Raw genomic sequence first — 266,980 nt, forward strand, 5'->3', positions numbered from 1 at the left:
ATCTGCTGACATGTGCTGCGAGGAATACATACCCATACTTGCCTTGTGTCCGTATACAGGTGTTGTGAGGAATACATCCTGCGTATACACCGTATATGCGATATGCGGAATAAAACCCGCTCTTATACATGTTGCACGGAGTATGTGGAGTACAATCCGGCGCTGTGCAGAGTGCAACATGTTCGTACAGGACAAGTGCAAGATCAAAGTACAAAGTTCAAGATCACACACAAATGGAAAGCTGTGTGTTTTAAAACCTACTTAACTTCTTTGAAATGTCAATATACACACTATGCCCATCTGTATTTATTAAAAAAGTTCACATGTACTGCACTTCACAGGTCGATCCGTTAGATTTGGTCTTCAGCAACGCATGCTTGTCCTAAGAGACGACTAACGGGATCGGCAGTCAAGCTCACATATATCCTCGCATCACCGGATTGTGTGGTCCAGGCATGATTATTTACAGACCGCCACTAAATTGCTTGTCCGGCGTAATAAGAGGTTTCTGCAGTCTGTTCTAAAGTATGATGAACTGGTTTATCAAGCTCGGTGATGTGCCGGATCGGTGTAACAGTATCAGTCACGGGTTTGTCTGGTTCAACTGATTGCACGAACAGTGATGAACGTTTCGTTAATGACTATAGTATATATGCTCAAATAAGGGAAAACAGATAAGGGAAACATGAAAGTTCATGTGTTTCTTATTTATTGCCAGAATTTCAACCACAGTACAATACACACCTAGTAAAGAAACGTGGAAAAGGATAAAGAACACATGTACTTTCATGTGTTCCCTTATTTGTTTCCATGAGTATATATGCCACGCTACACAAGGGCTGCTCTTGGGCTATGTGTACCTATAGAGTCTTACTATGTGTATACGAGGGTTGGCTGAAAAGTTCTAAGCCTCACTGTGAAAAAGTTACAAAGTCCACGTTTGTAATTTATTTTTATACATAGTCCACCTCCAAGTTGACACACTTTTGCCAGCGATGCTGCAAGGCCAGAATCCCGGTAAGCAAGAAATCTTCTTCAGCTACCCTAAAAAAATCGGTCACAGCGGAAATGACGTCATCATTACTTGCAAAATGGCGACCGGCGAGTTCCTTTTTCATTTTGGGGAACAGGTGGAAGTCAGAAGGAGCCAAATCAGGTGAATAAGGAGGATGGTCAATGAGTTCAAAGCCACAATCGCGGATTGTTGACATGGCCACCACCGATTTGTGAACAGGCGCATTGTCTTGGTGGAAGAGGACACCTTTAGCGATCATCCCTCGTCGTTTGGCTTTGATTGCTTCTGGTTCAGTAGATCAGCATAGTATCTGCCGTTGATAGTGTGACCTTTTTCAAGATAATCAATGAGCAGAATACCCCTGGAATCCCAAAAGACTGATGCCATCACCTTTCCAGCTGAAGGAACAGACTTGGCTTTCTTCGGAGCTGGTGAATCAGGATGCTTCCACTGTTTTGACTGTAGTTTTGTTTCTGGTTGAAAGTGATGTATCCAGGTCTCATCCATGGTTACAAATCGTGCCACAAAATCATCGGGATCTGCTTCAAAACGACGCAAATTGTCAAGGGACGTCTGGAACCTGACACGTTTCTGTTCTGCTATCAAGAGCTTTGGCACCCATCTTGCAGAAACTTTCGTCATTCCTAATTCGTTGGTGATAATATGCTCAACCCTCTCATGAGAGATGCCCACTACACTAGCAATATGTCGAGTAGTCAATCGTCGATCATCCATCAACATATCGAGCACTCGCGTGATGTTTTCTGGAGTGGTTGCTGTTGAAGGCCTTCCTGAGCGTGGGTCATCATCAAGGCTTTGTCTGCCACGCTTAAATTCTGCAGCCCACTTCTTTACTGTGGAAAATGAAGGAGCATCATCCCCTAGAGTGGAGACCATGTCAGCATGTATCTGTGTTGGGGACATCCCTTTCTTTTGCAAGTACTTGATGACTGCCCTGTATTCAGTTTTGTCCATTTCTGATGATATCAGAGGGTAGGTTTACCAAAAGAGCTGTAGTTGAGATAAAACTGTTAGTACGTTTGTAGTTCTTGTGTCTATGATTCACTAAATGATTGTCCTCATTGGTGGCAAACACCTGTCTCTACCTGGTGGGGAAAAACCACTCAGGCTGAGAACTTTTCAGCCATCCCCCGTATATGCCGGTCTCAAATAACCCCAATATTCACACCAGTTTACGTGAGTACATGATTTGGATGATTTATCATGCACTGTTAACTTTCCGATCGTTAAATATTTACATAACTCTCTCCACCTCACGTCTGAACCTCTGAATAGACTGTCCTAATCCGTTGTTAGTGAACTTTGGATCCGAACCAGGAAGTGACCTCAGGCAACAACTCCTATAGGGTTTTCCTACCTACACCTCTATGTAATCGGCTAAGCAGTCAGACAGTAATGCCCAGTTGTACAAGGATTATTTCCAGCACAGGAGAGTGGACAGTAGGTTGTCAGATCGGTGCTCCGTCGTTGTCTCATGTGAACTGTTCTGACCATCTTATTGATTTGGAGTTATATTTTATGCACGCTTCATGTGATTTTCATTAACGTCTTTAGCCAAGAATAATTCAGTCTGAAACGGGTTTTGAAAAGAAGAAACGTATCAAATACTTTATACCCGATGCGTCTATCTGCATCAAATATCTTTTCCCCCATTGTTCACTAGGAAGATGCATTGTATGAAATGTCTGTACAAAAAAGAGCAAAATTCACGCAATGAATGTGTTGAATAGCAGTATAAAAACACTGGATGCTGACTACAAAATGTCCAAGACTATTTGTTTGTGCTATTGTTAATTAACATGACCCTCACAATGCAATGTCTGTAGGTGGTGGAGAATATCAACAGATTCTACACAGCGATAAAGCCGTGGCGTCACCGGCGTGGCTCATTCAACATGGGATTAAAATCTGCATTTCATTATTGTTTTCGATGACAAAGCTTTAACAAAACGTGCGAAACTCACTACAGACATAAACTTCTACGTGCACTGTGTATGTCACGTGTCAACATGGAGGGGACACGTGGATGGGTGATGGGTTCGCTTACTACAGAATCGAACCGGAGACCAGAGCATACACTCGGGATGTATTAATCATACAGAGGGATATGCTCGACTGTTGATGATAGATGTCTCAGATCACTGCCAGTCAACTTGAGATTCAAACGTATCAGTATTTATGGAACTTATCAGGGAAGAGGTAACGCCTATCCGGGCTGTACATTGCTATCCATGTGCATCACCTGGGAGCGATGGTATGTAAAATAGCATTCGGAATAGTTCGAGTATAAACCATTTCGGGGTAAAAGTTCAAACGGTATGTGCGAATGTTGACAATCACGATTTGGTAAGCTGTGTTCTGCTTGGCCAATCGCAAAGGTTACCTGACGTGACCTCCTACTAAGGTTTGTTAGACGCAGTGTAAGAGTGTATTGAATGATACTGTGACTAAGTTTACTTAAATTGGGTATTGCACAGCTGGTTAGGAATGCTGTGGCGGAAGTACAGCAATGGCCACATTCGTAACTACTCGCCTCTTTCCGTAATCTGCAAGAAGGCTTGCCGGAATGACACGAGTAGTTAAGGATGCAATGGCCCTAAAGACTAACTCGGCTCCATGTGTCGCAGATGATGGCTCCGCTTGTGACCAAGGTGGACCACCATTCATCACATGTCGATGTCGCCAGTCTGATGCCCTTAAGTGACGCTGTGTACAGCATACCTGGGACTAGCATGCCCCGCACAGGCAGAAACACGACATTTAGGCACATCGGCTTATCTCGGGTCTTGTTTACCCTTCCACTTAACAGAAATGTACGGCGGTTGAACCTTCAATATGTAAAATGGTGTCATTCTCTTTATGTGTTTTAGTCCACATTTTAAACACTGTGTGTGCGCCTGTGCATGTGTACGTGCATGCGTGCGTGCGTGGAAGAATGTTTGTGTGTGGGGAGGGAGGGAGAGACAGGAGACCAATCATGATTAATCCACTTTTATCCCAACGTACAGACATGTTTAAAAATGGACTCTTGTACTTGTGAGATACCTTGCTGAAGTGAATCATGGCTCCCCCCACCCCCCACCACCGACCCACCCCTACACACTGACTATAATCACACCTAGTTCGTGACTTATCCCATAATGCCTTGCGCCAGAATAACCATCGATTACACAGATATCTTTATATGTGAACGAGGAACCTTATCTATAAGTATATGCAACAGTTACTTGTAATGTCATGTGAGTCAGCTCACTTGCAACTAGCTGCATAGTGCAGGCCTGCCTTGTTGCTCTAAGGCCGTCCTTAAAGGTATACGACAAGAATATACTGAAACTATTTTAATCAATATATTTTGATGAAGAAAATTGAATCTTTATAACTAAAAATAAGATAAATCTTTAAGCTCTCTACAACGATATTTCGTTCTGCATTGTGTAAACCGTTATCGTACTCATAGTGCCATGTAAGAATGAGCTTGGAGCTTGCTATCCGAGCAATTAGTCAGCTGATTGTGCACTTTCGACATTTGAAACTGGAAACTGAAGATTAGAAAATGTGATTGATTTTTCTCAGGTAGTTCTAGACATTTTTAAGGCATCTCATTCGAAGAACAGGTTAATCAAACCAACGTTACGGTACTTTAATTTGACGAAAAATTTTACGAACAAATTATAAATCAGTTGCACATTAATGATTTGGAACAGCTGGTATGTCACATGACTGCTGGCGTAAGTATCCGGATGACCGAGTAGCACATAATCTTGGCACAGTGCCAACTGATAGGAGAAATCTACGCACCTTAAATACCGACATAAATCTCACTTACTGATGGTAAATCTCAGAGGCAATAACGTTGTATTGATGTCATTATATTTACGAGAGGTTTACTGTCGACACACAGGGTGGCTGCACTAAACACAGACAGCGTGGAATGCTGGGCCTTGAGTGTGTTTACTTTCGGTAACAACATTTTGTGTCTTGGGTGTATCCAAATTAAATTTCAACAACTTCATCATAACTTGTTTCTGAAATCACTATACTGTATCCACTTAGGTGTCTGAAATATCTACATTGTTTTGTACAAAATAAGTCAAAAGATTTCATAAATATACTAACTAAAATGGCTGGGGATATTCAATGAAAAGTGTAACAAATGTTGATATCTTATGTCTTCAAAGGGATAAACAGTTTAACAGTGTAACAGGACTTCTGACTGGGCTTTGCATTAGTCACGTGACCACGGCTTTTGTTAGATGATTTTACAAAGCGCCATTATGTCTTTCACGTCTACCATGCAAATTCAAGTTCGTTTATATCGTGCCAATCCACCGTTTGGGAAGACAATCCCAGAATCGACGAGGCTCACTCCTAATCAAGCATCCAATGTCAACTTGGGTCATTCAATCCCACTCTTCATGCAGGGCAGCGCCCAGTTCGTAGAGAGTGGTCGTGGATGTGGTCGATGAGCCTAGTAAGCAGGAAGTACCCAGTAACAACACGAGCACATGTGATCTTTGCGTAGTCATACTGAAATATAAAACAAGTACGTCCATATCGGCGAGTGTCTAGCACCGCGTATGGTGGAAAGGGTGTCGTCACGGCACTACTGCTCCGTGACGTGTCCGTGAATAGCATGTAAACATCACCTGATCATAGTGATCTCACCACGCACCCAAACGATAGTTCTGTCTAACGTTAATGGCAAGGAATACTCTTATTCTGCCTACGCCATGCTCTGCTGTCCCTACTGAAGGCAGTCCAAAGTACACCGTGCTTCATTCGAAACATGACGTTAGTCTAACGGCGCTTGGGACAGCGCTGCGCCAACGACGGTCATAACGCGAAGGTCGGTCACACGTGGAATAACGCATGGACGTCGGGCACGTTTCATTGTACCCTTCGAATGTTACCCCGACCATTTCACGCACACATCATTAAAACATTTGTAAAAAATCTCCATATTTGCACGAAATTCGTGACACGTTGTGAATGTACAAGGATACGACTATGTTTCTAACTATCATCGCCCCAAATTGAAACCCCCTATTTGTCAATAGTATTGCATATCTATTCACAAGCATATTCTACTTCTGGAATAAAATGCTGGTGTGAGAACAGTGGTTGCAGCAGTGGCACGTCATCTGATGACCGGGTTCGAGTCCGTACATGAATATAGTGTGTGGGACGTGGTCGCGATATTGATGAAATGTGCATCACGTCCAACCAGGTTAGATTCACTCCATACTTTGTTTTGAAATAATGGAGACGTTTTCTCATGTCCATTGTCGACATAATGCTGGAACGTTGTAATACTATCCTCTCACTCACTCACTCACTCTATTGGATATCTAAATTTACTTTTGTTACTTCTACCAAACTGTACATCGATATATGTGTTCGTAACTCCAGGGTCTTCCCTCTCCACACTTTACAAACTATTCTGTTTAATCCTGCTTCGCCAACTGTATATTTCTATATCACGATCGCGTATATTTAACCTTCACACAGTGCGACTAGCGATTGTTTTCGGGATTATCATGACGGGACAGTGTGTCACCAGATTAATATAGAACCCAATGGCAGCTTGAGTGTGTGGAGAAGGAGGGGAGGCGGCGTTATCGGGGACACAACAAACAGTGAAGGCTGTCAATATAGGGCGAGGCTGAGGAGATTAATCCGCAGCAAACCTCCTTTACCTAATCGCGAAGGAGTCCAGATCGCTTCATTCCCTTTGACGTTTCCACAGAAAACCTGGATTTGACTTCGGAAGAGAATTGTATTTGGATTCTGTTGGTCAGGAATGTGTACTATTTGCACAGAGTGATACAATTCTTCAATACCTGAACGTTTCTTGTGCTATAAGGCAGAGTTTGCTTTAACGTGAAGAGCAACTTGTTCTGATTTTATACTAATCGACCGGGAGCTAGTATAGGACAAGAGTAGTAGTGAGGAAGCCGTATCACCTAGGGTGGTGACAGGTGCTGCTGCTGCTGCTGCGCATCAGTAAGGTGAGAGTCCAGGTACAGCTATGACATATGTGGTGGAACCCTTGCGCTGTGAGTACGGTTCCGTATATTCCTGTGAGCACGGGAAATGTACAAATAATGTTTCGGATCTGTACCTTACCAATATATGGTCTCAGCTGTTTGTATTATCAACAAAGACATTTAAGTCAGAAGGTTAAAATGTGGACTAATAATTTGAATCTGCTTTTGTCTTTGTTAATAGTTGAACCAAGAAAGGGATAGGAACTGCCGTGTTAAATATGTCCTTGTTTCCCAGATTTCCTTTCCAGCAGGAAATAGCGATATAGGCGACATAGAAAGTGAGAAACTAAGAATAAATACCGGGTGTATGATGTAGAGATGACATAACTACATATGAGACACCGAGATTGTGATGTAGAGAGTGACATAACTAAATATGAGACACTCAAATGAGATTGTAATGTAGAGAGTGACATAACTAAAAGTGAGACACCGAGATTGTGATGTAGAGAGTAACATAACTAAATATGAGACACTCAAATGATATTGTAATGTAGAGAGTGACATACCTAAATGTGAGACACCAAGATTGTGATGTAGAGAGTAACATAACTAAATATGAGACACTCAAATGAGATTGTAATGTAGAGAGTGACATAACTAAATATGAGACACCGAGATTGTGAAGTAGAGAGGGACATAACTAAGGATGAGACACCGAGATTGTGATGTAGAGAGTGACATAACTAAATATAAGACACTCAGATGAGATTATATTGTAGAGAGTGGCATAACTAAATGTGAGACACCGAGATTGTAATGTAGAGAGTGACATAACTAAATATGAGACACCGAGATTGTAATGTAGAGAGTGACATAACTATGAGACACCGAGATTGTAATGTAGAGAGTGACATAACTAAATATGAGACACCGAGATTGTGATGTAGAGACTGACATAACTATGAGACACCGAGAGTGTGATGTAGAGAGTGGCATAACTAAGTACGAGACACCGAGATTGTGATGTAGAGAGTGACATAACTAAATATGAGACACCGAGATTGTAATGTAGAGACTGACATAACTAAGTACGAGACACCGAGATTGTGATGTAGAGAGTGACATAACTAAATATGAGACACCGAGATTGTAATGTAGAGACTGACATAACTATGAGACACCGAGAGTGTGATGTAGAGAGTGACATAACTAAATATAAGACACTCAGATGAGATTATATTGTAGAGAGTGACATAACTGAATGTGAGACACCGAGATTGTGATGTAGAGAGTGACATAACTATGAGACACCGAGAGTGTGATGTAGAGAGTGACATAACTAAATATGAGACACCGAGATTGTGATGTAGAGAGTGACATAACTATGAGACACCGAGATTGTGATGTAGAGTGTGACATAACTAAATGTGAGACACCGAGATTGTAATGTAGAGAGTGACATAACTATGAGACACCGAGATTGTAATGTAGAGAGTGACATAACTAAATATGAGACACCGAGATTGTAATGTAGAGAGTGACATAACTATGAGACACCGAGATTGTAATGTAGAGTGTGACATAACTAAATGTGAGACACCGAGATTGTGATGTAGAGAGTAACATAACTAAATATGAGACACCGAGATTGTGATGTAGAGAGTGACATAACTATGAGACACCGAGATTGTGATGTAGAGAGTGACATAACTAAATATAAGACACTTAGATGAGATTATATTGTAGAGAGTGACATAACTGAATGTGAGACACCGAGATTGTGATGTAGAGAGTGACATAACTAAATGTGAGACACCGAGATTGTAATGTAGAGAGTGACATAGCTATGAGACGCCGACATAGAGAGTGACATAACTAAATATGAGACACCGAGATTGTGATGTAGAGAGTGACGTAACTAAATATTAGACACCGAGATTGTAATGTAGAGAGTGACATAACTAAATATGAGACACCGAGATATAGAGACTGAGGTTTCTAAATAAGAGATCCCGAGTTGGGGGCGCCCAAGCGAATTTTTGACATCCGGATGTGAGTTAACGAGAATGACACCTTCAGACACACCCGGTATAAGATTCCAGAAGTGAGACACCGAGAGATTATGTCTGAAAATGAGAAGCTCGGTGTTGGAAGATCCCAGCTCATATATTTTGCACATCCTCGTGTTTCAAATCCTGTCAACAGAGCATGCTTTATCGGCCTCCGTAGACTATTAACTGAATCATATTACAAGTCACATGCATGTACGGGTCGCAACTTCTTCCTCGGGCGGCCTGTGGTATTATCTCAGAGTCTTTGATAATTTCGCTAAATGCACAATACTCTATCAGACGACTGCAACATCCCGCCAAATATACGATATTCTGTCCTTTTGTTGCTACTTCAAGTCATACCATATTTGGCTTTACTTCGGCCTACATATATAGGTCACAAGTACGTACATAGAAAGTCTATGGTGCATTGAAAGAGGTGGGGGTTTCATGCTTCAAAAAATGATTTAAGGAACAATTATTACTTTCAGACAAACTTTAGTAATATGAAAGAATGTGGTTTTCATCAGCTTCTTACGGGTTGCAAGAGGCAGGATTGCGAGAAGAAACCGGCATGCAAGATGAATGTACAGTGTTACTGTGCAGCACCTGTCATTTGTATTTACCATTTGATGTGGACGTTTCACCGGACTATGCTGTAAATATCTAATTGGCAAGTAGTATAGTAACATAATTTAGCATTACATGAAGCCTGGACAAAGACATAAAACTCTTGAATATTTTCGGCACTGTTTGATAGACACTCCATATCTTCACTGCATCCTGTGATATGAAATGGGTGGCGATGTTTTGAACTAATATTTCCTTTACATTACGATGCAATTTAATGGCAATCCCCATTTCGCCTTATGTCGACCTTCGTCTTTTTCACTCTGCATAACGTCAGACACCATTATGTTAACATTGCTTTGTCAAACGTACGGTCATCTCGAAGTGAAAGCTGTTTCTCGGCGAATGGGCGGTGAGGTAGTTTAGTGGTTAAAGCGTTCGCTCGTCACGCCGAAGGTTCGATTCCCCGCGTGGATGCTATGTGAGAATCCCATTTACGGGCCCCGTCGTAATATTGATGGAATATTGCTAGAAACGACGTAAAATCTAACTCACTCACTCTCTCAGCATGCTATTGATATCATGCAACAATGCAGTTGTGTCTAATCTCGGTTAACTCGAGGTATTTACGCAGATCCCTTGGACATCGACTCAAGGGTGTAAGAATATTACAACACCACTATTCTGAGTTCGCCGCACATTGCAAACCGTTGTAAAGATATTAGTACTCATTTCCTCGCTAGATATCATTTCTTAGTTACATTTTGACTTTTTCATGATATCTGAGCGATCGGAAGATAGACGTCCATAACATTTAACACGTGACCTTTATCTTTAGAAATATGAGTGTGTAAATGTCAAAATAGAATCTGTATATACTTTTAATCTACGTGCTGAATACGTGCGAAGTTGCTGGGACACATTTTATGACCTTTCTGCGAGGATGTTTTCATTGCAGGTACTTATGTTAGGAGTGTTCCTCTAAGATAGAGCATAATGTTCTTTTCGTAGGTTTTCCAGTCAGAGATGTCTGTGCAAGGGATGTTCCCGTAAGGAGTGTTCTTGTAAGGGATGTTCCAGTCAGGAATGTTCCTGCAGGGGGTGTTTCAGTCAATGGTGATTCTGTAAGCGGTGTTCAATTCAGAGATGCTCTTGCAAGGGTGTGTTCCTGTCAGGGATGTTCCTATAAGAGATGTTCCTGTCAGGGATGTTCCTGTAACAGGTGTTCCAGTCAGGAATGTTCTGTAAGAGGTGTTTCAGTCAGGGATGTTCCTGTAAGAGGTGTTGATGTCAGGGATGTTCTGTAAGAGGTGTTTCAGTCAGGGATGTTCCTGTAAGAGGTGTTGATGTCAGGGATGTTCTGTAAGAGGTGTTTCAGTCAGGGATGTTCCTGTAAGAGGTGTTCCAGTCAGGGATGTTCTGTAAGAGGTGTTGATGTCAGGGATGTTCCTGTAAGAGGTGTTGATGTCAGGGATGTTCATGTAAGAGGTGTTTCAGTCAGGGATGTTCCTGTAAGAGGTGTTCCAGTCAGGGATGTTCTGTAAGAGGTGTTTCAGCCAGGAATGTTCCTGTAAGGGGTCTGCCAGTCGGTGGGGGAGGGGTGGCGGGGGTTTCCTTTGAGGGTTTGTGAACATAAGTAAAGGCTTAACAGTTGCTTCCCCGATACCGACCACGGTATACGTAAGACGATTGTAGCTCTGCAACACTAATCCCATATGATATATCCCTAGTCCAAACACTAAAGTTTTCATTAGATGATCTAGCTAAGACACACCTTTGACCCCTTATTACAGGTCCATGGGTTGGTATATGCATAAATGTATATTAATGAGATACATGTTTGCTTGATATCTGTGACTTGTGACCACAAACCCGACAAGGAAGAAGAATTGAGAACACGAGGAAGACGTTCGTGTACTCTCTAGGAGGTGTTCAAATTAGGAAAGGAACAAACATTTAGTGATACTCAATGCGATCACGATAAGGGCTATAATCAAACCAGTATTTGACTAAAAGTCTAATTGCTGATCGAGGTGTAGTGATGTCGTGGCAAACACAGTAAACTGATCACTCGAGGAAAACTACATGAAAAGACAAATAAATATATCCTTGGCGAGCGAAAGAAATTATACATCCATGTATGTAGGTGAGTGAGTGAGTGAGTGAGTGAGTGAGTGGGTTGGTGAGTGAGTGAGTGTGTGTGGAGAGGTAGGGGTGTTGTGGGGGTGAATGAGTGGGTTTTAGCGCTAAACAATATCACGGCGGGGGTGGGGGGGGGGGGGGGGGGGCGGGTATGCACCAGAAATGGACATATTGTACCCATGAGGGGAATCGAGCCCTGATCTTCGGCGTGACGACCGAACGCTTTATCCTCTAGGCTACCCCACCGACCCAGTTCATTAGGAAATAGCATATGTTAATAATAAAAACAAATACAGGTAAGAAAATAACAACCCATCAACAGTTAGGAAATACTGTAACCAAGTCCTAAGGTATGTTCGGGCGCTACAAACCAACCTGCCAACCAACCTACTAAACAAACAACCAAATAATCATCCAAATGAGCTATCAACCACCAAACAAATAATCAGTCATACAACCTACGAAATATCGATCCAAACAAACCAAAACAAACAACAGCGAGTCTAACAACTATCGAAACAGACAGCCACTTAAATAACATACCACACAAACAAGCCACTAACTAAACAACAACCCAAACTAACCAACAACCAAACAACCAGTCACAAAGTTAACCAACCCCGCGGCTGTTCAACCAGGCAGACAATGAATGGAATGGCCAGTGAAATAATTAATCAACGAACACGGAAAATGCATTCACATTCATGTACAGTGGGAGCTTTCTAAACCGGCACTCTTTGGAACTGAAGAAATAACCCGGTTCCGACAATGTGTCGGATTGTACAGCTGATAATAAAGGAGCAAGCCAAGGACAGGACTGAAATTTTATGCCACAGTTAATAACTTGCCGGTTGGGGTAGGTCCCACTGTACACACCGTTTCAATTTCATTAAGATTGTACAGTAAGTCAAGACTAAACGTATGATGTACAAATATATTGTGTCATGTGGCATAACATGTTGACATCATTATCAACGTAAATCCAACCCTGTATGTGGACCTTAGACTGAATGTGAAAAGCTTTAAAAAGAGTGAAAATATAATGCGTTGTTTAAAACATGACACACAACAGATTTATGTTGCATGCCTACGACACATTACTTATATCAAGGGAGATAACCCAAAACTCTTTGTTTATGCAGCGAAACCGATGTTAAGGCGTTGTTTCACTTCTCACTGAAGGGAAACTGAAGCATTATTGCTCGGCCATTAACGCCAATTCTGTCAATTCTCGAGGTTATATTTCATACCAATGAAAGATTGTGCGCCGTTACCCCGACAGCCTAACTGCCTCAATTTACGTCCATATATTTATGCTCTACTTCATGAGAGAGATCATATCTTGACGCATGCGCAGTCACATGACGAGAGTTGTTTCGCGGAAAGATTACGTTGTTTATGCTTTGTGTGAAATGCCGTAATCTCATTTCTACGTGCAAGGACGCTGTTGGGTAGAGCTGGAAGGTAGCAGAGATACCACGTTGACGGTATTAGCGTACACAGTAATTTATTGCATCTTGTCGTGACAGATACAAATCAGGAGCTGATAGTGCGAGCGGTGTCAACGTCAGAGTGTGGGTGGTGTTCTCTTACGTAGTAGTAATATTGAACAGCTAGGTCTGGTATTGCACAGATGTATGCAGTATAGTGCTTTATATTTTATAGTGCCCGCGGTGTGTATTATCTTCCCAGAGTGAGTGAGTGGGTATGGTTTTATGCCGCTTATAGAGCAATATCCCTTTACACATTATACCCATGTAGAGCCAAAGTCCTTGGCGCCACTAGAACGCTTTGAGAACAGTGGTAAATGGTACACAGTGGTAAATGTGATGTTCTTATCGGCTGCAGTATTGTGCAGAGTAGCAATGTGATAATACTGTCTACGTTTTATTTACCCGTAAAGATCCTGGTTAAAATTGATTTTCAGCAACCCATACTTATCGAGGTGGCTAACGAGATCGTGTGGTCATGTCCACTAATGTGGTTAACACATGTCTCAACTACATATAACGATGCTCATGTTGTTGACCATTTGATTGTCTGATCTCCGCCTTCTCACACTAGCCAATCAGCTAGGCCGCCGTTATAACCGAGCTTGCCAGTGTCAACAAAGGTAGCGGTCGCAACTGCGAAGGTTTGCCCACAGTGCGTCCCAGATTTTAGGGAAGTCATACAAACAAATTGACAGGGCCGAAACTTTAAAACAACATGTGCAAGAACGCCTTCTACATCTTCCAGACAACCTCTGCATTGTTTCTGTTACCAAGTATGATCGGTTAGATAATTCAAAAAACGAAAGTGAGTTGTGATTGGTTCGCTCAACTCCCCAGCGTAGACACCTGACTGGATGAAAAGACAGTCAAGGGAGGTAATAAATTTATCTGGCAGAGCCGTAGATGCGCCCAGGGTATAGTGGAGACTTATCGGAACGTATACCCTGGAGATATCGAGGATGAGTGACCCATACCCATGGGTGACCTATCCATGACCCATACAAGAACTGTCACGCTCGTACAAACGTATGGTATGTGTTATTATGGTTTTACTTATTTTCGCTTATAACAATATTTTTAGGTAGGACTTTCTCTTTACCTAAGTATATTAATGGTAAGGGGTGGTTGGGTAGCCGAGTGGTTAAAGCGTTCGTTTGTCACGCTGTAGACCCGGGGTCGGTTCCCCGCATGGAAACAATCCGTGAAGCCCATTACTGGTGTTCCCTGTCGTGATATTGCTTGAATATTGCTAAAAGCGGCATAAAACTAACCTCACCCACTCACACCAATGAATAAGGTTGTAATGACCTGCGTGTTATTGGGCAGGATGTCAGAAAACCGGCCAATAAAGATTGAAGTAGTTAATAAAATAACCCCTCTGTAAGGGTTAGGTGACATTGACAGCTTTCTGGTTGTACCTTGTTGCACCCCTTAGGTGAATCAGGATGCGACAATCACAACTTTATATCCCAAACTCTCCCTTATCATGGATGCTTGATACTAATGTTTTATGTTCTCGTTCACCAGTGGTAACGTACCTTATACATGATATTCAAGTGCAGCTCACAGTGACGTGGCACCTCCCCCTTCAATCATTATCGTAGATTTCAGAATAACACTGTTAAGCTTTACCTGTATATATAGGTTATGTGTATATGTGCAGATAACAGGGTCCATGTACGACTCTTAGCAATGACCCTTGCAAGTTTATCAGCCACTTCTTCCAGCAACGCCCCTGCTCGTGATAGACATCTTATCTATCTTCGTGAGGTCGAAATTTGTTTTTTTACTGCATGTTTAATGTCCAACCAGACAGTAGACAAATATAAAACAAATGTAAGTTGTTTTGTTGACAGGTGCATGGTAACGCACGCTATTGTATTCTATATACATAGATTTCACATCATGCAAGTCTTGTGTTCGAGCCTCTGATAAAAGCATTGTTTTTTTTCAAACCAACTGAACGGGTACGATTCTCGAAATGGGTGCAATGAGCGAAGCCTGTTCCTTTTATTGTGTTCTGTTGTGAATGATAACGTTCAGGATTTTCCCTATGGATTGAGTCATGCATACGAATACCTGGTGTCATCAATGATTTTCAACAAAAACAAATTATTATACATCTAGATCCCCTTAACGTGTTACGTACAATGCAGCAAAAGTACTGTAAGTCCCTATGCCCCTTGGCATTCTGATCTACCTTCAGTTGTTGGCGATCTGTAGTCTGCTTTTCTATAGTATGTACTGTCCAAATAGTTCTGTTGGTTTTAACTTCAGGTGCTAGTTTTAAATACCACTGTGAAAGTGTAGTTGTTTGTGTTTGTCTTTTTACGACAATTTTTTTTTGAAATTTGTTCTCGTCGTGATGTGATGTGGAATCTGCGACGTCAGATAATCTACATACGTTATATATCTATTAATTTGGAGTACATCAGTGCAAAAGGCAGTTCTAACCTACACTGTTATCGATATCAGATGGCACTAGGTCCCCGCTATTATAACCCGAACGTAATATCCCATTGTATAGATCAGCGTCGGCGTCGGCTGAATGTATTAATCACAGGATTGCGTGGCAACGCCATTCAACAAGGAATACAAATAGGTGCACAGGTCTCATTAGTATGTGTTCCCACGGTGCCAGTTTAACTCAAGTTCACAGGCAATAGTGAGTGAGATGGGTTATTGGTAAGTGACGCAATTAAGTGACATATTAAATTCATTAATATGACAATTTTCAAACAAAGCAGCATGTACAGAGAAAGTAACATCGTTTTCATAGCTGTCCCAAGTGGAATCGAACAGGATGAGTTTAACTCAAGTTCACAGGCAATAGTGAGTGAGATGGGTTATTGGTAAGTGACGCAATTAAGTGACATATTAAGTTCATTAATATGACAATTTTCAAACAAGGCAGCATGTAGAGAAAAATTTACATTGTTATCATAGCTGTCCCAAGTGGAATCGAACAGGATATTTTAGATTGTGATTGAGCACACCCTATGAAGTCCCCACGATGAAATCTACTTGAAGTAGGTCAAAGTATAAGTCCTAGTCGAAGAGACAACTTATGTCGACGTAGAGTAAATCTTATAACTTTTCATTGTTGTCTACCCGAGGTAACTGTAAGTTTAAAAATGTTATGACTACTTGATGTAGGGCGGCAGGGTAGCCTGGTGGCCAATCTAAAGGTCTCTCTCTGTTTCTCTTCCTCCCTCTCTCTCTCTCTCTCTGTGACCTCTCTGTGTCTCTCTCTGTGTCTCTCTGTCCCTTTCTCTCTCTCTCTGTCCCTCTCTCTCTGTCTCTCTTCCTCCCTGTCTGTGTCTCTGTTCCATCAATATCATTACACAGATTATATTATTATACATATATGCTGATAAGCTGCTGCGTTTACAGTTTTAGGAAGTGCAGTTAGTGCTAAACTTTGATATCTGGGTTCTGGCTGTAGACATATACATGCAGTAAGTTATGACTGTCTGTCAGCTGGTGGTATCGGTAACATTCTTCAGTCACTACGGTGTTGAAGTATCGAGCTGTCGGGGTGGGGCCAACTGGCAGACTGATATCGCCATGCTGTTATGGATTATGTACAAACGAATTTTTGCTCTAGCCAGTTTGCATAGTTTCTTTGCAGTGGTGTGTTCTGGAAAAGAAAAAAAGGGAGTAGATGTCAATTTCCATTATGTGTAGTTGTGTAGATACAGTTTATGTACAGTAGGTTTGTTAATGTTTTTATGCTGTGTGACGTGGTGCTTCACTGCGTGTAACACAATCTTTGTGTTCTAAATGCAGAATTAATTGTGTTTTAAATCACAATCACCCCTTCCAAAAATGCATTATCTCTATTTTGTCACGTGCCAAATATATCTGTGTCTTCATCACAGCGGAATTCAAAAGATTTTTCACCTAACCATTCAAGGCATTGTTCATTAAACCATAGGCTCCCTGATTAAAACCATAAGATAAGAGTAGACGGGTGTGAAGATGAGAGTACACGGGTGTGAAGATGAGAGTAGACGGATGTGATCCACTTCGTGTGTCAGATGTTTGGGATAATCTAATTTGGTGGTCTAACAGCGAATGGAGCTGATCTTTACGTTCCTGTATTTCTACCCTGCAGTTGATCGCATGTAGTTAGTCGGCTGTTGATCGGTTAGGTGATCATATATGCCCTGTTATACACCCAAGATATTGTGTATTCAGGAATGGTTACCATGGCTATACGCTGACTGTCTGATCACGTTTGCCATAGCTGCTTCTAAAGACACCGTCAGTGTTATCTGCCTCGTGTTGGACGGAGATGCGCATATTGACCACAGCGACATAATTTACAGGAAACATTGTCCCTGACCTTTATCGTGATGCCGTGTTTTTTCCCTTTTATCTGGTAAATCACATATCCATCATGCTCTCACATTACAGGGTCTCTGTTTGATATCATTTGAACCATGACAAGTTATCACTTCATATTTAAAGGCTGTATGGTTTGCTGTTTGGTTCGAATGGTCATTTGGTAAAGACCCAAGAGAAACAACAGTTAATAAAGTACCTGAATATCTGGATTTTAACCAAAAAAAAAAATTAAAAAAAAAATTAAAAAATAAAAATAAAAAATAAAAAGCTCTAAGTTGGTGGAATCAAAGTCAAGTTTAACCTGTGATAGGTGGAGATATGTGTTACGAGTAAAAGTAAACTTGATTTAAAACGAATTTACTTTCAGCGAATTGGCTAATATAACAAAGAAAGCGGGAACATGATTTTTGCAGCAGTTTATTTGAGACACTTCTTGCTCTACCACTTTTAGCAGTGTTTCATTGTGAGAGGCAGTGTCCTCTTGTCACGAAGCTAAAGTGATACTGGGTGCGAGGTTACTTCCTCAACTCGAGGTACAGGTCACACGGTAGATATGCAGATTATGGTGCAATGTCAGGCAGGTGTGTCGGTATCGACCCGCCAGTGTCTTGGTAATGACATTAGCATATCACAGTGACCTGGCGAGCCCGAGCGTGATCGCACACCTGTAGGCTGTAACTCCGTCACTAAACAGGCGACTATATTCGCCAACAGTCAAGTTCCGGGATACCTCAACACCATGATCACATCTTTACCGGAGTACACGTGAGGAATATCAGTTTCCATCGGTACCTCTGGAGTTCATGACGGATTATCTATTTCACATGAGTAAGTGATTATACAACCGAAACTTGAACGTGAATGTCTAGAACGTGAAATGGTTAAATATTTCTTAATGGCAAGTCAACTCTGATTGTAATGCATGTTAGCAGCGTTTGATCTTGCAGCGTTTGTATAAGCAATATATAGTGATAATTTGGGATAAAACATAACTGGCTTTACATATCTCGTTGAGGCACACTGAAATTCCTGCCTTGGCTTATCAGAAACTGTTTCGATGAAACGTGTGTGGCGTGGTAGAATCATGTTTATCTAGGCTATTGTGAGAGTTTCAGACAATGCGTTCGTTGTATCATTTTCCTATTTAAAGTTTTATGTTGTACACGGATATGACACAGAAGTCAGTTCCTTGAACTGAGCTGTTCAAAGTCTGAGCAGGTAGGAAATGAGGTTAAGTGGCTGAGGTTGGTGTCATCTCGTGTATCAAATAGTACGTTCAAACTTGCTTTATCTTGTACTTGAAAAAGGAAATATTTTTAGGTCAACACTGTAACTCTTTTGCTCAAGAGAGAAGCAGCCGTAAATGATCTTGCCCCTGGGACACCTGGTGTCATGACGTTTCTTAAGTTTACGCTGCAGTCACAATATACCCTAATAAACTTGTACTACATGTTACTGCATGTTCTCAAGTAAATAACTGACTTGCCTTTGAATATGTTTGTGACCTGTGGGGAAGTATACACTCATCTTGTACGTGTTCATGATGCAGTTCGAATGGTATTGTCACTTTTATCTATTAACATATTTTATATTTTTTTTCAAGTACCACATAATCATCAGTATAAAAATGAAAGAGGAAAATTTGTTAAACATTCGGTAATTAGTGACAAACAACAATAGCTTATCGCAGAGATTCTTGAGATTCTGTGAATTGACACCATTTCATTCCACCCGTGAAGATCCGGGTTAAGATTGTTGTTCCGTGTTTGAAGAAAGAGGTGACTTACGGCATTGGATAGTTACGGATAGTTATAGCTTGAATTTTGATGAGTGCGGGGTTAAATATCAACGGGACAAACGTCAAATCCAATTGAAACCAGTTTTAAATTACAATAAGAGGTATCAGATCAATAGTTAGACCCCCTCCAATTTAAAACAAAGACACACCTCTTTAATCCGGCATCGCTGGCAATCAGAGAGCAGATTTCCACAATGTCAGGCTAGCGTTTAATAGAAATCTTGCTAGATGGTTGTACTTTGTTGCATATTTTATAGTGCAGACACGGTTTTTATCAGTTCCTGTTTAATATAACACATGTGAATCTCTTTCAGTAATACAGACAATATTCTCGCCGAAGTCAACTGAAATGAGCACATCCTACGGAAGCGAGTAACGGTACATTCTGAAATGGAGTTGCCATGGTTTCTCCTCTTCATGTCCATGACATTTACAAGTAAGAAAATTTGATAATCATGACTATGTTATGACTTCATAATGATTGGTGTGGCTCTCGGACACTGTCACTAGCTGTATATAAGCGATGTGTAATGCATGACTCGTAACACGTCATCCTGTACCCTGACGAAACTGGCAACATTTCTATTCGCCGTTTGAGCCGAACTTTGTAAAGCTTGGTTCTAGGTGAGTCGAGCCTTAGACTAACAGCTAGTCTCTGAAATGAACATATGTTACTGAAAAAACGTTCATACTGAAAAAATAATATAATGAATTGGAGCCCTGAGACTTTTTCAATTTCAGAAGGAAGCTATTCTAGACTTGCGTGGGCTTGCTTGGATATATATACTTCAGGGTCTGTACGACAGACTAAGTCGGGCATGTACTCTGTCGTTGAGCGAGCTGAAATTTTTTGGTTTGAGAACTGTTTGTTCCATTTGCTTATCACAGACTGTGTGAAACAATGAACGTAATGGCCACAGTACGAAGACTGCTGCAAGTTTCAAATATGCATCTTTACCGGTCCTCGGAGAATAATCGCAATCAGGAATGACACCTTCCATGCTTGTGTGATACTACAGCATGCGACATGTTTTGGTGTTCAGTTTCATAGACATGAACATTGTTCTTTGAGTGTCTTTTAACTGTTAGTTTTAACAGCAAGTCATTTGATGTGTTTTGGTGTTAAGTTTCACAGACATGAACACTGTTCTCTGAGTGACTTTTAGCTGGTAGCTTTAACTGTTAGTTAAAATAAGTGATGTTGAAATTGTGATCCAGATTAAGATATTACAAAAACATTTTAAGAAATGACTGAAATATATTGATACTAAATGACGCGAAATGGCTGACCATCTTCGACATTTCACGAGATGACTGATTTCACAATCTGCCCTTCATGCTTCATACTCACCTACATCTTCAGGGTAATACCTCCTGATACAGAGCAAAACTAATGCATAAAAGTTTTAATTCTCTTAAAAGTACCGTATGTTCCGTCCAGCGCAAGTGTCCGTCATGGACCATTCTTAACTATAGAACGTACCTGCAAACGAATACCCAGTCGCACTGCTGAATGCGGCTTAAACTCACTCAGTACTTAAGAACTGTACGGTTTTATAGCCTGAACTGCTAGTCTGCTGTTGAAGCTTAACCCAAATCATTGAAACAATGACATCTATAACAATTAATACATTAATCCATTGTCCTTATTTTCTCAAGCTGCTGGCGCTGAGTGTGGTTTACCGACAGTACTTGAATTTGATGAAGGAGCCAAGAAAGGTGAGAACTTTATGATTAATTTGGTGACCATATGAATCTGTTGCGTATTGCACATTCACTTTCCTAAATCAGACTCTTTGTAGCAACAATCAAAGAATCGGATTATGGCCTTGAAGGAGTCAGTGAGATTACCCTTTTACCGTACTCTGCAATACTCCAATTAAATAGCGGCGGTCTATAACAATCGAGACTGCACCAGATAACCCAGTGATCAATAGCATGAGTATCGATATGAGCAACAGGGATACGATGACATGTGTCGACCATGTCAAACAGCCTGACCACCATACAATGACCTTCTGAAATCATATCAAATGATATCAAGTAACGGCGGTTTCCTGGTACATATTGTTATTAGTATTATTTCCCCAAATATAGATGGTAATTTCTGCTGCAGACGATGCTGTTTATAACTTCTCTGTCAATGTCTGGCTGGTAGACGGAGACGATGGCTACTTCAGCATTGCAAATAAAACTCTGTATGCAGAGAAGGATTTGGACATGGGCAAGGATGAGGTAAATGTCAAATTCGGACAATAATAATCACAAGAATGTACTTTTTTTTGGAATAGGCCCATATACAGCCTGAGATGAATTACAGCCAGCAAACGTGATCTTGTCGTTTTTGATAAAGCCAGTGGTTTTATATATATATCAATGAATTTTCTGTCTCCTTTAACAAGATTCAGTAATTGGCAAGATTCAGGAAAAGCATGCTAAATATCCGGATTTCACCTTTGAAACGTCTCGCTTGCATCCTCCGAACACTGTCGTCTTCCACTCTATTATTGTCGGTGTCCTTCGTTTAGTACCAGGAGCACAGCCCTTCTGACAAGTTGGGTAATGCAGGAGGCTGCAGTGTTGGGGAGTCTACATATTCTCCGGAAAGTTCTTGGTGGCTTCCACTAGGCAGCGCTCCCTATATGTAAAACATAATAATCATTTCTGCTCGAAGCATGCATTGTGCATTTAAGACTATATCATGAGCATGTCACCAAGCACCTGCTCGTTTCACCTACAAAGCAACATCATTTGTACCTATGCTCAAAACAGGAAATTGGGATCACCGATGCTTCAAAGTTGAAAATGTCCACAGGTCCCGCATTAAGCGTTCTGAAAGCTTCACTTAGAACTCGATTTTTGCCTTCTTTGAGCAATAGACTTATGACACAGTTTCAAATGTTCGAAGTTGGAGATGCTACAATATTGTTTAACATAAAGGAAAAGGTGCCTACGGGGAAAAAATGAAGTCGTATCAATTCGTACGTGAAACTCGGAATTACGCAAAAATCGATATATTTGCCGATTCCATGGTTTCAAATGGATAGGAAATCTGTTCAGTGCATCAAGATAAAGAAACAGATCAGCAAAGTGGAAATAACCATTCGTTGTCCGTCATGAGTGAAATCCAGAATCTGATGGTGTCAGCTGAATTATATTCATGACAAAAATAGATCCAAGACAATGCCACATTCACTGTTTCGGTCCATTGTTGTCCAGTGTTTGTTTATCTGCCCAGTATTGTCTCTCTATCTGTCAAGTGATGTCTCTTTACCTGTCCAATGTTGTCTCTTCATCTGTGCAATGTCGCTTTATCTGTCCATTGTTGACCCTTTTCCTGACCATTTCCCTGCCAAATGTTGCTTCTTAATCTGTCGTTTCGTGTCATTAACTACATACATATAACCTAAAGAACTGTTGATTCAACACATTCTTCGTCTTAATTCGGAGCTAGTCAACATGTACGACAGTGGAATCTCCAGGAACCTGTACACTACCCAAATGATGAGCTATGGTATGATAATTGTTCACTGATCACGAGGCGAGCATAAACAAACATCGATGGTACATCAACCGAGACGCCAGGGAATAACGCAATTATCTTACCGAACATCTCAATGTTAAGTCTGAACTGATTGAAGCATGGGTATCGGATCGTATACTTCAGGCAACCTGTGTGAATCAAACGGTCCGAATCCTGCATCTTGCTGTTTTTCACGCAGGTATTGTCTTAGTAAAGTCGCCAAAGTGTAGTTCCCCTTCTTAATATTCATAGGGTTTACATTTGAACGTTTTGCCAAAATTTATTTATTGGAAATGCAATGCAAATCTTTTCGTAGCCATCGCTATATTTTGCAGACGACACAACCCCCTCCCCTCCAGATTTAGAGTTATCTCCCTTCCATCGATTTGCATTCGCAAACATCAGAAATTACCGTACACCATGTTTGTTGTTCGAGATAAAGAAGTACTAACACAAAGTACCGAATGAGTTGCCATTGGCAGCGAAGTGCACAGAAATGTACCTTGCTTGTAAGTTATACTGAAAATAATATAAGAGTACTCAGCCAGTCAGAAAACGACATTTACGTGTGAGGTAAGATATTTTTATTGCCGATATTGTGAACGACTGTAAATTGTCTAATTGATACATTTTATCACACAATTATACGGTAGTACCACTAGAGCATCCATGTACTTCTGCAAGGCGAGGTAAACAATTAAAACTATTATTGATGAACTGGAATGTGTTGTTTCCTGGTCGCTCCCTGATCACTGTTGGTATGGGTCAAGTTTGCAACCAGTCTGTAGAGACACCTATATTCACCACTCAACGAGCAGTTCTGATGAGATTGAGGAATGAGCATAATAGTACTCTCGAATTTTTCCTTTTCGTTTTGTGTTCGCATTTATTATTTTGATCACTAGCAGAATACGTTCCAGAAAGATATTTTTACAATAATGGATACTTGAAGCTCTTGGACTCTATATCTTTGCATATTATCCAAAATCAATATGTACACCCCTGTATGGATAATATCATATTTTTCAGTATCTCTGCACCAACCAGCCGATGATTATGCAAGTAGCTTGTCAAGGCATCCCGGTAAATACTATGATTAATTCATGATCGCAGTCACGAAGCCTTATTGTCCTCCAGTGTCTATAACCCTATTAGTATTCACGGATATATTCCTGATTGACTTGAGCAAATGTTCACACGTACGATCAGAGAATGTTTGAAAAAGTATTCTAAGAGAAAGTCAGTTTTAGATGCAAGGTCATTCCAAATATCTTTTACTGAAACTATCCAATCAAAATTACAATGCCACCGAGAGTTAACAAAATATATTAGTTTTTACCTTAATATTAAGTGAGTGAGTTTAGCTTTACGCCGCTTTTAGCAATATTCCAGCCATCTGTGTCACTGCATGACACCATATATAGCTGGAGTAATGCTGAGTCTGGTGTAAAACTACGCTCACTGTGTGTCACTCCTGGAGAAACCAACCATCGAGTGTCATGAAGCTGCACATCCGAGTGTGCGATCTGAATTTCTGCATAGTCTGGCATATAGTCCGCAAAGTGCATCTATATCACTGCGTGTCCTTAGGGCAAATTCGTTTTTAGATAATGGCTCGCTTTGTTAAAGAGCTGGTACTGATGGGCTGATAATGAAAAAGTGAATTGCTGTAGTTCTGTATCAGCTGTAGTGCTTGGTTCAGTTACGTTGGTTAGCATCAGATTTCTTCTTGCCTTCACGACAGGCTTTTTGAATTTCGGCCCTTACTCTAGAATCCGTTGATGGTTGTCTAAAACTACAATTTCATCCCGTAAAGTTAGTTACTCTGTTACCGTGTGTAGTAGAAAATGTGCATCAGATACGTTCCCATGAAAAAACCACAGTAATTCATCAATGCATTTTATGCATTACGCTACTTTTAATCGCAATTTAGAAATACACTTTGCATTAAATAGTTAACATGATAAAAACCTCAATACTGCATTTTTCCCCCACTGGGGATGATACATGAGTGCATGGAAAATATACCGAGTAAAAAAAGGAACTTCACATGTAATCTTTAAAAAAAATGAATACTTTTTCTCTGATGATACATCTATGTGTCCGAAATGGGATCCTTTTCTTTCGACTCTAGAAAAAAACGTTAACAAAACCCACTCATCCATTCGTCGTGCAAATGACGTTAGTGCCTAATAAGGTTTTGCACGTGCAGTCGATCACGTGATCTTCGCATCGAAGTTTTCTTCATTTGCACGTGTTTGCACTGGCCTCAAGAATTGAAAAAAACCCAACACACTTTTAAACCACAGTTCTAACGGTACTTTAAAGTCCACGATTGTCAAATGTGCAACGTGAACGTGCCCTTGGCATGTTGCAAGAAGATCAGTTATTGACGTCGCAAGAGCAATGGGGTGCAGCTGTCGTAATGTGTATGACTTGCGAGGTCGTCTACAACAACCTGGCACCACTTCTGATCGCCCAAGGTCGGGTCGTCCACGTGTGACGTCACGAGCAGAAGACGGTCAAATCGTCCTGCGTCACGTACACGAACCAGGGATGAAATGTTTAGAGGTCGACTGTCCTCAAAGACCATTCTAAATCAGTTGCGGGCTGCCAATCTCCAATCTCGACGTCCATATCGTTGGCCAATATTGACGCCGTTTCATCAACGTCAACGTCTGCCGTGAGCCCAACGTCACCTCCGATGGACCCAGACTGGAATCGAGTCGTCTCTAGCGATGAATTCAGGTTTACCCTCAGATTCGCGGGTCGCAGGCACAGAGTCTGGAGACGACGTCATGAACGGTATCCCTAATGTAGTCTTCAGGAAGTCGACAGATTCGGGGGCGGAAGGTGCATGGTGTGGGGTGCTTTCAGCGGGAACAACCGTTCCCGACTTCTGGTAATCCGTGGAAACCTCACAGCTGCTGCTTACCACAACCAGGTGCTCACCTCTGAACTAGTTCCTCTCATGGCAGCTCATGGCCCAGGTCTACAGTTCCAGCATGATAATGCTCGGCCGCATATCGCGATGTTGACTCGAAATTTCCTTCAAGACGCTTGGAATCAACGTCATGGACTGGCCATCGAGGTCCCCTGTCCTTAATCCAACCTGACATGACCTTAATCCGGGAGATTTATTCGAGGGCATTCTACAGTGTTGACGATGTTCGTAAGTGCCCGAACTTTCATATTAACTGGAGGATATATTACTGCCAACGCTTGATCATCAAAACCCGCCAACGCCTGACCTACATTATCCGCTGTCAGACCGATCGCTGTGTTGACATTGTGCATAGTTGATTACCTCTCGCACTAAGACTTTGGTGAGTTTACTATACTGTATTTTGTGACCCATTGACTTAGATTTTGTCTCTCTTGAATTGTATTTGTAATCAGCATTATTGAATTGACTTGTGACTTTGTATACCTTGCTCTCGTTGCATAATAATACATAATTTGAATGTTTATTACTTGTTTTTGTTCTGTTTTGCTGGTTAACAGGGGGATTTCTTACATCGTTTGTCACGGTAAATTCTTAACCGTATCACCTTGATCGGGGCGGCCATGTTTGTTTACGAACAATACAAACGATTGTTTTAGGTTTTCGAAGGTTATTTATTTTCAATAGGCTACTATTTTTAGCCATATATTTGCAAAATAAGTGATAGTAATACTTTTCACATAATTAAACCTTCAGATTTTACTTGTTAAGTCTGGGATTGTGTGAGTACAACACGTTCCGTTTTTAACTGAAACGTCAAAATTTGTCAATGAAATTGAATCATGAAACCTAGTTCCGTCAACCAGTCACATTTCTTCTCTACTTAACTGACTAATCAACGTTCAGAATCACCGAAAATCAAACGTGCGAATATCACAAAAATAATCACCTGTGTTTCCTAGCCCATATGGGTAATAAATCAATATCTTACCCGCTGATCGAGTGAAGGGAAGATATTGTTCTTACACACCCGTGGGTGAGAAACCCACGTGTGAAATATAATGTGTGTTATCGAACATATGTGTGAGATCAGTTTCTAATCCCGTAATTGGCTACTCCATAGTGATGACTTGTGGTCAGGTTATAACGAACTACACTTTTCAAAAAAAGAAACACAAAATAAAATTCAAAAATTATACTTACAATTTTGTACACATATGCACACAAACATTTTTGTAGGGTTGCACATTGTTTCAGGAATGTTTTAGAAGATCATGCTTGACCAGCCAAAAATGATTTTGAACGGTTTTATCAATCAGGATTGTCAGGATGTGCGTGGATGTCGGACACAATGATTGTTTCTCACGTGCAAAGCATGAGTACAGAATGTGACTATAAAAGACCCAAATGAATCTTACAATTTCATCCACGATCTTTGCAAGTACTGTACACGTAAATGGGACGTCTCAACGCTGCCGGTCGAAATCAGGCGATTGGACGATTGCAAGCTGACGAATCAAAGAGTCAAGATCAGGAGGACCTAGAGTCACCACACCTGCACAAGATCGGTACATCCGGGGTGACTCAACTACGTGACCGCCACCGTATCGCCCGGGACACATCACAAGAACAGTTTGGAGCCCGAAGAGTTTCTGATCAGATAATCAGGAACCGTGTCCGAGAAGTAGGAATACGTGCCAAACGTCCAAATGTAGTCCGTGACACGACTACATCGACGTCGACGAGTGAGATTGTGTAACTCGGTGCTGCCATGGAACCTGGCAAACTGGTTTAGCAATGGGTCCCGTTATCTTCTCTGGCGACGTGATGGTAGAGACCGCGTCTACACACGGTGTCATGAACGTTCTGCTTCTAACTGCATCAGACAGTTAAGGGTCGGTTAAGGGTGTGTTATGGTTTGGGGAGAGATTTCATACACCAGCAGATCGGAATTTGTGCTTGTCCAATGCATTGTGACGGCCAATCGCTACATCGACCAGATTCTCCGTCCGACCGTCAACGGCAGCTCTTCCAACAGGACAACGCCAGGTCCCACACAGCACGTGCCACCGTGGACTACCTGGCCAATAACAACATCAATACCCTCCGTTGGCACTCCGGATCCCCGGACCTAAACCCCATTGAACACCTTTGGGATCAGATCAATAGACGGGTACGTCGACGTCGTAATCCACCACAGAATCTTCAACAGTTGTTCCACATGCTGAAGGAGGAATGGATGATTCCATAACAAAACATCCAACGACTGATTCGATCTGTACACAGGAGGTATCGGGCACTGGTAGCAGCTAGAGGTGGCCATATGAGGTACTGATTTCAACACCATCTGGTGGACAGCAGTAATGACTGTGGTGAATTGTTACAAACATTTTCATAAAATATGGACACTATGGCAATGCATTGGTCCACAAAATTTCATTCATGTATCTTTGTTTTCCACCGATCTACACGTCCTTGAATAACACCAAATTTCCATTGATATTTGGGTTTCGCGTTTCGTTTTTTTGGAGAGTGTACTTTCCTGATTAAAATTCATTGATTGCGTTACTCGTGCTTCATGGAACAAGCCTGTTACTCGGACCACATTAACGTTAACACCCACCTGCTATTTTCTCCCTTGCAGCATAAACTGGAATTTATACAATAAAACACATGTACAATAGATATAACAGTCTAGCTAATTTCTAATTAAACCTTTGGACACGATAACTTCAGTGCCTGCCTAATTGTGAGATCGATTTGCCTCGTGGTTTTGATGAACTGACGAAGAACATTTTTCACTGATCAACATGGTGATTCCTTCGAGGCGGATCAACTGCCAGCTCCGAACTACTATGTGATTTTAATGTTATCAAATTCACTCATAACAACCAGAAGCAGACACACTGAAACAACGTACAACACGTTTGGCGACACGCGTCCTTTCGATTCAATCAAACAAGTGCAGGAACGGTTGATGTACACTGCAACACAAAAGTTGCTTGAGATATGTCTCCGACGCATAATATGCAAATTCCACGTCCTCTTAACATGCATGATGTAATCAACTCACATTTCAACCGGCAACACTGTAACATGAGAAACATTTCATGTGGAAGTTTTCTGGCTTGGGCAGTTTTGGCTTGGCTCATGTCTGACGAATGACGCCACATCAAGAAAGACGTCATGTTTCACCATCATGCCATCCAAGTCGGACAAAGGATGTTAGCGTCTTTATCACGACGATTCCTTCAACTGGACTATAAAGTGGTGAGGGAGGAGGAAGGGAATATGGATGGCTTCGACAGGGAGTACAAACTCATCGGGCGTAGATGAACTGATATGAAGTGACAAAAGCATACTTGCTTCTGATTTTTGTACATAGCTGAAAATGTTAACCCTGTGTATTTCTGTTTTCTGAGTTCATTAAATTCATTCATCGGAATATGTATTCTCTGTGATGTTTGTATCAGTTATTTTTTATTTTTTATAAACGCCGTGTATTTGGACAAAAAGATGAAAACAAACCTAAACCACTTAGCTGAAAAACCCAACAACCTTAATTAGGGCATATATGAATTGATAAAAAGATTATAGCACTTCATTTTTCATATCTTGTACGATATTATCCCTCAGTCTCGGTCAGATGTGGATGTAATAATCTCTACATATCTCGAAGGAGATATCTTTTAGCTCGCAGATTTTGTACAGTGCCCTGACGTCAAAATCCGGATGGCGTCACAATGTTGTGAAATCGCTGCACTGCAGGTCTAATGGCAGTACCGTCCCTATATGTACATATTTCAGTGAAAACTAATCAAGAGCATGTTTTTAATGATAGATAGAATCTCACCCTTGTGACCTCTGATATGATATCAAATATATCAACACTCGTTTAAATGTGAAAATATTTTCTGCAAGGACAGGGTATACATAACTCTACCAACTTGAGGTAATATATTTGATTTGAAAAAAAACACTCGGTGGGGGGTTCCCTTTATAATATTCTGGAGAAAATCTTTTGTTGCGTGTACCGTACCGTAACTTGTCACACTTTTGGGAACTGACAAGCTATGCAGTTTCAGTGGTATTTTGCCTCTTTCAGCCAGTAGATTTCAGAGTCCAATTGAAAGCAGTTGACAGATATCCTCCACAGTTTCCTCAAGCAGAATTCATTCGTAATATATCTGAGGTAAGAGTTCTCTACACTAACAATGTTGTCAGCAGGTGGGCATGTTTCACGTTGTAGGTGTATAACTTAGTTATAGCACTCTTGTAATGGTTTATATTTGTTGATAAAAAAGGTCTCTGTTGACTTTATCATATGCTGGATCATAATTTCGACTGAACTTTAAGGGCTTGCCACGATGCATGTGTCAAATTATACAGATGTTATATTGTCCTGTGGTAAAGCAAAACACCACAACCCATGTCCGTATCCTTTTTGCATTAAAATTTCATAACATCAAATAATGCACAGTTACTATATTTAAGTAACATGTTTTCATTACATTTTAGTCGTTTCTATATGTAGAAATGTTGGAAGCACAGTAAATAAAACAGATGAGGTCTAACATATGCTATATTATGGAATGCACTTTCTTTGTAAAGTACAGTAAGTGTACTCTAATTGCTAGGAAAATATAACATATGTTATATTTGATCACTTTCTAAATGGTATTTCGCAATAACAGATGAGGTCTAATCTATTGGAGTTTTATTACTTACATCTCAGGTAATTCATATCATTACTGTGTTCTATTTCAACAGTCAGCTGCAAATGGGACGGAAGTTATTGATTTCAGTAGCAGTGGAGAAGCTGTAGACATGGACTGCGCACAGAATTCTCTGTACTATTTAATGGATGTAAGTTGGTAACTCGATACGCAATGAAAGCATTCACATGAAATATATTTTCAAGCATCTATTCGAAGTGACACTGTGCAAAACCCCACTCTATCATAAAATCTCACTCAGTTTTCCAACATTTTAACATTTACAAACATTTAAAACACATATCTGATATGCATGACAATATTCATGAAAGGTTCTTATGTATATTTGCCTTTATTTAACTTCCAGTCACACCCGTATGTGACGATAGGCAATGCACTAGCAGGAACGGTGTTCACAATTACCACTTTTGATTACGAGAGCGGACAACACAACTTCTCCGTGCCCATTAATGCGAGCTCCGACGGGGTAAGTGAAATCGTTATAAGAGACATATATATTCAAACTGTTCGTCAGATGATTATAAAATACATGTACCCCTTCATAGATGAGTTAAGATACTACCCTTTTAAAAATTCCAATTTTCTTCTTTTTTTGTTGTCAGAAAATTGGAACTACAACATTAACGGTCAATATTATGGACGTTGACGACGAGGATCCCACCTTCACACACGATACTTTCATCCTTGAAGTAGAGGAAGAGGTGTTTGTTAACTCTTGTAACTCCTATCCAAACTGAAAGTTCATGTTTCCCTACATTTTTAAGAGTATGCAACTGTGTGGGTTGCATCAGATATTTGATGTTGCATGACGTGTGCGTAAGTCTTTGGAAGCTACCCGGATGTTTTGCAGGTGTTCGTGTTATTATTGAATAAACAACGAATGTTTGTTAAATTTCTGAAATCTCATTTTTCGAGGATATGGTTCAGATTTACCATTCCAGTTAATATTAAGAACAATTTTTACCTTGATGTCACTGTTAAATTTCCCCATGACAGAAAACCTATGATCAGTCGATGGCCTCAACCCCACCTGTCCATGCCTTCGACCAGGACCTTGGTATCAATACACCTCTTGCATACAAAATCCGCAGTAAGTACACAATATAGCAGTGTACAGGACACAACCCTGTGCACTTAAATGAACCCACGAATCGGTTTGTAAATGACCAGATGGTGGCCACACCTTGTTGTTGCTATATATTAAAAGAAGTAGGAATATTGGATTTACGAGATGCAACGGGCAGTAAACTTGGACAAAGTACTGTGACTGTGTGTCCCAGTCCAACGGTGAACATGTACTTGAAAATGGACACTTCTCGTGGCTTCAAGAGTTGTATGATCCCCTGGAAATTGACATTGATAATATATCATGTGCCGCTGAACTTGACATGCTATGGTCGAAGGAAAAACGAAGAAGCGCTTTTTGAGCATTCACGTGGGATGGAGCATAGCGCTATATCAATACCCATATAATAATAGCAAAGTGTAGTGTTATGGTTCGTACCTTGTGATTTCGGTGCTGTGACGTTTAACCTACATGGTGAGTAATTACATTTATCGTGAAACAGGACAAAGATTTTGTGAGTGTCGTATCTCCGAAATAAAGTAAGCTATCAACTAACAGTTTCGGGTTAAATATGCCCGTAAAGAGGGTGTGGGTTGGTGTGGATGGCATCTCCTGCGATATGAGGAACGCGACACTTCTTCAAAACGAAAGTGGAGCGGTTGGGTAACCCACTGGTTAAAGCGTTCGCCTGTCACGCCGAAAGCCTGGGTTCGATACCCCACAAGGGTATAATGCGTGAAAACCATTCCTGGTGTTCCTCCATCGGGGAAGTGCTGGAGTATTCTAAACGCACTGACTCATTAGGAATGTTTTATCTATGTTGGTGTAAGAATACACCCCAAAACGTCGTGTTAATGAGAGAACGTGACATCCACACCCACTTCTCCACCTCCTTTGTTGGAGCATTTAGCCCGAGAAATTGTACTAATAACCTGTTTCACAGGTCGGTGTTGCGACACTCACATAAGTCCCCTTTATACTGATCACGTTTAAACGCCATTTCTAGAGTAAATACACTCTTGATTGACCGTAGGTGAACATGTACTACCCATCAAGAGTTTAGCCTCACTAGGATAAATGTAGCTGTACTTGAGCTGATCTAAACTAGATTTTGCTAAATATACTGTATATTTTATACTGTTTCAAGGTACTGTTTACACATGAACTGGTGTATTAGTTTTACACCCCACTCAGCAATATTCAGGCTGAATGGCAGGGGTCCGTAAATAATCGAGTCTGGACCAGACACTTCTGTGATCAACCGCAGGAGCATCGACATGTTCAATCCGATGACGTGTCAACCAAATCAGCGAGCCAGATCACTCGATCTCGTTAGTCGCTTCTTATGACAAGCCTGGGATACTGAAAATCATTATTCTAACCTAGACCTTCACGGGTAATCAGAATTATTGCTTGGTGTGACATACACAGAATACATACCACAGGGACAAGAGTTTCATACGGATGACGGTAGACCTTAAATATAACACTAGGTCCCTCTGACAATTTGGGCTTACACACTGAACAACACACATGGTCGATGATAACACGTTGTTTCAGTTTTAATAGCTGCAACCAAAACAACGAGTAAGTGTGGTTCTTTTACGTACATCATCCCTGTATGTTTAAGGACCTTCTGTACCGCCACTGGATAATCTGACCATCGCCAATGATACCGGACTACTGTCGCTCAACCAGACGCTGGACAGAGAAAAGCATCCAACATACAAAGTCATACTTGAAGTAAGTCTGTTGAAAGCAGTTGGGACATTAGACAGTCAGACATAGATACGCTGTCAAAGGCAACAGTTGTAATCTTAGTGCAGCGGAGATACAACATGATATCACGGCACTCTTGACAGAGTTATACTTGTCTACTTGGTCAGGTTCAGTGTGTATACTCTGGTATAGCTACCACCAGTTGATGTAGACAAAGTAACAGTGTCGATGGCTGACGTGACATTAGGTTGAAATTAAATTATATAATAATATTATACGAGCTCGCCAATAAACAATACATGCCCTGTGTTACACCGTTATATACTTTCGATTTACTGCATCGAAGTGCGGTTAGTTTTAAAACTGAGTAAGAAAATCGTTGGTTAAATATGATTACTATGTTTCAGACATATCAACTTGATAACGTACGACGTACTGCCACAGCAACTCTGTCCATTCTGGTTCAAGACATAAATGACAACCGCCCTTTATTTAACCCGAAAACCTACACGGCATCTATCCAGGAACATTCAGTCGAGGGTAGCAACATCGTCAAAGTCACAGCTGTGGATATTGATGAGGTAGGCCTGGGGACATGATGTAGTCGTGGTTTAAAAAAAGGTCACAGAGGGTGGTTTGTTTGACCGTTAACGCGTTATGCACCTGGGCCCACTTGCACAAAGCAATCTTAGCGCTACGACTGTCTTAAGCCTATGTTGAAGAATGGGACTTACAATCATTGTAGCGCTAAGATCGCTTTGTGCAAGTCAGCCCTGGGGTCAGTGATGTAAGCGTGGTGTAACAAATGGTCCCAGAGGATGGTTCGTTTGACCGTTATGCATCTAGGGACAGTAAGAAATGATGTTTGATTGTAGAAAGAGGAAAACAAACCTCAGGAGCATGATCACATGAGTCACAGTCCTGTTACAATTGTGTCTAAAATCAGCATATGCAGTCTAAATATATATTAAAATATAAGTATACAATTACTGACGATAAACTGAATTGGAATAGAAATACTGAAATTCAAGAAGTGCCACCAGATACTATATTTTGTCAGGAAATTACGATCTTTTGATGTTCACGTGAAATTGATGAAATTTTTCTACGTGTCCCTTTTACAAGGTTTTGGTTGCCTTTGCATGCAATGTTGGTACAGTTCTTTTGATCTTCAAAACAACAATAACAACAACAACAAAACTTGTAACAATTGTGACAAATAGTTTAAAAATTGAAAAACTTTTGGACCTGCGTCCATAAATGATGACAAAATGTTATCTCATTTCAGATTCGTCACTTGTGCTAATATTGTGTGAATATTCACTTTGATAGGTCAAACTTAACAAGCAAATCTTTTGTCCCTTGTAGAATTACAATTCTAAACAAAACCTCTAAGAAGTAATGTTTGATGTTTATAAATATATACATGTAATTTGATAAACGTTGATACGTATGTAAATTTGTTAGTTAGTGTATGTGTTTTATAGGAATACAGAAAGGTGTGTATTGTGCGTGTGATCATGAATGGGTGTATTACATATTTTACGGTATCGTGTCATGCTCTTTTTTGATGTAAAAGGAATTCCCTTCGGGATAAAAAGTGTTATCTTTCCTACTCTTATCTAATGTAGGTTTGATTTGATATATTTGATATTTGATAGCTATGGACACTAATCTAGGTGTGGTTTGATGGACAATAATGTGAGTGTTTTGATGGACCGTTATACACCTGTGGATAGTGATGTAGGCGTGGTTTGATGGACCATTATGCATCTATGGGCAGTGATGTAGGCGTGGTTTGAAATACCGTTATGACTGTGGACAATGATGTAAGCGCTCTTTGATGGAACATTATGCATCTATGGACACTAATGTAAACGTGGTTTGATGGACCATTATGGATCTATGGACAGTGATCGATGTAGGCGTGATTTGATGGACCGTTATGTATCTATGGACAGTGATGTCGGCGTTCGTTGGATGGACCGTTGTGAATGTGAGGAGAGTACTGTAGGTGTGGTTTGATGGACCATTATGAATGTGTGACAGTGATGTATTCGTGGGTGAATGGACATTTAGGGACTTGTGGAGACTGTAGACGTGGTTGGGGGAGCGATTAGGAAGTTTCGGCGGTATAGTAAAGGGTGGATGAGGACTGTGGGTGGTGTAGGTATATTGTCTATGAGAATGTATGGTTGCTATACAATCAAGGCACTTCATATACGGTAGTTTCTTTTTTCTTTTGTGATGAGGCGTTTTTGGTTTAGACTGGTATAGATGCCGTTGTAAAGCAGGTTTGGTGCTGTCGGCCTTTTCATTGCTATGTGAGACTTGATTTGACGGAAGTCTTTAGGATATTATGGGTGAGTGAGTTTAGTTTCACGCCGCAATACCAGCAATACCACAGCGGCGGACACCAGAAATGGGCTTCACACCTTGTACCTATGTGGGGGATCGAATCCAGGTCTTAGAACGGTTTCACCACAAGACTACCCCATCGCTCTTTGTTAATATGAATAATGTATGGATACAATCATCTGATGCTTGCTTTGTTGCATGCTGCAGGGCCAAAATAGCACGTTCAACTACACGCTTGTTCCTGAGAGCGACATATTTAAGATTGACCCCCAGACCGGGTACATTCAGGTCCGGAACTCCACCATCCTCGACCGGGAGACTCAGGAGACCTTCACTGTCACTGTCAGTATTCATAAGTACCTACATTCTTGATTGTCAATACTCAGCATAACCTGTTAGTAGGATTTCCGGTACGGTCATGGATTGAATGACATATGCATCGGGCAAGAGATACGCAAGACGCAGAATTAACTGCGACTTCTGTCTGAAGAATGTTCTTCCTGTCAATATTTATCCGGAAGTAATTTAACAATCATTGTAAGCTTCGTGAATCCTATTTGAAACAGTTTACATATGTTTTAATGGTATATTCATTTCAGCACGAGCTAACACATGCTATTTCTGTGGTGTAATGAGACCTTAAGGATTAGTATGTGTTGATGGATGTGTTGACATCAGTAAAACGTTCAGGGCTGAAGTACCTGCCACGAAAATGTTGCGACAGGTAGGAAACTAGTTTCATCTGCATGCACACGACAGGTTAACACCACTGAGCTGATGCCTCCAGCGCCTGAGAGTCTCACGTGCATGGGGAACTGCACTGCCGATGTTACGATCACCCTGCTGGACATCAATGACCACAGTCCCGTGTTTGTCAACACACCTTACAGTTTCTCGTCGAGTAATGCAGCTGGCGAACTCATTGGAACTGTAAGCATTGTAGGGCTCTGTTAACCTTTGACATTCACACACGCACACGCACACGCACACGCACACACACGGACACACATTTTGTCATATTTTATATATCATCATATGAACTAAAAGCACCAGAAAGAGTCCCTTAAGGAAAATTAATATTTATCAATTTTTTATACTTTATAGTAAAAACAACCAAGTGCATTAAATCAAACAAGTATCTAACACAAACACATTAAATTTACAGAGGGACGATTCACAGGGGAGTCAAATGTTTCACAATATACACCACAGAGTTTGAAATTTGTTGTTGAGTTCAGTGTACACACCAGGATGCCCTTGTGTGTCCTCGAGAGTTAATGAACCCATAAACACGACATCTCACTGACGTTATGGTCCGTCGTATGACGTCACTGCGAATGTTCTGCCATTCCTGTGATAATGCCTTTCCTGAGGGGTCTTGACCATTGGTCTGCCAGTTCTCGTTTATCCAAGGTCGTACTTGTCTGTTGAAAATGTTCCATTAATCTCTTAATAGTTTTGCGGTACCATGTAAACGTCCAGATAACATTGGTGTGGAACATGCTCATATCAGTCATGCCCCTCACTCTTTCTCTCTGTTCACGGCTTAGGCTGGGCATTTTTAATGTGTTTTCCAGTCTCCTAAAGTCATTGGGGTTGCATTCTCAACTGTTTGGTTTCTGAGTGTGAATTTTGTGTGTTTGGATAATTATGAAAAAGCACGCATTTCTGTCTATTCACAAAGTGCACGAAATTTCAAATTATAGGTAACTTTTGATTTGACCCACATTTGAGATACGTTTTGTTGCATAGAATATGTTCAGTTTTGTTCGGTCACTTCCATTGAAATGTTAATTTCAAAATTTTAATATTACACTATTCTTTGGCATTTAGTTTACTCTTGAACAGTTCTGTTCTTCCGCCATGAATTAATAACTGTTGGTTTTCCTTTCGAGGTTACCGCCACTGACGAGGACATCGCTGACAACGGGCGTGTCACGTACTCCATCTCTCATAACTACTTTTCCGTTAACGAAACAACGGGCAGCATCACTCAAGACAACCCAGTAGCCAGTCAGCGGGAGGATGTGTTTCTGGTGCAGGCATGTGATAATGGGCAATCCAGGTAACCTTCAGCGACCACATGGTGTCATCACTAAAGTACTGTCGGAAATAGAAAAAAAAGCTTTCAGGCTGTGACGCTGTATCCCTAACACTGACACAACTGCAAATAGGATATGTCGTAATAACTCACTTGGGCCTAACTGGACATTCAGTTGGATGCATAAGAGGTTATCCAGAAAAGCACATGTTCTCGTAAAATCGGGAAAAACTAGGACCAGCTGCTGACAACTATATATCAGACTATAGATGGCAATTAGGTCGCTCAGCCATAGAATACATTTCTTGCTGGGAGGCGAGTTGTCACCGTCTAAGATGGTGTGGAGTTTTGGTATGCCATCGACACAGTCGTGCACTGGTTGTGTCTGTCCTGGTGTACCTGGCAGTCTGCGAGTATGATTCGCAATTTGCCGGCTGCAGCTCGTAGAAGGTGTAGCCCGATCGCTCCAGGATTTGTTTCTCTCGGTCGGAAAGGAAAACAGGACTTACCTAGCAGGGAAGTTGTCTTTGTTTGTAGCCCACCTCGGATTCCCTTATATCTGGCTTGCGATATGTGATATTTCCCCTTCACGTCCCGAAGGGACAAACGACGCGATCGGAACTCGGCATAGGCTCCCCGCGGTAGTTTGGGTCCTGTCATTTTGGTTATTCCATTTACCTACAATATCTCTAACTGGGTTGCATTTTTGTCTACATTTCTGCTAGACGATAAAAGTGTGACTCAAATGAGAGCCAGAGTTACTGCACCTCTGGTTTTCCCTGCAAATTTGCAGGCGATTTGGCTTTGCGGTTCAGACCCCCCATTCTAGATCTGTATATTACTCTCTATCCCCGAGCCCGACCCCAACCGTCTTCTGCTACACCCGTCCTAGTAGAACTTTTGAGACGACCCCTCCTACCTGTTTCTTTTTATCGTGATAGTGAGACTCCATGGTAGCTACATCTTAAATACTTACCTAATGAAAGTTATTATTTGTTATGTCAGCTATCGTTTATAATGAAGTTACTGTCAGTACTACTTTCAAAATTGGCATATAGAAACTGTCCTTTGTAACTGAATATCATCGCACACTAATTTGCATAAAACCATGGTCTGTTCCAAAGAAATCACCTGAACTTTGAAAAAGTCTGCACTGCATATCTCTGCACTAATCTCTCCTCGGTAAAGTCATTTTTATAACGGTTCCTATCTCCCGACCACTGGAACGATAATGAGGTCAAACCCAGTTTAACAGATATTGCACACTTTCACATACCAACTACATACACTGTAGCGATAAATGTGAAAAAACGTCAGTAGATTCCTATTTCCAACATTACTTCAGCATAGCTAGCTAGACTGCCCTCCACACATATTGTTTCTGTGTTTTTATCTAAAGTCCGATCAGAATTTTCATTTCGTCTTTAAACAATTAAGGTTTCTTACCTCAAGTTTTTTTCTCACTTTGAAAAGTTTATCCTCAGGTAACAAAACCCAAAAATTTCACCCTTGCACATTCAGCTTGATCTTTCTTCACCCACATTTGTTGAAACAATATTCCCGAGGTACTAGTAGTTTACAAATCATAAAATAAAATTCACAATTTACGTAAACATGTAGACTAGATGCTTATATGAGTAGTATTATTGTTACGACTGGCGGTATCGTAAATTGCAAAGATCGTGCGAGTATATTTCCTTAACAACAGTGTTGATGTTTTTGTTTCAGTAACACCTATCTATATCTCGTATTGTCCCTTCTATCGCAGACGCTGCAGCAACGAGCTTGTAACAATAACGTTCCCCGACCAAAACGTCACATCCACCAGGAGGACTGTCAACGTTACAGAAAACGTCCCCATTGGCACTGTAGTCTATACAGTACCGGTACGTCAGCCAATCATGATACTCCTGGGTGTTTGTGAAAGGAAATGTTGAAATTGTTGTCCATGACGTCGATGACGACGACGACAACGATGATGATGATGATGATGATGATGATGATGATGATGATGACCATGTGGAATGGGGTCTATCACTGCTATATAGGCGTTTGTCCGGACTGGGGAGGACACGCAGTCACAAAGACGAATGCTCGCACGTAGACAAACGTTCACACTTACTCGTTGTCATATAACTGTAGTGACCCTGGAGATTCTATCTTACTTCGATCACCTTTCCTCTCTTGAACCTTTATTGTATTGTTGCAGTTCCCTGATCCTCAGGCGAATTAGACCTTGATTTTAAAACTCACTTCCCTTTACAGATCGCCTACAACGGGTATCGCCTGCAACTCACCTCTCACATGGATACCTTCAAGGTCGTGGGACAGTGAGTGTTGTATACATATTTACTTGAAGTCTTGTTGATATGGCACGGTAGGTATGGCAACAACAGTCTGCGGACTTTTACCGTCATTCCATCTTGACATCTTTTATGGAAGGTTACTGACGACTCAACCTGGTATTAACAGACATCACTGCATCACAGGAATGCATATCGTAATGTTGGTAAATCCTACCATTCATCAAACTCACCTGTGAAGATACCAGTAAAAATGCAACAACAGATGACTGATGTAACGCCAGCTGCTCTTGCATGGCCAACCCGTGAAGATCCGGGCTAGTACTGGTCTTCAGCAACCCATGCTTGTCGTAAGAGGTGACTAGCAGGATCTGGTGGTCATACTTGCTGGGCTTGCGGACTTTGAACAGGGAATTGTCTGGTTCAGACTCGATTATTTACAAACCGCCGCTATATGGCTGGAAAATTGCTGAGTGCGGCGTAAAACAACAAACAGATGTGTCAGACTTTCGATTTTAAACAAGACACATGTCTTAATGTAGGTCGGTAAGAATGTGTATTCATGGACATTGTTTTGATTCTGAGAAGCCCAAAGAACACCATTGGTGAACGGTACTAACAAAAAGTATATATTTACACATTTGAGTTCTACTGAAAAACAAACTGAGTGAGAATGTATCGTGTATAAACTATGAGCCACACAACCCACATTTAGGTGTATAGCAGCTATTAAGTCTCTAAACGTATCACAAAGAAACAATGTTTGGTCGGTTTACGGATCGTTTGAACCTACACAAACAATTACATCTATCTGGATGAGTCTAATTATAAATATAAACAATATAAACACATAATATAAACATAACTGGCAATTACTGGTGAATATTTAACTTGGCTGGACAATACGACACATGTGTCAGTTATAAATTGTCCTATTAATGTACCTTTGGGAACTGTTTCCTCTACATGAACCATACGTGTTCTGGCATGGTTTTACAAATCTACATGAAACTATAGGTATGAGTAGAAATGTTCGCGATACAATACAGCATGGGATTTGGTAATCATACACCTTGCAGAAGAATGAAAGATGGTTTTTTATGTATGTTCTCATGAATATTTGATAGAATTAAATAACCAGCTAACAGATTCAGTTGTATAGTGTGGTTGCTTCCATCAGGGACAGTGTCTCTCAAGTAGTGACAGCCGCTGACATCGACCGCGAGAACACCACCAGCTACACCCTCGTCATCGACGTCAAGAAAGGAAGTACGGTATGTTGCTGGGACTTGCATGGGACTTTCAAATGTAGTGAATGTTTAATTATATTCTATAAACATAGTTGATTCGACATTTTGGTGTGTCGGGGTGTGGGGTAGCGGATTTTGTGTGTCGACTGCGGTTTTTCTCCCCTATCAGATTCAAAACCAGTTGTTTTTTTCCAAATTGAAATATATGGCAATTATTATTTCAAACAATAAACTAGGAACTAGGAAATATTTTTCCTCTGACTGCTTCATGCAGTTTCAACAATCTAACAGCACTGTTATTGTTTTCAAGCAATATATTTTGGTCACTGTTTATACCATTAAATTCCAAGCGCAATCATCACCACCCCCACCCCACCCCCAGTCCCCACCTTCAAAGTTTTATTATACCTAATTGGCGGTCCTAATGTGGTGTTGCCGTTCTTCACATCACATAAGTATATATTGTCAGTAACACCCTTAATATAGTTTTATTTATGAAATATGCGTAATTAACATGTCATCCACATGATTTAGATTGCCTTGCCTGACAATGTACAGTGCATGTACCGATGTTCCTAGACCGAAGTAAAGGCTTGGAACCTCTCCTTTCAGACTGAAGCCAATATCACGCTCCACGTCGTTGTCCTTGACGTGAACGACAACGCCCCAATATTCAACATGTCAGACTACACTTTCAGCGTCTCCGTCGACGCTAAAATTGGAGATGTCTTAGGCAGTGTTACCGTAAGTGATCTGAGGTTCTGATGCGGCATGGGTACTATTATAAAAGACGTAAAGCTGACATATTTTCCTGCCAGCTCTAGTTTAACATTCTGGTGTTTAACTGTAACAGTTTGTAAAACTCCTGTAAAACACATTTTCCTCACATTTTTGGTCTTGCTGTTCCAGCGGCTTAATAGCGGTGACAGTGTTTGTTCTGGTAGTAGGGTTAGTCTTAGTAGTAGAGTAAGTTTGTGTTGAGTATTAGTATTAGGCAAAAAAAAGTGAAATGTTTCTCGGGCACCGGCGCTTCACTTCTTATTGCCATTTAAATAAGACAATTTTGTCTTGGCCGCGTCCCAGTCATCCATTTTGTCCTCTATAAGAATTAGTGTCTGTAAGAACGAGTGTGACTGAATCTACAACACATTAACACTTGCTAAGCTTCCCAAGCTGTATTTCTGAGAGAGAGAAAATGTGTTCCTTCCTGGTCACTTTTTTGCTATAATTATTCGTATGTAAGTCCTATCGCCCTCGTCACCTTTGAAAATGAATGTGCCCGAGAAACATTTATTATTTTTTTATTCTGCCTTAGTATTAGTACTAGTATTAGTAGTAGTTTAGTACTGTTAGTAGTAGAGGTAGTAGTAGTCGTAGTAGAGGTAGTAGCAGTAGAAGAAGAAGATTCAGTGGTCATAGCAACTGGCCTAAACAACTGCCCTTTGGAGAATGAACAAAATTTGTGATGAATATAACTTCATAGAAAATGTAACATAACTGCATGTGGTTATCTCCCCTACTTCCAGGCGTACGACCTTGATGAGGGCAGTAATGGAGTAGTGACCTACAGCATCCAGGGTACAGAGTAGGTGTCACTTACTAATACTAACTATATGCTAATAATATTAATATATTTTTCATAAAATACATTATCACGACGCAGGTAGCGTGTATCTGGATATCTGCAGTATCTCCTTGTGGGATGTAATGTTATGTTTTTGTTTGACTGGCAGATCTTCCAGGCGGTTTGACATCGAGGGCAACACAGGGAAAATAACGTTCAAAATTGTGCCAGAATCGCCAACCGAGGTGCTGGTTGTCGCCACGGACGGTGGAAATTTCCCGCTGAAGACGACAACAGCTGTCAAGGTGATTACACAGCCTAAAAACTATGTTTAATAGATGACGACGGTGTTCTTAGCCAGTGACAATGCTATGTCTATAGTTGCCATTGTTTGCCTTGTAGGTTGTTATTCAGGGGGCTCAGAATGCATACACCTTGTTCCACGCACCTGCTGGGAAGGAGGACATTGAGAAAGAAAAAGACTGGCTGGCGGGGTGAGTATGAAGTAGCAAGGGAGAAGAATGAGGATATGTAGATGGAAAGATAAATGAGTAAACGTCGAGGACATCACAGGGCTGGTTGTACCTTGTATCATGACAAACAAATATAATCGTTTCATATCTTACTGCAAAGCACGTTATTTGTTGCTCATATTGTGAAACGTAACCTTTGTCATATATATCGCATGTACACATATCACTTTTGTTTAGCAACCATTATTTCAGTATTTCGTCGTCTGAGACGTCCTTATGCAACTGAACCTTACGTCAGTGAACAAGGCCGTCACACATTTTACCGTGTTTTACTGCACACATGTACATGAAGAAAAAGGATGATCAAGACATTTTTACCCTCGAGCAAGTTTTACGATATGACTCCCTCTCGCTTGGGCAATGCACAATTTCGCCCTCGCATCGTGCAAGTCGTGTGATACACTTGTTCGTGTAAAATAATATACATATATATTCCAACTGGTTGCTGTAAAATATTCAGTATCATATTCCGATGTGAAATACAGCAGACACTGTCGAACTTCGATGTGTCGAATTTACTGTTGTCTCGAAGCGAAAAATTAGTCCCCGTAAAATATCTATCACACAATTCATTGTCACTCCATACTTACCCATCCGGTTGTTTGGAACATCGGATAACTCGAAGACGTTACGTACACCCCTGAACAACGATACAGCAGTGTTTGTTTCTACAATCGAAATAGGAGCAATGGGTGATCTAACCTCAAAGATTGATACAACATCTGGAAATAACATGAATCTCAACATGTTTCGCATTCAAAGCTAATGATTTAGCAAAGGAGGGCAGTGTAATCTAAAGCTATATTCAAGTAATGGTAGATATGTTATTTATTTTCAAGGCAAATATCTGCAATCCTGAACATAAGCGTCGGCATTGGTGACGTCCAGAGCGTGGATGTAGATAACGGGGCAAGGTAAGTTAGCTACCTTCTGATCGTCGCCATAGGGGTACTTTCGCTCATTGGAATCTTTACCATACTATGGACACTGGTCATAGTTAAAACGTAACCATACTCAGTAACAAAAGAAAGCAAATAACGTAAAATGTGATACAGATGTGAACAGAGACTCGGTGATTTGATGTGAACAGAGACTGCGTTTAAAAACATGCAAAACAGTGAATATGAATATAACCGGATGTAAATATTTCGTGACAATGCCAATTAGGCGATGTTAGAATGGTAACGTCACTTGAGAGACCTGGGAAGTGAATTTCAGCATTGAGTGTGTCTTGCATCAGCAGCCACTTCGGTATCATCAGAACACATAACTGACTTGGGTGCCGTTGTACAAAACAACCTTAGTGCTAAGACTACCTTAAGTCTATGCTAAGGTATGGGGGTTACGCTCACCTTAGCGCTAAGACTACCTAAAGTCTATGTTAAGGTGTGGGAGTTACGGTCACCTTAGCGCTAAGACTACCTTAAGTCTATGTTAAGGTGTGGGAGTTACGCTCACCTGAGCGCTAAGACTACCTAAAGTCCATGTTAAGGTATGGGAGTCACGGTCACCTTAGCGCTAAGACTACCTTAAGTCTGTGTTAAGGTGTGGGAGTTACGGTCACATTAGCGCTAAGACTACCTTAAGTCTATGTTAAGGTATGGGAGTTACGGTCACCTTAGTGCTAAGACTACCTTAAGTCTATGTTAAGATGTGGGAGTTACGGTCACCTTAGCGCTAAGATTACCTTAAGTATATGCTAAGGTGTGGGAGTTACGGTCACCTTAGCGCTAGGACTACCTTAAGTCTATGCTAAGGTGTGGGAGTTACGGTCACCTTAGCGCTAAGACTACCTTAAGTCTATGTTAAGGTATGGGAGTTACGGTCACCTTAGCGCTAAGACTACCTTAAGTCTATGCTAAGGTGTGGGAGTTACGCTCATCTTAGCGCTAAGAGTACCTTAAGTCTGTGCTAAGGTGTGGGAGTTACGCTCACCTTAGCGCTAAGACTACCTTAAGTCTATGCTAAGGTGTGGGAGTTACGGTCACCTTAGCGCTAAGACTACCTTAAATATATGCTAAGGTATGGGAGTTACGCTCTAAATATCTTTGTACTACAGCCTGACCATCGAACATACACCGCTTGGCCTTGATTTATGTCCTACTTAATGCTATTTCAAACATTTATCATAGTTGCGTTTTTTTCGGAATTCAGTATATTATTGACTGTGACATAGCACAACATGGTTATCACGTGTAGTGCCTGGTAATACAAGAGTTGGTTGTTTGACATCCCAATATTCTAACTACATGGCTGCGGTCAGTAAACAATCGAACCTGGACCAAACAATCCCGTAATCAGCAGCATGAGCATCGATCTACGCAAATGGGATGATAACGATATGTGTCAGACAAGCCAGCCAGTCAGACCATCCGATCCCGTTAGTCGCCTCTTACTAGCGTGTGTGGCTGGAGACCAGTTCTACTCCGGATATTCACGGGTTGGCAATGCAGGAGTAGCAATGTTCTGCAAGAGAACCTGACGCAACCAGTAACGAGTAACCAGTAACCTGCTACTAGTATCAATATCAGTCGCAACTATATAATGTGTTTTACTTCCCGCGTTGTTGCAGCTCCTACTTCCGACTGACTGCTAACGAGGCGACAGTCCACCGAGATGACCTCAGAGCGTGAGTATATCTGCCATACAGACCATATAACTGGGCTAGATAAACCGGATTAAATCTTCACACCTTGTTTACATAAATGTGTTTACCCGAACCCTGACATGTACATAGACGAAATTCCAGACCCTTTTAGAGGAGGTACATGTGTCTGAATCTAGATCAGTAGAAATAATAGTCAATCTTTTCAATGAAAACTATGTAATATTAAATACGGTAAATGAATGCAGCATCTTCAACATAGCCCTATACTGTTTAAGGTGGTACTATTCAGTTTGAAAATATCCAGCACATATTTCAACTTTATATTGAGACGTAATGTGCATGTTATTACTGTGATCATCAATAAAACTGATGTTAAAACGTAATGTGTTATTAATTCAATATTTCAGCAATATTAATATCAGTTCGTGGATACCAGAATGTACTTCTCACACTGTATCCAGGTTGGGAATCGAACCCGCATCTTAGGTGTGACGAGCGAACGCTTTAACTAGGCTACGCCACCGCCCCTTGTTTCTGTGAAGAACATCCATTGGTCAGTTAAGGCAGGGTCACTGGATCATGTTCCGTTTTTGCATATTGCCTTAATCGGTACATCCTGGGGAAGGTGGTCCAGCTGGAGAGGTGTCCCTGGACACTAACGTTATTCAATTCATACGTTCCTCATTGAGTTGAGCTTTGTTAAGACCATGCGTTTTCGAATTTTAATTGGTGTTATGACAACCGTGCGCTTGTTTTCCAGGAAAGTGAACAGCAACTACGACAGCCTATTGGCTCTGTTCTCCCGCTACCAGAACAACTCTGAAGAGGTCTTCACGACACCCTTCATCGGTCTCCTCGCCGCCGCTATTGCCGTCGCCGTTATCTCCGTCATCGTTATCGTCGCCATTGTTCATATCAACCGAAAACGTCAAAGGTAAGTATGCGACTAGGGAATGAACCACTGACAAGAAGGCTGTTAAAAATTACAGCGAAAAATACAAAACGAAAACAAACAATCATTTCCATCTACGACGTTTATCTGTTACAGATGTTTCCGTAGTCCACGTGTATATTTTAACGGTATCTCATAAACGTAATAACATTAGTATTAAATATATAGAGAGAGCGTCAGCGCAAATACTTGATTAACCTCAGTGATAAATTCACTGTAATAGACCTATACAGACCGTTCTTAATGAGGACTCACGAATATTCATGTCTGGACCCAAACGAGGCTAAACTTGGCAAGGACACATTCGCATAATGGCGACAAATCTCAATCAGTACTTCCTGGTTTCGAAGTGCCTTTGAACGCCACATTACGAAACTGTCCAGCAGTCTATGAAAATCGCGGAGAAATGGGAAAGGGCTACCAGTACTTTTCTGAAACATATCCGAGGATTGAAGAGCGAGTAATTACTGTTCTTCACGACACATCTCAATGAGTCATATGACATAGATATCTACTGTAGGTTCATGTTTACGATGTTGCGCAGCTGTTATGAAGGGTAGCTGCTCTTAAGTCACGATAGTGGAAATACTACTAGAGGAACACATTCTCGTTTACTTTATGAATATAGGAACAAAGCAAACGTATTTCGGGACCTGGATTCAAATAATCCATTTCCGCCTGGGAGTGGTGTTGTTATTTCTTGAAGGTGAGATGGTGAGGTGGTGAGGTGGTGGTGGTGGTGGTGTGTGTATGTACAGTTTGTATATTTCAAATAAGATCTAGACAATGTCATATGCCATAATAGTTACGCACTTACTATGAAGGCATTTCGACGATCTCTCCGTATTTTCGCTAACCACTGCTTTCATATGATCGTATCCTTGGGAGTATGGTGAAAAGATAACTTAGAATCTTAAATTCATGATTCCCCACACAAAGGCCCACAGCAGTAATCTTTCCTTTTCGAGATCGCCATTTTCAAGGTTGTCTAAGACTGGCTTTCGATTTAAACCACGAGGCCATGCATACTGGCTAAGAATGGTCTACAGGGCCTGTAAGTTGTGCGAGGCATTCCTTCCGGTATTAAACTGGTTGCCGGCACTCTTTCTGCGTGGCAACTTGCGATATGTGAGACGAGATCCAGCTTACTTCCGGTCAAAGATTTCCGGTGACAAGCTTTCGATACCACTTGCCTCTTTCCATAAGACCTGTTGGTTACGAATGGGTGACAAGCACGTATTCAAGAACCATTTCTAGTTCGAAATTGCGCGACCGTCATATATAACTTTACTGGACCGGATCAAGTGCACAACTGCCTGGCTGACACAGCGGTTGACTGTCGTAATAGCTGGCTATTTTGAGGATGATTAAATGGGAAGTATATTTGTTATTCCTGCAAGGATTATCGGTGCCTTACTGCTAAATGACAACCATTCGAGAAAGGTGTGAAACATTGTTTGTCACGGGAAGTGCTTTGGTCTGGCAAAGTGCCATGACATATTTACAGGTCCTATTCAAATTGCCTTTGCCAATAATGTCTAACAGGGCCTGGTTTGCCGACAATCACTGCTTTGAGTGGACAAAACAGGCGTATTTCATGCAGTGTTAGTACAGATTCAGAGCGACGGGGACCACACACAACACCGTTTGTAAAATTGTGAGGCATTGCACTCTATAATCATGAAGAATGGAATGACTGGATCTTCTGCTTAACAAAATGGATTAAAACATCAGGCAACCACAACTTTGTTGGAAAAAGAACGATTTCATGCTAATTCAATAAAGAGCTGACAGTCTAACAGAGAAGGGAATATTGAAACGATTTAAAAGCGACACATATATTTGGTATAATATAATAGACCTTGTCTACCAGGCAGTCGGTGATCACTCATGTACTGTGATATTGCCGTTTGAAGTGAACGATGTGTCATATTGGAGCCACATATTGCGGCAAGGCAAAATGTATTACTGTTCTCGAGCACCGCAGTCCTATGAGCTCAGTAATGTTTACATAACTTTAGAAGAGATAAATGAAATAATCGTGGTTTGGAATCCAATTCGCATTCATTGTGATTTTAGGTGTGCGTAGGTAAAAGGATGTGTAATGGAAGCAGCATGTGTACATCAGTGGAATGGTACAGTTGTACAACATACAATGTGGAATTGTTTTCAGTTGCATATAACGCCCATGCCGTTTATTACCTACGTGTATGTTCCAGAACCCATGAGCGTCTAGTGAGGAACCTGTCCAAACATGGCACCATCTATGAAACCCAAAACGTGGAAGAAGAAACCGTCGGGGATGGGCAGTCTGTCCACAGTCAGACTGGGTCCACTCAGGAGCTGCTGGAAGCGCCACAAAAATCCAACGGCGATGCTGTCGCAGTCGTCAACGAAGCCTTTGTCGAAGATGATAACAACAATGATAACAGGGCCGGAGACGAGAATCAGGATACGGTGACCCAGTACACTCACGTTGATGAGGAAGCAGAGAGGCCTGAGGTAACGGAGGGAGTGATAGTTGACTTCAGCACAGAGGAAGTCCCAGAAGCGGAACATGTGGAGACACAGAGTCATCCAAACCCTGACTATGGGGATGGCGAAGAGGAGATACTAAATCCAGACTATGCAGTAGTGGTGAAAGAGGTAGAACCAGAAACTCAAACTGCCGTTATGGCGATTGAAGATGAAGAACCGGATGATGATGTTGACCGACTCATGGATGATGAGAAGGACGAGGTTGTACCATCCCATGAGGCTGATCAGATTCTTGAACCTCATATGGAACCTTCTATTCCACCACCACCATTGGGCATACATGATGAAGATCCTCCGGACGAAGAGGATGAAGCTCCTGCGGACGTGTACAAGAATGAGGCTGTGGAAGATGATGCAGATAGCAGTGACGGATTTCCCCCTCCTCCACCGACTCCTCCTCGGGTTAGAAAATCTGATCCTGAAGATGAGGAACCTTACGAGGCACAAGATGAACCAGAGCCAGACTACGCGAAGAAAGTGAGATTCAGTGAAGTCCGAGTTCAGGTCATCCCCGACCCTAAGGACGAGGATGGCGTGGACTCTGACGTGGTTGGTGCAGGGACAGAGGGGGCAGAGACGGACGAGGAAGACCATACAACGAAAAGTGACCGCCCATTTGAGGAGATACAGAACCCAGCTGAAGACATCGATGAAGATGATGGCACATTTATAATGATTTCCTTGTGAAGACAACTGTGCTTAACAAGAGACGTTAACAGGAGTACTGTCGGAGGGATGACTTTTCTTCTGTCAACAATGAACTTCACAATTTTACATCAAATAATCATTTCACTATGACAGTACTTTGTGAATATCTCCATTTATACTAAAGTTGTTGAGTTTCCACGTATACCATGCAGAGCATTGGAGAATCAGTATTGCATTGAAGTATAGTCATTATCACACGCAAATACACTTCTTTGAACTGATGTGTAATATCTGGTAGACTGCCTGATTAGCACAATCATCAAGGACATCCAGAAGGATATTCATCAATAAATAAACCATCTCATCCCTAACTATACATCATGCCAAATTGATACGTTGCCAAAGAAGATGATACTCCGATTTTACAGTTGCGCCAGCACTGCAGATTCCATGCATCTAGGCATCTAAACTGTCCCATCGTCATCCAGATCAAGTTCCTGACTCCTTATTCAGACATTGTCATTGGTAGGTAAGGAAACGCACACGCACACGCACACGTACACGCACACATAAACATAAGGCGGTAGACAATTTGGGCAGTTTTATCGTACAATGTCTACTATGTGCTGTAGTTTGGACTGACAACCTGGTGCGTCATTGCTGTCATGGTTCAACCTGGCCACTGTCCATACAGACACCGTATAGAGTACGTCAGACACGATTGCCTCAAACCTCTTATAGCTCGAGTTGTATGCCCCCTTACCCTTCTATAGAACGGTGATCGACTTAATGTATTACAATTACGCTCAAAGCCCCAAACGAGATGTTCATACTTATCCTACATTTTCCCAGCCGCTTTCCACAATGCAATATATTTTACACGTTATGACTTTGATTATTCGGAACTCTAAATTTAGTGCGCTAACGAGTGAAGGATACGCTTATTGACACTCCATAGTCGCATCATATCAAACATTGTGACGATCAGGTGTTGACAAATCAATGTCACGTGAAGATAAATTGATTTCACATGCAATATATCGGTGTTTCTCCATAATGGATACCATCCTTAGCGTTATTTTTTCATTGCATTGAAACTGTATTAATTTTACGAATGATGTACATTTTCTGACATGATGTACACTATTCAAATGAAGTTAAAGAATATCCGGTCTTTTCATATGACTACAGTTAGTGTCATATTGCATACTTTGTCCATGACATTTAACTGTCATGTCATCTTTGAGTTCTTTTGAGTAGCATAGAACCTGCAGCCTGATTAACACCAGCATTGTGAGTTTTTTTGTGAAGTGCTCATTTCATCGGAGTTATATTGAGTTATTGTATCCATATAACATACAATATGTATCTAAATATTTACATGCTGTCACAGGACAAAAATACTTCCATTGTCCCCATGCTTTGTGGCTATCTATAGATGCCTCTGCACAAATGTATTCAGCATTTCATGAACTTGAATCTTGATTTTTCAAATGTCTACGTTTTCATGATTTCTGTTTACTGAATATATGCATTTCATAGGCGGTGCTCTGTGCATTAGATTAAGGACTGTCAGTCTGCTCAAGAGAGATAGTAAGGCAGGCATGGTGAAAACGTTCCCATCCACAACTGTTTCTGTTGGACTAATTAGCAACATCTAGGTTCCAAAAATAACATATTTCTCTGAAAAAAACCCCAACACACTTGAGAAATATACGTAAAAGGAGCTGCGACAGTTTCTTCTTTCTTGTAACTGCAATAATCATCATCAGTCCTGTCCTTGCAGTAATCTAGACTCGGGTTGTATTGACTTTTAGGGGCTTTCATGAATACATTTGTTTCAAGCGGAATCGGTTTATTATTGTGATGGGTGTGCTAGACCTTGAATATGCCAGTATTCAACGTTTTGTCTTTCATCAGGATTTTCATTTTTTTTATCATAACAGAAAGCAATCTGCCAAAGTGAGTTTTCCGTACTTTGCATGCTACATTTCCACTACACATTTACACAGAGGGACGTGCTTTTTTTGTTAAATGTATATATTTTAATTAGAGTATATGTTAGTACAAAAGCAAACAACGGCTAACCCAGGATCATTGCTAGAACATTGGAAGTGATTTGTATCCAAAGCATTTCCGAGAAGCACCAAAAGAATGGAGTCACTGGAAGTATATATTGAGTTGCCAGACTACATGTACATTCTTTATATTTTGTTAAATATTTGAAATAGAAATCAGACATCAGCGTATGCAAGTCGTGTGCCACAAATCCAAGAAACATGTCACTCGTTCCTTCCATCCTACAGTTAGACAATGTTTATTCGCCCAAATACTACGAGGCGGTAAGTCAGCTTATATTTAGTAATGTCATCTTAGTCTGTGAGAAAGATATTCAATGAGCATATTTTATTTATCCCTGGTATTATCTATACAGTGTATCAATATCGTTGATGTGATATGTATATATGCATTATATATTCAGACTCAAAATCGTTTAATTATATTTGTACATTCTTGTTGAATAAAACATTATTTTAAATTACATAAGCGTTATTACTTATGTGGAAATGTTTCCCCTAACCCATACTGATTGATAATCCTGATTTAGATAGAATGATATTTTATATTGATATAGCTGAACCACAGAATGAACTGTGTAATATTGTAATCTTTTGTTGTGGACATTATATGATGTCATAGAGATAAATCCACCAACACAATCACAGTCAATCCACCAAACAACCAGTCAGTCCATCAAAACAATCATAGTCAATCCACCAAAACAACCATAGTCAATCCGCAAAAAAACAGTAAATCCACCAAACAACCAGTCAATTCAACAAACACAACCATAGTCAATCCACCTAAACAATCACTGTCAATCCACCAAACAACCAGTTAATCCCTAAAAGCAATCAGTCAGTCCACCAAAACAATCACAGTCAATCCACGAAACAACCAGTCAGTCCACCAAACAACCATAGTCAATCCACCAACACAACCATACTTAATCCACCAACACAACCGTAGTTAATCCACCAAAGCAACAATAGCCAATCCACCAAAACAACCATACTCAATAAACTAAAACAATCACAATCAGTCCACCAAAACAACCATAGTTAATGCACCAAAACAATCAGAGTCAATTCACCAAAACAATCACTGTCAATCCACCAAAACAACCACAGTTAGTTGCACAAATTGTTCCGATGTGAGTGAGTGTGTTTAGTTTTACGCCGCAATATCATGGCAATATCACGTCCAGTGTTACCTGACATGAGCTTCGGGAATCGAACCCGGTTCCTCGGCGTAATGAGTGAACGCTTTAACCACTAGGCTACCCCACCACACTAGTGGAAATAACATAATATCACCTGGGGTCTGTGACCTTGGGCAATGAACAGACTTTTAGAGAATGTAATGATAAAATATTTGCAAAAAACGTCTGAAACTTTCTTGAAAAGATCACTAAAAGAATGCCCTATCCGGTGCAAAACTTGGCAGGAGAGTTGTCAGGGAGATCCCTTTCTCTGGAAGATAAACCATGATTTAAAGACCAACCAGTGTCTTTCTGAGCGACAAACTGCTTGTCGTGTAAACTTCATTTTCCCAGTAAAGATCATTATCACAGAAAAGTCGTCACTAAAAAAAGTATGACCTTGGCCGGCTGCAAATGTTGTTACTCTTAATTATGAACGTACCCTTCATAACATGTCTCCCAAAATACAGGTTCTGTTTGAAGCTGGTCCATAAAGGATCTTACTGCCATTGTTGACCACTCTCAGTCAAAACAATGTCTGGATATAGATGTATTTAAAATCCTGTGTTTGGGGATGTCGTGGACTCCGTTTTCTGACCTGAGCTTGTGACAAATGCCAATGGCAAGTGAATTATGGTCAGATGTTTATGACACAGTTGGAATCGGATCGTGGAGACTTTTTATAATTACAAAAATGGGTTGAACTCCCTAATGACTTGAGTCCGTCAGGCTTCATTTGAAATTCGCCCAAATATAGAAGCCCATGCCGGAACCAACTTTGACAGGAACGGCATTATAACATTTGTTGATTTTACAGAGTAATGAAAAGGACGTCGACGAATCGTGGATAAAATGCACCCATGGTTGGGAAGGATGCTATATAATTATTTTAATTTCTAAAGCTTCAGTCTTTCTCTGTAATGCTCAAAACGTATCAGCCACGTCTGGAACATTTCAGGTGAGATATTCCAACTTGTGAAGATCGATGTTTATGATGTCAATCACTAGATTGTTAGGTCCAGACTCGATTATTTACAGACCACTGTCGCAAAGTAACGATATTGCTGAGTGATGCGTTAAAGAATAAACCATCACTTACACGCATGCCCTTGATTCAAATCAACGTAACATTATGCAAATCTAATGACGGTTAGTAGAGTAAAGATTTCTAAAATCAATAAAAACCAATATATGAATATTCTGTTTGTTCAAAACCTTTATTACAGTACTCGGTAATTACCCTCACAGACAACGTTGGTTGGTACCACTTCAGATTACGTGTTTCCGCACTGGTGAGAAGGATAATGTTACTCTAATCAACTATCCAACAATCTCGATATAACAGTGATGAGGTAAATACGACATAACAGTGATGAGGTAAATATTGTGTTATGGCTCATCATTTTACATTTACCCAAACAATGCGTGCATCTTCGCTATCTCGCGAATCCGAAGGTGATATACTTATCATCATTAAACGTTAAGTACGTTACGTTACGTTAGCGTAATTACGCTAAGCGGTTAAGACTGGTCAGCAAACAATGTACCTCGCACAGATGTGTACTTGAGAAAATGCCCATACCCATGCAATGTGTCGTCGTTGTCGAGGTGATTTTATTTACCTCAAGATAATTATAATACTCGTCTATCTACATACGGTAATGATATGCAAATTATGTTCAATTTAGGTTGATTGTATATCAGTTTGTTCACTAAATTTGATTAGTGACATGAATCATATATGAAGAGACGTCTTTACATCTCTTGTACCTCTCTGAAGGCAAAGTCACCGTCTTTGAGATTCGTATTGTAACACTGAGATTGACAAATGCTGGAATTCAACAAGACACAAGGACTTGAAACGCCAATACCACCTCATCAAGGTGTACATTGTCGCTGACCGTATTTTACTTTGTGCCGAGACACGGTTGGTGACAATATATACCTTGATGCTATGGGTTTCGTGTTACACGTCCACGTGAGTAAATATACATCACAAGATTTAGTGTTCGAATCGGTCGCAAACATACATTTGCTTGATGTCTTTGTGGATGAAGACTTTGTTGTCGTGTTGCTGATAGGACGGAGGATGTGGGATTATTTTTAAGTACAGGCCGGCGACTGCCGTCAGTCAGACAGGGACATGGGATACAGCATCAATACCACCACCAGCAACACCACCAGCAGCAGTATCATCAACAACAGCTTTCAAGCATATACATATACCAACACTTTCCTGTATTCACCTGATACCATCAGTCAAACATATTCAGTACGTCAGTGACATATATACGTTGCCATGGAAACAGGATGGGAATATATTTCAGTTTCCATGGAAATGCTGACTTTTGACACAGATCATGAAAAGATGAATTGATAGCACATGATAGAATGAATTTCGGTGTCACAGTTTCTAAGTGAGATATTATACGCTGTCAGTTGTACATGCCGTTAACTAGGTAGTCGACCCGGGAGTAATGGCGTCGCTGCCAGCTCTCGAACACACGCTTCCCGACAATAATAATCACTACAAGGAAGATGAACAGACCAATGGACAACGCCGATGCAAGAACAACAACCATCAAGTGTCCCGAGTCTGTTTGAGAGGTCGACGCTGATTGGCTTAGAGTTCCGTTACCGCCATTGGAGTCAGGAGTTTCTTTCGATACTGAAACAGAAACACATAAACGCTGATTATTTTACCACCCTAATGCATAGTCTTACATCAATGAGATGGTACAAGGTGATACAAAAATGGTAAAAACATCATACAAACATGATGAATAGTTTGTCTCAGAACATCGGAATATATATACATATATATTATATGGTCTCTGTTCGGAGGACGGCAATTTAGGATAAGGTGTATATATCACACTTACCAGGGATACTAAACAACATATGTATATAGACTCCCTGCACTTAGAAATGTATAATGTCAACACAGGATAAACATGAAAGGTACGTATTTTGATACAGGGTATATCTTGAGTGAATATTCAAACGATTTACATTAGATGCACTTTACTTGTTTGTATGGTAAGTCAGTAGAAGCAATAATTGCATTGAAAAATATTAACACAAGAAACGCTTTATAAGTGAAGTATTTCGACTAACCCATTGCTTGTTTCAATAACTGAATATATCATTAGCTCATCAAGTGTTTTCCCCCCTTTTTTGTGGTGATTGTTTATGATCAAAAGGAGGTCTGTAACATGAAGAATTGTCAAGAATTCTTTTACTTCCTCTTCCACTGTATTAACTATGTTAATGGCAGCCAAGGATTGACGTTCGAGCCTTGAACCAATGTTAGTCTGCTAATACAGAAATTATGAGGACACATTCTGAACTGGAAACCCAGAAATATGCGTTAATAAGGAAGACTGTCTTTATCTATGGACTCCTATTTCTATCTATGTTCTATGACTCTCTCGAACTGTTCTGTAACTTACAGATATTTGTTTCTTGCTGTAGTATTGCCCCTGCAAGCATTTCTTCTGCCTCTACAATTGCCGCATCACTAGCATTACCTTGAGGGTTCGTTGTCGGTGAAAATGTAGTTGAGCCTACGTCGTTTGCCGTAGTTTGTGTCGTGGAGGACGCTGTTCGTGCTGGTGTAGTTTGTGTCGTGGAGGACGCTGTTTGTGCTGCTGTAGTTTGTGTCGTGGAAGAGGCTGTTTGTGCTGGTGTCTCCATCGGTGTTGTTGATTGTATTGTTGTTTGTTCTGTGGCTACACTTAAGGTTGTAGCTGCTGGAGAGCTGCTCTGTGTGGTAGTCGTGGTTGTGGATGATGTTGTTGACGGGCCCATTGTTGTCGTCTCCGATGACGGGTTCTTTGTTGTGGACACCGTTGTCAAACGTTTTGGTGGCGTTATTGTAGTCTGTGTTGTTGTTGTTGTAGATGTTGATTGTGACGTTGCTCTTGCCGACGTAGAAGGCCCCTGAGTTGTCGTAGGCGACTGTGTCTGTGATGATGTAGTAGCACCACTTGTTGTTGTAGTTGATGTTGTCGATGTTGAAAGTGGTGGCGGTGTTGGAAACGTCGTCTGATTTTTGTTTCCAAGGGGTGGAGGTGTCGGGAAAGGAGTAGTTTCACTACTGATAGTGGCAGCGGGCGTCTTAGGAGAAGTGGGGAAAGGTGGGGTGGCTGGGAAAGGGGGTGGTGGCGTCCTAATAGTAGTGCTACCCGATTGACCAAGAGGGGGAGGGGTGGGGAAGGATCCCCCAGAAAGTTTTGAATCGTCTGCAATCGGCACCCCCTGGTCTTTGTCCTGCATTGCAGCAAGCGGAGGTGATAACGTGGCGTTACTTGTGACATTGTCACCAGGAACACCGCCTACCTGGCCGCCGGGAGGCGGAGGAGTCGCCAGGTCCTGTTTCCCCGACAGTGATGGAGATAACGTACTGTTCAAAGCCGTGGCGTTTTCCACGGGAGGGGGAGATGGAACACTGCTCCCCATTACCCCATCCCCACCAATCTCAACGCCTTTCGACTTGTCCTGCAACGTATTAGTCGCGTCACTACTTACTTTCTGTGTGATATTGGCTTGTGGTACAGAATTCGACTGATTTATTGTACCGTTACCGCCTATCAGAACCCCCTGGCCTTCACCTTGAGAAACATTTCCATTTGGCGCATTCTTGTCTGTTTTACTAGATGTTGCACCAGCGGTTGTGGTAGCAGTGTTATTACTCGACACAGGAATAGTGGAACTGTTATTTGATTGTGATGATACAGTCGTCGTAATACTCCCAGCTGGTGAGGTACCTGCTCCAGGTGCGGGTGTGGTAGGTGTAATTCCAGAAGGATCTTTTCCACTTAGTTGAGGGAAACCTTGAGGATCTCCAGCATCAGGTGCTGCTCGTTTTTCACGAGGAAGATTTCTTGTGACAAGAAGCACAAAAGTGTTGTATGTCTCTTCAATGAAGCCAATGCAGGCTTCTAGAGGGTTGCATGTGAGCAGACGACAGTTTGGAGTTCCTTCTGTGGTGGCGTTGTCGTACACTGCGATGTTACAGCTCTCTGGAAGCAGAAGACATGATAAATACAGAGGACATCTTTGTACAATCATGCATCTCATCAACCAACTTCCACATAACTGTGAGTAAATCATAAAAATGTTATAAAGTAGCATCAACTAGATTGAAGCAATCTGACGCCTCTCTGCAAAAGTTTCAATCTGGGATATGCAAATCCGTGGTGTAGAATATAATAAATATAATAAGATCAACACCATAGGGTTACAGGCGAAGTAATTAGTTCAAACCCATATAGCCTGCATGATCACCTGGTCCAATGAAGTCGTCCTCCGCGCCATGCATCCGCGCCCTAGATTGTAACAGTGACGAGAGTAAATGTGTGGGTATGGTTTTGCGCCGCTTTTAACAATATTCGAGCAATGTCGGGGACAGCAGCAATAGGATTCACACGCTGTACCCAAATCTGGGATTGAACCCGGGTTTGGGGCGTGACGAGCGAACGCTTTAACCACTAGACTACTCCGCAGCTTATGAGTAAGTGATGAGGATGCTGAGTCTCACGGAGTTTTCACCCAATGTTTGTTTAATGCTGTGTTCAGCAATACTTTGCCTATATGACTATGCATGGGGATTGTGAGTGATCGAGTCTGGACCAGACACTCCACTGACTGACATTGTGAGCAGGGATACGGTGACAAGTAATTGCCAAGACTGACCGTCTAATCCATTTCTCCATCTCTTAAGACCAGCAAAGGTTCTGGATAGGTTCTAGCCCCAGAACAGTATACGTGTAGACAGTTTGTACCAGCACTCCACAGGGTCATTGCTGCCACCTGACTGGCTTATTCGGTCCGAATACACTGTCTTTAAATCGTGTAAGTAGCAAGCATACGAGAGTCCCAGTTGGGATGTAAAGGTTAGATGTGGGTACCTGTGTTGCAGCATGACGAGCCGCATGTTATCGGACATTCCGCCCGCACAGTTTGCAGCTCCGTGTGGATACCCTCAGTAGCTCCTTGCCGAGCACTGAATCCAGTCACAAGATCTCCTGAGCATTCTCCTGAATCGTCGGACACCACAGCACCAAGTATACACAATAGACCAAAGACAGCGATACTCGGCATGACTGAAAACATAGATACGTACTAAAAGAACAGCTATTGCAAAAATACATACCTGGGATAAGGTTAGCACCACTCCCTGTCAAACTCATTTACCCTAGGGCCCGATTCACAAAGTGTTCGTAGCAAGTAAGATATATGTCTTCGTAAAAATATAGATTTATGATATTTCGTGACACTGCGAACTCTTTTTGGATCGGCCCACGGAATTGTTTCATGTATCTCAAGGAAATATCTATCGACATTATCTCACTTTGAAACATTGGTACTACAGTTGCCTGACAGCTAGTCTCTGAAATGAACATATTTTACTGTAAAAGGTTCAAAGTGATAAAAAAATATAATGAAATGGAGACTTTCTTCAATTTCAGAAGCTAAAGAAATCTAGACTTGCCACATTTTCTAGACTTGCGTGGGCTTTCTTGGGTATATTTGCTTCAGTGTCTGTACGACAGACTAGTACTACAGTATCAGGAGTTGATGTAGATTATTGCTAGTACAGTGTCATGGGTGCAAAGAAACAGAGATAGCATTTTATATAAGAGGTAGTGAAATAAGCACTGGCTCAATTACAAAATGATAGGTAGCGATTTCAGTTTCTGTACCAAATAATTTACGTCGGAAGGTACAACTAAAACAAGTCGATATTTTTATGAACTATTTAAGACTCGATTGGTACAGTGATATGTATTCATATAAACTCAGCACAGATTATTTTTGACGTTGACTTACTATATTGACTTAGCTTGCAGGTGTCTGGAGTATATATTTTTATATACAATATTATATGTCGGTATCAATTGTTCAACGGAACACCAGGTTTCCACTCCACCGTAAAAGTGAATGAATGTTATGTTATTTTTCACGTCCATGTATCGGACATATAACGCTCTGAGTTTGAGCCTGACGTGACTCTCAAGTCAAACTGTTATCTTTGATATCAAGGCCAGCGAGGATTTGTCGGACTGAAACTGATGGTGCCCATACTTTGAGATTACATCATAGCATAGTTAAGCCGTTGGTGATTTCCTTTGAGGTATAACGTGCGTGGTTATCTGTCATGGAAAGCAAATAAAGGTGTCACTGTGCCCCCTGTGCTCTCAGATACTTAAGAGTCATGTGGTATATTAACACACTAATCGTAATGACATGATAAATAGGCAAAAATAACCCTGAAATGCCATCAATAGGTAAGTCAAGATATGGCACAAATACTGTAACTTTGAATCTTCACTCTCTGAAATAAAAAACTTTACATAGAAAAACGATCTGTTGTTATGCAGGTTAAAAGGTTTTGACTCCAATTGTAGGGGTAGGGCAGGGCAGGGCATGATAACAGCCATACCTTAGTCTATGCATGTGTAACAAGGACACTTATCTTACCTCACACATAAATGTCGTTTTCTGATTGGCTATGTGCTCCTCTATTACTTTCGGTGTACCCCACTTACAAGCGAGGTACATTGCAATGAATCCCACTGCCAGTGGCAACTCATTCGGTACTTCGTGGCAGTGCTCCTGTATCTCGAATAACATTGAATCACACATGTGACATGGAAATTACCGATATTTTGCGAATGCACATCAATGGAAGGGAGATAACTATAAATGTGTTGTGTCGTCTGGAAAATCTAGCGATGGCTACGAAGAGTTACCTCGCATTCCAGTAAATAAATTTTGACAAAACGTTCATATGTAGTCCCTGTGAATATTAAGAAGGGGAATTAAACAGCCGCGATTTTACTAAACCAATACCTGGGATGTTCGGTAAGACAAATACGTTGTTCACTAGTCCCTCGGGGCCCATTGGTTGATGTGCCCTCGACGTTTGCCTATGTTCATGAACATAGACATACAATGGGGGTACATCAGCCCATGCCCCTATTGTGACCAGTGAACAGCTTATAATGTCCCCTGCTGTACATCGTGTTGTGGTTCACCGTTCTCCCCGATATGTCACACGACTCATTGATCTACCTCCCATGTTCTCGTCACTAGCGGTATGCAGCTAGCATGTGTTACCACCAGATGGCGCCATGTCTAATGATTTCCTTCTACCAGAACACGTAAATGTACATCGGAAATCACTAACCTTGAAAGCAGTAACGTCTGTACCCCGAAACCGTTCCCCTCGTTTCGTTCCTAATATTTTTTCAATATTTCGTAAATCAACCAAACCTGAATGTTTTTGACCAATGTCACCCAACTGCGTAAATTGAAGTTTTTCGTGAAACAGAAAAATTAAAACATTGAGACGATGAGCATTTTGGACATCAATCTTGTTTGATTGTACCGTGACACTATATTGATATTACCAATTAGCACCAATCTATACTTAATCGCCCAGCCGTATAATGTATGAGCACGGCCAATAAGTGGCCTTACCGAACAGATACATTCTTCCATGCGTCACAGCATAGTGACATGGCTTGTGTTTATGAGACATAACACTTTGTACATACCAATACACACACAATTTCTCTGTTGGCTTTGCTGTTTAAAGTTATATGTCGGCTTTGTTGTTTAACGTTACATGTCTGCGATCTGGACCAGACGACCAAGTGGTTGACATCAAAAGCACTTATATGCGCTACTGAGAAGACAGCAGTAATGACCACTGGATCCCCTTGTCGCCTCTTACGACAAACGTGGATTGCTGAAGACCAATTCTAACCCAGATCTTCACAGTAGACTGGTAATTAGATAGATAAATGTATCTGTAATGGCCTCAGGATGAGTATCCCCGTCATAAGGTTGCCCCAGCGTATTATTTCATTGGGTGCCATCTTACCAATACGGTGTGGATCCTGTCGGTATTTCCGCCCAACACGATAGGTTGCAGTGCCCTTTATTGTGAAACTAGCATCATATCGTTTCCTCACACACCTACACGTATCAGTCTACATATTTAGACAAATGCTTAATGATACGGTGACACAATGGCCATGTGTTACCACATTTACATCTCGTATGTCTTGTTGACACAGTTACACCAAGAATTTTGTCACTCAGGCCCACTGATATACTAGTACCTAATGGCACAGTTACGCTAGTTGTTTTTTTTTCAGGATGCATTAATTATGTGAATGTGCTTAACCAAACTTACTGAAGGTATGCTGAGTCACAATTAAAGTAATAATTGCTGTTAAACTAAGCATATTCCACAGACCAAGTATATGCTTCATGACACACACTATGTATGTGCTTCATGACACAGTTCCACTGCGTATATGCTTCATGATACATTACACATATGCTTCATGACACAGTTCCACTGCGTACATGCTTCATGACACATTACATATATGCTTCATGGCAGACACTGCCTATATGCTTCATGACACACACTACATATATGGTTTATGACACACACTGCCTATATGCTTCATGACATTACATATATGGTTCATGACACACTACGTATATGCATCATGACACACACTACGTATATCCTTCATGACACCCACTGCGTACATGCTTCATGACACCGACTGCGTGTATGGTGCATGACACACACTACGTATATGCTTCATGACACAGTTAGACTACATGTATGCTCAGTTACACTACGTGTACAAAACGGTTACACTTCGTCTATGCTTAACAAAATAGTTACGCTACGTGTATGCATAACTCAACAGTTACGTTACGCGTATACTTAACACAACAGTTACGCTACATGTATGCATAACACAACAGTTACGCTACGTGTATGCATAACACAACAGTTACGCTACATGTATGCATAACACAACAGTTACGCTACGTGTATGCATAACACAACAGTTACGCTACGTGTATGCATAACACAACAGTTACGCTACATGTATGCATAACATAACAGTTACGCTACGTGTATGCATAACACAACAGTTACGCTACGTGTATGCATAACACAACAGTTACGCTACGTGTATGCATAACACAACAGTTACGCTACGTGTATGCATAACATAATAGTTACGCTACGTGTATGCATAACTCAACAGTTACGTTACGCGTATACTTAACACAGCAGTTACGCTACGTGTATGCATAACACAACAGTTACGCTACATGTATGCATAACACAACAGTTACGCTACGTGTATGCATAACACAGCAGTTACGCTACGTGTATGCATAACACAACAGTTACGCTACGTGTATGCATAACACAACAGTTACGCTACATGTATGCATAACACAACAGTTACGCTACGTGTATGCATAACACAACAGCTACGCTACGTGTATGCATAACACAACAGTTACGCTACATGTATGCATAACACAACAGTTACGCTACGTGTATGCATAACACAACAGTTACGCTACGTGTATGCATAACACAACAGTTACGCTACGTGTATGCATAACACAACAGCTACGCTACGTGTATGCATAACACAACAGTTACGCTACGTGTATGCATAACACAACAGTTACGCTACGTGTATGCATAACACAACAGTTACGCTACGTGTATGCATAACACAACAGCTACGCTACGTGCATGCATAACACAACAGCTACGCTACGTGCATGCATAACACAACAGCTACGCTACGTGTATGCATAACACAACAGTTACGCTACGTGCATGCATAACACAACAGTTACGCTACGTGTATGCATAACACAACAGTTACGCTACGTGTATGCATAACACAACAGCTACGCTACGTGCATGCATAACACAACAGCTACGCTACGTGTATGCATAACACAACAGCTACGCTACGTGCATGCATAACACAACAGCTACGCTACGTGTATGCATAACACAACAGTTACGCTACGTGCATGCATAACACAACAGTTACGCTACGTGCATGCATAACACAACAGTTACGCTACGTGTATGCATAACACAACAGTTACGCTACGTGTATGCATAACACAACAGCTACGCTACGTGCATGCATAACACAACAGCTACGCTACGTGTATGCATAACACAACAGCTACGCTACGTGCATGCATAACACAACAGCTACGCTACGTGTATGCATAACACAACAGTTACGCTACGTGTATGCATAACACAACAGTTACGCTACGTGTATGCTTAACGAGTTACCTTATGTGTATGCTTTACAAAACAGTTACATTACGTGTATACTCAACACCGCAGTTAGATTGCGTGTAAGCCTATATGACACTTTTACGAAACATATGCTTCACCACAGACGCCATGTACATGCTTCTTCACATAGTTCGTGGATTTCACCAAACAGAATTCATTACTCATTTCCCCTAGCAGTAGGCTCCTACGTTGTGATATAACTACTGACCAGAGCGGAATTACACCCAGTGACACGCCTACTTTAATAAGCCACTCGGAGTTAATCCTTGATCAAGCAGTTCATTGATTATACGTTATATCACACAGAAAACGTAACATTTGCATGGCAGGTAAAGTGCTAAACTTCTTTAATTTGTGACACAGATATATTAATAACATCTTATATCACACTGCACCACTTTAACAGGATCACACTGGTACAACGACACACCAAAGGTCGTTTCCAACCATCAGTATTAGTAACATACACCGTCAGTGCAAAGGAATACTCAGCCTTGACTATATTTATGAACACACCGGTTGGTTTAAGTGTGGAAATTATATGGATGAATCGCTGAAAATCCAATATTCTAGGAGAGTGTTTTCAGTAAATATCACAGGTACGGCAAATAATAAACAAGTGTCATTGTCAATGAAAAGTTCAGATGTAGTTCAGACCATGCTCAGTGTGTGTGATCACGACTAATGCATGTAATATACATATCTTCAAATGGTCCACGCCGTGACACGATACACTACAAAGGACCTCCCATATCACAGTATAACAGGCGCCTATCTTATTGTCAACCAGCGAAAGTGTTTTGTCAAAACGAATTATTTTATTCAATGTGCTTTTCGTACTATGAATTATATTTATAAATGCGCAAAGTATGTATTTCGAATGAATCCTATAAACAGGAAATGCTTAAATAATTTGGTTTTCAACAGTAGCACTATAAAGAAATGATGAAACAGCTGGTTATATCGAAAGAATTAATAGTGCAATATTTAATATATTTTGTGGTTTGAACTTTGAACAGTAGTTCTGTTCAGGAACTCCTGAAATACATGTGTTCACTTCTACGTACATGAATAGATCGTCCTTATTTCCTCCCAAATTGAAGGTACATATGCATGATTTATCTTATGATTTAATCTCTAAAAGCACTTCATGATCAGTTAAAGATGGGTCTAGGGGTCACCGTTTGGAGGAACAGGGATGGCTCTGTAGACAAAATTGAGGAAATTTCTAAGGCGTGGCCGGATCGAGGGCTTTAGTCTCCTATATTTAAATTGGAACCTTTGCTTGTGAACTCACGTCCCTACTCTAGTTTTTCGGTGACACACTATACGCCTACGACGGCATGCCTTCTGCCTTACCTCCAGTATTAAACTATACGCCAAGATATACCTGAAATACTGAATACTAGTACCCGACCTATTCCTCAAGTATGAGCTTGACTGAAATGACTCGAGCCTGACGGGATAGCCATTTCACCGTGGGTAACAACTTACGTCCACTCTTACATCAGGATTACATTCTTGTCCCTTCATCATGGTTTAATCCCTGCGTCCCTGTACTATTAGGGAATTCCTTCCCCTTCAGGTCTAGAGAAGAACATACCCTTATATCCATTATCGGAAACAAGCTTTATTTTTTAAAATATACGGGTAAACTATATAGATATATTTACCTAATTCGGCTGATTATAAAATAAATTTGTAAAGGAGCATGCAATGAAGGACTGACAGTATTCCTCAAATGCGCGCGTCCAAACAGAATATATACGATAATTTGTAAGTTGTATTATAGTATGACCAGAAATTACTGAGAATTTTAGGAATATGTTTAACTGGATTTAATAATAATAATAAGGGTATTTGTAGAGCGCTATTTCCACATCGCTGAGGGACATGCTCAAAGCGCTTATAACATATATGCATATGTACAGGCATCCAGGGTATACGTTTCGAAAAGTCTCCACTAAACCCTAGACGCATCTACAGGTCGGCCCGATAATTTTATTACCTCCCTTTGCTGGCTCCGCTTTCTCACAGTAGCCAATCAGAATGGTTGCCGTTATAACCGAACTTGCCAGTGTCAACAAAGGTAGCAGTTGCAACTGCGAAGGTTTACTCGCCGTGCGACTCACAATTTGGGGAAATCATACAGGCAACTTTATAAAACCGAAACCTTTTTAAAAACATATGCAAGAAATCCATCTACCTCTTTCAGAGAACCTATACGCATGGTTGTTTGCCAAGTTTAATCGTTAAGAGAATTTAGAAAGCGAAAGTGAGTTGTGATTGGTTCGCTCAACTTCCCAGCGTAGACACCTGATTGGATAAAAAGCCAGCCAAGGGAGGTAATAAATTTATCGGGATGAGCCGTAGATGCATCCAGGGTATAGTGGAGACTTTTCGGAACGTATACCCTGGAGATATCGAGGATGATGTACAGGACGGACAACAGTAAGTAACAGTTAGTGGTAGCGTTGGAAGAGATACTTTTTTAGTCTAGATTTAAACACAGATAGGGTAGGTGCACTCTTGAGGTTAAATGGGAGAGAGTTCCATAATAAGGCAGCTGCATGTGAGAAGGATCGAGCCCCAAAAGATTTCAGTTTATATTTTGGTACAGTCAAGAGCAGATGATCAGCTGATCGGAGATTTCTAGAGGGCTTGTAGTGGACAAACATCTCCTGAAGATAGACAGGGGCAACTTTATGAAAAGACTTATAGACTATAGAAAGGATCTTAAAGTCAATCCTTTCACGGATCCTGACCCAGTGCAGTGACTTTAGAGCTGGGGAGATGTGAGAATGGAGCTTAGTCCTAGTTATGATACGGGCAGCCCTGTTCTGTATCCTCAGCAGTCTGTTTAGCTGATCTCCTGATATTCCCACGAGTAAGCTGTTACAGTAATCCAGACGAGAAAGGATGAGCGATCTAGTCAGCGTGGCTGTAGTTTCAGCTGTAAGAAGATGACGAATAGATCCTATGTTTCTCAAATGAAAACGACATACTTTGCAGAGATGGCCCACTTGCTTATCCATAGTAAGAGAAGAGTCAATAGAAACACCAAGATATTTTACATGAGGCGAGAAAGGTATGAGGGACTGTCCAATTTGCAGGTGGGTTAGCCGGGACTTTTACTGTCTAGAAGGTGGAGCGATGATGATGGCCTCTGTCTTTTCATCATTTAATTTAAGCAGGTTGGTTGACATCCAGGATTTGACCTTGTTAAGACAACTTTCCATGTTATCCAAAGATTCCATCTGGTTTGCTACAGTGTGTCTGAAACTGTCTACCAGCTGTGAGTCATCGGCATAGAAATGATGAGCCACATGCTGCTCTGATGTCAAGTGTCCTAGTGGTCTTGTGTACATGGTGAAAAAGATCGGACCTAGCACGGACGCTTGAGGGACACCACATGCCAGAACTTTACTATGGGACATAACTTAACTTAATAACTTAATTTGGACAGTCTGTTTCCTATCTGTAAGGTATGATGAACACCATTTCAGGACTGTGCCGTTCAAGCCATAGTCATTTTCCAAACGACTCAGCAACATTGCGTGATCGATGATGTCGAACGCGGCATATAGGTCTAAGAGGACTAACATCGCGATGTCTTCAGTATCAACAGACATATAATGTTGTTTCTAGCATAAACAACATTGACCAACTATCAAATGCGTGGTTTCATCCAGGAGAGACAAATCCGTTAGTCCTTTTTCATTTGTTTGTGAGTTTCATTTTCAGTGACCGTGTGTACGGATGATCTAGAGAAGAGGAAATTGATTTTAGAGTATTAAAACAAGGACATCAGGTCAGCTAAAGTGATCTCAAGGAGAATGGGTATCCCTACTGTTTATCGTGTTTTGAAACATATTTCAAATGGATATGGCATTGAGCTCCAGGGAGGCGCAGATTGGCCCAGAACATTGACTGTAGGTGACAGGAGGTGGCTTGGTATTCTTGTTTCTAAGAACGAACGAAGGTGTTTAGAAAACTTAAGGCTGGATATGACTGATAGAGGAACTGTATGTAAGGAGACAATCAGAACTGAGCTGCATGCAGTGGATTGGCAGAAAAGTCGAGGAATTCCATCACCCATCATGACACATGAACAAAAGGTAGGTAGAGCTGGTGCTTAAAGCACAAAAAATTTAATTGGGACAATGTGGTTTTCTCAGATGAAAGCTCTATGGGTCTGTTTCCTAATACACTGAAATTCTGGACCAAACAAACTGAAAAAAACCTTTGTATCAGCGCCCAAAGTACAGACGGATATTTAACGTGTTGGGTGGCGTGTCCGTGTTTGGAGCAAGGCCCCTCTGTGTATTTAAAAGGGGAATATGGACTGAGCGGATATTCTCGACGGACATTTACTTCCATCTGCTCACGTGCTCTATGGGCATTTGAATTTTCCAGCAAGACAACGGCGCAAAACATCGTTCAAAGCATTCACAGGCCTAGTTTCGGATCCAAAATATGGCATTATTAGACTGGCCAAGCTATAGCCCTGACCTAAATGGAATAGAAAATGTTTGGGATCTTATAAAGGAAAATGTCAATAAGAAAAATCTGACCAATATTGCTGAAGGAAAGAAGAGGTGGACCGAAATTTGGGACAGCATGGACCACGACTTTCTATCTTCTTTGATCAGCAGTATGCCCCGCCGTATTAAAGAGGTGACAAAATAGTGACTGTTCACCTGTCTTTGAACCTGGAGTTATGTTCTGCTAATGTTCACATTTAATACGGGAGTAACGAGTGAAAAATTATTTACAATCTCTAAACTCTCAATATTTCTCGTATTTTTCCCTATTTTTGATAGGGAAACAAACAGGTGTGAGTCTGTTTAGTTTTACGCCGCACTCAACAATATTCCAGCCATATGGCGGGAGCCTGTAAATAATCGAGTCAGGACCAGACAATCCAGTCACCAAAAGCACAAGCATCAGTTGTGATACCAAATCAGCGAGACTGACCAGCCGATCCCATTAGCCCATTAGACAAGCATGGGCTTCAGAATATCACAAAGAGGATGGAATGTTAGGGGTTTTTAGTGCCTCGGGGGATATGGTGAAAACAGTTGCATATCAGTATGTACCTTGGCAGATTTACTTGTATGAAAGTAATATATTTGGACGGAAACTTATTCCATTGAGGACACCAGAAAATGAGCACATCTTCTTCCTACGTGAGGAATCGAACCTGGACTGTCAGCTTGACAAATGAGGGCTTCAACATTTCGGCTAACCCACAATTCGTCTGATAATTTAACATGAGCAAAATTTTCATTAAAAATGTTTATTCGTATCATGAGACAATGACTTCCGTTTTAGGCTACACGAATCAAAACCTAGTGATCCTGAGATTCTTTGAAATTCTACTGAAGTCCCTATCACCCATTTGTCCATGTTTATTTTGCCGTGTACAATAAAGTCATAGTTACCATCTACCGAAAGGCAATGAGTCATCGTTATTTTGTAACTATAAGAACAGACATTTCCAGTTTATCTTTATTCAGTCATACCCTCTCAAATTTATATTTGTGTTTCGTTTTAATCCATACTGTTCCCAAATATGCACGTAAGGGATTATTAACAGGCAAAAAACCATTACCCCCTACAAGTCTATGGATTATATTTCTAAGGGAAAGATACATGTGCGACATATAGATATTAACGTCTCAGATATGCCCTGTAACTCCACGTGTTACACACCGTTACAGCACAGACGGACATGTGACCTACAGGTGTGGAATGAGTCATGATGTCATGTTACATTCTTATTAGAGGAAGAATGCCATTCATCAATGTTATCATGTCCATACATCGACGGGGCACATCGTTTGACACGGGAGGCTATAACACAGAAAAATTACACGTACTAATTCTTAATGACGTATTTGAACAGTTTCACATGTTGACGATTTCTACTAGAAATAAAATACCCATTGAGCAGTTATACTGAACTGGATATTGGTTACATTGAGTTTTCTATACATATCAAACGGCATCTCGCTATACATGTTTAATGTTGGCCTTTCTTCCCAAAACATATTCTGTTTGTATGGTTATCACCACACGAATGTATTCATATCATTTATACCTGTGCATGTACTTTAGCGTTCTACAGTCTAGCGTTTACAGATTCTTACATTTTTGTGTTCTGTAGTCCAGTGTTAACCTATTCATACATCTCACCTGAGAAATGGTTACAAGAGGGTGATACATTTGACACGGGTATCAGTGTCATTGTTTCACTTTTCGTTTGCAGTTTAATATTCTAACATTTTCATTACCTTGGTAATGTTTGATCAAATCCAGTTTCCACGCGCATACTTTCCCGACAGTCTTACAAATTAGATCTACCATTCATGAAAAGATATATGAAAAGTATATTCGCATCACATTCTATCTCAAACTATTGAGACAGTTACCTCAAAATTATTCCTTCATAACATTTTACCGACTTTGTCGTCTTTAATAACAGTATAAAAAAATCATACGTCTATGACATACACACACTGTTATAAATGCCTTTAAGTTGAGACACCGTGTATATTCGACTTGTCAGTATATAGATTTATAATATAAACATGTGACCCGTCAATAGTATTGTTGTTACCTCAAAGCGTCTCTGATCCTCGAGTGATGGAGAAGAGTCCAAGAGTAGCTGTAGACAGGTGATAGCCTTCGGTGTACTTTCCAGAAATAAGAAATAGTGTTTGTTAGGTTATGTTCACTCCTCTTTCTCAATCGGAGTGAAAATGGCGGTGAATATCCCTCCACAGGATGGTGACGACAGTGGAAAACACACTCATGATATGAAACTACTGAAAAGTTTGGATCGAACTTTTCCCAGCTGTCACCAACTTCACCGCAATGACCGATGGGAAGTTATCGATTTGTCGTCTGCTGCAAGCTCGTGACGTGGCGCCCCCTTCACCTGAGTTACTCACACTCATACCTGTCGTCTGCTATCGGGGGGTCAGAAGTCAAAACGACTTATCGCAGTGAAAGGAATAGTGTTAGAACAACCCGCCCAGTAACAAGAATCTACATCAACAGATCGATAGGAGCTCGTCAAACTGTACTAAATAACCAGAGATACCTTCACATGAGCTAATAATTCACATAGATAGGGCGGTATTCCCAACATTTAGGCTTACAAACTTACTACAGTCATTCACATAGACAAATGTTCTACTTAATTCACGTCTGTCATATCAGCATAGTGAGCATGGTTTTACACAGTAATATTCCAGCAGTATCAATGCGAAAGATGACAAGGGGTTTCACAGGTGGTAAACAAGACGGGAATCGAACCCGGGCCTGCAGCTTGACAAGGGAACGCTTTAACCACCACATTACCCTTGTGTTTAATGACAATTAAACACAATGTGTATAGAGCAGAGCTTTTTATTTGTTTTTGTTTTAATTTCGGCCACTGTTTAAATAGCGTCAGGATCCCTCGATCGTTGGGTGTCTATCTCATACAGCACATCGCATTATCAATCTCAACTCCCTGGGGATCATACAACTCTTGCACCCACTAGACGCATCGAGTTAATGTGGCTTTCCCATTTTGTTACGATTAAAATATTAATGATTATGTTAATTTACAAACAATGAGTTATCTACATTTGTCGTGTACCCTCACATCACTGTAATTATTCGACAGGAAACAAAAGAAGACAGACACGATTTTCCCTTTCCGTTTTCCTAGAAAAAATATGATCCTTTAAGCATTTTGAACAATACAGATTTCAGTGTGCTACATCTCGACCAGCGCAACTGTCAAACGCTTGCCATTAACACTACAGGTAAATTACATGACTATCTACGAACTTGTGAAGCTTATGTTGTGCCTCCAGCCTAATGTAATATGTCATGTTTTATGCCAGTTAAAACTTTTGGCATTCATCCAACAAAATAGCTCCACCAACATTCAGATAAAGAAATACAATCCTCTTATTGGCATAATATCAATATTTGCGACTTCCATCCGATGTCTGAGGCAGCGGTGAGTCTCTGCGATTCGGCATGGACTAGTGGTGTTTGTTCATACTGACTTAAGTTTGACACTGACTGTTCCTGAAACAGCGTTTGAAAAAGAATTAACACCTTGACGTCAATCTGCGACAAAATACTAGAACCTGGATGTGAAATAATATCCTGTAGGTTTGGATGCACGGATCTGTCAGTTCCCGCAGTGTGTTGGCATAATATATGTATGTGATACAGAACTTAATACACTGGAAATCGTATTCCTACGGAACTTCATCGGGGTAATAATTGCTCTGCAGAAAGCACTCTCACCACAGAACTCATGTGCTAGTTAGACGCAGTCCTACGGGACAACATAATCAGACAGGATCTACTTTACACGTTTCCGTACATATATAACCATTACATACGTTAAAGACATTCGACTATGTCATATTGCTGTAACTAATCAATCTCAGCCACGACAGACAAGCTACTGCAACATTGAAGAAGCGGAATACTTTCATCTCCTCATGACAGTGCGGGTATTCTTTCGAGTGACATGTGTTACCAAGGTAACATGAACGTCATCAATCTTGCAACTGATACATGATGAAGTATAAACTTTGTGTTTTAAATGTAGAAATGGTTTACCTAAAGATTTACGTGGATCAAAATGAATTGAAGAGGAACACGTTTATGGAGAGACAACTTCTTTATTGAAATTATTTGCTTGATAACAGCGTTAGGATCCACACTGCAACATCGCATCCGCTGCAATCAAGACGTTGTCTGTCCATAAAAACTGTTCCTCTTCATCTCAACAGCCTCTAAATGCCACCTGAGTAAGTAACAAATTTGGCACCGAATACACGTACATAGTGATCGTAATGATTTGATATCGCTGATTGATGAATCAAAGTCGAGTAATTTCCGCTTCGTGTTTGACTTCATGTTGACCACACACAGAGTGTCCCGAGTTTGGACATTGTCTTAAGGTACATCTCTCCTGCATCAGGAGGAGATACTGACGGAACATATTTAACTCCCACCTTTAGGTTAGTTCTCTTGACCCTTAGGGCGATATATATTTCCGTAATGTTCTACAAAAACCTTCAGAATTTGAACAGGAAATGCCAACGATTTATTGGTAGTTGAAAGAAGGATTCTATGGAGGTAAATGATTTAGCATGTGGCGTCCCAGGACAGCCATGGCAGGTCGCATTGACTTCTAAATGTGTCACGATGGTTTAGGTTTTCAATTGTACGATATATGTCACTGCTAATCATTGACTGACACGTACAAATAAATACTGGTGGTAGAATATCAGGTTGATATGACGTGAAGGACTGCCAGTATCTGCATGGAACATCCGGTACCTTGAACGGAAGTACTAAGAAGACTGAGAGGTTGTTATACAGTCCCTTTACCTGTACTACTGTAATATGACAACATATGAAGAACTGAAAGTGTTGAGGTAATACATAATAAAATTGGATGCATTTTACCATCACACGTCATTCTCTGTGCATATTATAGACATAATGTGTAGCTAATATTATAGTTCGCCAGTACAAGATCATTAGTGTATGCTGTCATCAGTCTAGACTTTTGAAGACAACTAGTCCCTTTAGATTTCCACGGGTCTTGGTCTTGTACAATATAAGGCAACCTTTTATGGTGAATCCAGCAGGCGCATAATACAAACAAATCTTCAGGTGACATATACAGTTTTGATATTCTAGTATTACAGACCCATGAAGATCTGGGTTAGAACTGATGCTTGTCGTATTGCAACACTGACATGGGATCCCTGACCTGACTGATACGTCAGTGTATCCCAGTTGTACAAATGCATGCTAATGCTATTGATCACCGGATCGTCTGGTCCAGACTCGGTTATTTACAGATCCCCATCCTATAGCTGGAATATTGCTGAGTGCAGTTAACCAACAAAACAAAAATCCTTTCAAGTAAACCTTGTAAATATGGCTTGAAGATTGTGAACAGTTGGTTTTATTCTGGCATCCTTCGTGGAGAGGTAGATATGGGCTTTCCTTGAGAGTGTGAGGTGAGCGGTTTGATCTCCAGCACGTTATATGATAAGACTTTAAATGTGTGTACTTGTTTTTACCCTGCCTGACATGTTTGGTATACTGTGACCATTCATGTTGTGTTCGTAAATCAGCATAGTCCAAACCCATTGTGAAACCATCTCCAAAGCTAGAGCTTTATGGTTGTCAACTTCGTCACTGCAATGAACATGACATTTCTGTCTAGGTACTAGACCAAGGCTTAGTCTCTCCATGTATATAGTAACAAACATACAACATGTACATTATAATTGAAAAAGAGATCCTGGGAGACAAGATATTTGAACCGGTGGAAATGCAGACTTACTTCATTTAAGGGTTTAGTAATGCAGAGAAGGCTTGGCATTGGGCAAAATAATGTGGTTCAGGGACTGTGAGACAGACTGTGTATGTACTAACAATCACTTGCTTGACAACAGCGTTTGTACCTACAGCGTTTAAGGAAACGTCGCACACACTGCAATAAAGAAGCTGACTATCAGTAGAACTTGGTGTTCCTTCTCCTAATATGTGATTGTTTGTTGTTTTACGCCAGCTATACAGCAGCAGTCTGTAAATAATTGAGTCTGGACCAGATAATTCAGTGATCATCACTATCAGTATCTATCTACGCTATCGGGAGATCTACATGAATAACTACAGGTAAGTTATCTTCATCGCTATATGATCAGTGCAGCCAACCTGACATACATATTTTTTCACAGGATATATTATTTCTAAATACCCATGATATCTGGCAGCTGAGATTCATCGAAGTCCTCCTTCAACAATGATTCTCCGAAAACATAACAACAGAATCAGTGAAAACTTGTAGACCATTTACTGACTTCCATAAAAATTGTATAATATAACAATGTTTTCTAAAAAATATAACATTATTGTGTACAAAAAGACTGGTCCCGAAAGTCAGGTTGAGTAGAGGCCTGGGGGTAACAAATAGTATGCTTCTTGTACCACCATGAGGTCAATAATTAACCAAAAACACAAATAATTTCCTATTCACTGCTGATTAAAATGAGTAATAAATAATCAATTTGTCATCAATATGAAGTTAAACTTATCTAAAATGACTTTTATAATATTATTAAAAACATCATTTATAAGTCTTTTCTGTCTTGGACAAGGAAAGTATACATGTCAATTTTTTTTTTTTCTGGCGAAAAAGGGAGAGGAGGCACTTACTGGGAATTGAAAGGTTCAACCAATGCAAACAAAAATACTTTTGGACAGCAAATAATTATGATAAGTGCTGGGACATAAAATAAAAAAAAAATGAACATGTAAACAAAGAAAGGCTGTTTTAACATTACTTCAAATTGTAAAATTTACATTGTATTTCAAAATTAGATTTTCATTTCCTTGAACTGAATTCTCAGCATAAATACAAAATTTGAATTCGAAAATACTTCAATTTCAATTGGGGCCATTTCAAACAATATCTGTTGCTTTTTCATCAAGGATTGTTACTGCATGCCTTAATGCTATCAAGTGTGGCAGGTATTTAACAGGTATTTAGAATGCAGTGCAGTGATGAATATTGTAACAAAATAGTATATATGACAAAATAATATTAAGATATCAATGACTAAACACATGACTAACACAGAAAAGAGCACTATCAGTGTAAAGAGTAAAGATGAAAACAGCAAAAAAACCAAAAAAACCCCAAAATTTACTGTGTTGGGATAACTGAAACATATGAGGCTCTGTATCTGTTGATATCATGACAATCTTTATCACAACCAATAATCCACAGCCATGGCTGAAGAGGATAATAGACATCATCGCTGTAAACAAGATTCTTTGCACCAATATCAACAGGGTAGGAGTTTACGAGTAATGATTAAAGAAAAAAAAGGACATGACAAACAGAAATATAATTTGTAAATATAATAATTTTACAGTATTGTGATGTATATAAACATTATTAATATTCATCTGATAATAAAACAACATGTCCTGAAGATACATATAACGAGGGTAATGTACACGATATGACACTGAGATATTTTTTTAACAAGCACCTGCGTTGAGGCTTTGTGACTAAGCAATGAAAAAGGAAGCTTGTGAAAAAGCATCTTAGATGAAGGCAGGTTTAACAAATGTATATCTCAATCCTCAGGTTAAACAGCAATAAACTGTCCTACTAAGTCCATACTTGGTCAAAAAGAAACATATTGGTTCATATATTGTACCTGTGTGGTGAATTGAACCTGGGCATAGGCAGATCCAGAGGGAGGGTGCTGGGGTGCGCACTCCCACACCACCCCCTTTTGTCCTGAAAGTTTATCAAATGACATTGCAACTCTCATGAAAACAGTGAACAGGAAGTGTGCACCCCTCTTTCTCAAGAGTACCTGAATCCACCCCTGACGGGTCTTCAGCATGAAGAACAAATGCTTTAACCCACTGCTTGCCTTTTCATAGACACCCCAGTTTTTATCATTCATACAAAGTTATCCATGTGCTGTACTGTTTCAGAAGGATGTTTCTGTCTGTAAAAGTCACCTGGTCAACGACCAGACAGACCACGAGAAGATGGAAAAAGGACTTGACACAGAATTATGCATCACTTGAGTCTGTCCCTCCATCTGACCAAGTACTCAAGAAGAGATATTGTCAGTTTGTTTATTCTGTGGAAGTCTCCAACAGAAATGTCTGGAACTTGTGCAGATGGTCACCATGACAACATCACCCTACTCCCATCTGCAGCAATGTAGTTGGTAAATCATCCAATCCATTAACAGCTGAATGCAAGGCTGATACAGACTTTATCACATAGATATTGATGTTGAGCAGGGAGTGTTGAGGAAACAGCAAATGCTTATTGACATCCTCATCTGCAGAAGTCCAGGAGTGCATAGCTAAACTGTAGTAATTGTTTCTGAAACCAATGACTGGTGTACTGCCTTTTTCTTTAAATTTGTGACGTACCGACAATTTCCTATTTTCATGTATTTTTGTATTCTACATTCAAGTTTCTGGCTAGTGAATTATTTTGTGGGTTAGTAACTTTCAGGGAAAGCAAGCCTGACTAGCTAGCAAGTTATGGAAACTATTTTGTACACAGTGCATAACCTCGGAAAATAATATGAAGGAAAAAGTGCTTCTTTCTCAGTTACTTTTGGTAGGCATGTTTTGATAATTGTATTTGACAATGACGATTTTGTTTTATATGTGGGAACATGTTTTGTGCCGAGAACACAACAGAAACAGACATGAGAGGGATTGTGTTTCAAGTTTTGGGAACATCAGAAAACTTGGAGCACCTTTAGAATACAGAACCACAACTTCACATGAATATGTTCTCTGTCGTAGATCACTTGTCACTGAGACAGGCAACCACTTTGTGAGAACCTGCCAGATGTGAACCCGTGACATTCGGATTACTAGCCCAACAGCTAACCAACTGAGCTACATCCCATTGTTGCACTATGTGTAAATTTAGTGAGTCATTCCTGTGACATCACGGAAATGAATTGAAAAAGTCGAATAGGTTATGGGCAATTTCGAAGGTTACAGCTAGACATGGTGTCTTGCGATTCTAATCTACTGACGGTTGCCAAATGGCACACTCATCCATAATCTACAAGATACCATGTGGTGTGGAATGAGCCGATATGGCTGGAACTGAAAATGGTTGTTGACATCAAGGGTCAGACGTCAATTTCACAGTGCATGTATGTATGATGTGCTTGTAAATATCTTTGGGTGCTTCCGTGACAGAAAAATGTTGCAGGGAACACAGTAAGAATAATGTGGATTGCACTAAGGAAGGAAAGAGACATGAGTGTGTATGGTGATGGTACGAACGTGAGTTACACTTCAAATCAATCATTCCTGAACATATGTCGCACTTGAAAGTGCAAGTTCAAGGCCGATCTCCATTAGGCCAAAATTCCTATTTTAAACTTTTCATTGTGTATTTAACTTTTGACATTTTTGGTCACACAATTTTGTGTGAAAAAAAACACCATTAAAATGCAAAAGGAAAATCAACAAATGGTACTCATGTACTACACAACATATTTACCTACTATATTGAATATGGTTCCTTACCCTAACCCTAAACCTTAACCCCTTGAAATATTTCTAGCAAACAGAATACATTGACCAAATTGGCACGAAAATGGCTGAAGTCTCCAGTGTAATGCATTCTTACCACTTTGAAAAATAAATAGTAATAAACTCCATTTAAGTGTTATGATGCAAATTACTGGATGAAAACATATATGTATATTGGTTCACATTTATAATTAATTTGGTCCTAATAGTTATGTTGAGGCCAAAGTATAAAATATGATTAGATGAATTAAGTGGACCAAAACTGACAATACTAGAATATGGCAGAATGTGACAGCTGTAATGCATTCTTACTAAATTGGAAAAAATACAAAATACAAAAATACTCAAAATATTACATCTCAGCACCTCATAATGCAAAGAAATATGAGCATATTAGTCAAAAAAGCAAAATAGTCTAAACTGGTGCTTGCGACAAGTTGTGCATCCGCTGGTAAACAACTGGAAACTCACAACGTCGTTGGGCTTATGCAGTGACATAGATTGTAGAGATGAAACATCAGTGAGTGGAGCTTATATGCAGTTGCTGAGCATGACATCCTTGTTGCTATGCCAGCATCATATGGCATTGTTTCAAGAATGTGCTTTGAAACAAAATCATGAAAAAGAGTATTATGATGTGTTTTTAAAGTATTTTTAAGGTAGGCCGAAAGCTTTTTCTATATATATGTGACTGGTACATCACATCTTCAATGTGAAAGTGATGATGCAATAATAATGGCTTGCCATGGATAGTTAAACCTTGAACGTCTTGATTAATCATCATCAGGACTATGCACTTTGTTTTCTTACAGTACCAAACTCTATTCAGCCTGGCTAAAACTGAGTCAACTAGCTCTAAATACATGTATTCTGATGATTATACATGCAGCATATTCAAAATCTGTTGAATGTATTGACAGGGTAACATGGGTAGATTCCTCTCTCAGATCAACGTCATTAACTGCCAGTCCACTTGTTGGTTCCTACTGACCAACATGGCAACACATCCTCCCATAGTTACCAAATCCACACTGACCGCACAGACGTCCCTGGATGTCCCCAGACATTTTGACATTGAGACTCAAGTGCCGGTTGCAGATGACACACTTGGTAGTGGTAGGGGGACCAACACCGTGGAATGTACACAGACTTGCGGTGGCCGTCATGTGACTGTAGACATGGGCTCCACAGATCACACAGCAGATTTGAGCCTGCCAAATGTTGGCGGGATTGAAGCACCTCTGCTTGTGTTTACAGAAGGTGCAGATCATAACAGGCTTGCTGGACCAGGATCCACCAGTTGGGCGGTTGCACCGACACCACTGTAACACCAGTATAACAACGTTCACAGAGACCATTGTAACAGAATAATATCATTCACAGACACCACTGTAACATCAGAACAATATCATTCACCACCAATCCTCAAATAAATGAATTAGTACGCCTAATCATACTATCATGTCGTGGTCTGTTATGACCATCATGGAATCCATCACCTCTTTCTTTGTTGCTCTTTAATGACATACTCTGCAATATTCCAGCCATATGACACCAGTATGTAAACTAAAAAGTCTGAACCAGGCATTCTAATGGTTGACACCATGAACATCACCCTATGCAACTGGTAAGCCAGATCACATCTGTTGATACAGCTGAAGTGTCGGACCTGTCATGGTGGTGTATGTTATTAGTCTTAGACTAAATGCTAGAAAAGTCCCCATCTTTTAGAATCTCTCAGCAGCAGTAAACGTGTTATCCATTAATTAGTATGACACCTCCCACCCTCCAGAGATTCTTGTCAATGTGGAACTAGACACAGAATGTATAAGGTTATTTAAACAAACAGCGTCCACATGTTCATAGACCAACTGCATAAGTATTAGCTGCATGATGTAATGGAGTGTGACACGTACAGTATGTTCAGTATGGTCAGAATGGCTTATAAGGCTGGGTGTACCATATTACCTGAATTTGATGATATCTCTACATTTCGTCTAAGAGTATTAAAGAGTTACTTGTGGCATTTAAATGTGTCTCCCTTGCATGGAACGCTTCTGTTTTTATTTGATCTGCACATCACTTGGGATTACAAGCATTGATTGCTGAAGATTGATACAAACTCAGATCTTCATGGGATGAAATCCCACAGTGGGACAAATGTTGCAGCACTTTACAATCTTACACCCTTACATGCAAAACACTTTACTGAGGCATGCTCCCCTCTTGTTTGGGTTTAACCATGTGTGTTACACATGGGGTAGTTATGAAGAATAACAACCGGATCAAACTAAGATAATAACGCACCTCCATGGTGTACAACTCAACTGAATCCTACCTGGAGATAACTGCTTCTCTGGTGGGTGTTCATAGCCCAAGAATCTTTATCAGTTGTCATAAACTCGACCATCCTGAAAACAATATGAAGTTGGGGTTGCTTAGTGAGACTTACACTCTTTATCAATACACAAACTAGTGATATTAAACTGGATACTGAAAATGACAGCTGAAAATATTACTAGCTCTTTGATAGCAATACTGTACTGCTGATCTGTGGGTGACAACTGAAAATATGAACAACTTTTGAACGTTACTGCAAGTACAGCAACATGCGTTAAACTTGGACAACGAACTGCGACTAGGTGTCTGGTCAACCCAGCTGTGAATGGGTACCTTATAAGGATGAGAAAGCCACAATAACTGTGTGTCTGGTGGCTGCAAGAGTGTATACTCCCCAGGGAGTTGAGATCAATAAGACTACGTGCCATTGAGATTGACACCGAATGATCGAGGGAAAAAGCAATACCAGCGCCTTGTCCATCTACTAGTTGCGTGGATATGTGTGCTATATAAATATCCTATAATAAATGAATATTAACAAATAATTTTGGAGGCATTTAGACTTGCTGTGACCTGAGTGAATGTTGTTTTACTCCACAGTCAGGAATATAATAAAGCATCACGAAATCTGCAACATTATCAAGAGATGTAGAATAGTTAAGAAGATGAGATATGAGAAGCTCTGTCTAGGTACAATTTCACACAACTATTCAATACACTGTAAACACATGGAGTGAGTGAGTGAGTGAGTGAGTGAGTGAGTGAGTGAGTGAGTGAGTGAGTGAGTGAGTGAGTGAGTGAGTGAGTGAGTATGCATGGTCTTACACTGCTTTTAACAATATTCCAGCAATATCATGACAGGGGACACTAGAAATGGGCTTCACATATTGTACACATGAGGGAAATCAAACGTGGGTCTTTGGAGTGATGAGCCAACACTTTAATCACTAGGCTACACTACTGCCTATCATACTACAAGAACATCTCAGAAAAAAGTGATTATAACATCAACATTAATACTTTAATACTAAAAAAAGGCAGAAATGGTAAGGATCACTCCGTCAATATAGGCCCTATTCTTCAGTTTGGTAGGGTCTTACGCACTGAATAAATGCCTTGTCTCCATCCTCTGAGGAATACACTAATTCTGAAATTGACACAGCTGTGGTAGAGAAGTGCATAAAGGGTGGAATCTAGCATGGTATTCAGCAGTATTCAGTGCCTACCTGTCCTTCAGACCAATGTTCCGGAGTAGTTCTGGCAGGACAGTGGACCGATGTTGCGAATTGTCACTCCAGTATTGGTAGAAGTCAGCCAGATGTCGCTGCCACTTCTTCCTTTCAACATAGGATGTGACCACATGATCTTCAACTGCCTACAGAAAAAAAACAATAAAGAAAAATAAAATCTGTAATTAGGCCAGAATATTTCCACTTCCTTTCCTCATTTCAGTGAAGAAGACATTTCATATGTTCCCTGGGTGTAAACAAGTGTTTTTGCGTGATCACGTTTTTTTCATTCAACAGATTTTAAAATCATCATATTTTATTTCTGTCATGTCTAATGTCAGTGCTATCAAAATCTGTAAACCAAAGAAGTGTGTCTAGTCTATGAAAGCATTAGACCCTGAAAGGTCAACAGGGATCAGGGTTTCTTTAACTTCTTTTGAGTAGCATAAAAGAAAGATTTCATGATATGGTCAGGAAAAAAATCAGAATGATCATACTTACACCTAAGTAATTATACTGACCTTCCAAATCTTCTCATGTGAGAAAGTGATGTACTCCCGTGGGAAACCAGCCACTCGGAGGTAGGGTTTGAGAACTCTCCGAGCCTGCACCCAGTGTAAGGGGGGCACCTCTTCCTTTTTCTCCACATCCCCTAACAGCTTGAGGATGTCATCGCTCGTGATCCCTGTCAGAGAGGTGCCAATCAGACACACAGCCTGGCCCACAGATGACAACAAGTAGGGTGAATCCACAAAGAAATAAACCCAAGTATACATGGGACAACACTAAAACATCAAACCATAAGACATTAGGAATGGCAGCACATGCAGACAACTTGTGGAACAAAACAAAAAAAAATAACTGTCTGTTGCCCTTCCTTAAACATATTTTTCAGGCGCTTTTACCTTACAAACATGAAAAGGGATTAGTGGCCTTGAGCCTACTTTGTGTGTACATGGATCAATGGCCAGATGCCCCTCTTATCCTTTGCTAGATGATCATGCTACCTTCTTAATGCAGCCTGTGTTGTCCTCGGCCAGGAGCCGGGTGAAGATGATGCCGAACAATCCGTTGAGTGTGTCAGGCAAACTGTGGATCTTCTGTGTGACCATCTTGAAGTCCCCAAACACACGCAGTTCCTCACAGACGAGGGTCATCCACAGGGGGCTGTCCACCTTGGTGTCACGGGTCAGGGCAGTCAGCTGGTCCTGGTCCAGGTGCTACAAGTGAGTGAGTGAGTGAGTGAGTGAGTGAGTGAGTGGATGGGTGGGTGGGTGGGTGAGTGAGTGAGTGAGTGAGTGAGTGAGTGAGTGAGTGGATGGGTGGGTGGTTGAGTAGTTTTATGCCACTTTTAGCAATATTCCAGCAATATTACAGCATGGGACAGCTGACATGGGCTTCACACAAAGTACCAATGTGGGAAATCAAACCTGAATCTTCAGCGTGAAAAACAAACAATTTAACCACTGGGCTACCCCACTGCCTGGTTTAGGACTTGAATAGGGATGGTTGAACAGGGGTGGGATGGCGTTGAACAGCAATGGGTGAGGATGGGACAGGTTTGGTGGGATGGTAGAAAGAAAAGTAATGATATTTATTGCCATAAGACAATTCATGTTACATGGGAGCATCACAGATTAGAAATTCCTTAAGGGCAAGTACAGCACCTTGTTGTATGTCCACAAGCATGACATAGTCAGACTGCCACCAGTATTGTGCTTTGTATTTTGACAAGTATGATACAGTCATTAGTAATGTACCTTGTTGTATTTCCCCAAGTATGATACAGTCATTAGTACTGTACCTTGTTGTATTTCCCCAAGTATGACACAGTCATTAGTACTGTACCTTGTTGTATTTCCCCAAGTATGACACAGTCATTAGTACTGTACCTTGTTGTATTTCCCCAAGTATGATACAGTCATTAGTACTGTACCTTGTTGTATTTCCCCAAGTATGATACAGTCATTAGTACTGTACCTTGTTGTATTCCCCAAGTATGATACAGTCATTAGTACTGTACCTTGTTGTATTTCCCCAAGTATGATACAGTCATTAGTAATGTACCTTGTTGTATTTCCCCAAGTATGATACAGTCATTAGTACTGTACCTTGTTGTATTCCCCAAGTATGATACAGTCATTAGTACTGTACCTTGTTGTATTTCCCCAAGTATGATACAGTCATTAGTACTGTACCTTGTTGTATTTCCCCAAGTATGATACAGTCATTAGTACTGTACCTTGTTGTATTTCCCCAAGTATGATACAGTCATTAGTACTGTACCTTGTTGTATTTCCCCAAGTATGACACAGTCATTAGTACTGTACCTTGTTGTATTTCCCCAAGTATGACACAGTCATTAGTACTGTACCTTGTTGTATTTCCCCAAGTATGACACAGTCATTAGTACTGTACCTTGTTGTATTTCCCCAAGTATGACACAGTCATTAGTACTGTACCTTGTTGTATTTCCCCAAGTATGACACAGTCATTAGTACTGTACCTTGTTGTATTTCCCCAAGTATGATACAGCAATACTGCGCATGTGGCTCTCATTCAGTTCTCCCACCGTCATCCAGTAGCAGGGATGCTCCTTCAGTCTGGCCAGAGTTGGCGGGTGTTCATTACAGCTCACAATCACCCCAATGTTTGATGGCACTGATGGGGGTAACCAACTTAAATGGTCGACCATGTCACTCTGATTCAGCTGACAAGAAAAGGTTATGAAAAATATACTGGCAAACAAGGATATGCTGAGCACCAACCTGACAACTGACCCATGTATGAGTGCTGCCCATAAATCTTGCCTGCCCACCTTTAAATAACCCTCTCTTTGATTGGTTCTTATTGAACCATGTGACTACAGATATCCAATCATAGCGTAGCTTACTAAGCCAGCCAGTTTTAGTGTCCTATTGCTATCTTCACTGGCTGAAGAGTTGTCCATGTATGATTAAGGAATATACTCGTAGCTTTCAATCATCTTTCTTAAATCAAAATATGACATGACAATTAAAATGGAATGATCGTCCTCAGAGCGAACTGAAAGTAGGTCAACCTAAAAATTTCAGCCAGACAACCGGGCTGGTGGAGAGAATTTCCAGGCAGCCCGACTCAAAATTTACCGGCCAAGGGCAGTCGGGCAGGCCATTATTTTGATCACTGCTTGCCATTGTGAGCGAAGGGTTCCCAGGCTGTCCACGATCAAGTATAGTGCAATGGGTGTGCAATGGGTGACGTGCATGGCCTCTCTCAGCAAAACCATGTGCAGCTACATCCAGAATCAATGTCATTGTCATGCACTGCACATGCACTAGCCTACATTTACTCTCCCTTTGACAACATTAATGTGGTTGGTCATTGCCTTCCACCATCTACTTATTGTAAATGTGTTCTTTGTGTCGGTCCAACTTATCCTTGTTTGCCAGTATGTCATGACCATTTTTGGGAACATCTCCAACTAAAAGTTGGACAATTCAACTGGTTAAACAACTTTCAGTCCATGTTTTCACAACACTTTCAGATAAATTTAAATGACAAGACAAGACAAGATGAATCAGCATAGATACAGTGATCAGGCTCGGTTCCCCTTTGTGCAGATGAATGGTCATGCTGTTGAACAGTGGACTGTCTGGTCCAGACTCACTATAAGTTCACTACGCTGGCTCTTCTAATACTTGTCAAGAAGTAATATGAGTGCTTTCTATTTCCCAAGGCACATAAAACTTTTCAAATGTACAAATTTTATTCACATATTGGATAGGGTTTCAAACCAGTGCATTGAGTGTCATGAGCAAATACACTACATACTGTGCTAACAGTAATTAATTCCACGGATACCTCATTCACAGCATCAATGATGATGGTGAGTTTCTTCCCACTCTCACAGAATTTTACTAGCGCTTTGTTCAGAAGCTGTTGCTGCTTTTTGACAGAACCATTAGAATCCTCCTTTTCCTCTTCTGACACTGAAATGAAACATATTCACTTAACTGCTTGGAAAGATCACCTCTTGGCAACTCCTCCAGTGAAACCTTCATAGTCTCTTGCACATAAACAATGTTGAAAATGTAAGGGCAGTGGGCTAGCCCAGTGGATAAACTACTCGCCTGCCATGCTGATGTGAAGCCTATTTCTACTGTCCCCTCCATGATATTCTCAAATACGCAGGGCAAAACTAATCTTGCTCACTCCAAGTTAATGGCCATTTCACTGATTGCAGGCGGGATATATGTGGTGAGTTTGGTGGTGAATTCTTTGTATTTGAATGCCCTGCTGCAACAACTTTTTCTGAATGTCCATCACATCAACAGTGGTGTCTGTATGGCATGAAGAATTCCATGTGTCATGTCATGTAAAGCACATGTCACTTAAGTTGATCGTGACAAAGTTTTGAATAAGTGAATTTAGTTTTAAGTCATTTTTAGCAATATTCCAGCGATATCACCACAGGGGGACACCAGAAATGGGCTTCAAATGTTGTATCCATGCTGGAAATCAAACCCGAGTTTTTTTTGTGACAAGCAAATGCTTTACCTTAAGGTTACCCCACTGCCCGTTTATGAACAGAAATATGGTAACTATGAAATTAAATAACATGCCATTTTGATTGTAGTTCAACTAGGCTAACAACTCTATTTCAGATACTAAGACACATTCCATCAGGCAACCTTTATGCTAAGATCACTATACACTATACATTTGTTTATTGTTAAAGTGATTGTCCTGCTAAAATTGCATGGTGGAACCGAGGATACTGGAGCTCACCCTCCTCTTCTGTGAGCGCTTCCATCAATCTGAACAACATTTCTGATGTGTTTCGGCTACGACTAGTACTGCCACTGAAGTGATAGAATATCTTGTGACCTTTCTGAAAGGAAATCAAAACATCTATAGTCTGACTGAAAAAATTCCAAGAATCTTACCTCCATATTTTGAATTCCAAATGCTCTTCCTTTGTATCAGACTGCACTGGGATCACACACCAACCGCAATATGACCATTTAATATCAAGTAGCTTCTTTAGAGTTTCAAAGGAAATAATGATTGATTATGTTGCTAATAATGCTGTATAGTCCCCCAAATCAGTAATATCTCAAGAAATGCGCCATATCTAACAGGGCTGGATTTAGTACTTTCTTACTTGCACCAGTGCAACCCAATACTACAAAGTGCAACCTAGTTATTAGTTTAACATGCACCATGTGTAAGTCAATTTAGAGAAATAAACCAACAATAAATCTAAAATTGTAAGCATAAATATGTCAGTTAATTTTTCTTCTAAGCTTTGAATACTTATAGCACCGAAACATTGTTATTTGTAGACATATCTCAGCTGTGGCAGATCTTGTAAACAGGGATCAGCTGCACTTTGGTGTTGCTATGGTTTCATGGGTACTACATCATGGAAATGTGTTTATGCGCACAGAAACCTCTAATGTTTTCACACACTATGCTACAACTGGGATCTGGCTTCTGCAACCAGGTTTCACCTGGTGTTAGTAGGTTAACATCTCTTATTAAATTGAGCCCTGTTTAAAACCCATAATATTAAGGATAGTGAGGAATTCAGCATCAAAACGAGAGATGGCTTAAGAAGTAAAGATTTGATTGTGAAATCTGACCTCCATTGCTGTGAGAACCAGTTGCGCTAACAGTGAGGTTTTCCCCCATCCACTTTTAGCCTGTACCACGCACAGCAGGTTGTCATTGGGGTTCAAGGTCCATAAGTCTGGCTTCCCTGTACAAATGACACAACACTTAAAACAACTGATGATGTTTTGCTTGGTCTTTGTTTAAATCTGCACTTTTTAATTAATTCTGAGAAAGTATCATGACAAAGTAAACAGTCCAGTTTTGAGCCCTTAATGCAAAGCTTGAAGCAGGGTAACAACAAGTATCATGTTTTAAAATCTTTTCATATTCATAACACAGATTGGAATCAACCCTGCAATTTTCCATTCTTCAGGCAGACATTCAAACAACTAAAGCATGAAGGTGGTCCAAAACGATGGGAAAGATCAGAACTGACAGAAATAAAAGAACTTACTCAGTCCTACTTCCCCACCATCTGAAATACAGAAAAAGTGACAAGTTTAAGGGCATACTTAAAATAATGTTAAACCAAAGAAAACTGACGCTCAACATTTTGATGCATAAATTATTTCTCTAACTATTTATACATTTCACCACTCTATCCTTCTACATGTTGATCCAGTCTTCTCACTTGTATACATCAGTATGAAAAAAGAATATACAACATCCTGCCAATAAGTCTGTTTAGAATTGGTACGTACTAGCACATGATGATTCAGCAATACACACTGATGCATCAATACATGGAGTGCTGATACAGTGAATCAATACAAAGTTTTACATTGTCAAAAATGCTGACATGATACTTCAAATGGATCATGATACACTGATGTTGAACTTTGAATAGTGCCAAAACGCGATATCTGTCAAAATAAGAAAAAAATTCTTTTATTTGATGATTAAAATATATGCTTACTTATTTTCAGTTCATAAGTAAAAGTTTTCTTGGATATTCTTGCATTAAGAACTGTGTCTGACATAGCACTCGCTGTTTACATTCACCAAGTCTGTGTAAAAACGTAATTGTCTCGTATCCAAATGGACATTGAAAAACGCTGTCAGAATTTGATGAAATACTTTAAAATGATTTTGCTTTGGATTTAAGGTGTTTTATAGTTGGTGTTAGAATTAAGGATTTTAGAATCGTGAATCCATGAATCAGGATTTGTATCATATTGCAGCTTCAGTGCACAATACTTTTGCAATATATCACTGCAACTAAAATTTTAGCATGATGATGTATCGTATCACAGGTTGTATGCCAATACCTGCACTAGTATTTACATCAAACACCTGAGTGCATACATGTATATACCTTGTTTGTTCAAACATGTTACAACACAAAATGTTCAACTTGCCTGAGATGTTGTAAGCAAAGAATACAGGATGATTCCCCTTCTGTAAAGATAGATAATTTCTGATCAATCTGTAAATTCTCAGATCATACCAATTTTATCCAGGTCACATGACCCTGGATTGGTCATGTATCCCATGAGTCTCTGCACTTCCTGTTCACGTCCAATCACAAGCTCTGCCTTTTCAATGATGAAGATGCGTTGAAGTTCTTGTTCTGTAGGACAAATGATGCTGGTGATAGTCATTAGGACCTTCATAAATCGGTGGGGTTGTAATAGGTGCTATTATCAAGATCATGCTGTTGATCACTGGATTGTCTGGTCCAGACTTGATTTTTTTACCGATCACCACTACAGACCATTGCTGGAACATTGCTGAGTGTGACGTTAAACAACAAACTAACCACTGTACCATCATCAAGATGTGTCCAATTTGTACCTTTGTACAATAATGTAACTTTTTCAGGTATCTAGAATTAAAAGATTCAAATTGGAGTGTCAAAGGCAAGATTTCCATCAGAAAAACAATTTTTTTTCATATCCACAGATAAATATGCACTTTCATACACTTTGGAAGTGTAGTCTGTGCAGTGTTTTAATGAAACAAATTTCATACAGGAACTTTATAGCACTAAACTTGTGTACCCTGACCTTGTTCGTCCAGGGAAAGTGTTGCTACTGTCAGCTGCTCAGGGTATTTCCTGGTGATGGCTGATTTGAAAAACTCAAGACACTGGTCAGCAAACTCTTCCAGGCCAGTCAACTGCACCTGGATTGGTATTTTGAGGGATATACCCATGGCCAATATGACAACAGGCAGTCAGGAAGGCAGCAGACACAAGCAAGATGTCATTGTCTATGGGAGGGCCTAACTACCTCAAGTACACAGATGTTGAGGAAGGGAGCAGACACAAGCAAGATGTCAGTATCTATGGGAGGACCTAACTAACTCAAGTACACAGATGTTAAGGAAGGGAGCAGACACAAGCAAGATGTTAGTATCTATGGGAGGACCTAACTACCTCAAGTACACAGATGTTGAGGAAGGCAGCAGACAGGCAAGATGTGAGTATCTAGGAGAGGACTACACTATCTATGGCAGAGGACCTGACTATCTTAGGTGCACATGTAGCTGCACAAAATTTCCTGTCCTGTGCTGGGATTCGAACCATGGACCTTCTGTTCCGAAGTTGGACGTCTTGTCCACATGACCAAAGAGGTTAACCCCTATCAGCAAGGTGACAAGGTAAGGATGTCATCTGTTGGATGACTCCACACCCTGCTACACAAAGATTTTGAGGAAGGCAGCAGACACAGGCAAGATGTGAGTATCTAGGAGCGGACTACACTACCTCACGTACACAGATGTATAATGAGTGTAATGATCATCAAGCTCTAGTCAAAGACTGTTTTCCAGACAACACATTACAGTCATCCCTTGCCATAATGTGGGTCTTGGGGTCCATGGATGACCCCCAGCGTTATTAGACATCCGCGTTATTATTTTTACATAATGTGGAACAAAGGCCAAGTAAAATCGTATTTTCCCAGGACATAACAAAACTGCCATTTCATGTATTGTACCCAATCAAAACTATATCATATCGTTGAAGGTGGAAATAAACAAACTTTGGAAATGAAAGTTTGTAATCTGTTCGTAGTTGCTAAGAATAATATGAAACTGGTGCTATCAATCGTAGGCATGAAAAACGGACCCTCATGAATATGGTAAGCAGAAGTTGTACGCGTATGGAATGGGGTAATGCCATTCTCTCACGGTGTCTCCGTTGTTTCTGTCAACAGTTTCAATGAATCAAAATAGGATTGAATTTAATCAAATAAAATGTGTTTTCTGACACCATACGTTCTCCGGTGACTGTGTTTAATCACGCAATGTGTTGCATCACAGCCGACATTGTATCTTGACTACTACAATGTCGGTATGATTATCATTGAGAAAACCCTGCATGTTTCAAGCATCTGAAACACAATGGATATGTATGATACACACTGTCAGTTGCCATCCACACTGAATTTCACTAGTTTATGTTATTTACCAGAGTGCAACAGCGAATTTATTGATGAGCTATTTTCGATTTGGTGAAGGGGTGGGATCACAGTTCCATGGACTACCCCATGGTCTAACCAAATCCCCAGTATCGTGAAGCGTGTTATTGCGAGGGATGACTGTATTTCTAATTAAATGCAATGTGAGTATTTTGTGGTGTTTCTTTCAGTTTCACTGAATACTACAATGGAAACACATTTGCTTATAAAGGAGAAAAAGCTGGTTAAATAATTTGTAAGAATGAACATTGGTTTGTTTCGTTTGCTGTGGATAGTATTAACAGGAAAACATGCACATTCAATTTATTGGAACTGTACTTTAAAAAGTTACCAAGGAATACATTTTGACTGGCCCTTACCAAGGCTGACAAGACAAAGGTACTATGTTAATTTTCTGATGTCACTGCCTGTGACCAAATTTTATACCTTTTCAAACCTTATCCCTGTAGCATTTAAGAACATGATTATAGCACATAGCAGGATGATGTTATGGGATGGATACACAGAGATGTGTGATACTGTTGCTGACCAATGGTGGCTCTGCATCAGCCTTACCATCTCTCTGCCTGTGGATGAACTTGTGCCATCTGCCTTTACGTTGTAGTTGAAAATCTGGTCTGCAAACCGCTGCTTCAACCGTGTCTTAAACACCTGTTGATATATATAGTTGTTCTTTCAATGAAACATTAATGTAGATATATTTGTTACTGGCTTCACTGGGTTCATCTTTCAACAAAAGGGTTAGAGAAAACTCATCTCTCTTCACAACCTCATTGCCCTAGCAGAGTTAGATTCATATCTGGTGACTGGGTTCAAAAACACTAAACTTTGTATGGTTGTGTAAAAGACAAAATAGGGGACCTCAATAAGCTGACCTTCAGGTGCTCTTTCCCAGTGTCGTCTGCTTCTATGAATCTGCTAATGTGAGTTTCAGGCACTTCAGACAGGAATGCAGGGTCACGAAGAAAGAAAGCTACATTTGGGTTCTTTTTCCTAAAGGCAAAACCAACCATCATATTAAGAATCACAAAAATAACAACATTTTTCAGGGTTTTTACTGTAACATGCCTGTCACCACCTACCATAAAACCATCAGACTCATTAGACTAGGGCTGAAACAGGTACCTGGGTAAGAGGCAGGTAGGAGCACTACATGAATAGTAACAGTAGTCGTCCAAGGAGAGTTATCTCCTCTCTCACTTCATGTATAGTTGTGTCATGCAATCACGCTCCAACGTTTGGTCTTATTTCTAACTGAAGACAAGCTGAAAACTTGCCGGACCCCTCTGGCAGACTTGATCGCTATGCAGTCTCAGCTCACCTGCTTTGCAGTCTCAAAGACATGCACTTCAACATGCCTACTCAAGTACTTTCAGTTATTACCCATTTCAACTCTAAATTAGACTGAACCCCATTTCACACAGCGATGGTAGCACTAAGGTGAATGGAGCTCCCATATTTTAACACAATCTTACAGCAGTCATAGCACTATGGCTGCATCGTGAAACAGACCCCTGGAGCAGTTCTTTAAACACTACTGACACAGCCAGGTAATTCTATGCCAACAATAACTTGTATGAATTAGTTGCATGCTCCAGAAAGATAATTAACCCACCTAACTCACCTGTATGCTCCATGTAGGACCTCCATGAATGTGATGGAGGTTCCTTCCACCCAGTCATATTTCTGCATCACCTCCTCAGTGACGTCATCACTCCCAGGGATCCAGCCATATCTGGAAGGGAAGGGGAGATAATATCAGTGCACAGTAAAGGATGGCTACCTGTAATATGTCGACTGCTAAATATTTTTCTTTACAAAATCCAGGTAAACAAAAGCTTTTTCAAAGAAGCACAGAAAACAACATACACATGAGACCGCCTAGACTGAAGACTTAGAATTCCATGAAGTAGTGAAGTCATAAAAGATCCTGTAAATAACAGCATTAGTTATCTGGAATTCACTTCAACTCAATGTGACTTAATTTCTATGAATCAGATGCAGGAAATTCTGACTAATGCACATTTACAGAATTAACTCACCTGATGGTTCCATATGTTTAAATTATACACATTAGCATCCTTTAAAGGTAGATGAGCAGTGTCTGTTGTTAATTTACTGGAACATTATTTGGGTGTGCGGTGTTCTACGTGTATTCCCTCATTCCTTACAAGGTTACCATGACAAAAGGACTATAACTCTTAGCCACCTGCCACTACAGTGCTATCAAATATACTGAACAGCAAAAGAAACACAAGTTTAAGAAAAAATGAAATCTCATGAAAGTAAGTGTTCGTGTTTATGTCTTCTTTTCAAAAATTGACAAAAATCAGAGAGTTGTGTTTCTTTTGTTGTTCAATATAGTTTCAACAAACTGATCACACTTTAAGTGGAACTTGGTCAGAAGCAACATTTACATCTAGAATTCTATCAAAGTAATCGGTGATCTAGTGAAGTGTATGTTACCTTTCTCCCACCAAATTCAAAAAGAAGGGCTCTCCCTCATTGACTTCATGACAAGTGTCAATCTCCTCCATACAGATAGCGATGGTCTCCGCGGTAGTAGAATCATTGGGCACACCCCAACGCAGGTCACAGTCGATGATCCGAATCTTCCTTTCACTGCCCCATTCCCGTAACTCAGGGAAAACCTATAGGGCAATATGGCAGCCTTGATTCAGAGAAACTACTGTGATACCACGAGAATGCATGGAATAGCATTATTATATATCATAAAGCCACAGCTCTTTGAATAGTTGGATAATAACATCATACAACCATGATCCATGAAGTACCAACATGATACAGTTTTCAGTTGTTGAATAATAACATGTTATAGACTTTTACTTGTAGAATCATACAGAAATAAGATGAAACATGTAGATATTCAACTATGCATGGTTCGATGGCCTAAACGTTAAAAATGAACTTGATTCACTGAACCAGTGTATTCGCAATTTTCTCTGACTTGTTTCCTGCGCTGATTCCCAGGCTAGATTCTGATGATATATCCTGCATAAGTTGTACTTTTCCAGAAAATATAACCCGAGTTTTGAGTAAGATGTTCCTGTTTTCATAACTTTGACCTTCTCGCTGTAGAACTGGTCTTGTACATTTAATTCCCTGAGACTTGTCCATCAGTTCACTGACCTTCTTGACGAGGATTTCTCTTTCGTTGAAGAAATCAGTGAATGTTGAGGAGACAAATATGCGAACAGTCCTCCATCCCATAAACCCTGGGAGACTAGGAGGAGGTGGCTTCCAGTCACGGTATTTCTCATCTTCAGCATCTATCAGCTTCCAACATCTCTCCACCTTCCTTCCAGTGTCGGACATCACTGGTTCCTAGAATTCACATGACGGAAGCCGATCAAAGCAATGTAATAGGGAGAGATACACGTATCCCTCTAAAAATGTCAGTCAAGGAGAGCAATGTTGTTGAAGAAGTACACTCACAAACTGGCGTTGAAAGAATGAGTCTCATTTTACAATGATTTTTGCACTATTCCAGCAATATCTGACCTGAGGATACCAGAAAAAGCCTTCACCCATTGTACCCATATCAGAAATCAAACGTGCGTCTTTAACTGAACAAGTAAACATTTGAACCACTGGGCTACCACTCCACCCCAACTTTCATGGAAATTAACAGCCATACAAAATCAGCCGGTCTACTCATAAAGGCAAATTTGTCCTTCATTGGTCAAAATATGCTTTTTATTAATTTGTTTGTGTGTCTCTCACACTGCGCAGCTATAATGTCCAAAAGCCCAAAGAGGTCAAGTGGACTTGATGGTTGATTTCACTCAACAGTTACGGTTGAGAGTGTGTGTCACTCATTGCCCCAATGGCATTGGTTGTTAGTTACAATATCACTACTGTAATGATCTCTGACATAAAGACTATGTAATACTCTACAGAGCATCCTTATCAGACAAAGTTCAGCATTAACTGTCTATTCCTGTGGAAAAAAATATATTGATGTCTTCTTTGAATGTACACATGTAATGAATACTGATCACACATATTTCAGTGTTTGTCCTAGCCATAAAAAATTGGGAGTCATTATGACTCCCTGATGTTAGGAGTCAACATCAGTTTGGAACTTTCAAGACCACACCTGTGATTGTTTAAAAACAACCAAAAACAAGTTAAGGGGTTCAGGTCTTTATACTGCATGAAACAGTTAACAAGCCAACATTTAGCTACTGCAATTTAGATTATCTGAACTAAGGGCCCACAGCATAAAAAATAACGCTTTAAAAGTCAGAGTGAATTTGAGACATTTCATGCATCAAATAAGCAGGTTTTCTGCATCATGGTAAACACCGATATTTGGGACCCAACTGGTCTTGTTTTGGTTCAGAGAAATGCATGCTCCTTGGGCAGCTGATAATAAATAATCATAGCTTTCGGCCGTGGGAGCCGTGCCAATTTACACTCATCAGAGGGGTACACAAAGTACGCAGTCTAGACTACCAGTTGTCCGACTTTCATTTTGTGGAAGTCGCGGTGGCTGAGCGGGCTAGGCGGCTGACTTTGTGTGCTGGCGATTAGGTGCCTGACTCTGAGGGTGCGGGTTCGAATCCCGGATGGGACTCAACCGAAAAGAAGTACTAGAATTTGTACTTTACCAAGAAAGTGAAATCCCAAATATGACATATGTTGAATAAATAATAAGTTGATTCCTTGTGAGAAAACTGGGACTATATAAGTTATTAATATCTGTGCGAATCTTGCGTTCAGAAAATTGAAGAATTTCTAGATAAGTCCTGTTTTAGGATAGTGAGAGAAAAGGCTAAGATGTTGACATCACCTGAGATAAGAAGCTATGATTGACAATTTGCCCATGGTATGATGGCATTTTACCATAGGCAGGAAAATCAAGAATGATTCAGGGTGTTCTTGGCATAGTTACCTTCTGGTCATGTGACCATTCTTTCTGTGATTCTAGCTGATGCTTGTACTTCTGATACATTTGTTAGGGAAGCAGTCTTTCCAGAGTGACAACACAATCTTGGTAGAAACAGCTCATAAGGCTACTGGATGACAGCAATTCTAAAACAGACCACAGAATGTTTGGAGAAATGGGGGTTTAATGTTTAAGATTATTGTTTACAGTAATGTCCATATGAGCAAGTGACAAGTGGTAACATGATTTATCCTCAAAATCTTCCACACTGTGTCATAACATTGAGTTGAAGGCATACTTAGGGATCCATCCTTCTCATCAGTGACACAAGCCCGTAATGGTGATGTCACGCAAGTGTATGCACACTGAATTAAAAAAGTTGGTGAGGTATTATTCTTTACACATTCTTTACCTAACCAAACAGGATCATTGTACAAACTTAGATTTTATCATTGTATAACGCTCTTATATGGTGTACCAAGAACTTCACATAATACACAAATTGATTACCTTCACAGAGACAATGCTCTAGATGTTACCAGGGAATGAGATCCAGACAATAATTAATGTTATGCTCCCTTCAATGTTTGTATCAATAAATCTAACCTGAATTCATATGAGTAAAACAGTGATTCTAAGATCACATTTTAAAGAATCAGTTTACGTACTATGTAACAATATTACAACTTATGTGATGGGTGTTTTCCAAATATAATTACATCCTCATTATCGATAAGTGAATGTGTGAGTGAGTGAGTGAGTGAGTGAGTGAGTGAGTGAGTGAGTGAGTGAGTGAGTGAGTGAGAAGTTTTACACTGCACAAAACATTATTTGAGCTATATGGCGGCGGTCTGTAAATATCATCATCCACGATCTATCAATGAACATATTGACGATCACAATCAAGTAAACAAGCTAACGGGCTTAACAGTTTCCTTGGAGTGAATCTAATGCAACAATTGTGCAATATAGAGCATCAAGTACTATGATCTGTCCACAACATATTTCATTATTTTACTGCTAATTCACTTCCCCATTACTTTCTCTGCAAATAACTAACTTATTTAGTGAACGTACGACAGAATCGCCATCTGCTGTCATCTAGCAATCCCAGTGCATGCTGCAACAGTGCGTGCTGATGGAAATGAAGTGTCCGACATACACAGAGTCAATGGGAAGCGATATGTTGGTTTATGTCCTGGTTGCAGCAATTTCTCCCAATTTCTACTTTTGTAGCAGACAGCTTGCTTCCTGATTCTATTTGTTTTGGTAACGGGTCACCAAAAATCACAACGCAAATTTTCAAACGAAATATGATTGTTTAATTGATAATGATGTCATGTCTATACTAAAATGTCGAATCTTGATAACTGATGTTCGAACTATGTGGCTACCCAATAGACATTTCATTATAATCTCCACTAGAGGCGTGACACGACTCAGGAACCGTGTGCACAAAGTTCATCTTTTTCTACACTCCGAGAAGTAACGAGATCCATCATGGCAGCCTCCATGAATAAACACGTTGTTCCGTGGATTTGCCGGTAATTACAGTTATTTGAAATGTGGTTATTATACCTATTACGTCCTAATCTGTACCTGTAACTCTGTATCTGGTGTACGAAAAGCGGGTGGTCAGCCTGCATGATGAAACTAATTATAAGTAGTTATTTGTGTGAGTATGGCTGTACGCCACTGCAAAAAAAAAAATCTTAAAAGCAATATATATCACAGGGACACCAGAAACTGGCGGACAGTTTCCGGCCGTAACACCAGCATTGTGTTTAATCAGTCTCTGCCTAAGAATATAGGCCCATGTTTTTTCATAAAAGCCGTAAACCTATACCAAAACCTTAAAACCAACCCTGAACCTAACAACCCTAAACCTTGGAAATAATCCTGATAAACAGAATACATCACAAGCAGTGGTGGAGAATCGAACCCGTGTCTTCCGCTATACACGCTAGGCCACCCCACCATCACGAGGTACACATGTAAGATATGCATCCAGTGCTGATACTACACTGATAGAGATCATGGTAATGGTGCCAATGAACACTCACTGCTTATGGATAATTTAATTAATTATTTCATTTCTGTCGCAGGGATGAATTTGTCAGTGTCTACAGGAAACTGTACAGTGAGAACACGGCCATACAGCATCAAGCGCTTGAACACATTGTGGTATGGAAAACCAGGTGACAGTTTCCTTTCACTTTTACATGTTAGTTGTAGCGATATTTATGTATGTCATGATCAGTCATTGAGTGAATATATAATCTTCCATGTATTCTATTTTTAAAGGTGTGACTCACAGCTGCCTGTGTCTGTCAACTGCACAGCTGATCTGATCTCAGCACAGATCGACCATCGTCTCTACCTTGGGGGGTTGGAACATCTTACAGAGTACAAGGTCCGACAGGGCTATGCTCTAGCACTTATCAGGTGTGTATGTTATGCTGTAACGAATGAGAGCCTTTTCATTAAGAGTATCAATCTTTCAGGCAACCCAGTTGTATGAAGTTGCCAAAGTAACACCCTTTTTGTTCACTGGATTTGACTGATAATGAGAAACTCTGCACCAAGATTGCTGATTTTAAGCAATATTCACTTGCACTAGATGAATTTATTGAACTTATCCCTTCGTTCACAGATGTGTCAACTTCATCACTGACCACTATCAGCTGGACAAAAACAATGTAGCTGTCCCAATCCATCGCATTGGGGAAGAGGTCAGTATGAATATTGGAATTTGCTTCCAATAACTGACAGTTCTGCAGGTCAGGAAATTTCTCGTACGACCAATCACAGATTTTGTATCGCTAACATGTTATAGATGCTGTGAACAATGAAGCTGCTACTGTCATTCTAAGAGCATTGTGTGTGTTGATAGATTGGCATCCCAGAGTGGATAGTGTCCCTGCGCCATGAAGGAACTCACCGTGCAATGCCCTCCCTTGATGTCTTGTCCCGAGGAACAATGTGGGCTGTTGACTGGCTGAAGGTTAGTAGCTGCCCTAGTTTACTAATGGAGAATGATTGAATGGGCTATCTCAGTAAGTATTGAATCAATGTTCCCTGTCAAAATTCAAAGGCAGTCCGTAGTATATGTGGTCCTTACTAAATGGAAACTTTTATGAGACAGACAATAGTTTTCTTGCTATTTCATTGAAGTGTGGGCATTGAAAGGTTATAATTTCTCATATTATATACTGCATTATAACTTTTATCAAACAGAGTTTACATTTCTTAATGTTTGAAGTAAGTTTGGTCACTAATATCTTGACATCTGTCAAAATTGAACTTGGTTTGTGTTACATGTATTTTAATAAGCACCCTTCTTGGTCCATTTTATTATAATATTAATATGTTAAATATGGTAGGTTATACAAGCCTTTTTATCAGTATAACAGTCATACATCATAGAGTATTTTAACCACAATGCCTTACCACGCAATCTGTTAATAATCATATGTCTGCATGAAAGTCAGAGGGCAGCTCTATAGAAGGTCACACCAATGACTGTCGACCCATGAAGGCCTGGGGTAGAATGGACATTCAGCAACCCATTCTTGCCATAAACGGCGACTATGCTTGACGTATGAGGCAAGTAATGGGACTGGGTGGTCAAACTCGCCGACTTGGTTGGAACATGCCATCAGTTCCCAGTTGCACAGGTTGGTGGTTCTGCTGTTGATCTGTGGATTGTCTGGTCCAGACTTGATTATATATAGATTGCCACTGTACATAGCTGGAATATTGCTGAGTGCAGCATTAAACTTTAAACTAAACTCACTCACTCACTCACTGTCAACTTCTAACTTACTGGTATGAGTGAGCAAAGTTTTCCAACACTATTATTGCTGTGTCCCCAAAAGTGCATTACCAGAGAGTTCCTAATGCAGTCTCCTTAAGGCATCCTGTAATGTTCACAAAGAGCAATATGTATCAGAGTGGAAGATCTATAATTGCATACATTTTACTACCCTTATCAATGAGAGAATTGTTTTCTGTATTCCTATGTATATCCTGCTGATGTCGTATTCATCTTCAGTCATTCCAGTGGAAGGTCGAGTTCTGCACACGAATCTCTTGTATTAACGTCTCTGACCAGTATTCATTTACACCAAGAGCTCAAAACAGTTTCTGTACCTACTTTCTATGCCTGATTTGTTCCCCCTTGTCAATATCTTCAGTGTATAAAGTGAGATTATGACAAAACTTTGTTTCAGCATAACTTCTGGGAGCGACAATTTGTTCCCTGTTGTACTTCAGGCAGAAGCCAGGAGTACAGAAATAGGCTGATGAAATCATCCATAAAATCTGTGTCAAACAGAATGAAGTCCTACAAGAAGATTCGCTTTCAGACCAAAGAGATGGTAAGGATGCAGTGAGTGGGTTTGATGATGGATATATTATGTTCCATGGCTTACACAACCGTCATAAGTTACTCAGGACAGTGTTGCACAAGACAACAGACAAGAATTGTACGAGTTCAGTCAAGGATAATCAACCAGTGAAAACCGTTTTCCCTAATGGAAACACAGTTGAAAAAACACTGTGACTACTTAATGGTGATGTTTTGTATCTTTCTCAACCGTATTGAAAAACTTCCTGGAAGTTTGATGACATTATGTAATCCGTTTGTGATGACATATCAGTGATGTTGTGCAAATGTAGGGATGTGACTGCACTCAGCCTGTTCTACTCAATTGAGAAAAACGTACACCACTGATGCTGCAATGGGTGTAGAATACATGATAAATAGTGAAAACTAGGGTTTCTAGTGAATGAAGGAAGTTAGAGAAAATACATGAAAACGTTTGGGCTGTGGTAACATAAACCATGCAGTCACATGACATTATCAGTGTTTTCCCAGTGTGAGTTATTTCCATATTGTTTCATCATTGCTATTGTGTTCTAGTCCGAGTACCCTGTAATGATGGATGTGATGAGACAGAAGGGCTGTGAGGAACAGGCTGCACGGCTCATCATTGCATATCAACAAATACGCTTCCAGGTAATATCCTGTCTTACTCCAGTTACTATGACCTAATACCATTTGTCATTATGATTGTACTATGACCTAATACCATATGTCATTATGATTGTACTATGACCTAATACCATTTGTCATTATGATTGTACTATGACCTAATACCATTTGTCATTATGATTGTACTATGACCTAATACCATTTGTCATTATGATTGTACTATGACCTAATACCATATGTCATTATGATTGTACTATGACCTAATACCATTTGTCATTATGATTGTACTATGACCTAATACCATTTGTCATTATGATTGTACTATGACCTAATACCATTTGTCATTATGATTGTACTATGACCTAATACCATTTGTCATTATGATTGTACTATGACCTAATACCATTTGTCATTATGATTGTACTATGACCTAATACCATTTGTCATTATGATTGTACTATGACCTAATACCATATGAAATACATCTTCAGGAGCTGGCTGGGAAGACGTTTGATGTGAGTGACCTTCAGACAGGTGATGAAGGTAAAAAGGTATTGCAAGAGATGAAGAAACTATTGTCAGTAGCAGCGTAAGTATTTTACTGGGTAGTGGGTACCCTGGGTAGTCTTGTTCTATATCTTGAATGATTGTTTTGATAATTCTTTATTAGGCCAGTTACAAGAATTCATTTGCAATTAGAAAGTAGTTTGAGATTGATTGAGGATGCAGTTTTAAAAGATTTCCTCCTATGCCAATATTGGTAATTTTATGACATATTTAATCAAAAGGGAGAGATAGATGGTGGTGTCAAGTGTTTCTGTAGTCAATGTAGCGCTGTGCTTCCTACCCCCAGGGAGAGCACCCTGGTCTTGCTGTTGGAGCCTGGATGTCTGCTGCCTACACAGGAGCAACTTGCACACATGGGCATCGCTTCAGACTGTAGGTTGTCTTCCAGGAGAAATGCTGCAGAACTTTTATGAAAAATTATGTTCTTGAGGGGCATGTAGATGTTAGTGTTCAGAAACAAGACAAAATGTTATGGATGTCAACTTCTTCTTTATTGTTTACACAATGTTTCTGGGCTATTCTCTGCCTGCTCATCAGGTGGGTGAAGGGGCAAGGAATAGCCCAGAAATGTTGTGTAAACAATAAAGAAGAAGCTGACATCCATAACATTTTGTCTTATTCCTTTTATGAAAAAACCCCAAATCGATTCTTTTGTTTGTCACCATAAGAATGGATATAGTTGTATACATTGTTATCATGATCAACATTTTGCAAATGGTAAAAACATTGAACGATACACCAGCATCAAAGTGTACTGTACAACTCTTCGCATTGTTTGGGTCCCAGAGCTGTGGTCCCATGGCATCGAACATCACATGTGTTGTGAAGAAGTTGTATTTCCATAGAACTCTCCTCTTTGAACATAACAACCACTTCTAAATGCCACTCACTGACTCAGCCCAAGAAGTTGATTTGTGGTCTACTGCCAACATTGATTTGCAATGTGTAGACAAAGTCTTAATGATCAGATGTTACCATCATACTACCTCCCTTCAAACAACAGATATGGCTTTCGCATGGAGTGTGTTCATCAAAAAGAGACCTGTGAAGGTCTAGCATAGAATATCCTGTAACTTACTCATGCATGTCGTAAGAGGCGACTAAAGGGATTGGATGGTCAGACTTTGTTGACTTGTTTTACACAAGTCATGCAGTCCTAATTGCACAGATTGGTGCTCATGCTATTGATCACTGGATTGTCTGGTCCAGACTCGATTATTTACAGACCACCGCCACATATGCTGGGATATTGCTGAGTGTGGTGTAAAACTAAACTCACTCACTCACTCACTCACTCACTCACTCACTCACTCACTCACTCACTCACTCACTCACTCACTCACTTATTTACAGACTGCTGCCATGTTGCTGAAATATTGCTGAGTGCAGACTAAAATTAAACTCAATCATTCATCAAAAAGAACCTTACTATATAATTAAATGATGTCTTGCTTCTGTTCAGGCCCCACCAATAACAAACTGGCATGGGTCCTGACTGTATTCTGGCGACCTCTTCTGATGGAAATCAACAATCTCCGCCTCACGTCATGTTTAATTGAACATCTCGCATCTACTGTCTCAAGTGAGACATCACACTGGAACAGACTTGTACATGTATGGCTGCAGACCCTCGTCTGTCCCTACACCATATCTTGTAAGTGGTGGTGTGTGGCCATGCATAGAGTTCAGGCCACAAATGAGTTGAAGTTAAGCAATCTTTGAATCTTTGAGTCATTGGATGGGTGACCGTGTTTGGCAGCTTTAGCATGTTGAGTATGCCTTAGGGTGTGGAAGAGGAGCATTATTTATATGCATTTAAAAGATTCAGTCTTATCTCAACCAACCATGGTCCCTCACAACTGTCAGTGGTGCTACAATTAAACAGTTACAACCTGGTCAGGATGTATTATTTCATGTATACATTGTATGAAATAACGTATGCGCAATAGCCAATGGCTTTTCCTCCTCCAGATGTAATTATCAAATTATCACATTAGCTCTGTATGGCCCTGTTCCAAATGCACGCCGTCGGTTCCAAATGCATTCCCGTGCTTCAAATACTCAATAACACCCGGAAATTGGCCAACACATGATGTTTATCTCCTAATTAGGCATAACTGGCTGTACTTAACATTATTTCTCACATAGCCTGTTTGTATGACTTACCATGATTACAGTAGTTGTATGTTGTTTCTATACAGTCCCGTCAGGCAGATCGGAGTCACTGTTCAGCCACCAGGTGGCACTGTCAGAACTCTCGTTACTACAGAAGTGTCTGCAACATCCGAACATCTACACACATGACCTGATGACAGAGTAAGTTTTAAAATTAAAGACTAAGGGCACATAAATCTTCACAGATGTCTGCAGATAGTTTGTCTCCTGTTTTTGGCATATGAATCTTAACACACAGTGTGTTTTGTTTTTCAAAGAGCTTATTCACTCCAATTATTAACAAGCAAAGTGTTCTGATGATGTAGTGTTATCAAATGATAAATGTCACTATTCTGTTGACTATTGTTGAACCTTGTTAACCCTCTCAACAACGAAGTTGTCCAAAGCATATCTCCTGAACTATTAGTGATTGCTTAACCAAACTTGTTAATTTCAAAACAGGACTTCAAACTTTCCTTTATTGTGCATTGTCAAATGGAAAGGAGTATAATGTAGGTCAGATAATGACAAAATTTTATGGATGAACAATTTCTTTGTTCAGAACAGGTTCACAAACAACGAACCTGACTTTACCAAACAAAAATTAACTGAAGCCTTATCAAAGGACACTGATGTCTGACCAGTAGAGATCAAGGTTATTTCATCCTTACTGCATCTGATGAAATCAACAATTAACCCCAAGTGCATATGTAAACATGTTCAACATCTCTGCCTTGTACATCCCATTGGCCTGTATGTGTAATCCCTTGTTACTGCTCAGTTATTGTCTTGCTGTTTTTGTTAATATTTATTAGTCATGCACTGCCTTATTCATACCTGCTTGATAACAATACAAGAATCTCATCACCTGAATAAAGAAGTTCTCCATCCATAAATATTTGCCCCTATCTGAGTCTTCAACTTTTAAAAATGCCACTCAAAGAAGGTGTAAAATGGGTGTTCTTGTTCTGCAGGTTTGCAAGTCGTGAGAACGCTCTGTTGACGGAAGATGCCGCAGAGAAGTTGAATGAACTGATCCAGATACTTGTCAGGAAGAGGAAGTTGACAAACAGGGGTAACAAAAGGTCAAGATCAACAGATGAGATTCCTGAAGTGCAGGTGCTGTCAGTAGAAGGTGAGACTCAAACTCGATTCTGGAGCATTTGGTAGCTGCAAGGTAGTATTTGTTTGTGAGCTTTATGTTGGTTAATAACTTTGTTTCCTGTCAAGATCTGGGTTAGGTTTGGCTTTCACTAACCCATGCTTGTTGTAAGAGGTGACTAACAGGGTTTGGTGGTTAGACTCACTGACTTGGTTGGCCCAAAGTCATTGTATCCTAATTGTGTCAATCTATATGCTCTTACTATTGGTCAACAGTTTGTCTGGTTCAGACTTGATAATTTACAGACTGACACCATACATCTGGAATATTGCTGAGTGAGGAATTAAATAACAAATGAATATTGATAACTTTCAATGAATACTTTCAGACTTATTGCAAGATAATTCAGTGGCACACATTAGAGCTGTCAAAAGGCCACACAAGTCCCAGTGGAAAAAATGTTCTGGTAAGATGCATTAATATCTCACTGTTTTCATTATTTATCATTACCCTTACTCATGCTTGAAATGCTTGTCTCCTTCTTCTATCCAAACATAGTGGAACACCTGAATCCATTAAAGTTCCCTTCTTTAAAGCGGACGTAAAATCAACGCTTGCCCAACGAGTAACCTACCGAGTAACCTACCTTGGCACATAAACCAATCACATGACATTCCATGATCTTCAGCGTCCATCCTCTAGGGCAAAAAAGGAGAAAGTGAAGAGCATGGCATGTCATGTGACTGGATTGCGCGCCAAATGCATGGGCTCAAGGGAGGTTACTCGTTGGGTGAGTAATGATTTTATGCCCACTTAAAGGAGAGAACTTGGAGGGATTCAAGTGTTCCGCTATGTTCAGATAGGAGGAGACAAGCATAACAAGCATGAATCAGGATAAGTATAAAATATCAGTTTGAATCAGAGAATTGCATTTTGTTCAAGAGAGTGCAAATTAGGATGATTTGTGTTCAGTAATGAAAAGCATTAACATGAAATGTCTTGTGTGTTATAATTTTTCTAAAACTTTTGCTCCAGAATTTGTAAATAATCGACTCTACTGATGGTTTCAGCCTCTTTTGCTTGGCAGCATGTACCAGTGGGGATTCTTCCAGGTCAGGATGTAAACACTTTGTATCTTGACCTTGACCTTGACGCAGATGATAATGTACCAGATACACCTGTTGTGGAAGATGAACAGATGACATCAGCAAATCAAGAAGCCGAGTAAGTTGTACATGTGGACATGCCAGTCTGCTCATGGGGTTTGTCCCCAGACAGCTTTGGTCTGTAATGATGAAATCTTGAAGATCTGTTGTCTGAGTAACTTCCCGACCTAAACCATTATGCTTGATACATAATAAAAATGTCTCTATAATTTTTCTTAGTGACATGTACCCCTATCGGTCTTGTTGAAATGCATGAATTCAGAACATTAATTCCTGGCTGAGACTTGTCTACAAAAATATTCATGTCTTAGTAAATGATCTTGGGTTTGGGTTAAGCATAGCAGATAAAGTCCTGAGTTCAGATTCCTGATCAAGTATAACTACTAGTGGCATAAATCCAACCAAATGCACTCCTCTACTACTGTTTGTTGCAGTAATGTGAATGGACAAATGGACATTGCCATGGATACTGTTGTCGATGGCAACATCACTATGGACACTGCTGATGACATCAGGATAGCTACTCCCTTCTCCTGGTCCCACAGTCAGCTGGAGTTGATAAGAAATAAACTGACTGTTCTGTAGATGTGTGATGTTTGTGGTCTTCTACTTTCACATGAATCTTTACTTATGTGTTGGTGATATCAGACTGGAGGTTATTGTGATTTAGAAATTCGATTCCAGTCATAATAGAGTATTTTATGAATGATATTTGAATTGAATATGTAACATGATCACCATCCATCATTGAGTTGGGGGTGGAGAGGGGTCATCCAAAATATTGAGTAACCCATGCTTGTCACAAGAGTTGACTAAAGGTAACAAGGTGGTCTGGCTCTCTGACTTGGTTAACACCCTGTCATATCCCAGGTGTGCAGATCAATGCTCATGCTGTTGATCACTTGATTGTCGGTTGACTCGATTATTTACAGAACACTGTCATGTAACTGGAATATTGCTGAGTGTGTCATATACTAAATTTACTCCCTCATTCATTCTTCATGAGATATAACAGTAAGTCAAGGATTTATGGGTGGTTAATATTTCCAGTACATTAGAGGATGAAAAATCTTGTATGACATGATCACAGCAGGCCAAATTGAGTAGAGTTAGTGTTAGAATAACATGAGTCTTCACTGAAACTTCACTTTTATTGGAGTAGAAAAAGTAGAGCACAACTTTATTACCTCCATCTTGATATGTTGTTTTAGAGTGTGTGACATAATAAAATGGATTTAACTCTATCAATGAACTATGAAACATGTTTCATTAACAAAGTTCTCAAAGTATTTCAAACAGTTAGCAAGGTTTCAGTGTACTGGAATACATATACAGTTTTGCAGACAAATACATGAATTAGACACAACAAAATGTTCTCAGACTTGTCAGATAAACTAACTAGTGTTCCCCCATTGAAAACATAACAAAACATAACTGAAATCAAATAGAGTCTTATAGTATTAATTTTCAAGTTCATTTATTACTCTTCTCTCACTTTAATTTAATTTAAGATTGTTTTGGTGCTAAGGGACTGTTCATAATTCATGGTTTGGTAGGTGGGGGGTGGGGAGGGGGGAATGATTATTTTTATGGAGAAGCATGTACAAAGTGTTTCTAATCAATACATGCCCCTGTACCCAGAACAAACAAGATACAAACAAGATAAAAACATGCTCGCATGCACACGCACACACGCGCACGCGCGCACGCACGCACGCACGCACGCACGCACGCACGCACGCACGCACACACACACAGCCATAAATAATGAACGGTCCCATAAACCAGTCTCATGTCCTTTCCAAAAAGAAAGAGGACTTCACACCTAATAAAATCCCCAAACTTCACATGGATAATTGTCAAAAAAAAAGACAGGGAATGATAACTGCCAAGGGGCAACACTACACACAACACTACACAATTATTGCTTTATGACAAAACATCACCACACAAGCTGCGTTATAACAGTTAACAAAGTTTCAGTGTATTGTGGAGTACACATACAAATAAAACAAGACATTAAACAAGACATAACAAAACATTCTCAGACACGTCAGCTAACACCCTTCAAAAACACTAATTGAGGTTAAAGTCTTTCTTTCTGACAAAAACATCATGAAATGTTTCATTATATATTAAAATGTCAGTAATATGATAGATTACACAAGTAATATTGTAAACAATTGCATTGTATGTCTCACTGACCAGACAAAAGAATCAGTTCATTTGGATAACTGCTTGAAGCTGATTATGTATACCCACTGCTTACATGTACCTATGAGATCTCTTGGCTGAAATATTGCTGATGTGATGTACAATTTCAACTCACTCCTATGAGATCTCCCATCTATGTCCAACAACAGGGTAGTTCATACTGACGGCCTGGGCTCAACAAGTTTAGTGTGATGCCAATTTCTGGAGTCCCCAGCCATGATGTTGATGGAGTGTTACAGAAAGCTGTTCTTTGTGACAGTAATCTCCACTTGACAGGCAAAGACTGAAGAAACCAACAATAACTCCCTTTAATGACCCAGGGGAAGTCCTCCGGGATGTGAGATCGAAGTTTATACAATTACACCACTTCAGCCAGTGATGTATGTTCAGATCATGTTTTCAAAGAAACCAAGTTCATGATAAAAGCCAGGTCAACATGTGAATAGATCTATAACATTTGTAATCTAGGAAGGAGTTATTCCTTTTGGATGACAAAAGATTTAACTTGGTTCCAAATATTCCACATAACCATCTTGCTCATATTTTCTGATAATTATACTGTCGATGGTTGCCACAGTGTGCTGAACATTCTTCACGATTATCAACTCTTTCGATGCCTTTACAATACTTTCTTATTGCTTAATTTGATCGATTCGCTAACCTTAAATCCCACGTCTATGCAGAAACTTTGGCAATAAAACGGCATACATGTTGTAGATATATTTCATGCTTTGTGATTATTTTGTTAAACATACTGATCAGCTTTTTGTGTGATGACAAATCAATCCTGGATTCAAGCCTCCTGCCCAAGGGAAGGCACAGGACAGGCATAATGAACTGAGGCACTTCACATGACAGACCCACCAGTGCCCTTTTAAATAGGATGACTAGTCCGGACAAGTGCCACCCATCATGGAAAGTAGAAACACTCTATATATGTATGTATATATGTATATGTATATATGTCGTACACAAGCACCCAAGCTCAAAATATTAAGCTGCTTATAATGCCACCAGCAATAACTTGATCAGGAGCAGGACACTGTTTGGAGGTTTACTGCATCACATGGTGTCTCCATCCCACAATGCAATGCAAGTCTATCCACATCCTGTTCAGCTCTTCCATCTAGACTGCTGTATTTCCACTTCTCCAAGTCCAGATCCTGATAGCTGGGATCCATATGATCTGACTGCTGATGGTGATTACACCCGCCTTTCTTCTCAATGGCTGCCTTGGCCAACATCTTCCACTGACAACAACCATATCAGTATGTTAAAACCTATTATTTTTTATTATTATAGGATATTTGTATAGAGCACATATCCACACAAATGTACACTGGTATTTTTTCCCATAGATCAATTAATATCCACAGCACATTGTGTAATCAATCTCAACTCCTTGGGGATCATTCAATTAATGTTAATGTGCCTCTCCAATCCTTACATGGCACCCATTCACAGCTGGTTGGACCAGGACACATAGTCACAGTACTTTGTCCAAGTTTTACTGCATGTTGCTGTCTCCGCAACTAAGATAAGATAAGATGTAACTGTATTATCTCAGAGGAAATTCTTTTTGTATCAAAAATGGCCTCAACATGAATAGATATTCAAAATTTACAAGAAATATACACAATAATTACATGCACAAAGGTATAGAGGCTAAATTAGTTGTCACATGCATGATGAATATTCCCAAACATTTCTTGAATTAATAAAAAAAAACCCAGATGGTATGAAGGACTATCGAGCTCTGTTGGTTTTGAGTGAAGGTGATTGAAAGCAGCATTCAGATAGAAGTAGTTCAAAATTGTGACATAAAACATGGGTACTATCAATTCTAATTTTAGCTGCCTTTTTAACTATTTTGGCTCTCAGAAGTAAAGGGACGGTACTCGAAAGACACTCCAGTAATTTCGCTGTCAGCATAACAATTTGGAAAAGTTTGTTTTTGCTGCAAGCAGACAGACCCCCATACCAACATAAACAATTGTAGGTCAACACACTTTATATAAAGTTTTTTTACGTGGCAAAGAAAATAAGGTCGCTGTTGGCTTTTTTTGTAAATATGATCAATGTGTTTTGAAATCCTCTGAAAAGCAACAGCAATTTCTTTAATTTTCTTTGCATTCAGAAAAAGAAAATTGTTTTTACACCAACATAGAAATTTTCGAATGCTTTGACAATAATTATGCTCTGAGTCAACAATTAGGCCAGTTACAAATTTCACAGTAAGTTTACTGACAAGTAAGAGTCACTGGTATACAAAGTGAAGAGTATGGGTGAAAGGACACAGCGCTGTGGAAATCCAGTAGAGGTACAAAAGAATAGCCAATGACAATGACATACTGAGTTTTAAGTACTATGAACTCTTTAACCCATTTGATAATGTTGCTATAATGCATAGATTAAACAGTTTACACATCAAAAGGAGTGGTTGGATGGTACTGAAGCGGAAATAATATCAGATTCTTACATAGTTGTTAGTAAATGTTTTGCAGAAGGGTTAATGTTGCATCCTCTGTCCCACACTCTGGCCTATATGTAAACTGTAAAGGATGTAGCAAATGACTAACACTATTAAGCAACATTTTTTTGGTAATACGTTCTGAACCCTTCATTGCTATCAATGCCATTATCATTATTTAATGTGGGGTTATTCCTTTTCGGAATGGGAATGATATTGGAAGTTTTCCAGTGGTGGGGATTACAACTGAACTAACCGACCATTGTAACATCTTCTGAAACATGACACATAGTTGCTCTACACATTCTTTCAATACAACACCAGGTAAGTTATCAGGGCCGCAAGATTTGCCTACTTTGAGTTGTTTAAATGACAACAAAACATCACTTCTTGATATCACAAAGTTATCAGATGAGGGTGAAGATGAGGGGTAAAATGAAGATGAACATATGTTATCAATACTGTTGGTAAAATCATGATCATCAAGTTTGGCATAAAACAAATTCAATTCATTAGGAAAAACCACATTATTTTGAACATCAAAACTCTGCTGTTTTTTGTTAATCCCAATTACAGGCTTAAGTCCTTGCCAGGCAAATCGTTTGTGGTAAACATTTTTTTCAATTTTACATTTACATTCATATTAACTTGAGGTTGGGACAACACAGAATGAGACTGCATACAAAGCTGACTCAAGTTTTTACACCTGGCTACAGGTGTGCTTGATCCTACACTTTATGCTCTCTGGATGACTGGCCTGGTGATTTAGACAGCTCTCCCTCCCTCCACCCCCCAAAAAAAGAAAAGCTAATCTTACATTATTTGTGTATATGTCATTGTCAACCGCTGGAATACCATGTAGAAAGTAATCAAATGTCACCCATGGTGGCTGAGCGGGTTAGGTGTCTGACTTGGTGTGCTGGCAATTAGGTGCCTGACTCTGAGGATGAGGCTCAAGTCCTGGATGGAACTCAACAAAAGTACCAGAAATTGTACTTTACCAAGAATGTGTAATCCCAAATACAGTGGGAGCTGTCTTACTCGGACCCTAGGTAACTCGGTTTCATATATAATTTGGACCGAACTGTTGGTCCCAGCAGAAGTTAACTAAGTTATAATTACATATGGGCGAACTAATTCGGACTTCATGTAACTCGGATTTCGGACTGAAATCTCCGCCCTTCAAGGTAATTTACTATGAAACCATCGCTAATTAACTCGTACTAGCGGGACAGCCTGAGGCGGAAGTGCTTTGTAGTTAGCCGATTACGGACTATCAGGTGTGATGATAACCAATTAACAAAAGGAATTAACAAAGAGGTTCAGCAAGCTCACACAACTCACTCAGTGTCATTCTGATGGTATGCGATTTTGTTATAAAAAGATGATACTCCAGTAATTTCTCATCAGTGACAAAATGCCTGAACCAATGATATATTGTATTTGTTGATTTCCGTGGAGAAGATTGAATCACATGCGCTTCAATACAAGGGTGTTACCCCGCAAAGTAGCGAGTAAGACGAAAACATTGTACGTCACTTATAGCGCTTGTGCCTACGGACAAGACACGAAATATAGGTTGCATTTGAAACCACCAAACGACAGGACATTCTAATAATAAATTTTTTATAAAAGATGGCGTGATATGTACTGACGGAATTACAGTTCTGATAATCTACTGCTACGCAAAAATGTCCATGATCATCTTTTGCGCTATTACCCCGAAAACATGTTACACCATGGTAAAAGTACCGTGCATGCATATCTCCTGTTCAAGGGAGCTAACTCTTGACTCTCACCAGTCCAATTCGGACTCCTCGTAATTCGGACACAAAAGTCAATCCCAGTTGAGTCCGAATTAGACAGCATCCACTGTATAACATTTGATATACCTGGATTGATATCACTGCTGCATACACAACTAGTACAAATCATAGTGGTCGGGTGTACATGTAAACATAATCGCACAATGGCATGAATGAACATTCAAAGTAACATACTAGTATCACTGAATTCATGATACTAAATTATTATGATTCGATAAAGTTTTAGGGAATGAATTGAAATGGGAGACATGTGACATACAAGTGAGTGAGTGAGTTGAGTTTTACTCCACACTGAGCAATATTCCAGCTATATGGTGGCGGTCTGTAAATAATCGAGTCTGGACCAGATATTCCAGTGATCAACAGCATGAGCATCTATCTGCACGGTTGTGAACCGATGACATGTGTCAACCAAGTCAGCGAGTCTGACCACCCGATCCCGTTAGTCGCCTCTTACGATTAGCATAGTTGCCTTTTACGGCAAGCATGGGTTGATGAAGGCCTATCCTACCCAGGACCTTCATGGGTCTGTGACATACAACAGATGTGTAGGTATGACATGATCAAAACACAAGTCACTGGATCACACTGATTGTGGTCTATTTTGGAACACAATGTCATCCTTGAAACAAGTCCATGGGTGAGTGATGATGTTTCGCTTTATGCCACTTTTAGCAATATTCCAGCAATATCATGGTGGGGGGAAACCAGATATGGGCTTCAGACATTGTACCCATGAGGGGTATCAAACCTAGGTCTTTGGCATGATGACTGACCACTTTGACTACTAGGCTGTCCCACCACACCCATGTGGTAGGGCTCAAAACAGTTAATACACAAATACACATGACATTTGGAGCATCTGTATTTGATGTCTCGTCGTTTGCCAGCCCTGGAGCACTGTCGGCATCGTCCCCTCTTCTGAGCTGTCGATGGCCAGTGGTGAGTCCCTTCTTCATCTGTGGTGGAGACTCTCTTCCTCTTTCGCATACCCTGGAACTGGTTGGAGTTCTATTGGATATTTCTTTCACTTCTATAAATACCTTCAGTTTGAAATTGTGTGGAAAGAAGCTCACTGAATAAAAACTGAACTTGTTCAGTTGTTTTTACCCTCTTTCTCCCTGAAAGTGTATTGTATTTTAAATATTCAGCCTCACCTTCCTATAATGTAATGTAAAAGATCAAGTATTCTAGACCTCTGTGTAGGAACAGGTACAACCCAGTCTTCTCGTGACCTCAATCCTTAATACATTACATCTAACTCAATCAATGTGCTAGACTAAATACTAGTCTCTGAAATGAACATATTTTATTGAAAGAAGTTCATAGTTAAAAAATAATAATATAATAAAATTATTAAAATCTAAATATTTTAGATATTTAAATACTTACCTTACCATAGGTCTTATGCATATTACCTCAAGCTTCGCTAGTAGAGATCAGACAGACGTTGATTCGCCATTCCCTGAATGGCTACCTCGTATAATCTACGGATGTAGTCACGGAAGTGACGTGATCTCCCTACTCGCGGGAAAGCGAGCCATCCCAAAATTCACTTTTACTGGCAGCAGGAAAGAAAGGTCCGATGAGTCCAAAGTGGGGAGGAGCATCCAGCGTTGGGAGGGAGTCACCGCCCTATGGTAAGGTAAGTATTTAAATATCTAAAATATTTAGATTTTAATAAATTTTTAACTTACCTTACCATAGGTCTTATGCATATGGCTTCGACAGAGAGGACGGTGGTGTGGACTCCGGAGGACCTTCACATCTTCAGCAGACCAAGCACATGCACAGGAGACCCGGGAGACCAATGCCAACGTCACAGGGCAAACCTGGAAACAGGACAAAGGATAACCCAAGGGAACTCCAAAGAGAAACCGACGCACCCAGAGGGTGAGGTTAATCTTAAGACCAAAGGTAAGAACAACACAATTACCTAATGGGCGGAAGGCTGGGTGAGTTGCTGTGCAACCACCAACGGGCCAAAAGACTGAAGCCCCTCCATGTCCTCGACAGCCAAGTCCCTCAGGTAGTGTGAGGCAAAAACGGTGGACGACTTCCAAAAACAACCCTCCATAATCCGTGGCACCGTACAGTTCCTGTGGAGGGCCATAGTGGACGCCAGGGCTCTAATTTCATGGGGGTTGTTCGCCGTCGGATGGGGGAGTTTCTTGGCATCGTACGCCGCCAGGATAGTCGCACGAAGCCACAGAGCAATAGTGTTTCTATTAACTTCCCCCTTGCACGATGAAGAAAAAGGGATAAACAGTCTCTTTCGGGAATGTCTCTTCAAGGCAGACCTCTGGATGTAATATCTAAGGGCCCTGACTGGACACAGGAACTCCTCCTCCGTATCATGTCGTCCGAGGATGGTCGATAAAGGCGGGATGGAGAACCGTCTATCTGGTTGCCCGGGAAGCTGATTCTTGGCAATGAAGTCCCACAGCAATCCCAAGTGGACTCGACCATGCCTAGCTTGTTCAAAACGCACTTGTGTGACATCCAGGGCATGAATCTCACTAACTCTAGCTGCCGTAGCTAGGGCAAGTAAGAAGACCGTCTTCCTGGACAACAGCTCGAAGGAAGCATCCTCTAGGGGCTCATATGGGGAGCCTCTCAAGTGTTGCAAAACAACATTCAGATCCCAAGCTGGAGGGCGGAACTTGACCTTCTGGTCCTCCAACTTGAACGCCTTCAGCAGGGCAACCAGTTCTGGAACTTTAGAAATCTGACGATCCGTCTTGACCGCCAAGACGGAGTTCAATGCTGACAAGTAGGTACCCAACGTACTCCCTTTGAGATGCTTGGAATTACGTAGAAACATCAAAAAATTCGCCACGAACTGTGGGGAAGCTGTCATGGGATCCTGTGATCTCTGAGCACAAAAGCTTTCAAATGAGCGCCACTTGTCATCATAGAGGGATCTGGTGGATGTCCGATGAGCTCGGGTTATGGCATTCGCCACATGCAAGGAATAGCCTTTCGCCCTTAATGCCTTCTGTAAATGGTCCAGCCGTGCAGATGGAATCTCAGCGGATCTGGATGGAGTTGTTGGCTGTGCGGATGACGAAGGAGGTGTGGCCAATCTGGAAGCTGAACCGGATCTCCGCTGACGAGGCGTCGCAGATCGGGGAACCACGGTCTGGCTGGCCACCAGGGCGCGACCAAAAGCAGTCTCAGGTTCTGTGTCTGCTTGATCTTGCCAATCACTTCTGGGAGAAGAACGGGTGGTGGAAAAGCGTACGCGTCTAGACCCTCCCACGACAGAGATAGAGCGTCGACTGCCCAAGCCTGTGGATCCGGTACGGGAGACACGTAAGTTGGTAGCTGATGGTTGAAGCTGGTGGCGAAGAGGTCCACCAAGGGTCTCCCGTGGCGAAGGCAAATCTGACGAAACACGTCTGGATGAAGCATCCATTCCGTCGGTGAAGGTCTGCCTGGGCGCGACAACGCGTCTGCCAGAATGTTCTTGCAGCCGGGTATGTGTCGAACCCTGATTGTGATCCTGTTGCTGTCTAGCAGATCTGCTAACACGAACATCTGGTCTAGAAGTTGCTTGGACCTGGTCGTGCCCTGATTCCGGATAACCCAGACGACTGTGGAGTTGTCCGACGCCACCAGGAGCTTGGTGTTGGACAAAATCGGTAGCCAGCGGCGAACTGCTAGAATGACGGCTTGCAATTCCAGGTTGTTGATGTGCCACAACCTTTCGGCGTCGGACCACAGCCCTGAGGTCGTTCGGCCCGCCAGATGGGCGCCCCACCCTAGTAGAGACGCATCCACGAACAACTCGTGGTCGTGACTGGAGTCTTCCAAACAGACGCCGACGCAGACATTCGATTCTACCATCCACCACCGGAGATACTGATGTAGATGTGGAGGTAGAAGAACCCGTGACTTGAGGTCGTTCATCTGGATGAATGGTTACAGAAACCTCTGTAAGGGCCGTAGCATAAGGCGCCCTCTGAGAGTAAGATCCTGCGCCGATGTCAAAAGACCCAACAGAGACTGCCACTCTCTGAGGGTCATGGGTTGAGAGAGACCTCGATCCGCAAACGCCAGAATCTTTAGCCATCGATCTGGAGGGACCCTGACAAGATTGTCTTTTGTTAAAAATAATCCCCCGATGAAGGTCAGTTCTTGAGTTGGTTCCAGATGTGACTTGTTGGTGTTGACCATCCAACCCAGTTGATGCAGCAGGCGGGTGGAGAAGTCCAAGTGTTTGCGTAGCAGTAGAGGACTGCCGTGGTTGAGAAGGCAGTCGTCTATGTATGGATCGAAGTCTACTCCCCTTAGATGAAGAAACCTGGTAACCGGAAGCGTGATGCGTGTGAAAAGCCACAGGGCCGTAGAAATGCCAAACGGAAGCACCCTCCACTGGTAATGTATTCCGTTGAAGACGAACCTCAGGTACTTCCTGTGACGCGGATGTATGGGAACATGTAGGTAAGCGTCCTGTAGGTCCAGACTGGCTAGCCAAGCCCCGGGAGACAATTTGGCTCGAATCTGCTCTAGGGACGTCATTCGGAAATGAGGAGGGTCGGCCAGATACTGTCTGTTGAAGACCGCCATGTTGTGAATCATGCGCATCTTGTCGGAATCTTTCTTTGGCACCAGGAAGATGGGTGAGTAGAACCCCGGGGAGCGGTGGGGTTCCAGCACTGTCTCTATGGCTCTCTTGGATAACAGAATGTCGATATTGGACTCTAGGAGAGCTAGTTGGTGTTGAGGATATATCCGCGACTGGGGAGTAGATGTCAGCGGTGGAGTCTCGACCAATGGTAGTTTGTAGCCGGACTTCAGAATCTTGCTTACAAACGGATCCTCTAGGAATGACCAGTTGGGCCAGAAGATCCCTAGTCTCCCACCTACTGGAGTCGGATGGACAGGTACGACTGGGGGTGGGAGGTCCCAGTCGGAGACATCCACGGCTTCAGCGACCAGAGTAGGGGCGCTTGCCTCTGCCTCGCCCTGGCATCGAGGGGGTGTCCCGGCTGCGCTCCTGGGGCTTCCGCTGAGTGTCATTATCCTTGGTGCGGCCCCGTCCCCTCCCAAAGGAGGAGCGGATGGATTCCCTCCTGGGAATATAGCGCTTCTTTCCACTTCCTCTGGCTCTGCCACGAAAGGCAGAACCAAGCGCCTCAAAGGTAGACAGCGCGACTTCAGTGTTCGTTAATTCCGCGTGCGACTTGTAAATATCTGGAATCTTGTCGGCGAACAGAAACTTGGAAGTGAAGGGAGCCCGAAGTAATTGGCGCTTAAATTCCTCCTGCCAATTACATGTATCCAGGAAGCCGGAGCGGCGAACCGAAGTTGTCATAGCCAACGCTGCACGTAAGTGACCGAGTAAGTCATGAAGAACTTTGCCCTGCCACTGGAAGATCGTCGTGAGATGATCCACCCTGGAGGCGTTGTCTTCTGATAGGTCTGCTGCAGCGGCTGAAGTAGCTGAGGCTAACGCCGAAATGGGTTTAAGCATACGCTTGAGTTCCGTGTCAATAGCTGCTAATTTGGAGTCCTGCACTTTATAAGCTGAGAGTGAAGAACTTGACAAGCGCTTGAGTGAGTCGTCCTGGGCTGCACCATTATCTGTGAAGTCTAGGCTGTGGATCTTGTAATCCGACTTCCTTGACTTAGACGCCTTGATCGTAGGATTCAGAGACAGCTTGGCAAAATCCTCGTCCAGGAGAGACACTGCCTCCGCCACCATAGGATGAGGTGGAATTAGTAGTTCCGGGGACAAACGGATGGACGCCGGATTATTAGGATCGACTGACGGAGAAGGACAGTCAGGTAGCCTGTCAGCAATCCACTCAAACACTGCCGATAGTGGTAGATAGGTGCCATCATCCTCGCCTACACCTGCCTCTTCTTCATAGTCAGGGCAGAAGTGTTGCTCCTCCAAATCTTCCCAAGAGACTGAAGTCGATTCCCGCCGCTGGGTGGAAGAGGTAGAAGGCGTCCGAGTAGAAGAATCCTTCAGTGAAACTCGCGAGGCCTCTGGTGAACGTGAACGCCGGGTTCTGGAAGAGCGCCGAGGAGATCTGGATCGCGAACGGAAGCGCCGTCGTCTAGGAGAGCGTGAGCATGAGCGCGAGCGCCGGCGCCGACTACGGTGAGGAGAACGGGAGCGCCGATTCCTCGGAGATCTGGACCATGATCTGCGTCTCGAGCGCTCAGCTTCTAAGCGCCGAGCGCGCTCCTCGTCTAGCTGACGTTGTAGCACCTCTTCTCTAGATAGCGTGTGAGAGATCCTGGGGATCCGGTAAGGCGCTGGCGGAGGCACAGGAGCCGGCGTCTGAACAAGCGCTGGCGTAGGTATAGGTGCTGGTATTGGAACCAGTGAAGGTGTCCCCATCAAGGCTGTAGACGCTGACGTGGGCATAGGCGCTGACGTAGGTGTCGGTGCTGGCATAGGCGTAGGCGTTGACGTTGAAATTAGTTCGGGAATCAAGGCAGGCGCTGACATGGGCGCTGGCACAGTAGCTGAGGTCGGCGCTGGCTCTCTAGTAGAAGTGCTGGGCGTCAGGAGAGACCGTAATAGCCTCTGAACTTCTGGGTGCGCTAAGGCGTCCGGACGGGATAAGTCAACAAAGGCGTCCGAGCGAAGTGGCTCCGGAGACGATCGAACCGGCGTCGTAGATGAGCGCTCCAAACCAGACGTCGGCGTTGGTGCTGTAAAGGTAGGCAGCTCCGGGTCGTCCTGTAAAGAACCTAAAGAAGAAGCTGGGGAAGACATTCTCCTCTTCCGCTGAGTAAACCTCTTTCTACGGACAGCTAAAAAGGTCTTGAAATCCGCCACAGAAAGACTAGTACAATGCTGACAGCGGCTGTCAAGGGAACAGGTCTGCGATGCACAATCCGGACACCAGGGGTGGGGATCCTTGGCTGACTTCTGCCCCTTGCAGACAGTACAAAACTGCCGAGTCATACACAGTTAACTGCAACAGATAAAACATACCCGAAGCGTGAAATAAAACAATAACGCTAGAGGTAGAAACGAAAAACACCCCTACATAAAAAATGCAGCAAAAGCGCACCCCCAACCTAAAGTGGGTACGCCTGTAAGCTCGCGACAGCGACGGCTAGCAACCAACATGGCTACCTGTGAAACATGCCACGTGGGACAAAAAACACATGAAAAACGGCAAAAATCGGGAGGAAATACCATACAAAATAGCAGAACAGATGGAGGAAGTATTCCTGACGGAATAAAGAACCTCCAAGGCCGCCATGACACCTCACAAACAACGCAGGAAAACCCACATCGAAGTGAGAAAAAAAAGAAACATTTACAACACGAGGTAGCAAGGTAAGTGAAGTTAAATTCAATTTAACTAACCACACACCTAGGGAAACAAGACATACCTACCTGTTGAACGACAACTTTATTCAACACAATAGAAAACTCCGAGCGAAACAAACACGTCTGATCAGACGAACGCTAGAAGTAAAAGTGAATTTTGGGATGGCTCGCTTTCCCGCGAGTAGGGAGATCACGTCACTTCCGTGACTACATCCGTAGATTATACGAGGTAGCCATTCAGGGAATGGCGAATCAACGTCTGTCTGATCTCTACTAGCGAAGCTTGAGGTAATATGCATAAGACCTATGGTAAGGTAAGTTAAAAATTGGAACCCTGAGACCTTCTTCATTTACAGCATTTCCTGAAGCTAAGGGAATCTAGACTTGCCTCATTGTCTAGATTTGCATGGGCTTTCTTGGATATATTTGCTTCAGAGTCTGTATGACAGACTATCAATGTGGATAAACAGTATTTTCGTATTCACTCCTTATTCCAGGTTCCAAAAACTTTCCTCTGAAAAAACATCTCATAATCCCCTTTCTTGCCGACATATGTTCATTTACCAAACGTAAAAGCTCATGATAATGATACATAATTGCTATCAAAACACACATAATACACCCTATGATCACCATTAAGGGTAGCATGTCTTTTAAGAAAGGCTAATCTGTGTACTACTAAATTGGTTGAAATAATGGATATATTGCACCAAAAAATGTACGTACGCAGATGTGAAGCTCTCACTATATAGGAGGTGCTTTCTGTTGTTGCACATGACTTTTTTGCGAGAAACCGCTAATTACCTAACGCAGGTACAAGTCACTTGCCGAGAACAGCTAACAAATTTGTCCCACATGCGTGGTTCTAGACCTAAATGGGTTCATAGTTTGTTGCAAAAGCATCAAATGGTCATTCAGGATTACAGGGCTGAATGGGATATATGTATACTGTGTGAAGTCAAAGAGTCAATTAATTGTCTAGTCCAGATTTGTTAATTACACAGTTTCAACAAAAACATGATTATCAGCAGGGATAAACATTTTTGGTGGGCAAATGCTCCACTTGGTTAAGTTTGGGTGGGCCCCAATGCTTAATTTTAGGTGGGCCTTGTTTAGATTTGGATCTTTGAAGTTTTAAACTAAACTTATTTACTCAATCTGTATGTTAATAAACTGTTTTAATAAGCTTGTATTTTTTCTGAGATGTGATTATTCACTTCTTTGAGAGACATGTTTAGAAGCTGGTGAATCAGATAATGACAAGCTTTATGGATGAGCAGCCTCTACTGAGCGACGTTTCGAAACAGGTTCTTGTATAGTTGTCAAGCAAGTACGAGGATTTGACAATGACACAAGAAGCTGCATCAAAACATCGCTCCGTCTGATTAAAGAAGTTGCTCATCCATAAATCTTATCCTTATCTTATATGATTATTCATGATCATGAAACAAAAACCGAAAGTTACCAAATGAAAATTTTTTAGAAACATGCTTTCATTGACTGAATTTATTACGACAACCAGTCTGGGATATTATTGCATGTGGACTGAAACTGGTTCACTTAATTGTCTATTGTGTGACTGCAGCAAATGATAACTATTTACTGCATAATATTTACTTAGGCTGCACTTGTATTTTTGGGATGCAGCGTTTTCAAACATTTTGTGTTCACAGATATTTTGATGCGGAAATGCCACAGAAACATATTCTAGGTTCATCCCTGTATCATGTTATACCTCCTCTACCAAATGCGACCACTATACCCACCTGTAGACCAGATCTCTTCCTATTGACCTGAAGACAGAGAGGATCATGGGTAAACCGGTCACCTTGAGTTGTGTTTATGGCTGTATCAATGGAAGGAGCGTCTGGCTCTGGAAGGGAGGTGTCCACAGGTTCGAGTTTGACATCCAGAACATCTGTGGACACAGTGACTCCCATGATGGAGCTGCCAGCATGTCCTGTCCTGGAGGTGCTGTTGGAGTCCATGGTTCCCCCACGAGTAGAGCTGACAGGGGATCGAGAGCTGCCATCACTTTTCCCAGAGTTCCGCGCTTGCATCAATCCTGGGTTTTTCTTCCAACAGTCAGAGATCCGTTTTGCCTTTTGAAAAAAGACACCAAACTGGAAGGTTGTTTGTGGGACATTACAAACACAAGAAACCCATTTGATCTGTTTCCTCAAATCATAAAAATTCGTGATCCCTTACTTGTATTGTTTGGAGTACTGTACCAATCTGTAATATCAGAAGATAAACTGCCTGCTCAGCAGTACATCTAATCCCATTCACATGTGTTGCATGATAACAGTAAGAACAACAATATATACAAAACAATTATGCCACAATCAATTTCAGCATGAATAATGATTAATTCTTGCAATATTTTCAGTTACACTGCAACATAACAGGTTAAGGTAGGAGGTATTTACAATGAAATCAACAGTATTGGCACAAACAGACCAAAATCTTAAGCATGAAAGTGGGATTCAAACACTGAGTTGACAGACCAGTCAGCTATGGCATGCAACCCCACTTTCCTCCTACAGCTCGTTAGGTGTGAGAGAATGTAGCACCCACCACTTGTAGTGAAACTTCACCTGTTTCCACTGACAGATACTACAGTCAGCAGTATTCTAATTGCCATCTGACCTTTCCTTTGTGGATTATTGGTGAAGGGCAAAAGGTAAAAGAGGGTCTCTTGATAAGACCCGTTAAATCTCCAACATAACTCACTAGGTACCGGTGTATGGTATTATGCCACTCTGAGCAATATTCCAGCAACATCACTGTGGGGGACACCAGAAACAGGCTTCACACATTGTACCCATTTGGTGAATCAAACCTGGGTCTTAGCGTGATGAGCAAACACTTTAACCACAAGGATACCACGCCGCTATTGGCACTACCTAACACTGCTGACAAAAAATGTATGTTCCCTGAGTCATTAGTCATTCATCACTTGGCAGCACAAAATGTTTCTCAGTACATTGTAGTTGATAAGTGATAGCGCCAACTACACAGTAACTCACAAAGCATCGTTCCATCTCAACAAAAACATAAATGACAGTTCTAGTTAGAGGACTAAGTGCTAATTCAAGTGACTGTTCTACCTCTCTGTCGATGGCTGCAAACTGCCAGGGCCACTGGGCATTGTAGAGAAACTGGCGGTGATCGAAGCGGTTGTCATCAGGGCTGTAGCTCTCTGCATGATACGATGGAGTCAACACCGTCATCTTGTGTCGGTTGATTGAGTATGACCGGAAGAAAAATTTCACTTTGTCTGCAATCTGATAAAGGAAAGGTTTGCATGAATATTAACTAAATACCATCTGCCTAAAACATTCTGTCCTTTGGTTTGGTTGGTTTGGCTTGGGTTGGTTTGTTTTGGTCAGGTCAGGTCAGGTCAGGTCAGGTCAGGTCAGGTCAGGTCAGGTCAGACCTGCTTTTAGCAATATTCCATCAATATTACCAGTCAGGTCAGGTCAGGTCAGGTCAGGTCAGCTTAATGACACCTGCTTTTAGCAATATTCCATCAATATTACCAGAAATGGACTTCACACACTGTACTGATGTGGGGAATGGAACACCGGTCCTTGGCATGACAAGTAGATGCTTTAACCATTATGCTACACCACCGCCCCTTAAGACCAAGAAGGGCAAACAACTACATGACGAAGAGTCATGACACTTTCTATTATCTTACTTCACACATGAATGTCGCTTTCTGATTGGCTAAGAGCTCTTGTATTTTTTTTTCAATGTACCACACTTACAAACAAGGTATTTTTTTCAATGTACACCGTTGGGAATGCTGAACTCATTCGGTACTTTGTGGTAGTACTTCTTTATCTCGAATAACATTGAATCACGCATGATGCACGAAAATTACCGATGTGCGATTGAAAGTGAATGCAAGGGAGATAACTCTAAATTTGTTTTCTTTTGATGTCTGCACAATGGCAACAAAACGATTCGCCATACTACAAGGCTGTACCAGTGCTTCAAACAGTTCAAAATTAAAATTCAGGTGTTCAGTAAGATAAATATGTTGTTCACTGGTCCCTCGGGGTCCATGGGCTCATGTACCCTTGAGGCTTGTTTATGTTCCCCTTGCCCTGCGTGACCAGTGAACAACTTATAACGCCACATAAAGAAACATGCTTCTCCACTTCAATCATTTTATGACCAGTGTTTAAGGACATACTATCTCCAAAGCAAGCACATGTCGATCTTCTTCTGCAGAAATAAGGAAAGCAACTGAGCAAGGACAGATAACTCTGCTTGTCAATGTGTGTGAGACGTTTTGGGGTCTATGTAATGTGATTGAAGCGAAGTAATCAGTTGTGCCATGTATAAATGTGTATACTTCAGAAAGAATAACACTGATGAGAGGACAATTTGATTCAAAATGTTGTGTGTCCAAAATTTCTTGAGAAGCTACTTGCTGTCACACAATGATACACTGCTTGACCTTGTCCCAACTTCTAGCACAGCGGACTCACCTGGGTAGGTGTGTACTTGTCCTGCCAGAGGTGGACCAGCTTACAGAACATGCTGTATGGCCCACAAAACTTCTGTTTCCTCAGCTTCCCGTACACCGACAGCTCATCGTACGACATCCCCATGTCCTCCTGCAGGATGAACACATACAGCTTATGAAACAAGGTGGAAGTGATACATCCATCAACCCATCAGCTCTTGTAAGCAATCAGTTTTTCATGCCAAAATATGACCCTTCAGTTGATTCATCCATTCATCAATCAATCAACAAATCACCAATCAAACAATATCAAACATTTATTCATGCTTTAATCATGGATTGTCAATCAGGAACAATTCCATCCGAGAACCCATTCCTTCATCCAACTACCCATCCACCCCTCCAACTACAACCCATCCAACTACCCATCCATCCATCTACACATCAAAATACCCATCCATCCAGCTACCATCCATCCAACGACACATTCATCCATCTACACATCCATTCATTTATCCAACTACACATCCATCCATTCATCCAACTACCCATCCAGCCAGTCAGCCAACTGCCCATCCATCCATACAACCATCCATCCAACCATCCATCCAACGATTCATCGACCCAACATCCATCCATCAAACAATTCATCAACCTAACCATCCATCCATCCATCAAACAATTGATCTATCCAACAATTCATCCACCAAACCATCCATCCATCAAACAACTGATCTATCCAACCATCCATCCAACCAACCAAACATCCATCTAACAGTTCATCCACCCAACCATCCATCCATCCAACAAGCCATCCATCACTCATTCATCCATCCATCAAACTATCCATCATTCATCCATCCATCCATTCAACTACCAATCCCTCCAACTACCCATCCGACCATATACCTACCCATCTATCAATATAACAACCCATCCTACCAACTACCCATGCATCAATCCAACCATCCATCCATCCATCCATCCAACTTCCCATCAACCTACCAGTTACCCATCCATCAAGTCCACCCATTCTTCAGATGCCTCACCTCATCTGTTTGTGCAATCTGGCCATTAGTGAGGGGCTCCAGCTCTGCTGTGGGTGGGGCATTCAAGATGCTGAAACAGACACACACAACATGACTGAACACTTTACACATGGCACTGTCATCAGCACAACTACATTGGCCAAAGACACAAGTGACAGGCACTCTGGTATGTTTTGTTATCTGTGTGAGTGAGTGAGTGAGTGAGTGAGTGAGTGAGTGAGAGTGAGTGAGCAAGTGAGTTTTACAGTGCTGTTAACAATATTCCAGCAATATCATGACAGGGGACACTAGAAATGGGCTTCAAACAACACTGTACCCAAGTGGAGAATCAAACCTAGGTCTGTGGTGTGATGAGCAAACAGTTTAACCACTAGGCTACCCCATCCTCTTGTTATCTAGGTAGTCTGTAATGTTTTTGAGGAAAATCCTTTCAACTGTCCAATGTTTTCTTCTCTACAGATCAAACCATGCTTGTATCAAACAAACCACCAGCTACGGCTGTGTGTTCTGTAAATCAGCTGTAGCCATACATAAAATGGCTGGAGGTAGTTACCTTGCCAGTGCTGTCAGCTTGTATCTATTGATGCTGTACTGGATGAAGCGACGGAGGTCTGTTTTACTGATGCCCCCGATGGGATTGATGTCAGCACTGGAGCAGTCGTACTTCGTCATATATCCACGCAGACTGGGAAGCAGAGGAACAGAGTCAGGAGTGTCTCTCATCTTGTAGAATAGTTTCCTTACATTATGTTGAAGAATATTCTAAATTTAGTTACATTACATTCTAGAGAATAGCTGCTGGGGTTTCAACATGTCAAAAAGCACAATAGAGTTCAGGATCATTTTTAACTAAAAATGTGAGGAAAGATTCACATGAAATTCACCTCTCATCCACATTGGCTGACCCCAGGACGAGGAGTCCGCCTGACCGTCCCCGTGCCCACAGACACAGCTGAGCAAACAGGTAGGCAAGAACCATCCTGACACGGGCCTGAAGTGTAAGATGATAAACATCTGAACTGACACTGATGCCCACAGAAGTGTTTGCTTAATAACCCAGTTGCCTCCAAATCATCAAATCAGAACCAGACAATCAAATGATAAATATTACGAGAAATCATTTAGGTCCTCATTATACAATGGCATCCAAAGTCACCAGGATCTGACCACCTGATCCATATGTTGTAACTTTTGCTAGAGTTTTGACTTCAGTTTTACGCTGCACTCAGCAATATTCTAGCTATATGGCAGCGGTCTGTAGATAATTGAGTCTGGACCAGACAACTCTGTGTTCAACAGCACATCAATCTATGCAAATGGGAACTGATGACATGTGTTAACCAAGTCAGCGAGCCTGACTGCCTGATCCCGTTAGTCGACCCTCACATCAAGCATGGGTTACTGAAGATCAGTTCTAACCTGGACATTCATAGGTCCTTTGGCTAGAGACCAATTCTAACCTGAAAAAGTAAACTCTGACACCCACTGGAGAATTTGTAGGAATTTCAAGGCATCACATATAAAGTTATTTATCGTGATAAAACATATATGCATGTGGCCGAGGTTGCACCATGATATATATGCATGTAGTAGAGGTTGTATGATACATAATCACATGACACTGATGTCCAGGAGACTTGTCACATCAACTGAGGAAGAAGTAGAAAATATATTAATCAGTAGATTAACATATTCTGTTTCCAAGTTTGAAGCCATTAGCAATTTACAGAACACTGAAGTACTGTTGGAAATGGAAAATAACTGGTTTTTTTCACATTTATATCTACAATTTATGTAATTAACATGGGTAAGTGTGAAATATCTGTTAAACTTAGTTTGTCTGTTAAACTAACTACAGTCTCAATGGTTCTGTGAACAGAAACATAAAAAAATGACAATACTTAGGAGAGATTAGCCTAAAGCGACTTATTTGGAACAGACCATCGCTTTATGCAAATTAGTGTGCGATGATATTGTATTTCAAAGGATACTTTTTGCTTGTCCATTTTGAAAACACACTTAGCTTCATTATAAATGATAGCAAACATTGAAAAAAATAATAACTTTCATAACTTACATAACAATTTACAAATAATATCCAGTCTGTCGATCTTCTGGTGGTCATGCCGCCTAAATATTTTGAGACGTGTAATAATACGGTATAGGTATTATTTTTATCTCATATCCAAACACAACCTTTACCAAAGAAAGACACATAAGATGCTAATCAGCATATGAGACATATTTAACACACATGAAAAAGCATAACATTTTGGGGATTCCCCCTTGTGCATGTAGGAAGCACATGCATTTCATGCCAGGTGAGCATGACATGGCTGAGTGACCTAATTGCCATCTATAGTCTGATCTGTTGTTTCAACAGCTATGGGTATTTTTTCTGATTTTACACATAAACATGCTTTCTGGATGACACATTCCACTGAACGCCTAGTTAGGCTGATGTGGGTTATTTTGACACATGCTATTTGTAGTTGTGTAAATTTTAGGGATGCAGAGCCAAAAAGCTGTTTGTTTTTTTTCCATTTCCAACAGTACTTTAGTAACATTGTTTTCAACAAACTTGCATGAACACATACTTCATAATACAAGTGTCAGTGCACAAACTGTCAAATCAGTTTCATTTGTTTGTTGTTTAACACCACACTCATTTCTCAGCTATAAGTCTGTACATAATCAAGTCTGGACCAGACAATCCAGTGACTGACATTATGAGCATCAATCTTGGCAGTTTAGATACAATGACATGCATCAACAAGTCAGTGAGTCTGACCACCCATTCCTGTTCCTATTCCTTGCATCCTACAACAGCACGGGATGCTGATGAACGATTCTTACCCAGATCATTGGCATTCCTTTGAAATTTCTGGATGCTTCCTTTGATGATAATCTGTCCCAAAGTCCCAGAACCACATTATTTTCCTGACTGAATAGCCCTCCCTGCCATGCTAAAGTGCTAAATGCAGCAAGTCTAGATTTCCTCAGGTTCTAAATCTCACATCTAACTAGGGCTCCTTCTCAATTTGCATTGGGTTTATTTGTTACTGTCAAAATCAAATATATCCAGAGACAAATTGTTAATCTACCTTTAAAGCCTGAACATGTTCCAGAAGACACTATACCAACATGAACATGTTCCAGAAGACAAGATACCAACTTGAACATGTCCCAGAAGACAAAATACCAACATGAACATGTACAAGAAGACAAAATACCAACTTGAACATGTCCCAGAAAACAAAATACCAACATGAACATGTACAAGAAGACAAAATACCAACTTGAACATGTTCAGAAGACGAGACACTGATCTGAACAATGTTCCAGAAGATGAGATACCAACCTGAACATTCTGCAGAGCCAGGTTTTCCCTCAGACCACCACCATGAACTTTGAACTTTGGAACAACCATACAAGCAGTGGTGAAGACGGTAAGGATAGCTTTAACTGCAACATCGATGTTGATGTTCAAGTGGTAGCTGAAAGTAACAGATCATCTGTATTGTCATGAAAGTCACATAAGTTACTACTGCTTGTAAGTGTGCAGGTAACATGATTGGTTTCAAGTTCGTGTCAGAGTGAGTGAGTGAGTGAGTGAGTGAGTGAGTGAGTGAGTGAGTGAGTGAGTGAGTGAGTGAGTGAGTGAGTGAGTGAGTGAGTGAGTGAGTGAGTGAGTGAGTATGGTTTCTTAGCAATATTCCAGCCACATCACAGCACGGGACACCAGAAATGGGCTTCACACGCTGTACCCATGTGGGGAATGAAACCCTGGTCCTCGGGATGATGATTGAAAGCTTTAACCACCAGGCCCCCCTCCACAAGCTCTTGTGTCATTGCGAGGATTAAAGATTTAAAAAAAAATATAACAATGTTGAGATGACCCCGACTTGGAACGCTTCACAGTACAATATATCTAGACAAGGCCCGACACTTTGGTGTACTCCGCCCACCTGCTTTGCCGATTGCTATGCTACCACTGCATGCAATCGATTAAAACGTCATCTAAACATAATCGCACTCATGACACCTACCAGTTCTTTCCTGTTATTTCTACAAGTTGACTGAGAGCCGATTTTGACCCTCAACTAAAGGATCTTGATACAAATGGCTGACGATAGCAAGCGTCAATCAATGAGAGGGCATGCTTTGACCACACACCCTTTATGCGGCCTTATCGTCCTCGATATCATTAAAGATATATCGTACTGTGAAATGTTTCAAGTTGGGGGTCATCTCAACATAAAAAAATCTTTAATCCTCGCAATGACATGAGGACCTGTGCACTCCACTGCCCCAGTTAGTGTTAGAAGCAGAGACACCAGATGATTAGTTACATCACAGTGCAGGTGTGACCCACCTGCCTATCTGCTGAGCCAGACTCACTGCTCTGTTCCGCGTCTCCTCCGAGCTGTTCTCCGAAGCCATGTAGCAGGTGGTGAATACACGACTGGCAAGGTCACGGGGGTCGCTGGGGACATAGTTCTCCTCTCCAACCAATCGCTGAGCATCTTCCAACACTGTTTTGTCTGGCAAAGATACATAGCAGACACAGATTATTATACTAGTGCTGGGATGAGTAACCCCTGTATAGGGGCATGGTGATTGATTGATTGATTGATTGATTGATTGATTGGTTGGTTGGTTGGTTGGTTGGTTGGTTGGTTGGTTGATTGATTGATTGATTGATTGAGCATGGGAGGGAGCAATATCAGTGCAGGGGACACCAGAAATGGCCCTCACACTCTCCACCCAAGTGAGTGAGTGAGTTTAGCTTTACTCCACACTCAGCAATATTCCAGCCATATGGCATGGGCTGTAAATAATCGAATCTGGACCATACAATCCAGTGATCAACTACATTTTTATCAGATTGAAATTAGAATTCCCGCTTTCCCCTTTGTCCACTGTCAATGCCAACTCACCTCCTGCCTGGACAGCGCGACACACAAGATGACACATGGAGCTGACAATGCAGGCTGTGCTGGAACTGTCAACGCCCCCACTGAGGGGCAGGAAGAAGCCCCCCTGTCGACTGCGACGTAAGTAGTCCCACAACCAACATGCTGGACCAAGACTACAAGTAGTATCAGTTACAGACGCAACATCAACAACCATGTCTTGTGTATCACTAAGAAATTAAATATTCTTGGATGGGTTGTGTGGACTGTATCAGACCATTATATGTTAACTGTCTGCATTCTGTGTTCAATATTACAACTGCTTCAGGTGAACAGGATGGTTGGTTGGTTTGTAGTTTAATGCTGCACACAGCAATATCCTAGCTATATGACACTCCAGTGATCAACAGCATAAGCATTGATCTACGTAACTGGGATACGATAACGTGTGCCAACCAAGTCAGTAAGTCTTACTACCTGATCCTCTTAGAACAAGCATGAGTTACTGAAGATCAGTTCTAACCTGGATCTTCACGGTTAGTGAACAGGAGCTCCCTGTTCTGTTTACTGTTGGGTTCATCTCCCTGAAGCAGCCAATTCCTGGTGTAATAATGAACCTGATTCTGTGGAAGCCATATGGCCACAATCATCTGTAGTTTCCATAGTTACCTGATCTCCTCCTCTGCTGTATGAAGATGGGGTTCCACTGGGTCAGTGACAGGTTTCAGATTGTATTCCTCCCCATCTGACAGTGAGAAGTCCACAGTCACTCTTGGGTAATGGGGTGTTTGGCTTGCCTGTGGGGAGTAGTATCCTGTCATTTCAAACCCACACTCAGAGTCAGGCACCTAATCCCTAGCATACAAAGTCAGTGATCTCTCAGACTTTCTCACTCAGCCACCTCAAAAATGGAAATCTGATAACTGGTTGTCCAGATCTCATACTCTGTCTACCTCTCACAAGTGCAAATTTATACAGCTTCTAATACTTTCTCTGTTATTTTTTAATCAGCACTCTAGAAGTGGGTGAGACAATAACTTATTTATATAAACAAAAGTTGATATCCCTTAAGCAATGTTTTATTATTTTTCCCTTTCTTTCCCCTAAAAGAAGAACAATTTCTCCTAATTTGCCCACATAGGGCAGTACTGTTTTGCAGTAAAGAATATCTAGAATATATGACCAGCAATAATAAAGATTAATTAATGAACTGTTCATTGTACAGAAAAACATTCAGAACATTACTCACAATGCCAGAAATCAGTAATACAACTGACTTACTGATTCTGATCGGCTGCGTTTTGCATTCTTGAACATTCGAATATCCTCAAGGTCAAAGGTTGCAGTGGTGACAATCTAAAACAGATTGGTGTGACATGATTGGTGATATGTAGCTCAACGTACACCCAAGATCCACCGTAATAGTCTTGACTGGTGGCACTGGTAGTCTAGTTGGCTGGGTAGAGTTACATCCCTTGGCTATAGCAGATGCTATGATCTTTGGTTCAAATCCTGGTTCCAAACTCTTAATACTGGCTGCTTGCTGTTGAGCTGAGTAAGAAGTGTGACATCTTCCTAGTCACTAGGCATGCATGGACATAAGCTTCTAGAATAAATGACTACTGTGTCAGTTGCAAACCCAAATCCCCTTAAACTTCCCCACTCACATATCTTAACTTTACTGAACAGCATAACAGACGCAACTTTTTTTAAACACAACACATAAAAATAAATGCTTACTTTAATGAGATTTCATTTCTTCAAAACTTGTGTTTCTTTGCTGTTCATTATATTGACTAAAAACTATTTACCCCCAAATCCTAAGACGACAACACTAAGTCAGTCAGAAATATCACTGTGCTTGTGGGTTTCACAGAGGTGGAACTTTCTGGTTTCCTTCATCACCTCTGCCTATCCTCCCATAACAAGCTTACAAACACTGATAGAACTGGAATATTGTCAAAACCAAACACACTCACTCAATAATGTTGTCATTTATCCTCAAATCCTGCCCTATCTGCTAGTTTCAGATTCCATTCCAAGCAGGGTTCTTCTCTGTACCACAGTTGTAACATGCCAGCCACTTACCACTTCCTGTAATGAGAACTGTGGTCCCTGTGCCACCAACTCCCCGTTGACCGAGATCATTGATCCTCCATCATAGTACACTCTCTCCCCGTCACAGCCAATTAGATTACTGAACAGATAAGCTCCACCACACTGCAAAAACATAAGTAAGCAATGATTGGTGGACATCACAGAACATATTGTTGAATACATAGCAGGGAAAATATACACTAAACATATATATAAACCCCTTAAGACAAATAGTTTGAGCCTCACAGAAACTTGTATTTGCAAATATTGAAAACAGACTTAACCAAATGCAGTCATGACGTGTGAGATCTACTAGATCTCTAGATGACTAGACAATGACTGTTCGCTGTGATTCTGACTAAATTAATGTTTGTTGCATGTCTGACAAGACCACACAATGTGTGACCTGTGGAACTAAATCATATTGTGCTGTCTGTTTGGTTGGACAATTGCCAGTTTACAATCACAAGCAGATCCTTTTGTCCTGAAAGTTTATTTAATGACCACTGGAATTCTCATGAAAATGAAGTGTGTGACTCCCTTTCTCAATACTGTGCACCCCATTCACTCAAAAAGCTGTATCTGCCCAGAACAATAAACATTTTGCATATTTTCTTTCTGGCAAAATTATGATCTGTGTCCCGATAATACTGTATGTAGGCAGTTTGACTATGTCTTATCATGCTGCTGCTGTTTCCTCTTGACCTCTAGCCTCCTCCATTGGTTGTGTTCTCTTTGACTTGATCATAATCTGGGTGACTTGACCTCTAGATACCTACCTTGTTTGTGGCATGTTTAAATTTGACTACATCATAATGAGTGTGACCGTTAGTCCCCTACCTTGGCTGTGGCCTGTTTGACAAGATCAAAACGAGTGTAGCCTTTCCTCAGCTCATGATGGCTTCCACTGCTGTTGCAAATTATCTCGACACCATCAAGGGACTGGTCAATATGAGAACTGAAACACATCATAAGATAAATGACAAAGGACAGCAGAATGATTCTTCATTGTCTCCGAATCTCAACCCAGCACACCCCTTACTGAACTGTTCAGTATCTTACCTTGCTGGCGTCCACAGCTCCTCACAAATCTCGCTACCAATACAGGTGTCTGGAGTTGACAAAACACCATCACCAAAGGAAACAGTGCTCTAGAAAACAAAATACATTCTCTCGTGACAGGTCAAGGCATTTCCACTGTAAAGCACAATAAATACACAATATCTGATATCAATGTGTTCCAAGAAGTAGAAAGCTGTAGCAGAAGGAAATCATCAAACAAAAACCTAGAGAATACATGCAAATTTACTAACCTGTTTGTAGACAATCTCCTTTACTCAAATTCCAGGTAATTGCAACATTTAAATAACAGATGAAAGAGGTGCAATGATACAGCCTGGATATATCTATCAGCATACATTGTTCACGATGTGGTACATATTGAGATACCCATACTCATGTGAAATTTTCACCATATACATTTCAAAAGCTTTGTTTATAAGGAAAATCTCGCGTTAGAAATAACCACTGTAGGTAATATTTCAGAGAACTTTAAACACTCATTATGACAAATTGTTCCAAAGTGTGACAGACACTACATGGTCAATAAATGGAAAAGTAACTAATCTGTAACTGCAAATGTATCATTTTGCATCGATACAGGAAATGCGTAATGCTGCATAAAAACTCGAACCACTCGTTTAGGGTTCCACCAACGAGAAGGTAAGAGAAGGTAACCTTAAACTTCATAATTCTCTTTCCATGCACCATATCATTTCACTCCTGACTTGAGTCAATATTTGTTGTTACACATGTGGGGACACTATACTGGCTGCCTCCTCACCTGGCCTGTGATGTTCTGGATGATTCGGGGAAGAAAGTGGTCCTCTAAAACGCGCTGTTTGTGCCATGCTGTGAACCACCGAGGTTCGCGGTAGTTGCCATCATTACACAGGTGCTTCTTGGGGCGGATCAGCAGGACTTTCCTACAGACGTTTTGACAGATGGAAAGTCAGTGAGTGCATTCTTCGAAATCCATGCTAGTCTGCTGACCCAGTACAACTAAATCTGTAGCATTTCTACGAAGAAATATTTGTGAGTATCTAACATTAACAATAGCCTGAAGTTTGATAAAGAATTCTAATTTCGCATATGTTATATTTGATAATTAGGTTTTGAGAAGAGAGGAGGTGGAGGGGAAGAAGTACAGTTCATTTACACCCGTTTTCATGAGAGTTTCAAAGCTGTGGGGTAGCCTAGTGATTGAAGTGTTCACTCGACACACTGAAGACCACGGTTTGATTCCCTGTATGGGTAAAATGTGTGACACTCATTGTGGAGTTTCAATGGTAATAAACATTCTTGACAAAAGGGGGTGCATTGCCTTTTACGAAGCAGTATGATGAATATGCAATTCAGTATTTGTAAAATACTCTAAAGTATAACTGCAGTGCTGTTGTACTTTGTAGAAGACACGGAAGGATGGTGTAGAGCGTTGTATAGTAGTTAGACCTGTGTATGGACTTTAAAATACCTTTCAGCATGGACAAATTTCCCTGTTTACAGTATCCCATTTGTCCAGTAAGACATGTATCCAGGGATATGATTCATTTCCCAGTGTTTCAACTTAGATACAACCTGACAGAAGATCTAAAGAGAGATAACAGTTTGGTCTCAAGCAGGACCACTTTGGATATAACACAGCAACTTTGATTCTCAAGATTCTCAAGATCTGGATGAACATACTCACTTATTGCAGAAAATAACTCGACAGTTGTACGACACATTCTTGTGCATCACAGGCCTGTTGACAAATGTGGACAGATATTGATATCACATCTCTGCTCACACAGGTTATTAGAATATGGGCCTCCTCTACTGACAACTGCTCAAAGATGGCAAATACAGGTATTAGAATATGTTCCTAGTTTACTAGTGACAAAATGGGAACAAAATAACCCTTTACGCATTGTTTGAACTCAAAAAGGTTATCAGCATACAACCAGGAGCAAACAAATTAACATACATACATCTACTGAAACCCAAGAGGAACTCCACAACTTTAAATCAATGGGCCAAAATCTACCAGCCACTCGTCTAAGGGTCGGCAGTTATTTAAAAGTTTCATTATGAAAAGTCAACATGCAATGAATTGTATGTACTGCTCATCAGCTAGAATGATATAACATATTTCCTCTAAACACTGCCTTGACAAATATTCTGAGTAATGTTTCAAATCCTGCACACACATGTATTTAGAGGGCTAGCAGTAGTTAGAGATTGGGCATTATCATTTGTCTGAGTGAGTGAGTGAGTTAGTTTTACGTGACACTCAGCAATATTCCAGCTATATGGCAGTGGTCTGTAAATAATCGAGTCAACCAGACAATCCAGTGATCAACAGCATAAGCATTGATCTGCGTAATTGGTAACTGATGACATGTGTCAATCAAATCAGCAAGTCTGACCATCCGATCCTGTTAGTCCCCTGTTATGACAAGCATAGTTGCCTTCTATGGCAGGCAAGGGTTGCTGAAGGCCTATTCGACCCCACACCTTCACAGATCCATTATTGTTTAAAGGAGTGTTGCATAAAATAGTCAAAATCGCTGCTAACTTAGTGACATTGAAATTAATTATATCTTATTGTAGAAGTAATAAAACAATAATGAAAGAAATTAAATTTACCATATTTGACATTAACAGAGATCCACTGTTTATGTTGTAAACAAGGGAGAAAAGTTCTGTGGATATATAACTTCCAGAGTACAACATCTAGATGTAAGCATCGTTGCATACATTGTGATAAAGAATTTGCATATTCATACAAACATCTCCTTTGTTCATTGCACCAACTTCTGAATACCACTCATACAACTTATTGAAGGGCATGCTGGTTTGTACCAGACATTCATGGATCACCTGTTATAAGACAGATGCTGATCAGAGGAAATATGGTATATCTGTGTTGTTAGATAACAGTGGCCTAGTTTTGCTAGAGGTACATACATTCCAATGTCACAGATGATGTCCTGTGTGACAGGTGACTGCAGCAACTCCGCCAGAACCTCCCATGAGTGAAGGAATGTGTCACTCTCCAGGAAGTGATCACCACATGCGTATCCACTGGAAGCATAGAAGTCCATACATATCTACTGAGACACATATTGTATTTTATATGTATATTTAAAAGTTGCCTGCAGATGTAAACCCAGATACCTGATATAAAGTACTTGAGTGTGTTATTAGTACCACAGATAGGTACTTGTGTTTTAACAGTAACACCAATGGGCATTTGTCAACTGACAGCACCACAGATAGGCATTTGTGTGCTAACAGTAACACATGTGTTTTGGCAGTACCACAGATAAGCAGTAGTGTGGTTTGAGTACTCACGGGATTTCTAGCTCAGGCCCCAGTCTGTATCGAGCCCCTTGATTCTTGGCTTCCTGGATGCCTGTATAACAACACATATGTCCATCATCAAAATTATACTGCTCACACTTTGATAAGGATCACAAAAATTCACATCTTAACTTAAACATAGACCCTATATTTTGAAATTGTATCCATTTAAAACTGGATATATAATGATATGATGGCCCCTCTTTGGGCATACAGTCATTTTAATCTAACCTTATGCACCTGATACATGAGTAATAATACAAATGATTTTCAAAGCTCCAATCAACCATTTTCATAACATGGAACAAGTCTCTGACAGGTACATAACACCTGTCAATAGCAGGTATAGGATCCACAAGGTGCAGTAACATACTGAAAACTATGATCCATGCTTACAAATAGGCCTAGATATTTACACCAAGTTTGGTCAAACATCATAGTTTTGTGTTGAAGCCCTGATTTGATCCCTGAACAGTATACATCACTTCAGTGGCAGGAAAAGTGTGATGCCTTCAAACAAGCACAAAAACAATTCAACTAAACATTGCAAAATGTTTACATGAATATACGATAAACATACATAACACTGTGACATGTTTACAGTTTCAGCGTTTTTCAGCTGAACTGTTGTGCCATTGCATTAGTATCCTTGTAGTGAAGAGTGAGTGAGTTTAATTTTACGCCACTTTTTAGCAATATTCCAGCAATATCACGGCGGGGGACACCAGAAAATGAGCTTCACACATTGTACCCATGTGGGGAATAAAAACCCGGGTCTTTGGCGTGACGAGCGAAAGCTTTAACCACTAGGCGACCCCACCACCCCTTGTAGTGAAGATGCATCCATTTATGCCATGAATGCATGACAGCCTAGATCTGTGCCTTTTGGTTGGTTATATTGGCAATGGTTAAAAAATCCCATTGCCTGAAGCCCGGGACAAGTCAATTTTCATTTCAGGCAATCAAATAATGGTATCTTTCTTGTCCATGGGCTATTAGATAATTTCAACTTATAGTTTCAAACTGCAAATAAACTTGGATTTCATTTCATAGCAACTCAAAATATAGCTAGTAAATTTCGTAGTGATAATAAAGTAGAGTTATCTTTCTTTGCTATTTATCACTTTATGATAAATAGTTCAGTAAACATTGACATCAAATGACAGGTTGATATATTCTTTCAGAATTACATCTTCAAGATGTCATAAGATTATGGTAAGTGGAAAATTAGTCAGGATAAGTTACTTTCATGCCCTGCTTTTAAAAAGAATTGAAGCAGTGATTGGATACTAATATGGCTTATGGTCTACCTTTATAAAAACATCACAAATTGTTAAAAAGCAACCATGTTTTAAGGATTGCAGAGTAAGCTGGTTGTTAAGGAATATTGAACAGTCTGCAAGACATTGTGGCTCTTGTCTGTGGTGGAATGAAGGGATATTTTGACAACCATTTTGGGAAAATACTTATGGTGTGGGCGTCAGTTAATAGATATGCACAGCAAACTATTAACAATGCTGGCATTACTTAAATTACCAAGATATTTTGTGGACTAATCTTCAATAATCTTTCCCACATGTTTTGGGGGCATTACAGATCCCTTCATCAGTTCACCTGTTTAACAGACCTTTAATGACCCCGAAACATTGAGTGGAAAAGATTAAAGAAGATTGATCAAAAAAATATCTTGGGAATCTATAACAACTTCTAAATGCCACTAAAAGACATTAGATAAATTGTATAGATTTGAACAATGGTTGTGTATCTTCCTCTACATCTCTTATCATCATCACTGTTGTTTTGCATTAACAAATCAATTACAAATAATAGTAATAAAAATGGCGGTGTATGGTCCTGTGCATAGAGCAAAGGTCACAAATCATTTGAAGTTGAGGAGCCTCGGTTGTAAACAGTACTTGGATGGGTGACCGCATTTGACAGCTTGACTTCTGAGTGTGTCTAGGACTTCAGTCCTGCCCCACTACAAAGCACACATAACCCCACTATAGAGCACACATAACACATGTGATCTCACCTTAGGCAAGTGAGTTTGTTCATGAACTGCCTTTGTTCACCCAGCAGTGAATGGGTACCTGGTAGGACAAGTCATGTGACAGTTAACCTTCTTGTGCCACACAAGCAGGTTGGGTTATCCAAGGCAATAATATGTTAGTGCTTTGAGCATGCTCATGTGAATAGAAACAGGCATTTTATAAATAGCCATTATTATCAATCAGACGACTCCTTACATGTTCTGAATCATGTGTATGTATGGTATTAACAACTTTCCTCGACTTGTTAAACTATTGCCAAATGTTTGAGGCTTTTTTCACCACTTCATGGAGCCTGTAACCACAGGACTAAGTACCTAATATTCTGTAATAACAAACTCATAGATGATTAGGAACAAAGTCATCTACTGTCACTTACTAAACGCCCGATGTTACAGGAGTTAATAGTCCCTTCTACTGATTAACTGCAAGGCTTTTTATGTTGTTCAAAGTATCAGTAAGGTTATTATCTATATATTCTTCTTGTCTCGAAATGAAAACTACTTGTCCACATTGGATAGCATCTCCCAGATTGGACGGTCCTGATGGGATAAACTGTTAAGAGTAAAACATCCAAAAATAATACTGTATGTGATAACTAGTACATATATTGTGAGGACTGACGTTAAATTTGAATACACATGTGCTTAATGTCATTCAAAACTTTCCTGTTTTTCATAATTAAATTAAAATGTTCTAAATGCTGTGCATGGCCAAACCACAGACTTAAATATCAATGCAATTCTGACTAAATACCATGTACATTGCCAGATTACGAAACGTTTCAGCAAACAAACAATATACAAATCACAAACAAGGGCTAAAATCTTTCTACCCCCTATCAGGACCCTCAAGCTGGATAGTGACCCTTGAACCCTCACGCACCAGTTCGGCAAATAGTCTGTCAAATACATGCTCTTCACCCAGGATGGTCATTGTTGGGAAGTTTAATGGGTGGGGGGTTTAATACACAGAATTTGCACATGAGCTATTAATATTATTTCCGAGAATAAGTGCCTGCAAACAAATGCGGCAATTTCTCACACGAAATAATCAATCTGAAAAAGGATAACTGTGTGTTGTTGATTATTCTGATAAAGGCTTCCCAACCATTTCACTGTTTCCATGGTTGCTTGACGAAATTAGAGGAACTCACTGCTAAGAATTCTTTGGAAATTCCCCCGAAAGTCCATTGCCCATTGGTTGAGAGTGCAGACTGCAACAGTCGCTGTCCGCCCCATCTTAAACCCTTTTAAACTGTGTCCCCAAAATATCTCGATTGGGAAGGGGCGAGACAATCAAAGGGAGGCAACTTACAATGTAGTTCGTCATAGCCTGTCGCTACAAACTCAAAACTCCGACTTGCACGGTTCGTATGCGTTATGTAACAGATGTGCACCAAAACCGGTTTCATGGTTTACGCATCTGCTCAAAACAAACTTAAATATATCTGAGTCGCTTAGTTTATTTTATCTGGCAAAGACTTCGTTGGATGAGTAAGGTTTCGTTTTAAACAAATCAGTCATTCAGAGCCATGTAATTTTGTCGGGATAGACTCTGTTCTCTTTGTGAAATATATATTCAGGCAAGATGCTACGTAACAAATACAACTGATTTTCGTATAGAAATATTAACATTACAACTATCGAGATTTTATAAACTATATTCTCCTTTTTGTAATATTTGTTTCATGCCGATCGCAAACCTCAAAATACCTCGTACAATTATATAATCACGGGTAATGACTTATATGTACAATTTGGAAAATCTTAAAACAACAACTCACACAAGAAATCTTTAAAATACAACTGATTCGAGTTCAGCCCTGGAACCCTGTTCTGCAGGCGTCCAGTGATAGTGATTTTGTGCAGCGAGCACATCAGTGACAGTGGTCGGAGATTACGGACGCAAGTGCATCGGTTGATGAAAATATCTCTATTTATAGTCACAAACAAATCATAACTTCTAATTAAGCATAGTGCGTGCATGTGTAGGCATCTTTGCATACCCACATCATTTACAATGTATGTAGGTGTAAAATTGAGAGAGCTATCGACGAGTTAGATTGGTAGCATTCTGTAACACATTGAAAAATATGGATTGTGCCAATTTAGATTTATTAATGAAGAAACAGGAAAGAATTCATATTAATATTTCATGCAAGAGTTTGGTGCTCATTTGGGCTAACGTTCTAGTTATTTCCTTCACCAATCTTAGAGAATTTGTCAAAAATGTTTGCTGAAGTGATCGCGATTGTCTGACTACGCGCTCTGTACATGCGCTCAGTGATCGTGCTTTTCCTGCAGTTATTGGAGTTAGCGTTGACAATCACATGCGTCAGTGGTTTCATGACAACTAAACTGATCATCTTGATCTCAGCTTCATCAGCACTGGAAGAGAAATAGAAGTAAATTTGTAAGCATGCAACAAAAGTTCCAAGTACTGCAAGACTTATGATGTGCTCAGTATGACCAGCACGTTGCAGTGCTCCGTTGTTCAAAACAACCTTAGCTAAGATCAGCCTTAAGCACTAAGCTTAGGGTTACGATCACCTTAAGAAACAGCTTAACACATTGTATCCATGTGGGGAATCAAACCCGGGTCTTCTGCGTGACGCGCAAATGCTTTAACCATTAGGCTACCCCACGGACCCTACGAGGTAGGGACTGATCTTGAGTGCGTGCAGATCATAAAAGGTTTGCATTGTAACAACTCACCAAAAGAGGGTAAGATGGGACAAAATCCTGGTCCCCCTTCAGTGAGCTCGCTTCCAATAAGAAACTAGCCATCTTTCACTTTCATATTAGAAGTCTATAATACCAACCGCCTCGAATGTCTAATACAAAGTCTGAAAACGATATGCAGTAGGTTATGTATTGTGTTCAACTAGAACACACCTTGATAATTGTGTGAGCAAAAATTATTTGAAATTAGACATTTTTCATTCTTCTTTTAGGAGGAGAAGAGGTCTTATGGCATGTTTTTCGTAATTGTGGAACGGAGAGAAGATTTAGAGTCCCCGAGGTGTAGAACAATTGTTCTGCCTTCAGTGAAAATAATTTGGATGCTGTTAGAATTATTCATACTGGTTTGACTAATTTTGCATCAACAAAACGTTTATATTTCCAAAAGGGATGGCTACCAGTAAATAGGACACGTGAGTGAGTGAGTGAGTTCTAGTCACTTGGGCAGTATCGTGTCTAAAACAAAGTATGCATTCATGTCACATAAATATATATAAAAAACGTATATAAAAAAACACAACAAAAACCCTTGCCGACGAACCACGTTAAAACAACCAGAATATCATAGATACAGAAGGATAACTAGCTTGTAAATGTAAAACCATGAACAATACAATATGTAGCAGGCTGCAGATCGCCAACAACCGAAGGTAGATCGCCCTCTTAAGTTCCATGGGGATTTACGGTACGGTTGCTTCCTACGAGGAGCTACATTTACACCATCACTTCGGCTGTTGGTGGTTATTTATGTATTTTGCAAAACATACTTATGAAATATTATCAAACAAATCCATTTCTTTTAGAAACCTAATCACTGAAGGTCGAACACATAAATAGATCCATGACTGACCAAAAAAAACCCCAAAAAACCAAAAGTACTGACGGCAGTACACAAGACAATACCCAGTGGATGGCGATAATACCTTGACAAGTTGCCAACCTACAATCGATCAGCTGCTTTAAATAACAACATTCGAAACAAAATTAATTTAACTTTATCGTTCCTTTAGCCAGGAGTACGTGTACAAGTCAGATAATACAGATTCATTAAAATTATGGAATTCATGAAAAGGTTCAGTTCTTCTGTAACTTAATCTAAAACAAGAATCTATCCAAGTGGTATTTGATGGCCAAGTTATTGTGTGGTGATATACTTTTAGTTGTCGGGTGTCGTAGGTCTATAACCTGTGTATATTGTAACGTCTTCAAAAATAAATTAGTTATAGATTATCAGGCTATTTTCAAACACCAAGTGCGACACTCTAGTTGTTTTACAGTTCTTTGATGGGTGGGTGTTTAACAAAACCTTTCTCGTCATTATATATGAGAAATGACGTTAGACTTTCACTCTTTCATTTTATTGTATGGTTATATACTCTAAAATTGCTACTAGCTGAAGGAATGGTGTGAATCCAGCTAGAGCCTATGGTTAGAATGATAAGACGACGGAGGGTGCGAGTGAAGTCAATAGACGTACAGTGGCATCATTGCACCACATTCACCCGTGGTACTTACAACAGATATTTTGAATGGTCTCTCCTCTCCATCACTGGTTTTCAAAATTTCTTTCATGAGGCTAGAAGTTTCTAAAGGAACCCTTCAAAAGTGATTTTGACTGATTGCAAATACATAAAGTCATCTTAGATTCTTCTAGTTTACGTGGCACAATGTAAAACAGTTGGGTAAGATATTGGTGTCTGCCTTTACTTTCGTTATACATTTGAATTTTGGTGTCTTTGTGGAACTGAATACAATTTCTTTGAAAGTGCCCGTTACAGAACAGTACCACTCCTTATGATAGCAAATGCTCTTTTGAAATTCAATTAATCAACAATGTTGATACTTCCATATAGATGACATTAACTTCGCACAGAAAGTCACTATCACTGCAAGTGTCTTCAAATCACCAATGATGTGTACTGATCACGACCACTGCGAAGTATGTACAGTTTGATTTATTTTTAATATCTTTTCACATAATGAGTGAAGCGCTCTGAAATTTAGACAATGTATTTTGTTGAGCCAAATGTACGAGAGTCTTGTAATAATTTGGTCAATATGGTTCCCAATATTGCCCTGGACCTGAATGAGATTTGTCCTGCCACTGTATGAGATGTCGTCCCAAACCATGACACTTTCACCACAAACTCTGTCCACTTCCTGTACACAATTTGCAGCATGGCGTTCGTTACTATGTCGATGTACATGTGCTCTTCCATCGCAGCATGTAATGTGACTCATCACTGAAGATAACAGTTTGCCCCCCTTTGCGATGGCCATGGCAAATGTTGGCGACACCACTGTCTGTGTTGTTGCCGATGTTGACGTGTAAGGACAGGTCCTCGCAAAGGTCCTCTGGAATGTATACCAGCCTCACGTAAGCGGGTCCTCACAGTCTGGTTAGAAATTGTTCTGAGTCCTGGCACTAACTATGTTGAGGAGGATGCTGTGGTGAACCTGTTCATCAAAGTCAAAGTCTTTCTATGGCACTCTGTGATACATTCAGTTGCCTTGCAATCTCAGCCTCCAAATGAACAATCGCATTGTTGCGCTGAGCCTCAATAAGTCTAGGCATGACTTTAACACCAAATTTAAAATTGTCAGCTGTCACAAGAGCATTGAAACCCCCCGACTTTTATTGGAAATGATGCATGGCATGTGCATGCAAAAGGAAACGCATGAATGTCTTCCCGTTCACAATTTATTGCATTTATTGAGGAAAACAGATTTTGGTGCTTTTTGGCGAGTTGTCCTCAATGACAATGGATTCAAACTCGGAAATATTTCTAGTCAGCGTTCACCACAGCGTGATTAAATAGATACCAAAGATTCAAATTCGAAAAGTTACATGGAAAATTACTACCTATGCGTTTCCTTTTTTAGTAGTTTACGTCAGTAGTATGTCAAAGTAATGGCAGATATGAAAGGACCAAGTATTCAAATTCACATCAGTCCTAAACAATAACTCTCTACAACATATATGTTACTTCACATCAGTCCTAAACAATAACTCTGTACAACCTATATGTTACTTCACATCAGTCCTAAACAATAACTCTGTACAACCTATATGTTACTTCACATCAGTCCTAAACAATAACTCTGTACAACACATATGCTACTCCAGAGCACCAATTATTGCACACTTGCAGAAAATATTCTGGAAAATGCGATCACTATCACTGATGCTCTCGCTGTACAGAATCACTATCACTGGATGCCTGCAGCAAAGGTTCCAGGGGAGTGTTTTTATAATAAAACGTTTCAAGAATCAGCGTGACGAGCTTCTCAAACTGAACACACACATGGATTCACAGGAGGGCGGGTCCACGTGCTGTGTACCTAAAAAATCGCAAACATCGCATTGAGAGATATGTTTATTTTATCTAAATCAATTAAACATAATGAACTGAATCCGGATATAAACTGTAAGTAAATCTGATGCCGTCGAAATGTCTCGTCGTGTTAGGCACTGGGCACCTGTCTACCTATACGGTAGTCTGTTCCTTATCTCGCATAGTAAAGACATTTGTGAATGAAACCCATGTTACATAATTCCACCATTCTCACCACTACAGAGACCGTTTGAACATTCATCACAAAAGCTGGCCTTTGCAAATCCATCACTCTTATGACCCCTGACGTATGTTTATACCACTCGATTTGCCCCTTGCATATTTATCACTCTACTAGGGGCGGTGGAGTAGCCTAGAGGATAAAGCATAGCTCGTCACGCCGAAGGCCCTGGTTCGATTCCCCACATGGGTTCAGTGTGTTGAGCTAATGTATGGTATCCCCCACCGTGATACTGCTGGAATATTTAAATTGTCAGAGTATATTTGTGTAAGACAGACTGCCAAATGCCTAATAGCTGTGTATCTCTAGTCGGCCTGTGTAGGTCCCGGGGTAGAATAGGCCTTCAGCAACTCATGCCATAAAAGGGGACTATGCTTGTCGTAAGAGGTGAAAAACGGGATCGGGAGGTCAGGCTCGCTGACTTGGTTGGCACATGTCATCGGTTCCCAATAGCGCACATCGATGCTCATGTTGTTGGTCACTGGATTTTCTGGTCCATACTCGATTATTTACAGACCACCATCATATAGCTGGAATATTGCTGAGTGCGGCGAAAAACTAAACTCACTCACTCATTCACTCACTCACTTTGTCTCTATTCACTTAGCATTCTGTATTCAATTCCGTGTACTCGAAGGGCGTTCCCTGATTTCATACGCGGTACTTGGTTTGATCCTTCGCCTGAGAGGTGTAGGCACACACGACATCTGCCAACAGAATCTTGGAAGAAAACTGAGACATGCTTCCCTGAACTTCTTGATGCGAGCAAAGTAAATGATAGGGTTAATGGCTGCCTTCAAGTAAGAAACACATGGAAGAAGCGCCCCACAAATTGACGAGTCTTCCTGGACCAAGCTGTTAAGCATGACCCACGTGCTGTAAGGACTCCAGCAAATTGTTAGCACCACAAAAAGTAGCAGGATCGTCTTGAAATATCTGGTTTTGAATCCAACGTCAATTTTCAGTCTTGGGACGGTACCGAGAGTTGCTGTGACAACCTTTCTGTTGTAGGATATACAAACACTATGTGGTTGATCCTGAACGCGGGAACACTTCTTCCTCACGGTAACCAGGATGCAGAGAAAAGAGTGGAGCATCAGCAGAAGTGGCACGAATGTTGTGAGGACAGTTGCAAGCATCACATACACGGCATCACCCGCACCACGTGATCGCCCCACGCTGCACAGTAGTTGCACTTCCGGTCGGTACTCACCCCATCCAACAACAGGGGGGAAGCTCAATATACCTGCTACTGCCCACGACAGCAGGATGATGATATTGGCCCTAGTAACCGTCAACTTCTCTGTTCTGCTGACAATGATAAGATACCTGTCTACACTGATGGCCAGGAGTGTATAGATGCCGGTGGTGTTCAGGAGGCTGTGAAAGAATCCGGTCATGACACACTCTGTGTGTCCAAGGATCCAACGTCCTGATAACAGACTGCTCACTGCTACTGGAATAGAGACGGACGACAGACATATGTCAGTCAGGGCGAGATGTGCGAGCAGCAAGTTGATGGCTGATCTCATTGCAGGTTTCCGGTACACTATCCAGCAGACGACAAAGTTTCCGCCAAGCGCGATTGTCATCATCAACAACAGAAAAGATGCTAACACGAGTCTGGCAGGAAGTGATACAGAACTAAGGTGAAGATGTTCCGGTGGCACAGGACGAGAGGTAGTCATGTTGATAACGTCAGATAAATTTGAAAGATCCATGTATCGCCGTATGTATCACAATCTGTGTCATCGGGTGCAAGACATATGACAGCTATGTTTAAGTTACGAGAGTAATTGGTCACTTTTGGTCCCTTTTCAGTTGTCGACTGCAACTCTCCGTACGTTAAATGAGCAAATACATATTTGTGTGTCTTGTCAAATTATATTTCTATGCAAAGTTAGTTGTATCATTGGGTATAACATCTGTATATCACTGCTGGTGTTGCCACTTGTAACATCGGGTATAACATGTATCCTGGTGTTGTCACGTAGGTCATCCAGTAAAATAATCCTTTTTCTCTGGTTTTCTCACGTGTATGGCCTATTATGAATTGTACAACCCTGCATGAACGCTCACCTTCATCATCAGTCAAATGTCGATGGAATAAAATCCTTGAATACTACTGTATTTCCTATGAAGAGATGGAACACACGGTACGTAATGGTCCGCAATCGGTATATCTCAAAATCAGGAAGACACAGTCACAAGTATTGATGAATGTTGTAGCTGGAGACCGAATGTCTTGTAAGCTGTGTCTTTTCAAGGGAAATACACCTAGTTGTGTATGTTATCACCCGGTCACATACAGATTACGTCGGTCCACAGGAGTTCCAGCTTGAAAGGCACTGTCGCAATGATAGTCGTCAGCACGTGACTGTTCCCAGTCTTATCTCTGTGTGTACTTTTCTAGAGGTAAAGCTGAATTTCTTAGCCGTGTCTGCAGCAAATATATTAAGACCTTAGCACCAAAAAGACGCCCTTTCTGGATGACGTACACTGACATTAAGTTGGTATAGAGAGCAGTGTCAGTTAGGAGTGTGCTGGCAAACAGCAATGTTCGTTTCACATGAAGATTAATGGGGACCCCACTGGCAGAGTTAAGTGTTATTTATGTAAGTCTATCACTGCTGTTTCATATTGACAAGCAGTCCTCGTTAACCAGGCCTTGGGATTACCACGTTCAAGGCCGCTGCCATTAATGAAGCCACAGTCGATCATGTGATTGGCATAAAACAGATAATGTCCGTCTTTTATTACGTAAGATAAGCAATGAGGTTCGATTAATGATCAGACCAGTCTGATTACGTGTCTACGTATCAGTCTAGAGATATCAAATATGTTATGCTCGCGATCAAAGGCGACCGCAAGTGATAGAGAGCATACGGTCATCGTTCGATCTCCAGATCACATTCATAGTATAGTGCATATAGTGCCTGCCAGGGGAGCATGAGTTCGTGGTTCGATCCTATTTATAGTGCAGTGCATATAGAGTCTGTCTGGGAGGCGTTGTGGTTCGGTAGTTTTACACCGCACGCAGAAATATTTCAGCTATATATCTGTATATCTGAAAATAATGGAGTCTAGGCCAATCAACCCATTGAGTAAGAGCATGAGCATTGATCTACACAACTGGGATAGGATGACATGTCATTAAAGTCAGCGAGCCTGATCACCCGATCCCGTTAATTGCCTCTTATGGCAAGCATGGGGGACTGGTGGGCAATTCACACCCGGATCATCACAGGTTTACATGAATACGAAACAAAGTTGCATATAATGCAATAATATTTAAGGAGTCCTTAATCCCCTTATTCACATCGCCCATTCAGAGGTTACATTATACAGTCTTTGCGTTTGTAAAATCTTGGCTGGGATGAAGTAAGCTTGGGGGCTAGCGGTATAAGACGTGAAGACAGTCCTTGTAAAACAGATGATGCTCGCGCACATTTTGTGTCAGATCATGAATACTTAACTGCTGAAACCCGTGCTTACTGACACACCACACGAGCATTAATCACACACCACCCATTTTGTATATATGTACGAAAACATTACGTTGTTGTATAAGCTCTGTGAAGCATGAAATTCGTACTGAAAGGGAACAGAGGATCCCTGTCTCGAACTGGTAGTCCATGACATTCAAACAGCTCGTCGATGGGGTTCATGTCGGATCCTTGTGGGTCATGGTAATGCTTCGATGAGAGACTACGTCTCGGGAATGATGACGTCAAGCGCAGTCACCCAGGAATACACGTCGGCTGGACAGGGGATGGCGAACATCAAGTTGGGACACACCATCGTTGCGTCATGCATGCCAATAACCTATGATGAACCTCTTCACCTTTAGTTATGTTGTCCTTCAAATCAGCACAGAAAACTGGCGTGCACATGCTACTAAAGTTTAGAAATTGAAACCCAAATATGCTTGCCGCCTTCGTATAGTGTGAACAAGCGATCAATATGTTCTAACAAATTTTACGAAGCACGTGCACTGAGCGTGCCAAGTCGAGCAGGTGTAGAATCTTCCACTTCTTGCCTCCGCGCAGTTTAACTGAAGTTATTTGTTTGTTCAGACATACATGGAAACGGAAACAAGTCCAATTCCACAGACGACGACTTCATCACAAACGCACTATCTCGAATGAAGCATCGATAATTATACCATTACACAATCCATGGAATTTGTTCCCATAAGACGAAACATGAGAAAGGACACATGGTCAGTGTTGTAATGTGTTTATTGCATCAGTCTCCCATGCCATCTCAATGCAGGTATATTTGGTACTCTGGCACAATCCAAGAATGTTTCCGATAACGCCATATATCATTGCAGCCGTATGTCAATGACAAGGTGCATAGTTCGGTGGTGTTCGTGCAGTCATGGGCAGTAATTAGAATGTGCCATGGTGTGACTCGGGTCAAAGGGCGTGGTGCCGTGCATCCGTGCTTTTAAGTTTCCATGGTGACAAAAAGGGGTATCTCAAGATAATCCGGCAGCAAGTAACATGGGCTGGTGTAATCCACTTGGAGACTCTCGTGCAGTGATACAAACATAAGTCAGTCATGCGCTTTCTGTTGATCGTGTTGTCCGGTTAGAAATAAAATGGTTGTGCAAATAGCATTCGTGAGTATGACACCAGTTGTGCAAGTTTCTTTTGTTTATGACCATTCAGCGGTGTGCAGCTAACGTGCAAAACTTACGTTTCTTTTCAAATAAGGTTTGTCATCGACCATTTCAAGTGCTGGGTGTAGCTAAAAGATTTGTTCTGAAACAAGTGCAAGAACTACGTTTGTGAGTGAGTGAGTGAGTGAGTGAGTGAGAGTGAATAGTGCTTCATGCCATCGTCAGCCATACCAGTCTTTGATGTGTTGTTAAATTGTGTACAAACCCTTGCCTGATCGGGTGACAATCTACAGGGACAGGGAGAAAACTCAAGTGGTCGTCACTCAGGTGTTGAATTGTTTTATGCTTTTAAAGAAATAATGATAACAAGAGAAGGCAACTTGCTTCACACTACACTTCTGTGTATTGAATCGAACCCCACAAACTAATGATTAATATTACATGTGTGACTTTCCATACAATCTGTGCTTGGATCTCATAACAATCATAAGAAAGATAGTTACTGTATGCAGAATCAAAGAGTAAAAGGGACTCAACCTTCAGATAAATACACGTTTGCTTCACTCAAGACAGGTGGAGGGAAAAGGAAGTTATTGATACTCAAAAATCATAAACAAGCTCCCACTTATTCTCCCATTAACCGATTTCTTGAGAGACAGAATCTGGGTAGAGTGTTTGTGACCTATTCTAAATTGGAATCAAAGAGGCTTTGAGGAGAGGGGTTTTCTGACATGGTCTAACCTTGAATCCACACAGAGATTCTGGTTAGAAAATTATAAGGCCCATCTTCAGCCACCATTCCAGAACTCTGCAGGGAGACATCATGGTTTGATTGTCTCTTCTTTATCAGGCTGAGGGAAGATCTGGCAACATGCACACATGACATCATTGTGAGTGGGTGTAGTGATATAAAAAATCAAACTGTGCAGTGACTGCTTCTAGTGTGCTTTTTGCATCGCAGGGCCTTGACCTCTATCTAATGGGACTTGTGCTGGTCGAGGATCATGCATATGGCATTTACAGCCTTTCAGTGAGAAGGGTTGTGTGGACATCCATAACAGTACATATTGTGACATTGCGACACTGAATCAGTATATCTGAAGATAAATCTCAGGGTTCACAAAAACATATAGAAAATACTTGTATGTAAAGTACAAAATGCAGATTGTAAGCACCTTATATGTGAGGACTGAGTCTATAAATGGGTAATGAAACAACCATCAAATATGAATGTTGTAAGTAGATGAGTGTTTTGGAGAAGTGTAAACTGGTTGCAATGACACTCAGGATCAATGAAGTACAAGGGACTTGTTTCACTATGTCTTTTAAAATCTCATCATTTCAAAATCAGTTCTTACTGGCAAAGAAGAATAAGTTGAACGACTACCTGAATACCTGACTACCTGAGTGCTGCCCACTGCCCACTCACCATTGTGAGTGAAGGGGTCCAGGGTTGCAACATTACTTACTTGCTACATTGGCCACGCGAGAGTCTTATGAGCAAGGCGTGTGCAGCTATGTACGGAATCAATTTCATCGTCATGCACTACATCTGCTCTCCCTTTCACGAGCCAACGAGCCAAATGGGTTTACTGATGGACGTGCACCACACACTTCTTGTAAATATGTTCTCTGCTCTGGTCCAACTTATCCTTGTTTGCTGGTAGTTATTACTTGGACATGCCATTATGGGACAAGGTATAACAAGGTACTCCAAAGGATAGTTATGTGCAGGCCGAAGACTTTGTTCAGTGATAGTGCAAAATAGGATCTGATTTTTAGACTAAAATTTTATGATATGAGATTACCTGTTTCACAAAGCAAACAATCTTCTGTGCATCAGCCATGACTGACAGTTCTATACAGACCTATGATCGAATTGGATCAGGACTTATGTTGTACAAAAACTTTGAGACCTCACAAAGTCACCTTTGTGTTCAGATGGTTGTAAATCTATGTTAAATTAAACAAGCTGAATCACTTACACCATGGATAGCCTGGTTGAACATGGTCCTGTTTCAGAAAATGATCGTAATCTGGAGATTAACATTGACCAATGTCTACCACAGTGCCAATAGTGTTTAATGAGACTGAGACCAGGCTGCTGTTCAAAGATTTTCAACAAAATGTCCAATATATTCAAGTGAGGGACCTAACAGTCTTAATACATATACTTCACTTTCTGTCTCTTGGCCTGCTTAAACAGATCAGTGCTCTGCAGCACCATCTTCCTGTACAGATAACAGAATCACTGAAGTCCCCACATACACACTGTGTCTGACCTGAGCTTCATGAACAATGATGAAACAATGGTAAACATTTAGCTTTATGGTATGTGAAAGGTACAATAGCATTTGAAGTCAACAAAAATAAAATGAAAGCATTTGACCTCTTGGATCAGCGATTTGACACTGACAGGACATGACCAACATCCATCAAGAGAGCGATACATGACAGTAACATTAACTAAACCATCCTAGAACCACCATGTTGAAAAAGCAATTCTAGGAAAAGCATTTGTTGTCAGGAATACATTTTAAAAAGCATTCACAAAAAATATCTGAAAATGGTTCAGACCAGTAAAACTTAATTATCAGATGATTACACACTTATTCCAGAAAGCAATGAATTACTATTTTTTTCATTTCCTTCAAACGAAGAACAAATTATTCAAATTTGTCATTTTGGCATACATTACCAAAATCTGATTCTGAAACAAAAAAAGGTATAAAATAAGTGACATGACATTGTGATTTCTGAAGATTAAGCTCTACTGGCCCTAGTGTGAACTTAGTCAGATTCTGATATAGATTACCATGATTAGCAAGAGACAGATTCCTTTAGCACATTTAATGTCCATCAAACACACATTTCTTTAATACAAATGGCTGCTTATGAGCTAAAATCCATTCCCGCAATTTCTTCTGACAACAGCTAATGGACCAAAAAACTTATGTCCAAGATTGACATAAGCCAACCACAGAAACAGACTAGTATGGTCAATATAAGCATGCATTCTAAAAGTATGTCCACTGGCATTCCATAAAGTATACAATGGAGTCCTATGTAAGTCTCAAGGTACCATTCCCCTCTCTCAAATACGTAATGATCATACAAGAATCAGGTCCTGACCAGTACATGAGATTGTTTCCATCTTACAAGACTGACACGACAACAAGGGACATTTTGAGACCCTTTCAATTCACTTATTAGATCATTATTGGCCTGCTGCCTCTTTACATAGTCAGAAAACGTATTTTGATACAAAACTATATATTCCATATTTACCTGGTGTATCATCGTGCTTAGTTTCATAACAAAATAGTCATGGTATATTCAAGTATACATTTAAAGAATTCCTCTTTTCAAAACCAATTTAGGTATACCAGTGGTTACTATACTTAGACACAGCCAACCACCATTGCACCAGCTGTATAAGTGAAGACACATAGTCGTATCCTTTGGTAAGTACAAGGATGAATAATGAAGAAAATGAATACTGTAAATTGTCACATATAAACACAGATGCCAACCCCCGAGTGTTGCAAACAGTAATCAAATAGGATCAAAATTAGTATAAAATCAAAATTGACTATAAAATTAGTAGTCAGCTAAATACTTAAAATCATGATGGATTCTAAGAAAGGCAATATGACACCAATCAAGAGTAAGCTTCGATTTCACATACCCCCACCCAAGATTTCCAAATAATCCGATTACATTTCTTTTTGTTGGCCAAAATGTACTCAATTGATGACAATGTAGTTTCGTCCACGGAATTTTAATGAATCTCCTTCAAATTTTCTAGAAATTCTGGTGCAGTCATATTGGCATAAACTGACTCTAAAATTTGTAGCAAGTACGATAAAATCGTAGACGTTGGCATCTCTGTCTATACCCGCCACATACTAGCAGTCAGTCAGTCACCAGTGAAATCATGTGGCAGACACATTCCAGCTGAGTCATGGTAGAGTGGAATCAAACTCTGTGGCTAAACAAGCAAGTGTTTTAACCACGAGGCCAATCCTCCCATTTACTTGAACATTTACTGTGTTCAATATCATCTTAATGACGATAGGTAATACTTAAACGACAAAATGACATGCCCACAAGACAAAATGACATCACACATAATTATCAATTTGATTCAGAAAAGTGAATAGTTATGTGTACATTGATGTCATGATCAGGTGATGCACATTTACATGAAATCACTTGTACATTACAGCTAAATGATCATCACCAAAACTGTGAAAAAACGTAACCAAATTACATAATTCTGTCAACAAAGAATGACAAACAGGTCTGTAATATTACAAGTCTGAGCTGAAGTGAGTGAGTGAGTGAGTGAGTGAGTGAGTGAGTCGGGTTTAATGCTGCTTCAGTGAGTAATCCAGGTATGTAGCAGCTCAGTAAATACTTAAGAGACACAAGTTATGGATATATACCAATTATAAAGACACCAGGTATTTATAACCATGACCAGTCGATGTGAGTCTGTCAAACCCATGGTCTAGACTGGAGGAGCAGCCACAAAACACAAGTCGAATACTTGTACTCGGATGGATTTGGATGAAAATGAATCTTCTCGAGCTGCTCCTCGGTTCTCTGTACTGACGTCACACAATCCATGTTTTTATTCACATTTTCTGTTTCTGTCACGTTAAAGCTCATCAGTACAAATGGCGAGTAGGACCTACCATAGGTATAATTACAACATTGACGCATGACATAAAAGATGTGTCTCTATATCATGAACAGTACATGTACATATCATATCATGTCTATATATACTGAGGGAGAAAAATAAGGGATCACGTGAAAACTAGAGTTCCTTTACTTTTTTCCAGGTTTCTTCACACACTTTGTCTCGCATAGGTTGTGCAGAATCCTGGAAGCACACAAGGGAACACTTGCGATTTCATACGATCCCTTATTTTTTACCCTCAGTACAGAATACGTACATCATGTATAATCTAGGCAAACATCATGTATATATCACATATATATCATGTGCAAATCAATATATATACATAATATATGTATCAGGTTTATATGTATACATCATGTACATAACATGAATATGTTGTTTGTGACGTAGATATTGTATATATATATCATGCATGTATCACATTCAGATTATAATTATAATCAGTCATACTGAAGCATTACGTCAATTGTAAGAAAATGACGTAGGATAGGGTTCCAAAAGTTGTAAGTTACATTCGCTGGTTTGGGACCCCTGTCAATGTCTGTAGATAAACAAAGCATTAAAATCTGAAATACCACCAACATACAGAGCTTCTAAATTAAGCACATATAGTAGGCATCTATACCTCAACAGTGAGTGAGGATGGTTTTATGCCACTTCCAGCAATATCACGGCAGGGGACATCAGAAATGGGCTTCATACATTTTCCAATTTGGGGATATATCTCAACAGTGTCGTACCCAGTGGTCTCAAGTGGTCTCACACTGAACGGTTTTAAGGTTTAAGCAATCAAACTAACACTAAGGTACGTACATTAAACGAACATGAAAGTTGTTAATGTTCATGGACAAAATCACCTGTAACCAAAGCTGAAGGAGCTGCGTAAGATTACAAGCATATCATGCCGACCAGAAACACCAAAGAGTTGTATTCAGTAATTCATTAAAAGATACACATAATAACGGACATTGTTGACACTTGTTTCCATTTTCTAACACAACAGCAATCCTGTTGATAGGCAGAAAAACTATGAATGGCTGTATCCATTTTATCAGCTGTTGTGTAGCATTGTGTAGTAAGTGAGTGAGTGAGTGAGTGAGTGAGTGAGTGAGTGAGTGAGTTTAGTTTTACATTGCTTCTATCAATATCCCGGCAATATCATGACAGGGGAAACCAGAAATGGGCTTCATACATTGTGCCCATGTGGAAAATCCATCCTGTTACTTCATCCAATGCCTTAACGACAAAGCCACCCCACCGTCCCAAGTGAGTAAGTAGGTGAATCAGGTTTTACACTGCTTTGAACAGTATACTAATTACATCATCAACCTGACGTGGGAGGAAGGCTGAAGTGATGAAGATGGTGCTGCTATACCTGCTAAACCCACCACCTAGGTTTTTATCCCATGCTTGCAGGATTTAAGACTACATAGAAACTGTTTCACATTAGATGGCCGGGACAGAGTTTCCCTCCACCGTGAAGTAAGAACATTCCATGACTTGTGCACATGAACAAAACACATACTAATGACTGTGAATGAATGACATCACTGGACGAATGCCATGATCATCATCATACAGTTCATAGAGAGAATAGTGAAATGCTTGTGAATATGTCAGACATTCAAGTGAAGCATATATAAATTCATTCAAAGTCAAAACAAATAAGGAGCCTGGCAGATAAGGTAAATGGTGAAGATGGTAAATGAATGTCTGATTCTGATTGTCACTTGAGTCAGTTAACTTTAATAATAAACCCCATTTCCTGGTGTGTATTGCTTAATCATTCCACTGATCCTTATAAATCACACATCCGAATCCCTGAAGTCATTATACAATTCAACAAAGTCATCTACAGTCGAATCGTTGATAGTTCCAACCATAAATACAGGTAGTTTCCTCATCAAAACTATAAGAACACATATTTAAAGGCAAGTGTCTTAGGAAGATAATTTTGTAGTATTCCTTGTATCACTGTTCATGCATTTGATAAATTATAGTGATGTTATAAAATTATAGTTCTACGCCATGTTTAGCAATATTCCTGCAGCATCACAGTGGAGGACACCAGAAGTTGGCTTCACACATTGCACCTATGCAGGGAATCAAACCTGCCTCTTTGGCATGATGAGCAAATGCTTTAACCACTAGGCTACACCATCCCCTCGCATGTTGTTCGGGAAATGGATTCCAAATGACGAACATGCTGGGACCACCTGAATATCTGTGTTCAACAAGTCATGAATGATTACCATTTTCTTGGCACTTTAATTACTAGCATCAGAAAACAAGATACATACATGTAGATGGGAAAAGTGTATAACTGAAAAAATACTTCACACTGTGCTGCACCCAGAAAACTGAAACTGTAGCCATGGTAACATGCCACAAACAATGTAATAGAACATGGACAAATCCCGGTGTCTGGAGCTGGAGGGCCTGCTTGTATATGGTTGCAATGGTATACTCACACGTCAATACAGAATTAACAAGCTTAATACCTGGCCAATGAAAATATTCCATCATCAAAAAAATAATGGCTAAAAACTACCCGAAATCCCATATCAATAATTTGAAAGAATCGTCATGACAGCATGTTGGATGCATATAGAGTATACTGGCTTTGAGAACTTAGCTTCAGAAGATATACTACCGTAGGATATGACAGATCATCCAATTATTGCATTATATCACTGGTCACAAGATGGACATAGGTTGATGTATCCTTGATGTTTGTTCATGTTCCCTGAGCCTAAATGTTATTCATGTTATTTGAGATAAAGAATAACTATCACGAAGTACCAAATGAGTTCAGTATTCCCAGTGGGGTACAAAGAAAATGTTACTTGCTTGTACACAGGGTACATAGAAAATGTTACTTGCTTGTACACAGGGTACATAGAAAATGTTACTTGCTTGTACACAGGGTACATAGAAAATGTTACTTGCTTGTACACAGGGTACATAGAAAATGTTTCTCGCTTGTACACAGGGTACATAGAAAATGTTACTTGCTTGTACACAGGGTACATAGAAAATGTTACTTGCTTGTACACAGGGTACATTGAAAATAACAGAAGAGTGCTCAGCCAATCAGAAAACAACATTTACGTGCAAGGCAAGATATATAACTATGGTCATGTCATCACAAATTAACTACAGTTGATGGAACATAAAACATATTTTCCGTCTTCCAAGCATGTGTTGAATGCTGTCCCAGCAAACACCACACCCCCCCCAATTTCTTCCCCAATATAACATGACATGGTTGGTCCCCAACAAACCACAGGCTTGTATGCTGTAAATCCATAATCTGCTAGAGTTTGTGCGGTGCAGAAATGTGCGTCAACTACACACAAATGTATAGGATAGAATCAGACACAAACAATGTGCCTTCAGTGAAGCACAACAACATTCATTACACTAAATTCTTGAAAAAAATTATAAAGTGAATTTGATTGAAGTAATTAATAAGTCTTACAGTACAGCATACCTTGTTTCACAACTTTTACTTTATAGAGCCTTCACTATTGATATGAGGATACTTGAAATGTGTTATTTGAGGTTGAAATGCCTCGAATTGTGGAACCCTGATGTACCATTTCCATGAGACTGCACAACCAAAAGGTATGGACAATAAAGATGGCTTATTGCTAACATTAAAGAACCCTCACTGTTAGACTCTTGAACCCTCCATTATGGAGAACCTTGATTTTTCCATTTCTATACTATTGCACAACCGAAAGGTATAGACAGTAAAGATGTCTGATTAGTCTTATCACTTTCCCATGATCAGTCGCACATGAAACTTCAATTCTTTGATGTCTTTAAATATGATTTGTTTGCCAACCTTGATGCAATGAAAATATGACAGTAGATAATGATTCACACGTGATCTCTAATGCTTGGACACAGACAATAATTACTCACACGCAAATGTGATCTCCAATGCTTGGACACAGACAATAATTACTCACACACACACATACAACTGACATGTTCTGCTCCAAGATGAGCTGTAGGGCTTCCTGATAAGGCACATGGGATCATTCTCAAATTATTGTTCATCTACTCATCAACACATGGAATGAAACTAATGTCACATGACAAACACATACAAAAATGAATTGATAAGTTGTTCGACCTTCATAAATAAAGAAAATATAGTACTTTCTGAACATATACCACTCCAGACTAGCTAAGGATCATCTATAAAGATGACTATCTAGGTCCTTGCTAAATCTGAGCAGTATACTTCCTTTACACAACAGTGTCAATGTGAGCAGATCCCGCTTTAAGTAATTAAACACCTGTAAGTGTTGCACATTTGTGCTACTCAGTCTATCTACCCTGTTGTCATACGTTCTGAACACACTTAATCTCATAAACCGGACACACTTGAAAGACACACAGTAGGCATCATGGCTGACACTCATCGGCAGCCATGTTCGGGCAGTGCTGGAGAAGGATGACTCGCTTAGACTCTTTATTGGTTCTCCTTCTGAATGATCAACAATTCCATCATTTGGGAGAACGACTGACCATCACACTGTAGAATCAACCTACAGCAGAATTACCATGACGTTGAAATAGTTGAAATCAACCTGTATGTTGTAAGGAACGACCACCTTGAAGTTGTGGAATTACCCATCACCATGTAATTGTGGGACTGACCATCACAGCGAAACCACTGGACCAGGCAACACAGACTCTTGCGTGGAATGAGTTACTACTACAAAACTGTGGACTCAGCTATCTCTTCTTATCCTGAATTTTGACTGACGGAATCGTTTGATCACAAAATGGCTTGGTGGAATCAATGCTTCAGCCACTTCATTGTTAAATAAGGCTTGGTCACTGACAGGAAGTTGATTCTCAGATCATTCGCTTGCAATCCAGCTGGTCGTTGTCTACCTGTCTGCCATACCTTGAAACTGACGGCAGACACTAATACTTACAATCGTCTGAGAGCAGACGCCAGATCTTCACATGTTCGAGAGTAGAGGGTGGATCTTCCACCTCTCTGAAAGCAGATGCCAATACTGCTGCACTCTCAATGGATCCCTCCAAAGAAAACATTTGTCCTTGATTTAGTCTGGTTCTAGTAGCTTCCGGACTCTGACACATCAAACATCTTAGCCCCCAACAATCCCTGTTTCATAAAATACAATTTGTATTGTCGGATAAACCCTTGACTCCCTCAAAGGTAATTTAACTTGTCAAGAATTGTCAAGTCATCACAACAAACAAGCACTTTTGGAGAGCATCAGTTGTCATAGTTGTTCGAGGCATTGTAGTTTCCTACTAAAATACGTCTTCTGTTACTTTAGAAAAATATTTGAAACACACTGAACTTGCAAGTGTCAGCACCAAGAACCATTTGTTTGAGCAAACACAAGCAGTCTAAAGGGATTTGGAGCACACTCTTGCTGCACTAACCCACACAAACACACAGTGCTTTACTCCATCAATGTGCAATCTTGCCTCACTCTGCACACATGCATACTGTCCCTGCCTCACACAAACATCTTGGTGCATTCTGTACAGCTACCTAGCTTGCAGCCACAGCAAGTGCAGATTCTCGTGCTAGTTGGCACGTCTTGTACTGGTGCATCAAACTTTGCATAGAACAGCATTAATTGAATTGTGCGTGTAAACGCAAAGCCGACACTGGATCGAAGAGCTCCTGTGGTGATCAGAAGACTTGCTTCTCTTGATAAAGGGGCTGAATGTAGTTGGACATTCACTTGACACACAGGAATCCTCGGACATTGATAAGGAATTGGTCAAAGTTGTGCATGAATGCTATCTTGGTGTGCCGGGAGATGGTCATGTTCAAGGATGGTGGGGTCAGGTTGTTGAAGGCCTCCAGGAGGCGCTGCTTGTACTCCTCCTCCTGTTGGGTCTGCAGCAGCCGGTTTACCAGGTCACGGTACTGCTCCTGTAACATACAGACACAGTCAGGGTGGTGGGCAGCGTGGTGTGGAGTGGTAAGGTGAGTGTGAGTGTGAGTGTGAGTGTGAGTGTGAGTGTGAGTGTGAGTGTGAAAAGTTTAGTTTTATGCCACACTCAGCAGTATTCCATCTATATGGCTGCGGTCTGTAAATGATCAAGTCTGGACCAGACAATACTGTGATCAACAGCATGAGCATCGATCTGTGCAACTGGGAACCGATGACATGAGTCAACCAAGTCAGAGAGCCTGACCACCCGATCCTGTTAGTTGCCTCTTGCGACAAGCATAGTTGCCTTCATGGCAAGTATGGGTTGATGAAGCCATATTCTACACCGGACCTTCACGGGTGAGGTGATTTGAGGTAAAGTGAGGTGAGGTTGAGCTGTGATGGAAGTGGTGATGATGATGTGTGGTGTGATGATGATGTGGTGTGGTGTGGTGTGGTGTGGTGTGGTGTGGTGTGGTGTGGTGTGGTGTGGTGTGGTGTGGTGTGGTGTGTGGTTATTGTCGGGTCATATTGGTGTGATGGGGCGTCATGTGGTGAGGCATAGTATGACATTGTGTAGAGTTGTATGGTGGATGCAGGGAATGTGTCATAAGACTCATATACAGTGATATGGTGTAGGGGAGTAGGGTGTACTGTGGTTTTGTATGGAGTGACGGGTAGCATTGGGTGGGATCTGAGTCCGATGACCTAGCATGTCCCACTATGGCAATGCTGTGGTGTGGCTACTATAACACAAATCAGTAACTGACATAAACTAGCAGTGTTGTGTGGCACAGGAAAAACACTTAACGATAATCATAAGACTTCCTTCATACAGTGGACCCTGTATATTCCAACTTCTGAATTATCCCGCAATCTGTGAATTACAACATATTTTGGAGGTCTTGGCAGATTTCCTCTATATTATCATCATTATCAGACATCTGTACATTCCGAATTCTGACACCATTTTCTGGTCCCAATGACACTATCAATCTGGACAATCTGACACTATCACCCATACTGCTAAAAAAAACCAATACACCTGTCAATGACCAGCTGACAACTAACACCCTATTACTGGTAATCTCTTTGGCTCCAGCACTTTGCTAACTGGGAGTTAAACAACAGTGTGAGAACGCATGGACCTGTATTTTTACAAGCTGTTTTTTCAAGTGCAGTTTCAAGTTTCAGTTGTGATGATGGTAATCTACAGTGGACTTTTTCATGAAAATGCGAATATAATTGTGATAGGACTACATGTATAATGTGGATATATCTTAAACTGAAGATAACAAATCAATTGATATACATATATATATAAGTACAGAATTTGTTTTCTTCTGACTTTACTTACCAAGAACACAACTATGAAGCATTTATGACATAAACCAGTTACAATGTATGGTATTGTTTGAAATGTATTTAAGCAAGGAGACATTGAATTATCCAACACTGTGTACAATCCAACATTTTTTCCTGGTCCCAGTGAGTGTCAGATTGTACAGAGTCCACAGTACTGGTATACAGAAAAGGACATATCACCTTTTCATACATCATTCCTAACACTGTCAAATGTCAAACTTTGGAAACTGTAGCCAAGTGACATACCTGATGGCAGCAGATGAGACAGAAGAGTGTGGTGCTGGCTGTCTCCAGCAGATCCATGTCGAAACTCTCCAGGAGCAGCATATGGAACACCAGCTGCAACATGAGTACAAGACATACTTCATTAGGACACGTACAGCAATATTCCAGCCAGAACAGACCATCCAGTGATAGATGAAATGGGAAAACAGTAACAACACTGGGGTGAGATGACATGCAGTGAATCAAACGATTGAGTCCCACCACCCAATTCCTTACTCTTCACGCTCAGCATAGGTAGCAGGGAACCTTTACTTGAACAGTCCTTACAAAATTGAGTGTCTTCAGGTCTAGAGTAGACATGCCAGTGATCCAGGCTATGGCTGATCAGGCATCTCATGTGATCGAGTCATAGAATCAAGTCATAGAAGCAACAGTATTCACAGGATCTACAGGTTCGTCAAAATGGGTAGTCCCTTGATGTATTTTGACTCCAATTTGAACAAGAGTCATCAGAAGATGACAAAACTCCCCCGCCCCCACATATTTGAAAGAACAAATAATCTGACAGTTACTACGTCCTAATCCATGGAAATCATGAAAAATATAAATGCCAAAAATAGTAAAAGGCACCACTTTGAGGTCTGCCTCATATATCTGCCAATTTCTGCTAAAAGATATTGAAAGGATTTCCATTTGTGCTCTGGAAATACAACCCATCCCTCCATTTGAGACTAAGTCCAATTTTACCATGGAAAGCAAAAAAAAAGCAAATATCCTCAAAGCGCAAAAAGCACCATTTTAGGGTATGATTCATATATCTGCTAAGTTCTGCTGAAAGATATTGAATTGTTTTTGAGTTGTGCTCCTGAAACGAAAACCAACCCCTCCTTTTTGAGACCTAGTTCAAATTGTGGGTTAAAGTACCCTTGATGTTTGTTTATGTCCAAAGGACGAGAGGAGCATAAACAAACATCAAGGGTACCACAACCCATGGTCCCTGAGGGACCAGTGAACAACGATATTTATCTTACCAAACACCTCAATGTTAAGCTTGAACTGTTTGAAGCATGAGTATCAACAAGTGTGAATCAAACAATTTGAATCTTGCATATTGCTGCTTTTTCCCCGTAGGTATTGTCTTAGTGAAGTCAATAATTTGAATGTAATTCTCCTTCTCAATATTCACAGGGACTACATTTGAACATTTTGTCAAATTTTATAGGAAAAGAGACAAACACTTTCGATGTCATTTCGCTAGATTTTGCGGACGGTGTATTGCAATTGTACACAGGGTACATTGAAATTAACAGAAGAGTGTTCAGCCAATCAGACAGCCAAATTTACGTGTGAGGTAAGATAAACACTGTTGTCTGATTGGCTGAGCCCTCTTCTATTATTTTCTATGTACCCTGCTGGCAATTTCCAACTCTTTACGGTGGCAATTCTTTATCTCGAATAACAATGAATCATGAATGATGTAGAGAAATTACCAGGGTTTTGAGGATGCAAACTGATGAAGGGAAATAACACAAAATCCCTTTTTTTCTGCAAATTCTGGTGATGGCTACAAAAAGATTTGTACCCATAGTTCAAACAAAGCCATAACAACAGCAAGGTGTTTGATAAGATATATATGTTGTTCATTGGTCCTCTGGGCCCATGAACATGTCTGATGGCGCAACAGACATCAAGTACATCAATGCATGTCCCCTTTGTGACCAGTGGTCAGTTACAGTTGAACCCTGTTTATCCGGATGTTTTGGTTTCACTCAGAAATCATTTGGAGAGCAAGATGTCCTGTTAACTGGATTGAACACGCAAAACGTGAAAATTAAGTGAAAGCAGAAGGTGAAAAAAAATTCATTTACATATATCAATAAATCATCAGTCAATAGTAACAACAGTGATAGTAGTAATAACATAAGTGTATTGACAATACATGGCAGGCAGAACACAGGCTACCATTTGTCAGGTTGTCTCGGGCGTAAATCATGTAGTGTGTGAAGCTTCAAGTGGTTTGATAGATGCAAAACATATACTAGTATCTATGACAGAAAGTCTCTATTTTGTCGATTGCATATTTTTTTGTTTTAATTTTGAATGTCCTAAGAACACATGACATCGTGTTGAACTTATGCTGTCTGCAGATAGTAAACTTCTGGACATGATCACATGACTTAGATCGTGTGGCAGGCTATTTTTAACTTGCATCATGACAGATAGTACGGGTTGATTTACAAGTGTCGTATACTGTACAATTAGAGTGTAGTTTACCATAATCCTCCTTAACATGTGTTTTTGTTGCTGATGAAACGTTCTCACACCTACCAAATCCTAATGAACAACCTGAGTGACAGGCGTCCATCCCTAGTGTTTTGATGGCTAGTTAATCAATTCACACCAAATGCCTTCTGACAGATTAAGAATGAAATCACGTAGTTGTGCAGTAAACAGTACTGAAGTGACACATACACGTGCACACAGATCTCTCTGTCTGGATAACTGGATTGTTTTTCAATGGAAATCTACGGGAATAGTTTGAAAATTCACTGTCAGGGTCCGGAGGCGCGGGGTCTGGTTAAGTGAGTACAATTAATGAATGTAAGTTTTGTTTCACATAAACATCGTCCGTAAAGCGGGGTTTCTGGATATGTGGGCTCCGAGTAAACGGTGTTTGACAGTATATAGCATGGATCATCAAAAGAAAATTAGTATCATAAACACAATATATAAGCAACTTTGATAAGACGACATACATCATCAAGTCTAACCTCAAACCAATCCATGATCTTCATAGAGGTAATATAAATGAAAATACAAACCCTGTCAGTGGTATGCAATATTGATATTGATATGAACAGTTGTGCCCTACTTACTTCCAGGAAGTGGGCCAGAGCTGCATGGACGTGGGGCACATTCAGGTTGGTTTGGAAGGCATGAGACGCCAGTTCTGATATCACCTCCAGACACAACTTTGTGGTATCAGGTGAAAAACTGGGTCACAGGTCAAGAGCAATACAGTATGAAAATAAGCATCTTGAGCGAGTGTGTCTTTGAAAAGTGTCAGTTTTGTATGTGTGGATGCATGTGGTTTGGCATTGTACGCCTCAGATTTGGTTTGTTCTGTTGTTTAATGCTGCAGTCAGCAATATTCCAGCTGTGTGGCAGCTATTTGTAAATAATCAAATCTGGACCAGACAATTCAGCAATCAACAGCATTCATTTGCAAATTTGGGATATGATGACACTGTCATCCAAGTCCGCCAGCCTGACCATCCGATCATGTTAGTTGCCTCTTGTGACAAGCATGGTTACTGAGGATCAATTATATTTTGAAAAATATTCAAGCAAAAGCATGGCATGGGACACTTGAAGTATTTTTCACATATTCCACCCATATGGGGAATTAAACTCCTTAACCACGAGGGTCAAACCCATGTGTGATCTCCAGTTCCATGCTGGTCACAAATACTGACTCCTGGATTCGTATGCTGGCATGACAAGGATACGCTGATAACCCGAGCTCAATGGAGGCCATGAGGGACTTGAAAAGCTCTGGTGGCAGCTTGGGAAACTTGTCTGAATGGATCTCCCCTAGGAATGCCACCAACTTGAAGTACTGGCTGCACAGTGTCGGGAACTGAAAAAGAAAACAACACCATAATGATAACGACTGATAGAGAGTCAACAAGATCTCTGACCCGTGAAGGTCCCGGTATAGAATAGGCCTTCAGCAACCCATGCTTGCCATAAAAGGTGACTATGCTTGTCGTAAGAGGCGACTAACGGGATCGGGTGGTTAGTTGGTTGGTTGACACATGTCATCGGTTCCCCATTGCTCAAATCGATGCTCATGTTGTTGATCACTGGATTGTCTGGTCCAGACTCGATTATTTACAGACAGTCGCCATATAGCTGGAATATTGCTAAGTGCGACGTAAAACTAAACTCACTCACTCAACAAGATCTTGTTCCCCATTAAAGCTCAACTGCCATATTTTAATGTCTTGTCAGTATGACATGAACAGGAATTAACCACTAATCTCCTGTCTCTAGGCAGTAATGTAAGTGATCATTATGACTTGGCTAGCCATAACCACCATACAGAATGGTAGCTTACAAGTAACCGGTTCACACAATGACATATTCTGCAAGTGAAACAATAGAGGTGATTATTACCTTGAGTATTTCAGCATTCATGAGTGGTATGACAATGCTAAGACCGTACATGACAACATCAGCACCCTCCATCTTCACACCATCACCGGGCTCGTTTTCATCTGAAATATACAGCATATCTCATATTTACGGATGAAAGATGACATTCTTAGTTTGCAGCTGTCTTTAACTTTAAATCAAAAAGTAGTTGATATCTTACTGGCCATGCTTGATGGCATAAGCCTTTGCAGTTGCATTTGCCAAACAAATGAGTACACAAAACAAGTAAATTTTTCAATATGGCTGTCATTGTGGCCATACTACATAATGTCCATAAGAACTTTCATGGTCTTTATGGGTGAATTTCCAGGTTCAAATCAAGACCAAACGTGGACGCACAGAGTTTCAGTGGTCATTTAACAAACTTTCAGGACCAGGTGGGAATGTGCACCCCACCCCCCAACACCCACTACCACCCCTCTGTGGATCTGTCTATGCAGTATATGACAATTCATACCAAAGGTCTGAGTCATGGCTACCCGTGGCTTAGCTAAGCTCCATAGCGCTCAAATACACACATGCTATTAAGCACCTTTGTAGGCTGCAATTGAGGAAATAGTTTGTCTCACTTTCACTCTCTCTTTATGATAACTGCACATGATAAACTTACATGCATGCCTTCTTTGTACTTATACCTATAAGCGCACGCTATTTTGGGTATCAAGGTTAATATTTATAGGTCATCAAACTTTTTTCAGTTGATCACTTGTATGTCATCGGTGTCATTTTGAATCACATGACCCACGCAGTAGCATGGATTTCCTCTAAAATAGTAACACATACTTTTGAAAACCTACACAAAGTGGCTCCTAAAATAGAACATATTTACTGATTCTGCCATTTGGAATTATGCATGAACTAGTGTGCTCTATTACGTGTACAACTGTTTTGAATTGTATCAGTTTCTGATGTTAAATTAGAGATTTACTCGATTTCTACATTAAAGCAGGACAATTATTTTTGAATAACCATATCGTCACATGGCTCCTAATTTGTTACAGCTTAGTTTGTTAAATCCAAAGAGACTATGTATCATTGATGGAAAGTTATTTTGACTACTCCAAGTATATATATATAGAGATGAATTTCATCTAAGAGAAACTTCAGCCTGATTGCTGGAGGCATTTGTGCCAACAACCAATAAGCTGAGGATACCATGGATGAGCTTCACAACAGTGAGTGGGTGAGTGAGTGAGTTTAGTTTTACGCCGCACTCTGCAATATTCCAGCTATATGGCGGCTTTCTGTAAATAATCGAGTATGGACCAGACAATCCAGTGATCAATAATATGAGCATCGATCTGCGCAATTGGGAACCGATGACATGTGTCGACCAAGTCAGCAAGCCTGACCACCCGATCCCGTTAGTTGCCTCTTACGACAAGCAGAGTCGCCTTTAATAGCAAGCATGGGTTGCTGAAGGCCTATTCTACCCCAGGTAGACCTTAACGGGTCAGCTTCACAACAACAGTGTTCAGGTTGCTAAGGGAACATTTTCACCACAGGCTAGCTGACAGCTCGTTCCATGAGACAACAGTTACTGATGGAGGGTGCCTTCCTTACCTGGTTCTCCGAAGTCGATGAAGTCTTTAGACAGCAGGTTGGTGAGCAGTTCCATCACCAGGAGGATGTCCTGGTACTTGTTCTCTTCCTCCTCGCTCACATCTATCAGCCGCTTCCCTGACACATACAACACAATTTATTATAGAATCTTTAAAAAAACAGCTCCATGGAAATTACTGAAACGATACCTGAGTTGTGAGTACCAAATATAGAATGAAAACACAATCCTACTGCTTTGTATGTTGTGTGGAATCAGATGAAAGAAGGCCCAGATTCACCTGTGTTGTGCTTGGAGTAGGTCTGTATTGCCGATAGACTGAGCTCGTACAGCTTCCGAGCCTTCATCTGTCAAATGAAACCAGTAAAAGCACCAGATGTAGAAAACAAGATTCCCCCTCAGAAGTAAAAGCCAGAAAATCACTCAATAGTTATAATATGACATATTGCTGCACATGAGGGATATGATTTCAGTCTTTACGTTTTTGAAACTGGAGAGGAGAGAAGCATCATCATGAACAAGACGCTTTTAGTGATGACAGTATTGAGACTATCATCACCAGCAGTATGATACTAAGTTTGTAAACCTTCAACCACAAAAGTGACTGACCTCACTCAGGTAGCACAGCTGCTTGTTGACGATCTCAGAAAACAGCTCTAGGATCATTGGAACCACTTCCTCATAACTGTGGTAGAGATCTACAGGGGCGGAAGAAAGCCATTGAGAATGGATGCAAATAATGGGCATTGCAAGGCCAGACAAACAGCTGTGGTAAATGTTATACTGTAAGAGTGTGTGAGTGAGTGAGTGAGTGAGTAAGTGAGTGAGTGTGAGTGTGAGTGTGAGTGTGAGTGAGTGAGTTTCATCATGTTCTTGTGTGAGGAGAGCCAACAGTGATACTTTGCTTTGAAACTACCACTGTGGTGAACCCCACAATCATGGCTATGTTGCATGCAAACCTAGAAATATGACCATGATAATTCAGGACTCAAAGCCTGGATCCAAGGTATTTGGTGTGTCCTGGCTGGTAACTCTGCTACAGAGTGAGAGAGTATGGTTTCACAATAATATTCCAGTAATATCATGGCAGGAGACACCAGAGATGGACTTCACACATTGTACCCACTTCGGGAATTGAACCCATGTCTTCAGCTTGACCATTGAACACTGATCTAACCCACCATCCAAACTCTGCTAAGGATCTGAAAAGACAGGCCATCCATGACAAAGTAGCATGACGATAAACGTTTAATGTCTCATTGACTCACCAAGCAGCTTGACACTCTCTGCCAGGAGTGGAGAGAGAAAGAGGAAGATGCGGTCCAGGTTGATGAGCCTCGATCCCTGTGCTATCCCCAGCAGCACATCTAGGATGCCCATCACAGCATTCTTACACTCAACCTTCTTGTCAGCAAAGTTCTCCTGACACACCAGGGCATAGAAGCGGTCGTGGACAGACTGCAGAACCTGTGATAGTCAGTGTCTTTATTAAGGGTCTACACATAAATCTTGTGTGGACTCACAGTTCTGACAATGAGTAACAATGACTCACAGTTATACATGACTATTCCACACTCAGCAATATTCCAACTATATAGTGGCAGTCAGAAGACAATCAACTCTGGACTAGAGCACCAGACAAAGCAGTGATCAACAGCACGAGTATCGATCTGTGCAACTGGGAACAGATGACATGTGTCAATCATGCCGGCGTGTCTCACCACCCAGTCCTATTAGTCGTCTCGTCTGACAAGCATGGGTTACTTAAGATTAACACAGACCTTTACTAATCAGTATTGACAGTGGGATAAACTCCGTAAGAATGGATCTGTAAATAAGCACTACAAGAACCATTTTGATAATCATGAGTTCAGTGTACAATCTCATGCTAACATAAGCAAGTACTGATGAATCATGCCACACTTATTGTTTGTTTAAAGCTTCACTCAGTAATAATCCAGTAATACTGCGAGTAAATATCTGCAAGAAAATAATTGTATTCAGACCAGACAATCCTGTGATCAATAGCAAAGGCAACGATCTACAGAAACACAATGTCTCAACCAAACCAATGAGTATGACAACATAATCCTGTTAGTTGCCTCATATGGCAAGCATGGGTTGCTGAAGACCAGTTCTAGCCCAATTCATGCAACAAAACATTTGAACCTGACAGTCACAAGCTGCAGGAAGTCATAGTACTGGTATTGACTGACAGTGATTCTCTGTCCAAGGAACCTCCACTTTAACATACATATTTTACCATCTTTTATTGACTGACAACATGGACATGAAGTGCAGCACGTACCAGTTTCCAGTACTCCTCTTTGTTTGATTCTTCTCGGAACCCGACCCCTGCCAGTACGAGAGCCTTCATCATGAGACGACGAACTGAGGACGGCAGACCCTCCACAACAGCATCATTGTTGGCCTCCATACGAGCCAGCTGCCACAGGTTCTCCACCTTGATCACGTAGGAAGCCCTGAAAACACCAGTCAAACATGTTTCTACTTGTTTCAATTCAGATTTGTCCCTGACAAATCAATACAGGTTGTCAAGGTGGTCCAACCTATTAACAAGAGTTTCAAGCATTATTTTTTTAGGAGACACATTTCATTTTCCATTCTTTTCCCACAGAGGTTAATCATGTCATATCTTCCTACTTAACCTCTGTTCTAATACAGACCTTTCATGGTGAAAGTGTTCTGGATTCGTGATTGGCTGCAATCATATTTAGTTGTGGAATCAGCAACGTTGCCATACAGGATCTAAGTTGATGTAACATGTGATGGGATTGGATAGAAATAAGAGAGATAATTTATGTTGTGATTTCTGGCTGCTAGGGGATTTCATGAGAAATGGGAAATATGGCCATAAGAGAACAGAGGTTATGTAGGAAGATATCTGTGGGAAGAGAATGTTCCCGTTTTGAAAATTGAAAAAGACAATACAAATAGTAGTTCAATTTTTTTAATGGTATTTACATGTGATGCATATAAAGGGAAAATTATGCATGACAACTTCTGTTACTGACTCACCGAGTTCAGTCTAATATCGTTTCAAACATTTCAGTTACCATATCACATATTACAGCTCTATATACGAGGTGACAATAGTGCATGGGTTCAAGGTCAGTGAGATAACATCAAAATGTTACAGCTATCAGAAGATAGAGTCAGTGTACCTGGCCTTTGTTTCTACCAGTGCTGACAACATCTCCATTGTATCCTTGAGCAGGGACTCTTCACTACTCCAGATGTTGAGGTTGTTGATGGTCTTCTGCAGCAAGAAGGAAATAGTCCACTGTGCTCCATCAGTGTCACGACCAAATGCAGCAGACAGCGCCATGCTCATCTACAACAATACATACAGCAGCTCTTCATCTCTGATGCCATGATTATATGGTCAGTTGATGTGACTTGTACCCTATTGTGCACCCTTCATTTAACAACAGCTGATGTTAAAAATCAACCATAAGACACTTCAGTAGTGATTTCCGTACCATCAATATTGACACAAAATGACACAATCTACTCTATGCAAAGATACCCATTATTCTAAACAATACCATTTAGTGTGTTGAAGTGTCTATATTGTTAGTAAACTAATAAATTGTCTCAACAAATAACTTGTAAACAATGTTTGGTGCAGGACGTAAACAAGGAACAGCTAACGAAACACAAAACATAAGATAAATGCCTCATTCACTGCACAACTGACAATTAGTTGTCTGACAATCAGTGTTCCCTTTTTCACCCACTGTTTTCGAAAGAGGTGCAAACTTTCAACATAAATAAACATGCACAAATGGCTTTGATCTTCAAAGCTACAAATGTTGTAAATCAACATTACAGTATGGAAGCTGAGGTAAGGTGAAATAGGGTTTAACGTAGCAATATTATTTTACCCACAGGACAACATGCATGCATGTGTGTGTGTGACTAGCCCAGGCTGAAGCTGGTTTTACAGTGCTAGCCAAATGACATACCGCCACAGTCAAGCATGAATACCCCACTCACTATACTGCTGAGCTCACCAATCCTTGTTGTACCCATTAATACCGAGGGACCAAAGAGTACTTGAGATTTGAAATTGATCTTTGTTAATGTTTCACACATTCAGTTGTAATTTGAGAATTCTTTACAAACAGCAAAATAATGGCTACATACTGAAATTTTTACAGACCTGTAGAGGTTATGAATTCTTTGAAGAATGTCCTCCTTGAGGTACATATATAGCATTAAAATGTCCATTTTAAAATGCCTACGACAGTTGTAACAATATTTCATTAAATATTTTACAAAACAAAAAACTCGAATTTTGCTCACTCGGAGGCGATTCCTGAAAGTGGCCAGGCCACCCACTGAATCCTGGGATTTGGGTGCGGCGTTCCGTTCTGGGATAGCGAGTCCAGTGGAAAGGGTAATAGGACAGGAGGCAGACCCAGAAACCTGAGAATTACCAGAAACCAGCTTTGAGACGACCAAAGTGGTGCAAGGAGCACAAGTACTCGAGGTGGTTGGGTGGCAAGCTGCGAGAGAACTTTGGGAATCAGCGGTAGAGGCAGGAATGCCCACAATACCCTGTCCGTCCAATCGAGCTGGAAAGCGTCCCAGGCGATGGCTCTCGGATACAGGATCCGAGAGCAAAACACCAGAATCTGGTTCGTCCCCCCCAGAGGCAAAAAGATCCACCTGAACACCTGGGAGATAGTCTTGAATATCTCCCGATGCAGCATTCACTCGTGCAGGTCTAGGACACGTCGACAGAGCACGTCTGCTCCAATGTTGTTCACCCCCGAGAGATAAGCGGGACACATCCGAACATTGAACTGGTCGCACCAAAGCAGACACTGCCAAGCCTCGTGTAGGAGGGACGGAGACATCATACCGCCATGTTTCAGGATATAGGTCATCACCGTCTGGTTGTCCATCTCTAGACGTACCACACAGAAATTTGGTGAGGGAGTGTCCAGGGGCAAGCCCCGGGTTAGATTCCCTACCACTGTCCACCACCATAAATGAGGAATTAACCACCCCAGAGTATGGAGAATAATCTTGTAACTCTGGGAATGAGACCACATCCGAGCCAAAGCATATACTGAATGGGTCGCATCCTCAACCATGCTCTCCAAAAGATGTCCATTGTCGCCGCCTTGCTGTCTACCCAAGTCCGAGGGAGACTCGAAAAATTGTAAAACAATTCTCTGAACTTTGGAGATGCGATCTGGAGACAGGGAGACCAAGCCTTGTGCTGTTTTGAACCGTGTGCCTAAGAAGATCAGATCCTGTGTGGAAACTAGGTCTGACTTCATGAGATTGATAATCTAGCCCACCTTGGTGAGAATACACATCACCACGAATGTCGCATCTCGACTCAAGTGAGTGGCAAGTGCCCAAAGGAACCAATCGTCCAGGTACAGGTGACAGCATCTGCCCTGTGACCTGGCCATTTGCGCTGGGATTAGCGTAAGTTTGGTGAACACCCTCAGAGCCGTAGCGATGCCGAAGGGAAGCCCCCAAAACTGATAGCATACCCTGTCAAAGGAAAACCAAAGGTACTTCCTGAACTCGGGATACATGGGAACATGCAGGTACGCGTCCTTAAAGTCGATGGACTTAGCCAGTCACCTCTTTCTATGGATGAGATCACTGACCGTAGTGTCTCCATCTTGAATGAAGGTACCTGCAACATACTGTTCAGGCCTTTCTGATTTAGAATAGGCCTGAAGCCAACGTCCTTTTTAGTGGCTAGGAAAATCCCTCTTGTTCCTGTCCCCTCAGAACCACTTCAATGCCCACCTTGACCAGTAATGACTGGACCTTGGCGCAGAGAACCTCGGCTTTCTCTGGAACAGCCCAGACTGGAGTGCAACGGATACCGGAAAAGCGAGGTGGGTCTTGCTTCCACTGCGGTAAGTGGCCGTCCCTGAGTATGGATAGGACCCAGGGATTGGATGTAACCTTTCCCATTCTGGATGGAAGAGAGAAAGGCAGCCATCAACAAGGATGTGCGGCAGCAAGCAGTGAATCCCTGACTGCAGCAGTGCTCCGACTGCTTGATTTGGAGTCAACAAGGGGTCCGGAAGCCGAACTTTCCTTTCCTCGAAAAAGGCTGCTGGCGCGCAGCAGCCTTGTCCTCGCCCCTACCTTTACCTTTGCCTTTACGCGCCTGCAATGGTTACGCCCATTTAGCAGTTTCCTTTGGCGGAGCCAAGGACCGAGGGCCGAGTGCGAGACGAATGAGGCTGCTCTAACAAAGGCTTAGAATTCTTGAAAGTGGAGACAGTCTCCGTGGCCTCTCGAACTACCGTGCCGTCCCCTGAAAAGGGTAGACACCATCCAGTAGGGCAACACCAGTAGTGCTTGTTGGGTGGCCGTTGAATACCGCGCCAATGATAACCATAGCCGACGGAGAGCCATAACAGCAGACATCATCTGGCACGCTGAGGACCTGATAGTGTCCCATGTGACTGCACCTCCGTGAGCTGCTGTGCGAGGGTAGAGGGGGCGCACTCCTCTTCATCTCCGCCATCATCCATGAGCTGACGCTGCAATACCGAAGTATATGCCGCGTGGATAGTAACTTTCAAACATTGTGCAGCATTGTGGTATTGCTCTTCAAAAGAGCGGTAAGCCGATTTGCGAGCTGTGACATTTGAAGTAAATGGTGGCAACCTACGCCTCTGTTTTGCTGGGGCCATGGTATTGCCTGAGGAACCCCCCAGGGCAACTGATTGTACAAGCCGAAGTCCCCCATCAGGTACCTCCGGTCCAGTTCGGGTAAATCAAAATGAGACCGAGGACCCGGCAGAAGAGGATTAACCACTTTGGCGAGAATAGATGGAAGGATACGGAGCTGGGTATTCTCCACTTTCGCCGGTGCAAACGCCTTGTCCGGGAGTCAAAACGCTTCCGTACATGCCTCAGCGAAGCGCCGAGCAAGAAGGAAGACTCCCTCGTCCCACCTCGACCCTCACCCTCCTCCATAGTCCCCTCGACACGATCCCCCAGCAGTGACGTCACTGAGTCAAGAGACAGCTCCAGGAAATCGGTCGAGGGAACACCCGTGAGTGAGAGAGGCTATCGATCCGACACCCTGACGGCAACACTCCCAGTGCAGACACTGTAGGGACAGAACCCACCAGATCAATAATGGCAACCACAGAGTGGCCGGACATCTGGATCGCATTCCCCCTCAAAACTGGAACTGAAGACAAACTTCTTTCTTGTTTGAAGCTTTTTTTGCTTTCTTAGAGGGAGGCTCCTGAGCCCATATATCCCCCACCCCCCCTGAGCCTGAATTAAGGACCGATAAAACATAAGGTCTGCCTCAAGGCATGAGGTGAGAAAGCTTGCCCTCCTCCGCCAGGCATCTTAGGCATAACAAATTCCTATCTTGTGGGAGCAGCATGGCGCTATATGTTGCGCATCCTTTGAACTGGAAAAAACAGAGCTGAGCTATGACTAGTAGCAAGGTCCATTAGTCCATAAAGTGAATATTCAACAGAAACAATCATACGCACAGGCGGTATTTAACTGTTAAATAATTAAAGCTATTATACCCACAAAGGATAAATAGCAGACACATGTGCATAACTAGTGTAATCATAAAGGATACGATATTTAAGTAACTAGCACATTACTCAACAACAATTAATAAACACCTCACTTTTTATATGATAATGAGATAAAAAGTAAGCATGTGCCAGTATTAAAATATAATCCCGTAGTACTCTCAATCCATGCCTAACGTCTTTGACAAGGCTGGAAAAAATAACCATGCGGAATGTGCCGACCGCCATCTTACCGGCCACATGGCTGGAAGCAACAGACACCACGCAAAGTTACAACGTTTCATTAATGAAAAGGAGTGACTTATAAATTCCTGATAGTGCTTGTGCGTTAAGAAGGAACCGTACATACAGAGTTGGGTGCTTTCTCACTCATTTTCTACTTCAATTCGTAAGCTTTGTGTATAGAGCTGTGAATGGACGACAGTATGAAAGTGAGGTACGAGGTTGACGGCGGGAGTTACCTGCTCTTGGCTGTTGGGGGCCCAGGAAAGGGCCCTGTAGGGGTGGTCTCACAAAAAATGAGTTTTCTGTTTTGTAAAATATTTATTGAAATATTGTTACAACTGTCGTAGCCATTTTAAAATGGACATTTTAATGCTATAAATGTACCCCAAGGAGTACTTCTGAAAAAGAATACTACTGAAGTAAAAGGAATCTGTTAGCATCAGTTCAAGTAATGTTTAGCAAAACATTTCTATGCTTTCCTGAGGGCAACATTTCACAGGTTGTGAAAAGACCTTTCTAATTTCAGAAATATTCAACAATGACAAATAACCATAAAGAAAATTGCCATGAAGGTGCAAGATCACACTTCTAAGTGGTAATATTGCATGTAATTTTGGAGAACAATTGTCAGATTTTCCAACAAGTTCCAACAAATGTTCAACTGAGGTGCACTACATCCAGCATGATGCACAATACACATTAGCAATATATTGAATGACAGCCACATCTTGCATCTTCAAAACAAAATAGTGAGGAAAAAAACCCCCAAACATTAATAGTCTTGGTTCTCTGGCCTCAGAGGAAACTCCCCATGAAAGAGGTACCCTTACCATCCCCGTTTGCCTGAGAACCAGTGCTATTTGAAAGGTTAATTCAACGATAGAACAGTGTATTGTACTCACACAGACGGGGCGAGAGAGGGAGGGGGACTGAGGGGAGGAGACCTATAACAGCAGGACCAATCAGACTGAAGATCACATAACGTGGAAACATGGCAGATGATAGATCATTTTTCTTTCAAAGACATCAGACTACTAATTGTCAGGTTTTAGAATGTATTGATATTACTACACTTGTCTATAGCAAGGTATCAGTGTGCAGACTAACCTGTGCATAGTAGTTCTCATCGGGGAGGAGGTAGGAGCGTATCCATCGCCGTAGAAACCACATTGTTGAGCGACCAACCTCGGGGCTCAGACAATCACCTAGTTTGACGTCTGTTGCTCGTGTTTCCACCTCACACAGTCGAAATAATGCAGAAATAAGCCTAAACAGATAAACGAAATACTGAAGTCCTAGATACTTGTAGATATTGTTGACAGGGGTAGGCAGAGGGACACAAAGGGACAGGGACGGGGAAGGGGATGGGGACGGATACGGGGAAGGGGAAGGGGAAGGGGAAGGGGAAGGGGAAGGGGACGGGAACGGGAACGGGGATGGGGAAGGGGACGGGGATGGTGTCAGTGTCGGTGTCGGGATGCAGATGTGGATGTGGATGTGGAATGGAGACAGGGACAGAGATGGGGACAGGGATGGGGAAAGGGACAGTGACAGGGACTGGGATGGAGATGGGGACTGGGATGGTGATGGGGATAGGGATGGGGTGAGGGATGAGGATGGGGATAGGGATGGGGAGAGGGATGGGGACGGGGGCGGGGATGGGGATGGGGATGGGGATGAGGACAAGGACAGCGATAGAAAGGGGATGGGCACAGAGACAAGGACAGGGACGGGGATGGGAAGAGGGACAAGGACAGGGACAGAACGGGGATGAGGACAGTGACAGGGACTGGGACGGTGATGGGGATAGGGATGGGGATAGGGATGGGGAGAGGGATGGGGATGTCGATGGGGATGGAGAGAAGGATGGGGATGGGGATTGGGACAAGGACAGGGATAGAAAGGGGATGGGGATGAGGATGAGGACGGGGACGGGGACGGGGACGGGGACGGGGACGGGGACAGGGACAGGGACAGGGACAGGGATAGGGATGGGGACAAGGACAGGGACAGAACGGGGATGGGGACAGTGACAGGGATAGGGATGGGGATGGAGAGAGGGATAGGATGGGGATGGGGAGAAGGATGGGGATGGGGATGTAGAGAGGGATGGGGATATAGAGAGGGATAGGGATGGGGAGAGGGATGGGGACAAGAAAGGGGATGGGGATGGGGATGGGGATGAGGATGGGGAGAAGGATGGGGGACAGGGATTAGGACAGGGATAGTTCCAATACAGTGAGATGAGGCAGCACTGTTTACCTGACCACCCAGTCTGTGCTCTGGTCACTTCCTGGAATGCTGCTGAGGGTCTCCCCTGGTGATGCCAGGACCTGCAAAGTGGTCTGGACGTTGACGTTCTGCGACTGGCTGATTGAGTAGTTCATGACATCGGACGGAATCATGGGTGTTTCGCCCTCAGACTCTTCAGTCAGGACATGTGCTGGAAAATAGAGAACATCAAAACTCTGTACATGACATTGACGAAAGAAAGGACATTGACAAAATAAAAAAAACCCCAAACAATCATATTTCTTCAAAATGCATCACCCTCTTCTCTGTAATACAATGTTCTTGTCAAGCAGATTTGTACACAGTAACACCTCTCCAACAACCAGTTACTGACTGAACAACTGAACAATGGTCCTTCCTGCCTCTGTTTAAGAGAGGACAGACAAGGCTGAAAGAGAAAGCCCCAAAGATCAACCAGTATCAGGCTTATTTTTTTTTCTGGGATCAGTGTGATGGGTGACTACCTTCCGAAGGGTCAGATCATAATGTATCATGCTAATCAGTTATTACAACTGCATGAGAATATCAAACATCAGGAACACCTTAGAAGTGTGCTGTTCCACCAGGACACTGGGCACATGAACAAGTCTATTGTCACCAGACAATGGATAACTATAGGTTATCAATTAATTAGTCTTCATCAGCATTCACCAGATAGGGTGGTGACGAATTTCAACCTTTTCTCAAATCTTTTGGAATTTTCTGTATTGTAGGCATTACACAAATAGTGATGAACTGCTGTTGGTGATTTTTTACACCAATATAAGGAAGCTGTGGCACCGGTGTTATCCAGACCCTTCTGCAATGTTGGCACAACTGGAGGACCTTAAAGTCTATGTTGAAAAATAATTAGCTTGACCAGTACCGCTCATAGTAGTTAGGGTCAGAAGTAGCTGACCCCTGACATACTGCTTTACAGTGAAGCTATTTAAGTCTTGCTGTACCTGATATGAGGATGAGCCAGTGAATATCTTCATGCAGACAGTTGAGTACAGACATGTCGATAGAAGCGTTGTGGTTGCCTGAGTTCAGCCTCTGCTGCTGTAACCTCTGTAACTGGCCATGTAACCGACCTATACGGTCCTCCAACACCCTGTATCAGAACAGCACACTATATCCTCTCCACTAACAACCACTGGTATGGAATCCTAACAATAATCAAACCATATACACAGAACAGTTAGTGATTATTTCTGGGATATATTTTGGTACCACACAATTTCATGAAAACCTCTTTAATTCATTCACAATGCCTAATATTTTTGTGCAACATAATCTAAATTAAATCTTAATTCATTTTATGTCATTGGTAAGCAATTTAATTTCACTGGTCAGCAAAACCACATGGCACTGAAAAGTACTTTAAAGAGCAAGTATGCTGGAATACAAAGCTAATTTCTGTTATGTTCATGATACTCACTTTGCAAGCAGTGGGATGGTATGTTCAGGAACAACTCGGGCTAGGGCTCCGATACAACATAGTTGGTCAGAGAACTTGTCTCGGTCGTCCTCCTCTGTATCATCAATCTCCTCATCTTGAGCCAAGGTTCCTCCATTCTGAAAGTAATGTGACATGGATGAAAGCAGTGTAAAATTTTCATACTCCGCATGCAAAATGGCAGACTTCGAACCTGCATGATTTGGATCTCACAACTGATGGTCTGGATCCAATCAAAGGACATGGAAATAGTATTGCTGCTTCATAGTACATAGCAAGTCACATCATAAATGTCTGTTACACTGACCATCAGCTGTGTGCGGATTCCTTCTGGGGAACTGATGTGACACTGGACATAGGAGTTGAAGATTTCTGTGGAGTGTGGCTTGAGTGCACCATCAGGGAAGGACTTGACATTTGTGGCGAATTGCATCCAGGTGTCCAGCATCTTCTCGTACGCCTCCATGTGGATTGTGTCATCCCGGTTCATCTGGAACAGGAATGTGAAATACGACTGGTTTAACATTCAGCTCAGTACAAGTACAAGGAATTAAAACTCATGGGGACTTTTGCTTAACTCAGTGAAACAAAACCAAGATCTAGGTTCAACAAATGACAACTTACACCTAAAGAGTGAGCGAGTGTGTGAGTGTGTGAGTAAGTGTGTGTGTGTGTGTCTGTGAGTGAGTGAGTGTGTATGAGTGTGAGTGAGTGTGTGAGTGAGTGAGTGTGAGTGAGTGAGTGAGTGCGTGAGTGCGTAAGTTTTCCAACAATATCACAGCTGGGGACACCAGGAATATACTTCACATATTGTACCCATGGGGGGAATCGAATTTGGGTCTTTGATGTAATGAACTACTAGGCTACCACTGCCCCAAAAAACAAGCAAAACCATGACATACTGCCTCCTCCTTAGCAGCCTCCTTCCCCATTGAGCACGTCAGTCTGGTCATGTGATCGACGAAAGCCCGGAAGTGCAGCATCGGCAGTTCCATGAAGCATGGCAGTGGGAACATCATGGCTAGATTCTTGAAGCAGTTGGAAATTCCAAGATGCTCGAAATCTTGAAGACCCAGTCTGCACATACAAACAATAGAATGAACATGTGACACATAGAAACAGACACATGGGGAAAATTATTGAACTCAGAATACTATGACTTAAAATAAATCGATACATCAATACATCATGAAATCTCTGAGTTGTCGAAGATGAAAACACAGGAAAGACTGTCAAACCCAGGTGAAGTAAAACTTCTACATATGTCATATTTGGGATTTCACTTTCTTATATGACATATGTTGCATTTGACCACTTTCTAAAATGGCATCGTGTAATCAAAGTAAAACTTGTTCTCAAGTATTCAAATATAGAGACAGCCATGTTCAAATGTTTCTCAACAATGTTTGCCAGATCCTGTTGGCAAGATGATCCATATAAATCTGTTCCTGCCCTACCCTGTGAGAAGCTGAAGGAAGCCATCGATGTAGTGTGCGAGATACTGGATCTTGGCCTTGTCATCAGTAAAGATCTGTCCATTGAGTGATGCAAGCTGACTGAGACACTGGGAGGCATGGTGGGCCATTTCAGAGTTGTGGCGAACCTTGTCATAGATCTGAAACATAAGTACCGATACAGAAAAGGTCACGTTACGGAAGGAGAATAGTAATATGAAAGACAGAATGTCCTGCCAACAGCTGAAGCACAACAGCTGAAGCACAACAGCTGAAGCACAACAGCTGAAGCACAACAGCTGAAGCACAACAGCTGAAGCACAACAACAATGGTAACTTTGGATGGCAACAAATAGAGGTCCATGATCATGATGACCACAGACTGGAACTGATGATCACTGAAGCCTGGCACTTAAAGGGAGGCGACTCAGCACAGTAAACAGCACTGATTTCGAAATTTTAAATTCCTAGGTCTTGTGTGTAGAATTATGTGAGTTAGTAACAATAAGGAAACAGTATCATGTGTGTTTGTTGACAATGCTGCACTAAACAATATTCCAGCTTTATGAAGCTGGTTTATAAATAACCCAGTCTGGACTAGAGAATGCAGTGATGCCACTGTGTAAAAAAGATCACCAAACAATTGACGAAGTTGACTTTGGAATCCATTTGGTCACATCTTATGACCACACAAGGTACAGCCTAATATAAGGAAGAGGTATCCTTTACCTTGAAGAAGAGCCCTAGCACTGTGGGGTCTAGTAGGGTGTCCCTCCATGATGTGTTCGGCTTGAGGGTGATGTTCTGGTTGATTGAAAAACACCCAACATGTTTTCTGATAACTGTTGAAAGGTAAAGGAGTGGAACACCCAAGGTTTGACTGAATCACAGCATACCAACCTTAACTGGCAATATAATACGATACACATGTTTGTCACAGTGAGAATTCCTCTAGCAATATGACGCAACATACTTCTCATTAAATACATCAGTAAGGACTGAGTGATCACGTTCAGTGACTTGGCTAACAGTGAGGGATGTTGTTCATTATGTCAATCATTGGTTTGTGGGACAGACAAATCAGAGCCTGTGGTGACATAGTGAAGACTAACGTGCACTGTCAGGCTATGATGACACTTCGCCCACCAAGACACTGAGACTGACCATTCAATCCATGTAAAAATAGACACTTCTTATGAATTTAGTTGCTTGGCAACAACAATACCTGTGAGTGAGCGAGTGTGAGTTTAGTTGCAACAAGCCCTGAGAAATAGGATAAAGAGGGCTGATGGACACAATGGGACAGCACTGTCCGTCAGTCAGCCATTAAGGAGGTGTTGTGAAGGATACATTTAGGAGTGAACTCCCAGCTGAGGACCTGCTCTGTGATGGAGAGGACACGGTTAAGCACGGCAGTGGCTTCACGGGTCAAGGGGATTGGCTGTGCATTAAGCTCGCTCAACACTTGCATTGAAAACATAAACACCTTCTTGAGGTCCTTCTCCTGCAATAGAAGTAGAGATGGGCGTGAGGAATGTAGAATACAGGGAAGAGGGATTAGGGAGTCAATGTGTTTGGGTGGTGACACTTGGGTCAGGAGGTGGGTCCACTTGAGGAGGAGGTGGGTCATAAAAGAAGTGTAATGAGGAGGTTGGGGGTGAGAGACACGGGATGACGAGAAGATGGTGACTGAGGAGGCACAGGTTGAGAAGGAGGTGGGTCATGAGAGACATTCGATGAGGAGATGGTGGGAAGACTCAATTTGCAGAACTAGGGGATGATATGGGGAACCTCCATGGATGGAGGTGGTGAAGTGACTTGGAAGGAGGAGTTGTTGGCAGTGGTTTCAGTATCAAGATGAGGGTATAAGGATCATAGTCATGGTACAGTAACAGGTTGTGTATCTAAATACAAAAACACATACCACAAACCATCTGTTTCCAAGTCACATATACATTCAAAAACCATAAGATGTTCTTTCTAAGTTTAGAGAATGAAGACAACATACCTCGAAAGCTCTCTTACACCGCGTGTGGAACTCCCAAGTGAAACCTACATTGCTGGTCCGACTTGAACTGGAGTATTCGTTGAGGAGAGCTGTGAGCATGGAGCATGCCACCAGTTGCTAGGTAACAGGAAACATGGTTACTTCCTTTGTCTATTGCAGTATACATTATACATTATACAGTATACAGTATTGCATATACAGTATACAACCATGGAAACAATTTTTTCAGTCCAAAAAATATTTTCGGATTTTGCACCTAGTCCTGCTCGAACAAGACAAAAATGTTTCTTTTTTTCTAACAGTTTTATGTAGTTATAATTTGTAGAATACTTAAAGGATGACAATCTGTTCCAAAACATTGTTGTTTAATGATACCTGTCATTGATGAATAATGCCTATTTTGGTGTAGAATCGTATGGTCTGTAACATGTGACACGTGTATGACACAAAAACATTATGGTGCCAACTATTTTCCTGTTTCGTAACAAGGTCTTGTGTAAGAATCTTGCAGATCATTTGGTTACCATGGTAACATTTCCACTGCTTATAAGCTGGGTAACATCCGCAAAGAGGCTGTCACAGCCAGTGCCCTTGGTGTCGAGTGTTCCGCGTTTGAGGATGACGGCCACTGTCTGAAGGATCTGCTCTCTCACGTAACTCTGGAGGCTAGTAGAAAAATAAACATACCTTAACATTCAAACAGCATAGCATCCAATAGCACTGCACTCAAATACCATAACTTATTTTACCATTTCTTATTCACATACTCAATTTAGTTACAATATATTTGCATATTTACCTAATATTCTTTGTAATGTATCCAAGAAGGAAGGATCGGAGTGATTCCACATCCTCTGCTGAGAGCAGCGTCCATTCTCTGACGATCCCCTCCTTGATAGTAGTTGCCGACTGGAACAGGACATAGTCATTCTTGCTGGTCTCTGCAAGAGGAACATGGTTGGAAGAGAACAAAAACACTGTCTGATACTAGACTATGTAGTTATTTAGGAGATAAACATCAAATGTTGAACTACTTCTGGCTGTTACTGAGTATCTGAAGCATGGGCAATCATTTGGAACCGACAACAGAACATGGTGACTTTGGGTTTGCCATTGTGGGTATGTGTAACTGTGGACACCAAAGGAGCTATAATCAGATGTTCTATGACACAGCTGCCTCTTCAAACTCAAATCATCTGTTGGGTGCATACGTGAGTTTAGATTTATGCTGCACTCATCAATATTCCAGCTTTATGGCGGCAGTCCGTAAATAATCGAGTCTGGGCCAGACAATGCAGTGATCAACACCATGAGCATCAATCTACCCAACTGGTCAGCAATGACATATGTCAAACAAGTCAGCAAGTCTGACCACTTGATCCCATTTGTCGCCTATCACGACACGCATGGGTTACTGATGATCAATTCTAACCTGGATCTTCATGGTCTTTCACGCATATTTACATCTTATACTCATGACTTATATGATTTAAATGTTAGTGCTAACAAGAACTTTAATGATTGGCTGCACACTACTGATCATGTTGGTTAGTATATCAATGCAAGATGGTATAGATGATCAAATGAAATTCGAACAAACCTGTAGAGGTTGCAGATTCTTGTGACAGTTGTAACCATATTTTGAATAAAAAATATGTACAAAACAAAAACGTTTTTGTCTTGTGAGACCACCCCTACCGAGGCCCCTGGACCCGTGACAGCCAAGAGCAGGTAACTCCAAAGCTATAGCCTCAAACCAAACACTTCCGTTCTGTGATGAATACAGACAGAATGTGGGGAGGCGGGTGGCCGTACACCAAGGAGGACTCTATTCAAAGAATCTGCAACCTCTACAGGTTTGTTTGATTTTTTTTCATAGAGATCATCCTTTGGGTACTTCATAAGACAGACTCCTAAAGACTGATCATAGGGAGAGGCATTCTGTCTGCCTATAAACCTGACACAAGATGATAGCCTTTATTACAGACAGTAAGTAACAAGGAATCACACTTACCTGGTCACGTGACCATAATCGCCTTACGGCGGGATGTGGACCAGGGCCAGGACATAAGATGGTTTAAATAACCCAATAATATCTCAAGGTGCCGATTTCTCCCCCCTCCAACCCGTCCCTTTTTTCTTGTAGAAAACAGGAACCAAGACAAGACTGATACAACTCAGAGACCACTCTCTCTGGCACCGGGAAGGTGCTTGGGAAGTCTCGAAACAGTCTAGACTAGAAATACCGCCACCATAAAAGAGCCCACCACCGGGATAAAAGATGGAAAGTATATGTTAAAAACCACCACCAGTCTGATTGCTTCAGCTACATCATCAATGGGAGTTCGAACCCTGTCCACTCGTGAGAACTGACTGACCAAACCGAGCATGCTCGCTGGGTAGTCTGTCCAACTGGTAATGATGGATGAACATGCTCGGCCGGCTCCAAATACCCGCGGAGCAGATCTCCTCAATGGGCAGGGCTGCCGCATATGCCCTAGACGTCCCCACTGCCCTAACTGAATAGGCCTTCAAACCTTCACGGGGTCTACGACCTTTTGAGGTGTATCCCATACAAATGGCAGAGACAAGCCACCTAGAGATGGTCTGCTTGTTCGCCGGAAGGCCAGCCTTACCATAACCATAAGCAGCAGAACAACTGATCAATCTTCCGACTGTTCTTTGTTTATTTGATATAAGCCTTAAGGGTCTTATGGACATCTAAGATGTTAGCACGTCAAAAAGAAGTACCGGGTGGTGAAGGCTGCGTAATAGGCGCCATTACATGAAAGGTGCTATCTCTCTTAGGACGGTAAGTATCTGGCAATCTGATGCTAACTCTATCCTTGTATAAAACAGTCAACCCCAGGTTAGCGAACATCGCATGTGTGTCGCCTGCCCATCTACCAGAAGTTATCGCCACAAGAAAAGCAGTCTCCATGTCAACAGCTGGCGGGAAAGAACCGACAACTGGACAACCAATCAAGAACAATTGCCATGTCCCACAAGGGACTAATCCACCAGATAGCCGGATGGATGCTGTCCACGCCAGCTAGAAAGCGCTGAACCAGAGGGTGCTGCCCCAACAATGCACCGTCAACAGGAATATGGAAGGCAGAAATTGCTGTGGAGTATCCCCTAACTGTTGAAGCGGACAGACCGGTTTCCAACCTAGACCGTAGGAACTCCAAAACATATTAAATCTGCAGAAAAGGGATCGAGAATCCCCCTGTTGACACATCAGCGCACGTAACAGGCCCATCTATCCTCAAAATGAACGTTTGTCAATTCCTTCCGTGAAGCCAGAATTGTGTCTGCACCTGATGCAGGAATTCCTCTCGCTTGGAGGCGATTCTTGGGAGACAGACGGGTAACACCTGAATGTCGAACTGGTCGCATCACATCAGAAACTGCCAATCCACCTGAAGGAGGGACGGAGACCCTGTGTCGCCTTGCTTCAGGATAAACATCATGGCGGTTTGGTTGTCCATCTCCAGACAGACCACCTGACCCAGTTCTGACTCCACGAAGCTTTCGAACACATGGCAGACTGCTCTCAATTCCAACACATTGATGTGGAGGTGCTCGGACCAACAGCCCAATACTGATAGTTGGCCTAGGATGCATCCCCAAGTCGTATCCTCAACCCTGCACACCAGACCACGTCCACTGTAGCCGCCATATTGCCCAACAGATGAAACCAAGTTCTCGCTGTGGCCCTTGGGGACTCAAGGAACTGAGAAACAGTCCTCTGGACTTTGACAATGCGGTCTGGGGCTAGGGAAACAATCCCCCTGTGCCGTATTGATCTGTGCTCCCAAGAACACCAGATCCTGTGTAGGGGTCAGGTCTGATTTATTGAGATTGATCATTCAGCCAAGCTTTAACAGGATGTCCAACATTTGCTGTGTGGAACTGTGTGGAACCGTGTGATAAGAGGTGCCCTAGGGCCCTTGAGAACCAATCGTCCAGGTACGGATGACATCATCTACCCTGTGACCTGGCTAGCTGAGCTGGGATCAACATAAGTTTGGTGAACACCCTCAGCGCCCTCCCGTCAAAAGAAAACTGAAGGTATTTCTTGAACTCGGGGTGTATTGGAAGATGGAGGTAAGCGTCCTTGAGATGAATTGACGTAAGCCAATCCCCTGTCTCTACGGAGGAGATCACTGAGCGGAGTGTCTCCATCCTGAAGGATGGAACCTTTATGAGCTTGTTCAGCCCCCTGGGATTCAGAATGGGTCTGACCCATCCGTCCTTCTTGGTCAGGCTTCCCTTTGCCCGAAATTGCTGCTGTGACAATGTAAAACCTTTGCCCTTTCCTTTTGCCCTCTTGCTTCGTTTGTGCTGTAACGGGCAGCCCATTTAGCACCATCCTATCCTTTCCCTTCCCCTGCGCAGAAGGATATGCCAAAGCAAGAGTGAGTGGCAGTTAGCGAGACGAGGAGGGTTGCTCTAACAAGGGCTTAGAGTCCTTGAAAGTGCTAACAGCCTCCACGGCCTCCTGCACAACCTGCAAAGCCCCAGGGAACAGGGAGGACCACAAGGAATAGGGCAATGGACGAAGTGCCTGCTGCGTAGCAGGAGAGTACCTGGCTATGGAAAGCCATAACCGGTGTATACCCATGACGGCACCCATCATCTGACTGGCACAGCACCTAATGCTGTCCCGCGCCAGATGAGAATGCATGTCTGTAAGCTGCTTCCCTAACACTGTCGATGGAGATTCGTCAAAAGTGCTCCCTTGGTCCATCAACTGTTCCAGCAAGGCTGACAGGTAAACTGAATGGAACTCTCAGCTACTGGGTCGCACACCTATATATTTCCTCGAAGGAACGATAGGCGGAGCTAAACGCTGGAGCGGAAGCAGAGAAGGGAGGCAGCTGCCGGCCCTGTCTGGCCGAAGCCAAGGAAGAGGAAGAAGGCCCCCCAGGTTGACCGAGGCGTACACACATTTGTCCACCAATGGCGGTTCGAAAAGTGCATCCTCATCCAGCTGGTATCGACGGCAGATCTCTGGGAGATCAAAGTGCCTGTGAGCGCCAGACAGGAGAGGATTCTTTATCTCCCCGACCAGCGATGAAAGGATGCGCAGACTCGAACTCCTCCTAGCCCCTTTCCTCCTCCATATCTACCTCATCACACTCCTCAGACAAGGAGCCATCATCATAAAGTGAACCTATCGTGGGCGCAACCAAGGTCGAATACGAGGGAGTCAAAGGACTTGACTCGCCCCTGCCACAGCCCGAACCAGGTCGCCTGGGTACCTGGGAAGAGTCCCCCAATGGTGGAATTCCTGATAGCCCAGGGAGAGGACGGGGTGGTGAGACGCCCAGGGGCTGAGCAGCACTAGGCTGCTTGCCCGCTGAGGCACTAGGCGCGCTCAGGGAAAGACCAGAGCCACTGGCACTGGATGTCTGTTCCCTGCTTGCCCCTTAGGGCAAGCTAGAGCCGACTGCCCTGGGCATATCTGAGATAGTCGGAGATACACTTAACGGTTGCCCTGAGGGAGGAGGATTCCCAAACCAAAGCCTGGGTCGCAGCCTTCCCCAACCGAAGCACCTTGCCCGTACAAAGCTGCCTGGGTGTTGAGATCCTTGCGGAACCTGGACAACGCTGAGTTGATCAACAGTTGGACTGACGACATTTGCTGTTGAAACAAAGCATTAAACCATCCATAGATACTAAAGCTGGTTGTGAAACAGAGAGTGGTGCAGTGGGGACAGATACAGGAGGAGGGGAGGGGTCCCCAGCGACCCTGGCCTTTTTTGCTGAACCCTCCGTAGAGGATGAAGCCCCTTTCTTTTCATGGGACCTTTTGGACGGAGGGTCCTGTGCCCAAATGTCTCCCCTCCCACCTCCTTAAGTAGGTTGGTGCAAAATAGAAAATCCGCATGTCTGGATTTCTGCGTCTGTTGAGTAAACCCAGCGCACACCTCTCATGCTTGGTCATCGTGGTGGCACTCCACCAGACACCTAAGACAGGCATCATGAAGATCCTTAGCAGGGATCGAGGATTTGCATGTACAGCAGGTTTTCAACTGCAAACAAACAAACGCAACCTACTAATGTGTGTAATGTAACATGACATGACACAAACATGCATGGGCGACAAGCTATCTAACTAATACTATGTATGTAGACTAGTGAAAGCAAAGTGCCAACAACAACCTAACACATAAAAGGTTGAAGAATATAATAATAATTTGTATTAACAACTACCAGCTGCATAATATGCTTAATTATATAAACACGCCACAGAAAGACTTACCGTAGCACATGGTAAACAATTTGGCATGAAAAAATTCCTGTCCCCAAATTGGCAGGCCCTGTGGGCGAGCAAGTGGGGACAAGAAATAGTTACAACATGTCTCGACAAATCGGACAGACCACGGTGACGTCAGTGTTTTGATCATGTGAAGTGCCCGAGTACTTCCGGTAGGCAGAAGTTAAACATAAACACCAGAGAACCACACAAACTGCATACATTTGATCGTTGACTTTTCATACGTAACAACTCTTCCCGTTCTGTATTTCTTTTGGTGTGTTGCGTAATTAGACAAGTACACAACCTTTATCTTTGTAAAACATTTGTGCAAAGTATCATATTCACAATATCCAGATTTCATACTTCAGTACTCTGGCCCAATACTGCAATTCTTCGTTTTTTAAGCAAAAATGTAATGCAAAAACTCCCAAGTGTTTGTCTCGCATTTCTTTCAAACAATACAAATTTTAAACAAATAATCCCTCACATCCTGTTTCTTTGCTTACATGTTGTCACAGAGTCAATGATATAATCAGGAAAGGTGACTAATCTGCCTCACCTGCCAGTCATACATGTTACATAAACACCACTCCAAACCTTCCTTGTCAACTATAACAACACATGCATCTACAGTTCAAAAGTCTTTCAATGGCATTGAGTGACCATTTCATCACAGCTTTGCCTTCTTACGAAAACAGATAAAGAAGTAGCTTTGATCTAAGCTAAGTCTTTAAATGGCATTGAGTTATCATGTCATCACATTAATTCCTACTTACAAATAACACACACAAAAGCAGCCTTGATCTATGCTAATCTCATCAACAGGGTGGTTTCAAAACTTTCCAGACACACTTGTGGTAGACATCAGCAATATATTCTTTATTCCTAACAATCCAGTATGTAACTTGAACAGTCATCTCACAAACATAATTTTCTCTTAGCAGACATCCAGCAAACACAGAGGTGATTTGCCATCGACATTGTGGTACTGTATCGGAAAAAGGGGTCCACTTTCCACATATTCATATGCTTTCAGTGACTTGAAGGCTTTCATAGATTCGAGGGTGAGCTGACCTGGGGTGTCTATCAGATAGAAATAAAATCTTAAGTACATAATCCAACCATTCTTTGCCTTTCACGCTACACCGGTTGCCATCGTTATCATCAGCCATTGTGGCTTCCTGCCTACCCATGTATGAGTGAGCGTGGTTTGTGACGTCACTTCCGTAAACATATGGACACCGCTATAGCACTGTAAAAACGATTTCTAGAGCACCCATGTGTCTAATACAGAAATCATACATACAGTCTGAGTCTCAGCGCTACTCATCTTGCTACAAGAAGAACTTCAGTGAAACTTGGTTGGAACACATCCATGCTGACAAGCGACAGAAAAGAAAGTGTTTGGTTTGTGGCTATAACTTAGGAGTTACCTGCTCTTGGCCGTGACGGGTCCAGGAGGCCCAGTTGGGGTGGTCTCATGAGAAAAAAATGTTGTTTTTGTTTTGTACATATTTTGTATTCAAAATATGGTTACAACTGTTGCAAGAAATAAAAGAACATTTTAATGCTTATAAGTACCCTAAGGAGGATTGACTGTCAGTTACCATACGAGACAAGTTTTCTGGATGTGCAACTTTATTATTTACATACAATGTTTGTGGGCTAAGACTTGCCCTTTCAACAGGTGAATGAATCAGTTACCAACTCACCTAAAATGTATCTACAAATGCTATATGGCAGCTTCCGCTTGCGGAAATCCAAGATGACTCTCTCGGCAGCCTGCCTCTGTTCTGGAGTCACTATGTTTGGAGCAGCCTGTAAACACAGACAGAAATATGTGCTCATGCTGTACTCGACTCTACAGACCACTATAATCATGACCGTGGAAGTTAAACATAAGAGTTATAACAAGGAACAATTTACCACGAATTCTGAGCACTGATTATCCTTGTTAAACTTGTGTAAAGCAATATTCAGACATGAGGTTGGAAATTTCTAAAAACACTCATGGATAAAAATGATCAAAGCTGACTTTGTCAAACTCTGCTGTGTCCAGCTTTATTCCTTCTTACAGGGCTCCAAATAATGACAGTATTGGTGTATGTACGGAAAAAAAATAAGCATGATACGGTGAAAATTTAGAAAACATAGTAGATATGCACCACAACAATGGTGTACGGTCATAAAGATCATTTACAGATGTATTTATCTAAAACTTATCTAAATTAAGTGATAGCGACAGCGATATGCGATAGCGATAGGGGTTTCCCTTGTTGTGTTATGGGAATCTTGGCTGCTGAAGAAACCATGTACTGCAGCAAATCATCTCGCTTAAATTTGATTGGTCCAAATTGTGCACGTGCATGTAAACATGGCTTCAAAGAAACAAATTACATGTTTCTTTCAGAGACAAAACTGCCTTGATGACTTGTAAACAGTCAAGTAATCATATTGCTGTACAAATAATGAATCAACTGCTTGCTACATTAGTATCAAGTCTTCGTTATGTTGTAGTCACACAGGCAGTTCAAACTACAACAAAAAAGAAACCGTAAAAATACTACCCATGGCTCAAAATCGTTGTTACTGATACTGTGATTGAAAATTGTTCTGTCCACTGTGTAAAAGTGCGTAGAAACATAATGTTATGGTTTCTACTGAATAGTGTGATGTACAAATTTCACCCATTAATAAGCATTACAAACAATAAAAGCATAAACCTGCAATTCTGTCAAGTTTGAACCGTACATGGACAAGTACTTCTTCTGAAAAATTACTGACTGAGATTTTAACAATATTCCAGCAATATCAAGGAAAGGAACACCAGAAATGGGCTTCACACATTGTACCCGTGTGGGGATTCGAACACAGGTCTGTGACGTGACAAGCCAATGCCTTAGACACTAAGCTGTCCCACCATCCTTCTAATGAATTAAATAAAACTAACAGTAATTACAAGGATTATGGAGATAATGGCATAACACTTGAACTTGCTTTGTTCAGCGTCACAGACGTTAACATTGAGTGAAATCCTCAAGCACTGATTCCAATCGTTAAAAAGTATTGTATGATCATGATGATGAGTTAAGATGTTATTCACATTTGCTTAATTTTCATTCCAGGACTGAGACAAATAGTCATTGTGATTGAAGCTGTACTTGTAGCATATAGCTTACTATAATTGACATTTAACTTTAAATGTTTCAATCTTTCAATTTCAGTTAGAATGACCAGTCCTTCTGACTGGTGTAACATTTTGCCTAAACATTTTTGTAACAAACCGTAACAGAAACAACAAGGTAGTATTTTATTGTTTATCGACCTCTTTAAACTAAAGAAGCAATGTTGTGATGCAATCGTGAAACAAAACACAACATTACGGATATTCAATTAAATTCACTACAGTAATGTAAATGTATTCTTAAGTATTCCAAATTGATTTTGAAAAATTGTATGGAGTCATGAACTTAAATACTTATATAAGTTTTCCATTTTAAAAAACAAAATTTACATGTGGGAATGTTCTGACTAGGCAAATTTGCCAGAAACCTGACAAACCAAGCCTAACACCTGTCCCTAGTGAAAGCAATATGAATTTAGGCATATAATGTAGAAAACTCTATTAAAATGAAACCAAATTAGCTGCAATGGAACAACATAAACATGATTAAAAACAAATACTAACTGTCAAAAAGGTCACAGTTCAACTGAATGCTTTCATAGTTAAACAAGGATGAAAATGAATTCGTGTCAATGTTACAATGTTTCAGATAAATAAGTAAATGTGTACACAGGGGTTAAAAACTCCCATCACCTGACGCCCAGGCTAAGTCAGTTTTCAGTTTGGGCAATCAAATAATGGTATCTTCCTTGTCTGTTGGCTACTAGATAATTTCTGCTTACAGTTTCAATCTGCAATTAAACTTTGATTTCATATCATATCTGCTAAAAATGAATCTACTGAATTTCACAATGATAATCTGGTCACCAATGCTGTGCTTCCGCAGCACCTGACTGAACTAAAAAAACATTTACCTGTACATTTTATGTCCTCCAAATATCATTCATGTTCACATGCAAGGTGAATTTGAGATGGTGTTTAAAGATGTTCAAACCAATTCCAAATTAACATTTAGATAGGTAACATCACATGACATTTAACATAACCTTATAAAACTGTACACTTACAACATGACATCAAACTTTGTTTTCATATTTTACTTTTCAAAACATGAATCCTAAATATAGATAACAATTAAATAACAAACCTAACGATCATAAATGAAATTCTAATGCCAAATATATCCGCTCATACACTGAGCTCCATATTCTGCAAATATAAGTAGTACCTGTCAAGATCTTGACATCTTTACACTTACAGGTCATGTGACTGTTATCTGCCACACTGTAACAATTCCTATTTATAATTCTCTCATGAATATTCTTGCTAATACTTAATTGTGACAAATATTGAATAGCACATATTAAAAGCACAGTGGCTTTATTGCTGCACATTGAGCATAAAGAGTCTTGTCATACGTTATGAAGAAATTAAATTTATCTACTGCCTCTGCTAAACAATACCCGTCAATATGTTCTATACAGTAAATGTTCCTTTGACAGTTAACAATTTTAGGCATCATCCTGTTAAAAAACTTTTGACATTAGACATGTTGAAATATGTTACCTTCAATGCTGGTGATTTCTAACATTTAATAACATTGACATCAGAGACCCAATTAAAAAAGATGGCATTGTGTCTAAAATCACATTACACTTGTTCATTTTTTTAATTACTGAAATCATACACCACCTATTAACGTGCCAAAGCAAACAAAAACATTCATTGTTAATGTGTTCGCAGTTCAAGATACAATGTACAACTGCAGCTTGATTATGTGATAACCCAACTGGCACATTTGACGGAAAACACAAAATTACTGAATTCTACGTAACTAGAATGTAAAATAAACATTTGTTTACTTTGAAAACGTAGTTCAAAAGTATCATTGTGGTCCAGCAGTCAGATTAAAATATATTAAGACCAAAGGGAAATATTACAGAAAATAAACGTCAAAATAAATTAAAACGACCTGAACACACGCGAACGTTTACGTAATAATTCACCTGTATGTCTCAGTGAAACGATTTCAATGACAACAGGTGCGAGCAAAAACGTTTGCTACAAGATTGTTATTGTACATAGACTCGGGGCTAGTTTTCTGGAGATATATAACATCATTGTAATGATTAATAGAGAGTGTTAAGTTTTCTGTAATTATTACTTATATCTCAGACTCACCAACACAGCTTGTGAGGCCTGCTCTAGTTCATGCATCACATGGTCCGCCATCACTGTTTCTTCGTTACTCCGCCATTCAACCGGAAGTGTGAGGTATTAAACGAACTCCGTACAGCGTGTTACCACCACGAATACGTGGAAGGGTATGGATGCGCTTTTTCTTGGCTAAATAGCGAGCTTCTGTTAAAAGTCGATGGATATTTTGTGTTGGATTTTACAAGACAATTATATTCCCAAATATCATAAAAATATACACGAAGAAATCAGTACAAAAAACAGCTACAAGGTCAACTAACAGCTACTCCAACACCGTTATGAGTTTAGTGATAATGAAATATTGATGATAATGTTTTTTTAGAAATGCCTTTTAAGTGTCCTCATCAGTATAAAAGTGTAAACCTACAAGTGAAATTACATAAAGCTCTTATTCACATAATTACCAAAGGTGATAATAGTTGATGCCACCATATACCATACCATATCTGTCTGTGAGTAGTCTATGACATTATAGTAAATACTTTCGCTACAAGCTGATCACTGGATTGTCTGGTCCAGATTCAATTATTTAAAGACGGTCGCCTCATAGCTGAAATGTTGCTGTGTGAGACGTAAAACTAAACCCACTCACTCACTTTATCAAACTTACACATATTTAGGGATCAAGACACGTTAAACGTTTAGAGAAAGAGAAAGTTACTAGGCAAAAATACCTCGGCCGACACTGCCGTATTTCTGTGACACCAGTTTTTCATTATCGACAACACCATATGGTAGTCGATGCATGCATATTGTGGCCGCATTTGAAAACCGACATATACAGTAATACATGTATTTTGATCCTAAACACAAGCCTTGGCGTGCCCTTTCGTCCCAACATGCTGGAGTGAGTGAGTTTAGTTTTAGCCGCTTTTAGCAATATTCCAGCAATATCACGGCGGGGGACAACATCATGTGTTATGTGTTTTAAATCAAATTAATTGAGATAAGTTGCAATCAGGTCCCAAATGAACTGCATGAGCATTCTTATATTTGAACCTTCGAAAACGGAAAGTATGCCAATATAATGAGATGCCTCTATAGAATGCAAGATATCCCTGACAGTATTCCTCAGAGGTTGAGTAACCGACCGGCCATCACACAGAATACCTGAGTTCATCGGGTGCAGTGTGTAAAGCCCTGTCCTAGGCACAGGCACTCGTGTCATTGCGATAATTATAGATTTAAAAAAAAAAATATGAAAATTTTGAGATGACCCCCGGTTTGAAACGCTTCGCAGTATAATATATTGGCGGGGGGTCATCTCAAATTTTTCATATTTATAAAAAAAACCAAAACATGTTTGATCATCGCAGTGACAGGAGCGCCTGTGGTCTTAGGGTCAACCGACACATACAGATGAAGCATTGCCACCTGCAGCGTACAATCAATGGTCGCCCACGTCAACTATTATTTAAGCACCTCTATTTGTAAATGCTTAAAAGAATGTGAATTTTGTGCACATTCCGTTTAATCAGACAAATTTTTATATACAATCACTCCAAAACGAATTCCAACTTATAGATGAAACTAATAATAAATATCAATCCCTGATGAAAGATCAATATGTAAGAGGCTTACTTTCAGCCCCTTGAGTATTCCTGTGATGAATGTACCTAATATGCTGTGCTTGGATTGGCTCTGATGCAACTAATTCCCACAACCTACACTGTTAATATTTAATAAATGGAAAGATCGTTGTTGGACAACAATTTCATCACACAGAAAAGATGTTATCACTGCGGAAAAGCACACAATCGTGTCTAATTCGATAAATATGTTAATGAAGACACGCTACAGGATTAGTATGTTTAATGGATTGTGTCTCAATAAGGTGCAGTGGGTTAGTCTAGGGATTAAAGAGTTCAGTTGGTTTCATTTGCGCCATGGGCATGATGTGATTCCTGTTTCTGGAGGCCCTTTGTGATGCTGAATTGACATCATGTGTGAGCGTATCGGCTACATCATATGTTAGGAATAAATATATATTTCGTCTTGAGCATAATACAAATTTCACATTGTTTATATCTGATATTCATAAAACTTAAAGCAAGTAAGATTTATAATTTCCTCGTGTTTTCACGAATTTAGTGATCTGAAACCGGGGGAAGCGTCTGTACAATATTCACCTTCGCAGCCGTGACATTAATCTACACGGTCGCACCAAATCATCACTGATCTAAATGCCAATGATAGAATCATTTACTGATACCACATATGCTTAATTGATATAAGCGTCAGAGTACCTCGTCACTGTCCAGTGTCACCAATAGTTTGCTGGAGACATATACATTGTTACATGATTGGGATTACACTTTCTCATTACTTCAGATTCCGGGACTTTTGTTAAGATGAAAGCCATACGGGTTCGGACCAACATTCTCAAAGTCAGGCTCCTGTAATCGCCGGCACACAAAGTCATCGTTCTGAAATGGAAGTCGGACAACTGGTAATCTGGATCATGTAGTTTGCGTACCAATCTGACAACACATCTGAATAAACAATGGCATTCAGAAAGTGCCAAAATGTAAAATGTTACTCACTAAAGTAACGCACAATGTTTTTTTGTTGTTGTTTAAGGCCTGTCGATTTCGGTCCAGACAATACAATGCGTGGTATTATGAACAATCTTCCTCAGCCTCCGGACACGGTCATACCTATTTAGCCACATCATCAACCTAATCTCCCGATCTACCTTGTTGTCTCTAAGGTTCTTTTGGACATACTTTAACGCGGATCCCAAAAGTGGATGCCTGTAGTCAATGAATGAATGAATGAATGAATGAGGTGAGGTGAGGTGAGGTGAGGTGAGGTGAGGTGAGGTGAGGTGAGGTGAGGTGAGGTGAGGTGAGGTGAGGTGAGGTGAGGTGAGGTGAGGTGAGGTGAGGTGAGGTGAGGTGAGGTGAGGTGAGGTGAGGTGAGGTGAGGTTTAAAGTTGGGTGGTGTTGCAGTTAAACATGAATATCCCACTCAGATATATTATAATGACTCAGAGCCAGCCAATCCTAGCTGTACCCATAAAGCCGAGCGCAAAGCTAGGACCAACAAGTACCCTATTTTAACGTATTTTCGTAGGACACGGCTGGAGTTAAACCCCTCGACCTTCCGCTTTCTGGGCGGACGCCTTAACCACTACACACTATAGAGGTGGGCGAATGAATGAATGAATGAATGAATGAATGAATGAGTAGTATATGACGCAATGTATGACGAGTTTTGCACATACATGTCACTGAATATTATATCCGATTTTGAATATGCGTTGGCTGAGCTGAAATAAAAACACTACCAAAACCATCAACCGTTTTTTAGTGCTGGGTCATTCTGACGTATGTTACGCTGATGAGAAATACGAAAATAATCAGCATCGCCATAACCTAATCATCAGCCATTCACGCCAGCCTTCATTGAGCTGCAAAGAAAGACATTAAATTCTGCAGTTTTTGTGAACCTTTTGGGAGAATTTCTTTTCCGTTTTATCTGCAGCTAATATAGGCCGTTCTTCCTGTCCTCTGTTTTGACGTCTGGGACATGCAAATATTCCAGCTGAAACTCATAACCGGTTTGGTTCTTGTAAACACCAATTATACCACGGTAATACATTCTCAGCTCCTCTTCCGTTTTATCTGTCTGTGAATATAACAGGAAATGGACATTGCCAGCACCGCAATGTCATCTGCCATTAGGAAGGATAGGCGCAAGCACATCTTTGATGACTTTGCCGGAGACGTTAAAAGCAAACAAAAAAAATCGCATCTATATATAGAACTTATATTGAGTTGATACAAGAATTAATTGAATTTGAAGAGTCATGACTGGGATAAAAACGGTGAATCCACCAATGTGCCACACTTTGACGAAATCAGACACCACAGATTCCAGAATATAACAGCCGTGGAACAATATGTTCTAAGGTTACATATATAGAGTCATTTATAAAAGGTTATGCTTGTGTTGAGTGGCGCCAGTAAATGGTTTCAGAAGTGTGTGCGCGGAGGTTTCTGTATTGCTGTAGAAACCATAAATGATCAAGTGTGTGAGAGGGTTGAGCGTGACTTCGCATATAATGTTATTTCAGTTAACACAGTCTAGTGATGACTTAAATTAGCATTGCACGTTGACGCAGGCTAATTAGGCACATTACATAACTCTTGTTCTCTTGTTCGCAAACAAACAAGACCCTAGGCTAAAGCAAGTCGCAAATGCACAACCAGAGAAAATCGCACGCACGCACGCACGCACGCACGCACGCACGCACGCACGCACGCACGCACGCACGCACGCACGCTCTTAAACATGTGCAATATCTTGAACTGACTGTGTAATATGTGACGTCAGATTGCACTGGTATATGCAGGGATACTGGACTGCCTTATGGAACTCATGGGAAGGATATGTTAAAGCTAAATCGCGACGCATCAGTGTTAAGTGGGAAGATAGCCTGAAGTAACATTCCATTTCGACAACCCATGAACACGGTTATGCTTTTTTGGGCATGTGCTGCAGCTTGACTGACCTGTTTCTCTTACTTTGTTGCGATTATTAAGAATGCGCAGTGACGCATAGGTCGTGATACAGCTGGCTGACAGTCAAACAACAATAGCTCTCTTGTTACTGAAATACAACTTCTTGCTCTGTTGTCAACGAATGACACTCCTCAGTGATATTTTTACTATGCTTATTGTTACATCGAAATGGTATCCACAAAGACGTGGATGTCAGAGGATGTAGTTACTTTGACGTGGGCGGTGGGGTAGCCTAATGGCTAAGGCGTTCGCTCGTCACGCTGAAAACCCGAGTTCGATTCTCCTCATGGTCATAGTGTGAAGCTCATTTCAGGTGTCGCCCGCCATGATATGGCTGGAGTATAGCTAAAGGCCGCGTAAAACTATACCCAGTCAGTCAGTCCCTCCCACACAATAAACCGTTGCATCTTGCTGCTTGATAGACAACGATTTCTGTTTTCATTGTATTTGAGGCTCATACATCATTGTGACGTCATTGTGTCATGATGTCATGATGTCACAGGGCCAATGAAGCAGTGAGTAAGGATATCAAAGCCTTTTAGAAAAGTCTGGATGATAAAATGAATAACCTGCTTAAGAAGGAATTAAGGACTACAAGGAGAATCTTACCAGCGTGCCTTTTATTCTTCCATGACATTGAAGAATGATTCATTCTGATTTGTTAAAATTAGATATCGTTTTTCATACTGAAACCTCATTTAGGTTACACTCTTTTGCGCAAAATTCGTGCATTGGAATACATCGATTGCCTACATATCGATCCACAGAATATAACCGCAAATAACCGGTAAGCGTTCTATACCGTATTTCCTATACCAGACGCGCTGTCTGCAACGCTAGACGGTTCTGTGAAAATACAGCTGATTTTAACAAATGCGGACAATCAACGTCTTGCACATATTCAGGAAAGACGTTCTGTATACATATATGTAGAAAGAGCCCGATTTCTAAATGGCACTCAAAGAACGGAGACGCAGATATGTCTAATAGAAACATTACGGTAATTTGATATTTGATTCAAACTAAAACTTTTGCATACAAATCATAATGTTAAGATAACTCTTATAGGGGAATGTTCAGTAATTTCCTCATCAAATCAAATGATAACATCGTAAAATGTGACACTAAAATAAGTGTTTTCTTAAACTTTATTCATGACAAGATTTTGTTTATCAGTCTTTTTGTGATCGAGTTTCCTTGCCATCTCAGTCAACCAGCATGCAGTGTTTGGATTTGGCAAGACAGATTTGAGAGTCAGAAAACATTGCTCCCACTCTGCCAAAGACAACGAACCTCACAACCCTGACTTCACTACACAATCACGGGCACTTTATCGCAACAACTTAACAATGAAGTCTTTTTCAGAACATCGGAGTTAAATAAAATATACACGTGCTGCTGTGTCAAGATGACACCTATGACTTTTCTTTCACATGCTGGAATCGAATATGGTGAAGTCCTGAAATTGACAAACCCTTGTCACAGAATGTCGGCTCGTCTGCAAGCCTGAAGAAACAAAACCCGACAAACCGAACAAAACACAGAAACATGGAAATAGGGGACAAATAAATACCAACAGCATATGGTGCGCCATGAGATGATGACGTCACAGCATTTTTGTTTACGTCATTCAGACACTGTAAACATCTCCCCGAGAAACAGTCTCTGAGGTGTCTAAAGACTAGGTAAGTATACAGCCGAGTGAGTGAGTGAGTTTAATTTTACGCCGCCCTCAGTGTGGTGGTAGTGGTGTGTGTCTATTTGTTTAAGTCTATATTCTATTATTTTATACATATTAGCAAACAATCACACAATTTGTATGTGTGAGTGAGTGAGTTTAGTTTTACGCTGCATTCAGCAGTATTCTAGCTACACGGCCGCGGTCTGTAAATATTCGAGTCTGGACAAAACAATCCAGTGACCAACAGCATGGGCATCAGCTTATTGTTTCCGTCACTTCAAGTAGCTTAACGTCATAACGGACTGTTAACAGTGGCGATAATAAAGTACATTTTGTGATTAATGCTTAAGGGCGATGGGGTATCCTGGTGGTTACAGCGTTCACTTGACACGCTGAAGACCTGGGTTCTATTCCCCACATGGGTGCAATGTGTGAAACCCATTTCTGGTGTCCGTTGTGATATTGCTGGAATATCACTAAAAGAGGCTTAAAACCAAACTCATTCACTCACACACTCGTTGATATTTAAAAGTGAGTAAAGTCAAGCGTTACTTCTTCCGAAACATAAATAATGTTCATTTTAGGCAACAAACACGCTTGACCTAACTCGTGAGAATATCACTAAAAGAGGCTTAAAACCAAACTCATTCACTCACACACTCGTTGATATTTAAAAGTGAGTAAAGTCAAGCGTTACTTCTTCCGAAACATAAATAATGTTCATTTTAGGCAACAAACACGCTTGACCTAACACGTGAGAGAATTAATGAGGTTAGCTAATGCAATACTCCATTTATAAACCTATAGACACTTGAATCCTCATGCGAGTAAAACCCCAGTCCATAAACAATGTACAATTTACAGAACCCTACAACATTGTATATGTCATTCCCTTCCCACAGAGGTTACTCCTGTCATATCTTAATTAAGAGAATGTGTATATGTTTGTAACCCATTAGATCATAAGGCGCTTTAAAGGAATGCCGTATGGGTGTTAAAAGGCGGGTAAGATGTGGCGATGTGTAGTCCCTCGAGTAAACCTGTATATGAAATTGAAACAAATATTGACAGGATAGCATGAACAATTCTACGCAATAGAGCTGTTTACACGGACATCGACGTCAACAGATCCTTGAACACCACCGTGGGATGTAAACCAATCCTGCGGAGGTCGGACTGTCACCACAGTCAAAACGAGGCCAGGTCAAGCAGGTCAGGAGCCGTTCTTGCGCATGGAGTTGTGTTACGTCACAAGAAGGGGTGATACAATGTCACAACACAACATGCATCGATCGTTTTTATTGTTTTTTGACAGACTATAAACCTACTTGAGCTGTATATTAATATCAGCTGCTCAGGTATGTATCTAGGTCAGATGTCATGATTTACCGGTTCACTTTGTTCGTGACTGACACATACTTCGAACCCCTGTACGTAATGGTCACGGCCCACGCTATAAACAAACTGGGAAACCTCAGGTCGTCAACAGTTCAGAACACACCTGTGGCATGTACAGGATAAACATTCAACGTGGGTAAGTTGACAGCAGTTTGTGTCGTATATCAGTCATAACACAAGAGTAAGATGAATCACGAACTATGACTGTTAATTTACCTTACAGCATTATCCGTAAGATTCTTGATGCCATTTTGTTTTAACACTGAAACTTATATTTAGGAAAGAAGTCATTGTACTGTATACCTGTCATTTCTGTCAGGTGTTCGCACATTGTACAGGAGAGTTGCGTGCTTAGAGAGTGGGTGAGTGAGTATGTTTCTACGGCGCTTTTATCAATATTCCAGCAATATCAAGGCGGCGGACGCCAGAAATGCGCGCTTCGAGGGACTAGCCTTTTCTCAGTTACGTGAGATATCTGTTTTAAATATGACAACTTGATCTGACATAATTCCCTGCACTTGTCAACTTTTAACACCGTAATTATTTCGTTTCAAAGTATATGTATATATATCATTATGTAATTTATGAAGAGACACTGAACTTATAAATGGTTACTGAAAATATACCATGTTTTTCTCAAGTGAAATAACAGTCTATGACTGAAAATATATTGTGGCAAAAATACTTTCAGCCTGTCTCGGTGAAACTCTGGTTGTCACAGATTGTCAAAAAATGATAATTATACATCTGTCCTTTCTGGTCAGATCGTATGTAAGTCATCCCGAGGCCATACATTTCACTCGTAGCTGATCAACTTGTCAGATCGTGTAATGAATCAATTATGTTAAGAAAATACAAATATCCTCCACTTGATCCTGAAATGAAAATTTTCTTCTAAAATACTTAATTTCACGACGATCCCACCGAAAACTGACTTTCTCCCTCACCCTTTTGAGTCTCCAGTCCAAGAATATGTATGGTTTGTTTGTTTGCCTGTTTGTTGGTTAACATCGCATTCCTCTCATCAATATGACGGCTATACTCTATAGTCCAGTAGTGATTGAGTTAGGACTCATATACGCCGCGTTTAGCAATATTCCAGCAATTTCACGGCGAGGGACACTAGAAATGGGTTTCACTTATTGTACGTACCCACGTCGTTACTCAAACCCGGGCAATCGGTGTGAGGAGCGAACGCCACCACGCCTGTTGGGTCCTATGAAAGCTCGACAATTCGATGTTTGACTCCGTGAGTATCGCTCTATGCGACTAGGACACGGTGACATTCATCAACCAAGAACCTGACAAACGGATGACCTTTGACGATGCATCATGGGTTCCGAACGCTAATTGTAACCGGACCTTAACGAGAGTATATGTCTGGTCGGCCTAATAACAATGTGAGAGAAATTGTTCGTGAGAGCACTTTATACCTGTGCAGTATCCGGTTCACCTATTCATAGACACCTGCATATAACTTAATTGCTTTAACGAAAAGATCTATTATGTTGACATATCGTCATGTCGCGCTAATTTTTTTAATAAGTTGAAGCAATCACTTTTTTTCAGGAATGTGGACCCAATGTTTAACCGTTTTTGTGAGTGTCTCCATTGTCGTGGCGTCATCACACACCAAACATGGCTGCCAGTACCCCGGATGTGAATGTAAAATACTCTCCGACTCCACTTACACGTTGGCGTGTCATAAGGGCACAGTGTTGACGTTGAGCGTCGACCCGCACGCGACTGACACCACAACCAGGGTTCAAATGCAGTGTAGCGGGGAGCCCACTGACACGGAACTACTTTTTAGTCAACATATCGACATGCAGCACGTGCAGGAGATGAGCATACAGGATTGTGTGACAGCATGGCCGTTTATGGAGGGCACCCATCTCTCTCAGATCACAACGTTGTACTTGAACAATGTCATGTTAGTGAACAAGACACTGAGTGATCTCGTGACCTGGTGCCCCCTCCTTGACACCCTGCACGTGACCCAGTCAGATCCCATCATCGCATCATACGAATGCACAATCCGTCTGGAACCTCGACCAAATTCTTCAGTTTATGAAACTGTGAACATAACGTATTGTGATGAAATTACAACGACACCAACTCAATTAACAATACTCGATTTAAGACATAATAATTTAACCAGTGTTCCACCTTTCGTCGGAAACTCGCCGAATTTATCTGTGTTGTATTTACAGTTCAACAAATTAGTCCGCCTTTCTTCTGAAATATTTCATTCTTTGTCAAACTTGACCATACTGGATCTTTCGGGGAATCGTTTGAGAACACTTCCTGTTAATGTGTTATTAGAGCAAGTACAGCTGAGACACTTGAATCTGTCTCACAACCATCTATTCAGCCTCCCGTTTCGGCTGCTGACAAATACAGGCAATCTGATTCATCTGGACCTCTCCTTCAACCGTCTAAAGTACATCCCTCCCGCCATCTTTCGTAACCTTCATAATCTGACATCTCTGAACTTGACTTCAAACTCAATCTCCCTCCTGATGCGCAGCCACTTCGTCGATCTCACCAGTCTCGTGGAGCTGTATCTAGGTAACAACAAGTTCAGAAGAATTCCTGACATCACTTCCTGTCACGAGCTGCGTGTGGTGGACTTCCGGTATAACCTGCTAACCAGCACATACAGCAACTCCTTCAAGGGCCTGAGTAAACTTGAAGGAATCGGTATGAAACATAACCGTCTCACAACACTGATCGTCCGTCACCTATGTGTCTCTCCAACACTCTCTATTCTCGACTTTTCCTTCAACAGCATCGCCAGCATAAACGAAAACCCAGATTACGGTTCCAAAGAAGGAAATAAGAGTTCGTTCTCGATGCTGAGCAAGGTTTGGTTCCTTAACCTTCAGCAAAATAAACTGTCACACATCCACGGTGTTGGGTCGGTGTTTTCAGGCCTCAAGTATCTTTTCGTCGACAACAACATGATCTTCAGTCTCCGCATTTCACAGAATGACCTACCAGCATCTATTGAATGGTTCAGCGCCAGTTTCAACAGGATTGAAATAATCGAGCTTAACCTGTTTAGGTCATTATCCAACCTGAAAGCCGTCAGTTTACAACATAACTACCCGCATCTAACTAATCTGCCTCTCCAGCTTGTACAGGTTGTGCCCAATACTAGACCCACAATGTATCTGTCAGGGAATCTGTTCATGTGTAACTGTCATATGGCTTATCTGAAGACATACTATAAGGAAAGAAACAGAGAGATCTTCAGGATGTACTATCCAGTATTCGCGGACCTAGAAGAATTGAAATGTATAACCCAGAGGAACGGGACTGTGAGGAAATTGATTGACGTCCGAGAAGACGAGTTCATGTGTTTGAATGAGGGTACTGTTTGTGCGCGGTATTGTGCATGCTGTTTGGGAGAAAGCAGCAAAAGCTGCCCGTGCCTTCACAAGTGTCCCGGGGGTTGTCAGTGCTACGAGGGCGGATCTCCCTGGGGGGTGTATGACTATAAGGTCTTCTGTGATAACACCTCACTCAACATAGTCCCGCATGACGTTGCTCCGGTTACCACGTATCTTCATCTTGAAAGCAACAACATCACTGTGGTGAAGAAAAATGACTTTTTCTATCTAAAGCAACTAAAAAAGCTATATTTAAATAACAACAGCATATCAAGTCTTCAGCCTGGCTGTTTCAATGGTCTTGGTGAACTTACTGAACTACACTTGCAGTTTAACCAGCTGCAGAGTCTATCGGCTGGGATGTGGACAGGGCTGGGGAACCTCACCCATTTATATCTTCAGAATAATCTCCTTCACACGTTAAGGTGGCACGTGTTCAGTAACCTCACGCACCTCCAGTATCTTGACCTCGGTAATAATCTCCTCACACGTGTAAGTGCTGACTATTTCCCGCCACACACAGCCTTGTCCACCATTACAATTACCCACAATCCTCTCTTGTGTTCCTGTTCACATATAGAAGAAACACTCTCCTTTCTTGCGCTGTATGGCTACCGTGTGTCGTCACTGGACGATCTGTGGTGCTTCTACCAGAACACATCAGATGTCATGATAAAGTCTACACCAAGGTCAACGTACAATTACTCTCAAGATATGCTGTTGATAAAGGACTTCGACGTTAATAAATGTTTCGAGAATGTGACTTATTTGAACGCAACATGGATTGACAATAAACGATATGAAGAGGACAACCGATACAACATTACCCTAATCACTCTGTGTGTATTCCTGATGATTGTTGTAGTCGTTGCATGCGTGACGTACTGGAAACGTCGGGAATTGCAGGCGTTTCTTTACGTCACGTTCGGTGTTCGCGTACGGTCCAAGAACGCCAGACTTGATGAAACAGGACGTACGTACGATGCCTTCATTTCGTACAGCAGCCATGATGAACGGTTGGTGGTGAAGGAGTTGGCTCCAAGGCTGGAAGAAGGAATGGGAGGAGAACACAACCGTCTTTACAAACTGTGCCTTCACTACCGGGACTTTCCTGTCGGGGACTGTATAGCAGACACTATAATAGAGAGCATCGAGGCCAGTAAACGTACCATTATGCTGCTCTCGGACAACTTCTTGGCAAGCGAGTGGTGTCGCTATGAGTTCCAAACCGCTCACCACCACGTCCTCAAAGAACGGTCCCACCGACTTATCATCGTGTTGTTACATGACCTTGACGACAGCAAGTTAGATCCAGACCTACGGGTGCATTTGAAGGCAGGAAACTTTCTGCGTTTCAATGACCCCTGGTTTTGGGAAAAGCTCTATTTTGCTCTACCTGACGTACCAGTGGAAACGGGCAACAAGGGGAGACAATTCAAGGACGGTGATGCACCCAGAGATGGTGAGGTGAATCTGAACTTCCATTTTTCTGATGGTGTTCCTTTATAGCATGTCCAGTACACACAGAAATGAGAAAATGGATGGATGTTAATGCTCAGTACATGTTGTTTACAAAGGTTTTACAGTTTTTCATTGTTTTGTGGTATGTATGATATGATTAAGGTTTGCACATCTGAATAAATTGTTATGATAAACTGTGTGATGGTACTTTACGACCTTGAGAGATATGATCCTGTGCTTCACATGCCACACACTCTGGACGCAGTCTATAACAGACAGTGAACACCTGACCTTATGTCTCCGACACCAGTCACTGCCTCTCTTCGAATTCAGTCAATATTCCGCTTGTGGTTAGGGCAGCAGGGTCACACGAATGTTTCGTTCGAGAAATATTTTTAAAGTCATCTTGGAGTCTCAATATTTGCATAATCAATAAAACCAATCCAGTTTGCAATTATTAAACACTTTTCAGAAATATAATTGGAAATACAAAGTGGACACGTAATAATTACGTCAGAATACGTCTTTATCAAATATGTTTGTCTCCTTCTTTTACGTGTATCAAAGAGGTTTAATTCTTTGAAATAAATAGGCAAAAACAAAAATATTAATTCAATGTATGAGTCCTTTGGTGATATTAAGTACCACAAGAATCAAACAGGAATAGTTCCTGTTCGATGTAGTTCTGATGTTCCTACGCCAATATGAAATCCTTCCAGAGGGGCACGAGTCGCTATTCGGCCAGTCCCGGAATAACACGTACGAGTTGGTCACGAATGTACCTCGCCTATGCAACTAGCGTCGGTTTGGCTGATGAATTGCAGAACTCGAAAACATATAAAATATCAATGAATAAACATCAAATACTCAATGAAACACTGACCAAAAACAAAACATCACACCGACTCTAGAAAGTTTTTGCAGAATTCTTGTCCTGAAAGTAAGAAAAGTTGTTTAACAAACGATCATGAAAATACTGACGAAACTGACTGTTTGTTACGAAGGAGGAGTGCAGAGAAAGGGAGAGCGAGGTGATCGAGAAGCACGTGCACTCCTGACTGTTTCTCTGCACCACTCCTTCGTAATAGTGAACTGAGTCAATATTTTAATGATGGATTGTTAAACAATCACATTGGTACCCATGTGGGGAGTCGAGCCCGCCGGGGCCTCGACGTGACGAGCGAACGCTTTAAAAAATTATCCTCTTGGCTACCCTACCGTCCCCAGGATCACAAAGAATGATATGTTTCTGTAGCGAGACTCTGTTGAGTGTGCATGTACAATGCAGATTATGTTATCATTACCTTATAAAACACTGGAAATCAGACAGTTCCCAAAACAATTACCAGCTGCGTCTGTTGCCTTCCTCTACATTCTATATCCACCGTTGTAGGCCATGAATTATGTTCCAATGTGGCCAGTAAAGGCACAAAACAAATTGTGACACTTTTCCTCGCATGTATTTTGCTGCCCCTTGTTTTTCACGAAATATTTTGACAGAACCTCAAGGAAAGACGTTGCAAAATTGCTCTCGTCATCTGAGGAAGTAGGTGCAATACATATAGCTGAGACAGGTAGGTTCCGCCATTTACTCTGTGAGTCACGTACATAGACTCAAGTCATCTGTCCTTCATTTTGTCACCCATTCGAGTAGTGTTTGCAACAATACATACAAAAACACCTTGTAATCCATTAACTCCTATTGTTAAGAATGTATCTATTGTCACGAATATTATGTACGCCAACAAAATTAAACAAATGAATACAATTATCAAAGGATACATAACACGAAGGTTTAACTTCAGGGATGTCTTCTACAGTTATTAGGGGCAGCGTGTTAGCCTTGTGTTTAAAGCGCTCGTCACGTCGAAGACCTGGGTTCGAATCCCCACATGAATAAAATGTGTGAAGCCCATTTTTGTTGTCCCCTGTCGTGATAGTTCTGGAATGTTGCTAAATGCAGCGTAGAACTAAACTCTAACTAGTCTAAATGTTGTTGTTATTATTTTTAATGGTGTTATTTTGTGCACTGGGGATGCGTACGTATACCACTGACATCAACCTAATAGCTTAGGTGCCGTACTTGTCTCTAAACCAGTGACCGTCAGTTCCAGAGTAACCGGCCTCGATTATCTAGCCACACATATTGAATAAAAGAAACTATCGGTCACAATGAAACCAGTCGATAACTGGAGATGTAATCTTGGCCTAGTTTGTCATCATGGCGTTATTGACGGTTTACACTATGTACACACAACAGTGATTATAACTGACGTAAATCAGGGATTCGAACCCACAGGTTTCGGCTAGCTCTCCGTGCGCATCTTTGCACTATTTCAACCCAAGATGTTGGTCACTGGATAGTCTGGTCAAAATCAGTTTTCACAGACCGTCGCCATGCAGAAGGATACTCAGTATGGCATTAGCAAAACACCGAACCGACGAGCCACTTCCCGAACAACCGTACTTCATAAGAGGAGAATATCTCCATCTTGTTGAATTCACACTAGCATATGAACTGTATTCTGTATATTGAAGTGTGCAATGTCAGATCGTTTCCATAAATGTTAATTAGTATCTGTGAGAATCAAAGAACACCCCATGTTTGCTGCAGATGAGTCCGACTAACATCCAAACATTTTCATCGTCTGCAGACTCATATTACACAATTAACTGCTGTCTGAAACTTCAGATCAATGTGGGTTCTCATTACTTAGTCTAGACATGAACTGGACAAAACACCACGCCGGAGACGTTGCTTCCGGTACTGACGTTACACTTCATGATGCAAATTGGACAGATCCCCAGGGAAGGTGACAACTGCAACATCGTCTGTTGATTATCCGTTACGACATCTACACCATATGCAATATACGTTAACAACACCTGATCACACCGTCCTCACACAGGAGCTGAATGTGAGGTCTATGCTTATGATCGTGCTGTCTGGAAAACAAATCGCTAGATTGTGTGTCATTGAATTTATTTATGTAATGTACTGAGTTATACATTCTTATGCAGCTGATTTATTTTCTTTAAAAATGATCTTTGGGGACCTAATGGCTTTTACATGATAATTGTGGAAGGCAAGTTTCTTTAAGTGAAATGCATTAAAATCCGAAAAGCGATGTTCTCTAGGAAAATATTCTTTTCAAGGACCTTTCGATATTTTTACTTATTTCACAAACTTGGCTTTCCCTTTTTCAAAGCCAGCCTTGTATTTTCTTAAGCATGTTCAATATGTACTTCGCATTTCACAGTATCATAAACCATGAACATTAATCCAACATTTTCTGAAGATTTTCACTCTTTTGCATACGGGTCGCTTAGCAACCTTACATTCTGTAGGTAAATGTGATTTCTCTGAATCATGTGGTGCAAATTGTGTTTCCGTTTTTTTAACAATCTGCAGTTTAAGAACATTTCCCGTTTGCTTTATTCACGTTTAAACCGGTTTCACTAAATTGCGAATAATTTCCTGAGGACATTCTTTCTCCAACTTTTCTTATATATACTTCAGGTCATTTCACACAATTGTTAAATTTAGGATGCTGTCTATGTTTTGAAGATGAACAGGAAAGTTATGTTTCATTTCTCACGGAAAAAGGTCAAAATCGTGGCGCCCGCAGCCTTTATGGAGACAATGTGTTTCAAAATATCGAACTGGGGTATGAAATAGGAATTTACACTGTAACTACATGGTGGAGTTTTTACAAACAAGGCTGCATCTCTATCACTTCGGTTGATGGCACTGTAGTCTCTAATTATGAATAACTTCGACAGTGAGTTTAGTTTTACCCCACACTCTGCAATATTCCAGCTATGTGGCGGCGGTCTGTAAATAATCGAGTCTGAACCAGACAATCCAATGATCAACAACATGAGTATCGATCTGCACAACTGGGAATCGATGATATGTGTCAACAAAGTCAGCAAGTCAGTATTCTGGAAAACAAATCACAAGACGACTTGTCGGACTCTATAAATGTACTGCATTGAGGTGCACGTTATTTCGTAACTGATACAATAAGTTTCGTAACTTTGGGTGGGGTGGGGGTGACATCAACAACATTTTGTCGTATATTAGAATACCGACTTCTAAATGCCTCTCAAGAACCTCATTGAGTATAATAGTTCCCGATATATTGCGTTAGCGAGAATCGGGACGAACCTACGGACGTAGAGACGCTGCTGAATACATGGTTCCCCGTTCCCCGTTGCAGCGGTGAAGAAAAAAATATTAACGAATAATGAGGGAAGGACGTAATTGGGGTATCCTCTTTCAGACACCATGGGATGAAAGTGCAATCCCCTCCCCTTCCTCTAATGATAAATGTCAAGGAAAAGTCATGTCGCTCTTGGAGACTGAGGGTCAGGTGACGAGTCATTCCGCCCCAAGCTGAGTTCTCGTTGGAATGTGGGAGTAAAAACAGTTGTATGTTTTCACGTGTATTTTGTTACTTATTGTGAACCGTATTATGAAATGAAGTGTCATTTATGGTACAAACCGCAGTGAGTTTCAGGGAAACTAAAGGTCTCTAGTGTCAATTGTTCAACCTGAAAGCAAGCTGAATCGTACCGATGGGAGATGTAACAGTGACATATGTGAAAAGCGGGCTCTATATGGCCGCGTCCTGCTTATGTGTAGCCGTCCCCAGTCACGCAAGACCGAATTCTGTTTGATCTGGCTGGCCACAGTGATGAACTGAAGTCCATTTATAGTGTTGAATATTCTTACGCAACCACACCACATACGAGCTCATCACAAAGGACAAACGGCCACTAGATAAAAATTACGTTTCTTATTTGTTTTCTTCGAGACATTTCTTGATTACAGATTATCTGTTGTAATTATATCAATCGACCATATGTATTAATACAACAACAACAGAGCATTAAGCTGATTGGCTAGCCTAGTGGTTAAAGCGTTCGCTCGTCACGCCAAAGACCCGGGTTCCATTCCCAAATCGGTACTTCGTTTCAAGATAGTGACATTATAAGAATGTAATGATAGCGGTGCAAAACCATCTTCAATCCAACGTTACTAATTTATCAAAACTAACCACATATATTCTCATTTCGACTTATATTCTTTGCGGGATTAAAATTACAAGTATAAAATGTGATTTAACATCGTGTTCAGATCATTGCACTTGCACAGATAATAACTATGAGTATTGGATGCTAGAGTAAGTGAGTATGATTTTACGCCGCATTCAGCAATAATCCAGCAACATGATGGCGGAGAACACCATAAATGGACTTCACATTGATCCCATGTGGGAGACCCGTGAAGGTCACTGGATAGAATAGGCCTTCAGTAACCCAAGCGTGCCATAACAGGTGATTATGCTTGTCGTAAGAGGCGACTAATGGGATTGGGTGGTCAGGCTCCCTGACTTGGTTGACATATGTTATCGGTTCCCAATTGCTCAGATCGATGCTCATGTTGCTGATCACCGGATTGTCTGGTCCAGACTCGATTATTTACAAACCGCCGCCATATAGCTGGAATATTGCAGAGTGCGGCGTAAAACTAAACTCACCCACTCACTCCCATGTGGGAAGGACGTTAGATGCTTCTTGACGCTGATGCCCCAAGTGATACGTTAACTCCGCATCTCCGGAAGAAACATACGTAATGCCCCACAACAGGATATCGTGTACTGTAGTCACAGATTAGACATCGCAGTTGGGAGGGACGTACACGCACTGACTCCTGTCAGACGCCATGTAGCATCCCTGATGAAGAACGAGAGATGGGCAGTTGCGACATTGTATCTACAAATTAGATTTCATGTTGTCATATAGATAACAAAGAGTATGTGAATGTGTATGTGATATATCTGATTGTGTTTTACATCGCGTTTAGCAATATTCCAGCAATAGTTGGTCGGTTGGTTGGTTGGTTGAATGCCGCACTCAGCAATGTGTGAATTCATCTTGAGTGTGTGTGCGCGTGTGTGCGTGAGTGTGTGCGTGCATGTGTGTGTAAGTGTGTTTCAAACATTATACAGATACACATTATAGGGAATCACACCCGTGTGTTTGGGATGACGTTTTTATCTCTAGGCCACGCCATTGCTGCGGTTCGTAAGTAAATCGACTCAACGGCTCATCGTTTATTGACAGCAAGAATTAATAGACTGCCAGAATGTATATCTATCCCACCCCTGTGTTACCGCTGTGCACTCCTCGGTAAGGATAATGTAGTCAGAGGTTAAACGTAAGCAAAAGTTAGTAGATGTACTCTAAAGAGCGGCCCAGGCGTGAGTACTGTTCAATATTAGCATTTCGTGTACTCTCGTAATAGATGACCTCCTAACCTTTTCAGTCGAAAGTGTTAATTTTCTCTGTCAGGGTGACATTGTCATATTTGTAACAAACACATGCGAGAGTAAGTTGAGAGTAAAATTACGCGAGCATGTTGTAATGTTTAACGGTAGATCTATGACCATCCTCAGGTGATCAAGACGTGTAAATGATCAACATTCCTTCGTTCGAACCCACCGAGTCGAATTCACCGACCCAATAAAACATAGTTCACCATGAACGTTTGAACACAGAAGAGATGTAATGTCCTCTGAACCTGACTCACGTCATGTTAACATTATCATCCCTGGTGTAATATTTTCTATGTGATACAGACATGGTCTGTTTCATACTTCCCGCATTCTCATGTGTGATATAATCACGATCTGTTTCACACTTACCATATTCTCATGTGTGATATAATCACGATCTGTTTCACACTTACCGCATTCACAAATGGGGTCTGTCATACAATGTATTTCACACATCCGCAATCCTTAAGTGTGATTAAAAAACAGACCCAAACAAATGTACATAATGCCAGCCTACATCGACAGGATACTCAAAGTAGCACTGTTCTAAATAGGTTTACAATACGCTGCACATTTAGATTTGAGTAAAGTCCAAGTTATCTAGAGCATGGTTGACGTCGTCCACGCCCATTATGTATTTTGATAGAGAACCCTGTTTCATGCTCGACGGTTCCATTGTCATGCTGCTTTAAAGAGAACCTATCTTTACGAGTCCTTACATTTTAAACCTATTTTTGTAATGCTTTGTAATTGATACGATGACACAAGTCTTTATTCAAATGGATTAAATGTTTTCAGTGTATTGTGTTGCAGTATCATGCTCTGTTCTAGTTTCTCGTCTTTAGAGGACAATACAAACACCGTCTGTGTCAGCTTTGATGAATTTTAATGTGATGATGAATATTCATGAGGTTCGATATTTGAAAACGTAAAAAACCAAGGAAGCCAGTAACAGGAACGTGTAGGGTTCTTCATGAGTGGCGGCGCTCCCTCCCGGACACCCGGATGTAGGATCGTGCTCTGACTCAGAGTGATCGGAGCCCGTATATGACATCTTGTATGCTTGCTGATTCGATGTCACAATTTTTCCTTGAGTTGCGAAACACGATAGGAAAACTGTGTAATTTCAGAAGTAACATGTAGATACCAAAGGATGCTGAACGCATTTATTTTGTACATAACAAGCAGAGGGAGTCTCTTATTTTGTACATTAATTTTGGGAGTGTGGGAGGTAGGACATTCACATTGTACATGCAACTCCATAAAAATCATCACACCCGCAACCCCCCTAGCCATAAATTATGAACAGTCCTTAATATCCATATTCCACCAAGAGTCAAAATAGGATGATTATACATATGTTGTTTCTGCGTTGTCTTTCATTGATGAAATATAGGTATGTATGTATGTATGTATGTATGTATGTATGTATGTATGTATGTATGTATGTATGTATGTATGTATGTATGTATGTATGTATGTATGTATGTATGTATGTATGTATGTATGTATGTATGTATGTATGTAGGTAGGTAGGTAGGTAGGTATGTATGTATGTATGTATGTAGGTATGTATGTATGTAGGTATGTATGTATGTATGTATGTAGGTATGTATGTATGTATGTATGTATGTATGTAGGTATGTATGTATGTATGTATGTATGTATGTATGTAGGTATGTATGTATGTATGTATGTATGTATGTATGTATGTATGTATGTATGTATGTATGTATGTATGTATGTATGTATGTATGTATGTATGTATGTATGTAGGTAGGTAGGTAGGTAGGTATGTATGTATGTATGTATGTATGTATGTATGTATGTAGGTAGGTAGGTAGGTAGGTAGGTAGGTAGGTAGGTAGGTAGGTAGGTAGGTATGTATGTATGTATGTATGTATGTATGTATGTATGTATGTATGTATGTATGTAGGTATGTATGTATGTATGTATGTATGTATGTATGTATGTATGTATGTATGTATGTATGTATGTATGTATGTATGTAGGTAGGTAGGTATGTAGGTATGTATGTATGTATGTATGTATGTATGTATGTATGTATGTATGTATGTATGTATGTATGTATGTAGGTATGTATGTATGTAGGTATGTATGTATGCATGTATCTATGTATGCATGTATCTATGTATGCATGTATGTATGTATGCATGCATGTATGTATGTATGTATGTATGTATGTATGTATGTATGTATGTATGTATGTATGTATGTATGTATGTATGTATGTATGTATGTATGTATGTATGTATCCATCCATCCATCCATCCATCTATCTATCTATCCATCCATCCATCTATCTATCTATCCATACACACACACACACACACACATACATACAGACATGAGTGAGTGAAAATGGATTTACGCCGCTTCTAGCAATATCTCATTAACATCACGGCGGGGGACGCAGAAATGGACTTCACACATTGCACTATGTGGGGAATCGAACCTGGGTCTTCGGTGTGATGAAGAAATGTTTTAACCACTAGCCTACCCCCAAACCCCCAGATGTATACGTAGTGTTGTTTGGCAGTGTTGTTATACATTGTGTAACGATCAAGTATATTCAGTAAGACGCAATGTTGTGCTATACTTGGACTGGAAGATCTGGAAAGTACTGCATGGGACTGGGTCCAGTGTCCTCTGCCACGATGAGTATTGTAGAAATGTCAACGCTTGTTTCTTTGTGTAGAAGAGGAGCTGGCTATTGCGTCTTACCTCATTGTTGATCACTGCATTGTCTGGTTCACACTTGATTATTTACAGACCACCGCTTTGTGGCTGGAATCGCTGCTATACATACATGAGGCGTTAAACAAACAAACAAATAAACAGACAACTCAAGTGATAAGGGCAGTGTGTGCTGTTATCATCGTATCCGTCATATTACCTTTGCATTGCCAATCTGTCCTGTTACACAGTGATACTTGCGTATTGATGTATATTGATGAACTTGGTTTATTGCAGAATACAATTGTTAGTTAATCATATTTCTTTGCTGTTTCTTCGTTTCCCACTTACATCTTTAGTTGGGAATCGAAACGTAACAATATATAGGGAATTACGCATATATTGATTTATTCATACGGACCTACACAGGTGATTAATTATGTATAATAGCAGCGATACATGTACGTTTACACATACTAACTGACCCGTGAAGGTCCCGGGTAGAATAGGCTCGCTATGAAAGACGACTTTGCTTGTCGTAAGAGGCGACTAATGGGAACGGGTGGTCAGGCTCGTTGATTTTGGTTAACACAGGTCATCAGTTCCCAGTCGTGTAGATCGATGCTCATGCTGTTGATCACTGGATTGTCTGGTCCAGACTCGATTATTTACAGACAGCGGCTATAGATCTGAGTGCGGCGTAAAACTAAACTCACTCACACATAGAACTTATGCGATTGTTTACTAATATGTATAAAATACATAGAATATAGACTTATACAAATATAGACACACACACACCACGTAAATACTTATACATTACTACAATGCTACTATACTACTACTACTACTACTACTACTACTACTACTACTACTACTACTACTACCACTCTGCTGCTGCTGCTACTACTATAATCCCTAGCATTCCTAAAACTGCTTTTGTTATTTATTTTAATGCTGTCATCTGACATTAATTCACACCCCATAATTCTACACGGGTTCAGTAACATAACCCTTAACGTGTAAACCACCAAAGCCCGTGTCTATGGGTTCCAGCACATTAATCTACGACTCTTAGAACCGTAACCCGAACCCGTTCACCATTTTCTCTAGCGACGATCAAAGAGACGTTGGAGAACTCAGTCTGCAAAATACCATGACTTGTATGAAGCAATATTATTCCTACAATGCCCTCCTCAAATACCAGTTGACGCGTGTACCGCGGTGTTGGGCGTGATGGGTCAATCTGATACGTATCATGACAGCTCCCTGCGTATCGCTCATGCATAATTTCTCATCATCACACAAGACAACGGAGTCTGAAGGTTCATATTTGCCATGACGCCAACCATCCGCATCCCGTTCACAGAACTCTCTGGGAATACCAGAATGCACGGAATTGTCAGCATAAGCACTGGAATAGGTCAGCACTCAGCAGATATACATTTAGGAAAATATTTCTTTGCATTTGAAGGTCTAGGCGGATGGGTCGTGTTAGCGTGGACTGCTCTTGCTTCCAGCGTCTGTCTGAAGAAACCGGACGAATAGTCAGAAATTCCTTTTTGTGTCATCATTCATATACTGGCATGTGTGCAGATGGCAGAAGAGCTAAGAATGTAATTTCCTAATCCGAAATCTTCTGCGGATTTTTTATCCATTCACCTTACGAACATGATTGGATGGTTTATCAGTTACACGCGCCAGGAGGCTTTGTTACCAGATTCTGCGCTTATGGGTGACGCAGCAGGGGTTGCAAACCAGTCGAGATTTCGGGATATCATCCGGGTATCCACGGGAAAAGGAAACAACACAAAGGCAACAGAGAATCCCGGAAGATTCTGCAATACAAGCCACCCATATCCCACCCGCTACTCTCATCATGCCAGATCTGTCTCTGATTTGAATAGGGGCGGTGGGGTAGCCTAGTGGTTAAAGCGTTTACTCGTCACGCCGAAGACCCGGGTTCAATTCCCCACATGGGTACAATGTGTGAGGCCAATTTTCTGGTGTCCCCTGCTTTGATATTGCTGGAATATTGCTAAAAGCGGCGTAAAACCAAACTCACTCACTCACTCACTCTGATTTGAATAGGTTGAGGTACATGTTGGCTACACTGAACATCTTCAGTTGTGTGGACGTCCACGTCTTGGGCTGTTGACGGTGACCCCAGTCTGTCTGTAGCGCTGAATAAGATTTATAACCGCGATACGGTGGCATCCAAGGGCGTTGGCAACAGCATTGTATGTGACACCATCTGCCCCAACCCAATAGATATTTCTGTTCAGCTCTTAATTATCGCATATTTCTCATACATGTGTATCATCTCATGCATTCTAGGCTCTCACCAGTGAAGGTCCCGGGGTAGAATAGGCCTTCAGCAACCCATGCTTGCTGTAAAAGGCGACTGTGCTTGTCGTGAGAAGTGACTAACGGGATCGGGTGGTCAGGCTCGCTGATTTGGTTGACACATGCCATCGGTTCCCAATTGCGCAGATCGATGCTCATGTTGTTGATCACTGGATTGTCTGATCCATACTCGATTGTGTACAGACCGTCGCCACATAGCTGAAATATTGCAGAGTGCGGTGTAAAACTAGACTAGCGTACTCATTCTTGGCTCTCTTTATACCCAATAGAATCATTCCACACGTGAAACTGATGCACAACCTGCTTGAATATTGTTACGTTTTGGCGACTGATACTGCTATGTGTGATCAAATTTTGGAAAAATGTTAATGTTGTGCAAGCAAATATATTAAAAAAGATAATTTTACATGTTCATAAACAGTTTCCACAATATCAAAGACACATTTAGTTTGTTTTCACTAATGCAAATCAGCAGAAATGGTTTAAAGGCCTGAAATCACTGGAATGACTCTTTTATAGTTTTACACACTCTACAGCAGTTGTTTCTAGTCTCAATATTTCGGTATGGTAGAAAACAGGACAGCTCAACTCTTCTGATAACGCTGCATGTCACCAAAGTACGAAGGCATTTGAACATATCCTCGTGGTTTGTTGTGTTGTAAACTGAAACCTTTTAACATATATTTGGTAAAGGTAGGAGGGCAACTTTCCTTTTGGCGTTTACGGTATGCTGAAGGTGTCTTCAAAACTCATTCTAGTCACCATAGTCACCAGAAGGCCTGGCAGCAGGTTTCACCCAAAGAGTACAACTAAATAAACATATCCAACTGCCATTAGCAGCAACTGCCAACTGCTTCCGAAAGCATGTCCACAGGAACTTCATCTGGTGGGTCCTCGGCCATGTAATATTGGAGATATCTATGACTGTGTGTTCCAAGCACAGACTTCACCAGAGAACAATGGAATCTCTTTAGGTCTTCCCAAGACATCCGCGTCGAGACGTTGTGTGTGAAGTGCTCTTCAAGCGCAGCGTTCAATTCACTCTCCTCACTAACTCTGAATTAGGCTACGTTTAGCATATGGTAGAAACAAACAACGGCAGTTAAATCGGAAAGAAGCCCATCGAGATAGTGGATTTGGATTCGGAACCTTTGGATAATCCAGTTTGCTCCTTATTGACAATAATTTCCCAGACCCTTGATAATATGTTAAGAAACAAGGCCAGTTCAAGTTTAGAATGAATGGGCAAGTGAAGGCTGACTCTGGCCTAGAGATCGTTTTTCTGGGTTCCTTAATTTTTAGGATTTATTTGTTCACTTTTAAGCATATTTTTCCATTAAGATTATGTCTGGGACGAACTGTCAGTATCGCCGGAAGGGGCAATTGTTCTGGGACAGTGAGACAGGCTGACCCTTACAGTTTGACAGTGGTTCACTACAATAAAGACACATCCCCTAAACAATAGACGCCGTCGCTTAAATCGTCTTTCTCTCTTGTGTATCTCTGTCTCCACTGCAAACAACAATGGTTCTTTTGTAAAGTACTTGCATTCCAATTCAAGCGATTTGAAGGGTCGGAAATATATCCAGTGGGAATTGACGAGACGTTTCTGTTGTGAGAAATGGGTCACTTGGTTTAACGCTCGGAGCTGTATATTTCCAGCTGGCGTATATTACATACATACACCACTGGTGTATATAAACACTTCCAGGCGGGGCTAGGGTGACTTCATCGCCATAGATGCTCTAACGGGAAATTGGGTAAGATGACTAAATATACAGACCTACTGCCAGTCGACATTAGAGTGCAACGGATGGGTTGTAGAGATGGCTCAGGGGAAAGTGGTTCATTAATTGCCCGTTTTGTGTCGTCTGCTACAGTCTACGTTTGAAGCATGTCAGTACATACTTGAATGAAGGTCAGAAGCCTATTGTTCCAACATGTTTATATACGTGAGTCCGGTGTCACCTTGACTTTGATGAAGTTTCAAGTACCTCCTGTCCCTAACAACTACCCCCAACCCTCGACGTACCAACAGTTGCATCCTGGCTGTGTCACGTGTCTCCACAGCGACCATATTAACCCTGACCCGTGTCAAACTCGATCTGGCCAATCCTTTAAATTTAATTATCATTCTTGGAACTCGTAACGAGAGAACCCTATACAAATCACGACCAGGAATGAGAAGCCTTCATACACCGAGCTACTGACGGCTGGGGTCAACGCGCCACAGCGAGAGCCGGGTTGTAGGGACCCCGAGGGGGAACATGCCAACAGTATCACACCTTATCAGGAGCCGTTCGTAAAGTCTTTACGACATCAGCTGTATTTCTAATCAGTGATTAGTTAAGAAAAGTTTACACGTCAATCATTGAACTCTTCGGGGAAACACTATAACAAATGTGATAAAATGAGTTAAAAACGGAAAGTAATTTTTTCTTGATTCAATTTTAGAGATCCTTTGACATCCAAAGACGTTGTCACATTCGGGAAAGTCAGTTACGTGACATGGTCTGACCCTTCGTTACGTACATTGTAAATAATTTAACATGGCATGATAGTCTTTGAAGTACGTTGAGATTTTTTACACGACAGAAGACTGGCAGGCACACGTTCTCTCCATCCGTTCTGTAAATAGATAATTACAGAAACCGTGTGTTCAGCATTCGTGGGTCTAATCTCTCCTTTGACTCATGTACAACAACTGTCTGTTTCAACAAATGCATGTCTAATGGTTCTCTACTCGACATGCTGACTGGAAACATCTCAAACTTAAGGGATAAATGAGAAAACAACCCGCAGCTATATCCAAGCGTTTAGTACACAGAAATAGTTGTTTACAAACATTGATAAGAAAACCTTGTCTCATGTATTCAATCCCTATCTATTTTAAGATCATGTAATCCCCAAATATGTTTGTCACTTGAGTATATTTGAAAATTTGCAAAGTACCCTGTCTTGATATTGCTGAAATTTGCCCAAAGCGGCGTAAAGTAATACTCGCTCATCTCCTCGCGTATTAAGTGAATCATGTGAAGTGAAACATTTAGCGGTGTAATGGTTTGTTTGTTGTTTTACACCGCAGTCGGCAATATTCCAGCTGGTGGCAGTCTGTAAGTTATGGAGTATGCACCAGACAATCCAGTGATCAACATCACGTGCATAATTCTGTGGGATGCGAAAGCCGATGACTTGTAGGGTCAATCCAGTCAACGATCCCACCGCCCGATCCCGTTATAATCGTCTCTTGCGAGAAGCATGGGCTACTGCTGACCAGCTCTAACCCGGATGTTCACAGATAAGGGGTGTAATGAGTAATCATACAGCTTGCGTGTTTGTGAACTATAAACTGGCAAGTGTTTGTTGTTCTGTAAAATAATGACAAATGTTTGTTCGGTCTGTTATAAATCAAATCTTGACACGACCCAGTTGTAGTCAGCCAGGCCAGGGAGGCTGTCCACCTGATAACTATAGGTCCACCCACATCAGTTCTATTCTGGCTCAGACATTTAACGAGGTCAAGCCATAGAGCACTCGCATTGTGCTAAATAACTCCTGGGATAAAAAAGAGATAAAAAGACCAAACTGGTAATGGTATTTGTGTTTACGTTGCCTCACGCTAGTATTTAAAGGAACAACTAGTCTGATGACAGTGTATAATATGCATGCAGGTTAGCAGTACAATCGTTAAAGTGTGGCATAATAAGGAGACAAGGGTCTGACAAGCGCACGCAAGCATGTACATACGTTAAGTCGTAATTTCATTGAAGTGGTGGGGTAACCCTCTGGATAATGCGTTCGCTCGTCATACCGAAGATTCGGTTCGATTCCCTACATGGCTCATCTCTGATGTCCCCCGCCATGATATTGTTGACACTTTGCTAAACTAGGCCTGACGTACACCCAACTAATGTAATGTAATTATGTAATCTTCAGTGCGACGAAATTCTATTTCGCCTCCAAAGTATTGTGTGTATTTGAACAGCGCTGTGCCTATACAGAAATGGCGTTGGCTGAAGGAAATCTGTTAAATAATCACACTGTAACCTGAATGGATATCATTAGGACAATATATAGGCCGGAAATAAGGTTCTGAATAAAACTAGATAAAATAATTCTATAAAGGAATATATCAATAAATAGAGCATTAAAGATGCATCAAGTCTCTTAACTTGAGAGAGCAAAATCGGTTGAATATACTGCAACCAAGGGATGCGAGTGACATAAAGGTGAATTATTAGTGAAACGTACGCTCTGGAGATGGGGTAGTTATATGACCTCATTTAGCACGCTGAGAAAAAACTTGCTCCCTAATTTACATGCGCCAGCTCAAAATAGAAATATTTCAAACATGGGGTGTATTTAAAGAAAGTACTCGATTAGGAAATGACGGTAGTTGCCCTATTGTTCCTCGAAGATGCAAAACACGCGATAAAAACATCGATATCAAACCATTAAAGCATTTGTCTGCAATCGGGGAGCGCCATCCCTGATGTATCACCGTCTCGTGATTATGCAAATTCCATGCAGGAAGTTAAAGGCATGGAGCAAAGCGGGGCGGCTAACTGCCGTCAACTGTGTCGTTAACGTTGAATCACCAAGGTCGATCTATTGCGTGAGCTAGAAGCATTTGTTGTCGCCCTCAGTGCTACGTTTTAATTGGTTGAGATGATGCCGTGCGGCCATATTTTGCCCCTAGTGTCCCTAAACCATGATAAATGGCAGTTTTCCATGTCAACACAGATAAAGCTCGGGGGGTCGATTTGAGGGAGGGGGGCAGAACTGTTAATTTTTGGTCCTTGTTCTATTGAAACAGTTTAGTGAAGGAGCCAAAAGGACATGAATACTAATCTCATTTCAAATGCTAATAGCATATTTTGGAATAATAGGCACCGTTAGCTTTTCTCGGTGTCACTGAATGGCTTAATCTGGGAATAAAGGTCTGAGGTCTTATTGTAATTTTTGTTGAGGTCGCGATAGTTGGAAGAACTGAATTTCCATTTCAGTGTAACATTTTCCCAAGGATATCTCAAAATGCATGAGTTTCTATTTGTCTGTGTTTGTTCAGGCTAACATGCTTTTATGGGCTGTGGATCAGTTCCCCGCATGGCTACAGTGTGTGAAGCCCATTTCTGGTGTTCCCCTGTCGTGACATACTTGAAATATTGCTAAAAGCGACACTAAACTGCAGATAATCGAGTCTCAACCAGACAGCCCCGTGATCAACAGTACGGGCATCAGTCTAAGCCACTGGGATACGATAGCATGTGTCAACCTACTTCAGAGATCCTGACCACCCGATCCCGTTGGTCGCCGCTTCCGACAAGCATGGGTTGGCGAAGACCATTCTAACCCGGATGTTCACGGGTTACGTCATTAAGTCAACTCACGCAGTGTTACTGAAGTGTTACTTTATTCATTACTCATCTCTCGGTGATTACTCCTGTTAAAATAACAGTCTCTTGGGGTCATGGGTCATGATAGTGCCACCTATATACATTGTACACATCGGAACACGATTTCTAAGTATCCCGTGAAATTGTAACGAGTAAAACCGCCACATCTGTGAATGTTATTTAGAAAATGCACAGTCATCCAGACTGACAAATAAATATTCACAGAATGTGTTTTAACTTTCTCCTGGGTGTACTTTTCGCAGTGTTTGGGGGTGAAATCGACCGTTGCCTTCCTACTAAGATTTCAAAGAGCGTCATGGATGGATGCTCTATTCCTTCCGGGTTCCTGCATGACAGGCTTCAGGAAGCCTACAAAAATCTTTCAAATTGTGATGCAACAATGCAATTAATTACCATATCCATAATTTCTTATCATGCTTTTGTCAGCAGATTGACCCGCCTTTTCATGTGTTGCATGACGGGATTGGTGTACCAGATTAGTGGCGGGCGAAGGGGGACGCTTATATTTTCAAGAAACCCTTTATTATAACTCTTTTATAGTGATTCATAAAAACATCTATCGAAATAGAATCTAATAAAAGACAATACTTTACAAAGTTCCTTATGATTGTTCGCATTGCTTTTTATATACTGAGAGAGAAAATAACGGATCGCATAAATTTCATAATCAGGCTCGCTGACTTGGTTGATACGTCATCGGTTCCCAGTTGCGCAGATCGATGTTCGTGCTGTTGATCACTAGATTGTCTTATCCAGGTTCGATTATTTACAGACCACCGCCATATAGCTAGAATATTGCTGAGTACGGCTCAAAATTAAGCTCACTCACTCACACGATCAGTCCAGAGGAACTACTACCCCTGTCAATATGTAATGGCGAGGAACACTTTATAGAGGTTCCACATATTGCACTCGTGTGGAAGAGAACGCGAACTAAGAGAACGCTTTAACCACAAATCTATTCGGCCCAAAGTGTCACAGTCGTCTTCCATTTGTGGGGCGGCGAAACAACCTAGTGGTAAAGGCGTTCGCTCGACACGCATGAGACTCGGGTTTGATTCCCCACATAGGCACAATGAGTGAAACTTATTTCTGAAGTCCCCTGCCGTGATATTGCTGGAATGTCGTTAAAGGTGGCGTAAAACTAAACCCACTGACTCAGTCTTCCCGTCTTGCTAAGTAACTTCAAATATCAGTGAAGAATGGCTCGATGTTCCATGTTTCCCGTCTTATTTACAGCCAGCGTTGGTCAAACATAAATGTACGTTAACAATGAATGCGGACAGGTCAGCAACGGGTCACTATCGGTCACCGTCCGCAAATGCCTACAGGAAACCCTTATCAGATATTTCCCACTGCTGATTTTCACGTTCTTTTCGTTTTTCGAACACAGCGGAAAATAACATCCACACACCATTGCGTTCTATGAAATTTATATGCTAAATCACATACTTGAAGCTTTCGCCCAGCCGCATAAAATCCATAACGATTTGTACAATACGTTTCAATTGAATCATAAATTCCCTTTCAGCGCATTCACGCAAAAATCCCATCAGAAATTTACATATAATTTGTTCCGTGTATTTTCATTCTCTATATTGGCAATCGCCCAGTGTTATAATGAATAGACGTGGAATCCTGTAATGTATCGACGAGTAATCATCACCCCTATGACGCCCGTGGCCATCTTGAATCAAACACTTCACCTCCTTGACATCTCATCTAAGTAAGCTGATTCCATGGGAAATTGTTCTCACCGACCGATCTGGAAATGCCGATTGATTGGGGAAATGCGTATGATTTTGCGTCGGTGTGTTTTTTAGGCAATTATTCTCGAAAACTGGAAAAACCATCTCTGATTAACATCGATTTTGCTATGAAAGACGGCCAATCACGAGTTAACACTGACATTACTTTATTTAAATAACAATAATAATAACAACAAGATATATGGATCAGCATCAGACCCAAGTTATACATAAAATATTGCAGAATCATACATAACTCATACCTGGATCATGACAGTCATTATACCGTACTGCAAAAGAAACGCATAAGTGTTCAGAGAACGGAGAACAAAATACTTATGTCACAAAGTAATAGGCTCGGTTCCCCTTAAGTTACATTGTCTGTTGATACTGTTTTCATTAAAGGTGAACTCTTTGATTAAAGCGTACCAGTACTTTCCCATACTCTTCAACATGGCAAGATTTCACATTGGCTAACAAATTCCCTGGAATAAATATTTCATATATTTGCGTACATAATACTAATCACAATATCAGATGGAACCTTTTTCACAATTCCTGGAAAAACAGCACTAAACCTCGGGTAACGTCCAACCCGTGGGCAAGGGCAGCAATGGTTCGCTGATATAACTTTTAATACTGGACATATTGCAGTGTGAACTGAAGAAATGCCAACCGATCACAGTGAAAAAATACAATGAGTATTGTCTGCAGTGGTGATGCACTGGACGTTAGTGGTTCTAGTTTGGCACACGTGTTCTGGTAACCATGGCAACTCATAATACTTAGTACAAATGGATCTTGGAAGCGTTTTGAAATAACACATTTTCATTGACAGCCACAAAAGCAGAGTGCACTTGACATAATACGTATATGACAACATCTTTTCATTTTGGTGTTCTACGCCCTTTCGTAGTAACACGCTCCATAGAAATCTTGGTTCCTTGGTTTGGGCAAGGGTGGCGCTACCTGTGCGTCACGTGGTCTGAAGGGGAGGGGCTCCACTTCCTCGTAGTGCCCGGATGAGTTATAGTAGGAACCGTTATAGTTAGAAGAGTCTGTGTGGTGGGCGCTGCCTACGGACTGGTACACCACTGACGATACAGGGACCTCGTACAGATCGTTCACTACGTTCTCAGAAATGACGCTGATGCGACCGTTGTTGTAGACGCTGGGCAAAGCGTCTCCAGGATGCCGGATCACATTCTGGACTGCGTATGCACCCTTCATATCAACATATCGATCCTGCACATCAGGCAACGCATACGTTAATTTTTCCCAAAACCAAGGATCTTTATATTCTAAATATGTCCTAGTTTTCATATAAAGTTTTATCTGAGGGTCGAGCCTCCGTTCGTCGATGTCGTGCATAACGATGACGATGAGTCTGTTCTTCATCTCAGACAGCACCTGCTGATGAGCCGTAGTGAAACTAAAACGGCACCATTCGTCGTCCAGGAAGCTGTCGGATAGTACAATGATAGTCCTCTTACTACTTTGCACACTGCGGACAATTGTCTCAGCTATTGAAGCTCCTACCGGGAAGTCCCGGAAATGTAAACACAGTTTAAATTTTTTATCCCCATTTTCAAGTTTCGGCGTCAGTTCATGGATGATGAAATGTTCGTCTTTATCACTGCAAGACACAAAGGCGTCATAGTACCTGTTAGTGTCACCTGCTGTAGGGTCCTTGGAAAAGAGTCTCCATCCAAACCTAGAGTAACACCACACTTGGAGAAGGTCCTTCTTAGCAATAAGCAGGAGCACTAGAACAGCCACTACAGCCACAGCAGCACTTACTGCGATTACTAGTGTCAACTGCGTTGTGTCTCCCACTTTCACGACACTGTCATAGGACACGTTGATGAAGAAAGTGCTGTTGGCTTCACACAGTGACTGCTCGGAGTATTCCAGGAATGCCACTGTAGCACTCTCTCCCGGGGCCAGCGGGCCCCCCTCCAGCATGCATCGGATGTGCACAGCGTCCAACACAGATCGACCATGACCTATAAGCATCTTTCTGAACAAACATATAAAGTCTTGTTGACATGACCACGGGTTAAATGCTAATGCCACTCTAGAATGATTTAAGAGAGGCGAGATTTCGTTGATACTGATATTCTCGAAGTCATTGTGCTGAAGGTTCAGATACATCAAATTAGACAATAATCTGAGAGAGCCGCTCTCTATCCATGCTAACCTGTTGTTCTCCAAATGTAAACGACTCAGGTTCGTCAAGCCCATGAATACATCGGAGCTAATGACAGTCAGATAATTATCGTTCAGGTACAGAATCTGCAGAGACTTGAGTCCGATGAAGGCTCTTGGCTGGATGTGGTGGATGTTGCTGTGGTTGAGATGCAGAACCTGAACCTCCGCCAGGCCCAGGAAGGTGTGTTGTTGCACGGTGCGGATGTTATTATGATCCAACATAAGCTCCGTGGTTCCAGTTGGGAGATGTGGTGGGATGGTGGTCAAGTTCTGGGCTTGACAGTGCATGCGGTGGACGGGGTAGTGTGAGTCTCCAATGACACATTCACACTTGTTTGGACACACGTACTTACAGTGACACGCGTCGAATCCACAACATGGACAATTTTTGGCACACTTGACTGCATATTCACACAAAAAATGAGACCTAGGGACTGTTGGTATTATCCTAGGGGCTCTGTCGTATACGCTCATGCATGTTGTGAAGCGATAGTCTGGGAACACGGGCAGTGACGCTCCATAGCTTGTGAACTTGCCCTCATTGAGGTCCTTCAACCAGCCTAGTTCACAGTCACACTGGAATGGATTGGAGCTGATGTACATTTTAGCCACAGGTTTCATGTCTCTTGGCAGCTCCACTGCGATAGAGGGCAGGGATGTGAGGTTGTTCAGAGTCAGCCTTACCTCCTTAAGATATAGCATCGTCCTGAACGTGGAGTGGGAAATATAGTTCAAACGGTTCTGACTGAGATCCAGGATTTCCAGCGAGTCCGGGAACTGACCTCTGTAGATCTCCTCCAGCTGGTTTCCACGGAGATGGAGATGCTGGAGATCCTGCAGTTCCCGGAACGCTCCCGTCGTCCCTGACAGTCTGTTCTTGTCCAGGTTTAGATAATACAAAGAGGACAGTCCCCGGAACATGTCTTCAGTCAGGTTGCTCAGATGATTATTGGCCACGTTGAGTAGTTCCAAGTTCACCGCGTCCTCGAAGACATAGGGAGGCAGAGTGCGGAGTTGATTTGCCTTGAGGGTCAGCCCTCGTAGGTAGGTGAGCGATCTGAAGGTGGTGGAGTTGAGAAAGGTAAGTTCATTAAAACTGAGATCTAGATATTCCAGTAAGTCCGCATGCTCTAGGTTGGGTAGCTTGCTAAGACTGTTGTGGGATAGATTCAGTTTCAGGAGGGCTTGCATATCTGACAGCAGCCCCCGGGGAAGTCCATCCAGACGGTTGTAGCTCAGGTCGAGCTGTTTCAGATTTAACAGTCCCGGGAACGCCTCTTTCCCAACCGACTGAAGTTTGTTATGTGATATGTCCAGAGTCTTCAGACTGAAAAGGTTTCTGAATGCCTGGCGAGGAATAGTGGTTAGGTTATTATGAGATAGGTCCAAGACAAAGAGTCTTTGTTGCTTCTTGAATGTGTTCCTGAACAGCTTGTCTATTCGGTTGTGCGACACGTTCAGGTACGATATGACTGGCAGTTCCGCCAAGGCATCTGGGTCAACACGTGACAGCTTGTTCCCAGCCAGAGAGAGAGTGTCCAAAGCGGGTAGGCGTGCGATCTCTTCCCACACACTGTCATTCACATTGACGAAGTCCAGGTTGAGCTGAATGATATTCGACAAACCAGATACGAGACCTTTCGGAATCCCACGCAGTGGGTTGCCTGACAAGCCAAACACTAGGAGTTCACTACAATTCTTGACAACATCTGAGGCGATCTCTGTTAAAGAGTTGTTGGTCAGATCAAGCCAGATGAGATCGGACAGACGGTTCAAAGAGTCGGTCTCTATCTTTCTGATGAAGTTGTCTGATGCTGTGAGTCGCTTCAGATTGGGCAGTGAGTATCCCAACATGACTGGTATGGTTGTGATCATATTCGCACTTACATCGAGTATCTCCAGGGACTCAAGTTCATCACCCCCACACAGGATCCCTGTGTTGTCCAGACTTGTTACAACGTTGTTGGAAATGTTGAGGCTGTGAATGTAGTCGAGATGGCAGATGGAGGGCATGTGACTCAGGCCGCTGTTGATGATGTGTAGAGCTCGGAGACTGACCACGGAATCCAAGAAGCGTGGATGGATGTTGGTGAGTTCAGCTCCCTCTATCTTTAGCTCTTGAAGGGAGGTTAACCCTGAGAACACATAAGGAGGGATATCGGTGAAGCCGCAGTTTTTAATAGTTAGTTGTTTGAGCTCACTCAGCTGACTGAACATATAATTCCATAATGGACTGCGCCCTGGGCTTGCACAGGTAAGCGTCAAGTACACTGTCTTCTTCCTGGGGATGGTTGCGAAGTATTCCTTGTTGGGTAGGGAGGACCAGGAACAATCTAGGAACACCTCCCCAGTCTCCTTCAGCCAGATACAGTCACAAGGGCGCCCTGGGCAGCTGTATTCTCCAGGGGTGGGGTTCGGAATCGAGGGGGATGATCCTACCCCTGCCAGCAGCATGATACCCTGCAGCGTCAGGAACAGCGGTGGTAGAGGCATCCTGAAACAGACAACGACGACGGTAACTACATGAACATTACACATACCACCAAATGATTGACAATGGAACTGAAGGTTATATGCATTTGTTCTAGGTCGTGTGTTAACCGTAGATCATTGTACCCTTTGTAATTTGAAATCTTTGAAGGAGATTGAGATAGAACGTACGATGACACAGAACACATCATACATCATCAACCAATGCAATGCAGATTTATGGAATAGGAGCCAGAGTAATATCATCTTGTTCTAAGAGCGAAACAAGATTTGCTGCCGTGTGCTATTTATCTGACACCGACTCAGCAATATTTCAACACTATGTCGCTGTCTGTAAATAACAGTATATTAACTATATTTAAATTAATATTTTAGTCATAGAATGTACAGTGGAAGCTGTCTAAATCGGCACTAATTGAGACTGAAGAAATAATCCGGTTTAGACAATGTGCCGAATTGTAGAGCTGATGATAAATGTACTAGTCGTGGATGGGACTGAGATTATGTGCTGGTGATGACAACTTGCCGGGCTGGACAGATGTCGGTTTTCACAGCTTTCACTGTGAACGGGAAATCTAAACATATTTACTGCAACACTGCTTGCTGAAGCAAGGGGTCACGAACAGACGAACCCAAACAAAGCCTGAACATCCGATCCACCGTTTACGACATTTGTTTTGCTTTTCAGTTCCAAAATCACCATGGTTACCAAGGAACCAACAACATACCATGCGGCCATTGATTCAGTGCAAGCTTATGATCACACAGTTGAGTCATTGATGAAGGTAGTGGACATCCGCCAATGTGACCAACCGATCAACCTCAGTGTCACCTCTCAAAATAGATAAGATACACCGGTGACCTTTCTGACTTTGGAACCAAGAATGCGACTTTTAGAGATTGCCATGATCCCCGGGTTTGACTCCGCCCTGTATCCGCCTCACTTAAATATACATCACTCAAACACATCTCATTCTTACATCGTTGACCGCCGTATATCCGGTCCGGAAAACCCTATTTTAGTTTAATCGCAACACAGGCAGGCTGAACACTCTATTTTACTTAAATGGCTTTCGCATCCCCCAGCGTCGTCTATCCTCCTTGCAACCCCCACGCTATACATGTACCAGAACCCACTACCACCGATGTGGATAATCTCAGTTTGTTGCAGTAATATTGGCAGCTGTTTATTTCTGGATGTTGAAACATCTTTATTTGGCGCATAAACCGCTATTTCAACATGGATCAGACGCGTGTATATGCAACCTAACAGGCCATGTTTCGTAATACTATGTGCCCAGAGATTATTGTGTAAAAACAGAAACTAATCCTGCGAGTGTTAACACCTCACACCTCCATATTCATCTCAGTACAAACATTACAAACAGTACAAACACATCCAGTCATCGGTCCTGACAAACACACAAAGCCGTATATCTTAGTCAGTACCTTCAGAGTTAACATCAGTAGATGAGAACTATGTAGAAGTGAATAACCAACAACTGTCATGTAATTGTGATATTTTATAACTATTACTTTATAGAGTTTTGAGAGTCATTTAGAAGTTGGCGAAAATGTAAGAGGAGTATATAGATGACCACTTCGTCTTTATGGTATAACACAACGTTTCTTGGCTACCTCTTCTCCCTTCTTCAGATGATTTTCTATGTACCAGTCTCTGTTGAGGTTATCGTGGGTTCGAATCTCACAATCTCCCGTATTGTGATTTTCGTTTGTCGGAATCAGACAATGATGGATGGGAAAAGTCCAAGACTTGTTCCGGGTTCTCTTCACATTTTAAGCAGACATGACGCGATATAAACGGAATACAGTTAAAAGGCGTTAAACTATGATTTCTCACTCACACTGTTGTGACAGTTCTCCCTTTAAAAACATTTCTTTAAAATAATTGTAATTTTATATACACCCGTTCCTCAACTGTTGCTTAAGTAGACACTAGGCTTGAAATGAATTTACTCGGCTTTTAGTACAAAAATAAATTAAAAATAAATAATTCCACAGTCACGGTGTAACACAAAAGAGGTCCAGTGCCAGGGGAACTTAAAATTGCTTCTGGTGTAACCAGTACCACTATCCATCACTTACTGGAGAGACACTATACGGATAGAAATTGAACAAGTGCATTAACTATTTAAATATATGTGTCAGTGTGCTAACACAATATATACACCAGTGGCCCATCCATTGGGGAACTGATGACATACAGGAAACTGCTGTGCCTTCATCGAGAACTCCCGGCAAGACAAGTACATACATATTTCATACCTAACCAGATGAAATGCTACTCTTAACTTCGTTACGCATCCATCATCGAGTAATCAGTTGCTGGAGGCCAGCGTTGGCACCGTCAGCCGATTGCTATCTGGATCATGAAGTCAGTGGGAGGGTGGGTGTTGTATCCCGGGTGTTGCACCAGAGTAGGGTCGGGACTGGAGGGCAAGTATGGTGATGGCTAAAGGACATGTCAATACCTGCTGACGCCATGTTGCCGAGACGACATCACACGGAAATAAGATCTGACTCCCTTTAAGATCGTTAAATATCCCATTTCCTAACTATATCGATGAAGTGCATAATCATTCCACAATGTCACACACACCTCCGAGCACCCGATGCTGTATCAGTACCTACCATCAACCATGTACAACACACCCAGTACTACAGCCACACTCCCGCATTAGTATCTACCATCAACCATGTACAACACACCCAGTACTACAGCCACACTCCCGCATTAGTATCTACCATCAACCATGTACAACACACCCAATACTACAGCCACACTCCCGCATCAGTACCTACCATCAACCATGTACAACACACCCAATACTACAGCCACACTCCCGCATTAGTATCTACCATCAACCATGTACAACACACCCAGTACTACAGCCACACTCCCGCATCAGTACCTACCATCAACCATGTACAACACACCCAATACTACAGCCACACTCCCGCATTAGTATCTACCATCAACCATGTACAACACACCCAATACTACAGCCACACTCCCGCATTAGTATCTACCATCAACCATGTACAACACACCCATTACTACAGCCACACTCCCGCATCAGTACCTACCATCAACCATGTACAACACACCCAGTACTACAGCCACACTCCCGCATTAGTATCTACCATCAACCATGTCCAACACACCCAACACTACAGCCACACTCCCGCATTAGTATCTACCATCAACCATGTCCAACACACCCAACACTACAGCCACACTCCCGCATTAGTATCTACCATCAACCATGTACAACACACTCAACACTACAGCCACACTCCCGCATTAGTATCTACCATCAACCATGTATAACACACCCAACACTACAGCCACACTCCCGCATTAGTATCTACCATCAACCATGTACAACACACCCAACACTACAGCCACACTCCCGCATTAGTATCTACCATCAACCATGTCCAACACACCCAACACTACAGCCACACTCCCGCATTAGTATCTACCATCAACCATGTACAACACACTCAACACTACAGCCACACTCCCGCATTAGTATCTACCATCAACCATGTCCAACACACCCAACACTACAGCCACACTCCCGCATTAGTATCTACCATCAACCATGTCCAACACACCCAACACTACAGCCACACTCCCGCATTAGTATCTACCATCAACCATGTCCAACACACCCAACACTACAGCCACACTCCCGCATTAGTATCTACCATCAACCATGTCCAACACACCCAACACTACAGCCACACTCCCGCATTAGTATCTACCATCAACCATGTACAACACACCCAATACTACAGCCACACTCCCGCATCAGTACCTACCATCAACCATGTACAACACACCCAGTACTACAGCCACACTCCCGCATTAGTATCTACCATCAACCATGTACAACACACCCAATACTACAGCCACACTCCCGCATCAGTATCTACCATCAACCATGTACAACACACCCAATACTACAGCCACACTCCCGCATCAGTACCTACCATCAACCATGTACAACACACCCAATACTACAGCCACACTCCCGCATTAGTACCTACCATCAACCATGTACAACACACCCAATACTACAGCCACACTCCCGCATTAGTATCTACCATCAACCATGTACAACACACCCAATACTACAGCCACACTCCCGCATTAGTATCTACCATCAACCATGTCCAACACACCCAACACTATAGTCACACTCCCGCATCAGTACCTACCATCAACCATGTACAACACACCCAGTACTACAGCCACACTCCCGCATTAGTATCTACCATCAACCATGTACAACACACCCAATACTACAGCCACACTCCCGCATTAGTATCTACCATCAACCATGTACAACACACCCAGTACTACAGCCACACTCCCGCATTAGTATCTACCATCAACCATGTACAACACACTCAACACTATAGTCACACTCCCGCATCAGTATCTACCATCAACCATGTACAACACACCCAACACTATAGTCACACTCCCGCATCAGTACCTACCATCAACCATGTACAACACACCCAGTACTACAGCCACACTCCCGCATTAGTATCTACCATCAACCATGTACAACACACCCAACACTATAGTCACGCTCCCGCATCAGTATCTACCATCAACCATGTACAACACACCCAACACTATAGTCACACTCCCGCATCAGTACCTACCATCAACCATGTACAACACACCCAGTACTACAGCCACACTCCCGCATTAGTATCTACCATCAACCATGTACAACACACCCAACACTACAGCCACACTCCCGCATTAGTATCTACCATCAACCATGTACAACACACCCAGTACTACAGCCACACTCCCGCATTAGTATCTACCATCAACCATGTATAACACACCCAATACTACAGCCACACTCCCGCATTAGTATCTACCATCAACCATGTACAACACACCCAGTACTACAGCCACACTCCCGCATTAGTATCTACCATCAACCATGTACAACACACTCAACACTATAGTCACACTCCCGCATCAGTATCTACCATCAACCATGTCCAACACACTCAACACTATAGTCACTCTCCCGCATCAGTATCTACCATCAACCATGTCCAACACACTCAACACTATAGTCACACTCCCGCATCAGTATCTACCATCAACCACGTACAACACACTCAACACTATAGTCACACTCCCGCATCAGTATCTACCATCAACCACGTACAACACGCCCAATACTATAGTCACACTCCCGCATCAGTATCTACCATCAACCACGTACAACACGCCCAATACTATAGTCACTCTCCCGCATCAGTATCTACCATCAAACACGTACAACACGCCCAATACTATAGTCAGACTCCCGCATCAGTATCTACCATCAACCACGTACAACACACGCCCAATACTGTGGTCACACCGCGGTATTGAAGCGCGGAATACGCGAGTAGTCAGCACCCCAGGCACACATCGCTGTGATCTGCCGCTACCTTCCTGCCGCTAGGGAATTGGCTATCTATGCACAAAACATTTCTAATCATTTACGGTTTACTAACATGCTATCTTTCCATGGAAGTCGATGAATAACATGAGCTAATACATAAAACGAGAAAAGTCCAAGAGAATCCCATTATTTGATTCCTGTTTTGTCTGGCAGCTCGGTGGGCGCTTGCCGAGAGCTGCTACGATGAGACAGTAAACCACTGTACGGTATATACTCCAACAGTTTTCGTGACATGAATGAGAAAAAGGATAGCAATTACGTTTTGAAGTCTTTCGGTCCTTTTAGCAAATTAAGTCTTTTTATTCCCGTATTCTAAATAGAGAAACATGGCGATCTTCAGTTTACGCGATCGTGACCACATACTGCCCAGTAAATGAAACTGGCACGGTTCACTTTACGTCCGAATGAGTATGATTTAGTTAGAGCTATGAACACAAAAATTTCATTGCCAGACCTAATGTTCCACATGTAAAATCAATGTAGAGTTGGGGTATTATTATAGTCTGATAAGGAAAACAGTCTGCTAGCGTAGAAAATATTATTTTAAGCTGAGCGTCTGGTGCTGTAGTCGTGGTCGCTCGCCGTGATTGCGCCAGAAGTGACCACGTGGTGTAACTAACCTGTGTATAAGTTATCTTCACGGTGAGTTCTGGTCTGCGTCAGCAGACCCTCATTCTCCTGCCCCTCCCCGCCAACCCCCTCCGCCGTGAATACAGCCAAAAGCCTCCGGGTAATTACCCCAGACTCGAAATGTTTACATGAGGTGGTATCGTACGGTTGCCGGTGCTGACAGACGGGGAACTAACGGAAGGGAGGAGGGTGCATTTATAGTCCTACAAGAAACTTTTAAAATGTTGTTCGGTAGCCGGAAAAACGCTAAGTCTCATACAATACATATTTCCATAGAAACAAAATACCCAACGACTTTGAACACTATACCCTGTGAGTTCGTAGGCTTGTTTATTGAGGGGGTTTTCCATTCCAGGAAGCGCTTGGCGCAAGGGGAAATAATGTAGTTTAGGGACTGTGAGAGAGTCATTCAGTAGTTAGAGAAGGGTGTGTTTCACAGGAGGTCTGAGCAGGGGTGGTATTTTGGGTTAGAGCTGGGGACATGCCAGAAAAGGTATATGAAAAGTCTGCTGGGATGAATGTCTGTTAACGGTGAGTCTGAGAGAAGTGTCAAGGTTAATGATGGAGGCTTGTTAGAGAGACGGGATAATGTACAGTATGTCTGTGAGAGGCGTGAAGTTGTTTTCTGACAGTGGTGGCTGTGGAGGGTTTGGCGTCTTGTAGAGAAGGCCTGGGGGGAATGGCAAGTTAGGGTGACGAGTGGAGTCGAATATCGAGAACAGAGACGGCGGTGTACAGTGGCTCTGATTGCGATGCAGATACGTGTATCTTACACAGTGGTGAAGATGGAAGAGGTGTTAGTGGTGGGGGCTGGATGGGGGTGCATGGAGGGTCTGGCAGAGGACTTGCCGCTGAATCTCAGCATGGCCTGTTATGACAGAGATATATCGGCGATAGTCAAAGGAATGCAGGGAGATGCTGTAGGCGCCAGCTGGTACCAAAGCCCAGAACTACAGCGGCCGGGAAACTTCTACATTGCGTAAACATATTCCGTGATGACATTATCACCCTCGACAGGAAACATGTCTTACCGAGGCGATAGCAATAGCTAGGGAAGTAAGAAGTACGGACGGTCAAGGTCAGAGAAACCATCACGTACGTTGACACCATCAAACCTCCATTCCATAGAACGACCTCATCTACGACCGTTGTAAGATTATATACCGTCAGAGAGTTAGCGTTAGTGCAAAGCCGCACTGGCCCAACATACTAAAACCAGAGAGAAATACATTTCAACAATAACGTCTTGTCGGAGTTCTGATTACATTGCCTGGTGTGTCAGACTTCTAAGTGTGGTTTATAATGAATATACGCTGACGGAAAACATTGAATATCATTCTTTTTGGGTGAGACGCGCAATCGCAATACCAATCATTTTGAAAGCTTGTCACAAACTGCACATAACGTAGTCCAATCTGCCTGGATAATTCTACAGCTGTCAGTTCGCGCTACAACAGTAATCCTTACAAGCCAGGACACGACTATTATTACTGTCAGAGCTGTTAGGACTGCTCACAGTCAGGACCAGTGACACTGACTAAATCCCCGGGACTTTGTGACCAGCACACAGTAACAACAGCCTTGCATGGAGGGGAACCTTCTTATAAAGTGAAACACGAATAACTCCGAGTGGGTCATAATAAAGATAAACAACAACATGAAACATTTGGACGTGCTTCGACCTAGTTATTTTGGATTAAATACATGGGCGGGTTAAATTTGGAAGAAAACACGTTGCCGGGGTAACTTAATTTATTCCCATAGAGTAACTGTACAGTATGGATGAAAGAAGGCACTGTGGGTGGAATCCGTGTGACCATCAACACCACTATGCCATCCTGTTGTGATTTATGACGACCTTTCACGCATTCGGTAGACAAACAAAGGTATGATTCAGTTGAAGAATACTTAAGCTGAATAGGAGCCCGGCGACATTAAGTGTCTATGAAGATGGGAGCAAATCTAGACTTGCTTCTTCTTGGGATATGGCATTGTAGAAAAACTGGTTGAAAGGCCCATTAGAGGCTTAGGGATGTTGTAAATATTCAGTACAAACATCCAACTGTGGAAATACTTGGAAACCATTTTCAACATGTCATGGCGACCAGAGCAAACGACAGATGGTAACGTCGTCATCCCCATCAGCGCTTGAGCGTGATCGACGACCTGACAGATGACCTCAACGTCTGGACAAGCAGCCACTTCAGTGACGGCGGCGGACAAAGGGGATGTCGTAACCGACGGAAGTCAGAAGGGCTAATAAAACTGCACCGGCGAGTGTGGAGATCAAATCACTGGCTACATCAATCGGATGGCCGAAGCAAGTACAATCAGCATTATGGCTTAATCAGGGTAATTAATCACATCCGACAGGCTTGACGGCCAGGCATGCCGTTGATCTGTGAGATGGGTTGTGGTCATTTTGAAGGGGGTGCCCACCGGGGGAGGGTCAACATGTGTTTACTTACTAATATGTCCCCTGGGGGTCCCGCATGAGGTTTCGTTACAGTGATGTATTCAACCGAATAATAAGTCAATTATGCGCGTGTTGAAGATGAAAGGACAGATGATAAAAACATGATGGTGACCGCTGGGGGTCAAGGTGGATGGAGAGGTTAAGAGCAGGGGTGGATAATAAAATAAAAATATAGCTGCGAGCAGCGATGAGGGCTTCTTGGATGTTATGCAATACAGCCATTTGCATCTGTGACGTACTTCCAATAGTAGTCATGGCTACAGATAATATAGATACATGCTACTGTCAGTAATGGGAAATGTGTCATTCTTTTACTCTGAATTCATATTGGCTTTAAATACAGATGCTACCCGTATTAGGATATCAATCAAACAAACATAATGATTGTTGCTTTCAATTCTTGTAGGCTTTGAAACAGATGCTACTTGTAAAATAACATAAAAGAGAAAAAACTTAGTGGTTGTCCATTCAGTGATCAAAGCATGCACACTTCACAACAATCTTTTCAAAATGTCTAAAACATAAAAGCCTAAGCTGAATGTGATTCACGGTATGTTACTTAAATATATATATAATATATGTTGTATTAAGTAAATCTATATCAATGAACATAACAAACATGTCCAGTGATCTCACTTCAATAACATACAGGAAAAAACACCATTGATCTTGTTGACATACTCGTACTTGAATTGTTCCTGAGCTTGTGATTAATCTTGGAAATTTCACACTACCAGCACAAACGTAATACTAGTCTAGATGGATAGACAACGCCATTCAGTGTGTTCACTTTCGTGGTTCAATTGATGTAAATTTGACTTATAATATTCATAACATCATACCAGTACCAGCTGAATGCTCAATACCATAGGACGATAGCACGTTACTATAGTCCAAATGATACTGGTTGTGATTGTGTATGAATTTAAAAACAAGTTAACAGCAGCTATACCTGCTTCAGTTACATGATCATGAGCACAACATACATCAGGTTGTAGGTATGCTGAAGCACACAGAATATTTTAAATGACTAATAAAACCTGAACAAAATGGCTTGTTGATGAACGTAATTCTATAAATCCACGTATCCACTACAGAACACACAAAAACCTTTAACTTTTTCGCATTTTCAGTTTGTTGTCAGATAGATTCATAGGCCTATAAAAGGCATTTCAACAAATAACTCTACTTAATTTCAACTGACGCTCAGATCAAATGTATTTGGTAAGCGCTAGCACTTTTGACATACACAAAGACACGTTATATTTATATCAACAGAACTCATACATATCGCCAACTTTGAACGGAACGACTGAAATGACAGACAAGAGTGAGTGCTGCTGTGCGGTCTTGTGAGACAGATGTTTGAAGGAGCAGCCGTAATTGTCCTCCCGCTTTCCTTCAGATTTTCGTGCTCTTTCCAAGGGTTAAACGTTAAATGCTGCGCCAACTTTTGGCACATTCCGTCGCGTATTCATGGGCCGTCGGTGATAAAAAGAAGTGCCTATTTCCTTAATAAGCCGAAACTTGGGGATTTTGATGGCTGGTATTGTTCATGGTGATGTGTGCATAGAAGCAAGCACTTTCGATAGATATTTAAAGCGGTCTAAGCAGAAATATTAGCAAATTTGCTTCGCACTCTTTCCTTTCATTAGGGGGCACGTCTCAAACGTTGTGTCTTCGTTTTAGCTAATGCAGTGTGTATCACCGTCAAAACGGAGCATTTTAACAATGATGTCTTTGACGTTTTTGTAGTCAACTTTTGCCCCGAAGTAGCATCCAATATGGCGGCCATCGAATCCACATTGTCGCATTTGACGATGTCGTTGCGTAGGGAGGTGCCTAGAGACAAAGTATGGCAAGTTTGAAAGCGGTAGCTGTTGTAGTTGTAGTGCAGCAGATTTTGGGAGCAAAGTAGTCAGAATTGGGCTGAAAAACAGCAGCAAAAACTTCAATCGCAAATAGCGGCCAAACGGTGCATTTTAGCGACTCGACCCGTCCAGGCGAAATTGTAGCCATTTTGATTGCACATCTGCTCAAGAAGTTTGGTAGTCATTGCAGCAGTAGTTTTCGAGATATTTGCATTTCAAATTGAAAATTTCGAATTAATTTTGATTTATCTCCCCTTTGCTATTGGGCCCACAGCCTAGAGATTTTAATGGGGAATATCTACACCTCGGTGCGCATCTGCCTGATTTTTTTCAAGCGATTCTGTCCACTGGTGCTCTTTGTAGGGCTGGAACAAAATCCGGCGGAAAAATAAATAATAATAATAATAATAATAAAAACATCAGTAATTACAATAGGTCTTTTGCCTTATGGCAAGAAGCCCTAATAAGAAAATCGTTATTTTTGAGTTTTTCGGGGTTTTGACACTTGCATATGATAGCATGCCAAACAAACAATTTTTTTAGTCAAGGTCACCAAGGTCACGTGTCAAGGTCATTTAACTGGTTAGACACAAGAAAAAACACTTTTTTTCGCGAGCTAAGACGACATTGTTATGGCATCTAGGCTGAAAGAAATTAGTGTTTCTGTTTTGCCCGGACCCGCTGTATCATATGCGCTGGTTTGATTTTCTGACAAACTTGTCTGTTGTCTGTTCGTGCGTCTGTCCGTCAAAATACTGTATCTCCATTATCTCGGAAACTATTCAACGTACAGAGCTGAGATTTTGCACACCGCATCCTCCTGACTGTGCGTAACAATGCTGTAAAAATCAAGTCATTCAGATTTCAACTTTCGTTGCTATGGATACCCCGATAAACGAAAAACTTCAATCCAAGATGGCGGCCAAACGGTTAGAGATATCGAATTTTGACCCCCGCCCAAAAATGTTCGCCTTCACATGACCAAGCCACATGCAAAATATGGAAGCGATTGGATCAATAGTAAGGGAGTTATATGCTGTTTTATGCCGTTTTAGACGCATATTAGATTTCTCCAATTTTCAAAGCCACATGGCCGCCAAACGATGCAACTTTTGATATACATGTAAGAACACGAAATGTTAAGCATCTCATGCTAATGCACTATGCCGATTTTCACGTCATTCTGTGTAAAACTCTAGTAGCTACAGCGTTTCAAATGTAGTGTCATGAGAATCTGAGGAAATCCAATATGGCGGCCAAACAATTCACATTTTGACATGCAGCAAAGAACAAAAAATGTTCAACACATCAAGTTACTGCACACTGCAAGATTTTAGCTGCGTAGCTGTAATAGTCATGGTGCTGCGATTTTTTGAAAATACATCTGAGTTGAAAATAAACAACAAAAGTAAACATCTCCATATGCGTAACTAAGCAAGATATCGCAACAAACGTTCACTTGCTACATATTTTAGGTAGGTATTCTATATCTGCAAAATTTCAATGTTCTGCTGGCAAAACTTTCAGAGTTATGGATTGCGGAAAATGCGTACTTCACAAAATCTGCAAATTTCCTTTCAACAGCTTCAATCCAATATGGCGGCCGCATCACGTGACTTTTGATATATGACTAAGAACAAAAAATGTTCACCAGCCAAAGGCAACTTCAGAACATGTATTTCTAGCGTTGTAGCTGCTAAGGTTGGCTTGCAAAAAAAATCACAGAGAAGCCTGTATACGTTTTTGAAGACAACTTTTGCCCCGAAGTAGCATCCAATATGGCGGCCATCGAATCCACATTGTCGCATTTGACGATGTCGTTGCGTAGGGAGGTGCCTAGAGACAAAGTATGGCAAGTTTGAAAGCGGTAGCTGTTGTAGTTGTAGTGCAGCAGATTTTGGGAGCAAAGTAGTCAGAATTGGGCTGAAAAACAGCAGCAAAAACTTCAATCGCAAATAGCGGCCAAACGGTGCATTTTAGCGACTCGACCCGTCCAGGCGAAATTGTAGCCATTTTGATTGCACATCTGCTCAAGAAGTTTGGTAGTCATTGCAGCAGTAGTTTTCGAGATATTTGCATTTCAAATTGAAAATTTCGAATTAATTTTGATTTATCTCCCCTTTGCTATTGGGCCCACAGCCTAGAGATTTTAATGGGGAATATCTACACCTCGGTGCGCATCTGCCTGATTTTTTTCAAGCGATTCTGTCCACTGGTGCTCTTTGTAGGGCTGGAACAAAATCCGGCGGAAAAATAAATAATAATAATAATAATAATAAAAACATCAGTAATTACAATAGGTCTTTTGCCTTATGGCAAGAAGCCCTAATAAGAAAATCGTTATTTTTGAGTTTTTCGGGGTTTTGACACTTGCATATGATAGCATGCCAAACAAACAATTTTTTTAGTCAAGGTCACCAAGGTCACGTGTCAAGGTCATTTAACTGGTTAGACACAAGAAAAAACACTTTTTTTCGCGAGCTAAGACGACATTGTTATGGCATCTAGGCTGAAAGAAATTAGTGTTTCTGTTTTGCCCGGACCCGCTGTATCATATGCGCTGGTTTGATTTTCTGACAAACTTGTCTGTTGTCTGTTCGTGCGTCTGTCCGTCAAAATACTGTATCTCCATTATCTCGGAAACTATTCAACGTACAGAGCTGAGATTTTGCACACCGCATCCTCCTGACTGTGCGTAACAATGCTGTAAAAATCAAGTCATTCAGATTTCAACTTTCGTTGCTATGGATACCCCGATAAACGAAAAACTTCAATCCAAGATGGCGGCCAAACGGTTAGAGATATCGAATTTTGACCCCCGCCCAAAAATGTTCGCCTTCACATGACCAAGCCACATGCAAAATATGGAAGCGATTGGATCAATAGTAAGGGAGTTATATGCTGTTTTATGCCGTTTTAGACGCATATTAGATTTCTCCAATTTTCAAAGCCACATGGCCGCCAAACGATGCAACTTTTGATATACATGTAAGAACACGAAATGTTAAGCATCTCATGCTAATGCACTATGCCGATTTTCACGTCATTCTGTGTAAAACTCTAGTAGCTACAGCGTTTCAAATGTAGTGTCATGAGAATCTGAGGAAATCCAATATGGCGGCCAAACAATTCACATTTTGACATGCAGCAAAGAACAAAAAATGTTCAACACATCAAGTTACTGCACACTGCAAGATTTTAGCTGCGTAGCTGTAATAGTCATGGTGCTGCGATTTTTTGAAAATACATCTGAGTTGAAAATAAACAACAAAAGTAAACATCTCCATATGCGTAACTAAGCAAGATATCGCAACAAACGTTCACTTGCTACATATTTTAGGTAGGTATTCTATATCTGCAAAATTTCAATGTTCTGCTGGCAAAACTTTCAGAGTTATGGATTGCGGAAAATGCGTACTTCACAAAATCTGCAAATTTCCTTTCAACAGCTTCAATCCAATATGGCGGCCGCATCACGTGACTTTTGATATATGACTAAGAACAAAAAATGTTCACCAGCCAAAGGCAACTTCAGAACATGTATTTCTAGCGTTGTAGCTGCTAAGGTTGGCTTGCAAAAAAAATCACAGAGAAGCCTGTATACGTTTTTGAAGACAACTTTTGCCCCGAAGTAGCATCCAATATGGCGGCCATCGAATCCACATTGTCGCATTTGACGATGTCGTTGCGTAGGGAGGTGCCTAGAGACAAAGTATGGCAAGTTTGAAAGCGGTAGCTGTTGTAGTTGTAGTGCAGCAGATTTTGGGAGCAAAGTAGTCAGAATTGGGCTGAAAAACAGCAGCAAAAACTTCAATCGCAAATAGCGGCCAAACGGTGCATTTTAGCGACTCGACCCGTCCAGGCGAAATTGTAGCCATTTTGATTGCACATCTGCTCAAGAAGTTTGGTAGTCATTGCAGCAGTAGTTTTCGAGATATTTGCATTTCAAATTGAAAATTTCGAATTAATTTTGATTTATCTCCCCTTTGCTATTGGGCCCACAGCCTAGAGATTTTAATGGGGAATATCTACACCTCGGTGCGCATCTGCCTGATTTTTTTCAAGCGATTCTGTCCACTGGTGCTCTTTGTAGGGCTGGAACAAAATCCGGCGGAAAAATAAATAATAATAATAATAATAATAAAAACATCAGTAATTACAATAGGTCTTTTGCCTTATGGCAAGAAGCCCTAAAAAGACCATGTAGCTATCATGTAACAGGTCGGGTATTTAAACTCAATGGACGGAGCCTGGAAGGATATTAATAATACACCACAGATGTATTACGTGCGAGAGACGGGTGCTGAAGGGGTGGTGGTAAGGTAATGGTGGTATTAGGTGGTCATTGATGTCGTGAAGGAGACACGAGGGGGTGTTCTGTTTGCAGTTTTCAGATTGATTCACGTCAATGGGTTCAGTCGGGAGTTGTTAACTACAGTTACTAATTGATCAGAGTGCCGCTTTATAGCCCAGGAATGGATGTGTGATGGTTTTGCAGTCATCCCCAGCGACAACTCCAGCAGGCGAACCAACAGTCTTGGTGATCTACCGATACAGTCCATGTAACCTTTCCAATAAGCGATTACTTCCTGTCTTAGTCGTTAAGCGTCTCGTTAAACAATCACAGCAAACTTTAGCAGTTTAGGAGTAGTCTAGGTTTGGGTGTTGTGACAATCCTGTTTGTCATTATGAGAACAATTAGAACGCATCACCTGGGAATCGCATGTGCATTCAAACGATCTAAGCAACTTCCCGGGTTTAATTTACTGTCCATTATTGAAAGTTCAGTAAATTGATAACACTCGAGAAGTATAAACACCAACCACTTCGGTTGTTGCCCGACGTGTCTAGGGCGATATTTGATCTGGGGAAATCTGTTTACTAACTTGTGTCCAGTCAGCTGGGCCATAAACAAACACCATATCAGTGACCAAAGGTCAAGATCGGACCTGACATGGTCAAACAGCAATCCGTGGTCACAGTCCTGGGCCAGGACATAACAACAAGTATAATCACAACCGGCAGAATATATCATTAAACAATACATAGTCACATTTACATATATCAAGGTTCTAAACTATGAACTTTACTATTTGCAATTGTACATACGTCAGTTACGCACGTGTTAACACGTATGTTGTACATACGTTTCAAACTCCTTCCAAAAGTTGCGTCGAAAAGATCATCTGAAATGTCATTTGATTATCTGTAGTGTCCTCATTGAGAAGACAGTCTGTTAATATTCAGGTACTTTGTCTCACGCACTAGATAAAACTATTTCAGTTCGACTAGAACTTTTGAAACACATTCCAAGAGATGAATTATTTTGTTCGCCTTTAAGTTAAAGTGTATTCAGGATATGGATTTTCCGAATAAATATTTCATGCTTCTTTAAATAAATGTCACATTCAGAACCGATATCTTTGACCCCACAGATATCTCGCTTTTGTTTTATTCAAGTGACATATAACGTTTGAAAAATGGCAAATTGTTGAAATAAGTTAACAAATATACTGTTCGTACGCATATTTCACATTTCCTAACATAAGATGATACAGCGATATTGCATTGTAGAATTCTTTAACAAAACCGTACTTACGTGCCGGATGCAACCACAACGAAATTTCAATCATGTGAAGACGTAATATTATCAAGAATCCACATTCATCAATGTCTATCCGAGACAACCTAGATCATCAACACGTGCATACGTTCGCCTTGGCCAACGGGCTACATAAGATTTCTGCTCTGGGCGTCTATTGTGTACATGTGGGCGACTGCCGTCAACTACAGACACATGCGCCTGCCATATATACAAACATACAGGTCGTCTTTCTACAGGTGCCAGCTGATTTGACATGTATATTGATGAGGGTAATTAAGGGGAGATACTGTCAGACTGTTTGTATAGAGCGATGCTACACTTGCTGTACCGATAGCATCAAATGAGTGTATTGTACCACAACACAGTGCAGGTTAACAGGAAACATGCCCGCCTGGCGGGTTAAACCATATGTATACAATATACAGCAGCGGGGGATGGGAAAGCAACGAACGAGGACATATTTGGATTTCCCACTTACATTATATGATTAAGATATTACTTATGTAAATATTACTATCGTTTACTAAAGAGTAGAATAATAACTGTCATTGTATTAGTTTAAACATATGTAATCACACGAAAAGATAAGTTCTTGGTCACATTGTCAAAACCAGTCGAGTACACGGTACATTTGGGACTGAATTTTCATAACAAAACACAACTTCTAGCAGTTGTAGGGTAGAGTTCCCCCAGTGATTCACCTCATCCGAGAATTTGGTAAATTATTCTACTTTTGTTTCTGAGAATTTGTTTTTGTTTTGAGAATGGTTTTTTATCACATTCCGCTTTCAAATAAAAGAGACCTGATGGTATAGGAATACATGTATATAGACGGTATGGTTATCAACGTGGTGGTGGACGTACAAACCTGTGATAACTGTTACTCTGGAGTCACTGCACTGTTACGTCCATCCTAGCTTGATTCAGGTAATCCTTGGTAGAGCGCCTTTTCACATAAACACAGCATAACTGTCATCACAGGCTGTCCCCAGTCCTGACTTTAGGTAGCACAGTCAAGCAAGTAATAGCGTCCCGAGAGAACCCACCGACACTTTCTGACATTTGATGGCTCCTGGAACCCGCGAGAGGGGTCCTCGGTATAAAGCGCTGGGCGGAACTGTGGGCAGGGCGATGAGCTTGGCTGTTGAAGTGGTTGTGCTGTATAGCGAGTTGAGCGGTCCGAGGTTTCTCGCTTGTGAACACTCAGCGGCTGACTAGTCAAGTGATGACGACAAACGTTTCATCTCAAGTCGTGGTTTATTTCCAGGAAACTGAAAAAGTAAATCTCAAGTCAGAGCAGATCGCCACACAAATGTTTGTGATAACTTTATTGTGACTCAGATTACAGAACATTCCCATTACTTGCGCCGGGATGGGCGAGTCTATTCTTAAAGGGGGCGTGGGTTATCGCTCTGCCAGAAAGACTCCTACATTTTGAAAACATTTTTCAGAACGACGTAGTCACTGTTTTGTGACTCTTCTGGATGGGAATATCGTACAGAGGATATCATCACTATATCATAAAAATTTAACTGCACTTATTAATAAAATGCCGCCCACCCCCAGTATCATAATGGTAGGGTCGTGTTTACAATGGCCAACGTGTTCGCTGATGTCTTTGTGCGACGGTCCTGTCGTAGCAGCCTGTGGGTGTTTATGTATTTGTTTCCCCTGCATCATTGCACCACTTTGTACCGCATCACCCCCCTCGGCACACAGGGGCAGCATTAACGCTAATCCCCCTTCTTACTGACACTCCGTCAAACACAAACACGACCCAAACGCAACATATTGCTTTTCTATATGAACAAATCCCTCAAATCAAATATTGATTTAAACGACAACAATCCAATAATTGGTTTCTCGAGTTTGACTTATTTTTAACACGACGGTGATGTATTTTTCCAAACATCAACTTAATCCATCTTAAAATCGGCTTTTGTGGAAGAAACGAAGGTCAATGTAGCTATTTTAGTTAGCGAGGTCCTGTTATTCGGCCCTCGGTCACGATAACACGGGACAGGAACAATATCACAACATCCTACTGAGGTAATACTGTTGATGTAAGATTTAGCGACCTCATGAAAATCTTCCCGGTTTAATAAGCTGCTGTCAACAGTGTTACTGCCGCACAAGGGTATGTTTGCATACTCATCTCCATAGCTTTAATTTTTGTCTAGATGAACTAATTATGACTGAGCGTCAGTTGACATGCTCACTGGGAACACTTTGCCATTAGGTGACATGTGTTCTATTAACGTCAGTCAAAAGATGTTTCAAATGACCTAATAATATTGATAATTTCATGAGTGCAACCACATGAGAAAATGCACAGGGCATGAAATTGTATTTCAATGTTGAATTGAATTAATATTCTATGAAATAATTTTCTAATTTTTTGTAATAAAGAAATGTTAATGCATTTATAAAAAAAATAGGACCCAAAATTTAATGAAAGGAATATGAGACGTTAGCATGAGGTATTAATTTCTTGTTACCTGTCGTGCTGACGTTCACAAGACTATGAAATTTGTCATATCAGTTTAAGACTTGTTAATAAAACTCCTATTACGACAAACAGAAGTCATTCCGGCCGCCATGAAGCAGCGATGCCGGGTTATGACTCATGGGTTTCAAACGCGCGCATTTAACACCTTAGCAATTACACAAATGTCCCCGATACCTTAATGCATTACAGATTATTTTCAGCGTTAGCTGATGGATGAATTAAGTCTCTAATCACTGCAACAAAACGCCGGTTTTGGGCCTTGATTATACTGAGCAGTCGGATTACATAGTGTTACAAGGTAGTATGTTTGCACAGCATGAGGCCGTTATCACCCGGTTAATTGCCAAAGATAAGATGGAGATTTCGTACCCAAGAAGGTGGCGAAAGGCTAAACAGATACTGATACAACTTCGTCATTGACCCACCAACGTAATTTAAATCAATCAAAGCTTATCTGATATCTCGAATGCAAAATTAGGATGTCTCTCTGCCACTTTGAATCTGCAGCGTTAGATATCACCCCCAGCGGTATCTCCCAACTGATGCGTCGACTTTTTCAGATTCCAATTGTATCGTGACAGTTTCTCGAGATATATGTTCAAATATTGCCAAGCCGATGTACCTTAATCATGTTCTTTTGTTGTTGGTGTTCCTCTGCTGATTGGAACGTATATCTTTGGTTGTAATCACCAGTTGCTATGGAAATTTCTGTCGGGTTTACCATTTTTCCAAGAGTTATTACACATTGCATGACGTGGAAATGGAAAGCTAATATTGAGAGAAGTAGAGGGTACGGGAAAGTCCACGGAAGTCGGTTTCGTCCTCGCTAATATTGTTGGTTTTAGTAATTGTGTGTGAACATTACGTCATATGGCGCGTAACACGTGCGTTCTCACCATTTGTGGGACCCTAACAACGCGGCTCTGTGTGGGGGGCGGGCGGGGTCACATCACCGGCTTCCTATATCCTGATACATGCTGAATGCTATGAGAATATTCTGAGGAGAACACGTCCTGACTGTCAGCCTTAGGAATGTACCGTTAGACGACCTACTTGACGACATACAGTACATTGTATATGAGACACTGGACCAACAAGTAGTCTCTGAAATGAACATATTTTACAGAATAAACACTTCGTAATAATATAATTAAATAAAAGGAGTCATGAGACTTTCTTCATTTTCTGAATCTGTGGAAATCTACACCTGTCACATAATGTAGACTTGCATGGGCTTTCTTGGATATGTTTATTTCAGGGTCTGTTGTGACAGGCTATAGTATGACCATATTAACTTACTAGTCTCTGAAATGAACATACTTTTTCAGAAAAAGGTTCACAGTAAAAGGAAAAGATATAACGAAAACGTGTCCTGAGACTTTCTTCATTTTGAAAAGCTGTGGAAATCTATATTTTCTAGAATTGCGTGTGCTGTCGTAGATATATTTGTTTCAAGATTTGTATGGCAGACTTTAATGGGGCATACGTTGCAGGGGAAAGCAGAGAGGGCATTCCATTAAACATACATATGGCATTACACTGATAATTAATTTTGTATAACAGGAAGAGGTAAAACATGTCTATTAAAAGTGGTTTACTGTAAACATTTTTCAGTATCGCATGATGACATATTAGAAATATCATCGATAACTCACTGTGTTGGACCGCTTTCCAGTCTGATTCCCTGGCACCATGAATCCCAGGCGAAAATGATTAAGACATAAAGAGCTTTTCTTGTCAATTATCATGATTATCTTATCTCGTGAGCTGATAAATCGGGCATCATGAAAATATCAACTTGTCAAGTCACCCAATGTGGTTATCATGTCATTTGTCAAATTCCAGTTGTGTGAGGCAGACTTTACTAAGTTATAATGATCTAAGCTATTATGGACGTGTTGTCAAACACAGGAAAACGTGCTTACAGAATGAATGAATGAATGAATGAATGAATGAATGAATGAGTACACGTTGAACAAAGAGTAGGCAAGGATATATCTGAAAATACACACTGATACATGCAAATTTCTATATTTTTCAGCACAATTTAAGATTACAGTGTGCTTGTGTGATGGCGATAAACAATGGATGAAAACCCCCAATGGCACCGTTCTACCACGTTGAAACCTATGTACACATGAACAATTCTGACGAAGTACGCGAGCGAGTATGGTTTTACGCCGCTTTTACTAGATTCCAGGGCCTATATTTTCGTAGCTCTCTTAGCGCTAATATAGTCGTAAATGACATACATGAACATTAACCGAGGTTTCACATATTGTACCCTTGCTGACAAAAGAAAGGAAAACATAGTGACATGGAAATTCAACCGAATATTAGCGGGTCCTGTGGATAATAAGGGACATAACTTTGCAAGGCAAATGGCGACACCTTAAGCAGCGTCAGATGTATGGACTCAGTGAAACATACATAGTATATAGTCTTCAGAGCGATGGATGAACTGAGATACATTCTCCTTTACATCAGAAATAACTGAGTCTGGAGGAAACGCTCTTTCATATCAGACAGAAACTTAGAATTAAAAATAATTAATCAATACATTTTTATGAAACAGAGATAGGCTTTTCAATTTTCGCAATCTGTACAGACCCGAAATGCTTCAATTCATGAAACAATATAACCGTCTTAATCACCATAAAAAGAAATATGTCGTTAAAATGCTCATCTAAAGTAGCAAGACGATAAAATCGGTCGCAAGAAAATTGTCAGATATCTAAACTTGTGAAGTAATCTTTATCAAATGTTCAATGGAAAACTATTTACGGCAGCGTGATGCGCCTTTTGGAATCATTGGTGTGAAAATCAATCGCACTACTTCGGTATCGATCGCCTATTGACATGAAATAGCCACTTTTCACTTTCTTTGTTTATTGGTGGCAATGTGAGGAAGCGGGTTGCAGAGAAGTATTGCCATTCTATGCGATTACTGGGGAAAACAACGGTAAAATAAATGATACGCCATACAAAGTTATCTCAAACAAGGCAATCAAGAGAAATAAATAGAAGACATTACACAATACTGTTTTTGTTCCATGTAAAGGGACAGATCCAGCCACCGTCTGGGGCTACGGGGGCGTGGTTGGTGCCCTTGCTTGTCACGGAGAGTGTTTGTATAAGATTCTGATTACTGGACCGTTCGGGGAACCAAACCATTCATATCGATTTTCCAACAGTTGTTATAATATGATGTTAAAATAGACATAAATGGTAAAAGAAAGGGCGAAACTGATATAAAACAATAATTGTTTAAGGAGCCTTGTTTGTAATGAGCTGTATCTTGAACCCAAGCTCCATTTATCAGGTAACGTTGTTGGTTTAAATGCTACAGTCAGCAATATTCCCCTTTTATTTACGTCATAAGTGCAGTCTATATATAATAGAGTCTGGACCTGACAAATCGATGATTGACTTCATGAGCATAAATCTACACAACTGAGATACGGCGATATAAAAAGCAATTTATTCAGCGAGCCTGCATGACCACCCGATTCGTTAGTCTGTTGTTGGTTGGCATGCGTTGTTGAAGATCAGTGCTAACTCAGATCTTCCTAGTTCTCATGTCAGTCACTAACACAGAAAAGAACATACATTTAGAGGGTTCAGGTCTTGACATTTAACAAATGCATTCCTTATAGGTTAAAAGTGGAAAATATCGATTTTTCACATATGACGAAAAAATCGAATAGCTTTAACCTGAATTCTACAAGCCTTTATAGACTATATATACTACTCAGAAATAATATCTGATGTGATGGAAGAAAAGGTATGCACCAAGTTGTGATTGTGGCTAACATATGAAACAAACTAGAAATGGTTATTCCATGGTGATGTATCTTACGCGCTTACACTACTGATGTTTTAAGAGCCGAAATTTGTAGTGTTTGCATTTTTCATCATGTTAATTGTACATGTTTTGGCCAATGAATATTCATGAGTATGCTGTACCTGCTCCTCAGTGTGTTCTCTGGGGCTCTGCTCGCTTCAGTTAAGAATTTGACATTAAATATCACGGCAAGGAAAATCAAATAGCAGTAAAAGAAACAGACGTGCCTAAAACATGGAGCATGTTAGTTTCATTATACATCTTATTATAAGCCTCATTGTATGTCACGATACATGCTTTAAGTTATTATGGAAAAATAAACACAACCCGGAAAATAAACAGTGAATATAATTCGAAGGAAAAATAGTTTATGTATGCTGACGGTATAAAGATACTGCGCAATTCTAAACCGATTTTTATTTGTATGTTTTTCTATGTCACCACATTATACACATTGCTCGAATACGTGGTGGTAATAAAAAACTGGCTCTACAGCATATTTTCCTTTTTTTATTTTATTTTATTTTTAAAAGCCATGTCTCAATTTCACCGCGGGGGGAACGTGTCTGTATCATATCACATTAGTTAACGATATTCCCCAAGTCCCCACTGCCGTTATACAGATGTGTTTTATACTCAGCAAACAAAGGAATTGATATTTCATGCACGTGCATAACATGAACGCAGCGTTCTGCTCGGGGACCCAATGTCCACGTCACAGCGTCCACGGGGAGCGGGTCACCATGGTGACAGATTCCTATAATTGCATTCACCTTCTTTGTCCTTCTAAAGAATTTCCTTTGATTGGTTTTGAAATAACACAACATTGAGTTGGTCCTGTGGTAGAATGTACGCACATGCGTGCATGACTCAGTGACTAATTATTGTTCTGCAGTGTGAGCATGATTCATTAGTGGTGATGGCGGTTCGGATGCTGGATGGTGAGAGCATTGTCAGGAAGATGCGTTTACACCCAAAGGACCGGCCCCGTCCTTGATCGTTCTCAATCTTTTAATTACAGTTATTTTTTGCACACAGAAGAAGTGTTACCGAGGTTGATTGGTATTTGCTGTGTAACGGTTCCACCATTACCCAATCAGCTGAAGTCAGCGATCGACGGTATCCTCTCTAAGTGAACGAAAGACAGATTAGTGAGAGAACTGATTGAGAAGTTAAGGGCTCCTTAGTCTTAATGAGCGGAAAGAATCCTGACGTAGAAGATGGCATTTAATAACTCCTCATAACTGAACAGGAACGTTTAATCAGTGTAATTAATAACTGAATTTCTCTCACAAACGTCATCCTGAATATTGCGTTCATGACATATTTGCGTCAGAGATAAGTTTGGTATGAAACTGGGGTAGAATGTTCATTTGCGAGCTTCTATAATTTGGATAAGACACTTGTTCTTGGGAATTTATCTTCAGTTGAGATGAGCTATGCTGTAACAAATGTCGCTGGGAAGGTAACTGAGGGTTGACGAATGTTATTTTACGCCGCAATACTCACGCTGTTATGTAGATAATCTAAACATGAGTGAGTGAGCATTTACGCCGCCAACAATAACAGCGGGGGACACCAGAATTGGGCGGGCGTCTCACATTGCACATGAGGAGAATTGAAGTAGGGTCTTCGGTGTGCCGAGCGAACACTTTAGCCTCTAGACCACCCCACCGTCAGAATCTGAATGTCAGGTCAAGTAAATGACTTCCACAAGAATATTCCATGCAATTTGTAATGTGACGTTGCAGAGCGAGACAAATTCGTTGTGGCATTATGGTGATAACGCTGCAGTTGTGTAATGGCCATGCCGATCAGGATGTCTTTGTGTTGATGTATACGGCGTTATCTCCGTGCTCACGGTGCTGTTGTGAATTACACGTAGCACGTGTCGGACAGTCGACATACCACCCAGCACATTTCCGTGCAGCACTTATCTACATCCGGCTGATGGTTAAATGCAACTGAATTTTATCACTTTAACATAACTGGAAACGTGACGTTGTGTCTACACAATTCCAACCAGACAACCTTTAACTAACGGGCTAACTATATAGTGACGTTAAGTGCTCATAGCCTTTGAATGCGTTCTATTGATGTTGCCACAAATCATGTTTTAGTCAACAGAATGTATTTGAAAATTACTCTTTTGTTCTAAAATATTGATATTCTAAAATCATCATCATCATGATGAGGCCAACAGTACAACATGTGTAAAACAGTAAGGTAAAAACATGGATATGTGCCACATTGAAAATATTGATCTTATTACACTTGATATGATTATAATTTATGTTTACAGATTATTTTCATTTCGATCGAAGTACAAACACTTCTTAACAGAAAGTTACAAAGTCTAAAGGGTCTATTCTTGTCGCTTGTTCTCAATGAACGGTTGGGCATGAGGGTTCTTACAACATTATTCAGATAAATATCTAGCACGATATACTCATTGTAACCACGACATAATAATGTAATATGGAATTCATATCTCAAGCCACATAGGAAATATAAAACGCAGTGCATAATTTTTGGAGTATCTGTACGAATTAATATTAAAATCATGTCCATTACAAAGAGGGTTTGTCAAATCTTTTAAATCTTTTGAACTAATAGTTACAAGATATTTGAAATATTTATGGTTGAACAGAACGTCGAGGATTCGGGAAAAGCTCTACATGGATTCCACGCTTGGTAAGAAATGTCTATGCAATGCTGTCGAAATATTCTCGAGAAAACTTTAGCAACATATTGTGCTATACATACACAATCTAAACCGTGTCGAAATATTAGCATTCTCTCTTATGACACCCAGTACTTATCCCCATGATCATTTAGAATGATTCAGCAGCCTCTAAATGATCGAGTGAGTCAGTGAGTTTTAGGTTTACGCCGGTTCTAGCACATGTTCCAGCAACATATAAAGGGGGATATAGTAAACTGGCTTCACAAATTGTATCTAAATGACGTAGGCACGCTGGGGTAGCCTATTGGTTAAAGCGTCGGCTTGTCATGCTGAAGACCCGGGTTCGATTCCCCACATGTGCACAATGTGTAAAGTCCATTTCAGGTGTACCAAGCCGAGATAGTGCCGATTGTTAAAAACGGCGTGAAACCCATCTCACTCACTCACCTCTGTGTGGAATGGGCCCTCTTGCACAGGGAGTGAGTGAGTGAGTGAGTGAGTTCAGTTTTACGCCGCTTTAGTACTATTCCAGCAATATGACGGCGGGGGACACCAGACAATGGGCTTCACACATTGTACCCATGAGGTAGCTCTAAGGTGGTCGCAACGTAGATCTAAGACCATCGTAGTGCCGAGGTAGAACAAAACCCGGGTCAGACAACGTGGCCATCCAATACTCATTCAGATCTGAAATTATTACCAGTTATACGAAGTTGGTTGTACAAATGAAGGTTATGAAAAGACATCTCAAAGATTATCACCCAAAAAGTGATCATGTTGTGATACAGGTAATATATATCCCTAGCGCTAGAGAAATAATTAAATAAGGGGCCCAAGTGAAGTCTACAATGACTGAGCGAGGCTTGATTGTCCTTGGCTTACTTGCGCAAAGCGATCTTAACGCAAAGATGATTGTAGCCCCCATACTTATACTCCCATACTCAAAACGACCATATATCATTGTGTAACATGGTCCTAAGCTGCTTTTGGGTTTTATTAATGTTTTTTTCTCTTTCAGAATAGGAATTATTTGTGGGGCAAAATGTCGGGATATGGGGAACTGGTTGGACACAGAACATGTCCTGTCCTTTCTTCAGGTCAATGTGAGTGGTCAGTCCGCGACGACGGTGAGTGAGTGAATTTTTATGCCGCTTTTAGCAATATAGACACGAGAAATAGACTTCCCACATTGTACCCATGTGGGGAATCGAACCTGGGATGTCTGCATGGAGAGTGAACGCTGTAACCACTGGACTACCTTACCGCCCGTCCGCCGCGAGGACATCCACAATGTAAGCGGTGCCTAGCCGCACTCAAACCAGTCACTCTCTGACAGACTGTCCCTACGATGACCTCCAGTCTCAGTCCAGTAACTGGTTCCGACCTCCCCGTCTCCCCCAGCCCCCATGTCCAGTAATTACCTTGCCACCGACTTCTGTAATCAATTACTTGTATTTCCGCTCACAGACCTCGCAGCAAAACACTTTTCCCTTGAATCATGACCGTGACTCATAACCCGCTTCGTCAACTGAGACAATTAAATAAACACTTTTGAAGTTATTTATCATAATGTAACCTTCTGTTACCCCAGAATGTCAACCATCCTTAAGCCAAGCATATTGCGCTAATGTTCAAATCTCATCACTCTTTAAATCAATTGAAGAGACGTGCACGGTTTATGGACGTCCTTGCCCAATGTATCACTTCCGTTGCACATTATTCAAACACATGGCCGTTATGTAATCTGTATTCAAGTGACGGTGTGATGCTGGCATCTGTAACGTTGTCATGGCGTCGTTTCCGGTCCCGAGATGGAGAATCAACGTGTGTTGCACAATGATGTAGTTGCTTGGAGGAGCACTGCAGGAGCCGGCTTAGTGGATGGATTAGTGGATTACTGGACTCCAAATCACCAGGGGACGAGCGGCACGTGAGGTCAGCACGCGGCGAGCGTGTGCCACACACGCTGGTATATCCGATTGGTATTCAGGTATTATCTCGGTCCATGTTCAAACACCAACTCGAATGTCATAAGACGGAGGGAAATGACCAACAGGGGGTATTATTGAGTACCGTGAATGAGTGACATTGGTTTAACACCGACTGGAACACTATTTAAATGACGAGATATCAAGGCGCGTTATCTTGATGTGGGGAAAATTAACTGCGAATTAAAGTAGGATTTAGACTTTGACCACTTTGGGTAAACCTGACTGGAGGGATATGGCATGACAAACCTAGTCTCACAGTCCCTAAACCACATTATTTTCCAAACTGCCAAACCCTCCCTGCAAAGCTTAAGCAGCAAAATTAGGCAAAGTCTAGATTCATGCAGGTTCAGAAATCTCTGCTCTCCCTGGGGCTTCTTTTCAATTTATGTGGGTTATTTTGTTACTATCAATATTGTAAATATACAGAGACTAAGCGCTAGACTATGACAAACCCAGGAACATAATCTGGGTTCATTTGTCACAAAGCGATCTTAGGGCTTAAGTCTATGTTGGGTTATCGGAGTTTCGTAGCTCTCAGATTGCTTTGGGCAAGTGGATTCAGGGCTGTGGACAATGGCTTTATAAGATATACAACTATAAGTGATCAGACCAACATACGTTCAGGTCAAATAACAATGTCAGAGTCAAAAGAAACGCTTGATAAAAGCGAAATGCGTGTACTTACTATCGACTGAATTTCAGTCGAAAATACTGCTAAATCTTAGCGGGGACAGACCTCAGTGAAGATTCGAACCAAGGTCTCAGGGTGAGGCACAACCCTTCAGGCGAACCCAATTAAAGGATTATACAAAAACCTCCTGCATAACATGTTATTTTGATAATCCTAAAGAGTTCCTTGTCAAAATATGCCTTTGTTGGACAAATGACCTTAGATGACCTCACAACAATGGGAAACAATTATCTTCGTAAGTCATGTTTAATAACCGGAAGTAGAATTAGTCATATTTTAATTGCTAGTACTGACAATGTGCACTTCAATTATCCAAAAACTGGATTTCAAAGGTTCATTAACCCTCATTAAAATTAGTTTTCCTTGTATCAATTAGTAAAGGCAATGATACACTTCCACCCCGCTCTATTGGAGCTGGCGAGAGTGTGCCTTTAAGGAACACTACGTATGCACATGCTGTTTTTTTCGCCAAGCAGTAATCCCCGTGTAATGGCTCTTTGTCGCAAACCGAATCAATTATTTAAACTTGCAAGGACCAACGTGCAATTGCGTCATGTTTCATTGGCGAAGACGTGGAAGAATCCTCGCCGTCCAAATCGTTGCCGTGGCTAGATTATGCAACGTGTGAGGCATACCGATTAACACGACCATTAACTCTGGTTATATTATTCCATAAGCACTCTTTTATACCACTGCAGGAAAGCGCCAATTCTCCCAGGAGAATACGGAGTAGCGCCAGTCGTTTATATATTTGCATAGATGCATTAAGCCTTGCTCCCTGGCTGTACTGAATAATGCGTGTATGATCATCACCGATTCTATCCACATAACAGTTTGAATAAGTGGACAATGCATTAAACCATTTCGTTACAAGGGCAAACTGTCCTTACTATTTACAATTCCATAAAGTAATAATTATTGCTTTTGAGACTTATCCAAGTCTAATATAATTCCCTGTTCTAGGGTAAGCGCAAACGCCTGGCCCTTATAGCCTGATAGGACCCCCGGGACTTCGGTCTCACTGTTAATGTCACCGTATCGCCCCTTGTTTCCGCGTCTGGGATGACCCGGGGCCAACAAATTTTCTATCACCCATTTCCTCATTGAGACAGCAACATAATGGTGAATGCTGGTCTCGAGACGAGGTTCCGACTCTGTATACAAACACCGGCGAACATCATATTCCCCAACGTTGCAGAGTCGGCGACGAAGACTTCGAGATTTTGGCACTGCCCCGGTCTCGTCACCGGACACTTATACCGAGGTTGCACCCAAATGCCTAATACGGCATGGTGATTCGAAAATCCGTCAATCGTTTCATTAGTGACAGATCAATCGTTTAGCATGTGTAATTAAATTTAAGAGGTCATCAGTATGGGGAAGTGAATAAGTAATCAACGATATTCACAGATTATGAAATTATTCCTGTTAATGAAACATAATAAATACACGAAATGTGCCAAAATTACCAAAAGCGGACTGAAACCCCATTAATCCAGGTGGCGTTGCACGACAAATCGCAGATTAAAATATACATCCGGACAAATGAATAGTTGCTGTTGAGCAGCAAAAGTTGTTATTGTATTCTTACCATGTGTAGGGTTCATAACAGCAGTTGTCCAGAAAGCAGTGTTTCCAGAATAACGGTTTGGGAACTGTGGTGCTAATTATAAAATGCACCATAAAGCTGAAACAAAACTAATTATAACCTTCACTGTAAAGCTGACTCACACATGCTATTATCCCGGAAACTGCCTTTGTTTGTGTTCATATTTCATTACAAGGATCTTGTAGTAGGTAAAGAGAGGTCGTCTGAGGCGGTGCAATCTGGTGTCATAGTTGCTTCCTTTGGGAGTGGGAACTAGGAACCAGGTTTTCAGCACTGTGCCCGTCCTCCCACCAGAGTGGTAAACTTTGACCCTGAGGGTGTGGGTTCGAATCCCGGATGGACTCAACCTAACAAAAGTACTAGAATCTGTACTTTACACAACAAGTGAAATTCAAAATATAAAACTTGTATAAAAGCTGTAAACATCTGAAACCTTCATTACCTCGGGGCTTTATCCAACATTCATTAAACTGATACTTTTGAGGTGCCTACCATACTCTTCAAAACTTCATTAAAGCCAACCCGCTTACTCAGAAAAGGGGCTTCGAATTTATGCGTGGGAATTTTCCTTCCAGATGACTAAGATTAGAATTCGAAGTCCTGAATACCTAGACCTGATGTGGATTGAAGACCAGAAAAATCGCTAAATACAATCGCATCCCCGTCATAATTCACAATGTTGATGCAGCAACGGTATGACGCAATTACATCGCTCCCATGAATCACAAACCAATAACGCTATATGCTCTCTAGATCTACACACTAAGCGTGGAGGAGATGCAATCTAAATATTTAATACATATTTCTCATTGTTGTTTCCTGGGTATGTAATCTGACGCAGAGAAACGCTCCCTGGACACAGGACAATCAATGACGGCACGACACCCTCTCCATCAATACAGTGTGCTTCTTCCATGCACATCGATTCCAGAAACACTCAGCTCGGTCTTTGGTAAGTTGCCCAGGAGAAAGTTCGCAGCGAATTACGGGACTTCAATGAGACTAGCTGCGTGCGTCCAGCACTGCGGCTCCTGGAGACCATCATTGATTGGCGGAACTGAGAGGTCGGATGATGAAGTAGTCGCACCAGGATCGCGGGATAACACCAGTGGGTAGTTAAAGAAAGATGGGGTAACACCTTTAGGATTTAGATGAAAGATTGAATAAGATCACTGGGGATACACATGCTTGGTGGAATAACGGAATTGGGAACAAAAACTAACACATCATGAATTAAAACAACAAAAAATACCCGAAAACAAAGAAACGATGAATAAATCAACACGATGAAGAAAAAATATGATAAAAAAAATAAAATGATGACTTGATGAATAAAACAGTGGTGAGGACAGCAGCGTTGATGACAATGTGAAGACCATTGGTGGCAACACGGAATAAGAGTGGAGGATAAACGCTGCACATGGTGATACATGTATGCTGAATAACACAATCGATGACAGCATGGCGGGGTAAGCAACATGTAAAAACACGCAGGATGGAATAATACCACTGACAACATAGAATGACATTGTTGATGATAGCAGCAATGGTAGGTAAAACAGGTAGGCTTGAATATTTATACCCTAGTTTACAACTTAGGACAACTGGTAAAACAGGTAGGCTTGAATATTTATACCCTAGTTTACAACTTAGGACAACTGGTAAAACAGGGAGGTTTGAATAGCTCCACATGTGAGAACAGGGAGGCTTCAATAGCACCAGTAGTGATTAAAGGAAGGCTCGAATAGCACCACTATCGATAACAAGGAGGTACGAATATCAGCAATAGTGATAACAAGGAGGTACGAATAGCAGCAATAGTGATAACAAGGAGGTACGAATAGCAGCAATAGTGATAACAGGGAGGAAGGTTCACAGTGAGGATGGAATAATACCATCGGTAATAAATAGAGAAGATGACATAACCATGATGACACTGAGGTTGGAATAACACCACTGGTAATGTAACAGGGTACAGCCATAGCAAATACAATTTTGACTCTGAATCTAACTCGCGAATATGTACGAATGGATCTGGTCTGTTGATACTGATCATGTCCACGAATTATTCCTGTATTGAAGGTTGCTATTGTCTTCCATACTGAGTTATATCAGTGATCAGTTCCAGAGTAACATGACCTTAAATGTATTGGCATGCATTAAGAAACATAGTAATTAAAGAGGTACAGTAGCAGATATCGGCGACTCGAAACAAGATAACGACAATACTGTCTGACGTTTAAAAGGTTAGATATAACCAACGGGACCCGTAGTAAGCAAAGAGGTACATCACCAGATATAGGCTACTCAAAACAATTTAACGATAAAGGACATGTGCAAGGTTTGGGTGTTGCAGTACTGATCAGCCTTGGCAGGATGACTAAAGTCAAATGAATAAAACACGCATATTATATCTGTCTGGTCACGGCACTCATTCGCACGTGGTAGGAGAGTCGTGACCATCTCTTCACCCCGACCTCCACCTATCATGCGAGTTCCCCCTGACCTAACTCTACGTCGCCACCACGACTCACGTTGTCGACGGACTGGTGATGTGTATTTGTTTGAATGGATAACGTATGCCGAGTTCGCTGCTATCCCTCGACGGCTAATTACATCAACGTGGCCCCGAGATGAAACAATGCAGCCGAGTCCTCTGAGCACAATTAAGCTTTCTGTCTGTTAACTTAAACATCTGTAAAAAGCTAAGAACACTGCGCTATTAAAATGATATCGCTGCAGTAATCAAGAGATGTCTTGATATCGGATATAGTCCTGCAGCAACAAACGACAACCCGATGTAACTAAAACTGACGCCACAATACGCCCGAGGTGAATAGCCGAGGAAGGTGTGATATAATCCCCTGCCCCACGAGGATGGTCGAGCGTCCAGTTAGAAGCCACGCCCTCCCGAGGGGAATCCCCGGAATAGATCTTATAACGTTGCCCGCAGCTGCACACTTGCAAGGACAAAGGTCATCTGTGACCCTTCCGGGAGACGGGGTAATTTTATTAATGTCGCTCCTGACCACAGCTGAGGATGCCCAAAGGGCAGAGGAGGTATTTCTGGTGGGAGGGCTGTGCATTAAAATAACGCTTAGGCTCCTAATATATATAATCTTGATAAATACCAGCATTTCCTTTTTAATTGAAAAGAAGCCCAAATGGAAATGGGATTCAGACCCTCAAGAAATCTAGACTTGCACTCTAGCTAGGAAGAAGAGAGTCATACTAAATTACTGTAGTGTCATTCTGGCAAGCCCGATGACGTCTTGGGTTCTGGAAAGAGGCGAGTAGTTTCGAATGAAGGGAAAGTGTCTGTATGCCAAAGTGGGGACAGTGGTGTGCGTTTGTGTGGAGACGGCCTGTGTGTGGCTATGTAGTAACAGGAGACGTGCCTCTGTGTGTGTGTGTGTGTGTGTGTGTGTGTGTGTGTGTGTGTGTGTGTGTGTATGTGTGGTGTCTGTGTGTGGTGCGTGTGTGTCTCTGTGTGTATGTGTCTGTGTAGTGTGTGTGTGTTAATGTGTGTGTGTGAATGTGTTTGTGGCTGTGTGTGGTATGTGTGTGACTGTGTGTGGTGTGTGTGTGGCTGTGGTGTGTGTGTGTGTGTCTCTGGGTGGCTGTGTGTGTGAAGTATCACGGTCTTAGGGTTCGAAATGTAGTGCTGTTTATTTCTTGATTAAATAATTTGAATTACATTCTAAGGCGACATGTCCGACTAATCATGCAACATTCATACATCGTGAAATAACACTATCAAGCATTATCCCTGTAAATACCTGTATACATTCATACATCGTGAAATAACACTATCAAGCATTATCCCTGTAAATACCTGTATAACCTGACGTGAGCCGAAACAGATCCACCTACTCAGACCGTATCAGGTGATTATAACTCTTTTGATCTCCTAAGCCAGGTATTGTTGGATCGCTTAGATGTATGATTTAAAGGAAAGGAAACAACAATTACAACGTGCTATTCACCAACAATACAAGATCACTTGCATTCCCAAGAAACATAATCATTATGTTCACAGAATATGAACACCGCGGTTACGTACGAATACGCCATATGGGTCAGTATGTCGTTACAAGTCTATCAACAGACTGTATAAATGTCATTTTTTATTTTGCGATTATTATTGCGCGTGGATTTTTTATTTTGTGAACTATCGATAACTCTATAAAGATAACCTTCAGTTTGAGTAATTTCGACCTCCATGAAAATAACTGCTTAGAACCTAGGAATCATAATTAAGAGGCATATGTGACAGCTAATGTGATTCGGTTGGGTTGTTGTTTAACGTCGCGCTCAACAATATCCCAGCTATGTGGTATCTGTTTGTAACAGATCGAGTCTGGACCAGACAAACCAGTGCATGAGCATCGATCTACTTAACTAAGTAATGTGAATAAAGGTACTTAATATCAACGATGGTCTCACACAACATCAATGTTTGAAACACTTCCATGTAAGTGAACATTTTCAAAGTAAATCAAACTGAATGAAAAAATGCAAAAACAAATATATCTGAAAGAAACTGAAAAAGGATAATCATACAAACAGAATCGCATGTTTCATATAAGTACATTTCCGCTCTTGAAGTCGTACTTGAAATTTCTAATGACAGACTTGCGACGTGTAATTTGCAGGACTAAAGGTCGACTTATCTGTCTATAATGTATTGTATTTCTACGGCATGTGTCCTGGGGATGAACAGATCAGACGAAATGATAATTATCTTCGACATGGTAGTTTACTTTACAATGGACACATAACCTTTAAGGTTTGTTTTTTGTGTGGTGAAAGTATTCTGACAGTGATGGAACACTGTGTCGATACAATTGTATCACACACTCTGTAAACGGGTTCGACTCCCCATGGGTACAATGAGTGAAGCCAATTTCTGGTGTCGCCCATCTTGATAATGCCGGAATATTGCCAAAAGCGTCGTAAAACCAAACTCACTCACCCTAAACGTTTTGTGTTTATGTATGTCTCAAGTCCAGGCTTTTTTGGTATTCAACGCCTATGTCAGCAATATTCCAGCTAAATGGAAACGGTCTATGTAAGTAAGGGATTCTGAACCAGATAGCCGGTTGGTTCATATCATCAACCAGGTCAGCGAGCCTGACCAACAGACGTTGTTCGTCGACTCATTTCCAACCCAGATATACACTTTTCTCCACGGTTGGTCTCCAATCCGAGTCAGTCGTATTAGCAAAGCAGATAGAAAAATAATTTCTATTTCTCATTCCGCTCATGCATAAACAAGTACTGTTCACTCGGTCGATGAAGTACGAAAGTTTAAAGCTAGAGTTACCTCCCTTGAAAACATGGCGCCTGAAAGATATAGTGAAATTCCTGGCGATGAGTAGTTTATTAGGTGCCATAATTTGTTTGTACACCCATGTTTGATGGCGGCTTCACATGAAGCAACCCAAAAATGAGTTAACAATGGTGATGTATTAGATACCGGCATCATATACTGACCAGCAAAAGAAACGCAAGGCAACTTGTTTTTTTGTCAAATCTTTTAATACAAGACATAAACACCTATTTTGATGAGGTTCATTTTCCCGATTCTTCGGCGGTTTAGTATATAGTAACATTTTCGACATTTTGGTTGCTAAATTTCGGCGATTGTTTTGATGAAGTCTAATTCTCTCAGTCAGTGTATATTTTCTTTTGGCATTCAGTTCCGTTCTTCAGATATTGTGTGATGTGAATCATCATCAGACAACATGATCAACACGTCTACAGTACCACGTGCGGCACAGCTGGGACTCTTTGTCCTCCACTGCACGTGCCCGTGGCTTGCATTTCAATTCATCATATTCCTCGGAAACAGACCACGTGATAAAGAAGGTAGGTCTACTGAAGTTAAAATTGAAAAAAAAATTGAAGTTAAAATGATGTAAATCTTCGCTCTCCCAATGATTTCATATTTTTGTATTCGCCTTAGCATGTATAAAAGTTGTTTAACGAGCGATCATATAGTTTCAAATCGGTATTATATTGGTATTACAACAGGGTAAGCACAGTAGTTGGAGCAGTGAAACAAATACATGCGCTGTTCGTGATGAGCGTTAGCTTAGACCAACCCTATTTGTTTTCGGTGTTCTATTTAATGTGCATACCCTCTTGTACTACAAACCAGTATTAACGGTTTCTATCAATGATTGTTTGTTAAACATTGTTATCCTAAGTTGAATAAAATTCTGAGAATTTTAAATGTTCAGTTGGCAAGGTAAAATCATGAGGATTCATAATCTTAATTTCATTTTTGATACATTTTTTTTGTTTAAAATGACATTCACCAGTACGTTTTTACTGCAAACAAACAATAATGTAAGTTAATCGAGGTCGGATACTGATTGAGTTCGATAGTTTCTTTGGATTTCACTTTGTCCCTGAACACTATGCAGCTCACAATGTGAAGTGAAAGAGTATGGGTTTACGTCCTGTATATTTTAATATCCCTGAAACACCAGTATCAACAGGCTCCACATATTGTATCAGTTTGAGGATCCAACCTTCGGCGTCAATAATGAATACTCTAACCACAACGCTAATCAACCACTTCCGATAAAGGAACTTGACCGGAAGCGTAAATGACCATGAAAGGTGCCTCAGGCCTCACTCGAACACTGTCCTACAATGTCCTTGTAATGTCTCACGACTTCAATGAACCTTAGCAGCCTTCCGTTAAGCAGTATGGAACAGCATTTCCAACTAGGACACTGGATCACGTTCAACGCGGGAATACTTCATCACAACGATTTATACGACCATTTCCATTCTAGAGAGTTGGCAACTGACGAAAGCGGAAGAGTGATTGTCGCAAAGTCATCCGGGTAATATGAGAAGAATATCCGCAAGTGCTTATGAGTGCGATGTTAGATACATCCACACAGGATGTACACTTGATGTATCGCCTTAACATTCCAGTGTAAGTGATAAGACCCGATCATACGTGACTGCTTTCACGAAGGACAGGATTATTCTGTGCGTGAACTGTTTCATTAGCTTATATACGGAAAGACAACTTCTGCTTACATATACGTTACGCACCTTCCTCTTGAGATTTACACATCTGGCTTTCATGAGGTTGGTAATAAAGCATGTTAAAAGGGGCACGATATGAGAACTAGATAAT

General features: G+C 41.2%; 9 protein-coding genes across 12 annotated transcripts; 3 read left to right on the forward strand and 6 right to left on the reverse strand.

Annotated features, from left to right (window-relative positions):
• Positions 1 to 18,075: 18,075 nt before the first annotated feature.
• Positions 18,076 to 52,755, forward strand: LOC137286199 (protocadherin Fat 4-like). Its single transcript, XM_067817915.1, has 26 exons — positions 18,076 to 18,460; positions 19,745 to 19,866; positions 21,090 to 21,149; positions 21,547 to 21,665; positions 23,983 to 24,036; positions 30,003 to 30,089; positions 30,668 to 30,763; positions 30,980 to 31,099; positions 31,236 to 31,334; positions 31,630 to 31,723; positions 33,330 to 33,442; positions 33,826 to 33,999; positions 35,984 to 36,118; positions 36,536 to 36,706; positions 37,672 to 37,841; positions 39,586 to 39,703; positions 40,083 to 40,147; positions 41,301 to 41,394; positions 41,983 to 42,114; positions 42,897 to 42,955; positions 43,104 to 43,239; positions 43,337 to 43,428; positions 44,307 to 44,381; positions 46,040 to 46,096; positions 46,836 to 47,009; positions 49,247 to 52,755. Exons 2-26 carry the CDS (start codon positions 19,821 to 19,823, stop codon positions 50,250 to 50,252), a joined length of 3,546 nt encoding a protein of 1,181 aa, XP_067674016.1. The 5' UTR covers positions 18,076 to 18,460; positions 19,745 to 19,820; the 3' UTR covers positions 50,253 to 52,755.
• A 1,914-nt stretch (positions 52,756 to 54,669) lies between these two features.
• LOC137286528 (uncharacterized) lies at positions 54,670 to 71,556 on the reverse strand. 2 transcript variants are annotated; one of them, XM_067818442.1, is made up of 4 exons: positions 71,268 to 71,556; positions 59,388 to 59,582; positions 56,928 to 58,499; positions 54,670 to 56,143 (listed from the first exon to the last, which is right to left on the reverse strand). In XM_067818442.1, the coding sequence occupies exons 2-4, from the start codon at positions 59,578 to 59,580 to the stop codon at positions 55,911 to 55,913; spliced, it is 1,998 nt and encodes a 665-aa protein (XP_067674543.1). In that variant the 5' UTR covers positions 59,581 to 59,582; positions 71,268 to 71,556; the 3' UTR covers positions 54,670 to 55,910. The 2 variants fall into 2 exon arrangements, with proteins under 2 accessions (XP_067674543.1, XP_067674545.1); XM_067818444.1 differs by having other exon boundaries at positions 54,674 to 56,143; positions 57,006 to 58,499; positions 71,268 to 71,523.
• A 7,718-nt stretch (positions 71,557 to 79,274) lies between these two features.
• Positions 79,275 to 96,408, reverse strand: LOC137287444 (TPR repeat-containing protein DDB_G0287407-like). Its single transcript, XM_067819736.1, has 18 exons — positions 96,295 to 96,408; positions 94,527 to 94,721; positions 93,843 to 94,027; positions 93,001 to 93,111; positions 92,252 to 92,369; positions 91,932 to 92,027; positions 89,961 to 90,078; positions 89,402 to 89,524; positions 88,409 to 88,429; positions 87,984 to 88,099; positions 87,127 to 87,229; positions 86,200 to 86,327; positions 84,863 to 85,066; positions 83,364 to 83,576; positions 82,878 to 83,072; positions 82,354 to 82,502; positions 81,126 to 81,198; positions 79,275 to 80,109 (listed from the first exon to the last, which is right to left on the reverse strand). The coding sequence occupies exons 1-18, from the start codon at positions 96,352 to 96,354 to the stop codon at positions 79,771 to 79,773; spliced, it is 2,547 nt and encodes an 848-aa protein (XP_067675837.1). The 5' UTR covers positions 96,355 to 96,408; the 3' UTR covers positions 79,275 to 79,770.
• Positions 96,409 to 97,714: 1,306 nt separating this feature from the next.
• Positions 97,715 to 106,859, forward strand: LOC137288276 (ribosomal biogenesis protein LAS1L-like). Its single transcript, XM_067820752.1, has 15 exons — positions 97,715 to 97,832; positions 98,394 to 98,486; positions 98,593 to 98,733; positions 98,942 to 99,020; positions 99,182 to 99,292; positions 100,521 to 100,667; positions 101,213 to 101,308; positions 101,776 to 101,873; positions 102,138 to 102,223; positions 103,314 to 103,505; positions 104,053 to 104,167; positions 104,980 to 105,140; positions 105,496 to 105,573; positions 106,178 to 106,331; positions 106,708 to 106,859. The coding sequence occupies exons 1-15, from the start codon at positions 97,789 to 97,791 to the stop codon at positions 106,856 to 106,858; spliced, it is 1,746 nt and encodes a 581-aa protein (XP_067676853.1). The 5' UTR covers positions 97,715 to 97,788; the 3' UTR covers position 106,859.
• Positions 106,860 to 107,299: 440 nt separating this feature from the next.
• On the reverse strand, positions 107,300 to 140,395 carry LOC137288275 (glutamine-dependent NAD(+) synthetase-like). 2 transcript variants are annotated; one of them, XM_067820751.1, is made up of 20 exons: positions 140,243 to 140,395; positions 137,027 to 137,087; positions 136,640 to 136,756; positions 135,381 to 135,434; positions 134,475 to 134,616; positions 133,694 to 133,782; positions 133,472 to 133,589; positions 132,623 to 132,754; positions 131,816 to 131,890; positions 131,204 to 131,331; positions 130,559 to 130,710; positions 129,994 to 130,162; positions 128,980 to 129,115; positions 126,503 to 126,609; positions 126,172 to 126,303; positions 125,619 to 125,688; positions 124,592 to 124,720; positions 123,200 to 123,376; positions 121,856 to 122,191; positions 107,300 to 109,737 (listed from the first exon to the last, which is right to left on the reverse strand). In XM_067820751.1, the coding sequence occupies exons 1-20, from the start codon at positions 140,325 to 140,327 to the stop codon at positions 109,516 to 109,518; spliced, it is 2,631 nt and encodes an 876-aa protein (XP_067676852.1). In that variant the 5' UTR covers positions 140,328 to 140,395; the 3' UTR covers positions 107,300 to 109,515. The 2 variants fall into 2 exon arrangements, with proteins under 2 accessions (XP_067676852.1, XP_067676851.1); XM_067820750.1 differs by lacking the exon at positions 107,300 to 109,737 and adding an exon at positions 109,757 to 113,782.
• Positions 140,396 to 145,200: 4,805 nt separating this feature from the next.
• Positions 145,201 to 147,679, reverse strand: LOC137287317 (high-affinity lysophosphatidic acid receptor-like). Its single transcript, XM_067819557.1, has one exon. It carries the CDS (start codon positions 147,125 to 147,127, stop codon positions 146,024 to 146,026), a length of 1,104 nt encoding a protein of 367 aa, XP_067675658.1. The 5' UTR covers positions 147,128 to 147,679; the 3' UTR covers positions 145,201 to 146,023.
• Positions 147,680 to 157,683: 10,004 nt separating this feature from the next.
• LOC137286200 (exportin-4-like) lies at positions 157,684 to 194,693 on the reverse strand. Its single transcript, XM_067817916.1, has 25 exons — positions 194,623 to 194,693; positions 191,030 to 191,135; positions 183,849 to 183,990; positions 183,574 to 183,715; positions 183,050 to 183,166; positions 182,392 to 182,545; positions 181,771 to 181,883; positions 181,045 to 181,202; positions 180,490 to 180,664; positions 179,895 to 180,077; positions 179,570 to 179,706; positions 179,094 to 179,242; positions 178,120 to 178,300; positions 176,965 to 177,124; positions 171,241 to 171,410; positions 170,364 to 170,538; positions 169,324 to 169,522; positions 168,665 to 168,753; positions 168,336 to 168,402; positions 168,058 to 168,174; positions 166,456 to 166,556; positions 165,786 to 165,916; positions 165,153 to 165,270; positions 162,298 to 162,390; positions 157,684 to 160,685 (listed from the first exon to the last, which is right to left on the reverse strand). Exons 1-25 carry the CDS (start codon positions 194,671 to 194,673, stop codon positions 160,488 to 160,490), a joined length of 3,426 nt encoding a protein of 1,141 aa, XP_067674017.1. The 5' UTR covers positions 194,674 to 194,693; the 3' UTR covers positions 157,684 to 160,487.
• A 7,627-nt stretch (positions 194,694 to 202,320) lies between these two features.
• Positions 202,321 to 207,313, forward strand: LOC137286919 (toll-like receptor Tollo). Its single transcript, XM_067818951.1, has 2 exons — positions 202,321 to 202,399; positions 203,833 to 207,313. Exon 2 carries the CDS (start codon positions 203,835 to 203,837, stop codon positions 207,165 to 207,167), a length of 3,333 nt encoding a protein of 1,110 aa, XP_067675052.1. The 5' UTR covers positions 202,321 to 202,399; positions 203,833 to 203,834; the 3' UTR covers positions 207,168 to 207,313.
• An 18,529-nt stretch (positions 207,314 to 225,842) lies between these two features.
• LOC137286198 (toll-like receptor Tollo) lies at positions 225,843 to 247,827 on the reverse strand. Of its 2 annotated transcripts, none has more exons than XM_067817913.1 (2): positions 247,357 to 247,827; positions 225,843 to 230,397 (listed from the first exon to the last, which is right to left on the reverse strand). In XM_067817913.1, the coding sequence occupies exon 2, from the start codon at positions 230,394 to 230,396 to the stop codon at positions 226,593 to 226,595; it is 3,804 nt and encodes a 1,267-aa protein (XP_067674014.1). In that variant the 5' UTR covers position 230,397; positions 247,357 to 247,827; the 3' UTR covers positions 225,843 to 226,592. The 2 variants fall into 2 exon arrangements, with proteins under 2 accessions (XP_067674014.1, XP_067674013.1); XM_067817912.1 differs by lacking the exon at positions 247,357 to 247,827 and adding an exon at positions 246,483 to 246,564.
• Positions 247,828 to 266,980: the final 19,153 nt, after the last annotated feature.

The sequence above is a fragment of the Haliotis asinina genome, chromosome 6 (genome assembly GCF_037392515.1).
Source record: "Haliotis asinina isolate JCU_RB_2024 chromosome 6, JCU_Hal_asi_v2, whole genome shotgun sequence".
In the NCBI taxonomy this organism is placed as follows: Eukaryota; Metazoa; Mollusca; class Gastropoda; order Lepetellida; family Haliotidae; genus Haliotis; species Haliotis asinina.

Excerpts from the sequence above, each read along its gene's own strand:
- LOC137288276 (XM_067820752.1), top strand. The coding sequence starts at position 97,789 with ATGGCAGCCTCCATGAATAAACACGTTGTTCCGTGGATTTGCCG. Across the intron at positions 98,734-98,941 it reads TATGCTCTAGCACTTATCAG|ATGTGTCAACTTCATCACTG; the intron begins GTGTGTATGTTA and ends CTTCGTTCACAG. Across the intron at positions 104,168-104,979 it reads ACACATGACCTGATGACAGA|GTTTGCAAGTCGTGAGAACG; the intron begins GTAAGTTTTAAA and ends CTTGTTCTGCAG.
- LOC137288275 (XM_067820750.1), bottom strand. The coding sequence starts at position 140,327 with ATGGGGCGGACAGCGACTGTTGCAGTCTGCACTCTCAACCAATGGGCA. Across the intron at positions 136,757-137,026 it reads GGGCCTGAGCTAGAAATCCC|TGGATACGCATGTGGTGATC; the intron begins GTGAGTACTCAA and ends CTATGCTTCCAG. Across the intron at positions 135,435-136,639 it reads ATCATCTGTGACATTGGAAT|GCCTGTGATGCACAAGAATG; the intron begins GTATGTACCTCT and ends ATTTGTCAACAG.
- LOC137287317 (XM_067819557.1), bottom strand. The coding sequence starts at position 147,127 with ATGGATCTTTCAAATTTATCTGACGTTATCAACATGACTACCTCTCGT.
- LOC137286200 (XM_067817916.1), bottom strand. The coding sequence starts at position 194,673 with ATGGCGGACCATGTGATGCATGAACTAGAGCAGGCCTCACAAGCTGTG. Across the intron at positions 182,546-183,049 it reads GGTGTAAGAGAGCTTTCGAG|GAGAAGGACCTCAAGAAGGT; the intron begins GTATGTTGTCTT and ends CTTCTATTGCAG. Across the intron at positions 165,917-166,455 it reads TGAATGCTGAAATACTCAAG|TTCCCGACACTGTGCAGCCA; the intron begins GTAATAATCACC and ends TTTCTTTTTCAG.
- LOC137286528 (XM_067818442.1), bottom strand. The coding sequence starts at position 59,580 with ATGCCGAGTATCGCTGTCTTTGGTCTATTGTGTATACTTGGTGCTGTG. Across the intron at positions 58,500-59,387 it reads CTCGTCATGCTGCAACACAG|AGAGCTGTAACATCGCAGTG; the intron begins GTACCCACATCT and ends TTCTGCTTCCAG. Across the intron at positions 56,144-56,927 it reads ACAGCAAGAAACAAATATCT|TATCGAAAGAAACTCCTGAC; the intron begins GTAAGTTACAGA and ends TTTCTGTTTCAG.
- LOC137287444 (XM_067819736.1), bottom strand. The coding sequence starts at position 96,354 with ATGTATCAGAAGTACAAGCATCAGCTAGAATCACAGAAAGAATGGTCA. Across the intron at positions 92,370-93,000 it reads GTCCTACATGGAGCATACAG|GAAAAAGAACCCAAATGTAG; the intron begins GTGAGTTAGGTG and ends TTTTGCCTTTAG. Across the intron at positions 82,503-82,877 it reads CACATGAGAAGATTTGGAAG|GCAGTTGAAGATCATGTGGT; the intron begins GTCAGTATAATT and ends TTTTTTCTGTAG.
- LOC137286199 (XM_067817915.1), top strand. The coding sequence starts at position 19,821 with ATGGAGTTGCCATGGTTTCTCCTCTTCATGTCCATGACATTTACAA. Across the intron at positions 21,150-21,546 it reads TGATGAAGGAGCCAAGAAAG|ACGATGCTGTTTATAACTTC; the intron begins GTGAGAACTTTA and ends TTTCTGCTGCAG. Across the intron at positions 21,666-23,982 it reads TGGACATGGGCAAGGATGAG|TATCTCTGCACCAACCAGCC; the intron begins GTAAATGTCAAA and ends CATATTTTTCAG.
- LOC137286919 (XM_067818951.1), top strand. The coding sequence starts at position 203,835 with ATGTGGACCCAATGTTTAACCGTTTTTGTGAGTGTCTCCATTGTCGTG.
- LOC137286198 (XM_067817913.1), bottom strand. The coding sequence starts at position 230,396 with ATGCCTCTACCACCGCTGTTCCTGACGCTGCAGGGTATCATGCTGCTG.